The sequence below is a fragment of the Phallusia mammillata genome, chromosome 1, assembly GCF_965637545.1.
Source record: "Phallusia mammillata chromosome 1, kaPhaMamm4.hap1.1, whole genome shotgun sequence".
Taxonomy (NCBI): Eukaryota; Metazoa; Chordata; class Ascidiacea; order Phlebobranchia; family Ascidiidae; genus Phallusia; species Phallusia mammillata.
The window spans coordinates 15,837,984-16,119,952 of record NC_137252.1 but is presented as its reverse complement, the minus strand read 5'-3'; the positions used below and the strand labels follow the sequence as shown (position 1 = coordinate 16,119,952).

The 281,969-nt window shown below is 37.0% G+C and overlaps 29 protein-coding genes, 2 long non-coding RNA genes, 1 other non-coding gene and 1 pseudogene across 45 annotated transcripts; 14 read left to right on the top strand and 19 right to left on the bottom strand.

Annotated features, from left to right (window-relative positions):
• The first annotated feature begins 11,826 nt into the window (after positions 1–11,826).
• LOC145238664 (uncharacterized) lies at positions 11,827–17,644 on the top strand (annotated as a pseudogene).
• A 3,620-nt stretch (positions 17,645–21,264) lies between these two features.
• LOC145209237 (uncharacterized) lies at positions 21,265–22,706 on the top strand. Its single transcript, XR_013855037.1, has 3 exons — positions 21,265–21,409; positions 21,478–21,625; positions 21,762–22,706. It is a non-coding gene; the product is annotated as an uncharacterized LOC145209237 (long non-coding RNA).
• A 4,922-nt stretch (positions 22,707–27,628) lies between these two features.
• LOC145238580 (uncharacterized) lies at positions 27,629–29,539 on the top strand. Its single transcript, XM_080101825.1, has 7 exons — positions 27,629–27,762; positions 27,838–27,916; positions 27,981–28,017; positions 28,125–28,193; positions 28,252–28,348; positions 28,415–28,565; positions 28,712–29,539. Exons 1-7 carry the CDS (start codon positions 27,629–27,631, stop codon positions 28,973–28,975), a joined length of 831 nt encoding a protein of 276 aa, XP_079957951.1. The 3' UTR covers positions 28,976–29,539.
• A 14,080-nt stretch (positions 29,540–43,619) lies between these two features.
• LOC145238485 (uncharacterized) lies at positions 43,620–45,583 on the top strand. The gene is made up of 7 exons (XM_080101711.1): positions 43,620–43,633; positions 43,711–43,804; positions 43,870–43,906; positions 44,630–44,698; positions 44,752–44,859; positions 44,944–45,083; positions 45,220–45,583. Exons 1-7 carry the CDS (start codon positions 43,620–43,622, stop codon positions 45,481–45,483), a joined length of 726 nt encoding a protein of 241 aa, XP_079957837.1. The 3' UTR covers positions 45,484–45,583.
• Positions 45,584–48,670: 3,087 nt separating this feature from the next.
• LOC145209035 (cartilage oligomeric matrix protein-like) lies at positions 48,671–55,243 on the top strand. Its single transcript, XM_080079282.1, has 21 exons — positions 48,671–48,753; positions 49,395–49,598; positions 49,712–49,826; positions 50,331–50,475; positions 50,696–50,864; positions 51,069–51,167; positions 51,228–51,362; positions 51,455–51,612; positions 51,816–51,890; positions 51,955–52,042; positions 52,140–52,312; positions 52,459–52,602; positions 52,745–52,868; positions 52,996–53,114; positions 53,191–53,313; positions 53,385–53,546; positions 53,620–53,812; positions 54,118–54,314; positions 54,399–54,571; positions 54,741–54,880; positions 54,950–55,243. The coding sequence occupies exons 1-21, from the start codon at positions 48,690–48,692 to the stop codon at positions 54,994–54,996; spliced, it is 2,847 nt and encodes a 948-aa protein (XP_079935408.1). The 5' UTR covers positions 48,671–48,689; the 3' UTR covers positions 54,997–55,243.
• Positions 50,141–50,212, bottom strand: Trnah-gug (transfer RNA histidin (anticodon GUG)). The gene has a single exon. It is a non-coding gene; the product is annotated as a tRNA-His (tRNA).
• A 56-nt stretch (positions 55,244–55,299) lies between the features above and the next one.
• On the top strand, positions 55,300–57,758 carry LOC145209037 (protein misato homolog 1-like). Its single transcript, XM_080079284.1, has 2 exons — positions 55,300–55,857; positions 56,098–57,758. Exons 1-2 carry the CDS (start codon positions 55,587–55,589, stop codon positions 57,609–57,611), a joined length of 1,785 nt encoding a protein of 594 aa, XP_079935410.1. The 5' UTR covers positions 55,300–55,586; the 3' UTR covers positions 57,612–57,758.
• A 138-nt stretch (positions 57,759–57,896) lies between these two features.
• Positions 57,897–62,573, bottom strand: LOC145209039 (cell division control protein 45 homolog). 2 transcript variants are annotated; one of them, XM_080079285.1, is made up of 16 exons: positions 62,323–62,573; positions 62,125–62,250; positions 61,719–61,840; positions 61,312–61,432; positions 61,167–61,235; positions 60,656–60,751; positions 60,432–60,550; positions 60,135–60,248; positions 59,842–60,000; positions 59,513–59,639; positions 59,403–59,453; positions 59,277–59,344; positions 58,888–59,026; positions 58,732–58,824; positions 58,466–58,581; positions 57,897–58,248 (listed from the first exon to the last, which is right to left on the bottom strand). In XM_080079285.1, exons 1-16 carry the CDS (start codon positions 62,371–62,373, stop codon positions 58,107–58,109), a joined length of 1,713 nt encoding a protein of 570 aa, XP_079935411.1. In that variant the 5' UTR covers positions 62,374–62,573; the 3' UTR covers positions 57,897–58,106. The 2 variants fall into 2 exon arrangements, with proteins under 2 accessions (XP_079935411.1, XP_079935412.1); XM_080079286.1 differs by having other exon boundaries at positions 59,277–59,341.
• A 958-nt stretch (positions 62,574–63,531) lies between these two features.
• Positions 63,532–78,736, bottom strand: LOC145209036 (polypeptide N-acetylgalactosaminyltransferase 2-like). Its single transcript, XM_080079283.1, has 14 exons — positions 78,644–78,736; positions 78,272–78,545; positions 77,769–78,145; positions 77,439–77,608; positions 76,833–76,898; positions 75,988–76,197; positions 75,033–75,120; positions 69,708–69,811; positions 69,511–69,637; positions 67,105–67,197; positions 66,191–66,274; positions 65,735–65,864; positions 65,145–65,267; positions 63,532–64,545 (listed from the first exon to the last, which is right to left on the bottom strand). Exons 2-14 carry the CDS (start codon positions 78,380–78,382, stop codon positions 64,393–64,395), a joined length of 1,836 nt encoding a protein of 611 aa, XP_079935409.1. The 5' UTR covers positions 78,383–78,545; positions 78,644–78,736; the 3' UTR covers positions 63,532–64,392.
• Positions 78,737–81,439: 2,703 nt separating this feature from the next.
• Positions 81,440–112,610, top strand: LOC145212576 (papilin-like). 3 transcript variants are annotated; one of them, XM_080080756.1, is made up of 28 exons: positions 81,441–81,562; positions 81,985–82,613; positions 89,653–89,786; positions 94,683–94,743; positions 97,217–97,319; positions 98,493–98,629; positions 102,763–102,886; positions 105,031–105,111; positions 105,395–105,567; positions 105,763–105,895; positions 106,988–107,108; positions 107,380–107,478; positions 107,556–107,676; positions 107,744–107,896; positions 108,006–108,185; positions 108,387–108,561; positions 108,632–108,796; positions 108,856–109,006; positions 109,311–109,417; positions 109,777–109,956; positions 110,096–110,542; positions 110,606–110,797; positions 110,975–111,088; positions 111,144–111,282; positions 111,407–111,543; positions 111,635–111,766; positions 111,933–112,073; positions 112,136–112,610. In XM_080080756.1, the coding sequence occupies exons 2-28, from the start codon at positions 82,530–82,532 to the stop codon at positions 112,336–112,338; spliced, it is 3,987 nt and encodes a 1,328-aa protein (XP_079936882.1). In that variant the 5' UTR covers positions 81,441–81,562; positions 81,985–82,529; the 3' UTR covers positions 112,339–112,610. The 3 variants fall into 3 exon arrangements, with proteins under 3 accessions (XP_079936874.1, XP_079936882.1, XP_079936890.1); XM_080080748.1 differs by having other exon boundaries at positions 81,440–81,562; positions 110,096–110,797; XM_080080764.1 differs by lacking the exons at positions 81,441–81,562; positions 81,985–82,613; positions 89,653–89,786; ... (1 more) ...; positions 97,217–97,319; positions 98,493–98,629 and adding an exon at positions 99,637–99,949.
• Positions 112,611–112,799: 189 nt separating this feature from the next.
• Positions 112,800–117,564, bottom strand: LOC145212607 (lysosomal proton-coupled steroid conjugate and bile acid symporter SLC46A3-like). Of its 2 annotated transcripts, none has more exons than XM_080080794.1 (11): positions 116,213–117,564; positions 115,445–115,545; positions 115,203–115,364; positions 115,020–115,145; positions 114,612–114,886; positions 114,320–114,457; positions 114,086–114,261; positions 113,848–114,010; positions 113,501–113,584; positions 113,211–113,367; positions 112,800–113,135 (listed from the first exon to the last, which is right to left on the bottom strand). In XM_080080794.1, exons 3-11 carry the CDS (start codon positions 115,343–115,345, stop codon positions 113,063–113,065), a joined length of 1,335 nt encoding a protein of 444 aa, XP_079936920.1. In that variant the 5' UTR covers positions 115,346–115,364; positions 115,445–115,545; positions 116,213–117,564; the 3' UTR covers positions 112,800–113,062. The 2 variants fall into 2 exon arrangements, with proteins under 2 accessions (XP_079936920.1, XP_079936911.1); XM_080080785.1 differs by lacking the exon at positions 116,213–117,564 and adding an exon at positions 115,619–116,206.
• Positions 117,565–120,726: 3,162 nt separating this feature from the next.
• LOC145238412 (uncharacterized) lies at positions 120,727–131,537 on the bottom strand. Its single transcript, XM_080101598.1, has 16 exons — positions 129,947–131,537; positions 128,843–128,943; positions 128,542–128,703; positions 128,358–128,483; positions 127,956–128,242; positions 127,723–127,860; positions 127,485–127,660; positions 127,243–127,405; positions 126,530–126,613; positions 126,201–126,441; positions 122,908–123,097; positions 122,413–122,574; positions 121,581–121,743; positions 121,294–121,377; positions 121,035–121,191; positions 120,727–120,969 (listed from the first exon to the last, which is right to left on the bottom strand). The coding sequence occupies exons 1-16, from the start codon at positions 130,055–130,057 to the stop codon at positions 120,897–120,899; spliced, it is 2,418 nt and encodes an 805-aa protein (XP_079957724.1). The 5' UTR covers positions 130,058–131,537; the 3' UTR covers positions 120,727–120,896.
• LOC145212686 (lysosomal proton-coupled steroid conjugate and bile acid symporter SLC46A3-like) lies at positions 123,325–124,375 on the bottom strand. Its single transcript, XM_080080909.1, has 4 exons — positions 123,928–124,375; positions 123,751–123,851; positions 123,511–123,672; positions 123,325–123,448 (listed from the first exon to the last, which is right to left on the bottom strand). The coding sequence occupies exons 1-4, from the start codon at positions 124,036–124,038 to the stop codon at positions 123,328–123,330; spliced, it is 495 nt and encodes a 164-aa protein (XP_079937035.1). The 5' UTR covers positions 124,039–124,375; the 3' UTR covers positions 123,325–123,327.
• A 656-nt stretch (positions 131,538–132,193) lies between the features above and the next one.
• On the bottom strand, positions 132,194–133,635 carry LOC145212627 (uncharacterized). The gene has a single exon (XM_080080816.1). It carries the CDS (start codon positions 133,600–133,602, stop codon positions 132,370–132,372), a length of 1,233 nt encoding a protein of 410 aa, XP_079936942.1. The 5' UTR covers positions 133,603–133,635; the 3' UTR covers positions 132,194–132,369.
• A 4,196-nt stretch (positions 133,636–137,831) lies between these two features.
• Positions 137,832–140,394, top strand: LOC145212640 (coiled-coil domain-containing protein 42 homolog). 2 transcript variants are annotated; one of them, XM_080080839.1, is made up of 8 exons: positions 137,832–137,931; positions 138,443–138,523; positions 138,848–138,953; positions 139,023–139,213; positions 139,271–139,442; positions 139,559–139,747; positions 139,985–140,119; positions 140,221–140,394. In XM_080080839.1, exons 2-8 carry the CDS (start codon positions 138,468–138,470, stop codon positions 140,299–140,301), a joined length of 930 nt encoding a protein of 309 aa, XP_079936965.1. In that variant the 5' UTR covers positions 137,832–137,931; positions 138,443–138,467; the 3' UTR covers positions 140,302–140,394. The 2 variants fall into 2 exon arrangements, with proteins under 2 accessions (XP_079936965.1, XP_079936973.1); XM_080080847.1 differs by lacking the exon at positions 137,832–137,931 and adding an exon at positions 138,178–138,386.
• LOC145212634 (RING finger protein 215-like) lies at positions 140,389–144,176 on the bottom strand. The gene is made up of 6 exons (XM_080080825.1): positions 143,706–144,176; positions 143,161–143,230; positions 142,847–143,001; positions 142,630–142,773; positions 141,302–141,526; positions 140,389–141,247 (listed from the first exon to the last, which is right to left on the bottom strand). Exons 1-6 carry the CDS (start codon positions 143,961–143,963, stop codon positions 140,933–140,935), a joined length of 1,167 nt encoding a protein of 388 aa, XP_079936951.1. The 5' UTR covers positions 143,964–144,176; the 3' UTR covers positions 140,389–140,932.
• A 2,120-nt stretch (positions 144,177–146,296) lies between these two features.
• On the top strand, positions 146,297–149,650 carry LOC145212621 (WW domain-binding protein 11-like). Its single transcript, XM_080080806.1, has 5 exons — positions 146,297–146,646; positions 146,890–147,257; positions 147,404–147,468; positions 147,780–147,926; positions 148,850–149,650. Exons 1-5 carry the CDS (start codon positions 146,419–146,421, stop codon positions 149,593–149,595), a joined length of 1,554 nt encoding a protein of 517 aa, XP_079936932.1. The 5' UTR covers positions 146,297–146,418; the 3' UTR covers positions 149,596–149,650.
• A 1,897-nt stretch (positions 149,651–151,547) lies between these two features.
• On the bottom strand, positions 151,548–154,223 carry LOC145212597 (sphingosine-1-phosphate lyase 1-like). The gene has a single exon (XM_080080774.1). It carries the CDS (start codon positions 154,123–154,125, stop codon positions 152,449–152,451), a length of 1,677 nt encoding a protein of 558 aa, XP_079936900.1. The 5' UTR covers positions 154,126–154,223; the 3' UTR covers positions 151,548–152,448.
• A 1,525-nt stretch (positions 154,224–155,748) lies between these two features.
• Positions 155,749–160,250, bottom strand: LOC145212651 (ubiquitin carboxyl-terminal hydrolase 44-like). 6 transcript variants are annotated; one of them, XM_080080859.1, is made up of 9 exons: positions 160,048–160,250; positions 159,560–159,620; positions 159,053–159,205; positions 158,776–158,845; positions 158,472–158,620; positions 158,195–158,351; positions 157,758–157,915; positions 157,399–157,640; positions 155,749–157,229 (listed from the first exon to the last, which is right to left on the bottom strand). In XM_080080859.1, coding segments are annotated over exons 3-8 (648 nt in total). In that variant the 5' UTR covers positions 159,055–159,205; positions 159,560–159,620; positions 160,048–160,250; the 3' UTR covers positions 155,749–157,229; positions 157,399–157,528. The 6 variants fall into 6 exon arrangements, with proteins under 6 accessions (XP_079936985.1, XP_079937010.1, XP_079937003.1 ...); XM_080080884.1 differs by having other exon boundaries at positions 159,053–159,108; XM_080080877.1 differs by lacking the exon at positions 160,048–160,250 and adding an exon at positions 159,706–160,018.
• Positions 160,251–164,207: 3,957 nt separating this feature from the next.
• On the bottom strand, positions 164,208–164,798 carry LOC145238232 (uncharacterized). Its single transcript, XM_080101382.1, has one exon. It carries the CDS (start codon positions 164,796–164,798, stop codon positions 164,208–164,210), a length of 591 nt encoding a protein of 196 aa, XP_079957508.1.
• Positions 164,799–169,748: 4,950 nt separating this feature from the next.
• Positions 169,749–171,287, top strand: LOC145233372 (synaptojanin-2-binding protein-like). Of its 2 annotated transcripts, none has more exons than XM_080098093.1 (5): positions 169,749–169,919; positions 170,020–170,156; positions 170,298–170,411; positions 170,689–170,814; positions 170,977–171,287. In XM_080098093.1, the coding sequence occupies exons 1-4, from the start codon at positions 169,865–169,867 to the stop codon at positions 170,803–170,805; spliced, it is 423 nt and encodes a 140-aa protein (XP_079954219.1). In that variant the 5' UTR covers positions 169,749–169,864; the 3' UTR covers positions 170,806–170,814; positions 170,977–171,287. The 2 variants fall into 2 exon arrangements, with proteins under 2 accessions (XP_079954219.1, XP_079954226.1); XM_080098100.1 differs by having other exon boundaries at positions 169,750–169,919; positions 170,689–170,787.
• Positions 170,976–171,685, bottom strand: LOC145233384 (uncharacterized). The gene is made up of 2 exons (XR_013861079.1): positions 171,484–171,685; positions 170,976–171,406 (listed from the first exon to the last, which is right to left on the bottom strand). It is a non-coding gene; the product is annotated as an uncharacterized LOC145233384 (long non-coding RNA).
• A 13-nt stretch (positions 171,686–171,698) lies between these two features.
• Positions 171,699–176,855, top strand: LOC145233346 (peptidyl-prolyl cis-trans isomerase FKBP4-like). The gene is made up of 9 exons (XM_080098062.1): positions 171,699–171,785; positions 173,345–173,489; positions 173,557–173,720; positions 173,961–174,129; positions 174,526–174,791; positions 175,103–175,306; positions 175,896–175,997; positions 176,105–176,239; positions 176,445–176,855. The coding sequence occupies exons 1-9, from the start codon at positions 171,699–171,701 to the stop codon at positions 176,556–176,558; spliced, it is 1,386 nt and encodes a 461-aa protein (XP_079954188.1). The 3' UTR covers positions 176,559–176,855.
• LOC145233356 (uncharacterized) lies at positions 176,843–180,974 on the bottom strand. Its single transcript, XM_080098072.1, has 9 exons — positions 180,647–180,974; positions 180,223–180,384; positions 179,768–179,959; positions 179,303–179,540; positions 178,964–179,074; positions 178,626–178,764; positions 178,167–178,273; positions 177,365–177,489; positions 176,843–177,014 (listed from the first exon to the last, which is right to left on the bottom strand). The coding sequence occupies exons 1-9, from the start codon at positions 180,833–180,835 to the stop codon at positions 177,009–177,011; spliced, it is 1,269 nt and encodes a 422-aa protein (XP_079954198.1). The 5' UTR covers positions 180,836–180,974; the 3' UTR covers positions 176,843–177,008.
• A 1,608-nt stretch (positions 180,975–182,582) lies between these two features.
• Positions 182,583–188,924, top strand: LOC145222162 (glycogen [starch] synthase, muscle-like). 2 transcript variants are annotated; one of them, XM_080088218.1, is made up of 16 exons: positions 182,584–182,728; positions 182,796–182,977; positions 183,429–183,467; positions 183,538–183,690; positions 183,757–183,942; positions 184,542–184,686; positions 184,836–184,953; positions 185,048–185,168; positions 185,512–185,678; positions 185,825–185,961; positions 186,239–186,421; positions 186,811–186,968; positions 187,354–187,455; positions 187,655–187,732; positions 187,814–187,915; positions 187,989–188,924. In XM_080088218.1, the coding sequence occupies exons 1-16, from the start codon at positions 182,668–182,670 to the stop codon at positions 188,067–188,069; spliced, it is 2,013 nt and encodes a 670-aa protein (XP_079944344.1). In that variant the 5' UTR covers positions 182,584–182,667; the 3' UTR covers positions 188,070–188,924. The 2 variants fall into 2 exon arrangements, with proteins under 2 accessions (XP_079944339.1, XP_079944344.1); XM_080088213.1 differs by having other exon boundaries at positions 182,583–182,728; positions 187,655–187,915.
• Positions 188,925–188,995: 71 nt separating this feature from the next.
• LOC145222176 (sodium/hydrogen exchanger 9B2-like) lies at positions 188,996–202,773 on the top strand. The gene is made up of 12 exons (XM_080088230.1): positions 188,996–191,718; positions 191,995–192,168; positions 192,240–192,385; positions 193,727–193,854; positions 196,151–196,287; positions 196,465–196,614; positions 196,949–197,070; positions 197,579–197,719; positions 199,459–199,555; positions 200,479–200,627; positions 201,477–201,560; positions 201,925–202,773. Exons 1-12 carry the CDS (start codon positions 191,487–191,489, stop codon positions 202,234–202,236), a joined length of 1,872 nt encoding a protein of 623 aa, XP_079944356.1. The 5' UTR covers positions 188,996–191,486; the 3' UTR covers positions 202,237–202,773.
• Positions 202,774–203,338: 565 nt separating this feature from the next.
• LOC145206011 (uncharacterized) lies at positions 203,339–208,313 on the bottom strand. Its single transcript, XM_080078493.1, has one exon. The coding sequence runs from the start codon at positions 207,612–207,614 to the stop codon at positions 203,565–203,567; it is 4,050 nt and encodes a 1,349-aa protein (XP_079934619.1). The 5' UTR covers positions 207,615–208,313; the 3' UTR covers positions 203,339–203,564.
• A 1,774-nt stretch (positions 208,314–210,087) lies between these two features.
• On the top strand, positions 210,088–215,736 carry LOC145233319 (uncharacterized). The gene is made up of 12 exons (XM_080098034.1): positions 210,088–210,357; positions 210,842–210,950; positions 211,505–211,643; positions 212,247–212,379; positions 212,658–212,836; positions 213,033–213,106; positions 213,279–213,411; positions 213,700–213,812; positions 214,073–214,269; positions 214,534–214,683; positions 214,914–215,113; positions 215,231–215,736. Exons 1-12 carry the CDS (start codon positions 210,211–210,213, stop codon positions 215,358–215,360), a joined length of 1,704 nt encoding a protein of 567 aa, XP_079954160.1. The 5' UTR covers positions 210,088–210,210; the 3' UTR covers positions 215,361–215,736.
• Positions 215,732–219,911, bottom strand: LOC145233331 (tetratricopeptide repeat protein 8-like). Of its 2 annotated transcripts, XM_080098043.1 has the most exons (12): positions 219,803–219,911; positions 219,586–219,706; positions 219,427–219,528; positions 218,853–218,965; positions 218,687–218,776; positions 218,570–218,614; positions 218,253–218,426; positions 217,897–218,008; positions 217,232–217,370; positions 216,921–217,092; positions 216,250–216,456; positions 215,732–216,045 (listed from the first exon to the last, which is right to left on the bottom strand). In XM_080098043.1, exons 1-12 carry the CDS (start codon positions 219,902–219,904, stop codon positions 215,929–215,931), a joined length of 1,494 nt encoding a protein of 497 aa, XP_079954169.1. In that variant the 5' UTR covers positions 219,905–219,911; the 3' UTR covers positions 215,732–215,928. The 2 variants fall into 2 exon arrangements, with proteins under 2 accessions (XP_079954169.1, XP_079954177.1); XM_080098051.1 differs by lacking the exon at positions 218,570–218,614.
• Positions 219,912–219,923: 12 nt separating this feature from the next.
• On the bottom strand, positions 219,924–222,267 carry LOC145233365 (dehydrogenase/reductase SDR family protein 7-like). The gene is made up of 3 exons (XM_080098084.1): positions 221,655–222,267; positions 220,705–220,867; positions 219,924–220,650 (listed from the first exon to the last, which is right to left on the bottom strand). The coding sequence occupies exons 1-3, from the start codon at positions 222,198–222,200 to the stop codon at positions 220,445–220,447; spliced, it is 915 nt and encodes a 304-aa protein (XP_079954210.1). The 5' UTR covers positions 222,201–222,267; the 3' UTR covers positions 219,924–220,444.
• Positions 222,268–224,771: 2,504 nt separating this feature from the next.
• LOC145233310 (E3 ubiquitin-protein ligase rnf213-alpha-like) lies at positions 224,772–267,726 on the bottom strand. The gene is made up of 78 exons (XM_080098024.1): positions 267,573–267,726; positions 267,288–267,410; positions 266,760–266,895; positions 266,426–266,591; positions 265,961–266,096; positions 265,703–265,837; positions 265,161–265,326; positions 264,679–264,832; positions 262,387–262,491; positions 262,066–262,149; positions 260,268–260,393; positions 259,945–260,004; positions 259,755–259,878; positions 259,386–259,511; positions 258,980–259,136; positions 258,771–258,912; positions 257,275–257,433; positions 256,787–256,922; positions 256,604–256,729; positions 256,191–256,341; positions 255,980–256,112; positions 255,807–255,914; positions 255,521–255,632; positions 255,330–255,455; positions 254,564–254,705; positions 254,294–254,408; positions 253,821–253,928; positions 252,972–253,101; positions 252,456–252,560; positions 252,163–252,316; positions 251,903–252,023; positions 251,225–251,254; positions 251,109–251,168; positions 250,983–251,028; positions 250,774–250,902; positions 250,595–250,709; positions 250,362–250,519; positions 250,032–250,291; positions 249,697–249,944; positions 249,406–249,603; positions 249,137–249,341; positions 248,988–249,085; positions 248,768–248,933; positions 248,202–248,324; positions 248,032–248,127; positions 247,654–247,960; positions 247,067–247,236; positions 246,522–246,669; positions 246,264–246,457; positions 244,535–244,694; positions 244,105–244,385; positions 243,680–243,839; positions 243,068–243,285; positions 242,759–242,957; positions 242,182–242,380; positions 241,993–242,121; positions 241,674–241,921; positions 241,228–241,437; positions 240,897–241,072; positions 240,326–240,629; positions 240,096–240,265; positions 239,876–240,032; positions 239,598–239,791; positions 239,399–239,530; positions 232,122–239,323; positions 231,888–232,041; positions 230,355–230,530; positions 229,904–230,040; positions 229,721–229,820; positions 229,469–229,586; positions 227,267–227,472; positions 226,343–226,511; positions 226,239–226,283; positions 226,018–226,095; positions 225,841–225,957; positions 225,578–225,776; positions 225,356–225,482; positions 224,772–225,235 (listed from the first exon to the last, which is right to left on the bottom strand). Exons 1-78 carry the CDS (start codon positions 267,688–267,690, stop codon positions 225,091–225,093), a joined length of 18,645 nt encoding a protein of 6,214 aa, XP_079954150.1. The 5' UTR covers positions 267,691–267,726; the 3' UTR covers positions 224,772–225,090.
• A 4,385-nt stretch (positions 267,727–272,111) lies between these two features.
• Positions 272,112–278,362, bottom strand: LOC145239147 (large ribosomal subunit protein mL66-like). Its single transcript, XM_080102433.1, has 5 exons — positions 278,233–278,362; positions 278,139–278,170; positions 276,774–276,878; positions 273,039–273,162; positions 272,112–272,835 (listed from the first exon to the last, which is right to left on the bottom strand). Exons 1-5 carry the CDS (start codon positions 278,351–278,353, stop codon positions 272,624–272,626), a joined length of 594 nt encoding a protein of 197 aa, XP_079958559.1. The 5' UTR covers positions 278,354–278,362; the 3' UTR covers positions 272,112–272,623.
• A 9-nt stretch (positions 278,363–278,371) lies between these two features.
• On the bottom strand, positions 278,372–279,012 carry LOC145239157 (activated RNA polymerase II transcriptional coactivator p15-like). The gene has a single exon (XM_080102446.1). It carries the CDS (start codon positions 278,938–278,940, stop codon positions 278,569–278,571), a length of 372 nt encoding a protein of 123 aa, XP_079958572.1. The 5' UTR covers positions 278,941–279,012; the 3' UTR covers positions 278,372–278,568.
• Positions 279,013–281,969: the final 2,957 nt, after the last annotated feature.

Here is a 281,969-nt window from a genome sequence, read left to right as displayed (position 1 = left end):
GGCTTACCTGACTTTAGTGACAAGGGCGAAAATAACAATCAGAGCTAACAAAAAGAAAATACCAAATACAACTGCTACAGCCGTGGAAGCGTTTGTATTTGCAGCTGATTCGCTTGCAATTTTTGTAGTTACTGCAAAAAAATGTTTGCAAAAAAGTAAAACTAATAACAGAAACTAATAGAAACTTTTGTTCATAATATTTTTATCATAGAGGACAGCTTGAAACTTTGTTTAACAAATATAAAGTATTACATTTGTGGGTCGGGCACTCCAGGAACGCGTAACTTATCACCACGACACTTTTTGGAAAGCTCGTGTACATCCGCGGCGGCCAGTTTGAACTTTCTGAAGTACTTGGTTTGTTTTCGCATATCCCGTTATCATACATTATTCCAGGTTGACAAGTAACTTCGTTTCTGTTTCGACTTTTTACGTAAAGACCACATCAAAAGTCCGCAGGAGTTGTGTTGCCTGCAGGCATGGTGCGGTTTTAAGAACATGATCTGAATACAACGATGGAAAAAATACTTAAGAGTAGCAAAAAAAGCAAACCACATTATAAAGTGATTTCTCTAATATTATTAAAAACTTGGAGCTAGCAAAATGTTTCTGCAAGAAAATACAAAAAAAGACTGACAAACCCACCGTCTGGCTAATGGGCGTAGAAGTTATCAACATCGCCTATGAACGAGGGAATCTGAAGAGATAGGATAACATCACTTCGCATATTTTTATTTCCGAATATGAAGATGCATATTTGTGATGAGTTTGCAGTGTACATTAAGGATCCATGTGTTGTATTCAAATGTACTGGGCAACTTTCAGCTCGAACGGCTCATTTTAAAAGACCTATGATTTAAAACAGCCAAAATGTAACAAATTCAGAGTCTTATACACAGCTATACACTTACCTGTAATCAAAAGTTGACCTATAATCCATGCTAAAGATTTAAGATAAAGCATAATATGTTTAGGTTGATATTAAAAAGCATACTAAAAAACACAAACAATTAGCAAATGAGGTCAACAAATCAATTCCTAGTTTTGGTTTGCTATATTTTCCCCAAATGCCCATGCAATTAACGCAATCTTACATTAACTTATTTGTATTCAATTTTTAATTACGTTTTTTGCCTGAACTTTTAAACTTCCCATGAGATATTGCCGTCGCTTATATTGTGTACAAATTTGAATGACGGAAATCACATGCGCGTAGGCGAAAAGCTCTCAAGTCACACAAGGGGTATTGTAAACCAATAAGCTAACGCGGTTTTGTGTGTTTCAAAGGTTTAAAAGTCTAGATGGTAATTCCTAAACTCTGTAATTATTCTTTTTCAATATGTTTTTGACAAAACGTCGCTGTTCACGGTAAATTCAAAAACTTTCAGCACAAGCAAAATGCAAGCCAACAAGCCTGATTTAACAAATACGAGTTGATTATTGAGGTTTACGGGTGATCCTATTTCCAACAAACAGCGTGCAGAATTAGTTTAAGCTCAATGAGTGAAAATATGTATAGCAAGGACTCCAGACACTGTTTCAGAAACTTTTTTATTCAACAGCTTGTTAATTTTAAATTTCCCTCCCTAATCAAAAATATGATGTTTAAGGTGAATGTACGTCGAATGAAGTTCCATGTTGGAAGTAGTCGTTGTTAAGTAAACGTTACACCTAATTTGCTTGTATTTAAGATATGTCCAATATCCCTTGTCACTGAACTGTGTGTTTCAACTGAATATCCTCCCGGTTGCTTTTTTGTTATCCAACGCCTCGATTACACTTGTCCAAACGACCAACGTATTGTCACCGGCAGCAGGGATGAGAACTTATGGATCGAAACAGTGTGCACGGCCTGTCGCTTACCTAATACACTTTATATTGTAACCAATTTCGTCCAAATGCTATTTTACATGCTATTGCTTTAGTTGGTGGCAACTCTGAGTGTGTTTTGGAGATCCTTTATACATCGGAGATCGTTTTCAAATGCACTGAAATTTATATTTACATCAGTCCAACAATGTCCACATGGTATTTGATACGTCGAAAGCTGCAAGTTATGGGAATGCGACAAACAATTAAGTAATAGTGTATCAAACGCCTCTTTTTGGGCCGAAATTGAATTTTCGAGGGTAAGTTCGAATCGCTACCCGCAAATGAAACCAATTCCTATGATACAATAAAAACAATCAATGATTTGCTAACAGTTTGTTCATTTTACAATTTTGAGTTACAAAAATTAAAGAAAATTCCTCGTGACAATTTTAATCAACGCATTGGTTTTCTTCCTATTCTTCCTATAATTTTAACATATTAACACTAAATCTCAATTTGCAGAAAACACCTGACTGTTTAGTTTTTTTCTTTTTTAAAATTTATTGTTAGTTTTTCTTTAATGAAAGTGTTATTTCAACACCGTATTGGTTGGCGTATGCCTAAATCTTTTTATGTTCATATTTCAAACAACTTGCTGAATGTTAACAGCGCCAGAGGTTCTTGTTCATATAATAAGACCTGGCTTTAATCAAAAGCACTATATATCGCAAATATCGAGAACTCTGTTAAAAAGTCAGATGGTTGTCAATTGGCGAGTGTGTTTAAATGTTATCAGTGGATAAGGACCAACACATTATTTTTACTTCCTTGTTTATGCAGATCCAACTTTGCATGCGCATGTTTATTTAAAAAAATGTTTTGTCTGACACTTAGCTGTACAACATTGCAGAAAGGCTGGGTAGGCAAACGACGCCATAACAAAAAGAACAACATTACCTGAGAGCGAATTTGCAGTTTTACCTAAATGCTTTATCGAGTGCAAAAGATTTTGAATCAATATCTCAGAAAAAATTAAGATTTAAAAGAAACACGATAATCGAAAATTGTTAACATAAAAAGTGTTCTCAAAAACGAGCGTTTGACGGCCAACAGTAGTGCCTCGTACTTGTGGGGCGGGTTTAAATTCCTACCGGGTTCGGACTTGAGTTTCAATATAACGAACGTGATTCGTGCCTAACTTTACCTGGAACGTCCTATTTATTATCTGAGCTACTTTCACCCCGAACTCTTCCGCTACGTACAACAAGCTAAGCAAGTGACTTTGGATTCTGTCGCTTTGTTGGAGATTTCTTCTTGTCCAAGTAAGTATCACCTATTTTACTTAATTTACCAAAAAGGCATTCTTTTTACTTGTAAATATTTGCCGGACGTAAGCAAACTATCGCTCACCGGTCGGATGAGGCCAAGAAAAGTTGTTTGTCCTTTCTTTTTTTCAACTTTATTGGACACAAAGACAATGGACAACAAAATGCTATCTAAGTTATTGACTTCCCGTAATATCAATGGAACTTTGGTCGATCGCTACACTTTATAACACAATAAGTTTAATTTATCAAACATAAAAACATTGGAATGAAACGGAGCAAACAATCATTTTTAAGCATGTAGCGTATAAAACAAGTTTTGCCAATTGATTTAAAGTGGACAATGTCAAAAAACCAACAGTACCAAATTGTTAAAATTGCTTGAATATTTTTTGCTTGCTGATTGTTTTTGTGTGGTCGAGCATTTCTACTTGCCCTATGCTTAATCACAGAATTCGTCGTTAATAACACCAGAAGTCAGATTTCGACTAAATGGTTGAGAGGATATGCGAAGTGGCGTTCGGTGTTTTTGCCAAAGTGGCAAGCCTCGTACATCAGATGGACGTAAGTAACGAATGGCACATAAAATAGTTAATACATTTCCTGAAAAAGAGAAAGTGCGGATTCTTTGTATCAGCCTCTACTTGAAGTTCCTCCGTGTCTCGATCTCACCGGAATCTCATGTCAAAATCCAGCCCAATATGCTTGTTCATGTGATTATTACTCTTGTCATTTCTGTTGCTGTCTTGACGATCGCTACAAGGGTAAACTCACAAAAGATTGCTTTGGAATTAAAATTTCAATGACATTTACTTTTCGCGTACGCAGGTTTGACCCAAGCGATGTTAGAACCTTGGACAAGAGACTTTGACAAACACTGTGGGATGATGCCTATAACATCTGGCAAATGAATGGTGGTCATTTTCATGGACGAATGACTGAAAAAACGCTGAATGTTTGATTGATTATATATACACATATACTGCTATAATATGTAGTTTAAGAAATAACCAAAATAAGAATGAATCAAAGAAAACTAAAAATGCTTATCAAAGAAACCCAAAATTTTCACTTTTTGCCTGTAAATGCGTAATAGGTTAATACAAGATATGCCAACTTGCTTTTACATGGAATTTTTCATCATCTTCAGTAAGCAGAATTTATACAAAGATTGTAAAACAGATTTACCAACAGTTTGTAAAAAAGTTTGAACATTGAGATGAACAATCAAAAGTTTTTCGAAAAAAAATCGGTTTGTTTCATTGACCGATAGTGATATCACACAATTAAACAATAAAAATCTACACGACAAAATCGTCACCATCCAAACTTGTTTGCAAACAAATAGCATGTTTGTTATGATGCTGGGGGTAAAAACGTTAAAGATCTATTGTTCTTAAAACATTTGGTCCCAATAACAAAATGCAAGAAAGATGCATTTCCAGTTTACCTTTTATAAGTGTATTTACTCCAGGTTGTAAGCCACTGCTACTTTACTGTAAAAGTTTTTTTCACAAAGAATAGTTTAATCAGATAGATCAGAGAAGAAAATAATAAAATATTCCCCATTTTTAATACAGACACCATGTAGGTTTAATGATGTAAAAGACTTTCATACTCGATAAAACTACAAATTAAAAAATAAGGCTAAAAGCCAAAATTGTAAAAAGCATGCTGGACAGTTCAGTTTTATGCTCTTTAAAATTATACAACAACACGAATCTGTAATAAAAAATCATAGTTCCTCTATAGCTCTAGCATTAAAGTTAATACAACTTTAGTCAAAGGATCTTTTTTTACCTGTTTCGTTTGAAATTGACATTCAAAATCACTAGGACAAAAAAGCAAGGTAAATGAGAGACCTATGCGACATTCGTTAAAAAGACATATATGCTCGGAATCAACCAGCTTCAAGATACGACTTGAATTGTTGCAGAACAATTTTTTACACGAGAAAAAACTACGCATGGCGCATACAATGGCATGCACGTCACAGAAACAATACTATACTTCAAAAAAAATACTAATCCTAGTTTCCAAAAATTTTGTTATCGTATTGAAATTTAAAACACAATTTGCAACCAATTGATTGCAAAGATAACAGATCTGAGTAACACTAATTTATCCACTTTGAAAAGTGGAGAATGTTCGCTAAACTAATCCCAAAACTGAAACTATTTTATGTAGTGTTTGCAAACGGATCAAACAAACCAATGCACGACATGTAAAATCGTAAAAAATACGAAGAACCGAAAAAGACTAATCGGTAAACACAAACTTGACAACAGAAATACAACAAAAACTGGTATGTAACTTATAATCTGTTAAATCGGCACATTACCAAAACTTGCTTATAAACTACATTTATAATAAGTAAGTGCTTTTAAAAACATTTGTTGTGACTTGTGTTTCTATGACTTGTGTGTTACAAAAAAGATGTTCTCGTTGTGTTCCAAGTTGACAAACGATGACATCAATTAATAAATGCTGCAGAGCGATATGAACCGAAAAAAGAACTTTTGAAAATTTGCTATTCAGTTGTCAATCAAAGTTTACTTCCTTGTTAGCAACTAAGCGCATCAAGTCAAATTACAAACAAGGATTCAGATGGTAAAGCTACTTATGTTAAGAATCGCTTTTTCGAAGTACTAATATTTCAGAGCATCATAACAAAACAAAAGAAAGTGACTTTATGACACATTATTAAATGAATGCAACATACAAACTCAGTTTCAAAACGTTTCATAATAAAGCATAAACAGTAAACATTCATTTTAACCCAGGTCTGCCATACTTACCTGTATAGAATACATTGCATTATAATTTGAAGTAGTTAATTTATCAATCAATTTGCACTTCACAATTGTGCAAGAAGTTATCTATAGCCCAACCGCTTCGGCGGAAACATAAATCTCGTTGTTAATCACTTCATTACTCTGTGGCCTGTTTGCGACGGCTGCAACCTCAGCATATATTGTATCGATGTTTGGTTTTCTTGTCCTATGAAAACGTTTACATGGGGAAATCGTGTTATATAACTTAATATGCGATTGGTCACCACAAAACTAGAATAAACAAGCTTTAAGCCTGAGTCCATAACAAGTGAGAACAGCTAGTGTTCGTCAAAACGACCGTTTTTTGGCATAACTGTGACGAACGTGTACGTGACTGTCGGCAGCGTTTTAGTGGCTATGTATCAAAAAGCAATATTATGCGAGGTTACTTTCAGTAGTAAAACCTGTCTAAATTGTTACTTTTCATGCATCTAATTTGCTTGCTCTCCGGGTACTTTTTGTTTAGTATATTTGGTTTAATAAAGTATATAGGGGTTATGCGAATCTTTTGGCCGCTAAATAGAAAGACGCCAATTGTTACGTTTACTCTTTACCACCACAATTATACATACCTGGTTTTGCGAAAAAGAACATAAATGACAATTAGTGCCATAACCAGGAAAACACCAAGTGTAATTGCCACAATTGTTGCCATGTGTGACTCCTGGCATTGATCAATGCTGGTGCTTGTTCCTGATGTAGATGCTAACCGGTTTGTGGTGAGTGAAGCTTCTGTAAATATATCTAAGGTCGATTTTTTTCCTTTTTGCTGTAAAAAGCTTTTTCACGAGAAACAATATCAAAAATAGCAGTCATAGTGAACTATACAAAATAAAAGCAACCTAACTAACTGAGGAGTGTGTAGTCATTTTTTATGCCGACCTGTTGTCATGGGTGGATAAATTTTACTAGCTTGTGGACATTCCAAAACTCCATAAGAAACAGTGATTTTCCACACTCTTGTTGTTGTCATGCGAGGAGGCCAATATCTACTGACTGCTGTCTCGGGTTGATTTTGACATTTTCCTATTAACTTAATTCCAGCTCGACAGGTTGTTTCGTTTAAGTCATTTTGCTTCACGTAAACTCCACACCATGGGTCGTCACTTGAAGATATGTAGCTAGTGTTCATACTTTGGTCTACGAAACATAATGGCCATTGTAAAAAACATGACACATATTTTTAAATTTCATTGAGACGAAACATTCAGTTTCCTATGAATTTTTACTTACTATTTGGTAACGAGACGTAACCCAGCATGTAGGTGTAAAAATGGAGAAACTGAACAGAGAGCATAACATCGCTTTTTAGGTTGGCGCCCATCATGAAAATCCAATTACATTTTTCATTAAGCATATATCTGCTGTATTTACTAAGCGTATATCTGCTGGTGTAATACACGACACCGTGAGATTGATTGATACCAGTTGGACATCTGGCAAAAACTCTTTGTTGGGTCACACCTGAAACTATGAAATTAGTATGCTCCGTTTAATTACACTTATGTTATAAAATAAGTTGCCTTACCAACCAGAAACATTGCGATCCACTTGTACATCGTATTATAATACGATAAGCCAATGACAGCAACCTCTTATCTAAAAGAATATTTTAAACAACTAAAGTTTCTTCTTGACCAAGGCCTAGCAGGCCAAAACAATTAGTACTTCATCATTTGTAGAAACTTGTGCGTACTTCCTGAAGCAGAAATTCATCGTGACAATCTTAATCAACGCGTTGGTTTTCTTCCTATTCTGCCTATAATTTTAACATATTAACCCCAAATCTCAAATTGCAGAAAACACCAGACAGCTTTTTTCTCCTTTTTAATATTTATTGTTAGTTTCTAGTGTTATTTCAACATCGTATTTGTTGGCGTATGCATAAAGCTTTTCATATTCATATTTTACACAACTTGCTGAATGTTAACAGCCTGAGGCTCTTGTCCATATAATAAGACCTGGATTTAATTAATCAAAAGCACTATATATTCCAAATATAGAAAACTCTGTTAAAAAGTCAGATGGTTGTCAATTGGCGAGTGTGTTTAAATGTTATCAGTGGATAAGGACCAACACATTATTTTTACTTCCTTGTTTATCCAGATCCAACTTTGCATGCGGATGTTTTTTAAAAACTTGTTTTGTCTGCCACTTGGCTGTACAACATTGCAGCCAGGCTGAATCGTCAAATGACGCCATAACAATAAAACAACATTACCTGATAGCGAACTTGCAGTTTTAGCCAAATGCTTTATCGAGTGCAAAAGACTTTACATCAATATCCAAAGAAATTTAAGATTTAAGGAAATTTAAAAGAAACACGAAAATCGAAAATTGTTAACATAAAAGTAATCTTTTGACGGCCAACAGTAGTGCGTCGTACTCGTGCAACCTTAAAACATTTTTTAGGGCCGGGTTAGAATTCATACCGGGTTCGGACTTGAGTTTCAATAAAACGGACTTGATTCGGGCCTGCCATAATTACACTCGGCATCATTTTTGCCGCGTTTCCACAGACTTTGGATCACGATTCGGATTTGTTTTAAAAAAATACGTTCAGTGACGGACTGAACTTCAGTCCGGGTCATATAGCCTATCGGTAGACGTTTTAGACATAAGGACGATATTTAGATGGCTGCCCCTGTGGTCCTTGACATAATCTTTTTTGTTAAAATGTGGCTGCTATTATGGCTTTTAGTATTGAACAACTGAAGCTTCGGCTTCAACTGCAACTTTAAGACCAAGCGAACAACAAAAATGTAGGCTACCTGTCAACGTTAATTTTTTTTAACTTTTTAACATCAGTTATCAAATAGCTTGCATGTAATGAATATCGCTGTTTTTAATACCACAGTCATGTTTTTGACGAAACCATACTTTTTAAGTAGATACCTAGTATTCCTTCTAAACAATAGCGCCTGATAAGTTGTTTGATTCATATATGTCCTCATAAGGTTTTTTATTGGTTGTTTATTTCGGGCATGCCTTTTCTTGTTAATAACCAACCAATGTGGTTAAATGTTTCAAAATGTTTAATAGATTTTATTTTTGTGGTTGTCAGTCTGCTAAAGCTTTAATCTAAACGTGCTTGCTAAATTAATCTAAGCGGTAATTCAAGCAGTAACTATACAATAATAAACATGAAAATCCAGTTATGTGTGTTTTCTATTCACCTCAAGCTCATTAAATCTTTGTATGCACAGAGTAACAGCAGAGGTTAACTAATAGTTTCATGGTTTGCTAAATGATTATGAGCTTTGCAAGCGAAAAGTAAGCATATACTTCCACAAAAAAGAAAGCCTCGTGCTGCTTGAAAAAGTAGTCTAACGCTTAACATGTATTGTATTTCGATCCACATAAACATGGAGGTTTAGTATCAGAAAAAGATTTCACGGAGAAAACGTCACAGCACATTTAATACGTAAACTTTTAGTACCTAAAGAGCCGTTTCAGAACCAAAGTCAAAGCCTGCAAATCCAACAAGTAATTACTACAAAAAATGTACATCTTTTAACACTATTAATAAAGGTTTAACAAATAGGCCTGGGTTCAACAAGACATGGAAATAAAAAGCATCATTTTTTACTTTCGTTCGTAACCACTTCTACAGTTGCTAATTGGTTCCCCAACATTGGTATGCGTACCAGCAATTTTCCGTGAATTTGTAAGCAACGGATTGATCTTACGTAAGTTGACAGGAGGTATCTTGTTGTTGCACAGATAATGGAGAGTGTGCTGATGGTTCTGTTGCGTTTGAAGTTTCACACTGATGATTGTTGGGAATAGGTCGCATGTTCACATACACTGGATCCTCAATGTTCGAGTTCTTTTCCTTTCTGCATATTATTGTGTAAAAAAGGCAAATACTAATGAATTTAAAAGAGTCAAAAAGGCTTACCTGACTTTAGTGACAAGGGCGAAAATAACAATCAGGGCTAGCAAAAAGAAAATACCAAATACAACTGCTACGGCCCTGGAAGCGTTTGTATTTGCAGCTGAGTCGCTTGCAATTTTTGTAGTTACTGCAAAAAAATGTTTGCAAAAAAATTTAAAATATAATAGAAACTTTTGTTTATAATATTTTTATCATAAAGGACAGCTTAGCGTTAAATATAAGACATATAGTTTTTGTATAGTTAAACAGGCAAAATTAAAACAGTATATTACTTCATGGTTATATGCATTCAATACATTTACATTGACACACTGGTTCTTTTTTTGGTTTGAAACTTTGTTTAATTAATATAAAGTATTACATTTGTGAGTCGGGCACTCCAGGAACGCGTAACTTATCACCACGACACTTTTTGGAAAGCTCGTGTACATCCGCGGCGGCCAGTTTGTACTTTCTGAAGTAATTGGTTTGTTTTCGCATATCCCGTTATCGTACATTATTCCAGGTTGACAAGTAACTTCGTTTCTGTTTCGACTTTTTACGTAAAGACCACACCAAAAGTCCGCAGGAGTTGTGTTGCCTGATACGGTTTTAAGAACATGATCTAAAAACAACGACGGAAAAAATATTAATGAGTAGCAAAACAGGTACCTAGTTTTTAAAGTGATTTCTCTAATATTACTTAAAACTTGGAGCTAGCAAAACGTTTTTGCAAGAAACGTCAAAGCAAAAATCAACAAACTTGATGCAACCCACCATCTGGCAAATGGACGTAGAATTTATCAACATTGCCTATGAACGAGGGAATCTGAAGAGATAGGATAACATCACTTCGCACATTTTTATTTCCGAATATGAAGCTGCATATTTCTGATGAGTTTGCAGTGTACATTAAGGATCCATGTGTTGTATTCAAATGTACTGGGCAACTATTGGATTGAACTTCTCCTTTGATAATGCCTATAACAGTCAAAATGAAACAAATTCTGAGTCTTATATACACTGCAATATACACTCACCTGAAATCACGAGTTGACCTATAATCCATGTTGAAGATGTAAGATGAAGCATAATATGTTCAGGTTGATCAATAAAAAAAGTTTTTGTTTGCTATACTTTTCCCAAATGCCCATGCATTTCACGCAACCTTATAGTAACTTATATGTATTCGATTATTGATTACCTTTTTTTGCCTGAACTTTTCACACTTCCCATGAAATATTTCCGTCGCGCATAAACAAATTTGAATGACGGAAATCACATGCACGTAGGGCGTAATGCTCTCAAGGCACTCAAAGGTTATTGTATACAATTGAGCTAACTCAGTTTGGTGGGTTTTTTTTTGTTAAAAAGTCTCAATGGTAATTCCTAAACTTTGTAATTATTCTTTTTCAATTTGGTTTTCACAAAAATGTCGCTGTCCGCGCTAAATCAAAAACTTCAGCCCAAGCAAAATGCTAGCCAACAAGTTTGATTTAACAAATAAGTCAAAATTTGTCAAAATTTTCAATTTGTAGGTCAAATTTTTCGTTTTTTAGGTCAAAAAATAATCGCCCTAATTATAATGTATATTGCAATTTAGGAAACAAAAGCTTCAATTGTTCCAAAAAAATGTTTTAATTTAATAGAAAAATTATTATCATTCCAATCTTATTTCCTAAAGCACAGTGACCCTTACATTAATTATTTGGCAACGTTTTTTTTTTCACTCCACCGTCCTTTTATCACTTCTAATTGACTTCATCAAAGTTTCCGTTATTCAAATTTTATTCAAATTCATATTACGTAAAGAAGCCTTGTGAGTAAGTTCAGATGCCCAAATAGGGGTTGTTTGTCTGATTGTTACCGCAAATAAAATAGACCCAGTTTCATCACAATAGAGATGAAAAATAAGAGAGGCGTACTTGTATTCGACTGAGCTGGAATGTTTATGGGTTGTTTCTAATCAGACATCAAGATGATTCAATGGACAACCATCTTCATTTCAAGTGAGCAAATTCATTATACTGTACATTGTGTACAAGACTGAGAATTTATTCATTTTTTTATATTGTTAAGTCATGGTCTTGATGAAAGAAAGCTTGGGAGCTGAAACGTGTCAGGTGCATTTGAATGGAACACACGGATCTTTTTTGTACTCTGGAAACTCTTCTCGAATATGCACTTGGGTGTTTGGAAGTGAAACTTTGCGAAGTAATGTTATTCTGTCTCTTCAGTTCCTGTCTTTTATTGGCAAAAATGACTTCAACGTCAAGTTGCCAGACGGTGAGCGTTTTATTTACACCAAAATTTGGGGTTACAGATATATCTTACCTAAACATTATTCACAGCTAATTTCTTTACATTTTTACAACCTTGTTTTAGACACCGATCTGAAAATTGCATTAGACAACAATTCGACACATCCGGGACCTTGGTGTGGTCTTTATGTAAAAAAGCAAAAAGGAAACGAAATTGCTTGTCAGCCTGAAGTGGACTTTGACAACAAAATATGCAAAAACAAACCAATTATTAAAGAAAGTGTAAGTTGGCCTCCAAGGATGTACACAAGATTCCCGAAACACGTTGTGGTGATAAGTTACGCACTGTTGGATTGCCCAAACCATAGTCTCAACCCAGTCAGCACAACGCCAACGACAACAGGTGAGTATGTTTAATTGTAGAAAAGGAAAATAAGTCAAACTTCTTACGAACCATCGTTACTCCTTACGAACCATCGTTATGTTTCTGACTGACAACAGAAATAATAATCAAAACACTCAATCAGAAAATGGTTTGCTCAAATAAGCGAAATCGGAAGGTTTCAATTGCAGATTTTTCGAGGCAATCCACTTCAAAGAAAGTTTCTTCTACCGATAGAGATTTCTTTGACGAAAATGGAAAAACAATATTTGTTGTTGCAACAACATCATTTGGTATTTTATTGCTGGCCGCTTTTTCAATGATTTTCTTGCTGTTAAAAAGAAACGCGTAAGTATTTTTGTGTTGTAAATCCAATTTAAACATCTAATAATAAGGGATTCAACACACACAAAATCCCACCAAATACTTTAACACTCTGTTTACATTTTGTTTGATGCAGGGTCGTTTTAAACTAGTTATTTTCCCACACATAGGGCACAGAAGCGCAAAGCAGTATTTTCGATACAAAGATCTCAAATATATGGGTTGGACACAGTGGAACAGTTGCACTACCATGCTTATTCATTGGCCGAGTCACAAAGATAAGCGTAACCTATTTAAGCGTAACCTTTGTACTGTTGTCGACCTTTCCTATACGCGCGGTTCTTTAATGCACTCTTCACACAGTATTGTGTGATTAACAACCTAACTGAGTGATTTTCAACCGGTGTTCCGCGGAACACTAGTGTTCCTTGAAAGATAGTCAGGTGTTCCGCGAGAAATTTGCTGTATTGAATATAGGATTCTAATGTTTTAGACTTCTATGGTTTGACTAGTGTTTCTCGAACACCGGTCGAAAATCACTGGTTTAACACAATGGGCGGAAATGGCTTTACTTTTATGAAAGTATTTATCCGCCACCACCAGCTTAAATGTTCGATAGTGATTGGCTTCATTTATTGTTGTGTAATAAAAAGACTCGTTGTCTATCAATAAAATAGCTGAATCGAGGGTAAATTGCTGACAGTTAGTGCAATTTAGCTTTGGGGGAGCTTTAGGAATAATGTAACATTTAAACCCTGTCTCAGCCGAAACGAGATCCATGAATCATGAATCATGATGAATCACGAAACAGCCAGTGCTAGGGAGTATTGTATTTAGTTACAAATACTAGTTTTAATGTTACGTTTTCATAAAACCTTTTCCCAACTTTAATAGCGCTATATGATCGTTTTCATCAGTATCGGTGATTACGTGATGTGCGATTTAGCGGTTTCCACGATTTTGCGTTTTAGTGTCAGAGCCTAGTTGTTTCATTGCATCAAAATTTCGTTTGGTGTTCAGCAAAATTATTTTAATGCGTAAAGTGTTTCGTGGCTCAAAAAAAGTTGAAAAACATTGACCTAACTTATATGTTAATGAGCGCGTTCGCACATTGTTTTTGTTTGTTTGTTCGTTTGATTGTACACCATCATTGCTTTTTTTGTAGTTTTCGTATTTTTATTAATCATTTTTTTTTTTACGCACTTACACTTTATTTTGACGGTTATATTTCTATTTATGTCACACTTTTTATTTATATTCAACATTGTTTTCACTTTGTGTTAATCAATTTATCATTACACGCACACTTTGTCTCTAACTTTATTTTATGTTTGTATTTGGGTGTGAACCAATTTTATAATGACGCGTTTTTACGTACCGCTACATGCTTCGTTACACTGTTAGTTCACAAACCACGATTACGAAAAATGTGGTCACTACCAAGCTAGCGGTGTAAAAGTGAGACCATGCTTTTAGTTTTAAGTACTAAAAATTACAGTTTTTAATGTAAACTATGGGGTGATAAATTACAGATTTGTATATAAGTGTTGTAAATGCAAACCTATGGGTGTTTAAGTGAGGCCTGCCTTTTAAAATGTGGCAACAATACCCTTTTGTTTGCAGAAGTGGTTTCAACCTATAGGTCGCGACCTCGGTGGGGGTTCTTTTCCGATTTACTGGGGCTCGCGAAGACCTTTCATAAACAATAAAATTGTAAAATGCCATTTATTACAAAAAACAGTAGAAACGTTTATAAGCAATAAAAGAGTGAAACCATTTTATTTAAAATTACTTTGGGTTACATTGTGACCAGTACAACAAAAACAAATGCATTAATTATTACGTCAATACGTAAAAGAGATAATTCAATGCAAGTGTCAATTTGCGTGGAAAAACGAATGCCTTAACAGACATTAAAAACACGAAAACCGAAAGGACCAGCAAGTTTCCATCCTTCAATCTTTTTTCCCGAAAGCAAGAGTTTGTTTCAGAAAAATAAAAAATATGGAAATGTTTGAAGATGGGGGATTATTTTGCATTAAGCTGTAGACCAGGGGTGGGCAAACTACGGCCCGCGGGACCTGAGCGAAAATAAATTGACAAAGTCACCACCGGATCCAATTTCTTACACTAGCAATTTGCTATTTTTATATATATTACTTGAGGTAGTTTTACTTTACAAATACTGGTTTCACTTTAATGGAAATTCCAACATGACTTGTTAATCGATATTTTGTCATATAATCGATTGTCATAATGAAATCGTGATCGTAAACTAATACCAATCACTGTAGAATACAAAACCCTTTGGTTCTGATTCCACGTCCCAGCTAGCTTTCTAACTGGCCACTGTGTGGGCTACTTGCACCGCCAAATGCTGTCTGTCACACTGATACGTTGCAACAATAAAACGAAGGCTGTATTCCAATACCGAGTACCACAGTACAACGAAACTGGACAGTTCATAACAGTACAGATTAGTACAGTCAGTCAGATCAGTAGGTACAAAACATTCAGTACAGAACAGATTGATGACAGAAACAGATCAGAACAGTCTACAACAGAGCAGATTTCTGCGTTAGCAGCTCCCACACAGATTTACATTGCTTAGTGTCTTATTCAAATAGAAATACAAAATAGAGAATTTAGTTAAGCTACTAACACGAGAAAAAGATAAAAGGTATACACGACTAGCATGGTCAGATTATCACACACATTTAAATTATCCATACATCAACTAGTACACTCTAATCCACTGTAGTTACCTTACACATAACTACCTTTACAATAATAAACCTTATACAATGCTAATTAACAGTCCTATGCACTGCAAAAACTGACACAAAAAGGAATTACGCAATAACTGTAAGCTGCCTCGTGTAAAACGTACGGTAAACGACGGTAGATACTTTAACACCAAAAACTAGCGGCACTGGAGTCCGGTTCACTTCAGGTCAAATGACAAATAGTTTATGATAGTTTATAAGTGTTGTTTAAACTATTAGAATGCAAGTGTTTCTGTAGTGTAGTGGAAAAAACAATGCCTCATACGCATGATTTTTGGGTTCAAATCCCATTTAATTTTTATCTTTTTTTTCTCGTTATTTTGCAGACTTGTAGAAATGCCGGCGGTTAGGGCTATTCGGGTCAGGTGAAGGTTTAAAATCATAAATACCGTTAAAAACAAGCATTTTTCAACATTTGACCTGACGTTACCTTATTGACCTAAAGTGAACCGGACTCCAGTGCCGCTAGTTTTTGGTGTTAAAGTATCTACCGTAAACGACACGAGACACGACAATCACCACGCCACAACTAATAGAAATCGATATTGACACGCTTCACTGCATCTTGACCACAACAATCACAAATCTGAGACTTCACATGCCAGTTCTATCACAAGTTTTATTTCATTCTGTTGAGTGCCCTGATGAGAAAGATGCGACCGCAAAGCTACAGAAATTTTGTTCGTAAGGTTTCAAACAAACCACTTATTTTTGGAACAGTTCTGCTTTTGGTGGAATTATTCTGCGTCGGAAGTTTTGTCCATCAGGTTACCATTTACCTAAAACGGTCAGTTGATAAAAAATAATTTCAACTTATATGCTCCTTGGGACTCACTTTCCTAATGTGCAATTGCAAATTTGTAGTTTAGAAAACTTGAGGGCAGAAAAAGAATCTGAGTCAAGAAAGTTCAAGGTCAAAACTGGCAACATTTGCATCACATTGTTCATAAAAGATCATTGGTACGTGCAAAATTTGCACCACAGAAACTTTTACTGTAATTGTATGCTTCTCGCTTTGCTTACAGGAAGAAGATTCGCCAGTGATAACAACTTACGGGATAGGTAAACTATTTGTTTTCTTAGTCTCTCTTGATCGTATGCTGCTAATAAACAGAAAGTCCAGATACGTAGGCAGTATTGCAAATCTAACCAATTACAAATCAAAATAGGTAGCCTACTACTTACGTACGTTGGGGAAGAAGTGACTGCCCAGTCAAGACTGGAACAAGTATGGTGTACCACGGTAAATGGCTTCCATCTTAGATGGGGATGGTGCTACTAAAATATGATTATCCAGGTTATGCTGCGGGATCATATGATTCCCATATTGGAGGCGGATCAGATTTTTTGTCCTTACATTATAATGTGACGTATACCGAATGACATTATGTGGACGGCACTCAGGGTCAGTTAATATTTCATCATTTTGCACTGGAAAACTTTTATTGGTTCCTAAATATGACATTTAACACACTGTATATCACTAACAGGGGCTTCTTATATTTACGGAGCTGAGTATCGAGACGGACCAAGTAAATACGCTTTGTTCGATTTGTCTTTCATCGAGGAGCAAGCACTTCAATATCAAGGTGTACCATGTGCTATTTGCTTGGTTCAAAGTCCGACACAGGTAACGTGCTATTAGCGATGTTGTAAGTCAACATCTGAAACCTGGGCTCAAAATCAGGTTCTTATGTGACTCTGGATTATTAGTGCTTCGTGACTTGCAGAAAAAAATTCACCAATAAAGCAAAGTTATGATTTTTATGAATTCTCCAGCTAATGATTCCAAGCCGTGAAATATGTCCCGAAGGTTGGACGATCGAATACACAGGATACATTATGACTGGATCCTACGACACGACCAAACATTCGTCCATTCATCTTTGTGTGGACGACACACCACAAGTGGTTCCAGGAACCAAAGGAAGTCAACATGGAGCTTATTTATTTGTTGTGGAAAACCAATGCGGTTACAGTGTTCCTTGTGAACCGTATGTTAACGGTTGGGAGATTCGTTGTGTTGTTTGCTCGTTTGGCTAGTTAATACTCAAGTGACTTTCCTAGGTCAAAGTTTCAAATACGTTCCAATGCAATTACAATGATAATTATTTTTCCAAAACAAGCCATTACGTCAAAAAAGAGTATAATGTTAAGCTTTGTTTTTCAGTCATTTGCATGCTACAGATAACATGTATATGTTTGTAAATGTGTTGCAACGTTTTTTCATTTTAAACATAGAAACATGACTATTTATGAAAACAAAAGAATCTTAATCAAGCTCAAACACGTTGAATGAAATCATTTGATCAGAATGTTGTAGTGTTTTGAAGTCCCATTTGCTTCATTAAACTGCAAGTGCCTCTTATAACAGTGATCGGCAACCGCTTACCGGGCAGTATAATTTTTCAGGGTACATTTTTAAAAACATTTTGCTAATGTATCCCGGAGATGATAAACTAATTCAGGCGTTTCGTTGCTAAATATTTGTAGTATTTTGAAGGCCGGTTCCCGATAAAATTTCAATTTTAAAAACGGTGACAGTAGAAAAAAGGTTGCCGACCCCTGTTTTATAATATCCCAGGTTTGGCTTCTTGTTTAACTGCTACTACAATTGCCACCAAGAGTCAGGATGTTAAATAAGGGTTGAACAAAAAGCAATGTGATATGCCTTTCTTGTTTTACATTGTTTTCTATTTCTTACAAAAAAAACTAAAAGTTAAATTACCCCTGATATTTAGCAAAAAAACAATAAATTGAAGCCAGTGATCAAACTTCCAACTTTCTACCGCACTGAGAGGTTCAGTTCAGCTTATTTAATTTGTCATCTAACAGCCGCAACCGACGAAAACAAAACAATGGGTAACCCCAAAAGCTTCGTAATATCCATACAGCATAGGCTACCATGTCGCTTAAAGCGCGTAGGTCCCTACCATGTAGTATAATACGACAGCATAAAAGCCTATTACCCAAAATTCGACAGTTTGTATACAAGTAGAGGGATCGGGTGAACACATTCACACAGAAAATTACGTTAGTGAAAGTGAAAACCATAAAGTAAAAGTACTATGTAAAATATACAAAATGCCATTTTGCTTGTTCAAAAATTTTGAATCCTGGGGCATCTTTGTCAATCTACTTTTACCAATTTATTGTGTTACCTGCATTTTCTGACTGTTTTTTTCAGTTTTACTTTAACACACTACGTAGCCATTTCTGACGTTTTTAAATTGCAAGCAGAGCCCATGCAAAAACAGAAAATAGCAGAAAACAACGCAGTGCCATTTTCGATCACTGCTAATCTACTACGCGTTCATTGAAAAACTATTACTCCATTCCCTTCCCGTCCATATACTTGTGGAACTTGAGGAACCATTTTTGAAATATTATGCTTTTTGGATTACATAAAAACATAGCATCACCGTGAAAGTATGTCAGAAATAAAAAGGTTTGCTTGTTTTTAATTTCGTGTTGTTATATACGACATACAGAAGTTTCTTACTTTACAATTTAATTCAATTTTTGTTTTTCTTCTCATTTTAAGCACAGTGACCTTATTAATAACGATCTGACAACCTAATTTTTTCACCTCCTCCGTCCACATTTATCCCTTCTCATTGACTTCATCAGAGTTTCCGTTATTTAAATTTCATTTAAATTCATATTACGCAAAGAAGCCTTGTGAACAGTGTAAAAATTCAGATACAGTCAAACTTCGATACTATGCCACCTTGATATTATGCCACCCTCGATACTATACCACTTTTGATCGTCACCAACTAAATTCAATAGAAAATATATTTACTATGCCACCCCTTACCCTTGATACTATGACACATGAGAGTACAGTATTACTGTATTAACGGTCTGGTTCCGGATTGAAAATTGGACCTTCTGACAATTTTCGGTTTGAGCTCATGATAAAACAAAGAAAACATGAAAAACAAATCGTTGAGTAAACAAACGTGGTCATGTTAAGACGTTTCACGGCTTTGCAGCGAGTTATGTAAACGCCGTTCCGTGCTTGTGTCACGACAAAACTAACAGATCCTGTTTGTTCTATGCACGATCTATCCGTTTTTTTGTAATAAATTATACTGTATACTGTACCTTATACTGTATAGGCCTACTGTAATAAATTACAATCGTACAATACAACGTGGCATTACAGTACATTGTCACGTCACAAGGCTATTTTTACAACCAACCCTCGCTATTATGCCACCCTCGCTACTATGCCACTTTCTCTAGGTCCCAAAGGGTGACATAGTATCGAAGTTTGACTGTACCTAAATACAGATTGATTGTCAGAATATTACCGCAAATTAAATAGACAGACAGAGATGACAAATAAGGGAGGCATACTTTTATTCGATTGAGCTGACAAGTTTGTGGCTTATTTCTACTAAGACATCAAGATGCTTAAACGGACAACGGTCATTTTAGGTAAGGAAAAATCATTGCAATGTATAAGACTAAGCAAATGTTCATTTTTTCGGTTCTTGTTTAAATCATGGTCCGAATGCAAGTAAGAGGTGGAGCTGAAACTTGTCCAGTACATTTAAATGGAACACATGGATCTTTTTTGTACTCTGGAATCTCTTCTCAAATATGCACTTGGGTGTTTGGAAGTGAAACTTTGCGAAGTAATGTTATTCTGTCTCTTCAGTTCCTGTCTTTTATTGGCAAAGATGACTTCAACGTCAAGTTGCCAGACAGTAAGAGTTTTATTTACACCAAAATTTGAGGTTACAGATATATTTCACCTAACCGTTATTCGCAGCTCAATTATTTACAATTTTATACCCTTGTTTTAGACAGATCTTAAAATTGCATCAGACAACAATTCGACACATCCGGGACCTTGGTGTGGTCTTTATGTAAAAACACAAAAAGGAAACGAAGTTACTTGTCAGCCTGGAGTGGACTTTGACAACAAAATATGCAAAAACAAACCAATTATTAAAGAAAGTGTAAGTTGGCCTCCAAGGATGTACACAAGATTCCCGAAACACATTGTGGTGATAAGTTATGCAATTTTGGATTGCCCACAACGTTGACGTCACACAGTCAGGCCAACGCTTGCAGCCCCAGGTGCGTATAAAATTAGGAAAGCAAAAGGGGTTAAGCATTTGCTACAACAAAAACGCCTCCTGCTTTCAACTGCATGAAACTTGCTTTTGGCGGTAACTTCACAAAAAAAACACCTAAACATCTAAACAGAAACGCGGCAAGGGGTGCGGTGTATGCGATCCCATGTGAACAGTGCAACGAGATTTACATTGGCGAAACGGAAAGATCTTTCAATACGCGCCGCAAAGAACTTGAAAGGGATGTAGCCGAAAAAGATGCCAAAAAGTCGGCATTAGCACAACATGCTACTGTCCTCAATCACACCATAAACTTTTCTGCCGCCCAGGTGTTAGCGAGAGAAACCGACTTTCACAAGCGAGGTTTCCAGGAGTCGTGGAACATACATTCCCACACCAACACGATGAACGTTAAAACGGACGTTCTAATGCCGATAACTCATCGGTCGCTTTTGCACCATTGAGCTAGGTGTTATCACTCGACCATTGGTGCGCACTGCGTTTTTTTATCACCGCCCCTTTTTTGTGTGTGTGTTTCGCCGCCCTTTTCGCTTTATAAATACTTGTGTTTGCAATTTATGTCATTACCCTGATGAAGGTGTTTCGTATGGGACATCGAAATGTTGGCATATTAGAATAAAAACTGCCGGAAGAGCTGAAATTTTGTTGATACATTATGTCTGACAGCAACAGTATATATTTATCTAAACAGAAAATTGTTTGTCTGATTATGGTAATTTGAATTTTCGGAGGTTTAATTTAAAACGAAGTTTTTGCATTCTGCAGGTTGTTTGAATCAATCAGAGGATTCTTCTACTGATAGAAATTTTTTTGAGGAAAATGGAAAAACAATATTTGTTATTGCAACAACATCTTTTGGTCTCTTGTTGCTGGCAGCTGTTTCGGTTGTTGGCTTGCTGTTAAAAAGAAATGCGTAAGTTATTTACATTCTGAATCAAGTTTAAACGACCAATAATAAGGGTTCCAACAAGTCTACCAATACGTTTAGCACTGTTTACATTTTGTTTGAGGGAGGCTTGTTCTGAATTTGTATGTTTGAACACGAGCAGGGCATTGAATCGCAAAGCGGCATTTTCGACACAAACATCTCAAATATATGGGTTGGACACAGTGAAAGAACTGCACTACCAGGCTTATTCACTAGCTGAGTCACGAAGATAAGTGTTCTTTTTATGTGTTCGTATCAAAACAGGTTTCACAGGCTTGGATACTGGGCCTCTCAATATTTGATGTTTTAAAATGGCAAATGAAAATAAAGTTTAAGAACACTACTATATGACCAAATAAAGTTAATCTATCGTTGTTTGTTTTCTTCTTTTGGGCTATTGTTCTCTATTGTTGCAGGGCTTTGCATTCCACGTTTGCTTTGTATTTTTGCGACCTTTTTGCGCAATGTTGTTACTGTACTTTTCACGTTGTATCATAACTTACATTGTGCATAACCATGTGATGATATATATTCCGTAATGAGCGAATTGCTTTTTCTTTGTTTGATTGTACACCATCGCTGTATTTTTAATTTAGTTTTCTTTTTACATAGGTTTACGCTTTTCATGAATCAAATCTATTTACTTTGATTATTCACGCATAATATTTCGTGCCTTAGGTTTGTTTATAAGTAACTTTAATTTTACCGGTATATTTCTATTAGTGTCCCACACACTCTTTTTTATTTTTAACATTGTTTTCACCTTATATTATGTAATTTATCATTACACGCACACTTTGTCTCGTTTAACACAACGTATATTGATATTTGGGTTTCGTTTTCAGTACCGCTACATTTGATTTACCGTTCGCACCAATTATTTTGACGTTGCCTTGCTACCTTGCTCCGTTCTAGATTTCAGACAGTTCTCTCTTGGAAATTCGTATTGTTCGAACTGTTTGAAAACTTGGTAGTGTGGTGTTGTGTTGTGTTGTGTCATGTTTAGCTTTGGAAGTTGCTTTGCTTATTCGCATAAGTATATTTTATTAAACTTTTTTTAGCTGAAGTCCTTTTCTGTGTGACCATCTAACTTTGATTTTGGTGGCAAGCCGTGCAGGGGAATCTGGTATTTACCAGGTCGGTTTACCGTTAAGGCCATGGATGAGACGTACCAAGTTAAGGGTATTGATCCGGGTATAAGTGAGCTTAGGGTTGGATAAGAGACCTTTCAATTGGTAAGATAAAGTCAACCGATTCCCCTTTCCCTGAAATCCTAGACCGAATGCGGGTTTACCTAACTATTTTCTGTTACATTGACAATGAGATGATGGGATGAGTGTATTTCGCTTAGTGAACATAGCGACATAATAGCATTAAAACAATCACTAAGCCTATCCCATCACCTCATTGTCAATAAACAATTACTAAGCCTGGACATTACAAAGTTAGCGATTTTAAAGTGAGACCACCCTTTAAAATGAAATGTGACCGTTTGTAATGGACAGCAAGGGATAAAAATTTTCACCTACCGACGTGGTCAACAACAAATATTTGCAACGATAACTTTTCACTAACACTTTTCAACATACGGAATAAAAAGTACACATCAATAAGCAAAATTTAACATGCGGTTGGACAAAAGTACAACGAGTATTTTTATTTCGACACTAACATGATATCAAACGTCAAAGCCAGGTTCTTACCTGCTTTAAAAGTAATTGTGGTGGAGTATAGTTTTGCCACAACACAACAAAATTGTCTATCAGTGTAAGATGGAGAAATATTTCGCATCAAGTTGTTGACCATTTGCGTTATGTTTACTGTGAAAGTACGCTAATTGTTTGCGTTAAGTTCTGCATGGTTGGGAATTGGTCCCAAGTTCATGTAAGTTGGATCTTCACTATTCGATGTCTTCCTCCCAGTTCTGCATATTTTTAATTAAAATCGGCAATTATAGTCAATGACATGTAAGACTCACCTCAGTTTAATGATTAGGGAGAAAATGACAACGAGAGCCAACAAAAGTCCAGTGCTAAGCAGCACCGCTATAACCGTTAAAATTTGTGTACTTGCATATGATTCTGATCCATTCGTTGTGACTATTGTTTCAGCCGTCGTGGCTATTGTCCCAGCCGTCGTGGCTATTGTCCCAGCCGTTGTGGTTGTTGTTTCAGCCGTTGTGGCTATAAAAAAGCTTAAGGTAAAGCACAGAAACCACAACACTGTAATGGCATAATCTATGTTTTACAGAGCAACAAGTAACTAACAGGGAGCAGTTATTATAAACTACCAGTACGTTACCGCAGCATGGTTTGGTGCAGAAATCCGAAATTGCAACGTAATGAATCCGGATTAGGAAATAAAGAAAGCGTATTTTTTCCTGAATTTAGCGAATATTCGCATTAATCGAAGTGTTTGGTGAAGAATGGTAATACAAACCATTTATCCCTCAAATTTTGCTCGAATTAGGCAAAGATCCAATTCCGGTTTAACCGACGTTTACTGTATTTTGCCATGCTGTAAACTTATTTGGGCCGAATAAAGCCAAACCTAAAATATCCTTTTCTAAAAGATGTTTTCAACTGAAGTTTGTTGTTGTTGATGCAGGTGAACTTATTAATGACATTGCAAAACAGTTCTTTAATACGTAAGTTTAAACAAAACACATAATTGCAGACAACGTGGATCGTGTTTTCAAATGCAACAACTACATAATGTTTTAAATCGGCGATAATGAAGGTTTATTAGTATTATTTTAACAAACAAAAATAGGTTGCTTTTGCCTGTTTTTTCAAAAATAGGACTAAAATCGAAACAGCGTCGAAACGAAATATTCGGTCGAAACGTTTCGGCAAACCAAACTTAAAAACACCAGCTATCTTCTGTTGAAGCAAAAATTAATTCTTTGGATTCCTTACAATAGCATACTCACCTGTTGGCGTTGTGCTGACTGGGTAGAGTCTATGGTTTGGGCAATCCATCAGTGCATAACTTATCACCACAACGTGTTTCGGGAATCTTGTGTACATCCTTGGAGGCCAACTTACACTTTCTTTAGTGATTGGTTCGTTTTTGCATATTTTGTTGTCAAAGTCCACTTCAGGCTGACAAGTAACTTCGTTTTCTCTTTGTTTTTTAACATAGAGACCACACCAAGCTCCGGGATGTGTCAAATTGTTGTCTGACGCAATTTTAAGATCGGTGTCTAAAACAAGGTTGTAAAAATGTAAAGAAATTAACTGCGAATAATGTTTAGGTAAGATAAATCTGTAACGCCAAAGTTTAATGTAAATAAAACGCTTACCGTCTGGTAACTTGACGTTGAAGTCATCTTTGCCAATAAAAGACAGAAACTGAACAGATAGTATGACATTACTTCGAAAAGTTTCACTTCCAAACACCCAAGTGCATATTTGAGAAGAGTTTCCATGGTAAAAAAAAGATCCATGTGTTCCATTTAAATGTACCTGGCAAATTTTAGCCCCACCGCTTTCTTTCATTAGGACCATGACTAGGGCTGTTATCAAATAAATGTTTTGAAATTTTCAAATGATCAGTAGTTTTTTAGCTTTCAAATCAAACAAACAAAAAATTCAAATAATTTTAAATTCCTGAATTTCTGTACGGCACAGAGCCGTTATTAACAAGTATATTTTAAAGTCATTAACCAAAAATTGTAATGTGGCTGTGCTATTAGTCATTAAATCTTATTCTCCGTAAAAACCATGTGTGAATGTGTATTTTTTCACTTTGTTAATACCTTTCTATTGAACACTTGGTTAAATGAACTATGGTCTTTAACATTTTAATCACTTGCTTGAATAACCTTAATTGCTACTGAGTGTAATTGATACCGAAATGTGGACTAAATTACTATGCTTTTTTGCCCAAAATTTTTTGGGAAATGTGTATTTATGGCTGAAAACACATGCTGCTGTTAATTCTCAAATTCATACCCACAAATGTGTTTAATTAAAATGATTTTGCACTTATATTCAGGTTTTCTGCACCGAAAACATCATTTGACTGTTTGAAATTGTGTAAAAAAGATTTGATAAATTTCCAAGTATTTAATAAATTCAAATAATCAAATAATAATTTATTTGATAACAGCCCTAACCATGACTTAAACAACAACCGAAAAAATGAAAATAAGCTCAGTCTTATGCACTGTAATGAATTTCACTTACTTGAACTTATGATAGTTGTCCATTGAATCATCTTGATGGTTTAATAAAAATAAACCATAAACATGCCAGCTCAGACCAATCAAAACTATGCTTCTCTTATTTTCATGTCTATAGTCAGGGTTGTCATTGACATGGACTCCAAAATAAGGACAACCAAATCTTAAAAACGGACGGTATGGCAACCCTGTCTATCGTCTTGAAACTGCGTCTATTTATGTTGCGGTAACACTCAGAAAAAAGAAAACAATCTGTATTTGGGCATCTGAACTCTTTACTCTGTTCACAATGCTTTTTTACGTAGCAAGAATTTAAAAGAAATTTGAATAACGGAAACTGTGATAAAGACAGGATAAACGTGGACGGTAGAGATGAAACGTTGCCAAATACTTAGTGTTAAGGTCACAGGATTTAAGTCTGTTAAACAAGCGAGACGCAATTTTATATACAGTATTTTATATACTTTTTACTTTGGAATTTCACACTTGACAAGAAACTTAGGGTAACTTTTTTGAAACCTTTTTTTAACATAAGGTCTACACCAGGGGTATCAAACACGCGGCCCGCGGGCCGCATGCGGCCCTCCAACGGTCTATGTGCGGCCCTCCAACGGTCTATGTGCGGCCCTCCAACGGTCTATGTGCGGCCCGGGAAGTAACTTTTAGAACTTATGTGTTTCACTTAGGCGGAATACCCTGTCAAACCAGTGAATTAACATGATACGATCATTTTCTATTGGTGGTATATGCAACGTTTTTATAGGATGATTGAACTGGCACATTTTTTAAAATCAGCAATTGCGATTGTTGCGTCATATTTTATACATTGTGTCATTGTAAGCCAATGTTTCCATACAAAGCAATAAAGTACAGCTGACTCTTCAACTTTGCTACCCTGTATATCTGTTTTTTTACAATATTGCTTTTTAATGTAGCTAATAGAATACATGAACATTTTACATTTTAATCTTGCCATATTTTTGTTCGATATCGATAGTGCGGCCCTCGACTTACTCAAAAGTTTGTTTTTGCCCCCCAAAACAGTTTGAGTTTGAGACCCGGGTCTACATCAAGGTCCCAGATATGTCAAAGTGTTGTGTGATGCAATTTAAAGATGGGCATCTGAAATAAGAATGTAATTTTTTTTTAAGAATGTAAAATTGTAACAAGTCAAGTTTATGATAGACCACAAATAGCATTTTTAAACGTAACCCTAAGTATATTGTGGTTTTCTTAGAAGTTTTGTAAAAGGCTTTTTAGATACAAATATTGAAAAAAAATGTTTTTTTATTAAATGTAAGTCAAACAAAGAGTGAAAAAATTATTAGCAAATATATTTTTTTTGAATAAACAACACACAGCATAAGAGCAAAACGAAAATTTTTCTGCGTCGCTTCCGGTAATTTTCTTTTTCTTGGACTTCGCTTGCAGTGCAAATGACGTCGTGGAAATTCTCCGCAATGTCTTAAAGCAAAATTGTAAAAACAAAGAAAAAATCTTAACAACATACAGACCTGAGGGAAAATAAATTAACAAAGTCAGCACCGGGTCCAATTTCCTACACCAGCAAATTGCCATTTGTATATATATTACTTCAGGTGGGAGTTTTAATTTACACATGCTGGTTTCACTTTAATGGAAATTCCATCATGATTTTTTAATCGATATTTTGTCATGTGATAAATTGTCAAAATGAAATCGTGATAGCAAACTAACATTAATTAAACTTACAAATCTGAGACTTCACATGCCAGTTTGATCACAAGTTTTATTTTATTCCGTTGAGTGCCCTGATGAGAAAGATGCGACCGCAAAGCTACAGAAATTCTGTTCGTAAGATTTCAAACAAACCACTGATTTTTGGAACATTTTTGCTTTTGGTGGCATTATTCTGCGTTGGAAATGTTGTACATCAGGTTACCATTTACCTAAAACGGTCAGTTGATTGAATAATTTAAACTCATATGCTCCTTGGGACTCACTTTCCTAATGTGCAATTGCAAATTTGCAGTTTAGAAAACTTGGTGGCTGAAAAAGAATCTGGAGTCAAGGAAATTCATTTGCAACACATTGTTCATAAAAGATCATTGGTACGCAGAAAATTTGTATCACATAAACTTTTACTCTAATTTTTGCTTCTCGCTTTTCTTATAGGAAGAAGATTCTCCAGTGATAACAACTTACGGGATAGGTAAATTATTTTTTCTTAGTCTCTCTTGATCGCATGCTGCTAATAAACAGGAAAAATCCAGATAGGTAGGCGGTATTGCAAATCTAACCAATCACAAATCAAATTAGATACTACTTACGTACGTTGGGGAAGAAGTGACTGCCCAGTCAAGACTGGAACAAGTATGGTGTACCACGGTATGTGGCTGATATCCGTCTTAGTTGTGCCTGGTACTCCTAAAATATGTTTATCCAGGTTATGTTGCCGGATCGTATTACGCGCATCTTGGAGGTGGATCAGATTTTTTGTGCTTACATCACAACGTGACGTGGACGGCACTCAGGGTCATTAAATATTCCATCTTTTTGCACAGAAACGGATTTGTTAGTTACTAAATAAAGCATTTAACACACTGTACATCACAAACAGGGCCTTCTTATATTTATGGAGCTGAGTATCGAGACGGACCGAGTAAATACCCTTTGTTCGATTTGTCTTTCATCGAGGAGCAAGCACTTCAATATCAAGGTGTTCCATGCGCTATTTGCTTGGTTCAAGGTCCAACACAGGTAACGTGGTATTAGCGATGTTGTAAATCTATATTTGGACGTTTGTCCAAAATCGGGTTCTTGTGACTCTCTAGTGCTTCGTGACTTCCATGCAGAAAAAAATTCAGCAACAAAGCAAAGTTATAATTATTTTTTAAATTTTCCAGCTAATGATTCCAAGCCGCGAAACGTGTCCCGAAGGTTGGACGATCGAATACACAGGTTACATAATGACTGGATCCCACGACACGACCAAGCATTCGTCCAGTCATCTTTGTGTGGACGACACACCACAAGTGGTTCCAGGAACCAAAGGAAGCCAACACGGAGCTTATTTATTTGTTGTGGAAAACAAATGTGGTTATAGTGTTCCTTGCAAACCTTATGTTTCTGGTTGGGAGATCCGTTGTGTTGTTTGCTCGCTTGGCTAGTTAACACTCAAGTGACTTTGCTAGGTCAAAGTTTCAATAATGTCTCAATGCAATTACAATAATAATTATTTTTTCCAAAACAAGCCATTACGTCAAAAAGAGTATAATAGTAAGCTTTGCCATGGAGTCATTTGTATGCTATAGATAACATGTGTATATTTGTAAATGTGTTGCAACTTTTTTTCATTTTAAAACATAGAAACATGACATTTTACGTAAACAAAATAATCTTAAACAAGCTCAAATACGTTGGATGAAATCATTTAATCACTAAGTTCTGGTGTTTTGAACTCCCATTTGCTTTATTAAATTGCAAAGGTCTCTAATGTGGTCGGCAACCGCTTACCGGGCCGTATAAATGTTTGAAATCATTTTGCCTATGTATACCGGGGATGATAAACTAATTCAGGCGTTTCGTTGCTAAAGATTTGTAGTTTTTTAAAGGCCGGTCCGCGATAAAATTTTAATTTCAAAAACGGTCCACGGTAGAAAAAAGGGTTGCCCACCCCTGTTTTATAATATCCCAGGTTTGGCTTCTTATTTAATTGCTACTACAATTGCCATCATCAGTCAGGATGTTAAATAAGGGTTGAACAAAAAGTAATGTGATATGCGTTTCCTATTTCACATTGTTTTCTATTTCTTACAAATAACTTAAAGTTAACTTACCCCTGACTTTTAGCAAAAAAAACAACAACAATAAACTGAAGCCAGTGATCAAACTTCCAACTTCCTACCGCATTGAGAGGTTCACTTCAGCGTGTTTAATTTGTCATCTAACAGCCGCAATCCGACGAAAACAAAACAATGGGTAACCCCCAACGCTGTTCGTAATATCCATAGCATAGGCTACCATGTCGCTTAAAGCGCAGGTCCATACTATGTAATACATTACGACAGCATAAAAGTCTGGGATTATTCAAAATTCGACAGTTTCAAGCGCCTAAAAGTAAACGGATGGGGTGATTACAAATTCACACTAAAATTTCCATTAAAGTACAATGTAAAGTATATAAAATGGCATTTTGCTTGTTCAAAAATTTGAATCCTGGGGCGTCTTTGTCAATCTACTTTAACCAAACTTCATTGTGTTACCTGCATTTTTTGACTGTTTTTGCAGTTTTACTTTAATACACTATGTAACAATTTGTGTCGCTTTTAATTGCAAGCAGTGCCCATGCAAAAACAGAAAATGGCAGAAATAGACGCAGTCCATTTTCGGTCACTGCTAATCTACTATGTGTTCATTGCAACACTAAGTATTACTTTATACCAGGGGTGTGCAACCTTTTTCGGCGGTGGGCCATATAACCAATTTCGGACATCAAGCGAGGGCCACACAGTTTTTTTCATGTACCGTATTTACACTTTTTTACACTACTGTTTGTGCGGCTTGCATTATAATATCATGTCGATATTATTTCCACACCCCTGCGTTTTGTTTTATTTTGCTTTTAAAATCAACTTTAAAATGTTAGGTGCAAGTAGGTTTCGTCGCAACACTGCCTTTCACAACAAAGTAATTGTTTACTAGACAAAGAGGTATATTACGTCACATTCGGTATAGATACGCAACAAGCACCTAGTGCGAATAGAAGACCATAGGTCTGGGTGTATTAAGTTTCATGCGCTGGTTTAGCTTATTCTTGTTACGTATAGCAACTTAGGAGATTTACCGAAAACTAATCAGAGAATCAGAGTGTTGTTGAGGGCCACACTAAATGGCTTGGCGGGCCGGATTGTGGCCCGCGGGCCGCGGGTTGCACACCCCTGCTTTATACCCTTCCATATACTTGTGGAGCTTTAGGAACCATTTTTGAAATATTATGCTTTTTGGATTACACAAAAATATAGTGTCGATAAATCACCGTGAAAGTATGTGAGAAATAAAAATAGGTTGCTAGTATTAAATTTCGTGTTATTATATACAATATACATTAGTTTCTTACTTTTTAATTTAATACATTTTTTTCTCATTTCAATCTCATTTTAAGCACAGTGAACTCAACAATAATCATTTGGCAACCTTGTTTTGTCACCTCCATCGTCCACATTTATCCCTTCTCATTGACTGCATCAGAGTTTCCGGTATTCAAATTTCATTCAAATTCTTACTACGTAAAGAAGCCTTGTGAACAAAGTAAAGAGTTCAGATGCCCAAATACAGATTGATTGTCAGAATATCACCGCAAATGAAATAGACAGATAGATATGACACATAAGAGAGGCATACTTTAATTCGATTGAGCTGACAAGTTTGTGGTTCATTTCCATTAAAGACATCAAGATGCTTCAATGAACAACGACTTTAATTTTAAGTAAGGAAAATTCAGTGCAATGTATAGGATTGAGCAAATGTTCATTTTTTCGGTGGTTGTTTAAGTCATGGCCCTAATGCAAGAAAGCGATGGAGAAACTTGTCAGGTACATTTAAATGGAACACATGGATCTTTCTTGCACTCTGGCAACTCTTCTCAAATATGCACTTGGGTGTTTGGAAGTGAAACTTTGCGAAGTAATGTCATTCTGTCTCTTCAGTTCCTGTCTTTTATTGGCAAAGATGACTTCAACGTCAAGTTACCAGACGGTAAGAGTTTTATTTACACCAAAATTTGAGGTTACAGATATATTTCACCTAAACGTTATTCGCAGCTCAATTATTTACAATTTTAGACCCTTGTTTTAGACACAGATCTTAAAATTGCATCAGACAACAATTCGACACATCCGGGACCTTGGTGTGGCCTTTATGTTAAAAAACAAAAAAGAAACGAAGTTGTTTGTCAGCCTGAAGTGGACTTTGACAACAAAATATGCAAAAACGAACCAATCACCAAAGAAACTGTAAGTTGGCCTCCAAGGATGTACACAAGATTCCCGAAACAGGTTTCGATGATAAGTTATGCAATTTTGGATTGCCCAAACCTTAGACTCTACCCATTCAGCACAACGCCAACAACCACAGGTGCGTATGTCTTTTTGGAAAAGCCAAAGGAGATGAGTAGTTTTTGCTACAACAGAAGATAGCTGCTGCTTTCATTTGGTGATGCACCGAAGTTTCGGTTTGCCGAAACATCTGCCGAATATTCCGTTTCGACGCTGCTTCGATTCCTTTCCTTTTTTGAAACTTTTGATAGGCGGAACAGACCCCCCTTTTAATGTGTTAAATTAATACAGATAAACCTTGATGATCGCCAATCTGAAACATCATGTAGTTGTTGCATTATAAAACACGAGCCACGTTGTCTGCAATTAGTAGGTGTTTTGTTTTGGAATGTGATAAGTTCGCCTGCATCAACAACACAAACTTCAGTTGAAAACATGTAACAAAAAGAGGTATTTTAGGTTTGGCTTTATTCGGCCCAAATTAGTTGACATCATGGCCAAATACAGTAAACGTCGATTAAACCGGAATCTGATCTTTGCCTAATTCGAGCAAAACTTGAGGGACAAATGGTTTGTATTACCTTTGTTTACTCAACACTGTGGTTAATCCGGATACCGCTAAATTCAGGATAAAATTTTCATCCGGACTTTTTCCGTTACGATTGCAGATTTGTATAACAAACCATGTTGCAGTGACGTTGTAGTTTATAATAACTGCTTCCTGTTAGCTACTTGTTATTTGAACGCTATTGAAACCCCGCGTATGAACGAACAGTCAAGTGCACAAAATTTTGCCCAATGCTTTTCAGGCACTCAATACCAACATACCAACGCAATTATTTTTGTCATTATAGGGAAGTTGATCGCAATTAAGGTGATTGTACCGATCAACCACTGCCTAGATAACGTAAGCCTGAAAAAAAGACATTGGTGTTCGCCTAATCGGGATAATTTTCCGGTCCAATCGGTTCCGGATTACCCAAAGTTTACTGTATTCGGTTTCGGTCCGAACCTTTTTGAGGCGGGTTCGGTTAGGTTCGGTGCATTACTACTTTTCACCCTATCAATGGGAGGTTATATTGGATGATGTTTGGACACAATGTAGGTTATACTATTGAGATGTTTTTCTGTGCTTGACCTTATGTCTTTTACAGCCACAACGACTGGAACAGAATCAGCTGCAAATACAAATATTTTGACGATTGTGGCAGTAGTGTTGGGCACTGGACTTTTGTTGGCTCTCGTTGTCATTTTCTCCCTGATCATTAAACTGAGGTAAGTCTTTTATGTCATTGACTACTTTCAGATTTTTAACTCAAAAATATGCAGAGCTGGAAGAAAGACATCGAATAGTGAAGATCCAACTTACATGAACGTGAGACCAATTCCCAACAATGCATAACATGGCATAAATGATTAGCGTACTTTCATAGTAAATTTAATGCAAATGGTCAACAACTTAAAGCGAATTAATCCTACATCTTACTCTAATGGCCCATTAGCCCATTAGTAATGGGCCATTCGTTGTGTGATGGTAAAACTATACTCCATCAAGATCACTTTAAAGTAGGTAAGCACTTGGCATTGACGTTTGAATAACATCTTTGTGTCAAAATAAAAACCTCGTTGTGCTTTTAACCCAACGCATGTTTAAAGTTGCAATATTGCATCTGTGTCCTACTTTTTTATTCGGTAGCTTTAAACCAGTGGTTTTTAACTTTTTTCATACCGTGGCCATTTTAGCAATGAAATGTAACTTGCCACCCCCTTCATAACATTTCCAATTTTTTTATAATCATTGAAATAAACTCTTAACTCTGTTTTTTTAGTCAATGAATGCATTTTACAATTTTATTGTTTATGAAAGGTCTTCGCGAGTCCCAGTGAATGAAACCCAAATACAAACATAAATAATGTTAAAGAGAAAAAGTGTGCGTGTAATGATAAATTTATTAATACAAAGTGAAAACAATGTTGAATACAAGTAAAGAGTGTGACATAAATAGAAATACAACCGTCATAATAAAGTTACTTTGTTTGAAACAAACCTTGGAAACTATGGAATATTTTAAGTGCGTAAATAATTCATCAAACAAAAAAATGATCAATAAAAAACAGAAACTACAAAAAAACAGTGATGGTGTACAATCAAACAAAAAAAACACAAAAAAACAATCTGCGTACCCCCTCATCAACATATAAGTTAGGTTGTTAAGCACATCATACAATACTGTGTGAAGAGTGCAATAAAGAAGCGCGCGTATAAGACAGGTCGACAAATGTACAAAGTAAACGTTGGATACACAGCAACCTTAGCGTTAGAGGACAATAGTCCACAAGGAAAAAAAAGAAATATACAACGATAGATTAACCGCGGATTTATTTCGTTACATTGTAGTGTTGTCAAACTATATTTTCATTATTCGTGTTAAAACAACAAATATCGAGAGGCTTAGTACCCACAAAGCCTATTTTGATATAAACAGATTACGCTTATCTTTGTGACTCAGCCAATGAATAAGCATGGTAGTGCACTGTGTCCAAACCATAGATTTGTGATCTTTGTGTCGAAAATACCGCTTTGCGCTTCAGTGCCCTGCGTGTGGAAAAATAACTAGTTTAGAACGACCCTGTCTCAAACAAAATGTAAACAGAGTGTTAAAGTAATTGGTGGACTTTTTTGTGTGTTGAATTCCTTATTATTGGATGTTTAAAATTCATTCACAACTTAAAAACACTTACGCGTTTCTTTTTAACAGCAAGAAAACCACTGAAAAAGCGACCAGCAATAAAATACCAAACGATGTTGTTGCAACAACAAATATTGTTTTTCCGTTTTTGTCAAAGAAATCTCTTTCGGTAGAAGAATATTGTTTTGTGGTTTGCTTAAAAGAACCTGCAATAATACGTTTCAATTTAAACATAGTGTTTTGATTATTATTTCTGTTGTCAGCCAGAAACATAAAGATTTTTCGTAAGGAGCTGCTTTTGCAAGTTTGACTTATTTTCCTTCTCTACAATTAAACATACTCACCTGTTGTCGTTGGCGTTGTGCTGAATGGGTGGAGTCTATGGTTTGGGCAATCCAAAATTGCATAACTTATCACCAAAACCTGTTTCGGGAATCTTGTGTACATCCTTGGAGGCCAACTTACACTTTCTTTAGTGATTGATTCGTTTTTGCATATTTTGTTGTCAAACACCACTTCAGGCTGACAACTAACTTCGTTTCCTTTTTGTTTTTTTACATAAAGGCCACACCAAGGTCCCGGGAATGTCGAAGTGTTGTATGATGCAATTTTAAGATCGGTATCTAAATTAAGGATCCAAAATTGTAAATAATTGAGCTGGGAATAACGTTTAGGTGGAATATATCTGTAACCTCAAATTTTGGTGTAAATAAAACTCTTACCGTCTGGCAACTTGACGTTGAAGTCATCTTTGCCAATAAAAGACTGAAACTGAAGAGATACAAATAACATTACTTCGCAAAGTTTCACTTCCAAACACCCAAGTGCATATTTGAGAAGAGTTTCCAGAGTACAAAAAAGATCCATGTGATCCATTTAAATGTACCTGACAAGTTTCTCCATCGCTTTCTTGCATTAGGGCCATGACTTAAAAAACAACCGAAAAATGAACATCTTATACATGATGAAAAAATGAACATCTTATGCAATGAATTTTCCTTACTTAAAATTAAAGTCGTTGTCCATTGAAGCATCTTGATGTCTTTAATGAAAATGAACCACAAACTTGTCAGCTCAATTGAATAAAAGTATGCCTCTCTTATTTGCCATATCTATCTGTCTATTTCATTTGCGGTGATATTCTGACAATCAATCTGTATTTGGGCATCTGAAGTCTTTACTTTGTTCACAAGGCTTCTTTACGTAGTAAGAATTTAAATGAAGTTTGAATAACGGAAACTCTGATGCAGTCAATGAGAAGGGATAAACGTGGACGATAGAGGTGACAAAACAAGGTTGCCAACTCCATCGAATACTTGGTTTTTCAATCAACGCACAGTAGATTAGCAGTGGTCGAAAATAGCACTGCGTCGTTTCCTGACATTCTCTTTAATTTTTGCATGGGCTCTGTTGGTAGTTCAAAGACGTCATAGAAGTTGCTACGTAGTGTATTATAGCTAAACTGAAAATCACGGTCAGAAAATGTAGGTAACACAATCAATTTTGGTTAAAGTAGAATGACAAAGACGCGCCAGAATTTAAATTCATTAAACAAGCAAAATGCCATTTTATATGTTTAAAATACTTTACATTGTACTTTTTCTTTATGGTTTCTATTTAATGGAAACTTCAGTATGAATGTATAATCGATATATTATTATATGATCGATTACCATAATGAAACGGTGATACCAAACTAATATTAATTACAAATCTGTAACACGTGCCAGTTTGATCACAAGTTTTATTTTGCTCCATTAGGTGCTTGATCAGAAAGATGCGACTGCAAAGTTACAGAAATTATGTTGATAAGATTTCAAACAAACCACTAATTTTCGGAACATTTCCGCTTTTGGTGGCATTATTTTGCGTTGAATTTTTTTTCTATCAAGCAATTATTCGCTTGAAACGGTTAGTGGACGCAAAATTGTATTTTGTATCTATATGCATCATAAACTCTCCTTTTGTGCAACTGCTAATTTTCAGTTTAGAAAATTTGGTGGGGGAAAAGAAACTAAAGACAAGGAAGCTCGAATATATTCAATGTTTGATTTTTTGAGTTTAAACTCTCAGTCACTTCAGATATAAATTTGGTGGTTACATGGCTTGTTGAGTGATGCTCTCGAAATACAAATTGACAGTCGGAGAAGAAGTTTAAAGATTTAAAAAATGAGTAGACCATTTTGTAAACTAGCCAGTCTACCACTTTGGAAAGGTTTGAGAGCAAGCTTATAGGTCGATAGTTGGATGCTAACTTTCAATCACCCCGTTTATGGACGGAAATAATGTTAGCCTCTTTAATATTATTTTTGAAAATGCCAGTTAGAAATGATAAGGTTAAAACATGGCTCAACCCAAGCATTATGTTTTCAGGAAATGATTTAATTATTTCTATGGAATAATTATTTTCTAGGAATTTTATCAAAACCCGTGTCCAAATTTGCCACATGAAATAAAAAGCAGTTTTTGTTGTTTCAATTACGATAAATTCACATGACGAAAGCATGCTATGTAAAAAGAGTGAGGATATGAAAACATCGTATATGCTAAAATTGCCACACAAGTATTGGACACCGCTGAAAAGGTAAATGCTTAATCATAAAAAAAATGGATAATAAATGTGTTGGAGAAGAGACTGCACAATCACAACTTGAACATGTGTGATGTACCACTGTAAATTGGCTGATTTCTGTCTTAGATAAGGCTGTTAGATGTAAAAGATCGGGATCGCTTCTTGCCCATGTTGAAGGTGGATCCGATTTTTTGTGCTTACAACAAAACGTAACGTATATGAAAGGACAAATTATATTGGCGGCACAGGGTCAGTAGATATTTCATCATTTTGTAAATACTTAAACATAAAAACCGGAAAGATATAAAGTAGTTCTCTTTGATCTTGCTTCTTTTTGTGGCATCATTTTCCTGAAAAATGTTTTATTTGTTTTTATTAAACTTACATATCACGCACACCTTTTCTGGGCCCACTTTTAATGCATTTTATACTCCACATTCATGGGGAATACCGATTCAATTTTATAAGCATTAAGTTGTGTTTGTGTACTTTAACCTACTGAAGTATAAAGATATTGTAGAAAGTAAAAAAAACATGATTTTCACTTCGTGGCAAATTTAAACATGGTTGATTCACTGCTCAGTGTTGGTCCACTTTAGTTCATCATTAGAATTATGTTTATTGTTTCCAACAAGCAAAGTTTTGAAAGAAACTTGCATTTTAGGGGTAACCCAAAGTGTCTCCTACTTTTATTGGAGTTTTCTTATATGTTTTGTAAAAGATTTTGTTTGGTTAAAATGTAAGTCAGAAAAAAAATAAGAAAACTTTTCTAAGCATACAGATTTTAATTAACAACACACAGCACATTGGCAGACTGAACGAAAATTACTCTGTGTCGTTTCCTGCTATTTTCTTTTTCTTGGACTCCGTTTCCAGTGCAAATGACGTCGTGGAAATTCTTCGTAATGCCTTAAAGTAAAGTTGTAAAAAGAAAGAAAACAATCTGAACAACACAAAGACATAAGGAAAAAAATTAACAAAGTTACCACCAGATTATATCCCAAAACAAGCAAACTGCCATTTATATATATATTACTTTAGGTAAGAGTTTTACTTTAAAAATGCAGGTTTCACTTTAATGGAAATTCCAACATGACTTTTTAATCGATATTTTGTCATGTGATAGATTGTCAAAATGAAATCGTGATAGTAAACTAACATTAACTACAAATCTGAGACTTCACATGCCAGTTCGATCACAAGTTTTTTTTCATTCTGTTGAGTGCCCTGATGAGAAAGATGCGACTGCAAAGCTACAGAAATTCTGTTCGTAAGATTTCGAACAAACCATTGATTTTTGGAACATTTCTGCTTTTGGTGGCATTATTTTGCGTTGGAAATGTTGTCCATCAAGTTACCATTTATCTAAAACGGTCAGTTAATAAATAATTTTGACTCATATGCTTCTTAAGACTCAGTAACCTAATGTGCAAATGCCTTTTTGCAGATTGGAAAATCTGGTGGCGGAAAAAGAATCTGGAATCAAGAAAACTCAAGGTCAAAACTTGCAACACTTGCAACACATTGTTCATAAAAGATCATTGGTAAGTAGAAAATGTGCATCACATAAACTTTTACTGTAATTGTACGCTGCTCGCTTTTCTTACAGGAAGAAGATTCGCCAGTGATAACAACTTGCGGGTTAGGTAACCTATACAATTATATTTTTTTAGTTTAACAATTAAGGGAAATAAGCACAACATAATATAATGGCGACATACAGATATCTCAATACAATACAACTGACAAAGAAAATATTGCATAAAGCATGCTTATAAGTTAAAACAAAACATCAAGTCGTGTCGATGCCATATTCACTGACGTCGAAATATGTAGTTACCAGCAGTGCATCTCTGTTTCTTTGATGCCTTCACAAAGATGAAAAGGAATTCAAGATCTAAGTTAATATTTGTCAAATTCAGCCTTTCTATTGTTCTGTTTGTTTTGTGACTCACATAAGCAGCGATTTCTAACTGTGAAATGCGTTGGGGAAAATTTTGGTGATTAGGTTTTGTTTTATGTGTACTCAGCTTATAATATATGACTTTGAAAAAAAGGAGTGTAAGCTTATTAATATGTACGGTAGTTTGATTCTGTTGCTAGATTGTTTAATGGTGCCAAACATTCAACGCATTTTAACAAACATTAAATTATTTATTTGTCCATTGTATAGGGTTTAAGGCTTAAGCATTTTGAGAAAATTGCAAAGGGAAAGTATAATGTTTGTGAGCCATTTTAGTATTATAGCGTTTGCACAAACGCTTCTCTCGAAAGCATGTTTTTCTTATGAGATGTATTTTATGTTCTCTGATCGAAATCAAAAAAGCCGTTGCCTACACCAGACGTTTAAAATTCGTCATACCAATAGATAATATTTTACATAATATTAGAATCCAAATGATCGTATGCTGCAGATAAATAGGGAAGTCCGGTCAGGTACCAAATCCAAGCATTGCAAATCTAACCAATTACAAATCAAATTAGGTACGACTTACGTACGTTGGGGAAGAAGTGACTGCCCAGCCAAGACAGGGACAAGTATGGTATACCACGGTAAGTGGCTTCCATCTTAGATGGGGATGGTACTACTGAAATATATTTATCCAGGTTACGCTGCGGGATCGTATTATTCCCATGTTGGAGGTGGATCGGACTTTTTGTGCTTACATTATAACGTGACGTATACCGAAGGACACTATGTGGACGGCACTCAGGGTCAGTGAATATTTCACCATTTTGTTTTCGAAAACATTTGTTGGTTTCCAAGTATAACATTAAGGACACTGATCACTAATAGGACCTTCTTATATTTACGGAGCTGAGTATCGAGACGGACCGAGCAAATACCCTTTGTTCGATTTGTCTTTCATCGAGGAGCAAGCGCTTCAATATCAAGGTGTTCCATGTGCTATTTGCTTGGTTCAAAGTCCAACGCAGGTAGGGTGCTATTAGAGTTAATGTATCCAAGCATCTTGACGTGAGCCCCAAAGCAAATTCTTATTAGACTTTATTATTAATGTTTCACAACTTCAGTTCACGAACAAAGCAACGGTAATGATTTTTTCATTAAATTTTCCAGCTAATGATTCCAAGCCGCGAAACGTGTCCCGAAGGTTGGACGATCGAATACACAGGCTACATAATGACTGGATCCTACGACACAACCAAGCATTCGTCCAGTCATCTTTGTGTGGACGACACACCACAAGTGGTCCCAGGAACCAAAGGAAGCCAACATGGAGCTTATTTATTTGTTGTGGAAAACTCATGCGGTTATAGTGTTCCTTGTGAACCGTATGTTAACGGTTGGGAGATCCGTTGTGTTGTTTGCTCGCTTGGCTAGTTAATACTCAAGTGACTTTTCTGGGGCCAAGTTTTACTTATGTCTCAAAACAGTTAGATGCTTATCATTTTCCTGATACTTAAGGCAAGTCAAACATAAACGTAACGAATGTAAATGTAGGTTTTGTCTTTGAATCATTCGTATTCCATAGTATATAACATGTGTATATTTGTAAAAGTGCATTTTTCAAATTTTAAATACTGAAACACGACATTCCATGTGAAGCCAACAAACGTAAAACAAACTCACATCGTTACTTTTATTATTTAGGCCGAAAGTCCAGTCCTGTTTATTTGTTTTATTAAATTTACAAGCTGCTGTTATAACTTCCCAAGGCTGGCGTTGCGTTTCTTTTGCAACGACAATTGCCACCAATCAGTACGCGGAATTCAAAAAAGGCAAAAAACAAAAAAACAACCCACAGATATATTATGACTGATACAAGAAACTGCCTCAGCCTGGTTACGAAATTGATCAAAAGTAAGACCATTCAAATAAGTTTGATATTTTGTCAGTTGTAAAAAAAATAAGAAGATTTCTTTATACTGTAGAAAGTAGATTTTTGTAGATGCAATAAATCTAGCACAATCCTCGCAGATTACGGAACACAAATTCACCACATAACTGAAAAAAACAACGAACATAAATAAACAAAAAAAAGGACAAAGCACAGGATAGAAGTCAATTGCCAGCACGTGAAGTCACTGAGGGTTGTTCAACAGACGCGTTAAGGATAAGATATCCTTGTAACAAGAAACAGAAACAGCATCATGTGGCCAGTTTCACAATATGTTCAATATCCAAAATTATTTAGTATCGAACCAAGAGCCCAAGGCTTTATTACATTAAAAAAAAAACATTGTAGGTGTGTAGATTACAAGTGACAAAACACAGCAAACTCCTGGGTGATATTCAAGTGTTATAATAGTGCACTAAGTCATGCAGTGCAACGTAAATACACAAGGCGGCGTAACCTTAACGTTTTAAGAGGCGACATCAGTCTTATGAAAAACAAACAAACGACAAATGTGAAATCTGTGGTACGTCGACAACTTTAGTAACAAAAATACTAGGTTACATTCCGCAATTGGCCAAAAATTATGTGTTTATCAAATATGCGTTGATAAGTGAAACCTTGTGGAGTGGAGGCATACCAGAAAACTGAAAATAGCGCTTCGCTAAGAACCAGAAGGCCACATTCCAGTTTTTTGTTGCTATCACATCATGTACACAAAAAAGAAGTTGTAATTGTTAAAAATTGCCTTAAAGAATGTGTATTGGTATGTTCTTGTGTAATACTTTTCCATATTTTGGGGCCAATGTATTGCATCTGTTGCTGAATTTTATTAGTGCCACGATATGGTTTAAGGCAGCACTTTTCAACCGGTGGGCCCCGAAGATGTGCTTTCTGGTGGGCCGCGAAGCTTTTCAAACTATTACTATACTAATATAGAAGTTAAAAACGTTACACAGTTCGTGAGAACGTACTTTCAAGTTTAACTATATTTCTTTAAAATATGACATTAGTTCCTATGAAAGCCGCATAAGATTTCATGTGAAATAAAGCTTTATTACACAAACAAACTGCAAGTGGCACGTCACAACAGTACTTGTATTGTTAACTATAACGAAATCGAAGACACGAAACAGTCTTAACACTGACACATAAATGCTGCATTGCGTGTGAGCTTGTCTCCCATTAAACTCGGACTTGATCTCATCATATCAAATCAGCAAGCTCAGGCTTTTTTTTACTTTCTGCAATATCTTTATACTTAACAGTAGGTTAATGTACACAAACACAACTTAATGCACATAAAAATTTGCAGACACACATGAATCGTTATTCCCCACGAATGCAGAATATAAAATGTATTGAAAGTGGGCCTAGAAATGGTGTGCGTGATATGTAAGTTTAATAGAAAACAAATCAAACAAAAGTACTGACAAATTAATGAAGTATATATTGACCCTAAGTGCCGCCCATATAATTTGACCTTTGGTGTACGTCACGTTATGATGTAAGCACAAACATTCGGATCCACCTTCAACATGAGCAAAAACGATCGTGATATTTTAGATCTAACAGCCTCAACTAAGACGGAAATCAGCCACTTACTGTGGTACATCACACATGTTCATGTCGTGATTGTGCGGACACTTCTCCAACATCTTTTATTACCAATTTTTATGAACAAGCATTTACCTTATCAGCAGGGTCTAATACTCGTGTTGAAATTTTTGCATATGCCATGTTTTATACCTTCACTTTATACGAATACTTTCTTCATGTAGATTTATCGTAATGTTAAACAACAAAAACACCAATGCTTTTCACTTGATGGCAAATTTAAACATGGTTAATGCACTGGTCAGTGTTGGTCTATTTTAGTTTATCATTAGAATTATGTTTATTGTTTTCAACAAGCAAAGTTTTGAAAGAAACTAGCATTTTAGGCGTAACCCGAGTCTCCTACTTTTATTGGAGTTCGCTTATATGTTTTGTGAAAGTTTTGTTTGTTTGCTTAAAATGTAAGTCAGAAAAAGAGTAAGAAAACTTTTCTTAGCGAACAGATTTTTAATTAACACCATTGAGCACATTAGCAGACTGAACGAAAATTACTCCGTGTCGTTTCCTGCTATTTTCTTTTTCTTGGACTCCGCTTGCAGTGCAAATGACGTCGTGGAAATTCTCCGCAATGTCTTAAAGTAAAATTGTAAAAAGAAAGAAAAAATCTGAACAACACAAAAACCTATGGAAAAAAATTTAACAAAGTTACCACCAGCTTCTATCCCCAAACAAGCAAACTGCCATTTTCATATATATTACTTTAGGTATGAGTTTTACTTTACAAATGCAGGTTACACTTTAATAGAAATTCCAACATGACTTTTTAATCGATATTTTGTCATGTGATAGATTGTCATAATGAAATCGTGATAGCAAACTAACATTAATTACAAATCTGAGACTTCACATGCCAGTTTGATCACAAGTTGTATTTCATTCCGTTGAGTGCCTTGATCAGAAAGATGCGACTGCAAAGCTACAGAAATTCTGTTCGTAAGATTTCAAACAAACCACCGATTTTTGGAACATTTTTGCTTTTGGTGACATTATTTTGCGTTGGAAATGTTGTCCATCAGGTTACAATGTACCTAAAACGGTTAGTTAAAAAATAATAATTTAAACTCATATGCTCCTTGGGACTCACTTTCCTAATGTGCAATTGCAAATTTGCAGTTTAGAAAACTTGGCAGAAAAAGAATCTGGAGTCAAGAAAGTTCAAGGTCAAAACTGGCAACACTTGCAACACATTGTTCATAAAAGATCATTGGTAAGTAGAAAAAGTGCATCACATAAACTTTTACTGTAATTGTATGCTTCTCGCTTTTCTTTTAGGAAGAAGATTCTCCAGTGATAACAACTTACGGAACAGGTAAACAACATAGTTATTACTTTATTCTTAAACTATCAAAAGGAATAAGCAAAACATAATATGATGGCAGCAAACACATATCTCAATACAACTTACAAGAAAAAAGTTACATAAATCTTTAATCAAGGACGTCAAAAATGTAGGTGCTAACTTAGTGTAACTCTGAATCCATGATTCTTTAATGCCTTCTAAAAAACGAAAAGGATTCAGCATCAAACTTAAGTTTGTCAAATGTATTCCTTTTATTGGGTATTTATGACCCATATAAGCAGCGATGGGGGCAAATTTCACTGAATTAAGTGTTTTTTATGATAAATATTCAGTTTTCAACTTAGTTTGATTCTGCGTTGCTGGTAATTGGAACGAAAACCGGATATGTGGGTTGTGTCCATCAACAAATGTTAAAAAGAACTTGGGTCCAACGTAGGGCTTAAGCATACTTGAGAAAGTTCCATAGGGCAAAAATAAAATTTGAAAACCACTTCAGTGTTTGCACAAACGCTGCCGTGATCGAATTTATAATTATTTTCTATTTATATATATTTTCTTTTCACTGATCGAAATTATCAAACCCAATGCCCAAAAGGCGCTTTATACCAGTGTTTTTTTCAAATCTTTCTGCAAACATTAGAAAATCCAGTTGATTGCATACTGCAGATAGCTAGGAAAGTTCAGTAATGTGCGAAATCCTATGTATTGTAAATGTAACACAAGTCAAATTAGGTACTACTTACATACGGTGGGGAAGAAGTGACTGCCCAATCAAGACTGGAACAAGCATGGTGTACCACGGTAAGTAACTAATTTGTATTTTGGTTCAGGCTCAATGTACCTTTCGGCTATAGGTTATGCTGCGGGCTCGCATTACTCCCATGTTGGAGGTGGATCGGACTTTTTGTGTTTACATCATAACGTGACGTATACCGAAGGTCATTATGTGGATGGCGGACAGGGTCAGTAAATATTTATTTATTTTATACTCTAAAGCATTTATTGGTTCCCAAAAATAACATAACAACACCGTGCATCACATACAGGGCCTTCTTATATTTACGGAGCCGAGTATCGAGATGGACCAAGTAAATACCCTTTGTTCGATTTGTCTTTTATCGAGGAGCAAGCACTTCAGTATCAAGGTGTTCCATGCGCTATTTGCTTGGTTCAAAGTCCAACACAGGTAACGTGCTATTAGGGTTAATGTATATCGTGACGTGACCTCCAAAGCGGATTCTTATTAGACTGGATTATTAATGTTTCGTGACTTAAGTGTAGGAACAAAGCAACGGTAATGATTATTTTTATAAAATTTTCAGCTTATGATTCCAAGCCGTGAAACATGTCCCGAAGGTTGGACGATCGAATACACAGGATACATTATGACTGGCTCACACGACACGACCAAACATTCGTCCATTCATCTTTGTGTGGACGACACACCACAAGTGGTTCCGGGAACCAAAGGAAGTCAACATGGAGCTTATTTATTTGTTGTGGAAAACACATGTGGTTATAGTGTACCTTGTGAACCTTACGTTTTTGGTTGGGAGATCCGTTGTGTTGTTTGCTCGCTTGGCTAGTTAACACTCAAGTGACTTTTCTGGGCGCAATTTTTACTTATATTGAATTTCAAAACAATTACGACACTAAATATTTTCCCTATACCTGAAAGCAAGTACAAAAAACTCGTATAATGGTAGGCTTTGTCATTGAGTCATTTGTATTCCACAGTATATAACATGTGTATATTTGTAAAAGTATAACCGTGTTTGCAACTTTTTTACATAGAAACATGACATTCTATGTGAAGTAAGCGACGTGAAATGAGCCCAAATACGTTTACTTAAATCATTTAAGCAGACGGTCTGTAAATAACATCTGCCTCATTACATTGTATGTTTCTCATAACACATCCCAAGGTTGGTATATTGTTGGAATTGCGACTAGGATTGTCACCAATCAGTCCGTGATTTTAAAAATGGTGTTAAACAAAAAACGTAGGACAACATGCTCAATACATGCGAAAAAAATGTTTGTTCCGCAAGCAAATAGACAAACTCAGCAGTACATAAAATAAAGCCTTATTGATGTCTTATCACTTCGCACTGATGATAACAGCAATTGAGGAAACGTCAGCAGTAAAATGCGTTTCACTTGGCTTAGTGAAAATTAGAGAAGCCTAATGCAGTGCTCTTCAACCGGTGTGCACGGTGCACCAAAATATGCATGGGGTGCACCAGTACGAAAAGGTACAAAAGGGTGCATCACAAACTTTTAATGAACCATTATTATTTGACTTTCAAGATATTAGAAAAAAATGTAGGTTTCAACTTATGTATAACCCAGGTAAACTTTTTCAATGGTTTATCCCCGTGCCTGGTTTGATAGTGTCTGTGTTACATTCGGGTGATGTTAGGATATCGAGTGTTGTTTTTTTCGCCGATGTTTCATAGAAAATTTGCGAACATACGCTTGGACTTAACTGACAAGATGATATGCATAACGATTTTTCATATCGCTTTTTATCTCAGTTACCTTTTAAGTAAACAGGGTGCATGAGTTCGTCACAACAACTTTAAGGGTTCACCAAACCAAAAAATGTTGAAGAGCACTGGCCTAATGAATGCAACTTTAAAAAAACCTTAATGCAACTAAACATATATGATATTTTTGCTGAAAAAACTTTTAGAGTTAAGGAGCATATAGAACACTTTTAAGTCTACATTTGCCTTTAAGACTGTTGCATGTGTAATTTTATAATTCGTCTTAACAGCCAAAAACCATCGAAATTTTTTGACAGCACTATCGACGACAAAAGTTCAACTGTAATACCGGAAAAAAAACATGACTGGGCTTTACTACGATTGGACCACCCTATCAGGGACGCAGACAGCTAACTACTCCATCAGTGACACGATTGTGTTGCCCCACGTGTTTGGTGTTTTGCCGGTAATCGGATATTGACCCTCTCGACCTGGTAATTGTGCTCGGTCGGTGATGTAAATCGCGCTGGTGTTACAAAACATTTTGGGAAACGGAACTGAACGAGAATTGCTTGAATTTTTCCCGTAGGAAAATTGTGTAGTATATGGCAACATCAACTTCATACTTTTTTATTGTGGTTACGTCTGTATGCAAATAAAATTCAAATTCAATGGCGTCTTGTGAATAAGGTATGCCCCTTAATTGAATAAATGTCGTATGTTATTGTTTTCTGACAAGTTTTAAGAAAACAATAGAGTGGATAATTTGACTGATGACAATAAAAGTATTGCAGAAACAATTGTATAATAATATAACCAATTTCCATTTCGTTCTCTGTACAAAACTACAAAAACAAACGCAAAAACACGAATTTTCGCAGCACGGGCCTAGGAAGAAAGATATTGAGATCCTGTGTTAGAAATAGTTTCAACCAATTGTTTAAGATACGGTCAAAGTGAAAGGCTAATATGTGTTTGAAATAATCTTTTTGAAGTATTTAAGTTACACGCCGATGTCTCATTTCTCCCAGAAAACACATTGGTTCATACTGTGAATGAAAATTAACAATGTTAGGATCTGTTTTGTGTTTCTAGTCCGCAAAGTGTGCCTCAACTAAACGCGTTGGAAAACATTGGGTTAACTAGATGTGAAAAACACAAACTCGATTTCGGTAACATTATCATTTACGGGACCCGTGCTTGCCACGTGGCCTTGAGTGCGCTACGATTGTCTCCAAGCTAAGCGAGGCGAAGGCACCTGCTGCATGACGTAAATTTAATTCGTCGCGCTTGGTTTGGCAGAACGCAAGATCGGTGGAAAAAATGTGAACGGGTTACAAATCCTGAAGATTGAGTGGTCCTGGACTTATTTTGCTGTTAAAGTGCAGAACTCGAACCATACCTAAATTTCTCAGTAATGGGATTTGAAAGTTTGTTGATTGATTTTCCGTGATAGGAATGTTTTAAGTCTTGTTTCTCGGAAACATTTTTAAATTTGAAAGTTTGTAATATTAGCGATAGGAATTTTTCATAACAGCGGACACTAAATCAATAAAATTGTCTGTCGAATAGACTGCGGTTGCACATACTTAATTATGCACAGAGTTTCTTTAACTGAAATTTCAGGAAGCATTGTCAAATGTGACAAGAAATATTCACAAATCTTTGACATTTCTGGTTTGCACCATTGTCACCATCAGGTTCAGCAGGTCAGACAGACTTGGTTACTTTCTCGAAGAAGCGGCAGGTCTTGGATGATTGTGTGTCAAAGCAGGTGTTAGGTATACAAATTAAATTTGTCACTTCAATCGCATCACGAGCCTGCGTACATAATGTAGTAAAGTAAATTAAGTTAGCGAAGTCCAGGTTAAAGCTATCGGTTACTCTGCTTAAAAAAAACGGAATTACGGCATTCTCGTTTTTTGTCAAAAGTGATTGTATCTTACAGCAGCTTAAAAAACAGTTTCTGACTTACTAAGGGATATCTTTTACGATGACACACCGAGGTGAGAGCAGTCAAGTCAAAGACTATCGCCTCATAACGTTATGTCAACGTTTGACCGGATTTAAAGATCTCACTTGCAACTAAAACGTTTAAAAATGAATAAAAACATTAAAGCTTTCAAAATCTCAGTGCGAAGTGAAAATGCGGCACAGTTGTCTTCTGTCGGATATGAAAAGGTGACCAAATTTGCGCGGTTTAAAAGTGCCAGTTTTAGCGACCTTTTGGTGCTAATTTCCAGCAGTGCAACTTATAAATATGTGGGAAATTCATTTGTACATATATTTTTAAACTTGTAGCCATGAAGCTTCTTACAATTTTATTGCTCTTGGTCTTGGATTTAAGCATCAGCGTTTCAGCCTCTGGTAAGCAAAATGTCGGTTACAAAGCTATTTTTTAGTTTACAGTTAACAATTTCGGTTTTACGTAGTCCTGATGTTTAAAGCTTAGCAAATGACACATTTTACGTTGTGAAGCCCAGTAGTTTATAGTTTACTACAGAAACGTTCAAGGTTAAACGGGATAAGTTATTTGCCGCAGAGTTGTAGGCGGGCCCGACCCAAACTCGAAAGTACTACCCCGAAGCCCTGCCGGAACCCGCATTGTTTTGTATAGCCGAAAGTTTGATGGATAAAGAAGACATAATGAAAATAATAGACAGTGGCTTAAATTAAACAGTTTAGAGCTATTAGGTTCAGTCCAGCAACTAACTATACTAAGCTAGGAATAATTTATATTAAAAAATACGGACACGGAATGTGAAGTCAGGCCCGAATAATTCGTTAACCAAACCTTAGCTTGAACCCGGCCCGCCCTACAACTCTGATTTGCAGCGAAACTTATAGTAACGGCTACAATATAAGATGCTACTAAAGTCAAATATTACTACTAGCCTCCGCTTAATTTAGATATTTTCCCGTTTTAAATGTGAAGCTTAGCCAACAGTTTATTGCTGTTATCATTATAATTGTGCAGTTATAAAGCAAACATATTAATTTTCAAACAGAAATCAATCTACTTGTTAACGATGAAGCACGGGAATCGGACAAAATCTACAGAGCATTACATCATGATGACGCAGTATCGTTCTTCGTCAACCTTAAAATTCCGTCAAGAGACGATTCAATCTCAGTAGCACTTTACAGAAACGAAGAGGAAGGCAGAGGCCGAAAATATTTTGAAATTTCCGCAAATGGCCACAAAGGAAGAGGTACCTTTCATATATCGCCGTTTAACATGTTTTTGAAAAATAACAAAAAGTACCTTTTTTGCGTAGTAAATCTAGGTAAAACAAACTTTAACAAAAATGTCTTTTTAATTCAGTGACAATAAAAATCACATCCGAGGACAGAAGGGAAATGCTTACGAATGTATTTCGTGACATTTGGATTGCTGACCACAAGTGGCACACAATCTTATTGCACTTCAAACTTTTAAGGTTGGTTTCCTACAACCCCATGTGAACTATAGAACTAAGACAGTAATTTCAAAATGCCCCAAAATAGCAAAGTGATCAAAGCAATATGGTAATGGTCGCAATCAAATAGGCGAAAAAACTTTTGAATAATTAAGAAATAGGTATTTTGCCATCATAGCAATAGCATTACTAAGTAACTGTACAGTTTGACACAGAGGCAGGTAGCAACGTAGCCTGCTAAAAAAACGAACAAAATAGAATTGTTTTTATGCTGTGGTGTTTAGCCTAATTAGCCTAAAATTTAGACGACATTCATGTAATAAGGTAAAAAAGCTTGCTGTGACCAGGATTCGAACCTGGGTTGTCACGGCCACAACGTGAAGTACTAACCACTATACGATCACAGCCTGAACCCGCTGCACCAACGCGCGCGGCACGCCGGCGTCGCGAAACACGAGCTTTGTATGCCAGGCAGTCGCATGAAAAACCTTAGCTATTTCCAACCAAACTGTATTCTTATTACAGGTCGAATGTTGCACGCGTGTCTCTGTTGGTTGATTGCGTAGAAAACGGACATCAAGAAATTAATCCGTGGCTACCAGGGAACCAAGAAAACAACACTCTATCTCCATTGATAAAGATTGGAAAGAAGGGAAGAAACAACGTGCAGGTGATGACACGAAACCATGTCATGTTTGCTTAGATAGCCTTAGAACAAGTCGTTTATTTAACTTTTTAAGGTACAATAGTTTTGACATGCCATGCCTGAACAAGCAGAGTGTGGTTTACCACTTTCATGCTTTTTGCAACAAAACGCCATATTTACATTAGGTACAAAAAAACAATCAAATTCATATCTTTTTACTGAATAATAACCATTTACATTTTAGTCCCACGTAAAGCAAGCAATTATGATCCCCGGAAAAAGTCTTGCTTTCCTTCGACGCAATTACGTTAGTGTGTGTTCGCAAGCCGACAGGCCCGAAACTGCTGAATCGTCACTTTTTAACATGATCAACAAATATGAACCAGTTTCGGAACTTCTGGTTCAGCTGTCAGGTGAGTTATGTACAAGTGTCCAAAACGACGAACCTATCGGCTGCTGTTGTAGAAACATTTTGCACCAGACCGTAACAAAACCTGATTTTATTAATGCAAATAATTAGCTTAAAACAACTCGTAATGAGCTGTTTTGTCAAACATAAAATATGTGCGCTTTTTTCTCAGGGACATGCGTATTTAAATTATTGAAAATGTTTTTAGATCTTACGTCTGTGCTACAGGACATACATAAGGTTATGAAAGATCAGGTGGTAGAGTCGAGGACTTTGCGAAATACTATTTCCAGTTGCGCAATTTGTGGTAAGTTGAGACAGGCTAATTGCACAAAAAGGAAGTATTAACGTGATGTTTTTCACCCAGGGACGCGAGATAGCTACAATGACATGAAAAACAATGTGAAAGTTACGTGTTCGGAAAATCCGTGCCAGGACAATGTGGACTGTACAGACACCGTCGACGGTTTCGTATGTGGCGAATGTCCAGCAGGGTACCACGGTGTGTTACATGTTTGTTAATGTTACTGGTTGAATTGAAAAAAAATGATATTACAATCTCCACTAATAACATTTTCGTTCTTCGACTTGCAGGTAACGGAACGGTTTGCGAGGATGTTGATGAATGTGACACCATCCAGCCGTGCTCGCTTGTGACGTCATGTGTCAACACTGCCGGGGGATATTTTTGCACCCCTTGTCCTCGAGGTTACGTGGAATCAAACACCACCATACGCAACTTCGTAAAACAGGTACATTTCGGCAATACAGAAAATAAATTTTTTTCGACGCCCATGGTCGTAAACCTTTAAATTATCAATACCCTTTGACAACTTTCTTCACCCCTTTTTAAAACAGCTAAAATTACCAACTTACAAAAATACATGTTACAATGTAATTAAAAAAAACACTGGTCTGGGAGATTTTGTCATTTAACTTTGTTTTTCTGTTGCAGACATGCACCGATATAGACGAATGTGCAATTAGCAATGGTGAATGCGTGAAAAACTCTGTCTGTATAAACGAAGAGGTAAATTAGTTTATCTTACGTTCGATTTCAGCAAACTAACGTAGCCATTTATTCAATGCCACAGGGTTCGTATTCGTGCGGAGACTGCATTGGCGGCTACGAAGGCAATCAAACTGTTGGATGCCAGGAGTTACGATTGTGTAGTGACGGGGGTATTATTATAATATTTTGCATTTTTTTCTTTCAATAGCCGAAAAAGTTATATTTCACATAACTTACATAAAAAAGCTTAAAGTATCTTTTTTGTAGGAATTAACCCTTGCAGCGATGACGCTGATTGTGACGTCACCGGAACGAACCGTGACTACAAATGTACATGCCACGTGGGATTCGCTGGCTCCGGATATTTTTGCGGCAATGATTCGGATCAGGATGGATTGCCAGACGAGAAACTGCCTTGTCACGAAAAATCCTGCCTAAAGGTGACAATAAATTGATTTGGTGTCTCTCATTGTCTGTTTTATGAAAGATTATTGTTAAGCATTAAAGTATTCCTGTATAGCAAGAAGTACTTTGTGCAGAAAAGATAGTAAGCAGAACTTAATGTGACTGGTTGGTAACTGTTTAGGACAACTGTCCGTTCGTACCTAACAGTGGTCAGGAAGACTCCGACAATGACGGAATCGGTGATGCATGCGACGGTGACGCAGATAACGATGACGTCACTAACATGGAAGACAATTGTGTTCTGGTGCCAAACGCAGACCAACAGGTACTATTAACGCAACGTTTGGTACAATACTTATCCAAGAAATCTCTGGGATCAGAACCAGTGTTAAGGTCATATTGAAGTTTTTTTTCGCAAAAACATATTTTTGCGTTCATTTTCCAATAATTATGTTACACTTATTTAGAACTCGGACAGTGATTCTCACGGTGATGCATGTGATAATTGTCCAAACGTGAAGAATTCCAAACAGTTGGATCAAGATACGAATGGAGTCGGTGATGTTTGCGACGATGACATTGACGGAGACGGTACCAGCTTGCTTTTCTTCTTCTCTTCACATTCACTTTTCTAATTTAAATCGTTACATGTCATATATATGTAGAAATACACAAATTTAGGTTCTGGTGGATTAACTTTCAGTGTCTTACTTACCAGGAATTCCAAATACGTCGGACAACTGTGATTACACGCCAAACCACGATCAAGGAGATATGGACAATGATGGAGTTGGAGATGCATGCGACAACTGTCCATCGCAGAGCAACGCAATGCAGGTATAGGATATTACATGCCAAGTCGTTGGTAATTCACAGTTTGTATTGTTGTACGACACTTTTCGATTCTTCGCAGATCGATACGGATAACGATTTAGTTGGTGACGTATGCGATGATGACGCGGACGTGGATGGTGACGGACGTCAAAACAGCGTCGACAATTGTCCCTACGTGATTAACAGTGCACAACTGGATACAGTGAGTGATGGGCGTTACATGAAAAAGACAACATAAAACGAAATCTTTTTTATTTTTACGTAATGTTATAGGATAATGACGGAGTTGGTGATGCGTGTGACGAGGATGACGACAACGACGGGATTCCAGACTATGGCATCACTACAACTGGCGATAATTGTCGTTTGGTGTTCAATCCAGAACAAACTGATACAAATGAAAACGGTATTGGAGATGTGTGTGAAAACGACCGAGTAAGCAAAATTTTAATACAAATAACACACCAAAAATCCCAACATGACCAAATCATTACTTTTTTGCCCATAGGATGGCGACAAAGTCCATGATTGGAAGGACGCGTGTCCAGAAAACGTCCAAGTGGCGACCACTGATTTTCGAACCTACCAAAGTGTGATTCTTGACCCCCGGGGTGATGCCCAAATCGACCCCAACTGGGTAGTCCTTAACAAAGGACGAGAAATCGTACAAACGCAGAATAGCGATCCGGGGCTTGCAATCGGTATGTTAAAAACTACTTAAATTCTAAGAATGCACAAAATGTAAATGAGTTTTCATATAAAATTGGGACGTAAGCAACAAGGACAACTGACAATAATGTGCGTAAATTGCTCTTTGCTTTTAACGGAAATGAACTCTTCCTTTATGTTTTTGCGAGTTAATTTGCTAAATTCCGGACAAAATCGGTTATACCCAAACAAGACGGTTATACTGTTGTTTCACTTTGTCAGCTGTCCTCGTGAGATGCAGGCTATTGTTAATTGGCTTTCGAAGTTTCTATCCATTTAAGTCTTGTCACCCATTTAGGGTACGACTCGTTCGACGGTGTGGACTTCAGTGGAACGTTCTTTGTTAACACAGCAACCGACGATGACTACGCTGGGTTCATTTTTAGTTACCAGAGTAGTTCAAGGTTCTACGTGGTAACGTGGAAACAAACTGAACAAACTTATTGGCAAGCAACGCCCTTCCGAGCTGTGGCAAAGCCCGGACTACAACTCAAGGTGCGATAGAAGACTTTTAAAACCTACAATGAAAGTCTTTCAAAAGTAAATAAATTGATTCACAATGTTACCCTTATGTTTTAGGCAGTCCATTCTACCAAGGGTCCAGGGGAACGAATGAGAAATGCTTTGTGGCATTATATGGACACTACTGGTGAAGTTACGGTCTTGTGGAGCGACCCAATTGAACAAGGATGGAAAGACAGAACCTCGTACAGATGGGAATTACAACACAGACCCCATGTTGGTTATATTAGGCAAGTCATAGCTTAAAAAAGACGCTTTTACTTTTATTTGGAATTCGTTGTTTTTCACATCTGTTACATTTTCAAAAAAATGCAAAAGGGGAAACTTTACAATTTCTATTTAATATTGTACTACTCCATGTACCCACTTTAAAAATATCGTGCTGCATTTTGTTTACAGAATAAAGTTCTTTGAGCATTCGACACTTATTGCCGATACTGGAACAATCCTTGACAACACAGTGAAGGGAGGAAGACTGGGTTGTTTCTGCTTTAGTCAAGAAAACGTCATCTGGTCTAATCTCCAGTACAGATGCAACGGTAAGTTTCAAAAGTTTCCCACGATAGTGCCAGGGTTTCAAGATCCACATTAACATATTTATTTTGTAGACACTCTACCACAAGATGTCCACCAAGAGCCAAGTCCTGAAACTTGAACCTTAAAACGAAAGGTGCTGATGTACGGCACGAAAACAAGAAACCTTTTACAATGAGTAACCGATTTGAAATCGGAGTTAGACGTGCAGCCAACTATAACGGATTTCTTTAAGTTTTCAAATTTTAGTTTACATGTGCTTTGATTTTTTGTGAAAGATTGGTCGTTTCGTTTCCACAACGGACCGAAAAAGTATTTTTTATCACAGTGTTTCACGACACAAACAAAAATTACATCGATATGTCTGATTGTTTGTTTGTTTGCTTGCTTGTTTGAATGTGTCACGAGCCCAGGCACAGTTTAAAAGTTCCAGTTGACAGGACAGGTAACTTCGGTAGTAATGGTAATGTTTTTGAAGACCTGATAGACTTTGCAGACAAAAATATTTTGGCTGACACTTAACACTGGAAAAATGACTACAAAACTTATAGGGATGTATCAGGATTTTCCTTTTTGCAAACTTTCTGTGTTATAATTGCACAAAACTTTTCAAAAATTTACCCAAACATGCCCTAGTGGGGCGGATTAAAGACAAACTTCAGCGTGGCTTTGTTTTGCTTAATGCATGTTGGAGATCGCAGTTGTTAAACAATGCCAAACGAAATTATAACCCTCCAACTGGGTAGATACGCAAATTACGTTGGCACTCATTGGTGGAACATTCAAGAGTCGGCTTTCGCTTACCAAGATGGCGATGAATTATCGGAATCCGATCCCGATGCAATGTTTAGAGAGGGTGAAACTTTACGAGGGGAAACTACCTTTACCCCTAGACTTGTACTTGTTGACACAAAAGACAGCTTAGCCACTTTGCCATCACAAGGATCCCTTTACAATGAGGAAAGCTATGGAGAAGAGGACGGTATGATTTTCTGTTAACAGTATGACGAATGACGTTATTGTAGCACAAAACCATACACATAACGTCTTTTTTCCACATGCACTTTTTTTGAAATTGATAAAAAAAGGCTTTTAATGTCATGCCAATAATGGTGTCTGCGGCTGCAGGCAAATAAAACTGTTGTAAAATGTAATACAACAGGCAGTATATTTAGATAAAGTTCAAATGCATAATGACATAAATCAGGTTGTTGTTTTGCAGCGCATTATCTGTGGGACAATGGTGTGGATGTTCATCAATCAAAGGCATTGCCTAAAAACCAATTTCTTCAAGACTTACAGAAAGAAGAACTTCAAGCACCTACCAATGGTTTTCAAAATGGTCATTCATCAAATTGTAGCAGTGACCCAAAATCATATGCATTTGAAAAGGTTGTTTCAACATGGTCTGATTACAAAAGAATTCATTATCATCCCAGAACTACAATACTCATTGATTCAAACCCTGTTGACAAAAGTAAATTGGAAAGCTTTCATTTTGGTTATGAGGAAGCCAAAACTGGAACTGTGCTCAATGAAATTGAAGAGTCAGTACGATTTTTTGCTGAGGAATGTGATGCCTTGCAGGGATTTCATATTTTGTGCAACATGGATGATGCCTTTGGTGGCATGGCTTGCTCTGTGTCTGAGTATATAAATGATGAATTCGGAAGAAATATATGTGCTTGCTTCCCTGTACTACACCCACCTTCACCTTTGGCAAATGTTTCAAAGTTAAGAAACCGTTCACTGTCAAATCTTCTAACCCTAGAAGGTCTACTTGAAACCAGTGGATTTGTTGTTCCTCTGTCAGTGTGTCAAGAACTTTTCAAGTCCAAGGCAAAAAGCTTCCCACATTTAATTTATAATGCTCAATTGGAATATCATACTAGTGCAGTGCTCGCAGCCAGTCTAGAATGTATGACCAGGGCATACAGGTCAAGAAGCCGAAGATCATCTGTATCTGACATTGTTGTTAATATGGTTTCTGGCAGCCGAAAACTGTTGGAATTATCAAGTTCTCTTCCATTACCGTATGACCATATCAGCCATGAATGTTTTGCTGACTTTTTGTGTGACTACAGTGATAGTATGTTTTACCATTCCCTGACACCATACACAAGTGCTGCCTCGCCTGTTGTCAAAACATTTTCACAAAATGTTTCACTGATGGGATTGACTTCTCTGGAATTTGTGACTCCAGCCCATTTGACAGAGCAGTCTGCATTACATCAATGCTCAAACCCAACTGCAATGATCAAAATGTACATGAAAGAACGCTTTCAGAATTCACAATGTTCAGTGACTGTTGTAGAGGAAGCAATGAAAACATTAACTCCTTACCCACAAATATTTTCTGAATGTGTTCAATTTGATGGCAGTATCACAACAATGAAAAAGCCTTCAAAATTTTCAGACCAATATACAGAGTTCTTGTTGAATGGTAACAGCTCTACAACATCATCGGAAAAACAGTTACAAAATGGTCATGGTGACAAAGCATCGCCCAACAGTGTGTCTAGTGTACCAATGATGACTGTGCTGGAGGCATCAACATCTGTTGGCCAACTTTTGAAACAAAGTTATGAACAAGGTATTATGTTGAGAAAATGGCATGCACGTTTGGGAAATAGTGACACTGAATCACACTTGGACGAGACCTTAGAAAAACTCCAAACCTTAGAAAGAGATTACCAAGTTTGCACAGAGTTTAGTGATGATGATTCCAGTGATTAGATCTACAAAATAAATCGTAAATATTTTTTCAACTAGTGCTAAAATAAACAATCTGTAAGATATATTTTTGTTGTCCAATTCACTGTGATATTCCTTTTTCTGTAATACAGTTTTTGTGTTGCTTTCCCATTAATATTTTGTGGTAAACTCTTCTCCACCAAGTTCACAGAAACATTACTGATGCAACTTTCTCAGTTCCTTTACCTGTTTATGTCATCATGTTGCAAAACTGTACAAAATCATCTAGCATTTGCTAATTCTGTCTGTTTCACAAAAAAGTGCATATTTCGGTTGCAACACTTTTTGCGAATTTATATTGTTCAATAAAAATACTTCTACAAAGCAAGAATGCAAGGTGGACTGTGGAATAGAGACGTAGAAAAGAATAATGTTAAACATGTGGAAAGCAACAACTTCCAAGTGTAGCAGAAAATCTGATATACAGACAGAAAAAGTTTGAAACAAAAAGAGCAATGTTACAGTTAAGACTTGGTTTCAAGTCATAATTGTTATCAGCGCATCAATAAACTTGCTCCGGTCCTCGTTTTTCATTGTGATAATTGATGAGTCAAAGTAATCATGGGATGTGCGTGATTTAGTTCTTTCGGCAGCGTGAATAAATGCATTTCCAAACAAACTGTAAGATACAAATTGTATTGTATTAATTTTGAAATCGTGCATGAAAATGGTGCATAGGAATACGAAAACACTACACTAGCGCCACGGAATCGGGAAACAGCTGCAAAAACCTCGCGGTTGAAAATACGCCAATGTCAAAATTTAATTGATAACTAAGTTTCACTGGACAATGTGTAAAAGTCTCCGGCAAGATTGAAATGGTTTAATTGACTTACTTTTTTCTTGAATCATCAGCAAGGGGAGGAATGCCAGCAATAATGGAAATTCCTTCCTCAATATCACAAGGTGCACAAATCACAAGTGGTAGGTGTATGGCCTTTTCACGCTTTGACTGATTATAAAAAAAAAAGAGTTTTCCTTTGTTTGAATTACTAACCATTTCATGTCAATTTGTTTTTCCGCATTCCGTTTATTTCTGGTCACTTTCTTAAGGTTGATCCTGTTTTGTTTTGTAAATTAACAAAATATGTCTTTGTCATACCTTTCCTAGTGATCTAACATAGGACTGAAGTAAATAATGTGAAAAAAGGTTAAGATGAGTTGGATGGGAGAAATATTTGTAGTCTGGACTGCCCTAAAAAATAAAAAAATAATCTTTAATTTCTTGTAAAACAAACAAGCTTGGGTCATTTCCCACCTCCTTAATACTTGTGTAGAGGAAAGGTCCATAGCTTAACACTTGTCCAACATCAATAAATGTGCCTACATTATTCCTGATTGCTTGGAGTTGAAGCTTTGCCAACTCCAGCCCTTCTTTCATTTTTGGTGCTGATATCCTGTTAAAACGCACAACTACCCTGTTAAAACGCACAACTAAGTTAAAAATTTAAACGGCAGTTGGTTATCCTGAAATTCTGAAAGCTTACACCTATTTTTTATGCGATACCAATGAACCAAATACCAAGGTAAAAGACTGTTTTTCAGGCCTAAATAATCACACCCCAATTGACTACCCTACCTGTGTGTATATGTTCAAATAAAAAACAAGAAAACAATATTTTTACAGTGTAGTTCAAATGCACTTACCTTGACAAACCTTCCAATGCATCTACAAAGTTGGATTTATCAGTCATGCCATTTGTATCAGTCAACTTCTACCAAAAACAGGCTTTAAATATGTGCTAGAAAGACTAATTGTGTTAACTGACTTACTATGTTCTCTAGTAAAGCATTCACAGAGTAGACAGCATCACTTGCACAGATCTAAAATAAACATTAAAAGTTAAAGTTTGTATATTTGGCACAGAAACATGTAGAAATACCTTGTGGTTGAAGCCATACTGTGCAGAGAAAGATTGGAATTTCAGGTTTTTCAATCCAAACTTTAGAGCAGATTCTTCAACAAGAGTTTGTAGATTGTCTCGCATTTTAGTGTCCATGAACTCATAGCTACAAAAAAGCAGACATTCTTGTCAAAATCATAAAGGTTTAAAATCTCCCAGTCCAAGAAAGGTAAGGTGGTGTTTAAGCAGAACGTAACAGAAATTACAAAAGAATGAAGGTTTAAACTTCATTTCATTATATTCTATGTATAAGAATGCTAATAACATAACAGCAACCCACAGGATTCCAACAACAAAGTGATTCTTACTTTTGTTTACATTGTGTGAGGGGAATCCCCATCTCTGCTAGAAACTGATGAAGTTTCTTCATTCCTATGTTGGTCCACACTTTGAATGCTGACACAGTTGAAATAGAATGGCACAGACTTTCAAACAATGACCAATGGCGATACAAGGCCAAGTCCAAACTGAAAAAACATATAAATGCTAAATTCACAGTAAATTGTGTCAACATGTTTGTAAAAACAAACAAAGGAAAGGTGAATGATACAACTTTTATGCTTGCAGCACATATATACTTGAGTAAAACAATGAAACTTACTCATGTTCAAAATTTATTCTCATGCAGTCAATTGATTTGGAATTGTCTTCATCTTCATTTGCATGATTCAGACGTGACATGTGTCCTTGCAATTCCAAAACCCCAGTAACATATCTAAGATCAAAATGTACTGCACAACATATGCATAATACTAAGCTTTATTTAATTTGCAACACAAACACTGCTTAAACTTTAGGATAAAGCTCTTCAGATTAGAAAGTTCTAGTCACCCTGTTACCACCCATAAACACAAGAACAGTTGCAGCAAAATGCTGTATGAGAGATAGTGTGACTTACCGGTCACGACCGATCCTTTTGTTTTGAAATTGATCTGTAACTCCAGCAATTGCCCACCATAACAGTTCATTGTTGTCTTTAGACATTCTCCATGCAAGATCATACACAATCAATGATGCCTATGTATTCACATAATTTTAACACACTAATCTAACCACAATACAAAAAATGTTTGCAAGTAAAAACTGCTAGTTGCAGTTGTTTAGAGGTGTATTTAGACTTACACATGTGCCATAATAGGAAAACTCCTCATAGTCAAAGATAATTTCTTTTCTTCTCTCTTCCCACTCCCGCCTCTCCTTTTTTCTCATCAGCGAAGCCTAAATGATTTTTGCACAAATTATATATCTATTATTTAGCAATTTAGGATCTAAAACAGAAACCTATGGCTCACAGACGTAATTTTTATGATAACTACGTCTGACTCTCAAATAAATATCAGTTTGCTTTAAAACAGTAAGTAACAAATAAATATTTTACGTGTTGGATGTCTTCAATACAACAATGTTTCTTAAGAAAATAATAAACTTTAAGACTCATATATATATTTTTAATTTATGTATCTTATTTTCAAAAAGTCATATCATCATCATCATCATCATTCATCATCATTCTTCAGTCATACCATTTTAAACAAAAAAATTAACAGTTCTCACAGTAATACATTTAAAAATTTACCCCTCAGGTATAAACAGCACATGTTAAACTGACAATTGATTGTTTAGCAGCAGTTACCTCATCAAATCTTCTTCGTTTAGAAACTTGTTCTGTGTCATCATCACCCTCACTTTCTTCTTCATCTGACTGTGGAAAAAAGAGGTTTAGATGCATATTTGAATTTTCACACAGATTATTATGAAAAAAGATTGCCACCACTTACATCATATTCTCTGTAGATCACATCATAGTCAGGAATAGCATCTATTTCTTGTTGGTTGTGCTTCAAAATTAGGTATACTTGTCGCTCACAATAGAAGTTGACAAGATCAATTGGGCGATGACTAGAGTCAAAACATGTATAAATTTTATGCTACCGTTAAGTATGTTTATTACCTTCCTTGTATTTATTAACATGCCGCAGATACATTTATTAGGTGCAATTTTAACATTGTGTTGGCTTTTGGCTTTTACCGTAGTACACACACACACACAACACAAAGAGATGGAATGTTCATTGCCCAAAGAAGGTTTGAACAATTTTATTATTTGTATTGTAATCAGTGCAAATAAATTTCCAATTTTTTTACCTTTACTAATGATAATATCATTATATTATAATTATATAACCTGTCTATGACATAAAATGTCACATCTTCTGAAGGATCAAGGGTGTTTAGCAAATCTATGTTTGCTCCGCAGTTTAACAAAATAATATGTTTATTTTGTTCCTTGTGTTCTTCATACTCTCTCTGCCAACACAAGGATCAAGTTAAAATGAAAAATAAACTAATTATATAGCACAAAAATCATTTTAAAGAAGATTACCAAAATGCATGAGACATGTCCTTTTATCCTCGCACATAATTTAACGGAATGAACACACATAATTTATATAAAAAAAACTAGCATACGAATATTATACTACTATGTTTGTAGAAGCAGGGAAATAGACATTTCATACTCTCAGGTTCCAAATTCTATTGCAAATTGTATAAGACTGTTGAGTTAAAATTCTGCAAAAGTTCATACTTACCACAAGATCTGACTTCTTTGAAACAGGCACAAGAGTATATTGAATGTTGTCACATCGAAACAAAGATTGCAATATCTTACAAGCACACAAAGCATCTACGTCAAGTGCCACCATAACAAGGACTCGCTGTATTTTAAAATCACAGTATTTTAAACCTTTGCTGAGCAATAATAAACAAACAACAACCTATATACAAACCTGGTGCACAATTTTGTGAAAAAAATCTTTCACAGGATCTGTCAGCAACATTGTTGACTTGATTTTGACTAGATAATCCAACAATGTTTCTTGTTTTCTAGCAAAAACTACACAGTACCAAAAGTATTTCCAACTAATACAAACTGTTATCCTGGACCTGTGCTCAAACTGCTCATCACATTTTATCCTTTATTCAATAAATTTGCTGGAGACAATTTCCTTTTTAAATATAATATTAATACGACGATTATAAAATAATCCTTCAAAAAAGTTACGTAGTATATTTTTTTATGCAAGTACAATAAATGTGTGGACTATTATTGTGAAAAGTCTTTTCGCCGTTAGTCCATTAATTCTTACTGGGAGTTTTAATTTTCCAAATACAATTGTACAAAACAACTTTTTTATTTTCCCGCCAACTTGTTGTCCTATCGTCGCAACCTATTTGTACGACAGTGAGATTACGACTACAGGTATATTTATTATAGTTTTTTCCATAATCTTATTTATGAAAACATACCCTAAAATTCAACATATCTTCAAACATAAACATACCTTTGTTAACAGTTGGATAGATAAACCTAAAAATCGTGTCGCTAGTAGGGTAGAGTATTTGGTAGAGATGTACCGAATCGGCTAAATTTGGGTTCGGCCGAAACCGAATATCCTCAGTTTTGCCGAATAAATTCGGCCGAATCAACCGAATCTTTTATGACGTCAGGCGAAGGCGTAAGCTACGCGTTTGACATGAAAACACAAGATTTTCTACCAGGCAAACAGTGGATCTATACTACACGATAGTTGTGTTGGGGAATGGTGTGACACCTCATTGAGCAGAAAAGACACGTTTTACGCTTTATATTTGTGTTCATAAAGAATCTCTTTAAAAATGGCCGATTCGGCCGAATAAATTCGGCAAACCGAATATTCGGTACATCACTAGTATTTGGATGCACCGTATTTTTTGGATGTTCATCCCATACAGCCACAGTCTAATTAAGCATGTAGCATAACGCCCAGATGCCGTTTTTCAAATGATTATAATGACGTTAAGTAAATGAGAGAAGCGTTTTGGCTTGTTTGATGCCAGTCAAGAATATTTGAAACTGCAAATGATGTGCCAATTTAAACGTCATTTTGCCAATTTAAACGGACATTAGGTCAGTTCATCTCGATTGTAAGAAAACTCACCAAACACCAGACAATATGTAGCCATGTTGCGTGTATTCGTAAGCACGTATTAGTTCACAAATCCAAGGGTTAACGAGCTACAAAGCCGGCTGCTGCTAAAAATTATTGCTGCCCTACCTTTCGATGACATGAATAGGAAAATAATCTCGCCACCGCTCGGTGGGGGCTATCAAGCACGTGAACATTTTCAACCAATGAAAAACCGGCACTGTATCCACAGCCACCGATCAAATTGCACAAAAAGCGGTCAAGAGTTTGGATAACGATTAAAATTGTACAAAAAAACAATGAAATAAATAAAAATTCCGACGATTGTGATACAGTAGAAATTTGCTATACGAGTCTTGTAGAAAGGTAAACGGAGAACGGCAACTTATTGCACAGACCTCTGATACTTCACGTGCTTTACTGGTTTTGTGTTCTGAGTATATGTTCCAATGATAAATCGTGTATCGTTTAGAGCATAAAAGCAAAACTACCGGCAGCGTGTCTAAGACATCGCAATTACAAGCAAGCACAATGATTTGCATACAAGAGAAGGACAGGTAACTTGTGCAAAACAAATTAAGTGTTTAAGAATGGATCTGTGCATGGTCAGCGTGAGAAGAAAAATGGGGAAGTACCTAATTTGAAATACGACATAGAAAGCAATCTCAAATTACAAAGTAACGCTTTAAAGATTTTCGTAAGTGCACGGAAGTCTCCAGTAACATATGGAATCGGTGCCGTTGGTCGTCATCAACCAAGCACATTCACTGTTGTGAGTGATGACGTAAGCAATGCGTCACATCAGCGGCGAATAGGGCAGAGTCTTCGCGGGAGTTTCGTTTCGCTTGAGCACCGGCTTCGCGTCACGGCTCGAACGAGTGACGTCACTATTTATTTCGGTAGATTTCCCATAGTAAACTTCCAGCTCTGACTTGCGCCGTGGTTGCAACGCGACAAAATGAGACCCTGGTCATGCGTTGAGCGACTGTCGATGCAGAAGTTTGAGGAATCAAGACGAAGTTGGTTGTTTGCGTGAAGGAATCTCTGCACAAGAAACATGCTGTTGAAGGGAATCCTATATTTTTAGGTATTACCGGTTAGCCGTGAGTTAGGTGGGCTACAAACAATGTCTAACCCAGTGGTTTTCAACCAGGACCCAGGCAAAAAAGTTAGTTTTAGGGGGCCACGGTCCACGAAAGGTTGAGAACCACTGGTCTAACCCATAATCAAGGTTGCCTATTTCGGACACGTCCTTGTTTTTGACTTGAGTCCTTATTTTTCTACGAACAAGGAGTTGCTGGAACAGATTGTTTCTTGTAAAAAAATGACATGTAATATGTCACGGCTCGTGGAAATGCAAAGATTTCTTAAAAAACCTGTTTACTTGCGTGTGAAATTTTAATGCTTTTGTTGTCCTTAATTTGGGGTCCACGCCAATGGCAACCCTGCCTATAATACACTTCGACATTGAGAAAATGCCTGTGGTGAATACCTAGCCAGTTTGGTTGATCAGTTTACTATTTCTGGACAATGTGACACATTGTTCACATGTAAAGTCAAGCATTTTTTAATCATTGACGCAAATTCATATGCAATCATCTCAAATCGTTTGGTGGCAATCTTCTTTAAAAACGCGCATTTACCTGCAGTGGGTCGTTGGTGTCACATTGACGTAATCTAATGACGCTACCCTCACGTACTCCATCGCCGGCGCTTAAGCAAAGCTCCTGATGACGCAGTTGTTGCTCTTTAGTCAGTGAGAATTCCTGTGGTTAAGGATGCAATGTGGTTAAAACAAAACTACAAATTTTCGACCAACCTTAAACCTTCAACAACAACATACACCAAGCAGCCTATTTAAAACTAAACTAGACAGATTCCAATGCATATTTAAGATCATTTTGGAGTAAAACATAAAAGAAAAGTCCACAAACACCAGGTAGCGCCTTTTTGCATGCCATCAAGACCAGCACGTTATATATTTTGGGCAGGAGCAGACAACTTAATGCATCTTACTAAATTAACGTCGCTATGAGTGATGAGGAACAATACGTTTACAAGAAGGGAACATCAGTAGGCATTTTAAAGGCAAAGTGCTAAATGTGGTACATACGAAAACATTTTCAAACCCTCGAGAGAAAACTAAGTTAAATAAAATAATTTGGACACCCTGGCTAGACCTTGAAATTCAACAGTTGTATTTATAACTTAATACCATCCACGTGATTGTTACCTGGTTACCACCAGCCTCGTGGCATTCGTACACGCCGACTGTACCATCGTGAATGTGACCGAGTGTGTCCATGCATGACCCTCCGTTCTGCTTGATTGACCCGAAAGCCACAAGGTCAGAGCTGGGCACTCTATGAACAAAGCAGGTACACAGCCGATTAGTCTTTAAGTCTGGTTAATCTTATTATCTTCGTGTAACGCTTCAGCCGCTGTGCAATTTGTTTTCACGAAAGAAAACGTTCGAAAGCAAAATTTGTCAGTTTAAACAGGTAAGTGATTCATTAACAACACACCGAAACAAAATAAAACATGACATTGTTTTCTTTGCTTCTTTGTGGTCGAAGCAAAAAACCTGTTCCAAGCACAGTAGTCTCAAACTTCGTTCACGGTAGTATGGGAATTACTTTCGTGTCTTGATGCTATTTTTACAAGAAATGGTTGATAAAAACTAACAAACCTCAATTCAGGATATACATTGGTGAGATACCACTTGAAAGGTTTGCACTTGTTTCGTCTTCTTACTTCAAGGCGATCGTCAATACTACAGAAAAGCATGAATAAAAAAACGTTACCAACAAGATTTTTTCACTTTTCAACAGGTGGTAAATGTTCTTGATACAAATACAGTAGCGTTTTGTGTGTATTTCATCGTAAAGTAGACGGGGTTTGCCTGGAAAAAGGTAACCTTCAGCAAAAGTGGCCAAACAAGAGCTTAACGCGAATACAAAACAACTAACATAACATGAAAAAATCGCTAGACCTTCACACGCGTCATTATTTACTTCACGCATCGTTGCCACTGACAGTTTTCCCAACACGTTCATGCCACAAAGTTTTTAAGTGTGCTTTGGTCCGGGCGCGCCGAGGACCTGGTGTGTTTGCTAGCGCACTGAACTTTGGGACGAACTTGGCAATCGCTCACTTCGCCGGGACAAGTTTTATCCCGCCACACCCCGCTTACATTGACGTCATTCTATGCTCGGGTTGAGTGAAAGTGCAGATACACGACAGAAACCACCACAAAGCATGGGTCAGGACAAAATTTAAGAATTTTGTCCTAAAGAGGTAGGGTATTGCACAGGAAGTTTCATTTTATCAGCCGGCGGGATCTGGGAGAAACATCTGTGATCATTTTGATTTTCTACAGTACACCAATTGGCTATCACGAACAACTATTATTGTTTCTATTGCACAACAATGGAAGTGATACATTTAAAAAAATCACAGAAGAAAAACGTTGGAATATAACAAAATAATTCGAGGTGAAGTAAAAAACCTAATAAAACGGGAAACGTAACGACAATTAACATGACATATAACGAAACACAAACGCTATAGAGGATATGCAATAAAAACAATTTTTTCACTCACTTTCCAAATGGAACAAGTTTTGCCGAGGGAACAGCAGAATAGTAGAACTCCTTGTACTCATCCATCCAAACTTCCGCAGCCCGACGAGTATTCCTGAAATAGAAATCCCCAGCAATATTAAATCAACTTCAATTGCAAAACGATAAGAAATGATGCCCTAATGCAGGGGTGGGGAACCTGCGGCCCGCTTGCCTTTTCATTGTGCCCCCCGTCACAATACATTAAAGTCTACAACATAGCATCACAAAAAGAAACAGAAAATAAAATGTTTATGTACAAATATTTCCTTGAAATGACCTGTACATTATTGGTAATTTATTTGCAATATCTTCCCATTCCACATTATGACGTCAAACGTCCATAAAAAATTGCTACACATTCAACCACTTGCTACATTTGTGATGTAACTGTCACTCGATTACCGCTCCTTGCAGTAACAAATCATTTGCCATGTGGTGTTAGTTTTAAATTAATCTTAGTGCTAGTAGCGTGCGATCCGAAAATATATTTTTAACTATTTTTGAGTAAAAATAAGTGATAAACTTGTATGGCTTGTCTGTTGCAAACATGTAGCAGCAAAGAAAAAATCAAATCTGGAGGATAAAATATAAAACCACTTGTGTGCTTTGGGTATTTTTACACGGAATTTGAAAGTAAAAAAATATTTGGCCCGCCCGAAAATGTTGTGCAATTCATGCGGCCCGCAGTAGTAAGTAGGTTCCCCACCCCTGCCCTAATGCATGCCCAAAATGAGATAAAGCAAGAAGTGTGCGTGGTAAGAAATGAGCACACCAGCTATTTATTGAACAAATTTGAAGCACTGTCTACATGTCTACATACTGTCGAAATTCAAAACATTGCGCAAAACCGTTAAGTTTTTAGCACAAGTCCTTCGAAATAGACAAGCTATCGCCATTAGTAAATCGAAATCATCACGATAAATCAGTAATAATTCGCACCCATAAAAAAGTTAAAGTAGTCTCGCAAAGACCGGTCAAATAGGAAACAGAATCAACAAACAGCTAAATTTTCATAGTTTTCGCATCTGTCTACAAAAGGCGCTTTGGCTAGATGAAACGACAAGCAGGGCGACCTTTTCCGATTTCTATATTTGTTGAAACGACTGTGTCCCATATCACTTACAATCGCTTTAATGGTATAGTGTTACATATCGCGAGGAAATAAGACTCAGTTGAGGCTTGTCTGTAGCCCAAATTGCCAGAGGCTGTAGATGCATTGACGATAGTTTAGGAAAAAAACGAGATTTGGACAAAAAGGGAAAGCTCAAAGACTTATAAACACGAAGAACCTATAACGCAACTTAAAAACCTCTCAAATGCCTATCTCTTATACCAAAGAAGCATAATACACTTGAACATTAGGCATCGGGAAATATTTAAAGCAAATTTACATTTCAGGAAATTCGCGTTATGGCCAAACCACAAATGGTAAATTTTCCAATCTATTTTTGACACAAGCGGCGGTACCAAATGCTAACCAAATGCTAATTACTAACGCGGTGACAAAACAAACCACGAAAGACAATTTTCCATTATTTATAAACCAGAAGGATTAAATCATGGCATTTACCGCGTGAGTAAGACAATGGTGTACTACTCTTTTAAAGCTTAAAGAAAATAATAATAAAAACTGTTTTAGCGTTTGGGTGTATTGTTTCTACTTACTGTTTGGCAACTTACCCTATATATCTAACCCCAACAAGGTAATATTACAAAGTCACAAATCCTTAATTGTTTGCAGACGATCTGACAATCGTTAATAATGATAAACAATCGACAGATGTTTAAAACCAACGACAAACTTGCGGGATACAGCCACATCCCGCATAAACCGGTTTGCACCATACAGCTAAAAACCGATTAATCAAAGAAACACTAATGCCGAATGTGACAGGTTGCAGGAAATGTAACGACCAAAGAAAAAAAACGCCGCATAGTCGTAATATATTTGATGACTATACACTCCTTATGAGCAAAAGGTAAACCATATTTTTTTATGTGTCCTGTATAGTTTGTTTAGCTGTGGCCTAACAGTCAATCAAACGCTTTCAAACCAAGAAAGTATTGCCTTTACCAATTAGTAGCCTTGCTCCATCAGACGAAAAAATACATTTCTCAAAATTTCAAACGTCGTTTTCAGCTAGAGCTAGACACATCTAAATTTGCATTTGCATTAGAGTTACCGTCAATGCGAGAAAATTCAACGAAAACGACATTGTACTTCACGTACTGACGTAATTTGCCAAAGCTAATGTCGATAGAATGACAATTCTGCCACTACACGAAACTGTTTACCCAGATCATCTATTTATAAAACATAAACTTGAAACTAAAGTCAACCGTACCAAGGTTTGATAAACAATCTTTTAAAATCATTGATCCGTACCTGGTGAAGACGTTTCCACTGCCACCTGGGAAAGTGTAAGGATGTTGTTTTCTGAACACGTGACCTACCCTGCTGCATGGAATAATTTCGAGTCGACCTCCACATTGCCAAACTCTAAAGGAAATTTCTACAGCAACAAACAAAACGATCAGCGGGGTGATGAAGTATGTGACGTCATGCTCACTTCACGTATTTACCGAGGTTTTCGCCTCCCCACACGTCCATCGCGGTGTCGTACTTGCCAAGCTGGTTAAAGTAGGACCTATCCATGGTGAAAAGCCCACCAGCGATCATGGGTGTGCTGAAAAAAAGAAAAACAAACAATTGACACCAGCACATTTTGGAAATCCAGTATGTGGAGCGAAAAAACTATAGGCAACAAAACAGCGTGAGGTTCAAAAACAAGTGTGACTTTAAGATGGAAAAGTTGTCCAAGTTAAGTACGAAAACTTTGGAGTGGGGGTAAACATTGGTGCTTTTATTTTGTGGTTAAATGTTTTGGAATTCCACAAAGTTATTGTGATTTGAAAACCAGCACAATCAAGTGTGAAAGTTCGGCAGGTAAGCTAGTATCCCAGTCCCAGTACATTCGCGCATTGTTTAAAAAAAGTTTTCCATTACGCATTTGGCGAACCGATGTTTATCACGTGATCACGAAACTAGTGGTGCGTGAAATGTCAAACGTTCCATCAAAGTTCCTATGACAAACAGCTTCCGGATTTTCATCGTCATCTTATGGTAACATGTCCAATTACGTTGCATTGAGGCTGGACCTCAGTCAGTACAAGCTGCTTCGTTGGGGCAGTCGTGCACGTTGTTTGCACAAGGTGACATTTGCTAAGGTCGTTTCAGTTCGGTAAACGGAAATATAACATTATGATTGGACCACAGCCCATGTTAATCTTTGCCCTAAAGCAGGGGTGGCCAACCCGCGGCTCGCGAGCCACATGCGGCTCTTCGTCTGGTTTTATGCGGCTCTTACGTCGTTGTCGAAGTTTGGGGGCACTGTGTATATTTTGGTTAGTATGTCGCGATCTGGTACACAAATCGTGAAATGTAATGTAAAGCTTTAACAATTTTGCTTTTGAACAAACTTATTATCGGTATGGCCACAAATGGTAACCTTGCCTGAAAACTGCAACCTTATATGGCAAAAATGGCTTGATTATGATGGCATATATTCAATTGTTGAACAATGAATGATTGCTTATTGTTGCGTACAATGCGAATGAGACACAAAGCAACAGCAATATTTACAACAAATGTGCAAATGTGTTCCAAAATAAATAATGCTTCAATTCGTTGTGTTTCGGGTTATGACGAACGTTATATTTTATGGGCAGTTTTTCTTGGGTTTGATTTGAGCGACTGTTGGTGGTGAATGCATTAGTGACGTCGCAATGAATTTAGTTTCGCCACTTGGCATTTTCGTAAAATTCGACGCCCAAGAGAAATAAGGTCTTAGTAATTCATCAGACATGAATCTCACCGCACGTTATTGATAGAATGAGAAAAAAGAGCATATTTTAGTTCATATATTTTGTTTGTGGGATTCGTTGAAATGGGAGTTTTGTGTAAGAGGCAGTGCAAACCATTTATTATTGAAAACTGGCACGTGGTCTGTACAAGTCAAATTGTGTCGTTAATACGTTGGTGTGCGACATTTAGAATGAATCTGGCTAAGCACAGGAGGTCTCTGTGGGTGAGGAAGGGGCAAGGCAACGAACATGTGTGCCAGTGTGTATGACGTGGCTCTTTGTGGAAACACAGTAAAGAATTTGGCTCTTAGGCTTTGACCGGTTGGCCACCCCTGCCCTAAAGCATTCACTTTCTTAACTGCACGAAAACGCTTTGTGGGCAAGCTTAAAAGAAGCGTTTCGCGACAAGATGGCTACAATTCTTTATCCGCTATAAAGAAATGTGCAAAAAAGACTATATCCCTACTGTAAAATTAGTTTTAAGTAATAAATCATTATCCAATGCTGATAAAAATTCTTACATTGCATTTTTTGGCAGATATTTTTTTAAAACAATAGCCCCTAAACTTGCACATAAAATATGATTTAAAACTGTCTTATCAGCTTAAATTAAACCTATATCTGGCAAATGTACTTTTGTGTAGCAACGACCAACTTCGGTCGCCTCCTTTAGTTGAAGTAAAACGTGCAAATGAAGTTAAAACACTGTGAGGTATTATCGTGTGGGTTATGCATTGCATCCGTTTCACAAAGCTGAGATAACATGCATTTATAGGCTCCTTCTACACGTCTTGCATTGTTTGTGCATTATAAAAAATTGTTTTGTAATGCAAGCAACATAATCAGATTCTTGTTTGCCATTATTAAATTTCCCGCTATGAAGTCAACAGCGAAAATCTAAACGTAAAACTATGTAGGGATCCTTATGTAGATTTGTCGCATGTAACTACTTAATCAACGCTAAATCTAAGCCGTGACGTCATAAATAGTCCACAAATTTGTTGACGCCGGTGTGGTGGTATTGTCGCGACGGCCTCGGGAGCCAAGATCAAGTCGCGGTCGGAGATATGATAACCATCACGACTTGAGGACGGGGCGTTGCTGTGTATATTTGATCGGTGATTGGCGACGATCGCACACAAACTAACGAAGACGGATTAACGTCGAAAGGTGGTCTTGTGATCTGACACAACTTCCGCACAACTGTTATTGAATGGCAAACTTCTTGAAGAGGTAAAATATAAAATAGCAAGTTTCGTTTTGAAACGTTTAAATTTGATTGTTAGTGTACCTAAACTGTTTTCCTTCAAGTATTTGTTGGGGAATTGGCATGGGGTATATGTATCCATTGGGCTCGGACTGAACCGACAAATAATCGATATGCAATTGTATCGTACTGTATGCATATGTTCAGCGAAAATGTAAACGTTGATGGGTACTGTACACACTCATGCCGAATTTTCGTTCCACGTACTACAAAGAATACTCTGTCAGCGTATTAAACAGCCTCTTGTCAGTGTTTGATATTACTGATGATTGCACTGCATTTTTTTCACTGACAGCGAAAAATGATTTTCAGATTAACTTACGACTGCTAATTAATCGCACAGATAAGTGAAGGTACTACATATGCCGTCTAGCAGGGCTGGGCGTCGATACCACCGTGGAAGCTCAGAACGGTATAAGGTAAAAACAAAATAGGTCGACATGGTTTTAGCGCTGGCCCAGACACGAACCAATCAATGTGCTGGTCTCATGGGGTCTAATAGGAAGTACATTAATGTCTGTTGCGTTTTCGGAGTTAATTACATGAGTTGCGTAACAGAGGGGGGGATTAAAAAGGAATACAAATATATACAATACATGAACAAGCATGAAGAGCAATACTCGTTGAAAATTATGCCTGGCAGCAACTGCTTTTTTAATCAATCAAATGCTTGTGCTTGCGATGAAAGTGGGGGTTGAAAACAGGTTACAAAAGGTGATTTTAATAAAGTAGTTACAAACCAGCGAAACACGGAACTGTGCCAAGAACACGAAGGAAGTTATTTAGGGATATTTTTAAACGTTTTAGGATACAAACTTGATGCACGGAAACGCTATGTCAAACCGTTCCCATTTTGGAGAACAGTACACAACCACTGGCTGTGAACTGACAACTGGCTTTTATAACATTGAATTATTAATACAGCTTAGACCAGAGTTTCAGTGTGTTATGGGTTTACGCAAAGCGGCTTTAACCGGGATTTAAGGATGATTATTCCGAGGGACAACATTCAATCACTAATGCAACGCAGCAACCATCCAACCTTACAAATATAATCAAGGCTGTTTACTAACCAAAATTATGTGAAGTTTTTTAGTTTTTGTTTAAATTAGTCCTGTTTGTTTGCACGTTTAGTATAACTTGGTTTGAAAATTGTAAAACAATCGGCAAACGCTTGACGTCATACGCTGACTTCATAATTTTTTACAACAATTTATATTTCGACGATTTCAAACATTGCCTATAGTTTAGTATTCGGAATTAGTGTCCAAGAGTAAATGACCAAAATGCAATAACACTGATTATGGGGAAAACTACAGCCTGAAGCCTGATCAGGAAAATGCGTGTTTCATGCAAAGGTCGGTTTACCTTCATAAGCACAATCCCAACCCACACAAAAGACACAATATATCGCTAAAGTTTCTGCGTTTTTAACAATTCATATCTTTGTCAGCTGAAAAGTAAAATATTTACGTATGTTTCCTACGCTGGCAGTGTAAGTCAAACACAAGTGAATTTGGGAGCTGGCGCAAAATTAAATTTAAAAAGCTCAGTAAGTTCACGCTCACTGCTCGTGTTAAGCCAACGATCGACGAACATGAATGGCGCCGACCTTACACGCCACGGAGCGTCTAAAGGCGGTGTGATTTCAAATGGGATAAGCCACGTGGGTTACGGTTTCCTGTTTATGAATATCGAGGAAAAACAAAATGCGATACTCTTGTGAGTTTACAAACAAACCGGTTCTAAAAACTTGGCCCAAAGCCTTCACAGACAGTTTTTAGGCAGCCGTGTCATTTAGAATAATATACATGACATTAGGTTGATCATGACAACTTGGTATGACAGTAAAAATGACAAGTGCGTTGCTGTTTATTTTTGTTAAAATATACAAAAATAAAGAGGTTAGTGTCTTTAAGCGGCGGGTGGCCAATTTTCTAGGCCAGACAAACATGGCATGTGTATTCAACATAGTGTATATTGTATCGTTTTGCCAAATGCCAAACCAGCCTGTTTCATGTTACTTGGAGCTAAATATATAACGCTCTTTGAGGCCGTGAATCATTTACCGCATACCAATCGGATACAGTTTTTATTGTTTAAAGACCGAGTGGACGGTAGTTGGTAGAACCGAAGACCAAAACAAAACATGTTTAGTCATTAATCGAAATTGTTGGACAGTGACCACCGATTTGGAAATGTTTGAAAAGGGAATTTATACAAAATTTAAATTACGCCACATGCTGTGTTGAAAAGCCGCATAGAATTTATCCCTAGATCATATTTACAGTATCAACAGGTTACACAGTTTCATTATATTTTTTGAATTCGCTGGAAATAGGACCTGTAAATTGGTCTTAGTTCACGCAAGACTGAGTCCAAAGGGTTTGGTTTATCGATGACAGATTTTCGCCTTGAATTAGACCGCGCAATATCGAAAAAGCAATATACAGGTTTTGGACGTTTTGTATTTCCTTGAAGCCGTCAGATATGCTAGCTTGGGTTGGGTTTTGTCGTAGAAAACCAATAACAAGCCAAAACTTTGAGGTAAAATAGTCCTACTTTTTACATGTTGTAAGTATTGAAATTTGTAGACTTATGACACCTCAATCAATGCAGCGGTATTTTTTTCTCTCAAAGTTTTGCACGATGTGTGTGGCACAGCGTAATATTATACATTTTTTTTTCGGGAACCACACACTGGAACCCTCTTTGCAACGCCCTGAAAATACCTTTTCACTTCTTTTAGTTTAGTAGACTATAAATTACAAGCTTACGCTATAGGGGCGATGGGGTTGGAAGCCCTTTGGCGACGTTCCTCAGGAGTCATGTAGTCCCACTTGAACACCAAGTTCCAATCGAAACCTGCGGAAAAAAACACGGCACATCATCACAAGGGCAAATGTAAATTTGTTTCGACGCATTTTATGCCTCAGGGCCACGAATTGACGCCAGGCGAGCCTGGAACCAATTTTCTCCGCAGCTCGGCATTCAGATAAACGCTTTTTATGGTTGCGGGTTGTTTGTCCTATGGTTTAAACTTTCATTCAATGGTTTATGATTTAGGTGGCTGTTGGTACATGACAACATGAACGTAAAAATTTACGTCCACTGCATATACAAAACCTTCAAACCAAGTGCCAAGTGTAAAATCAAACCAAGTGTTAATGATGGCAATATAGACAATTCATCGAATCCTAAACTACGTTTGCCAATTCGCCTGTGATTAACCTCTGTACTTCCTATGACAAATTAGTATGCAAATCGATTTTTACTTGGAAACGAAGGACCAAACTTGTGCCGGAATTTGCATTTCAAGTTTACAGTCGTTTGTTGCAACTACAGTCTCTACGCCTTCTTAGCCACAGACGAATTATCTGAACTCAAGCTCGTAGTTAAGCTTCGACAATAAATCATTTGTGATTTGTGATAATTCAGCTTTAAGTATTAAAAGATAAACAAACTACCATTTAATTAAAATACCTGGTTTAAAATACTCCTTTTCAGGCATAATTTAGCCTGGATTTAAACTTACGTTTGTTTATCAAGTTTTATTTTTTGAACACTATCTAGAAATGCCCCAACAATGAACCCGTGTGTATCATAACAAAGTAAAAGGACGATTTTCGGTGCTAAACGTTTATGGTTACTGTTGAGTGCCCAAGGTTCACGCAAAACTCACTTAACGTGCGTATGCAACAGTCTAGCAACCAACCGGGCAATATTACATACCTCCTCGTAAATCTGCGCTTGCTCCAATGTATTCGAAGGTATCCATGTTGATGACGTCAATAATGGGGCATATCACAGCCGTACGGTTGGCTGCCACACGGGCTAAAAGCGGCTCAAGCCAGTTTTGGTTGCATTCCACATGTGAATCCAGAAAAGTAAGCACTGGGGCGCTGGCAGCGTCTGCTCCTTTAATTCTTGATCTCATAAGACCTGACAAGTACAAAGAGTGCATTAAGACTATTGAGTGAGTAAAGATTTAAAAATGATCTGTTAGGACATAGTATATAGATCTCTACATTACAATACAAAATATTTTGTTGTAAGAATTGTTTTTAGATTTAAACAGTAAAGCTTTTGTAAAAATACGTTGGTTTATCACTGTTTGTATTTGTCTCTTGTAAAAACGTTACATAATGGACATCAACAATACTTGTGTTTTAATGATTAACCAACAAATTGGTGGTTTTGTACAATACAACATTAGCTCGAAACATATAAAATTTTAATCTGTTTTTCCAAGCCCTAATTAGTTTCTGTAAATTGATGTTAAAGAGCACATGTCAGATGTAGTGGACATCAAAAAACAATAAAAAGGGTTTTTAATCTGAAAAGGAAAATAACATCATTGATTTTTAGCCTCATGATTTATTTATGGCAAGATTATTATAAAATTCAGTGTGGAAATAATGTGACTGGGACATGTATTAACAAAATTACTGTTTGGTTATACAAAAATAAACATTGTGAGTATTAGGTTAGGTTGCTACTGTACACAAATTAGTAGTACAGTATATTGGTAGTAGAGCAATTGATTACTGTGCATACTTAAGCAACAAATATTTTACCTTCACGTTTGTCATTTCTTAAAATCCGCACTTTTTCAATTTTGGACAAGAGCTGTCCATCCTCAGCTAAAGTTCAAAATAAGTATATCATTTAATAAAAACATCTTTGTAAGCTTCAGGTTATTGGGTAAAGCATTCAAATTAGGTGTGTCAGTTTAACAAGCATAAAGTTTTCCTTAAGGCAAGTTAACCACAACCTAACCATGTTAGGAAATATGAGTCAGACAAGCAAAGATCTAAAACCAACAAAGAGCGCTTTTGTCAGCATTTACCTGGGCCAAGTTTTTCACAAACTGTCTGAACCTTTAAACATGTGAAACAAAGTGCAGGACTAAAAATGTACAGACAGCACAGACACAATCTAATCAATCAGTTTTTGGAAACTCAATCCAGACAGAAAAATGTGTTGAAGATTGATAGGTTGTGATTTGGCACCAGCACAAAAATTCAACTTAACTAGTTTCCTTGGATATCACAACTTTGTAGCTAATATACTTAAAAATTATCCAAAAATGCATGTACAAAGCTAATACATAAAATGCACTTATGCATGTGCTTTTACAAAACATATCGAATCCACAATTGGCATGAACAGAAAATACTTACGATTGTCACTAAAGTCATCAACAAGAATGATTTCTGTTATAAGACTTGGTGGACTTCTTTGCAAAATGCTGACTATTGTTCTTAGTAAAGTTGATCTTGCCTCATTGTGGAATGTAATAATAACACTGGTGGGCGGTAGAGAATTGACATTCCATCGCTCTCTTTGGCACCTGTAAATAATGCACCCCAACCGAGATTTAAATACTGCATATACACTGGCTCTACAATCTTTAGAAATAAACAAAATATAACGGGGACAAAAAAACATTAAACCTAGTTTTTTCAAGATAAAACATTCAAAAAGTTGCCACAAACAAAACATTTTTTTACATGTGATTTCTTGTGTCTGGAACTGCCCGGTCACATTTAAGCTTGTCGGATGCTTGCTGATTAAACTTGTTCCTTTTGTATGCATCCTCTCCATGGCGGAGTAATGAAGGTGCCAAATAGCCAACTTCATCAAAATCTCGCCATCTTACACCTTTTAAGTCCAGCGCATCACTTTTTTCTGCTTCCTTGGCTTTTTGTTGCTCAATGATTTTTTCCATCAAATTTTTACGTACTTCACCTTTTATGGCTTGTTTTAAAACAGTGTTTGCTTTGCCAAAGGATTTAATTCGCTGCTCATTCTCCCAAACACTTTCCGTATGGATAAAATCGAAATCTTTTCCTGGACCCCCATCATATTCATCCATAGTTTTTTCAAACTAAAATAAAAAATAATCATTTAAAAAGTTCACACCTGATTAGTTATCAGTTAGCACATTGAAGCACAAACTACAACATATAAAACATAAGGAAAAGAACAAATATTTGAAACATCAAACACTTACTAGTTCATTTGGTTGACTATTTTCAGAGTTTGTAAAAGAACCCAGGTAGTAAAATATTCCAAGTAGCCAAACTGAAACAATGACCAATAAAAGTCTGGATTTTCGCTTCATGTTTTTGATTCTGAATTTCCAATTATTTCTGATTTAAATAGTTCAAATAACATGGACACAAAAGAAGGGAAGTGCAAGTCTAGTTTTTCCTGAGATTACTCCATGGTGTCTATTCTTTGTTATTCAAATGACAATACCTGCAGCACACACTCCAGTGGTTTGACTGTAAAAAATGAGATCAATACATCAATATATAAGACCTCAAAATTTATGTCAAACACCTCAGAGCTTTATAATACTTTACAACTTAAATAAACATACTTCAAAGTAAGAGGTAACACATGGACAACCCAAGCAAACCAGACCGATGCTAGAGAATTAAATGGTGATTCCTAAGCTCGCACACAGCAACGTCACAATGACACGCCTGACTGCACACAGTTCTTTTTTTCGTTCCCCTGCAGCAATCGTGGATTCGTGGCTGACCTTCTAACGTCAAGCAGCATTTTTAGACAATCGCTCCAAACCTTAATGTCAATAGAACGGACAATTACGTCTTAACCTTCGCAATAACCCATATCAAGCTACTATTGTGGAGACGTAATAACAATCTGAATTGGCAAATTAAAGTTAAGTTGTTTGTTTTGTTTGTTTCATTTTGATCTTTAGTGGGTGAAGCAATCAGAAAACCTTTCTTGCTCAGCTCATGAGTCCGCCATCCCAATGACTGCCTCCTTGCCATTTGGTGGGATCCCGGTACATTAGTTTTTTCTGACTTCCGGAGTTTGGTGTAAGTCATGAATTCTTGTGTTGAAGCAATACTGCCGAAGTTTCTCGCTAAGAAATACACATGGTGCAGTGCGTTTACTATCTATGTATTCTATCTGCCAGTTGTGTCTACCACTTTGTCGGGCTTTGTAACTTTCAGCATTGCGCAGCATTTTTCGGCAATGTGAATACTTTAGAGCAGTGGTTCTTAACCTTTTTTCCTTGCTGCACCCCTTTCAAATCACTAACCAATTTTCGCACCCCCTTTCAAATCACTAACCAATTTTCGCTCCCACTTCTGTAATTGCTTAAATAGAATAGACCTAACCAACCTTAATGATTCAACATCCCCGCACCCCCTAGGAACAGTTCTCGCACCCCTTGGGGGTGCGTGCACCCCAAGTTAAGAACCCCTGCTTTAGAGGAATTAAACCGAAAATGTTTTGAGCTCAAGGCGACCTTGCTCGATCACTAAACACACGCTCGACATAACAGGCCAATCGTACAATTTCAAAGTGGTGCAGTCAATCGCACTGACACAAACAATTCTATAAATTAAAAGTTATGATACCGTTTTCTGTAAAACTCGCCGTTAAGCATATCCTATAATTTACAGAAATTAAACCTAATCTACAGCCCATCCTTCGACCCCAAGTTAAGCTACTTATATGGCACATCAATGGGCGCCTGGTGAAAAAAAGTTTGTCCATCACAACGAAACTATTGGCTGTTGTTGGGTTTACTTCATTATCATTACACCGTAAACCTAAAGAAATAATCAGATTTGCAAATCAGGTTAGCCTAAGTTTGGTGCAATTCGTAGTTACAGTTATATTGTAATTCGGACATTGTAATTCAGCTAAAAGCACACATTTCATACAGATTTTCCTAGAAGCATAGTAACAAAGAAAGGATAAAACATGAAGAACTTGCGGCTTACATTGCTGCATGAAATTTGTGATTTGGCGACATCTACCGATTATACAAAATAATTATCTGTTCCACGTCGTTGTGCTAGCACACTCTGCTTTGACTTGCCCAGGTTGTTAACACCATTCAGCAAAATAAGCACGTGAGAGAATGGCAGTTAGGTAAAGAAGTACACCGAAATTTTCATGCTAATTTAATCGCTCCACGCAACAAGAGCACTCGTAGAGTGCAGACCAAATCAAACCGACCCATGTCACCTACAAAAAGATTACCCAGACTCTACCACAGATGTTCAAACTGGGGTAAACTGGACATGATTTGGAGTATATGTGAGTAGGAGAAGCATTTAAGGCGTGTGGAATTAGTATGGTTTTGAAATTTGAGAGAAAATTACATCTTTGAAAACATCCCATTAGTTAACGAGGGAAATTGTGTTAAGAACCACTGGACTGGCTTATATGTGCACCTCCCGTTTAGTACCACTTTTAAACAATAACATTTTCATGGCCTATTTATTGTTTGGTTTAAAGGCATAAAAGCAAAGAATAAAGTTTTATATTGGGTCCCACTACAGTCGCTTTGGTACAACCAAGAAGTTCAATAAAAGAGTAACAAAGGGTTTCCAAGGCAGCAAACCCACAACGCTTTTAATCAGCTTGCAATTTTAGGGATATACTAAAAACAAAACTAAAAGTCTATCACACAGATTAAAGTTACACAGAAACTCACAGGAAACCAGTTAGAAACGCAATAAATGTACAACCAAGGATATGTCACCTTGAAAAAGAATTGTTGTGGTGATGTTTGAAGAGATCCGAAACACATGTTCATAATCAACGAAATATTGTTGTACAAGGAGAAGACAAGATTATGGAAACAAACTACGACCAAGATACAAGGAAGAAGATAGGAAACTAAACGTAGTCATGGCGTTGGGCTCTGATAAAATATAGGTAAGGTAATGTCTAGTTAGTTTTTAAAACTTGGTGAAAAATTAGGTTCTCGCGGAGTGGGAAAAATGCAATGTCATGTTATCGCGACGTAATTCAATTTTCACTTGATGACTTTTAAATGACCTATATTTAGTTGTTTTGTGATCGATATTTGCAACATTCTGACGACTACCTTCTTTGGTATATCCGGAAATAAATACTACAGGGAGTCCAAGTTATACGGAAATGTCGCTATTGGGAGTGTGAATCACAAATTTCCTTGCAAAGCACCTAGCACAAATATATAGAAGGCTTCAAAATGTTTATTCACCGGGCAACAATTAGGACCGCAAACGCGCGAGCTGAGAGACGGCAAACAAAGCAATTAGACCCGAGTGAGGTTCGGTCATGTCGTCTCGGCAAAAGTGTTTACAAATACAGACGTGATTGCGGGTAAAAGGTGATGGTGGTCGTAAATCAACATACGTTCTGCGAGTTTTAGTGCGCGGTCGGCAATATTGGATAGGAGTAAGGTACAGTTAACACATCAGCAATCGACAGGCGAAATACCTCAAGTGTAAACATATATTTCATTCCACCAATGGCGCAAGTGAGCAATGTAGGCTATGCTAAGATGCGCGTTTCAATGTGAAGAAATGTTTTTGTTGTGGTCTGGTATCGCGTTGACAATTAATTTCATGTTCTTTATACATTTACAAAAGTCAAAATGTTTCTGTTCAAAAGTAACGCAATACTTAAACTTATTTTTTTTCACCTTTAGGCCATAGGGTGCAGTAGATACACTTTACCAATACCAATATACGAAAAATATCAATTAAGTTGTAAGCATCGGTGTGTTTTTGTTTGATTTTTTTGTTTTTGTTTTTTCAAGTTTACCAATTATAAATGTAAACTGACATTCAGTACATCCCTAAACTAAGTACGTTACGCCGCTCAACGTAGATATTATAGTCGCCGAAAGTATATTTTGGCATGTTCCGTTATTACAAACTTCATACTTTCATTACAAAGGTGCATTTCGGGCCATCACTGGAAAAGGGGGTTTGTATTAAAAGCAAAAAAAGACATAAAACACAGGAGCTTTAGCCGATTCACGGTGGAAACGCCGCGCCGCGCATGAATAGACGCAAGTCGATGAAGAGGCGAAGAAAAAAGGAGCTGTGGCGACGTCGTCCTTTGTTTGGTCACAAACGATTGGCAGACCTCGTGAGTTCGTGCTCACGCTAAACTTGTCTGAATTGATTAGACGTGTCAGGCGTTGCAGCAAAGGCGCTCAGTGCACCGGCTAACAGCATTAATCGAGTGCCGTGTTCTTCAAATGCAGGTGTACACGTTCAAATAAGGTGTTTCTCTGACACAGAGTAATACACTGCATTGCGCGAGAATCTGTGCGCCGATCAGCTGCGAGTTTTTATCTTGATTCTTGCGGTCCGCATGGCATCTTATTTACCGCTGCGGTCGTAAGATTTTCAACTTTGCTCTTTGTCGACACCGTCTCCACTCGAAAATACAAAAGATTCAGTTTGTCGTGGAATATAGTAACACGGCGCCGGAAAATGAACATCACTTCGCGGCAAAAAAGTTTACTGACTCTTGGTCTCCTTTCGATGCTTGCAGCCTGTTCGGGGCTTTCGGTTTTGGTAAGTCTATGCTTTTTTATTTTGTCTTGGCATCTTGCACAATTGCATTGAACGGCTATGCTCAGATATTAGCCATACGACTGTGAAATGTGTGTTGGGAAATGTATTTTAAAACATGCATTGTTGCGCAACTTCAAAAAACTGGCAGATTTAATTGAAATATAATTTTAAATAGGTCGACAATATAGGCCCAGATAAGCTTGGTACACACATCCGTTTTAATGTAAAGTGTATTCGCCTATGAGAAACCTAATTTACTTTTCAAAACATATGTTACACAGGGGCGGGTACTTTAGAGATAAGGCCATTAGTGTTCTTATCGGGGAAGCACAAAGTTTGTGGGCTTGCAGCCAATACACATACACTTTTCAGATTGACACAGCATGTTTTTAAGCTTATATGTTTATCTGGCCTACTTACCGAGCAAGCGAAGCTATTTAGCCCTATCGAATTATAATCGCCAGGAAATCAGCAGGGGGCTTTCCCCGTGACGATACCGCCGGCGTTGTGAGTTTCCGTCAGTGTAATGTTTACAGTGGCGCCTTTGCCTTAGGTGTGTTGTTGGGCGTATTAATGTGCAAATTTACGGTCGATGTGTGCTGTACGTACTGCGAACCTTCCAAAAAACAGACTTCACATTTCTTTTGTTGCGATTGGTACTTGAACAGTGTAGGCTACACATTTGAAGCAATGAATAAAAGGTTTCAGACAGGTTATGACATTTATACTGATATTTCAACGACCACATAAAGTGGTAATAAACTGCGAAATAAACTTCGAAATATACAATCATTGCACAATCACTTGCCTGTTGTTAATTGAACCACATATGGCGTGACTAAAACCTTTTGGTCCTTGCGGTCACTGATACGCTCAGAGTTGCAAGCGGGCCCGAAATCTGAGCCCGAACCCGGCCCGAACCCGAAAGTATAAGCCCGAAGCCCGGCCCGAACCCGAAACGTTTTTGAGAAGCCCGTTTAGGCCCGAAATTTTGATTGACAGGCCTATCCACGAAAGCCTTGCAACAAAGGATGAGAAAGAAAAAAGATAAAGACAACAAACACAATGAACAATAGTAGACAATGAGGTAAACAATACGTTTTAGAGTAGGGTGGGCATTAGGTCAAAGCCAGAGAATTGTTACTAAAAAGTGGCGGCAACGGAACTTAAAGTAAGGCCCGTTTTGAGCCCGTTTTCTGACAAATACCTAAGCCCGAACCCGGCCCGAACCCGGCCCGAACCCGAACCCGGCCCGAAAAGCCCGGCCCGACTTGCAACTCTGGATACGCTAGTGCCGAATTGGAACAAATCATGTTCTTGACCGTGCCACTTGTTCTTGACGTGCGCTGCGTGCCACCAACGACCACATCTTGGCAATCATATCAAGTCAAAAAACAACACTTGTGAGTGGCACCTCTGGTTTGCAATAATACCACAGTGCTACAGCCAACCACACTACAGTTATAGTGGTCTGAAAGTCTAACCCTGTTGTTATTTGCACGCCGGTAGGCAATCAACGCGAACAACTTAATAAAATTATCAATGTGTGGTTTGGGTCAATTGACATAGGTTTAAAGTGGGTTGAAGACTCAATTTAACACTTCAATGTGTAATTTATGGTTGATTGGAAACATACCCCGGTACTGCCTTGTACCTCAATGTCCTTCTGGTTTGATGTCTTGACATAAAAAGGAAATAACTGCCTCCGCTTTATTTGCGGTTTTCATTTTAATGTGTAGTTGTCCTTCAAACATTGCCGTGCAATTTGGTGATTTGTGGTATTCCCAAAAAAATGAAGTATAATTTTGCAACGCGTAGCCACGTTGACAGTATGTAAACTCAGAACTCATGTATAGCACAACTATTTTCAGTGGGGATTTTCGTAATGTGCGTGCGTAATAAAATACGGCAATTCATAAATTGTAATAAACTTTTACGCTCGTCAAGCTTTCAAAAAAATTGTTAAATAAAGTAAATAAACACGTTCGAAACAGGTCCTAACAAAAGAAAGGGGCAGCAACACAAAGAAAACCGCGAGCGTGCCACTTGTGGGAGTATGTGGTCATTTGTGGCACCGCTGATGCAGACGGGAGGAACAGGCGATGGTGGAATCCCACTGCATGCTGTGATTGTTATTTGTGGTTTAGAGCTGATGTCAGCTAACCACACGACATACATAAATCCATCGGCTCGGGGATTACAAGTACTTTGCGAAGATAAGTGACTCACGCTCAAGTTCACTGAGGTGGTTGTTGTTGTTTTAGATGTCTTTTTGACGTAAATGGAACTATCTTTGAGAGTTGTAGATCATATTCAAATGCGACAACCGCCAGGCATTTGCTGTTATGCAGTCACCTTAAACCAACAAAACAAAAACATAAATAATTACAAATATTATCTGTTCACTGCAGTTCACACTTTATGGGCAAATATTCCATATTTTGGTTGTTTGATAATTAATCCAGAAATACGATAAACACAATAAACTATGCTACAAATCCTCAACTGGTCATTTTGAACCACCCAACTCTTTTAGTGTCGTTCTTATGGTCGACAAATCCGCCAAAGCTACACTTAATACCACGTGCGGGTGTTTCTTGTAGGATCCTCTTCAAACGTCCAAAATATCGTCTCAATATTGTAATTACAGGCTTTCGCTTGTCCCGTTTGGGCCAGGCCGCCCCGCTGAGGGGATTGCGCAGCTTGAATCCTCGTACGGGGGACGAATTAAACACTCGACCTCCAGCCTAGTACTCACAATTACATGTCATAACATCTGTTGGTAATTTGTTCAGTTCGACATCTTAAAATGTCGCCGCTATTCTGGGAGATAAATTAGCCTTTATGTGTATGATACGTGCTTGAAAGCGCAAATTGCTCGAGTCTTGTTGCGTGCCAGTGCGGGTATGTGCTGCCCCGGCTGTTGTTTAATAATAGAATTTGAAGCAAGAAGTCTCCTCGAGGAGTTTACCACACAGGAAGATTGAGAACTTATGTTTTACGATGTCAACAACGCCATTTACAAGCATACATGGCTTTCATTGTTAATAAACAATGTTTACTCAATGCCTATGCTAAGCAAACACCACCCGAGCGCCCGACACCTTTCAGGGGGGGGGGTCATTTGCACCCCCAGTTGACACAATACCGCGATTACGTGCAAACAATGGCGGTATTTCCCAGCGAGCGGTTTCCGCCGGTTGCTAAGCAACGGTTCTAGCCGCCAGGTTGTGTCGCTTAGCGCCCTCTGGGCGACAAAGGGATATTTTGTCCAACAAAATGGTTTGCCATCATCCGGATATAAGTGAAGTAATTACGATGTTTCATATGTCGTGAAGTTCATTATTCATCATCTGATTGTGGTTGACCAATCACAGACGAGTAATGTCGCACGCGTTTGTCGCGTCTCCCGCGGAAATGGTCGCGTCGCGATTTCTATTTGCTGAGAATGACTCATTTGATTTTATCAGCAAGAAAGTCGTTTTTTTGCTTCAAACTCTCACATGTTAAGTCAAGTGTGACGTCACAATGGCTTTTGGTTTAAGGTGATGATTTTAAATTGGGTCATCGCCGAAATGTGCAAAAGGCAATAATAGATAGGAAATCATTGAACCACGCAGTTTATGACATCGGCTTATATTTATCATAAAACACTTTCCTTAAAATTTAGACACTATAAACTGTCTTTTACTTGTACTAGTGGTCTTTTATCAGATACTTTTCGTAACTACAACATGCTAACTGTTTTGTTGGTTTGCGATTTCGTAAGCATTTTTACAACAATTTTTCACATCATAACAATACCTGTGCTTGTATGGCAAGGTATTAAAAGTTCACCTCATGATTGTAGGTTTCGTGTTCTGGGGCGTGCTGCACTAAGCATAAAAAATAACCCCTTTCTGCTAAACGGGGTCACGACGATTTACCCCATGACCCTTTTCATCTCTGTTTCATACAACCCCCACTTTACGAGCTCGAGCCTCATCGATTTTGCTATCGGTTACACTTCATTGCCCTCACGCCACAGAGGATTATGACGTCATTTTGGTGAAGTGTTTAATCTCTCCCAAGAGTAGTGCTTGTGGTGGCAACCACCAATTACCACAAGTGCAAGCCACGATTACCACAATTTGCTGTAGACTGCAAGTTTTGGGCGGGACGGATTACGCGGTTTTGCATCAGCGGTAGTTTTCCCCGAAAATCCTGTTTATCACCTGGATTTTTGAGGTTTTGTTTGGACGCAAGTTAGAATTATAGGAGTTGAGACCTAAATAACACCGCCGTTGAGCACTTTTTCATTTTTGCTTCAAAGAAAAAGTAAAAAAATACTAAAAAGGTATATGCAATTATGCTTTGTTGGCAGAAACTATTTGAGTCTTAAAACTTAACCGATGTTAATGCCTTTGCGTATTGTTTCGTTTCGCTAATTGTCTTCCAAACGGACGTCACCATTTATATTGTTACGCGGTGTTTGTATGTTTATTTGCATATTTTGTCCGCAATCACCGTGCTAAAAGTCTGATATATGACTACTAGGCCAGCATTATTCCTTGACTGCTTATAAATGTCCTTTCAGACCAGTTTTAGAAGTTTCAACCACCCAATGCTGTCGTCTATGTATGTTCATATTTTAACATAACTGTGCGTGCTAACATATACGCCAGTAAACATGCGGTCGTACGTCTGTAGGTTGCACCACGAGTTTAATCAGACATAAACATACTGAGGAAAAGGAACTATGTTTTTTGGAGTTAACAGGAACGATTGGAAATAATTATTTATGTTGTTTTATACAATGGTGGATAAACACAGTCGAAATAACACCTTCATTCCAACAAAGGCCTAACACAAATTTATTTACGAATGTTTTCCGAAGCAATTTCTCCACCGTATTATTTGTCGTCCCAAGGCTATTTATGGTTTATGACGTTATTATTCAGTCAAGTGTCTTCTCTGTGGGATAATTGCGAATGCGAGTTTGTCACGTGAGCGGGTGCACTACAGGTCGCGATCTGCGCTTCTGCATGTTGACGAGAAATGCTTTGTCCACTAAATTTCTATTCCCTTGTGCCTTGTCAAGGCCATTTGAGTGATTATACATAAATCATCAGGCATATCGTTAGGTTATAGAAGTTACAATATTTCTCGGAGCCAAAAAGTTGTATATCCTAAATTTTGGCCATTTTTTGGCCAGAGTTGGTGTGAAAACAAAATCATTACATTGTTTGTTTACCCACACACTGTTTAAACTTGGTATATTTTAAAAAGCACAAATATGCACGGTTTTACAATTCAAATTGGACTTGCCTCATGGGAAATTGTACTTTTATATTCATGTCCCTGAGGGAAGGGGTTACTTAGGGTCATTGAATGTTTGTTGGCGCGCTAATCTGTGACGCCTTGTTTTTGGTAGTGGAAACTCTCGCATTTGTTTGCTTAATAATTACGTGTTTTCGTACAATATTTGTAAGAATCTCATAGCAGCTTTGGAAAAATCCGTCACTGCGTAATTAAGCAGTTTCCATCGGTAATCTGTGAATATCTGAATAAAACATGAACAATTCTCCTTATCCAGAAGATGAATCAGAAATATGTTTTCTGTAAACGGAATTTTATCTACACGAAGATTTCGAATCCACTTAACCCGATTACAATAGTGCAAAAAAGTTATAGAATTTCCTCGTGCAAAATGACCGGATATTTATGATTTTTTTTCTGTTTGCCAAGTTGTGTTTCAACGGGTAATGAAAATGCTTTTTGTAGATAATGAAAAGCGCTATAAGTGGCTAGCAACACCGGGGATTATGCAAGAATTTGAACGTCAAGCAAAGCGATAAATCATCTTGAATGTGTTTGAAAGATGATGTGACCCTGAAAGATCAAATGTTTTCGGCGTAATAGAGTAACCAATAGCCTCAAAAGTTAACTTGACCCTCAAAAGGTCGGGGTCAGTTTTTAGGGTCAGGCAGGCGTTTTGTCCTAAATCCTCACTGTGCAACAACGACCGTGGTCAACTTTTTCGGCAAAGTTGGCTCAAAATATTCAGTTACTGTTTTTTTTAATTGTTATGAGGTACTGTAATACTGTTACAGCTTGCACACAAATACATTTTACACAAGGACAAGGGTGGACTTTTCAAACGTGCATAAATATTGTATGTTTCATATTTTGCCATATCAAACTGTAATATGTATTTTAACAACTAGTGTAAAAGTTCCGAAATGCCATATCGTCTCAATTGAACCACCATATCACACAGTTATCTATTCGATTGTGTTTTAAAGCAAACAGCAATCTGTTTAGCATACACAGTGGCCCCAATCACTCAAAGCGCACGCAGCACGTAAAGACTCTTTGTGCACATTCGCCTGCAAATTTGCACAACCAGGAATTGGGTGAAATTCCTGATTGCTCTTCCACGAAATACGTCACCACGGCTTATCTGATACAACTGAGACTCGAACAAGATGTGCTATGTCTCGAAAACCGAACCCACTACTTGCGTCACGTACGATGGGGTCTGAGAGCCCCAAGTCACCCAACACTGTTTGCTGGTAATAAGGTTAGGTTTGCAGTAAAGGTGTGGTGAGATACTTTGGTTGCGGCCAAGTAAGAAACATTTTTTGTACCTATGAATGTACATGGAGAATTTGTAGAGGAACACGTTTATTCTGCCTACAGATCTTGCATAACACAACCCATTTGATAAATTAATTGCCAGTGTTGCCTTTGTGACAATTGTGATCCCACTCTTACCTACCGCGAAGCGAGATTAATCCCACTTACTCATCAAATGACCCTTGACCTTTTCGAACCAAAAACAGTGTCCAGTACCGGCCTGGTCAGCAAAGTTTGTTCAAATGCAACTTTTGCAAGAACATCGGCAGTATACGTATCGTCTCTGCCGGTTAAGCAGCACAGACTATACAAGTAACGTATTTCGAAGGCATATTTACAGCAACGTGCACGCATTCCTGTAGTAACTACTTATCTAGTCCTTCGCCCGAAAGGCTTTTTCAATTTGCAATTCCTGTTTCAGACGCTTCAGCACGACGAAACCCGCTTCCAAGAGAATTTTAATGAGGGCTGGGGCCTGTGGGGTGAGTGGCACCCATGTTCACGTACCTGTGGAGGGGGAATCACCTACATGGCGAGAGAGTGTCAAACCACAAGGTAAGGTCAATTTTCCGACCACATTGTTGTTACAGCAATCCACTAATTTTAGAACTTCTATAACTTGGGTTTTCATATGAAAAACAGATGGTTTAACGCGTAGAACTCCAGCAGCCTCGGAAGCAAATAAAATGTTTAACTATCGGCAAAGTCACAAGATTCGTTTCGCGAATTACATCGTAAGTTTCGAACATTTCGTTTCAGGTAAAAAAAACTTTGTCCCTAGTTTGTACCAACGACAATGAGTGTTATTTTGTACTTTTCGTAGTAGGTGCAAACTAGGGACAAAGTTTTTGCCCTTAGTATCGCTTGACAGTTTTTGATTGGTAAAGTCAAACGTACTGTGCATCCATCAATTTGAAAACCAGCGAACGCAGTTGTGGTTACGCTGTATTGCGCAGCCTAAGAAACATTGATGACGTCACAATCTAGTACTCGCGAGCCGGTATGTTATTTTAAGGGGCCGGGTACGCCGGTTGATTATTTATAGAAGCCCTCGACGTTCCGATAAAGCTCGTTGAGGGCAGTAATCGACTCCGAACGTAAATTATAGACTCGATGTAACGCGAAATACAAAAATTCAGCATTGGAATTGATTTTTGCCTGGTAATTTAGCCGAAAGAAATTGAACCTTCAACGATCGTAAGCCAAATTACCCATCTTGGTAACCTCTTTTGGTCCAAGCATTTACAGCAAAGTGCTTGTTTGGATGTATGAAAACATTATTGGTAATAAAAAAAATAGTTTAAGCTATTAGTTTTACGTTAAATGGATGATGTTCACGTGAATTTAGATCGCAGGTGTTTTTGCTCTTTCTTTGATTACATAAATACTCTTGACAAAATTCTACTCAACACTGTTATTTTGATAGTTTGTGCAACATCACATTGCGGTGTATAATAAGCAATAACCCGGTTGTTATGTTGTGTGAATTGCTTTGTTTAATAAAAGTGTTTACCCGATTTTAATATAAGTACTGCTTTTAACAACAAAGCAAATCGTAAAATTGAAAAACCTTATGGCCGTGAGAATTTTCGTAACTTGTGGAAATTTTATGGGCGCGTTGGCGCCTGCAACAGCACGGCAGAAAAACGATATATTTGCGCGCGAAACATGCTTAACAAAGACGCGCGTTATTTAGCCGACACATTAAGACCCCATCCATCCTGCAAGACACCCGAACCCGTCAAGCTGCCGTTGCTGACGAGAACATAAATCTATCCGCGTGAACTGATTGTGTTTTCATTTCGCTGTTGTATACTGGTTTAATGATTGACTCGATCTAAACTTGCTTCAGTGTTCCGTCAGCAAGACCCCGAAGTCCTTTGTTTGCCCACAAATAGCGGGTTAGTGGCGTTGTGACGCGCTATGTAGGCATTGCTTGTCGAAAGTAAATGCAGGTGATTTGCGGAGAGGGACCCACGCGTAATGTTTGCCTTTCCGTGGCGTAACAAGAAATGCGATTTGGACTTTCGTTTTTACGCTTCCCTTATGTAACATGTTTGAGAACGCAATAGTTAACGGCAACTTGTTTCCCCTATGCCTAATCACAACACCTTCGACAAAGATGATGTTATGGCGAAAGGTTAATTGTACCTTTTGAATTCTATTTTAACACACAACTGAAAAGTTTGGTGAGAAACACTCTTTTTTCGACCAAACCTTCCTGTTTTTCGCTACATGAGGTCTGCAATCCCAAACAGCCCTAAAATAGCGCAAAACTCATTGTACTTTCGTTTGAGCTGAAGTTTCAAAACATTGCGATTGTGTTACACCGAAAACGAAAGATATCGTTACGGCTAAAGTTGCAAACACGCCCTAAAATTAAGCTACTACGTTCTTTCCATAACCTTTTCGCAGTACTGTTTACCAAATACTCGAACAATAACCGCGTCTAATTTCAAATATAGCATCAATTTATGCCCCTGATCTATTTTAGTTACCCTCGCGTATAGCCGCATGTGTACATTTCCGTTTGCAACTGCCCCCGCGAGGAACAACACTCCAAATGACACGCCCCTAAGCATCACGATTCTTGCTTGGCCATACAGTAGCTCACAAACAAGCAGCGAAGTGATCTCAACAAACCAGATACCAGGAAACAGACCCAGCCCGCCACGGTCATGCTTTCTTACCCACGCGACACATGTACTGACATTTAAAGTTGGGCAATAGCTGCAACACATTAGCACACGCTGCAACGACCCTAATTGAAGATTTCAAAAATTAAAGTTATGTTAGTTAAAACGAAAATTGCGAGTAAACGGACGTGATATATTTAGAATATGCTGCATTCAAAAACAATCAGTTTCAAAGGTCAAGCACGTTTTATAGTTGGAACCAGTGGTGGGATTCAGCCGGTTCGCACCGGTTCTGTAGAACCGTCTCATGAATTTTATGCGATCAGCGAACCGGTTAGCATTACTGGTTACTGTCAATGGACTTTTTGTAACTGAACCGGCTGAAAAATATGGCATTTGTGATAGAACCGGCTGACAAAAAAATTAAATCCCACCACTGGTTGGAACGTGTTTTGCTTGAAAATGTTAAATTTTAAATCGCGCTTTAAAACAAAGATAGATGAAAAGTAAACCGACCAACTAGACAGAACTTATGACAAATAAAAAATGACGCATCGTAATTAGAACACAAAACATACACCTTTTTAGGCTGTTGTAATCGATATGATTCAGACATGGAGGTCCAACGGTGAATCACAAACTTTTGTGTCAAGAAAACGCAAATAAATAGTTCAAAATACCGAAGTAGACATAGACACAGTCTAAGATTTTAGCCTAATATCCGGTTTTAGTTGTAGGGTTTCGAGATACATTCTGTACGGAGCTAGGAAACCGGGAACACATTAACTTCAGTTTATCGTTCACTGCCCCCATAAGCTAAGTGCTTGCTCGTAGTAAACTGGGCTCGGCCCGTCGTTCGCAATTGAAAGTTTTCAAACGGACAAGTTGACATAGTCGATTGATGTAATAGCCTATATGAATGACAGCTTCCCGCGCTGAGAGCCGATAAAAGTAAGGGATTAAAGGGAAAAGTGAAGCGTTTAAATCCACATCAACACCTCGTTTGGTGATTGAGTTTCTCACAAACCGTGAGAGTTGCTGGAAAAATGCTATAGATTACTTCAAATGTAGTTTTCGCATAAAATCGATCTTTCAAAGAGTGGTATTTTGATGGAAAATAACTAGCTTAGTAATCTAGCTCAATAAAAAAGAGATTTTATTAGCTACTTATACATTAATCTTTTCCTGGTAACAGTACAGCTTGTATCAAGTCCAATAAGATTCTACGCAAGTTCATTTTTATGACCAAAGCAGCCCAAAACCATTACCAAACCTCGTTTCATATGGCTGGAGTTATGGGGTCGTAAAAACCCGCAAGAGGCGGACTCTTTTCAACTGGCAATTTCTGTGTCGTCGAGCCCAGGTGCTGGACCGCACAACTTTACATGTGGAAGCCACAAACATCGCACCACACGCATTTAACACTCGAAGCTGTTTTCGCATCTGTGTCGTTTTCAATTGGCCGTGGGAAGAAATGCCTCTCGCTTCCGCGTGCGGTTACACTTGATTGGCTCACAATGCGGAAGAGCACTCACGTAACAAACAGGCCAAGTGATGACCTTTGGTGACCCCAACACTGGTTGTAGCAAGCCTCGGTTGGGGTTACGACAGTTCGGACGTACGTGAATACAAGCCACTCAAGCAACTTGTTTATTACAATCTTGCCAAATCATTCGCTATTTGTGCAAAAAATATTATAACATCGGTCGCCAAATGCGACAAAAAAAACTGACTCAGATCCCATGAGAGCAACCGCAAATCCCCGGACACGGCGTTTTATTGCTACTCCCGTCTCACGGTATTGTCTCCTGCGTTTTGCCTTATAGGGTTTATTTTCAGGTAAATACCTACAGGTGCAGACCCTATCTTATTTCTGCATGATAAGATGTGTGTTTTCGAGTTTCCGAAATTTTCCACATCACCAATGGTACGATGAACAAACAAATATTTTAGGATGCTGAGCAATCTGTTAACCTGACCCAGCACTTTAACCAACTTTGCAAACAAGTTATAACATTTGATATTTTGTCAATGTATCTCGTCAATACGGAAGTATTTGGTTTTCTGTCGTGGTATATTAAATGTAATTTTCAGCAAAACAAAGTCAAAAATCTAGTACTTGCCTTGTCGGCAAAACTCTTGCAGAAAAGTCTTTGCAGTCACACTGTGGGTTGTCACCGAGCGCAGCAATTCTGTAAACCTCAGTCCAAATTACCATGGACCTACATATTCTCAGGAATTGTGGTTTGTTGTCACAAAAGTTTCCTTGTATTCTGGAACAACCGCTCGACAATTGTTGTCATCAACGGGCATATCTTACGTCACAATAACAGCGTTTCGGTCCAGTAACCGTGGGCAATATCCGCAACTGTTAATCATACATGTTGTCTCAAATGTTAAATTAGGCAACGACATGTTTTTGCGGATTTGACATTAGTTTTTACTATGGCCCTGGTGTTTAATGTAATGTGCGTAACTGTTTGTTTGGTTTGATAGTGTCTTGGTTTTAAAGATTATACAGTATAGGCATTGCAGATGTTGTTAATTTGGTGCATTCGCAGCACTGTCATTGGTTACGAAATTGAACAGACAAATGTCGAAATGCACTGAATAATACATGAGATTCTGTCTGGAGTTGGGCTTGTTTGCAACAAACTACAAGACCAAACTTTTTTGCGGCTAGTTGGTTTTATACCAACCACACATCGATTTGCCACCTGGAACTTCATGCCAGGCCGTTCGAGGACAGAAATTCACTGCAAACTACTTTAGTTCGTATGTGTATGCTTATTTTTACGAAATGCATTTTTTACAGAATCGACGGCACAGCCGACTGCATCGGACCCACGAAAAAGTACAGCTCCTGTAACATTCAGGTGAGATCGTGTCTATGTGATATAATAGTCGTTTTTCTTTGGGGGACTTTGTATTTCATCTGTATTTCTTCTGTGAAGGGCCCTATTTTCATTATCTTTAGCATACAGTCGACGCCTGTGATTCGCGACTTTAGAGTTTGAAAATATTTATGTCTGATCGCTGAATTACATTATTTGTTCTTATGAAGCCTTTGAATTGAAAATAGTAAATGCCATACAGAATGATTTTTTGTAATGTTCGCGCTTGCCTGTGTGCATCTATTAAAACGATTTTGGTAACACAACCGCAAGAGAAAAAGTTTTTCGGTTCGACCGGATGTATCCGGCCAAAATATCATCCACAAAACTTCAGCTGTGCATCGAGGCGCAACCGACGCCGGAAAAATCCTTTGATATGCCGGCCGGCTTGAAACGCGCGGAATCCGGGGATATCTCACCGTTTCCCGTCCTACCGTAAACAAAGCGCCAATACCCGCTGGAAGCGGCCAGCTTCTTTAGTTCTCTGATATCACGAAGTTGTTTTCAACATTTGAAGTGCCTATATCCAGGTCACAGCTTTAGAAGAGTGACCACCCTTAACGTTAGGCGATTTCATAGTACTTCCGACCCAGAAAGACCACACACATGGGTGTTTATGGAGTTGCTCAATACATTTGTCGTTGTGTGGTCTTGTAAAGTGGATCGATTAGGGTCTTACAGACCAGGAATGTTTATGTTTCCGCTATCAATGGCCTGTTCGGGACGTGAAAGTGGATTGGATAGTGTGGGTTCAACTACGTGCCACTGCAAGTTGCAATGACTGACATGATGTGCTGCTTTGCTCAAGAATGTTTAACACAAAAGCGTGTTGGAAATAACTTTAAGTTGCTAAAAATGTTTTGCCGTTCTGTCAGTAACACATTTACGAGGTCAATTTAGAATCGTCAGATGTACAAGATTTTAACCCTACAGAGCTGCATGATACTAGTTGTGTTAGGGAGAACAACTGTGTTTTCCACACCCAGATCTCTCTTATGTTATCGATCCAATAGCTTTCTTCGTCGCAATTTAAATAAGCTACAATACGATAGAATCACAGGTCGCGTTTCAACAATTTTAGTGTCTGTAACGGTTACGATGGTTTGTTAAAACGATAAAATCCTACCCGAAACCTTTTCAAATCACTGTTAAATCTAGTCCACGCGGCCAGACATTCCACTTCTAACACTCTGACATTACTTCACACACCAGGTATTTCAACTTGACAGTGACCTGAACAAAGTTGCGGTATGTTTGTTTACGTAACAATCGCCTATTGTGTGGCGTCAGAGTTGGGCAGACTGACTGAGGTTTTTGGCGACAGACGAATCGTCTATCGGTGGAAGAGGGCCTTGTTTAATGGCAAGCTCCGATAAGGTCTGACCTCGGGCGGGGTTAAAGGTGGGAGTCGAATCTTCAAAGTTATCCGAGTGGTGTTGGATGACCGTCATTGCAAATCTAGGATTGAAATAAAATCGCTCGCTAGGCTTAGGTCGTCCAATTACGCACCAGTGTATAGACGCTTTTGTGTAGAAGCTGGCTTTACCAACAGAGTCGAGTTTGGGTTAAAAGCAAGGAAAGGGCCACACCAAGGAAAACTGAGTCTTTTGCTGTGGATATGTAGAAAAATAATGATGCCATCCTCACAAAGTATATACTTCAGGATTGATATCTAGCTTGGCTTTGTTTTTCCTCTTTTGACAATTTAATTAATTCATTATAAGTCGTCGTCGAAGTCCTATAACTCTCGTTGGTACCAACAAGGAAAAAGCCTACGCCCAACGGATACAAAACCATCCTCATAATCCCTACATCACACAGCACTATGAACACTTTCCCATCCAACCTGTCAACCATGCCATTAGTTTAACCGACAGTTTCCACTTTCCTCTACCATTTTAGGGGATTCATGTTACCCAGTCTGGCCTCTTCTGGGACGATAACCCCTCACCCCACAACGCTAGTGATTAAATACTACCGCCCCAGTCCCATTTGTTACAATGCATTTACCCCGACCAGTGGACAGCCTCATCCATCCCAATTATACCACTTCGGACCTACGGTCGGATTTGGGAGGTCGACGGGGGCTTGGAGATCCCTTTGTTTGGGTTTCGCGGGGATTTTGACTAAGCTCCGTGTTTACTTTGCGGTGTCTGGCATTATGTCAGTGTTGAGTTGAAAACGCGCCCTCAGGGTCTCCTGTCTCATTGTTGTGGTTATCTGTAGTGCAACAACGTCGATGTGTGCAGGAAGAAAACATACAAGGATTTCCAAATTTGAGTTAACCAATGCCAGAAGTTACCATAGATTTTAATTGCGCAATTCCATTGATCAAAACACATTTTTTGCATTGTTGGTGATGATACTGTAAGTGGCATGCTCGTTAATCGAACAAGATAATATTGACCTGGGGGAAAAACAATTTTATTGCGTATTAATCTGTACGTTTTTGCAGGACTGTCCAGATGGTGGAGTTGATTTTAGATCAGAGCAATGTGCCACTTATAATAACCAGTCGTTTGGTGGGAGGACGCACACTTGGAAGCCATATACCGGAAGTAGGTGGTAATATATGTTTTTTGTAGGACTACATTCGAAGCCAGTTTAAGACTAAAACGGCCCAAAGATTTTAAATCGTACTTATGGCGTTAATTGGAGACCTCAAAAAGGAGAGTTGTTAAAACGTGGTTAAAACAAGAGAAAACCGAATGTTCAAAAAAGAACACAATCAGTTATAGAAAACGGATTGATCGCAACCACATATTCCTGAATCGCGTCAAAACCTCCCCGGCCCTCCTTGCAACGCGACACCGCGCGTGCCTCCTATTGTAGCGCACCTATAAATGAGACGGACGCGCCCCTTCTCTCCGCCATCCTCTTACGCGATCCGCCACCCGGAACCACAATCATTTATTCTATAATGTAAGAGCTGGGCGCTTAATTGTCTGGCCCATTGTTGATGCAGTCCACTGCTGGGCGTGGGAAGAACGCTTGTTTTCACACCTGATCGTGCCGCTTTGCGTGTGCCGTGAAGCTGAGCAGGTGTGAGAATAAACACCTAAGAGCGATACGGGTAAATCGTTGCAAACTTTCCCACCTTTGGACATGCATTCAGCCATTCAAATCGGCTACGAGTTAATGGTGTCTGAATTTTGTAACGTTGCAATGAAAACTCGACAATTTCCGTAAGGGTAAGACATGATATTATATAGCAGTTAAATGATAGCAGTTAAATTAAACGAACTACTTTCTGACTCAAACCGTAATGTTGCAAATGGGTAAATGTACGTAACAGCTGCTGTGGCCGAAACACCAGCATCACGCGCAGTATTCAAACGTTGAGAATATGCGACTACGAATGTATTTGAGATATTTCATGGTTCTTTTCATCACACAATATAAAAAAACTGGGCTTACTATAGTCCACCGTTTAAAATGTGACGAATATTTTTACTTTCAAGCGCCCATGTCCAAAAATTGCCTTAGAATATGCAGCTTTCAAGTCCATAATAAGGTCAACCACCAGATACGCTTCCCCACAATTTGTTCGCCGATAAAGTACAAGGTCGACGTGGCAAATTACAGGGCCTACAGCGACGGTGTTAACACATCCTGTATTTCCTACATTAATATTTGGTCTTGTTCGATAATCTTCCCAGGCCATTACGACAATTTGCCCCCAGCCTTAGACCATTACCATCTCCGATGCAAATATGTTTATTTGTCCTCAGGTTCGGTATCAAACCCTTGTGCGTTGTATTGTCAACCAAACGAAGACAACTTTTTCATCAAGCAAGCAGATAAGGTGGTGGACGGAACAAGATGCAGAGATGGAAGTCTTGATGTTTGCGTTGACGGAACTTGTCAGGTTAGTGCGGTTCCTAAACAGTTTGATAGTGGCCTTACCACGGACCCAAAAACTAAACAATGGTAAATCCCTTATGTCAGCTTTAGCATCATAGTTTCTATCCAAACTAAAGAACAGTAATCAAAAAGGTTGTGGCCTAGAGCTTTAAGTGACTTGATTCCCACGCTATTGGTTCAGTAACATAAGGATTACCATGAGCGTAAATTAAACGGCACAATTTTCCGCTCCATGGCGCCTAACGCGACAAATCTAAGAAGCGAAAACACCGCGTTTTTTTGCAATTCAGGGGTCCCACATTTTACAGCCTTAATCTACGAGATGCACCATTGCAGTAACTGTGAATAGCGCGCGTGCCATTACCGATCAGCGAAATTTTTCACACGCGCCCTAATGGAGTTACCACGACAAGGCGAGGCGACCCTTACCGTAAGCTGACACCTCGGTGTTGTGTATGACAGGTGGAGAGTGGCAGCGGCATGCCAAGCCTGTCACTTGCCAAAAAAAACTTACCCCCAGTAGCCACGATTAAGTTACCCGTTTTGGAGTTAAGACGCTGCTATTTTCTGCTGCAGATATGATGCGAAGCTAAACGTCCCGAACAGGAGTGACATGTGTTACAGTGTAATCTTGTGTTGGTTGCGCCGTGTTTTGATCTCTGGCCTTGTTGAGGATTAACCTAAATGGTTTAGACAGCACCCACATAATTATGATTGCAGACATTGGTTTTGCAAAATACAAAATTTTTGAATATGCCAAGATTATTGGCAGCAATGGGATGATTGCTGGCGTAGTTTTTCCAAACCAAGTACAAGATCGTGATTGCTATGCCCACCTTAAAAACAGTTTTCGAAATTAAATCCCCATCAATGTTAGATGAAGTAAGCATTTGAAACTTTGATATTTCGCAACATTTTTTGCACGTTAAATAAAGACAGAAATAAAACGCAACCATAATACGCCAGAATAAACCTATTTAACAAACACATTTTTCTTTTCATGCTGGTGTTAATTGAGTCAAAATGTCAAAAATAAAAGTACCAAGCACACAGAAAAGGCCATTTTCTAGGAAAAAAGTTATATTTTTCGTTCCGCCATGTATGCAGACGAAACTTACAGCTTTCAGACAAGAAACATCATTAGAGAGTAACGATCCTTACAAGTTCAAATAGCCGTATCAAAAACTCACACCAGAGTTTATTAACCATTCGGAGCCAAGCACAGGATTTTGGGTCTGGGAGTCGAAACGCGCCATTTGGGACGAACTTGTTTGTTGCTGTTTACACGGGGTGACGTGGGAGGGAAATGCACACAATGGTTCAGGTATTATATTGTTTCTGTGTGGTTTGTGATAGCTCTGGAACGGCAATAGGACAGGAAGCTAGTGGTTTGCTAAAGTGGATTTCAGTTTTTCATCTTATCCATTGAAGCATGTTTGTTTAAAAGCACCGACACTGCGTGGATTCAAACCTTTCTTTACGTTTTTGCAAATAAATGCATGGCAACAACATTAGGAGCGGTGCGCGAATTCAGACTAGAAAGAATTTTTAAATGAATGTATGTATGTTTTGAACACAACAGCAGCTATCGCTCCGGGAAATTAGCTAAACTAAATGTATTCCTACACTGTGCAAAGATAATGCCTCATTACGAGTTAAATGAAAAAATGTCATTTTTCACTTTTGATCACTATCTTAAAACGTAGCCTAACAGAGCGACAAGGATGCAAAAATTTGACATAAGCAAAGTGATGTTGAACATTGCACCGAAAAACAATTCTAAAATCGAACGAACTTGAATTTGCACGATCTAAGGAAAACAAGTTTTGCAAGTACGGCTGACTCATTAATATTTAAGCAATAAGTGAAGAATATACGACCTCAAAACTGTCACCACGCGACACCAATGTCATTCATGACCTCATTATCGATGACGTCGCGTCACAGTCCTTCCTGTCTGCTCCTGTAGTTCCTGGTCGGCAGACAGTCTCGTTTAATTCGATATGTTTGTCTTGTTTAATCAACGAAATCACCTTTTGTCGCCACCCACCTAACAGGAAGCTTCTCGATTTCGACGTTTCTTTGTGACGTGAGTGTCATGTGACACGCCCGCTCACACTTTTTGCCAATTCGAAACTTTTGATTGACAAGTAGAGTGACATCTGATGAGGAAAATGGTTTACACACAGAGTTCTCTTTTCTAAAAAGAATGGTTCCTTAATTGTGAACTGTTGATAATAATTTAATCACACAATTAACGCGATTTAGATGGAAGTCGAGCAAATTGGTCTTGTCTGTATAGCATCTAATCTAAGTCCTCTGACGTATGAGTCATTTACAAAAAGAGTTGGATGATACTAATAACCATTGGCCCATTAGTGTCAACTTGACAGACGGTTTAACGATGATATGCAGCAACTGATTCAGTGCAACATCCATAAAAGTATAAGGACATCGTCTGTGATGATAAGTTCACAAATGTGTTTGTGATTGTATTCCAGTTTGAATCACCCAATTACCTCTCGTTCCACCACAAGCACTCCCAACCTGTCCGTTATCTGGTCAGCCGACACCTAAACGGTTGCTTAACCGCAGCCAATTACTTGCTGTTTAATAAGTTGCCATTGGCTTAAACGCTAAGCAACAGCTTGGGCAACGTAAATGAAAGTACCTATTACTGTAGAAACAAACTCAATGCTCGGGTGACTACAACGTTGGTGGCGCTGCGTGTTACGCACGCGCCGTTGCCAAATATGGGATCGCTGCTTGCGCTGACTGCAACGCCGATGGTTTTCTGCGGTTTACTGTGGAATTTGTTTTAGTCGTGTATTGATGCTCCAAGCACAATTTTATGGCCAATTACGTCCTTCTGGTGTAGACATTCCAGGTGTATCTAGCAGCCATCAATTAAGACTAGCAACTGTGGATTTAATCAACTGTTGGTCTCAACTTTAGAACCGTTCACCTTTGAAGACATAAAGCCAAAGTTTTACATTAAAATTCACTTTTTAACAAATTTGCACCATTAGTCATATACCAAATTAGAGATCCGTCCGTATCTTGCGCAAAAGCTTCCTACACAACCGGCTGAAAAAGTTTTTTTAAGTGCACAGTTCCTTCATTTTGTCAGCATATTGGGGTATTTCCTTTTTCTTCACATGCTACACAATCCGTCAGAAATTAGCGTGTAAAATTTAAACCCCAGCCCGGGAAAACAGAACTGAACATGATATTCCTATTGTGACTTGGGTTTCTACTCTAACTACGGCTAATCTGATTTGGTATAAACAAGCCGTTACGTCGGCGCGTGTTTAGACCTCCCTCCCCACTACCTCGTCCTTGTATTTATTTTCTTTGTGAGGTCTTGGGACACCTGCCACCACACATAATTAAATTATAGCAGGTCAATTGGACGCCAGATTTAAGATCTTATATCACCTGACAGGCGTCAGGAAACTTATCACGTGACGTTTTGAAAATCAACAACATTGCGACTTAAAAGTGAAATGAAACTACTACCATACAATCATATACACATCGAGCCTTTATGTTTATACCTTCTGCTTTGTGTAGATTTGTGTTACATTTTGGGCAAAAAATACCATATTGTCAATAGAGAGGTCAGACTGTCGTTATGAAACAAATTGGCGTCCCATACCGATTCGCTTGTGCTACTTGTGTCTAATCTTGGTCAAGGCATTTGAACTCTGGTCATAGGTCACTTCAGGTCAGTTCGTTTTCACGGTCATTGACCTTAAGCTGCGGCAGGCGTCGGGCCAGTGTTTGTTTTGTGAAAAGCTGCACTCGCGAAAGCAAAGGGGTTGGTGATGATTGATGTTTTTGTGGTGAACCTCTGTTTGTCGCTGAATGATTTCAGGTGATAATGAACACAAACGGTTCATAAACGACCGCTGACGCGTGCTAGCAAAATAGTTGGTACGCAAATTCTGCCCAAATTTAGAATGAAAGTTTTAACAGCTGTATGACTGCTTCACTGAAACGTTTGGATTAGTGCATTATTTCCTAAAACAAAAATGCAAATGTATAGTTTGTTACAAGTGAACATAAAGTACCTTAAAAGATACTCTATTACTATACACATAATGTTTCTGATACATTTTGTTTGTCTATCCTTAGGAGGTGGGATGTGATATGATGCTAGGATCTGGGCTTGAGGAAGATCAATGCAGGGATTGTGGAGGCGACGGCTCCTCCTGTTACCACGTGACCAATATCTTTGCTGCTCCTAAATTGCCAATAGGTAAGTGGCGTATGACAACATAGGTTGTATAAGCCTAATAACTGAGAAAAAATATGTAAATTTTTTCGTGGATTAAACCCATCAGAGATTTATAAAACAACGAGAGACAAAAATAGGTTTAATACGTCTACCGCTACTAAATTAATTCGCTCATATCTCAGTTGCTTTTTTGTTTTTTTCGTGATTTGTGTTGAGCATATCACCTCGCAGGTGAAATATGAATGCGACAAATTGCTGGTAAAGTTGTATTTGCAAATTTGTTTGCTAAGTTCTAGTACAAATGTTAAATATTTAAACATACCAAGCGAAGAAATATGTAATTTCGATACATTTGTCGGATTACTGCACCCAACTATGTTTTGTTGGTGCCTGGACACAGATTTTCTTGTTGCTTTACAAACACACATAGTTGTTTTGCATAGGTCTACTGCATCCATACATGCCAAAATTAAGTAGCCTACGAGCGTTTTTTGATAAGTTTATGCGCCTCGTGATAGAAAAAACGTTAATACAGATGTAATTATCATTTAAATGCGAATCTTAACAAAACACGTTAACTGCGCTTATCTACTGTATCTGTTGTGATGTAATTTCTGTTTTAAGACCGTCAATTGCCTAGTGCTTGTAGTGTTCTCACGGGATAGTAAGAAGTTTTATATTTCTCTTTGTTTGAAAGGGTGCTAAGGGCAGTTCGCTTCCAATCATAATGTCACGATCATTAAAATGAAAATATAAACCACAGACCATGATCTAGGCCTGCGCTTAAGAATTTTTGTATGGGTATTTGTAACGTAAATTTTGGACCCGCTAGGCGTTTACATGCGCATCGAAGCATTATTTTTCGACCATTGGCATACACACTACAAATAGGGTAGTTTATGTTAAACGACCTTTTCAACTGGTATGCCGACGACTTTACAAGGGTGCACTTGGCATTGTATCTCGAGTAAAAAAAACTTACTTAACACTATTTATCACACTTCAACAGAAATATGTGGACCCAATACGGATTATTTATATAAACACAAGTGCACTTAAACCTCGAAAGTTTTTATGCTAAGAAGAAAAGTCTACCGCTTTTCGAAGTAAAGTGAAAAATGTCGCACCCCATAAATAAACTGCGTTATTACTTAACAGATGTTTGAAAAGTTTATGTAGTGATAAAAGTATATGAACAACATGGGCTTCGCGACTCGTTGAGTTTGTGAAAATGGTTGGGAGCTTTTGATATGTATACATATATTATGCAAATTTTCTTAAGCTTGTTTTCCTATGTCGATATTTGAAAATAAACAAACAAAGCGCATGGTACAGTCACCCATAAATCCCTTTCTAGTTTTCGTTTTCCCCCCTTTAAATCCGACGTGACCCAAGTCCGAATAGTTTACGTTTTCCAAAGTGAATGGAGCGAGATTAAATCAACAGCCTCACGCGTCTCGATGCCAGCTCTCGAAACTATCGTTTATGACGTCTAAAATAAACAATGGGCCACGCGAATCCCGATCGGCTTCACTGCTATTGCTGTCGAGCTGAGTGGAGGATGAGAATTTTTACGAGCATTTTTGTGGTTTAATGGTTGTTTTCGACTCGGCTCCTGGCTTTTGGATTTTTTCCGCCAAATCTGCGGCTTTTGACTTGAGCACTTGACGGCTGTGTTAAATTGAACTTTGATAAACCAAACGTTATGTTATATAGGGCTAGAATGTTTTTCTTTTTTCACTTTATTCGCCGATTATATTATTTCACCAAAATTACCTTATGACGTGTTTCAACGGCGTTTATTTTGTAATTCCTTTAAAGTGTGTTGTCTAATGTGGATACCGAATATTTGCAAACTTTTTGTTATTAAATGTCGAAGAAGGGCTAAATTAAACTAGCACAAACTGTCTTAGTTACCTTGTGTAAATATCAGCATTGTTTTTAAGTGGCAAACGTACCCCGAACTAAATCTACGATTCAAAATTGCGCGTTTTGAAACGTGAATGGATTTTGTGTATCACTATTTTTGTGACAACATAAAACATTTTGCAAGAATATATGAAACTTCTGATATCATTCAGGCAAAATGTATATTCCGTATCCATGAATTCAATGAATTTGTTTGAACCAAGGATTTTATTTGATTTACTGTTTTGCTTGTACAGGGTACACAGATATTTTGGTGATTCCCCCTGGGGCTACCAACATTGAAGTCCGGGAATACGTGGCGTCAAGAAACTACCTTGGTAAGCAAATATCCACAACGATTGTGATTAGGACACATTGTAAGCGTCATATGCTATGCATAAAGTACTAGTAAGTAAAATTGGTCTAAATAGCATTGTGCAAGTCCAGCATTCACATGTAACACTTAGCATTAAGCCAGTGTATAACATACGGTGTAAAGGTTTGTTCAATCATATATTCAAACTAATGCAATTTAATAAAACTGATGATCGCCAATTTTAATTGGTTTTTGGTTTTTAGACCTCAGTAAATAACCAATTTGAACTTATTTATGTGCTCTAGCGATGCGGGATTCATCAAAAAATTACGTTCTTAACGGAAATTGGAAGATCGACCGCTCTCGGGCATTAAATGTGGCAGGAACAACATTTCGATACCAGAGGAAACTTGACCGACACAGGGCGCCAGAGAGCATTACAGCGCTGGGACCCACCACGGAAACCATCTACATCGATGTTAGTAGAATATCTATCATTATGTCATAGAAATACAATAAAAGAAAAAACAAATGTAGGAATTTGTAAAATTGTATCTCACTGTTTAAACTTAGCATTGAAATCTTTGTGCTGTTTTAAAGGTTTTCGAAGAATGTTAAAAGGTAAGACAAGATTGTCGATTAACCTAAGTAGTCTTGATGCTGCATTTTACAGTTAGTGGTGCAGGGAAAAAACAAAGGCATCAGATACAGCTTCTATCTACCGAAAGGCACGAATGATCCCAACCACGGTCAGTACATGTGGAAAGCAGATGAGTGGAGCGAATGCTCAAGGGACTGCGGTGGAGGTAATATAAATTTGCTTGTAAACTATCCTAACTTTAGCTGAAATAAACTGCGCTTTGTTTTCAACGCGCTAGGTCAAAAACTAATGGCGAATGTATTTTCAACTAATATTTAGCACATTATGAAAGTTTTGCTTTCAACAACTGCATACTAGCTCTTATAAATCTGTTTCGAGTGAGTGGAACACATTATTTTCTTGTTGGCAAACACAATGCTAAGTTGTACTCTATTATCAATCAATCAATCGTTTATTTTTACCCGCGGACGCAAATATTAAATTGAACAGGAAAGTGAGGGAGGCATCGATTAAGATTTCGGTTTTCGAGTCAAGATGCCCCCTATTATAGTTTCACATCGTTGCATAAAACACAGTGGTTGCCTTTTTGTTTCAGATATCACAGAAAAATATTATTAAACTGTCGACCACAGTAATTTAGATACATTTATCTTGTGAAACAGAAAACGCTTATGGCAAGCGGCACGCCATATGCCGTTTCAAACGCTTACTTCATTACCTTGGAACCTAGCCTGTTTTTAACTGTGGCGACAACAAGTAATTACCCCCCGTCCATCAACACCTAAAGCTGACTGTTGACTCCCACTGCGGTTTACCGCGGCATATTAAAGGCATCGTTGCGGTCGCACGACCTTATTGTCTCGTAATAAATCTGTCGACGTTAAACTTGTAATACTGGACTTGCTCCAAACCGCTAAAGCGTGCGGATGGTTCATGTGATATAACCGGCTGTAGCAGTCCGGTGATTGAAATGTCTTATTTAACGGCCTGCTCGCAGGTGTTAACTTTGGCAACAGCAATTTTAGCTTGCCCTTACTCTTTGGATTAGTTTTTCTTGGAAATTCGTTTTATCGCTCGTCTGAAACAATACACCTGATTTGATCGTTATCAGTTGGCTGCACTGTCAATAATAAATACAGCTGCTATGAATCACGTAATAATTTATCAAAATTATTGGGAAAGCAGTACACTTCTCTCATGGTGTAACATAAGGGTTATAAACATCTGAATGGTGGAATTTAGATGGTAGGAATTATTCATATTGGTGTATTTGTATTTACACAAAAAAATTGTTTAGGTACGCAAATGCGTCGATTGCGGTGTTACAAGGGCGAGGAAGAAACGTCGCCGTTCTTATGCAAATCTTCGCAACGACCAGCTCGACGAAAAACGTGCAACGAGGAACCGTGCAAAGCAAGGTGTTAAATATAAACTAAATCCAATCTAATAAATGATTTCCGACGAGTCTATTGACGTCGACTTGCTGGAATAATATGTTCATGTAAATTAACCGTACAATGCCATACAGCTTACATAAACTTAGTTCAAGAAATCCGGACATTGTAGTCAGTTGGTATCTCGGCATACCTTATCTTCTAAACATGTCATTAAGAGTTTAGAATTAGTCATAATGCCATATGGTTTTAGGTGTTTTCAGTTACGCATTAAACTATGTGTGTGTATGAACAGATGGAAGGCAGGCAATTGGACCACATGTTCGGCAACTTGCAACGGTGGCATAAGGTATAGACAGGTCTACTGTACGGAAACACCACCTTTATCCAACAGGTACCGAATACTGTTTATAAGCCATAAGCGTCTGTACTCAAAGCCAATACATCTACTAAGATTCTTTACATCTTAAGCGCCCCACGACTTGTTCGCATGGATCGCTGCAACGAAGAGGACCCGAATCCGTTGCCTGACAACCAAGAAAGCTGTAACGTGCTCCCTTGCCCAGGCTGGGAGGTGGGAAATTGGTCAGAGGTACGTATTATTTAATAATAATAATACTTTCTTTTTGAGTGACACTAAGCTTGGTACTTAAACCCAGTGTTCGACTTCATGCGGACCCGGTCAAATGACTCGCGAAGTCACGTGCGAACCTGTGCAGTCATGCAGATCAGGATCGATGCCGGATAGAGTAATGACATGTGATTTGGGACCTTGTACTGGTTTGCAATGGGTCGTCAGTGAGTGGAGTGAGGTAAGATTTACTGGTTCTTAACCCTTAAAAAAGTTCCCAATGATATACAGAGGATTCTGTGGATATCATCCGAACGTTTGGTGGTCATAGCTTTTGGTTTGTATCGTAGTGTACTGAAGACTGTGGCGTAGGAATGCAAACTCGACTTATCCATTGTGTGGATGGAGATGGGGCGATGTACGACGATCGTTTGTGTGCGGATCAAAATAAACCTGGTCACCATCGATCCTGCACCGTGTCAAGGGGATGCCCTGAAACTCTTCACTGGATGGCGGCCGAGTGGAGTCAGGTTGGGTGATTTGAAAACGTACAAAACTAAATTTAACAAGCAGTTAGCATAAACAAGCAGTTAGGATCATATTTTCGTAGCAGTTTAGCAAATATGTGACCCAATGTAAAAAACACCAGTAAACATGTACCTCTTTTTTCAAAAAAACGTATTTGATAACCTAATGAAAGCAAGGCTTCTGGTGATACTAATATTTTATAGTGTTCCGCTGCGTGTGGTGTCGGTATGCAAACCCGCAAAGTGGTGTGCGCACTACAGCGGGGAAACACCTTCCGGGTTTTTCCCGATAACCATTGCTCAGAGGCAGACGAACTTGGAAAACCTCCGCACATGAAGAACTGCACAAGGCCGAGTTGTCAGGCTACCTGGTTTACAGGCAAGTCTAAGCCCCTTTTTTTCACACAATATATGACTGAAGTTAAGCCCACAACTTACATTATAACTAGGTCCCTGGAGCGAATGTTCGTCCACTTGCGGCGGTGGAGTGCGAACTCGTCACGTGATGTGCTTGTCGGAAAGCACTTTCAGTCCGCTTGAGGAGAAAGACTGCAGCAAGGAGGAGAAACCGGTACACGAAGAAATTTGCAGTGTTAACCCATGTCCGTTACACGGTAAGCAAACAATGCTAATGATGTCTTATGTTTTTTATACGGTCCCTGGTTATTTACAGCTGCAGACGATGTCATCCTAGTTGATCGTGCTGTTGTTAAAAATGATGCCAATACGGGTGATGACGACTGTCGTACATCCCGTTACGGCTGTTGTGGGGACAACATAACGTCAGCCCGGGGACCCAACGGAAAAGGTTGTACAGACGCCAGGTAAAATATATTTTTACATATTCATGTATAGTCGCAAAAAAATTTTACCTGACAAACATGTAATCAAGATGAGTTAATGATACGATACAGATGTATTATATTTTATCACAAGCATTACAAACTGATCCATATTTGGTTCCTAAAGTACATGTTTAAATAAAAAGTTTAGACACGCACAAATCCTGCAAAGGTGTGCCTAGGCACATGTCCATTCTGACACAAAATTAAGCTCTAGTCTTACCACAACGATCTAGCCATCGAACCAACACAAACTTCCATACAATTTCATGAAGTTTATTTTTAGAACAAACATTGGACCTACATCGCCACCTTGTGAATCAGCTGAGTACGGGTGTTGTTTCGATGGAAAAACTGCAACTGGTTCCCGCAAGCAAGGATGCAGAGAACACGGTAAGTGTTGGTATTGCTTACGTATTGGCGTATATTTTGTTAATAAACAGGCTGAAACGAAGGAAACTAATACCAATAGATTGGCATTTCCTTTAGCAAATATAAACGCCTATCTTTTTCCACACAACGGGTCTGAAATCTGAAAAATTTTGTTGAAATAAAGCCTAAATTAGGTCCGATAGTGAGATTTTTTTGAGGTAAATCTTCGACACAAATCTGATTTAGTTTGAAGTCAGGCCCATTTTATTAAACTTGAATCCCGAACACGGCCCGACTTGTAGCTCTGCACCAGATTTGTGTCTACAAACAAAGTAATCTTCATCTTTCGTGAATCAACTATAACTCAGAAATACTTCTAGATTTGTGTTTCGTTGATCCGGAGCATGGAAGTTACTGCGATCAGTGGATCTCGCGCTGGTTTTATAACCACACCACGTCGCAATGCGAACATTTCTGGTATGGAGGCTGTGGAGGAAATCGCAATAGATACGCCACAGAAGAAAAATGCCACGCATCATGTAAACTGGGACGGTTACCAGGTAAAGCCAAAAATCAACATATCGAATTTTAGTACACAATGAAAACGTACCAACCTATCAAACATTTTATCATCGAAAATCGAAAAACCCATTTACCTAAACCGTAAACCGTAATAAATCCTTTTACCTACCTAATTAGATTCAAGCTCGGAGGAAAGTAACCAAGCAATAACTGCTGCGACAACCACAGCCATAGCCACAGAAACAGCAACAACCATAACAACTACCACACAGATTCCAACTACAACCACAACTTTAGCTACGACAACACCTGTTATACATTCTACAGTCGCATTCCATCCTATACCGGAGGTCAGGCGTTTGAATACCAACCGAAAACAGGCGTTTTTATTATCCACAAGAGTTTCGACTGTCACTCGAGGGAGCCCTAATGCAGTCAGACCCGCCCTCTGTACGCAACCGCACGTGATTGGTCCGTGTTATGGGCGTTACCGCCGCTGGTTTTTCGACATACTGGACAGCACTTGCAAGAAGTTTGACTACGGCGGCTGCGCGGGAAATGACAATAATTTCAGGTCACGTGAAGCATGTGAAACGACCTGTGACGGTCGACCGAGAGTGACGGGTAAGTCACGTGAGTCATCATACACCAGCAACTTTGTGTCACCCGATTCTTCACAAACTTTAGAGAAATCAAAATGCCAACGCAGTCGCGTGCTGGCGCTGTTCGATGGTCGTCGTCCACCCCAATGTCACCCAACTACCGGCGAATACTTGACTCGCCAATGTGTCAGTGACGAAACAGACGTGACGTCAACGTGTTGGTGTGTGAACCCGTCGACTGGAGAGGAAATTAGCGGATCGCGCGGAATGGTTAATTGTAGGTTTCTTTACCAATACCTACTAAAAGTTTCATAGTATCGTTATTAAGGTAATTGGTTAAATCTCTCTCTTGTCTACTGGTCAGAGATCAGGGCAACGATAGTCCAGAAGTGCAAACCCTAAGGCTTGTTTTCCTACCGCATAGGAATCCCTATTTAAGGTTTTCGTTTGACAGGTGACCATGCTTGGAAAAATCAGCGTTCTACCTCACCATGCATTGCTTCCACATACGGTTGCTGCCCGGACGGAATAATATCTGCAAAGGGACCAAGAAACCTTGGGTGTCCACGTGAGTTTTACATCAAAAACTGAATGGCACACGACTTACCATATTTAACGCACAGGAACTGTTCGATTTCGATCCGGCCGTGTTTCGGTGCTCGTTTCCCGTGGAAGCTCTGCTCGGCTTCCATGTCCTGCGATAGGTCACCCAAAACCTACGGTCAAGTGGTTTAAAGACGGAAAAGCAGTTAAAACCTCAAGGTAACAAACCATGCGTATTATGTCTCGTGATGCAGATATTAACTATTGAAAGTAACTTGGTAACTTGTACTTTGGGGTCAAAGTAACTTGTACTTTGGGGTCAATACAAAGAAATGTTTTGCAGAATTAAAATTATCAGCGATAACGACCTGGCTCTGATTCTCACATCGGTTGAAACTGGTGATGCAGGACGGTATATATGTGTTGCAAGTAACGGTGTGGGGACTTCCCGAAGAAGGGCAGTAAGACTGACCGTTACAGGTGAGAAACGCACATAAACTACCGTTGATCAGAAATGCTGTATTTGTGCAAGGTTAAGAGTAGGTTGGTAAACTTGTTTGCCTTATTATAGAACCACCAATACAATTCCGCACGCGTCCGACTGATGTCAATGTGACGTCAGGAAACTACGCTAAGCTTCGATGTCGAGTAAAAGGAAAAGCGACAATCAAGTGGTACAAGAACGGAAGACCTTTAGCTAGGAGTAAGTGACCAATGTTATAGTTAATTGATTGCTTTACAAATAGTTAGCGTTTTCTAATGGTTTTAACTCCCAATACGAAGTGTAAGAACAAAGTCAAATCATTTTCACATGGTAAAGCATTTCGACAAAATTCAAAAATGTTGACTAATGAGAAAATCTCTTTAAGGTATCCATCACTCCGTTAAACCATGGGGCGAGCTCCGATTTAGCCGATCACGTGCGTCGGACTCTGGTCGCTACACTTGCATCGCTAGCGCCTCCAGCGGCAAAGTTATCTCCGCTTCTGCCCAACTCAGTGTTCATCCCGGTAATAAACATAAATAAACACAACATATTACTTGATACTAACCACTTTTAACGTACTTTCAGCTCCATTTACTACCGCGACAACCACGTCGCCACCCTTCAGGAAAGTGACGTCATTGGTGACGTCATCATCAAAGCAATGTAGCGATTACCCGCGTTATGCCAACTGCAGACTAGTGGTAAAAGCGAAAATGTGTCGTCACTATACCAAGTTTTGTTGCAAGACGTGCAAAAGACGTCACCACAAGCACGCGGCGCTTTCGTGATGTCGTCACAGCTTGGCAACGATGGAATCTAGTTTGCCTTCGATCGCTGTGAGGGTCAAAGTCTAATGAGGTGAAGGACACGTTTCCTGGAGCTACCCACTGGTTGTTATTTGTTTCAGCATATTTTTTGTCGTTTTTATCTTTTTTATTGTGTCAGCATATTACGTCATTACCATAGAAATAATATCACCTCATCCTGTGCGTCGATGACGACCTTTTTTCGATTTTGTTATTTAACTTTTGCCTCGAGTAAACCAAAATCTTTTCATTAATGTTGTTTGCCTTATTTAAACATTCAAATAACAAGGCAGTTGCAGAAAAGCAAAGTTAGGGATAAAATAAATTGTATAAAGTTTAAATATAGCGGCGATCTTTTCCAAACAATTCTGAACATTTTCCTGCATACGGACGATTCCGGTTTATGGCATAACCAATTTGCTTTTTAATGCAATAAACCGAGGTATGGGTTTACCCAGTAATCTATTGACTAAACTAGTTTGTACTACTGAAGTTGCAACATATAGCGATGAGACTGATCACAAACACAACAATATTGAAATAACACTGTTTATGTTAATAAACTGAAACGACAGAAAAATAAATTATTGAAGAATAATTATTCTCATAATTAATTATTAAAAATCCAAAGCCTATTTATTCAAATTATTAATAGCATAATCATAAATGTCATTGATAGAATGAAACAAAAACAAATATTAAAACTTTACGAAAGTATGGGCTTGCGCTCGTTATCCAGTAACTGATTTCGTCTCCTTTTATCTGCAATCCACACAATCCTGAAAGAACAATGCAATGATGGTTTGATGTTATTAGCTTATGTTCTGTAAAGTTTATAGGAATGCTTTGCTTACGTCATTAGGATCATTGGAATGATCAACACGATGGCAGCAAAGAGCCATGCGAAACCGTGGTAGATAGAAATCGTAGACGAGTACAAAGTTAAAAATGTTACAGTCGCGGCCAGAAAAGTAAGAATTTCGGAACTTGACAGCAAAGCAAATGAGGCACCTGTAAAAAACACATGTAAGACATTTGATTTCAAAGGTTAATTTTATAGGGCATTGTGGAATTTTTTGACTGCGAAAGTGCAATCCACAAATCACTATAAACAAAACGAAGAGAAAGATTCGAAGATCCTTACCATGCTCGTACTCCGACACCATATTAGCCATTTGTGCTTTGATGTATGATGTGTGTGAATACCCAAATGTCAACATCGCGGTTGCTATAATAAACAAAGTAATTAAAAATATAAGTTGTGAAATCAGGAATATTCCCCATGCTAAGAAGTCAATTTCAAAATATTTTAACCTTTCAAAAAAGAGATTGCCGAACCCTGTTGCAATTTAAGCTAACAGTGGTAGCCTAAAGATGTTTTGTTTTCTTGGCATCGTATAATTTTGCAGGTCGGAAGTAAGAAAACGCCACAGTATTAACAGGGGTATTTTTAATGACCAATCACTTACAAGGTCATATCATTGAACTCACCTATGAATACCAGAAATGTTTCATTCGCAAATGACATGAGTAGTGCATAGCCGAACCAACCCAAAAACCCTATCATAATTATAAAGTTGTTTGAAAATGAAAGAACACGTTGATAAATTATGACGAGAAAAGGAGTTAAGGCGCCAACAGCAAACTTCATGCCCTGCAAAAAATAATAAAATGTCAAATCCATGTCCTTTAGAACTTCCGTATTTAGATCTCTAAATAAAATCTGTACCGACTGAACGCCAATCAACACCGGGTTGAAGCAAAGAGGTTGGGAAAGAAGAAAAATTGTCAGAAAAACACTCGATCCCACATTGACAAACATCGCAAAATCGTAAGAAATCAAGTAACACCACATTCTCCAAACTCGACCAGGATATTTACCGCCCCCATGCGGACACATTTCATCTGGTAAATTTGCAGTTTCAATTCGGAGTTTTGTTTTTATGCAATTATGAGAATATACCTGACGAAGTTTTTGAGAGAGTATTGCAATCGTCACCAGTGACATGACACTTGTCGCAGTGACTGAATTCGCTGCTGTAAACGTTCCATACTGAGCGAAAGAGATCTAGAAGGTTGTAACCTTTCTTCTTGGGATTCTCTACAAAAGATTTGGTTTCAGTTTTGAATGTGGATCTTCAAAGCTCCCAGTAATTAAAAATTTTAGAATAAAAATGTGTTTTTCGTGATGCCATCGCTGCTTGGCAAAGATTCCTAACATATTCCTACTGTATACCGATTGATTGATCACTTACTTTCGTTTTTCTGATCTACGTCGTCACACGTTCCGTAACTAGGATTTGAACTCGTTGAACTTTGATCCTCGTTTACGTTTGACTCTCTTTCCTCCGCAAGCTGGCGCCTCAACTTGTGGGAGTCGGGCAGCAGGGGAATAATAAAAAGAGACGCGGCCACCATAATGGTACAAGTCATAACGGGAGCAAAGTAACCTTGGCTGTCGATCCAATAACCACTACTTAACCCAGCCACACCACCTCCTATACCCAAGCATGTGTCCAGAATTGCCATTCTTAAATGTACAAAAGAGTTGTCAAGTAGTGATGATGCAAAAATTACATTTAAACCAGTTCAATAAGCCAAACAAAATATAGTACAATGTACATATATGAGGTTAAAGGCTTGTCAACACAGATTTAAAGTACCTAATTCCTCGATCAACGCTTGGTGTAATGTCGCTGATATACGCGTAGCCTTGCATGAGAAGAGTCATGTAATATCCCCCCAATCCAGCCAAAAGGTTGTACAGAAATAGTGACTTCAATGGCCAACTAAAATGAAATTCTTTCAATTCCAAGACATCATTATTTTACTAAGCGTCTAATTACTTCAAGTAAATTGATGTTGCCAAAAATGCGTTGCTTAGTACCATTCCAACCACCGGTATTGTCATGGCAATCTTGCGACCAACTCTGTCACCCCAAGATGTCACGATGATTCCTGCGATGCTGGCAGGAAGGAACATGGTCATGTCGAACTCCAATGTCCATCTGTGGTAGATAGAAGGGTATTGTGGTTAAGTTGATGTTACGTTTTGCTTTGATTTGGAGCTAAACTTGAATGAACTGACTTCGATACTTCTTTAGCAACAAGTTGGTCGATTTCTGATGACGTGCTATTCCCACAATCGGTAGTAACTCGGTGAGTGGTGTTATGAGACTCAGCAACTTTCTGTCAACAGAATAATTGCATTAGATCCAATTTCACCTCAATAACCTGGTGAACTTTTGGAAACAAAACTTACCCAATAAATAAACTGAATTTTTACTACAACTGTCAGTAGAGTGCCATAAGTGACAATAAGAGTGATTAAACACAACAATAAAAACGACACGTTTGTTTTAGAACAGTTCATCCCGTGTCAGTCATCGGTAAACCAGTATAAAATTTGACCCAAAATTTAAAATGTGAAAATGACGCTAAATCTTTGTAAAAATTGGGTCTCTTCTTTCTGCCCTGTTGCCTGTTGGGTTCTAACCGTTAGATATTTGTTTCTTTCTTTCTCATTTCAGAAAACCAAACCAATTATTTCCTAATTCTGTGACAAGGCATTCTACATGCACATGAAACACAAATCATGTTTAATTGTTTGAGTGAATTAGTATAGAAAATCCTCCGTTGAATGGAAACAGTTCAACCCGTTAAGGTCAATAAATGAAATATGTTGAGTACATAGTCAATTCTTTTACATTTTTTGTAGAATATTTATACTGCAAATGTTCCTATTGAGGCAATACGTAAATTTGACATTGCCTCGCACCAGCAGTTCCATATCAAAATTTGAATTTAACCTCTTACCTAGTTCTAGCTATGTGACTAAAAAAATGTAACCTCTTACCTAGTTCTAGCTATGTTTATTTTACTGTGTGCAATGAACCGTTCAAAAATCACGTGATGCTCGATGACTCATCCAACAAATAAACAACAAATGTTGCTGATTACGAAATGTACCTTGTAAGGGACCGGATAAAACTGGGCACAATGCCTGTTGTTTACTAAAATTGTTAAACAGTGTTCACCATTTTTAAAAGTGGGGGAAAAACTACAAAAATTTTAGACTTAAACCATTGCTCGATTTTCTTCAAATAAAACTATAAGTTACACAACGAAATGCTACAGAACTTTCCAGTTCCAACAAAAACAGTTTTGGCAAGCTAACCCAAGTAGCTAAAACGTTGTCTTTCGCTTCTACAACCCTACATATGCTGACTGTAACAACGCACATCTTTAGTGGCTCCCAATTTAACCTCCGGTAAACAGTAAAACGTCGTAAGACGTTAGTTATTCATTTACAAACTTCATGATCAAGCGCTACATAAGGCCAGAATAAACAAGAACATTTCGTAGAAAGTTTTATTCAACAAAATCAGGTAAAGCTGCAAGAGGTTGGTGTTCTGGCCCAAACGACTGCCGAGAGGCAAGCTAACATAACTGCTTTCTCTTGACTAATCTGACTTCTGTTCTGTTTCCACTTTATTTTGCTGCATTTTTTCGTAATTGTAAATGCAGCTTTTTTCCTCAACCGCTGTCAAATGGCGAGGTTAAACTCAGTACAAGGTTGAAGCCCGAAGTGTTTAACAACTAGCAAACGACAATTTTGTCTAAATGTTTGGTATCTAAAACCAATAAAGTAACACTCACTCGCTTGAAATCACTCTAAGGTCACCGTTTGTCGTTCTTAAATCTTAATCAACCAAAACGTTTTTTTTTTATTATTTGAACTGTTCTAAACTGACTTGCTTTTTAGTGTCAGTGCTGTTTGATGTTAGAATTCTGAGTTTATTTGTTGAGCATGATAGCAGGCGTTACATCCTTCCTCTACGAGCTGTAACGTGACCTATTCACATGTCCTGGTAAAGGCTGTTTGTAAGGGCTTTAACAAGCTACGCACAGTTGCTAATAAACTTTAACCACTGCAGAACAGTTTATACTAACTAAAATCTAATCTCAACAATATTTGACTACTGTTGCTTGTTAGTTAACTTAGATGTCAACCTGAGCTCGAAACTTTTGCGCTATATGTCATGCGTTGTAAGTGAAAGTTCCAAGGTTATATTCAATACAAGCGGTTACCATTATTGAACGATTGCACTGAACTTGGAACAAACGCAAAAACAATTACACTTGACCTCAACTTAAACCTGGAACGCAATACCAACTATTTGAACAAACTTTTATATTGTCATTCGTCGTGCATTGCAAACTGTACTTTGCAACAAACTGCGAATGCAAACCCACAAAAAACATTTAATTTTCAAGTGGAAGATTTTCCCAGTTGTTCTGCCCCCAGGCTGACCGTTGTATGTTTCAGGATTTAAGTAGTTCTGCTTATACTTAATATTCGCTGCCGGGCTTTTTAAAGTGCATGGACCATTGGATTTGTTTACTTTCGACAAACAATGTTTTGCCAGAGGTGCACACAACAAAATCAAAACCAAAATTTTGTAGTAGTGATGAACCTATTGCATTGCATATTTAAGAGTTACGAGGAAGTCTTAACTTAAGGTCACAGAAAATATAAACCAGTGTCAAAAAGTAAGGTTTGGCTCGACAATCGACAAAACACCATTTTGGATGATCAGAATTAATTTCTTCTGTGCGCAAAAATAGGTTTGCCCAATTGTTTCAGGTTTCCTCAAGCAAATCAAGCGCGCATGCTGGTTACACTTAAACTTACCTCATAAATATATTCGTTTTTAACTGGTACCAACATTACAGTAGAAAATGCAGCAATAAAACATATCACGTGGACGAGCAAATAACGGTTTGGCCCGTAGTGTTGTGCCATTGTGCTTACGGAAAAAAGTTCCCTATGCTATTGTATCAGTCACATGTCCTGAAGTTAATTATCTGACAAATGTAAGAGCTCGTTAAATAGTTTTATAAAAAAAATGGAAAGTGGTTGCATCAATACGAGCGCATTGGCTGTATTTAATTATGTTTTAAAGTTTGACTCGTTTTATTGTAGTACTTCACTTGTTTGAAAATAACTGCCTGAAATTTTAGTGTTACTTATATTCGAAAATGCGTAACGTCTCAGACCACTTTTTAGACAAATTAGCTCAGCTGCCTGCACTAAAAACAAAACTTTGATTGTAATAAGATCGTTGCAGAAATAGAAGCGTTACAACTTGGTCAAAATGAAATGTATTGGTAACAATCTTTACGCCCCATCTACTAAATGTAAAGGTTTTCAAATGTGTACAGTTAATTTGAAAAAGCTTTCTGTCAAATTATTTATCACTACAATTTCTTGGAATACTTTTCCAACTAACCTTGTAAAGGTATTCAGTCTTTAATGGCATCAGCATAAATGTTGAAAATGCACAAAGTGTACAGGTAAGGTGTACAAATAGGTAACCATACGGTGCACATTGTTGGAACATATTATTGAACTATATGTTTTGCTGAAAAGTACAGAACATAGGTGTGTCCATGATATTATGTTAGCATTGTCCATAAACAAACTTCTACCTGGTCCCAAGCCGGTAAATAAGCGCAAAATGTTGCTAAATGTTGTGTTAAAACATTGCTTGTTTATTGCCCTATAAAGTTCCCGAACATCTCTTTTCACCGCCGGTTTTTTATTGCTCCCACATTTTGTAGGCAAACGCTGTCAATTAAATTGATTTATTTTTCGAACCCAAAAACGTGCTTTCAATCAACAACCGCTCATTCTGTTCTGCCGTATTTAGTAAAGTCGTTTTGTCAAGAGAATTACAACCTGTTTTATGTTAAGAGACTTTTCTCGACCTTTTAAACAAACCTCTACAAGGTATTAGAAAATAGATTTTAAATAGCGATGGAATACAGACCCACACTTTCGTCTCAATTGGCGGTCTTATGGGCCTATAAATAAGTATGAAACCAATATACTAATGATGAACATGACCTTCAATGAATCAGTTCATTCACACCAGCTAAATCAATTAATCAAAGCTAAACTCGTTAAACTTGTACCCATTTGCATTTTATTTTGCCAACTCCACTTTAAGGCGATTTTAGTTTGATTTTGTCCTGCAAGTATTGATTGACTTGCAGCAGATGTATCTGTAGCATAGGAGCAAAGGTAGTAAGACCGTAGTTAATGATTAACGTTGGGTTTGTGTGGCGTGACCATTACGGGAAATCAACATCACACGTTTAAAGCAGAATCCAAGGTTTCGAGAACCACATACTTGGCTGCCATTAGGTGTATTGAATTCTGATTTATATTTAGCACAAACATGTGCAGGGAAAAAATAACATGGGTAATCAGATTGCTTTAAATTGATTGCAAAAAAACATGAGCATTTTTGTTGTATTGTGGAGCTATGAATGCATTTGGTGCCTAATTTCTTCCTGTTTCGTGTTTGTATCGCAATGGTAATTTGAAAAGCAATGTTATGTCTTTAAAAACACCATGTTGCAGAATAACGGCTAACCAAGGGCGGCCTTCAGTTTCGATTAAAGCCAGCGGTTGGTATGTTCTCTGTTCTCACTAAATTCGCACATAAATTTGGTAAATCTGTTTTTAGTAGCAACCGAATTAAGTAGTGGAAATTAAAAGTCATTTTTATGCGAATCATAACCGATTAACAGAGAAAAGGTGACCTTTTGTTTAAACTGAAAAGCTTAACCCGCTGACTCTAATAGTTGTAATTATTATTTATGCGTTAAAGCTTGACAGTTACACTTGGTGCTAAAAGGGTGCCGATAATACGTCGCCGTTGAGTTTTTTTACAGTTACATGATCATTCGTTGTGTAATGACAGTGGGTCTTCATGGACGGTATGCAATCGAGCGAGCCCCTAAAAATTGTTTTATCGCAACTTCCAGATTTTGTCTCGTTTAACCGTATTGTTACTAACCGGTTTGTCTATACTACTATGACAAGTATCTTAGGTTATCGAGTTCAAGCAATGCAATAACCGTCAAAATACTGTGTGTGTGGCGACCATACTTATTTTTTTACAAATTCGCTTGCTTTTTGCGTTTAAGTGGTTTCCTTAATGCTTTTAGCCAACTTATCCGAAAATTAAAGCAAAAACGTTTAGTTTGATTTGTGTAACTCGGTTGATTCACTATTTGTTCCAAAGCAACAATAAACCCCTTGGGCGTTGAAACTTGACCTAAAAATGAAATAAATTCCTTACCACCCATTCCGTTGTGATGATGGGTGACAAACCAAACCCAGCAAAATTATATAGTAAACACCAAAAACGAAAACATACCCGGCAAGGTTTTAACAATGTAGCACAAAAAACAAAAAAGAAATTGTAAGTACAGGGGAGCCATAAAAGTGCTATAAATAAGGAAGCATGGCGGACGATAACTACACAAGTAAAAGACCTGCTTCAAGTACATTATAAACTTGGCCTCAAAGGTTTATTGCATCGTGAAAGCATAAAATTAAATCTTTGAATCAATCGACAAAATTAACAAAGTAAAAAACACAAATCATTTCACCCTTTACTTGGGGAGAATTACTGTTTATTTAAACATCACACAAATTTTAAAGAGTAACTATAATGAAAATCATTTTACGTAAGAATAGGTAGGATATCGCCATCTAGCGACCGTTTAAGTCTTCGTTTATCCGCAATCCACACAACCCTGCACAAACAAAAATGTGGATTGTTATTGACTTGCTGAGTTCTGTGCATGCATACTTTTCTTACGTCATTAAGATCATCGGAATAATCAACACTACAGCAGCAAAGAGCCATGCGAAACCGTGGTATATAGAAATCGTAGACGAGTACAAAGTTAGAAATGTAATAGTCGCAACCAGTAAAGTAAGAATTTCGGAACTTGACAGCAAAGCAAATGTGGCTCCTGAAAAATAAACATGCACACATTTTTACGTTTGAAAGATAAATTCCTCGGAATTTAAAGCTTTAAAGGGTTCATCACTCGAAACAAAACACTTTTCATTACCGTGTTCGTACTCTGACACTAGATTCGACATTTGTGCTTTGATGTATGGTGGGTGTGAGTTTCCAAATGTCAATAACGCAGTTGCTATAACAAACAAAGCAATTAGACCAACAATCATCAAAATAGAAGTCCACATAAACGAAGTGCGTCTCACAATATACACACGTACCGCTATCAGCAACTCGCTGGTGTTGATTAAATATTGAAAGTAAGAGAGTCGCTTTTTTTCGTTTTTCACACTACTTATATACACTACAGCATACATGGTCTTAATATGGTGAACTCACCTATGAATACCATATACCGTTCATTTGCAAATGACATGAGTAGTGCATAACTGAACCAGCCCATAAACCCTGCCATAATTACAAAGTTGTTCGAAAATGAAAAGACGCGTTGATATACCACGACAAGTAAAGGAGTAAAAGCAACAATCGCAGACTGCACGCCCTGCATAAAAATGCGTTTTGAATTTAGATAAATGAAAAATACAGGCTATTGCAATAGCCCAGTGGTTCCCAACCGGGGAGGGAGGAATTTTATCATTTCAGGGGAGGAATTTATAAAAACTGTAAAAAAAATACATTGAAAATGTTACAGAATATTTGTAAACGATTCTAAAATGGACAACCCTAATTGGAAGGTCTAATTAAAAATTGCTATAATTTTTTAAGTTATATTTGTTTTTCGTCTTATGGGGAGGAATAAATAGTTCGAAAATGGGCAAAGGGAGGAATGTGATAAAAAAAGGTTGGGAACCACTGCAATAGCCCATCAAAACAGGGTTTCAGATTCAGCGATATAAGTGATACAATTATTATGTCACAAAGATTTTTTGAGGTATTTTTAGACATTCATAAAGCGTTTTGGTTTATAACTTGCTGGTGTACTGAGCCCTATTTTAAAAGTGAATTTCCACTGCGAAAAAAAGCATTAGGGTTTTAATATAAAACTTCAGGGAAAAGAATTTCGTTTCTATGTATTTTATGACTTCTGAAAAACACGAATTATTTAGTTGTTGATTTAATGATTTGAAATATATAACTATAGACAAAACTCAAACTTTAACGTCAACGTAGATTTCAAAAATGATTTACTTTGCTACAGTTATGTACTTACCGATTCAATGCCAATTAACACCGGGGTGAAGCAGAGCGGTTGTGAAAGTAGAAAAATTGTCAATAAATCAACCGACCCTGTACCAGTAAACTGCGCGAAATTGACACCACATTCTCCAAACTCGACCAGCATATTTGCCGCCACCATGTGGACACTTTTTGTCTAGTAAATTCGAAAATTAGATATTAGGATTTTATTTCTCTACATTTTAAAAACATACCTGTCAAAGTTTTTGTGAGACTGTTACAAGCATTATCAGAGACGTGACATTTGTCGCAGTGGCTGTATTCGCTGCTGTAAACATTCCACACTGAGCGTAGGAGATCTATAAGGTTGTAACCTTTCGTCGGAGGGCTTTCTGCACAAGATGTAATTGGAAACTTTATTATTCAAGAAAATTCAAAAAAATTTCGAATAACTAACATTTTGAATAAAATACATATTTTTAAAATGTTCAGTTGCAATTCATTACCCACCGTCGATTGTTTTATTAACTTGGTCACATGATCCATAATCAGACGTCGTTGAAACAGTTGGATTTTGATATTCATTCACATTTGCCTCATTTTCTTTGTTGCTCGAAAGTTGGCGTTGCAACTTGTGGGAGTCGGGTAGCAGAGGGATAAGAAAAAGTGATGCGACAACCATGAAGGTACAAGCCATAACAGGAACAAAGAAACCTTGACTGTCGATCCAATAACCGCTACTTAACCCAGCTGCACCACCGCCTATACCCAAGCATGTGTCCAGAATCACCATTCTATTAAACGGTAAGACGTTGTCACAATGTACAAAGGCCACATAAAAAGTGGCTGAAATTGGGCAATATAAGCAATATCGCGATTAAAAAAAGATTAAACAATCGAGTTTATGTGTGCTCTTTATATATATCTTTACAGATTTTATATACCTGATTCATCTAAAATCGCTTGGTGTAATGTCGCTGACATAAGCGTAACCTTGCATGAGCATAGTCGTGTAGTATCCCCCCAATCCAGCCACAAAATTGTACAGAAAAAGTGACTTTATCGGCCAACTAAACAAAAAAAGTTCAATCCCTCGCGATAAATGTGTCAATGCATCAGGCATTTTACTCACTTAAAGTAAATGGACGCCGCCATACAAGCGTTGCTGAGAGCGATTGCCAAAACCGGTACTGTCAAGGCATTTTTTCGACCGACTCTGTCACCCCATGAAGTCACTATGATTCCTGCGATGCTGCCAGGAATATATATGGTCATGTCGAACTTCAATGTCCATCTGTGGAAGACCGAAGATGATTGCTAGAGTTAATGTCACGATGTTTAAGTTTTTGAAATATAAAAAAGCTTTTATTACTTGGAAACTTCTTTGGCTACAAGGTGATCAACCGCTGATGACGTGCTATTTCCACAATTATCAGTAACTCGGTGGGTAGTATTATGCGACTCGGCAACTTTCTGTTAACAGATAATGGTTTCATGAGGTCCAAATTAACCACAAAGATGTAAAAAAGTCCTTGGCGACAAAACTTACCCAATACACAATCTGGGTGCTAAAAACAGCCGGCAGTAAAGTGCCATACGTGACAATAAGAATGATTGAACACAGCAATACAAAAGACGCCTTTGTTGATACACAGGCCATCCAGTTCAATTAGTTATTTTCAGTACATATGCTGTCCCTTGTATGAACATTTGCTCGATGCTGCTTTATGGAGTCAAAAATGCTTTTCTGTCCCAGGAATTCCAAAATGACTAACCAATTTTTGCATATTTTAGTGTTAGACTGTCTAAATATTAGCACAAATCGGGTTATCGTGTTTAAGTAAATAAAGACCCAAAAAAGACAGTTCAATTCACGTTTTAAAATTAGTTACTAACCTACAAGGACCTGGTGCTCAACTAAAAAAATTGTGAAACAACTACCAGTTCCCGAATAAAGACAAATAGTTACGAAAGATAAATTACAGTTTTGATAAAAAGTTTTCCTTACTTACAACATTACTTGGCAATACGTCGCCCTTGAAATATTCTCTAAACTGGCATTTGTTTTCCAGTGGCGAATATGTTGGACACAAGTTTTTCACATCAACTTTGAGCATAAAAGCAAGCGTTCCACAGTGACCTGTTTAACTGACTTTTATGGTTAGTCTAGCAGGGCTTTAGGGTCTGCACCATTTTAGCACGAACGTTTAGAGCAGCGGTTTCCAAACTTTTTCATATTTTTGTCAAAACGGTCCCTTTGCCATTATTTTGAGGGCTCGCGGTCCTTAAGCCTAAATATGTATTTCATAAAAACGAAAGTTGATTGCAGGATTTTAGCCAGTTATGCAAAATTGCGCATAAAAGTCATCCAAACACAGCTTGTGACATCACAAACAGGACAAATGCACTACATGTGCGCGAACAATTACATTTTTGATAATTGTCATTCAATAAAGGCTATTGTTAAGCAATGGAGACAGTTGATTCTCAATTCTACTTTGATTTATACTTATTTAGTGGCACAAACTGACGCCAAATAAGATTATAGAATTACTTCAACCGCTTCGCGGTCCCCCCAAAATTGCCTCACGGACCCCTAAAGGACCGCGGACCCCAGTTTGGGAACCGCTGGTTTAGAGCAATATCTGATTGCTGTTATGGTTACAAATACTCTCATGATAAACTTAATAAATACAGCACGGTCTGAACGAATAATGATTGCTGACAAGCAAAGCTTATTTCTAACACACATTTTGAACGTTTACAATGGACTTTGTCATTAATAATGCTGCGTTGTCAATATGCCACATGCATTGTAAACGACAGTCTGCTGCAAACTACAAATACAAACCCACGCTTGCACAGTTTATGTTTTGTTTGTGTAGGGAGGCCTGCCAAGCAGTTCTGCCCCCAGGCCAGTCATAGCAGGTTATATTTCACTATTACAGTAACGACTTGTATTTTATTATGCTGTTTCGCCTTCTAACGAGCAATGCACTTCAGATTTGCTTACATTTAACAAACAGTGCTTTGCTCAAGGTCCCTATAACTATAGTCACTGCCGGTAATATTTGCTGCAAAATATTTTTTATCGAACAAAGAAAAACAATTGTTTCCTACAAGCTTATATTCGATTTCAACACTTTTAATGATTAAACAACGCTTTATCCAAAACAAGCTTGCGAAATGATTGGACAATGCTTTTTTTGGTTTTTGGTCAACTGTACCAAAACGTAAGAAACTTTTTCGCTTTTTAGTTTCTTCACTTAGCTGGCTAAAACAATAAAACCGTTCTACGTTATAATTCTTAATTAAAACAAAATCGTTGCTCGATAGGTAAAGTGAACTTAAATCTCGGCTACTTCATGTCAATTTATCCGATAAGTCACAAGATACGCTGAACAATGTACTACTTTGTTTTAATCGGAACAATGTTAAAAAGAATAAAGTTTAATAAACAACGTTGAATAATAAAATGCTGTAATGACCGGAACAAGTTGTAATTACAACAGATGAGATATAAACCAGAAGCGTTTTGCAAACCATTTACGGTTTAACGTCAAAAACGTAACGAGACAAAATGCAATAAAGACATAACTAACAACTGCACTAACTGTAAACACAACAACTTTTATAATAACATTATTTATCTGAACCATTTAGATGAATAGTATTGTAAATAATACGTATTTCTTTATCATCACTACCTCGGTATACAAAGTTTACTGTAAATAATATATGCAACCATGCAATAAGGATCAATCAGGAAAGACGAGACTTGCGCTCGCCAGCAGTTGACCTATTTCGTATCCGTTTATCTGCTATCCACACAATCCTGCACAAACAACAATCAGGTTTGCCACTGGCAAGTTGTGTGTGAACGGTTTACTTACGCCATTAACACCATTGGAACAATTAACACGAAGACCGCGAAAAGCCATGCAAATCCGTGATAGATAGAAATCGTAGAAGAGTAAATTGTTAAAAAAGTAACAGTGGCGACCAGAAAAGTAAGAATTGAAGAACCAGACAGTAAGGCAAACGAGGCTCCTGAAAAGTACAACTGATTGTTTTGTCAGCAATATTGCGTTGAATTAAAGCCTGCCAAGGTGCAAACCGTTGCGAATTAACATTTTAAACGAGATGCTTACCGTGCTCGTACTCTGATACTAGATTAGACATTTGTGCCTTGATGTATGATGGGTGTGAATTTCCGAATGTCAACATCGCGGTTGCTGCAACAATTAAAATCAGTTGGATCTACAATTTATAACACCTAGATCAGTGGTTCTCAGCTCGTTTCAGGCTATGGACCACTGGCTCAGTAAAAATATTATCGGGGACCATTCCATTTTTAAGCAAGATTGAAGTAAGTATATGTGACAAACAGTTTGGCTTGAAGCATATTTATTCTAAACCGATTTTCGAGATATGAGATAAAGTTATTAACAACTAACATTTTTCCCCTTTTTCAATATATACAATCATCTTCAGTTTATCACCAAATTCAATAGGGGGCAAATTCATTCTGTGGACCACCCAAAAAGTCATCTTGGACCACTAGTGTCGAGAACCACTGACCTAGATTGTATCACAACGCTGGCATTGTCGGAAACTTTTGAAAATATCACCAAAACAAAAGTTTCGATAAACGACAGGTACCCCACATGGTAGACTAAAAGCGATCAGCAAGTGTTTATCCGGCATGCAATTAATAATTTGCTTGTTAATTTGTAGGTTTGGCTAAAAACGCACTTTTTCCTTGACTATAGTACGTAAACGCTAGTACCAACAGGAAATTCTAAACAGCTACCGTGCTGTACATAGCCTTTATATGTTAAACACGTCTATGAATTTAACTCACCTATGAATACCAGATATGTTTCATTTGCGAATGACATAAGTAGTGCATAGCTGAACCAACCGACAAACCCTGACATAATTATAAAGTTGTTTGAAAATAGTAGAAGACGTTGATACATTATGACGAGTAAAGGTGTAAAAGCAACAGTCGCAAACTGTACCCCCTGCAAAAGTTTCATAAATGGTAAATCTGTATGCGAAACAGTTTCGATGAGATGTGCATTAGTGGACTTGTGTACTTACCGACTGAATGCCAATGAACACCAGGTTAAAGCAAAGAGGTTGTGAAAGAAGAAAGATTGTGAGAAAACTACTCGATCCTACACTTGTAAACATCGCGAAATTGTAAGAAATCAAGTAACACCACATTCTCCAAACTCGACCAGGATATTTGCCGCCACCATGTGGACACATTTCATCTAACTTGGTAAATTTGCAATGTTAAAATATATTTTGTTTCCATGCTATTTTAAGAATATACCTGACGAAGTATTCGTGACAGTGTAGCAAGCATCATCATCGACGTGACATTTGTCACATTGACTGAATTCGCTACTGTAAACGTTCCATACTGAGCGCATGAGATCTATAAGGTTGTAACCGTCCTTCTTGGGACTCTCTACAAAAGACGTTAGTTTAAAAGAAACCGATTGATTTAAAACACATCGACTCTGTTTTCCAATTTTATGTGGCCAACTCTAACTGGTTACTTACTTGGGAATGTCTTATTAGCGTGGTCACTGGTTTCATAACAGGAAGGCGTCGTCGAAGTGGTTAATGTATTGTCCGCATTCACATTTGCCTCACTTCCTTTTTGGTCCGCAAGTTGGCGTCCTAACTCGTGAGAGTCGGGCAGTAGAGGAATGAGAAAAAGAGATGCGCCAACAATGATAGTACAAGCCAGAACTGGGGCAAAGTAACCTTGGCTGTCGATCCAATATCCACTGCTCAACCCAGCTGCACCACCTCCTATTCCAAAACAAGTGTCCAATATAGCCATCCTATTATGCACAAAGACATTGACGAATTTCACACTATTGGGTGTAGGCAGATATTGAAAAAAAATTGATTTCGACTGTCAGGTTTACTTATACGTAGATATTAATGTTTACCCACCTGATTCCTCTGTTATCACCTCGTGTTATGTCACTGATATATGCAAATCCTTGCATGAGTAGGGTCCAGTAATATCCCCCCAATCCAGCCACAAAATTGTACAGAAAGAGTGTCTTCAATGGCCAACTAAAAACAAAACTGTTTGAACTCCGCTCAAACGTTATGATGTTAGCGTTTAACTTACTCAAAAGAAATAAACGCCGCCATAATACCATTGCTTAGCAAGATCCCCAATAACGGTATAGTCATGGCAATCTTGCGACCGACTTTGTCACCCCATGACGTTACAAGGATCCCAGCGATGCTGGCAGGAATATACATGGTCATGTCGAACTCCAATGTCCATCTGTGGTAGATAGTGGGTGACTGGTAAAGATGTTCCTATCTGCTATATCGTATTTTTAGGAGATGTAGTTTTATGTGTAATATAGCACAAAAGAAAACTTTGTCAAAATTCGAACTTGGATTGAAGTGTTTACACTGACTTGGAAACTTCTTTGGTTACGACTTGATCGGTCGCTGACGACGTGCTATTTCCACACTCGGTAGTAACTCGGTGGGTGATGTTATGAGACTCGGCAACTTTCTGTCAACAGTAATATGTGAGTCGGGGGCAGGAACTTGGCCGAACGGTCCAAGGCGCCTAACCCATGCACAGACACAAAAAACTGATCAGGATTCGTATCTCGGAAACTTCCTGGCTTCGAACCACGTAAAAAATGTTAAATCGGACATTCTGGTGAAGGTAAACCTTTCACGGTTTAATATCGTTTGAAAAGCTTTAGGTCACAACACCGCTGACAAATCGTTTCTTATCATTAGTGATTTCATATGTCTGTGCCTCCCTGGAAAACACCTTGTGGCTCTCTTGGGGGACATGATCCTCGGGTAAGCAACGCTGATTTAGATGGTTGTTGCACCGAACAGCCGCTATTACGCTGAGGGTTGCTTCGCAAATAAGTCTGCCTGTACACCAGTTCGCAGCGCCAAACAGTTTGCTGGCCTTTGCCATCGATGACAAATAAAGGTAAGTAAACACAACAATATAGAGGGCAATTTTGTCCAAGCACAATCCATTTGGCATTTCGCTAAGAACCAAATCTAAAAATCGCTGGATTGTTTTAAATCTTTTCCGCTCCTTCGAGGAAAATTTACCACTCTGGCTTCAGGTTTATGCTATATCCATTTTAATAATTTAGGAATTACAACTAAATTACTACATAGTAGTGGCAACTCATTCTACATGCACATATGATTAATCGTTCGTGTGGACAAAGATGCAATGACATCATTGACTGGAAATGATTGTTCGCAGTCAATAAACGAAGTATTGATTAGGCAAGGGGATTGTCCGTAAAGGGTTCTGTTCAACTTTAACAATTTAATGATGGCACAAGTAATTGCCCAGTTGGGACTATCGGCAGCAGGACAATTCCTTCTGCCGCTTTTTCCACATCAGAACACAGATTGGAATTTGCTCTAGTTGTGGTACTGAGACAAATGTTTACTTAACGCATTGAACCATTGCTTTATCACGAGATGCTTTTCCTTTTCAAACTGCGTTTAGTTTCCAAAATTCAACCACTAACCTTGTAAAGATATTCGCTCTGTAATGGCATGAGCATAAATGTAGAAAATGCACACAGTGAACAGATCAAGTGAACAAGTAGATAACGGTAGGGCGTACAATTTTGAAACATTCTCTACAATCATTTGATGCTGCAAATAGACAAAACACAATCATACACAAGATGTTTACAGTTTTTGTCTGCTAACAATTGGAACATTTCAGAATGCAATTTCTTGTGATGAAATGACGTGAATTTAATAATTTTTTAGTGTTGTGTTTGTGTATTTTACGAATAATGCTTGGTAATAAGTTATTACTAATAACGACTCACTTTAACCCTTGGTAGAAATGAGCTACTTTAATGTCGTTTGCCCTCCTGTCCATCGGTCTATCTTGGAAACCACTCATGTGTTTAATACACCTGGGTCTTCTATTCATAACTTGTTCTAACGGTTAGCATTTATGGCATTGTCGGAACCACATGGGATTATAATGTTACTGTGGTTGCCTGTTACGGACCGCTTGCTCCTTTGAACCACTCCTTGTCTAGTGGAGTAAGAGTAAGTAGCAAGTATGAGTACCAACTGCCAAGACTCGCATTAGTGATCTTTTATATGTGTTCTATTCTATTGTCGTTTCTATTGTCGGTATTGCTCAGATCGTAAAAGGCATCCTTAAATCTACAAGTTAAGTTCACCAACCTGCTTTATTTATGGCTGTCCCTTTATTTCTACCATGTTCCATACACCGACATTTAAAACCCACTTGATATAAAACACATTACAGGAAATGTTGTTAAAATTCACTTCACACGAAAATAGCCTTATCCGATAAACCACAACATGTCCTAGGCCAAGAGCCTTTACAATTCCACTGCAACCAACCGACAATGGTACATTATTTCAACCGTATATGCTCAGTAACTTTGAAGTTCACATAAAATGCAACTACAACGCATTTTATGTTTGCAGGGTCTGCTAAAGTTTTCGTCCTAACCGCAATCAAGGGTTAAAATTCTCAGTGAGAAAATGCTTTAGGCCTACCAACTATAAAAAGACTGAAAAGGCCTTATTCTCTTGCACAACCGCGATAAAGTAAAGCTGGTGTACACATATTCTCGTGGTCTGTAGAATGCAAACCTGCAAACCTGCAACAAAGTTAATATAACCGTAAGTAATGATTAATACATTGGGCGTGTGTGTCGTTAACGTTAAAAGGAAAAGCAACACCGCATTTTAAACGTGTAACCCAAGTGTGAGCCCCCTTAGAAGTGTGTTTTTTTCAATATATTTTGACTTTTTTGACTTCATGGTAAGACGTTTTGACTTCATGGTAAAATTTAAATGTGTGGAAGCTTATAATTTAGCAATTGTCAAATAACCTCAGTTTCCTGTAAGAATATTTAGTATTAAGCGACGTTGGAATTGTTTGCCTTGGATCCTACCCGGACCATGACCGCATTAAACAAACGAAATACTGAGGCCGACAGGAAAAAGCAAGAACCATCTCACCCAGCAATGTTTGTAAGGTCACAAGAATTGGTGATCGTAAGTTGAGACAACATATAGGATACCGCTGTTCTCTGCTAGACATACCACCCCTTACTTACCGTTGTACTGTGACCTCGGGCTAAGGACACGAAACTGTTCCACACAGCTACACGCAATTAAACACGCGGTTGACAATCAAGCATTGGAAATTTCGCAACAAGAGAAAATTGGCGGTGACATTATAGTTTACTTCATAGAAACATTTACACTTAACATCGGCTTGTACATGCAGAAGTTCGATTTAAACTCTTGGATAAGGGTAATTGCCAATAACTGTTTAATTAGCATGCTTTCAATTGACGGTAATAGAATTAGAAATTTAATAGAATTAGCATGCACAATAAATCTCCAAAGACCGAATTGTTTGAGTTTTATTTGATCCTGTTTAGCTCCACACATTTCAAACTAAACTTTATGCTAACGTGGCTGAAAATAGGTTGTGGTCATGCCTCGAGAGGTGCAATGTATAACCAGAGATATGAACAGAATTAATTTGTTTAAGTTATCCCGATAATAGACAAACAGTTCGTTCTCATATGAACGCGAGGGAACCAGGTAATCTTCAGCTTCGAGTGTGCTTTCAGCGGATAGAAGCACATTTCCATCTTGAGGACTTCGCAGAACTTTGTATTTTTAGTTAGAACCGGTGACTGCTCTGGACTTTTAAACTGAACATCACATCTCGAATATAAAGGGAAAAAACGTACACGTACCAATAGCTGTCACTCACCAATGTATGTTAATAATCTGCTAATCTTTAATATTAAATACACAGGAATGCAATAACCATCTTTGCAAATAAATGTACGAGTATTATGTCAAACAGTATACGAACTTAAACAAAAAGACAAACATATATGATCAATTGATCACTTAGTCTTACATCGTTTTGTCATCTTGAAGTTTTCCAGCGTTTGTTATTTGTGTCTCTCTCGTTGTCAAACATATTATCTCTTTTTATACTACGAATGACTGGCACCAGTGACGCTATTTGGCCCACAGGTTCAGATAATGACTTTTGCAGTTTATCACGATCATACTGGTCACAAAAATTTTGATTGGTTTCAGAGCCAGGGACCGGCTGCGGTTTTAAGCAGTGTGGGTCTTTAGTTGGTTCTTCATTGTTGTGAATCTCTGGTGCAAATTCTTCTTGTTGCCTTCGCACCTTCGTAAAGTCAAACTTCGCATTTGCCCGTGCCTCCATAAATGACCAACCGCCAAGTTTATTAGCCCATTCCCGAACACATTGGTCAAACATGATTGCATGCGGAGCAGGGCGATATTCCAAGTCTTCGATCAAACACTGGACATGCCAGGCCCACCTCAACAAAAGCTGTCTGGTGCCACTTGCGACACCGTTCGCGGTGTTGATGAAATGTTGCAGGAGCTTGAGGTAGCCCCATACGTAGCGCAACGGTGTAGTAAATTTAAGTTTTGACATTCGACAACAGAGGTAGCAGTCGATAAATAGCTTAGAGACATTTTTGGGAAGCTTATCTAATTCGGATTGGAGGAAAACCGCACCACATTCGTTTTCATTACAAGAGTTTATGTTGGGGCGAGACAATGCATTTGCGGAAGATCGTGAATTATTGTCTGTTGTAGACATTGCCGACAGTTTTTCGTTTTTCAACGGTTTAACCAAATCACATGTATCAGTTTGAACAGATATTGACGATGTTCTGGGAACTGTTGGCTTTGTCGTGGGTTTTCGGACCGGCTTTACATTGGCTACATTCGGCTTCACCGCACTGACATTTGGCATCGGTTTAGTCATAGTCGACCGGCATTCTTTCTTGGGTTCTTTGGGGGTCATGGTAGCTTTTTCAACCTTTGGAACAATTTTGATTTCATCCGTACTTGTGAATTTAGATTTATGTTTCCTTATTAAAGTCTGAGTGTCCACATCAGATTGTTTGATCATTTCGGTTTGAGTTGCAGCGACGATCTTTAGTTTGGAACATGTCTTACAGGGCTCTGGCTTCTGAACTAAAAGACCAAGCGCCTGCATGAACCATTCTGCTGAGCACTCAAATGTCTGAAACACTTGCTTTTCCGCATACTTGCTCGGCTTGATTAGAATAAAATAGTTACTAAACAGATCATTCAGACTGCCGTCCATCATAAAGATTCGATCTATCTCCTACAATGTCATATACTGCAAAAAAGAAATAACCCAAGTTGATACCCACTGTAAATAATCCATCATTAATAATGTGTGCATACCAATCCGTTTTTTTTTTATCAGAGAACAAAAAACCTACCCAACTTAGGAAATACATAAAATGAAACTGATATGTGCTTCGGTCAGCCTACCTCTAATATTTAAAGACAACAGCTTGCATGTATATTGGAATGGTGACACGTTTACTAGAACTAATTTAAAGCTCGCATCACTTTGACGAAGCGATCATGTTGTGCTTTCTGCCATAACGTGTGAAATTCCTGAGTAGTTCGTTGAAATACGACCCAGGTAAAATGGTGTCGAGGCTTATAATCAGCGGATACTGATCGGGAGTGGCGTTTTTATTCGGTATTGTTTAATTTCCAGTCTGTCAAAGCTGACCTATTCTTGTGCGGTATTGATGGACAATGGAACAATAGTGGCAGAACACAAAACCAAAACTTCTTTGAACATTTGTCTATGGTCAATCAAGCCAACTTAGAAAGTGGCAGTTTGGTCGCAATAGTGCTTTGTACTTCATCATCAACAAAACTGCCATTTTGCGGTACGAACGCTTTGAAAAAATTCTGCTTGCTCTACATTGCCTGAACTTTTAAAGTGCTCATGGAAAAACTTTAGCTGCTCTTCTCCTGATTTAGCACATTGCTCTGTTACTCAATATACAGCTTACCACAACCTTGTTACAGAGATTTGCATCATCGCCGACAGTTATAAACGAACAGATATACGACAAAGGTTACGGCACTTTTGAATAGAACTCAGCCCAACGTTCTTTTCGGGTTTAAAATACGGCCAATAGTAGCACAGCAAACAAACCTGAAAGTTTTCGAAAGCAGAGCCTTTGTTTTTAGACAGAGGACGAAGGTAATGTTTGTTAATCGCATAACAGTCCGTAAAATTTCGATCTATGTATTAAGCAAACAATCATTGCAATGTTGATGCTTGTAGTTACATATATTACACATCATCCAGATAAGTGTTCCAAATGCGGTTTTAAAACACCTCGGTGGCAAGAAGTAGTCTTTTTTGTATCTTCCTTAACAAAGTACCCTAGCACTTTGACTTTCGATTCTTTAAGCCTAAAACAGTACCTTTATTAACACCAAACCTACAAAGGCAAAGAAACAACTGGTTCAACAGCTCAAATCTGACGCACGGTAAGAGTTGTTGACAACTCCGCCCATAAATGCCTTTATCCAACCGTTTCGCTCGCCCTTTTTTCCCTTTTCTTGTGCCTGCGGTCAGATAACAAATGTTTTACGGCTTTACAACTCGTCACTACCCGCTGGTCACTTATGTCTGCTTGACCCGTTGCGGCTCGTTTACTTCCGTGGACTTTAGTTCGAGCTGTTTAAGGTTTGATATAGTTCGACTTGTCGCGCCTGTAAAAGATAAGGTCTGTTGTGTGGCTTTGCAGTTTGTCACTGTCCACTGGGCGACAAAAGGACTTTGGTTCAAGGTTCAAACTGATCATTGTTATCTGTGTCACTGATTGTTTCCTGTCTATGTCCATGCGAAAATTTGCCAACGATCGGCTAATATATGACAAATCGTTGCTCATATGTTTTCATTCCATATGCCAAGGCTACACAGCAGCAAATTTTTGTCTCAAAACTACTTTTTTTATTGCATCTACAATCATTTCTTTGTTTACACTGTGCATTGTCTTGCAATGAGCTTCTGACTGATAGTCTGCTAACAGCTGACAGACCGCCACATTTCTGTGTTAGGAGCACAACCAATTACAGTAGGGGGCATGTGGCACTGTCACTATTCCAAATTAAACCTATACTTTGCCCCCAAGGTATACATTCTAAAACCGTAAGTCGAATCATTAGCATTCGACATTGTTGCCTGCTGGCAAAGGTTTATTTGTCAGGTTTTAGTAAGAGACAAAAAATCACTGAAAAAACGCTGTTATTATTTTAGTATTCGTTACTGGGACCTTGCAACGTTTATGCTGGGCAACAACGTTAATGAAACACTTGCCCATAGATAGATCACAGAATAGGAGGCCGTATTCTTGTCATTAGCGAGTATCCATATTTCATAGCACCATTTTAGTGAATAGTGTAATAGAAGCACACTAAGAAAGTGTGGTTCTTACTACGACCCTAATTTGCATTATGCCCAAGCGGGCAATACTGCAGTCTCTGACCTAAACTATCACCAGAACAAAATAAAACTAATTTTAATTTTATTAATTATATGCGGGATATACTGTTATTGATATGTAGGCTACCTGATGAATGTGGTCACACGACGTCAGGCCTAACCACAGAGTTATACCATCACCATTAATCCCAAAATAAGGACAACAAAAGAAACTTTTATACGAAACGAAACAAACGTTTTAGAACAAATCTTTGCATTTAGCTTATACGAGTCATGACATATTATACATACCATTTTTGCCAAAAACAATCTGTTCTACCAACTCCTTGTTCGTAGGAAATATTCATCTCATGACAGCTCAGGTCTAGACTTACTTTACATTTCCTAGAAATAAGGACAATACATTTTTCTAAAACGTTGCCCTTCGAAATAAGGACAGTATGGCACCCGTGCCTAAGTTTCTAGCTGGCATTTTTAGACCGAATCTATCTTAACTCAAAACTGACGTCACAATAATAACATATATACTCTTACGTTAAAGTAGATTAAATCATTCTGCCTGTGTTAATCAAGGCTGAGTTAACTAATTCGCCTATAGATCTTTATTGTGTGCTAATTTCGGTAGAGCTACTAACACCATACGTTTCTCCTGATCCAAAAGTGCTTAATTTTCGACAGGTGGCGCAAAGAGCACTTTTTTCATTTAAAACGGTATATCTCAAAAAATACTCACGGTTAAGGCTATTAGGGTTGGGGTAATTTTAGGGTTGGGGTATTAGCACTTGAAATTCAATAAAACTAACCCAAAAAATTAGTTACTAATGTAAAAGTTTTATGTAAATATTTCCCAATCCAACCGATTTATAGCCGCTAAATAAATAATTCAGCTCTTTACGCCAGCTATCGAAAATTAAGCACTTTTGGATCAGGCGAAACGTATGGTGTTAGTAGCTCTACCGCTAATTTCAGTCTAAAGGAAAATTACATTAAGCAGAACATAATTACCACCAATGCATAAAAGGCATTCAACACTCCCAATTGTATTACAAAACCATAAAAGTTATAGGCCTATAACCCAAACAATAAGGAAAAGGCATTCAATCTGACATTTCAAAAGTTTGTTTAGTTTAGACCTTATAGCTCTATTTTATTTCTAACAATCGAATCCCACTAATTAACTGCCCCCGACACGGGAAAATGGTATTATTGTGCAATTTGGGAGGGTCGGGATTTCAGTATCTTTGTAGCAATGTGTATTTTATATTTTTGTGTATTTTCATTTTAGCGACACATCAGAAACTCAAAGCAATTTTGTATTTCCTTTGAAGTCTAGCGGCCTTAGATGTTGCGTTTTCTAAAACCACACGTCCCAGCACTTAGGCAATCGTAAAATCGTTTCTTGTAGCCGACTTCCATGTACGATAATTATTTCCTTAATTTGTTTCGGAGCGACACTACCTTTGCCCCGAGTTACAATGACGCGTTGTCGCATTACTATATATTTGCGTTTGCGTTTGCTAATCCAACAAAACATCCAAACTAAAAATAGATTCACTTACTTACGTACTTACCTTAGAGCTTAGACTAAACGAAGTTATCGCTAACGTTATACCTGTACGTTTGTTGTCGTTTATATATTTGTTTAATAAACCATGTATTACATTTTAGTTGTTATTAGTCAGGAGTCTTCAGAATTCTCTATTATGGAGTCAGATCGCGCATTTTCCTTCTTTAACCTAAACGTTGCTTAACACCGCAGCAATCGGGCAAATAATCTTTTTGCAACATCTTCAAAACACTATACAAGAGCACTGCGCTGTGTTTGTTGGGAAACCATGCGATGTTGGATTACTCAACACTATCCTCACGCGACAAGAACTGATTCCTGATAGAAGGATAATTAATCGTTCATGCCGTAATCTTATAACCATAATATAATTAATCTATTTGCTGCCAAGCATAATATCAGGTTTATAGAGCTCTTCTGGCAAATTTATTTTTATTCCGATGTTTGCCAGAAGAGCTCTATAAACTTCTTATAACCACAATTTTATTATTTTTTGAAGAACAAATATACGAACATTGTATTTGTATTTACATATCATACATTGTAAGCAGCTATCGGTTTGAAGATGATGCAGCTATCGACCATTGGTGGGTCTCAAAACTTCTTATCTTACACAGTTTAAATATTAACTAATTTTATGTATCCAGTGCCAGGCTTTGGCGTATAATAATGTTTTTTACATAAAAAATGACAAAAATATAATGAAATGAATTAATATGTTTTTGTTAACAACAGGTTACCAGAATTCGGTTGCTGTTAGCAACGCTAAAGTGTAAACTGCATGCGGCAGAGAATAGCAAGTTTAGTTGTTTTAAATTATTAAATCATAAAAGATTTTTTTAAAAGGTGGCAAAAACTCTTCAACAATATTTTTAAAACTTATGTTTACAATTTAATCTTAAAATTGTGTATTTGTGTATCTCCAAACTTTTTCAAACACCCATCCTGTGCAAGAAAGTTTGAAAAAACTCTTTTTTTGTTTACAACTAAAAAGGACTGACGCCACAGATCCGCGTAGTTGTATTTCGCCTGGATCTTGAAGGTGTGCTTGTATTTCATAAAATTTATAATATTATTGGATTTTAAATTTGTACACAGATTGCAGAAAAACTTAAAAATCAAGATGACAGTCAATTTAGAAGATTATTTTCGGAGTACTTTCGAAGACAAACTGCTGGTGTAAGTTCTTATCCCAAATTTAACATGTTTCACTATTTTACATTAATCTTATTTGTGATCCATAACCAGGGAATGAAAACACCACACACAAAACTATTTTTTGAAATGACAATTTAAGAAATCTTGAAAAGTCTCAAATTTTTAACATTAAAATCTTGACATAAGTTTCTTATAGCTGATGCATTCTGCCCTAAACGTTTTTCTGTGTGTGAATACTTGTTTACATGGTAATTTTGTGATTGCTATGATTGGCAATTCTTAAAATTTCCTATGTAAAAATATTGTGTGCATTTAAACATGAGTTCTACTCTTCATCTTATACAGCAAAATGCCTGAGAGGGAGGATGATCATCTAACACCAGCAACAAGACTCTTAGAAAAAAGAAGGGAGATGGCAGAAGTGGAACAAGCACTTGCTGCACAGAAGGAGGTTTTCTGAATGAAGCAATGCTTTATTACCTGATGTTGCAGCCTATAAACTTTGTTGCTATTTTATCAGGAGTTTCAAATGAAAATGGAGAGTTTGCAACAACGGCGAGAGGAGTTGGAGAGAAAAGAACATCAACTAAAAGAATCGCTGTTAAAGTTTGACAAGTTTTTAAAAGAGAATGACTCAAAGCGAGCCCGGGCAGTAAAAAAGTCACATGATGAGAGAGAATTAAGAAGAGGAAAAGAAAAAGACATTGAGAGGTAAATAGGATGGAGACATTTCAGTGCAAAAAATATTTAATTTTTCAATTTTACCAGATTAAAAGATGAGATTGGTGATCTTTCCAAAGAACGTGACCGTTACCAGAAAAAACTTGAAAAAAATTCAATTTTTCAAAAATACATGGAGAGAGTGCAAGAATCCACAGATGAGTTCAGTGAAATACGTGAAATTATTTCAAGATATGACACTCTAGTTGCAACACATGTTGTAAGTATCCACATTTGATTTGTTTATGAAATAACATGTCACAAATGTATCAGTGGTAAAGTTGCCAGTGGCTCATTGTTGAAACAAATAAGTACCTGTACCAAATCGTTGTTCAGGATTTGTTGGAAAGAGATCAAAAAAATCAGGATGCTATAGAAAAAGAAAAGGGCCGATTGGTAAAATTTACAGAAGAAAAGAACAACGAAATACTGTACTACAACAACCAACTTGCACAGTTGCAAACCAGACTTGATCAAGCCCAAAGTAAAGCTGTAAAATGGGAAAGCAAATGGACCCACATTCAGGTAAGCTTCAAATATTGTGAAAAGTGTATTCCATTTGGCTAGTGGAACAAAAGGGTACATACCAGTACCATAAATTGATGTCAAGATAAGTGTAAAAGACATCATGTAGTCCATGTCAAATTGCATAATACATCTTACATGTAAACATGGCATTTTGTTACATCTTTCTTGCAAATGTGGCATATTACCTATATACGGGCTTTCAAAAACATAAACAAAATACTGGTTTTTACACAGAATACAGCAGCAAAGAAAACATTGTTGCTTGGAAGGATTAAAATTGCGACTCACAATCTATTCCAACTGGTAAACAAGCATTTAAAACAGGCCGCCACAGTGCCTTTGGAAAACACTGCCCTTCAATTGGAAAAGGTAAGGCCTTCCTAAAGGTTGGCAGTGCAATGTATTTTGTGTTTGTAAGCATTTACAGTACTAGAACACGGATGTACAAAAATCTTACAAACTTATTTTAGATTCAAATGTTCATCCAAGATTTGAGCCAGATCACCATGGAGATAAAGCGTGTTGAGGCAGCAGCACATCCAGCTTCATGAGCTGACTTTTAATTGGTTTATGTTAAGTATATGTATTTTTATCGCACTTTTTTGCAAAAACCTTTTCTTGAAAATACAGCTGCAATGTTTGCATGTCATTGGAACTTTAATAATAAACAATATAACTTGCCACTGTGGCATATCATAATATATCCAAGCAAACAATAAAAACATTTCCTAAACACAAATAAAGCATGCTAAACACAATGTTTTTTAAAAAGTGTTTTAACAATAGATAAAAATACTGTTAACCAAAGCTATAAGCCCAATCTGTAAACCTGTCTTTTGGTCCACCCAAGACAATAATATAAGTTTGCTTGGTAGCTAATAAGCCAATTTGTACAGCAGCAAGTAGATTTGTATGTGACAAATCAGTCACACAAGAATAGCAATACATACAAATACGTATTTTGGCAAAAACTATAGAATGGCTGTAAAACCAAAAAATAACATTAATTTAGTTTTGTCTAGTTTGTTCTTCTTTAGTCCAACATGAAACTTATTAAGGGATTAAATGTTTGTATTTTTTTTTAAATAGGCAACTTTAAGATGTGGTGTTTTATGGTAAGATATTAAGCGAAGCGGGTTTCTGAAAAAAGTAATTGAAAGGAACTTGTCCTAATGTTACCTACTATGTCCTAATGTTGTTCACACTCTTAAGCTCCTCACCCAAAATATCATACTTGCAAAGTGGACAAGTCCTTCTCGTGAGTAACCAAGGGTCAACACAGTTAATATGAAAACGATGCCCACAAGGCAACACACGTAATCGCTGGAGGGAATAATAGTTGTCTAGGCAAACAGCACAACGCTCAGTTTTCTGTTTCAAATCAGGGTTGGAGGTCCCACCAAACAAGTTTCCAATGCGTTTTTTTCTTGCCCGTAGGCGGAAAATTTGAACTTGCATATTCTTCACTGTTCTCTCAGTCATTTCTTGTAAAGAAACCTTACAAAAACAGAAATTTCAATCTAATCATTATAGCCCAAAAACCAGTCTTACCTCATGATATGTGTAAAATGGAAGGTCAGCATGAAACACAATCCAACCAATTCTTAGGAAAATTGTCAAAATTAAGGCAGACACCAAAACAACTGCAGTGTTTGCTGGTTTACTCTGTGACAAAATGCCATCACTTCCCATACAAACAGTTCCTTGCCACTCATGATAAGCACCAGCTGTGGACCTTCCACATGCTGACCATAAAGTTAATGTACCTATTGAACCCTGTAAATAATGTTGATTTATTACAGACTTCTACACCTATATGATTTGGTCATTCTTTTTATGCAGGAAATACAAACATGCTCTATATAAAGCCATAAATTCCTTTCATCCTTTATTAACAGAGCCCCAATAGGACACCATACATCCCATAGACCCTAATAGGATACCATACATCCCATAGACCAGGGGCGGGCAACTTCTCCAGTCGGCGGGCCTGATATGGGAAAATGAAGTACTTGGCGGGCCGGATTCCTGAATCGATATATTAATCGCGTATTTATCCAGTGATTTAAAACGGATTTTTGAGCACCTAAACCAAATACATTCAAGAACATCACAAATACAATAAAGTCCAAACAATCTAACTGATATAACATAAAATTATTCACCACAGCAAATTTAATGCATACACCACAGACTTAGGTACTCCTGAAACACTAACTAGGCTACACCTGTGGAAAGAAAGAAAACCGAGAAAGCAGGCCAAACAAGGTTGGCAGTTATGTCGTAACAATGGACGTATGGTGCAATGGTTACAACGGCGGGAAAGTTTTTTTGCTAGTGGGGAGCGTTACTGTCCGTTACAACTATAATTTGACGCAGTAAGCAAGTAGTAGGGGATTGCGGAAGACTGTGGCCGTGGGCCACATTATCATGCAAGACCAGAAACCGTCTGCGGGCCGCTCAAAATCCCGTCGCGGGCCGGATCCGGCCCGCGGGCCGTATGTTGCCCACCCCTGCCATAGACCAATGGTTCTGAACTGGTGGTCCATGATGACTTTTTGGGTGGTCCACAGGACGTCCACTAAGTTTGGTGATAAACGAGAGATGATTGCATATTACATGTTGAAAGAGTATCAAAAAGTTAGCTGTTAATAATTATATCCCACTTCTTGAAAATCGGTTTTAAAGAATTTATGTTTCAAGCCCAAATGGTTGTTTCGTATGTGTACTTTAAACTTGCTCCAAAATAAAATGGTCCGTGATATTATTTTTACTGGAGCGGTGGTCCATGGCCTGAAACAAGTTGAGAACCACTGCCATAGAACAATAGGTTAGAAACTAGTAAACAAAATATACTTGGCACTTGCCAAACAACCTACCACAACACTGTAAAAACTGATGTTGTGCTGAATTTTGACATGTAAATTTGTCAACTGCATAGAAAACAACTGAAGAATCTTGGTCATATTTTCCATTCCTCTTATGATGAGAACAGGTTTTGTGAATACCTGTGGAACTTCCAGCTAATTTTGGTACAGCATAATCAGTTAACTGTTTTAATTTCAGTGTAATGTTTAAATATTAATGGTGGCTTGCCTCTTTTCCCAAATGCAAATTCCTTGTGATGATTATTAATGCTGATGCACCAACTAACATAAAATCTTTGACTTGGTCAAGGAGTGATTTTGACCTTTGCTTGTCCATTGAATCATAAGAAAATCTGTTTCCTCTGTTGTCTGTTTCATGTGAGTCTAATTAAACAAAGAATATTAAAAAGAATCAATGAAACCCTAAATATACTGTTATATTATGCATAGTAAATGTATAATAAATTTACCTTATTTAACACAAACCAATATAAAAAATGTGTGTTTCATTGTTCTATTGATCAACCATTTTATACACCACACCTGCCATAAGCACTCCTATCCATGCCTGATGTTGGTAGTTGGAACATTTTTCTATGTCATCACTTTGTAACTAAATATATAATCCAGGTTCAACTTAAGGGTTTTGGGGGTTGACTTTTTTGTTTGTTTGCTTATTTATAAAAAAAAATATTTATAAAAAACATTCATATCAAATAAGTTCATTTTTAAAAAGTTTGTAATCACAATCAGTATTTTTGCAGACTAGGAAAATGTTCTACACTTACATTGATCTTTAAAAAAAATAGGGTGCAGGCAGGGAAGAAAGAATATTTTAATGCAGTAGTATAACAGGATATAGTTGCTGACTAACAGAAGTAATTGTTTAAACCCAAATTAAACTAACAAGTATATCAAGCAGAAGTTTATGAACTATTTTACTGTATACAATTTGGTAGCTTACTTGAGGTAAATTAAATTAAACTTCAATACCAAAATAAAAAACCTACAAAAACACAAAAAACTAGCAGTACATTTCATGTAACAAATGACATGATATATTGATAATTACAAAACATAAAACTCACTAGGTGTAGATATCCATTGACATTTTGTTTCGATCCAATGCTTGTAAATTCACCTTGGACCATCAATGGAAGTATGCCAGATTTCAAAAATGGACTACTGGTGTAAAGACAAGTTTTTCTTTCTTTCTTGTCTTTGATTGAAACCGTTATAAATGCTCGTGAAGAAACGGTGTCGTCTTTTGCGCAAAATGCAATGTTAGCAAGTGGCAAAACTAACACCAATATGTTGTAAACAAACAAAAGTTCGTTTAAACGCATTTTGCTAGTTGCAATTTGCAACTATAAGCGTATTCTATTCGTAACACGCGTACGTCACATTCTCAGCAGCTGATTTGTTTTGGTGGACACGGATCAATAGGTTTTAAAATAGAAACAAAGCATTGCAACGAACAGCAAATAGTATTGGTGTTTTTGTCTTTCTTAAAAGTACTATTGCTTATTTATTCGGCCACATTGGTACGTTATTTTGCATGTTGCTTTCCAGTACATCTTGTTTTATAATTTGCGTTTAGATGCAACTTTGAAGTATCAACAGCAAAGATATATTGAGCTAAAGTCAAAAAGGTGTTGTGGTTTAATCTAATCAATCATAAATCAACTGCTACAGTTAATCAGTTACTTTATTAGAGTGGAAAATAAAAGTTTTATTATAGCCACAGTGGTTGTTGTAATACCTAAAACAGGGGTGTCCAACCCCTGGCCCGCAGGAAGGTTCTGAGTGGCCCTCGTGGTATTTTTTGAAATTACATATATTAGCAACTTAATCGCCTACGTAATTTATGGCAAACTTTCATTCCGAAAAATGGCATTTATTGTTTGCTTTATTTCTTTGTTAATAGAGCAGGTATACACAACTGTTCAAGCTACTTTTGTTGCGTCACAATGCGCATTGTTACGCATCACATTTTCTACATTGTTACGTCACAAACTGACTCGTGCTTCAAGAGTCCGTCAGTATGCTTCTTGGTTCATTGAGATACATCTTGTATCAAAAACGCATTGAGCAGTAAAACTTCTTCCGCCCTCTGCAGTGATATAGATTATGCCAAACAGGAAACAAAAAGCAAATAACACTAACAGAACTTTCCAAGAAAGGTTGACATATGACTTTAAATCCCCTGTAATATCAGTAATTTCTGACAGCCGTATGGAAAAAAATCGCTTCGCATTGCTCCATCGTCTCACCGAATATTGCCAAACTTCTTAGAGAAAAACAGAACTTATTGAAATGTCGACGTGTGGAAAAAAACTTTGTTGACTTAACTACATCTTGGTGTGTTTATTGTTCTTATAACTGTAAACGAGGATAATACACATTTCTAAGATTAGAATTTCGGTGTGAGGATTTTAGTTAGAAATTATAATACAGCTATTTCTAAGATTCCAAATTAGCAGTAAGACTCAAGTGGCCCGCGCAATCATTCGTAAACCGCATGTGGCCCTTTGGCCAAAAAGGTTGGACACCCCTGACCTAAAAGGTAATACCTGTCATCCGACTTAGGCAAAATAATGAGAGCAAGGACAGCTTCAGGCACGCAAGACCTTGGGTATTCGACTATTCGTTTTGGTTTGCAAATTTATTGGTAATACTGTTAATTCTGTTCAAATTGCAGTTGTATAACTAATATATCATATTTATAACTAATATATCATATCTGTGCTGTTCATTCTTTTAAAAGAATATTGCGTCTAAGTTCGTTTTGCCATGAGTCCAATCGGAGAATTTGTTCATGAGAATTATTTTGCCAGAAAATTTGTGTTTGATCAAACTTGTTTTTAATTGTCTAACATTTGGTTTACTAGTTAACAATCATACGTTTTAATTTAACAGATCAAGTGAAACTTGTGGAGACTTTAGAACTTACAATTGATAATAGTTAATTTCACTCTTATGTATAATGCATCATCGCTTTTCAATGTTATACATATATCACAGGCCTGTTTGTTTAACCTCACCGTGTAAATAATACAACATATACTGAAAGACATCTTCCCATCAACATTGGATTTTATTGCACGTTTCGCTGAGATCTCGGGTGTGCACGAACAATTTTCAAGTGTGCAAGAAGAAATTTTAGGGTGTGCACCAACCAGTCAAGTGTGCACCTCATCAAGAAAAAGCTAACCGATTTACAAATATTTAACAAAATCTCAAAATAACTGTCAAATCCAATTGCGCCACTGGTTAACAAATGTAACTAATCTGGAAAACAGAAGTTATTTAGCGCCTAGGCCTAATGTTTTGTCGATAACGCAAGAAAACAATAGAAAGTTTTTGCCGTAGGCTTTTTTCGAGGGGTTGTTCAAGTGTGCAATCAAACTTGAAAAAAAATAGTCTCGGGTGTGCAGCTGCCATACTATCCATACTGGCTTCCCATGAATCAAAGTTGCTTTGCATGATTATATTTTTAACAGAACCCTAGTCATCTTAGTGATGGGCTAACTCTCAACTCTCGTACACATAAAACATATTCCAGTCAGCACTCACCCACAATATAACTTAAAAGACCTATACAAAAAGTTTGACCTTGTTTATTTACAACATATATATATAGTTATTAAAAACTGGCTGTCTTTTTGTCACAGATTTTATTTGTTTGTTTAATTTAGAAATTTATTTTTGTACCATGTGGAGTAATGCCTATGAAATCAACTATTCTTCATTTATATTGTGTAATTTGGCTATAGGTCCTATACAAATATAATAAAAACCATGGGCCGTAGGGCAACTAGTACCACCAAGGGTGGAAAGTTTATGAACCCCACTGATCAAGCAAGAAAAGAAGCCAGAAGGCGTGAACTTAAGAAGAACAAGAAACAGAGAATTGCAGTTCGTCAGGCTGTGATTAAAACCAAAGATCCACAACTCATGATTACAGAACTGGAGTCTCTTGATGATATGGAGTTGGATCCATCCAATACTTCTCAGTATAATGAGAAGGTAAACTGCTGTGTTTATATATGATAGAATATCCTCACACTTAATTGACTTGGTATAATATTGGTTTTCAACAAACATGTATTATATAATCCTCAAACAATTGCCATGGTGAATCCTATGCAATAAACAAAATTATAAATAATCCATAAATTCAATATAAATGGAGAATGTAACACATTTTCCCCTGTGATTTGATAGATTGTAGGACTGACTACATTTAAAACAATTTGGTTCATGCTGCAGGTTATCAAAGACAAACGGCGGAAGCTTCTAGAGAATCTTATTCGCATTGTTGACTTTTACTTCAAAGAAGAGCCAAGCAGAGGTCGTGAATTTAAACTGATGGTGGAGGCATACAAACAAAATCGGAAGAAAAAAGAGAACTACTATGAGTCTGTAAAGAATGCACAGACAGTTGAAATTGGTGCTATTCCATTGCCTGATGCACCATTTGACACACCACAACTCCAAGACATCCCTCTGCCTGGTGTTAAACCACAAAGCATTTTAAAGAAAATGCCTCCAGGTCCACCCAGTGGTCTCCCTCCTAACCTTTTGGGTAAAAGAATGCCACCAGGCCCCCCTCCCGGATTCCCACCATCCAAAAAAGTGTATGTTTCTTGTCATATTTTAATATTAAATTTGTATGGTATCAATACTAAGTTTGTTAGCATCTCCACTGTCTTTTTCTTAAGCTACATGATATAATGCCATAATACCCAATACAGTAATGTTAAAACTCAATGTTTTTTATCAGTTTTGTTCGAGGTGTGAAACCTGGAGTGATACCTGGAATTCCTATGCACCCAATGCGCTCTTCAGGTATGTTTACCTTGACATACGAAGGGCTGCTAACTCTATCCAGCAATTGTCACTGGATGTAATACAAATGTGCTTTGTTGGTACAACAATAAGTGGCATATTAAACACTTAAATATTACATTCAATTAATTCTACATGTCGGTACAGGAAAGCTTTCCTAAATTATTTTTTAAATGTTACAATAAAACTATCAACATGGGTTGGCTAAACAAAAAATACTGTTTGGGGAGAAAGAAATGACCTCAATTTAAATATTACAGCTAAATCCAATGTTAAGATTGCTAAATCTAAAGAGTCTTGACTTATTTTAGGTCCAAGGCCTGCAATTATGTTGGAAGATGACCCATATGATCCGGAGCAAGGACCAGAGCTTGGAGATGCGATGGATCAAGGAGCTGATGATGATGATGAAGATGAATTTCAGCACAGAGATGATGACGACAATGATGATGACATGGGTTTGAACATTTGTGAAAACTATTTAAACTTGTAAAATGAAATCTAAGGTAAAAAAATCCCTTTTAGTGTAGAAAATCATATAGTGTTTGAAGTTCATTTCAAAACAAAACATTTCCAGCCAAAGTTCCAATTTTAGGCCAAATAATTGCTGCATTTGCAATACATTGATTGCTTCTAAAAAAACATGGATAGTTTGCTGATGTAAGCTTTTGTAAAACAGTGTTTTGAGGTAACAATATAAGATTGTCAAAACATTGAAAAAATTGTGACACTTATCCAGGTTTAAGGTTTAGAAAGCATCATGATTTGTAACTTGCAAGCTGATGAAACATTGTATTTTTACTAGAGATGTACCGAATATTCGGTTTGCCGAATTTTTGCATGCGGCCGAATCGGCCACTTTTGCAAAGATTCGGTTTCGGCCGAATGATTTGTTGCGATTCGGCAACCGAATTTTTTACGAACGCCCATTTAAAGCGTTAAACGTGTCTTTTCTGCTTATTACCAACGAAAATCCTGTCATTTTTAACACATTGACGCTTTTCCCACTGCAGACAAAAAATCAGTAATACATTGTCGGGGTGGCAATGTTAAAACCCACTGAACTAAAATAAGGACGAAACACAACCATTCTGCATTAATTGCCTGGTAAATAAACTTCTATTTTCATGTCAGACGCGTAGGATACGACTTTGCGTGAATTCATAAATGATTCGGGTAATTCGGCCGAATTTATTCGGCAAAACCGCCGAATCTTCGGTTTCGGCCGAATCGAAATTTCGCCGATTCGGCACATCACTAATTTTTACATGTTTTGTTACTTGCAGTCCTTACATCATTGTTTAAAGATAAATGTAAGACTTGGCTTCAATCTTCTAGATTCAAAGTAAGCATTCCCACTTACACTGATGTCTATTTTAAGGTCATGGTTCTGATGATGAAGCAAGCAGCCGAAGAACCAAAAAGAGAGGAGTCAGATTTGCTGATGATGATGAAGAAGGTGATAAGGGATACACCAAACCATTGCCATCCAACATTACACCCTTACAAGCAATGATGCTCAAGCTAGCTGGACAAGCTGTTCCTGCACCACCTGAAAATGCAGATTATGATGAAGATGACAATGCTGATAATAAAGATGATCCAAAAGATCGTCCAAGACCTCCTGGCCCACCTCCAGGTTTACCCCCAGGTCCACCCCCTGGTATGCCACCTGGCATCATGCAAAACCCATCTGGTATTATGCCACCTGGACCTCCACCCGGTCGCCCTCCTACTATACCCCCTGGACCCCCACCAGGAATATCCCACCGAGGTGGTGAACAAGGCATTAGAATGGTGCAAAACCCAAATGTACTCAGTGCTCCTCCAAGTCTGATCCATCGGCCAGTCGCAGATAAAGATGAAGACACCCAGGCGGCCACAATTAGTGCTAAACCTCAGCTTACAGCGAACCCTAAGGGCGACACCACGCGTTTTATGCCAACATCGTTGCGGGTTCGTCGGGAGACCAAAGGGCGTAGTGGCCCGGTCAAAGCTGGTCCCGAACTACCTACGGCCTCGTCATATGCTGAAAGGCAGAAGTCGGAAAAGAAGCGAAAAGCTGCCAAGTCCACCGCAGATGCTGCGTACGATTCTTTTATGCGAGAGATGCAAGGTTTACTGTGACATCGATCGTAACGTATTAAGGAACAATGCTGTAAATAAATCTCTTTTTATCGTAGCGTGCAGACTGAATTAGATTTGCGGTAAGCTACAAAGGCGAGATTAGTGGTGAAAGATCTTTTTATGGTATCATCAGGTAAAGCGGTTAAGATAAACATGCAATACTTAGATCAGCTCTGAAGAATCGATGCAGACCAGCGGACACGGCGCTATCATAGATAAATTATACTTGTTGTTGTTTGTTTGTTTCATTTTCGGTGGGCAGGCAGCATGCTCGCAATAAGTCCGACGTGGAGCTGCCTGTTTCTTTGTAAGTCTGTTGAATCATTTTTATTTGATATTTTCGACAAAGGCAAAACCATTGAAAATCACTGGGTTGGCGCAATGCTGCTCAAGTTTCTTGTTCAGGTAAACACTAGATAGGATTAGAACCGACAACCTTGTGGACACACGGCGGTAAATTGTTTAATTTTAGTATGATCGGGTCTTTGGTCTTTTACTCTGGCGCAACACTTTTTTAGAGGGAGTAAAAACCTCTTTGGTGTAAGGACTGTGCGCGTGCATAGTCACTTTCAGCCTACATTCCTATAAAATGCACAAATGAACTTGTCATTAAGAAAAAAGTTAAACACATACTTTCAATTCAACCACTGTGCAAGCATGGGCACTTGCCGGCGCCCATGTGTGCAAGTCAATAACGTGCATTTTGACCACAGCAGTGAAAGCATGTAATTATCTGCTTTTGACAGTTCCATAGTCTGTGTTTTATCACAGTTGACCGACAACGCAAAAAAACTTTCAATGTGTGCTTTGAGGCAGGTCATGGGACTGGAACTTTCTATCTGTGTTTAACTTTAAACGATACATCGAAATAGTAGGGCCAAAATGTCTCCACATTTCGCAACAACTATTGGACTTTTAACTGTTTCGCAATAAAATCTTTATTTAACAAAGACATCACTCCAACTTTGCAGGGCTACGTCTGTGATGTACTCGCAGTTTTTGCTTTCTATAGCGTCTAATGTTGATTGTTTTGGTACAAATTAGTTGCTAATGGTATCTTAATAATAAAAACGGGGAAAATAAACCAAGCATGCAATTTTGGGATTATAACCTGCACAATAGTATTGACAGCTAAAGCAACAAAACTTATAGCATTTAATTCCTCACAGCCGAACACATCCAACATTTTTAAATGTTTGTCGTTGACAGTGGTGAGTATATATACGTTGCTGCGAACAATATCCAAAATCATCACATATTATTCAACAAACTGGATACTTGTATTGATACTAAGTCAGTACGGACGTAATTGTGCACAAACGGAGTTCTAGTAAGTAATCGGTCGCTGCACAGTTCAGCTAGTAGATGTGAAAGGAAGCAAATAGGAAACACGAATCAATCGATCGTCTCGTCTCTTCACACACTATTTGATGTGTTTCTGCGTATTTTTGCGCCATTACTCACACATCTGAACAATTGTAGTTTAATGCGTGTGTACATTTCGATTTCTTTAACGTCCAAAAAATAGCACACGGTCCCGCCATATTTGAAACGTTGAAAACACCGAGGGCAATGTGCCCTTTATAAACCCAAATACCCGATAGTTACCCACTCACACGTTTTTTGTGTCACAAACGATGGGCGGGTCTTCGCGGAAATGCTGCACCATTGGCACGTTGCAACATTTCATGTATCTACAGGAAACGGGGTGCAGCTCAAAGTCCGTGGGCATGTCATAAAATAATACGTGTTTACGCTCATAGCTATGTTTGCTCAAACTACATGTTTGATTAACACCACCCCTGCTATGCGTGTGTATGCCAATCCGAGGGCTAAAATATGTTTTGGGCAGTGCATAACCAAACATCGAGTCAACATTAGTTTGGTATGCCAATAAAAAACATGTTGCAGATAGGAAAAAACAAACTTAAACCGGAATGGACTCAATCACATAAAAACACCAAATGCATGTTATTCATATTAATCATTTTAGAGGAAATCAAACATTGAAAAGAAAACTAACACTAGGCATAACAATCCACAAACAATTAAAAAGCAACATTTTCTAAAATTCAACAGCATCTTGTTTGTACCAAATATATGTCACCGGTATGATGTCAGATGACACACGATTCATGCAATACACCATGTAACTAGGTATGTTAGTCAGACTTATTTGAGATATGCACCTCACATGGTTTGCATTGAAGGCTTTGGAACTTAATGAAAACCATGAAAATAAATAGAATATTTAAAGTACAATGCAACACTATATAATGTATGGCATTATTTATGGTTGGTTATGTACAAAAATACATCATTAGATGGTGTTGTGTAATTATATTCTCATTATTATGTTACACACAGTGCCTGAACTTCATGTCCTGCCTATTTTACAACTAAACATGACAGATGACACCAAGAGAATGTTGTAAAATTTAACAAAGAATAAAGCATATTCCAAACGAAATTTGGTTGGCTTACAACAAAGTTTTTTAGAAGTTGATCAAAAAACTGTAGAGTTCAAAAATAGACAAAAACAAATGAACACTATTTAGCCATACAAATTTAAATAACTGCTAATGACACTTCTTTATACAACAAAAGTTTTTACAAATGGCAAAGAAGGTGTACAAACATTAAAGGTCAAGTTTGGACAATTTTGGGTGCACAACAGTATTATGTTGTTGCAGGTAAACTTTTGTGGCATATATAGATGCATAAATCTGTTATTTTTTTTGGTAGAGGTAGGTTGCATAAGCAACATGTGCAGGTATTTATTATAGTTTCTAACATTTTGCATGACTTAACATGTTGTTGGGACCTCAACTGTGATGCATGAGTAATAATTGATTATGCTTTTCCATTTTCACCTCTTGCAAATGGAGTTGTATCATAAAGAGCATCGAGAAACCCATGTGCAATCGAGGACACAATGGTGCGATCAGGAATGGATTGAGCCATGCCATAAATTGCACCTGCACCTGCTGGTTTGGATTTAGGTGACTGCATGATTGTATTCACTGCATCATTCACATCAGAAAGAAATCTATCTGCCACTCCAGGTTTAGTGTGGGGCATAGTACAGCATAAATGAATGCTAGGTGGAAACTGCAAAGTATTTAGATTCCACCCTTTGTTGGTAAGCTCTCCAGAAAGTCGGAAAATGTCAAAATCCATACTACCAAAAGCAATGACAGACATCTCTGGCTTTCCAAACACAAATAAATTGTTCATCTGTGCAAGACCATTCTCAATTGTCCTTGCAGTTGAAATAATCTTTCTGGTGTTGCTGATGTATCCCTCACGTCCAATGTGCACCATAGTGCCCCAACAAGCTGCCACAATTGCTCCACTACGACTTCCAGCAAACATTGGTGTTGCATAAATACCTCCTTGCCAGTCAGGTGATACAAAGTATTGGTGATGTGCAAATTCAGTGGATTTGTACATAATCACTGATGATCCTTTTGGTGCACATCCATATTTGTGGGTGTCAGCGGAAATGCTTGTAACCCCAGGCACAGAGAAGTCACATGGTTGTATAGGAAATCCAGCCTCTCCCATAAAAGGCAAAAGAAACCCACCCAGACAAGCATCAACATGAACAGGAACACCATACCTTTTACCCAAAGCTGCAATATCTGCAATGGGATCCAAAACACCATGTGGAAACTGAGGTGTTGATCCTACCAACATGCATGTGTTTTTGTTGATGGCTTGTTTCATTGCATGCAAATCCACTTTTCTTGTTGTTGGATCTACTGGAACATGCTTAAGTTTGATCTTGAAATAAGCAGCACCTTTTTCAAAAGCAGCATGTGCACTTATAGGTATGACCATTTCTGGTTTCTTAATACCTTTGGAGTAAGCCCAGTCTCTATATGTCTTGCAGGCCAGTAGTATACTTTCTGTTCCACCTGTAGTAACAAAACCACATGATGCGTTAGGATCACCATTGAAAAGCGAACAAGTCATTCGAACCACTTCAGCTTCCATTTTTCTCAAGGATGGAAAAACATCGGGGTGAAGAGGGTTGGACCAGGCAAACTTATGATACATGGTAGAAGCAACAAGGGTAAGATCAGGGTCACCTCCATACACCGTGCCAGAAACATTACCCTTTGACCAGTCAACTGTATCCAATGACAGATATTCGTCTACTTCTCTTAAAATTGAAGTGTGTGATTTTCCAACATAAGGCATAACATTTTTGTATGTCATGCCAGGTTTAAGTGGAAATAGCTTGGTGGCAGACACTTCATGCAAAACCGGCTTCATTTTGTCTTCTACGATGGAGCGTATAATCGGAAAACGCTTGACATAGTAGAAAAAGCCCAACTTCAACCGTTGACTTAAGGATTTTTCATGATCAAACACAAAATTATAAACCAGGTGTGTCAGGACAAGTGTAACAACTGTTATTGAAACAATTTCCCATGGTTTAAATGCCGTCAATTGAACATCCACAAAATCTGTGGTTTTACCAAAAACCACCTTTGCTTCTTCAAGTAGAGATGAAACATTCATGTTGACTACTGATGTATTTTCATTTACAACAGAACATTTGTTTACGAAACATAAAACCAAATAAAAACTTTATCCTGATAAAATACAAACAAAATTGTGTTAAAAACTGCATTTGCCAAACTACGTAATATTCGTTAACAATCGAGTTCTCAGTTTTCTTTTCATCAGTTTACGATTTTCTTTTTAAAACTTCAACTTGGAACTGGTAACAGATGTGCAACACATGGCTTGTGTTATATCACCACGCCGGTCAGGCAAAACTACAGCTGCCGTGCTAACTAGACATGCATTGAACTTGTACTCACATCGCAGGGACGCAGGCAGGCCGATCGATCGATCGACTGTGTGAGTGTGAGTATGACAACGACCCAATTTCCTTGCATGACCAGTCAAAGCGTTTTTCTCACAACGGTTTGGAGGCGGGGTCAACAGGGGTTGTGACAATTCAGTGACAGGCTGTCACCTATCGCCTGTCAATGACACCCTGTCACAGATTTACTGACACCCTGTCACAAATTTACTGACACCCTGTCACAGATTTACTGACACCCTGTCACTGATTCACTGACGCCCTGTCACTGATTCACTGACGCCCTGTCACTGATTCACTGACGCCCTGTCACTGATTTTGACACCCTGTCACAGATTTACTGACGCCCTGTCACTGATTCACTGACGCCCTGTCACTGATTTATATTTTTTGAAAAAAAAGAGTATTTTTCCTTTGTCGTTTGAAGAGCCAGGTTGCAGAAAGGGGTTTGAAATAAAGATTGAAAGCAGATTTGATGCACTGTTGGAAAATAATGTTCAAGAATTAACATCCGAGTTCTCTAAAATCATGAATGCGACTGTGATGAAAACTTTGGAAAAGGCTGGAACCAGAAAGCAGCCTTGCTGGATAACACAGGAGATCTTGAATACATATGAGATAAGTGTGGCCCACGTGGACACAATCTTTGATAGTCATGATACCAAAAAAGGTAAACTAATACCTCAAATCAAGAGTGTCTTATCTGAAGAACAAACAAGGGTAGGACATGATGGTACAGTCTACAGTCTTGAGAACCACTGGTCTAACAGATTGAATACTAGGTGAAAAAAAGAGACCACCATCAAGAACTTGGTCACAGAGGCCCTGTGGGGCACCATGAAGAAACATAGTATCAGTCTCTTCCTGATCCTCCTGATCAAATCACTGTATAATATAAAGGTCATCAATGCTGTGTTAACCAATGGAAGTGCACTAAAATAGTTTAAGACTTTGGAGTATTTCAAGAGTGCATACTGTCGCCAATCTTGTTTAACGTAGCTTTAATGGGTTAGCCATGTAACATGTCGCCATAGAACTCTTACACACACCATCATGCACAGGACCGACGAGGGAATAAGAAGACAAGGCAGGCCCAGAACGAACTGGCTTTGGTAATGTTCAGGGGTGGACAGGAAAATAGATCATGGAATACAACACACTAGCAAAGAATCAAGATAGATGGGAGAAATTGCCCCAGGGGTCCCCGGACTACAGCAGTGACTTACTGTGTTAAATGACTCTTTTGTTTTGAGTTTTCCAAAAATATTGGTGTTGGTACAAAAACTTTTACAGTAATTCTAAAGCATGACAAACTATTTCAGACAGCTTTTATTACTGAACAAAAAACAACGAATTTATGAATGCTTAAAGTGAAGACAAGGTGTGATAAAGAACTTAAAAAGCTAAGCAAGCACACAATATTCTCTAGCTTTTAGTATATAGATTAATACTCTCCTGTGACAATGCAATTGACACTTAAAATTCAAAAAAAATACCCATCTTAGGGGGGATGCTACGTGCAAAATAATAAAAAATCAAACCACAATCACCCAATCAACACTTTTAAATTGTAACGCTGATAGGCGATTGTTTCTGGTGGTACTAAATACCGCATGTGACCGCATGGTATACCGCATGTTATAACACGGCAGGAAGTTGTAAAGGACTTGAATATGCTTTTACGAAAATATAGTTTTGCGAACTTTTGGTTAGAGCTATTCTGGTTGGGTGAAGGTTTGTAATTAAAACAATACTATAATCTGGTCTAATTTTCCCTTGTTGGGGCTTGTATTCTCGCATTTCACATACCATGCAGTATTTTAAGCAGAATAACATACGGTAACATGCAGTATTTAGTACCACCCATTGTTTCAGGCTGTCAAAACTGCCAAAGCAACCAGACCGGAGTGTGTCGGATTATAAGAAAGGTTTATAACTTGGGCTGCCAGTGGGTTAAATACTGGAGCTGTTATGGCACATTTACATGACCATATCTACCATCTGGCGTGGACAGACTTCAGTTAAGAAAACAACAAATAGAATAAACCAATACACACATCCATAACATCACAATTTATAAGCAAACAGGGCATTGCCAAGACTAGAAAATATTTAATGGTCTTACCAATACATTTTCATACCAAATGAAACAAAGCTTTGCATTTATAAGAGCCATGGCATTTTAGCAGGCTAGTCTACAGCCATATTGAGAAGTTATATGTCAGGGATATCGCCATGAGGCGCTTTGTCCATGAAGCACAGTGTGAGGTACACTACCAACATGAGTGAGGCTATAAGTAAAATCTTAATAGTCTGTGTGGAATTGAACTAAAACTGGTAAAGTTTAGTGCCTTGTTTACATAAAACGATTTAAACTTGCCTTAATTATATTGTATATCTTATACTCAGGGTCGCCATCCTATTCTTATTTCGAAGACTTGACCTTATTTTGAAAGGCAAGGTCTTTAAAAAGTTTATTTTCCTTATTTCTAAGAAATGTCATTGATTTAGACTTGAGTCCTCAAGTCAAATCCCTACTACAAGTAAACCTGAGTTGTCATGAGATGTAAGTATTTTCTGTATACAAGCAGTTGCTCGAATAGATTGTTTCTGGCAAAAGACTAGCCTGCTAAAATGCCATGGCTCTTAATTCTATGGTGGACCTTCTTCCAGCGACTCGTAACTTGCTTGATGGCGAAACTTGTGGATCTTCGTAGCACCCAGTGGTTTCATCCATTTCGATGTCACGAACGGCAAGTAAACATCGGCGGAACTTTTGCAAATGACCGAGCACCTAAAAAAACGAAATGTGGTATTCAATTTGGATAGAGTAAATACAGAACAGTCTGGAGATGGTGTTTTACTGAAATAAGACACCAGTATTGATTTTTTTCCACATAAACACAACAGATAATGCTGGTAAAACACCTTAAACAGGATCAAGTGTAATTTCCCTTATTAACCTTGTATCAATCCCCTTCCTTTCTGTGTTTAATGGAAAATCAGCATTAACTTGTTGCAGATCTTTAATTCTGACAAGGTTTCAAGGTGGTCATCGAGTTTTCCAATGAAGTCTTCTTGTAGTTCTGTGTTTCACTGTAGTGTGACTGTAGCACATGGTTGTTCGTCATCACTCTGACAGTGTTGGTCCTTGTTACGAACATAGTTCCGCCAGTTTCTGAAGGTTTTTCTTTGTCGAACAAACCTACATAGTAAAGACAAAAAAAATTAAAATTATGTAATCTTATGAAAATTGGCAAATTTGGGCATCGAGTTTTTGGAGTAACACAATTTTGTGCACTTTTACTGTGTGAAAAAGTACCTTGAATGCCAAATGGCAGTGAAAAGTCTATCATCTCTATCAAGTTGTTGCTGCTGTAATCTTCTCCTCATTTGAACATCTTCATCTGCACTTATTGTGGCTGTCCTCAGTGTGTGTCCACTACGAGTTGTGCCAGTAAAGTTTTGGTATCTAATTGCCTGGAGAAATGTTAAGAATTTCTGATTGAAGTTTTAATATTTACTATGGCACACAATACATAAACTGTTCAAATTTTACCTACTGCACAAAAGCAGCCTAAATTGTTTAACTTAATATTATTGAAATTTTACAAACAGAATTTATGAGCTAATACTTTTTGTCACATGATACAACATAAATTATTTTCCAGGCAATTTCCGACCAAGAAACCATGCCACAAAATTGTTTGGACTGACACAACTACAATTTAAAAAAGATAATAACGCAAATTTGCCTACCTGTAAAGTTTCACATAGCACCTTGATGTCCCCCGATTTGTTGTCATTGAGAACATATTCTTCACAAGCATAGCAATATACATAGAGTTCATTGACATCAATCACTAATGAATGACCAGATTCCAAATAATGGTTTAATGCATGTTCATGGATATATCTGTAGGTTATATACCATTTTATAAATACTCAAATGGTCATCCAAAACAGTCCACACATTATTTATTCATTTTTATAGACTGTAGAACATTTTGTTTAGTGTTTTGACCATGGTTCCTACCTTCCACAAGCAACATTAGGGCAGCTTAGACATGTCCAAACAGACTCAGTTGTAAGGCAAGTGTTGCAGAGCCATCTTTGTGGGTTGACAACTGAATGACGTTCACCAATAGTCATGCGCAGTATGTGCTTGCAATTGCAAATGCTTAACTAAAACAAAATTTGCACAACCCATTAGTGCATGCTTATAGTTAAATTTAGGATTTTGATAAAACTCATCACATGACAATATTTTACAGCAGAGCTAGTAAAACCATTGAAAAATGGACTTTAAATTTACTGAACCATTTAAACCTTCAACACACCTCATACTCTGTGGAGAGTCTAAAACACGTGCATCTTGTAAGATATTGACTTGCTTGCTGATACACCATCCTGAAATAACACATTTGGTAACAAATCACTGTGTGTAATAAAAACGTTTTTGTAGAATGAACAAAAAGAGCATTTTCTGACTCGGACTTGAAAATATTTCAACAAATAAGAGATTTTAAAGTAAAATACCATTATACACAAGAATTATTGAATCAATAATACATTATTCACTACGGAACTACAATTATTGATTGCTCTAACACATACATGTGAAAGATCAGTAGAGCTTCTGGTCAGCTTTCATCAAAGCTTCTGGACTCTTCCTGCCCATGTTGCCAAATGAAATTTGCGAACTCAATGAATTTGATTGTTTACCAGGTAACAAGCTATTTAAATTACAGAACCTATGGAATTCCTAACCTAACAAACACATAAAACATCCATACCAATTTAAACACACTTAGAAATTTATCGCACAGAGCGAATATAATTGGCTAAGTTGGCCACAAAATAACTTTAAAATAATGAACCATATTAAACTTAATTTTGTTTTTTTAGCCATTTAACCCCTTTTAACAAACTCGAAACATGGTGATTCATTTGCAGTTGTTTTTTTCTTTATTTTGTCTAAACACAGTATTTTTTAAAATCTCTGGTTATATAATGTATCAACTTAAATCTCCAAGTAGACATTGAAAATTACAAATATGTGCACACAATTCAAAGGTGCAATTAAATACAACACCTCAAACACCAATAACAACAAGCAAATACTTGTGTTAATCTTGGTTATCTTTAAATCTTGGGTTTCCAATCGTTAAATGTTTGTGGCTGTCTGGAAAAAAAAAGAAAACAAAAAACATCAACAATTTTTTGTGTAAATATGGCAGAATCAGTTTAAATGGGTAAAAAGACATTACCACGCGTAACATTGTCCTGAAGCTAGGAAATTCTATAGAATTATAGATGCACTATTATCTATAGATGCACTATTTTTTTGAGCAGCTTTAAACGTGTTGGTCTTCATGTGTACAAAACGTTTTTTTGTTTGGAAACTCAGATAATCTCCTCTTTTTGCACATAACATTACATATTGTTAAATATTCAGATATGACAATGTGGCACAAAACAGAGGTTAGACATGTTTACATAATAAAAAAAAACTACTTAAAACAAATTGATTGAACTTTTTCGCCCTGTTAGAGCTCATCAGACTGCCTGGCAGGCAATGAAAGTTCAAAAATGTTCAAAAACACACTTACCTTTGCTGCTTGCAGAATTTAAAGATTATACCAAAAAATTAAAGTCATGAGGTACATTTTTGCACGAAATTTACATTTAAAACCTTTGCCGCTTGCAATTTTTAAAGAAAACCCTTACAAGCAAAGACCTAATAAATTCGCTTGTGTTCATACTATCGCAAGAACGCAAGAACGCCCTGTCACTGATTTTGCCCTGTCACTGATTTAATGGCGCCCTGTCACTGATTTAGTGACACCCCAGCCCTGTCATTGACGCCTGTCACTAACAGTGACAAGTGTCATGAAAAAGTCACAACCCCTGTTGACGGTTTGTCGGACAGAGCCACTGATCTCTATAAACACTGGATTGCGCTACTCCGTTGAACGGTTGGGTGATTTTTGAAGCAAATTGAAGCGTAATGACGGCTGCAAAAGGAAGCCCCAAAAATGCATTGCGGGCAATGGGGAGAGAGTGGAAAAATGACGATAATTTTTATTTTAGGCATTTGTGTAGCGATTTTTGCAGATATGATTTGTAGATTAATAGGACGCATGTATTCCAGTGTGTAATAACCAATAAATATGCGTAGATTGATTGTGATGTGTATTAGTGTATGTGTACTGGGAATACATTATTCAGTTAATGTTGAAATAAATCATTATTGAGTGGTAATAAATGTTTTATTGTGCAATATAAGTAGTTTGCATGCATTTATTAATATTTAAGACACAAATCCAACAAGAATGGCTATTTTCTTCACACAAGACGATGTGATACTTTATTTAGCATCACCTTGTGCTGATCCAAACTGCTGTTTTTGATTGTCAGCAAAGTCTTGGACCTAAAATATGGCTGTTTAAAAGTTTTTTTGTAGCAGATTCAACATTATTTTGCTTCTATGTTACAAACCATAAATCTAGTAAGTGTCATGAACGCACACACCTTTAAGCGGTTACCTGTATTGACTGCCACGTTTAAGACGCGGTACACGGTTATATACGAAACGTGACGTCATAACTCAGGGACGACATCTAGCGGTAAATACATACATCACAACTTCCCTTCGTTTAAATTGAACTTAACTGACGTCTCGAAGGGTAAGGATTCACAATAACATTCAATGGACGTAAATGAACACGATTACGCCGATACAATACACCATCACTAGTTTTTACAAGATAAGAGCGATGAGATAACTGTTTTTCTATAGTTCCTTGTTGATCCCATAGTTTGTTTTGAGTATTGTACAGTTTTACAGGAGTGTTCACTTGTAATTGCAGCATGTTTCTTGTTCCCCTGTCATAATACTTCTTTTGTTGTTTTCTTTCTTTTCCAAACGGACGGCAAGTTGAACTTTTTAACGTTTCGATATCCGGAGGCATCGTGTGTCTGATTTGCCGACCCATGAGAAGCTGTGCAGGTGATTTTCCGCAAAGGAGAGGAGCACTCCTAAATATTAACAAACTTTTGTTAAAATCCTGTACACTAGCGTGAGCTTTTTTAAGTAGTTGCTTCGTTGTCTGGACACTCCTCTCAGCCAGTCCGTTAGATCGTGGATAATGTGGACTCGAGGTTAAATGAACAAAGCCCCATTCCTCGGCGAATTTTGCAAACTCCTCACTAGAAAACTGAGGACCGTTATCACTAATAACAGTTTCGGGAATTCCAAACCTGGAAAAAATAGTTTTCAAACCACTTATAACAGACGCCGCAGAAGTTGTAGTCAACGGGGTTACTTCTGGATATCCGGAGTAGTAGTCCACTGTTACCAAAAACATTTTTCGGTTCCAATAGAACAGGTCAGTTGCCACTTTCTGAAACGGATAAGAAGGAGCTTGGTGAGGTTCTAACGGTTGGCGTTGTTGCTGTGACCTGAATTTTGCACAAATGGCACAGGAAGATACCAAACCAGATATGTCTTTGGATAACCCAGGCCAATATATACTTTCCCGAGCGCGTCCTTTGCATTTTACTTCACCCAAATGGCCTTCATGCACACGTTCTAAAAAATAACTGCGCATAGACATTGGAACAACTATTCGAGATCCACGAAACAAAATACCGTCAACAACAGAAAGTTCATTTTTGACATCCCAAAAGGGTTTTGCTAAAACAGGACAAGCACGCTTATGTAAAGGCCAACCATTATTTACAAGACGCATGACAAACTGCAACTGTTCGTCACATATGGTTTTACTTTGTAACTTTTGTTTAACTAATGGCATACAATCAATAGCGGATACAATTAGATCTACATATTCACATACACTATGACAAGAAAGCGATTGGACGGACACACTGTTCTCCACACATCTTGATAACAAATCAGCTGTGTGCATGAATTTACCTGGAGTAAACTCTGCTGTGAAATGAAATCTTTGCAACCGGATCATTAGACGTTGAATGCGCAACGGACAGTTATTTAACTCCTTGAGAAACAACGCTATGAGAGGTTTGTGATCAGTTTCTACCACAAATTTCTGACCATAAACATACTGATAAAATCTTTCACATGCAAAGGGCAAGCAATTCCTTTTCAATTTGTGCATACCTTGTTTTAGCGGTTGTTAAAGCTCTTGCCGCATAAGCCACTGGCTGCCACATGTTGTCATGCTGTTGCAAAATTACAGCTCCAAGTCCATGTTTAGATGCGTCTGCCGAAATTTTGATCGATTTCTTGGGGTCGAAAAACCGAAGTACTGGGGCAGTTGTGACCAGCCGTTTTAAATTCCTCCATTCCATTTCGTGTGCTTGCGTCCACTCCCAGTTGCTCCGTTTATGCAATAACAAACGCAAAGAAGATGTTTTAGTAGACAAGTCGGAAATGAAACGACCTAGGTACGTGACCATTCCCAAAAATTTCAGCAAGTCACCCTTAGATTGAGGACGCTTTAGTTGCTCTATTGCATGAACTTTATTTGGATCAGGTTGAACACCTGAAGCACTAACAACTTCACCAAGAAAAGTAATCTTGTCTACACCGAACACACATTTTTCCTTATTGAGTTTCAGATTATTGCGTTGCAAAACCGTTAACACATTTTTAAGCCTCATGTCATGTTCCTGCTTAGTTGAACCCCAAACCACAATATCGTCCATAGACGTTACAACGCCGTTCATGTGTTCAAACATCATGTACACCAACTTGTGAAACACTTCTGGCGCAGAACAAATGCCGAACGGCATGCGCAAAAATCTGTACCGTCCAAACGGAGTGTTAAACGTACAAAGCTTAGAACTATCTTCATCCAACTTTACTTGCCAAAACCCTGACAAAGCGTCGAGTTTAGAAAATACTTTAGCATTTGAAAATTGACTAATAATTTCTTCTCTAGTCGGAAGACAGAAATGCTCACGCAAAATTGCTTTATTTAAATCTCGCGGATCTAAGCAAACTCTTAGTTTTCCGTTTTTCTTTTCTACTATTACAAGAGAGTTCACCCACTTAGTTGGTTCTTCTATTCTTTTGATTACTTGCATGCTTTCCATTCTTTGTAGCTCCTGTTGTAGTTTGTTTTTGAGTGCAAATGGAATTTTTCTGCTGGGACGGACTACGGGACAAACTCTGCTATCGGTCTTTATTCGGTGACAACCTGGAACACAACCCAACCCTCGAAATAAATCTGAAAAGCTGGACAGCAAATTTTGTTCGTCACTGACAATCGGTTCCAGTTTATTTATTAGGCCAAGAATTACTGCTCCATTTAATCCTATAATAGGCAATGCATTAATCTCCACAACAACAAATGGTAGAGTAAATGATTGCTCTCTGTATTGAAGTGTTAAACTAATTGTCCCACAAACTGGAATATGGTGGCCAGTATATGAGATCAATCGAATATTAGTAGAAGAAACATATGGACGTCCCTGAAGTTTTTGAAAATCATTTCGTGACAAAATATTTACTTGGGCTCCCGTGTCTATCTTAAAACGAAGTGTACATGAAAGCACAAAAATGTCAACAAGCCAATCTTTTGGTGAACTAATAGTACTTACAGATTGCATGTTGTACGTCTGAATTGTATCCGCGCGTTGCGCTTGCGGGTGATTAGCTGCACTGCAACATCGAGCGAAGTGGTTTCTTCCACCACACTTTAAGCATCGCCTTCCCCAGGCAGGACACGCTCTGACGTCATGTCGCAAGGCACAGAATCTGCAAACTCGAGGCGCTGGTAATTGATTACCACGTGGTTCGCGTTACAGCATCCAAGCTAAAACTTGTAGAATTTGTTGATCGAAACATTGTCATTTGCGATCTTACTGTTTCGTTTGTTATGCACATTTTAATAGCTTTTTCAAGCGTTAGTTCCTCTTCCCGCAGCAAACTTTGACGAAGTTGATCACACTTGATACCAATAATAATTTTGTCTCGGATTAATGAGTCGCAAAGTTCACCGAAATCACAGCTTTTAGACAGTTTTTTTAAATCGGTTATAAAAACATCTATTCTTTCACCATCATTTTGATTTCTAGAAAAAAACCTGTATCGCTCGCTGGTGATATTCTTTCTCGGACAACAGTAGCTTTCGAAGGCATTGACCACAGTTTCAAAGTGCATTTCTTGTCCTTCTTCAAATTTAAATGTTGAGTGGATGGTTTGACCTTGCTCTCCCAACACGTGGAGCAACATAGATGTTTTAACTTTTGCAGCCTTTCCGTCATAACCATCAGCTGTCAAATAAAGCCTAAATCCCCTAATAAACTTAACCCAGTTTTGTGACACATTGCCACTCCATTGCATAGCTTCCGGCAGTGAGAACGAACCTTCCATTTTATTTGAAAAACCACTTCTGACACCATGTCATGAACGCACACACCTTTAAGCGGTTACCTGTATTGACTGCCACGTTTAAGACGCGGTACACGGTTATATACGAAACGTGACGTCATAACTCAGGGACGACATCTAGCGGTAAATACATACATCACAGTAAGCTCACAAGTAGCTCATTTAATCTACCCTTTTCACTTTGCAACCAACATGTGTTGAATAAATTTTTTCTAATGTTGTGAATTCTCAAACTACAAACTCTTAACAAAATTCTAATATCTCAAAGAGATACATGTGCATATAAATGCATTTAAGACATCATAGCAGTTAGGGTGGACAAGTTTAACTACCCAAATGAGTTGCCTATTTATGTACTATTTCAGTCAGAATCATGAAATATTGTTTTTATTCTACTTAATTAAGCAATTTTCTGCAAAAACACACCTGCACACCAGCTATCACTTAAATTCTTGCTAAACAGGATGGAAGGCAACAAATACACCAGCCAAGTTCATACAGATATCCTGTATTTTTTGTCAGATGATCACCATTATAACAGATGGTGCATTCACAAAATAAAAAAACAACAACCTCAAAGTTGTTTAAGTTTAAAATGTGCAGCATATCATGTTACAGGCAGTGTCAGAAATGATTACAAAACATACACAGTGGAAGTAGAACAGTATACACACACAAAATGTTTAATCTGATTCCAATCCCTCTGTAGTGTATTTGTTGTCGAAAAAGGCTGGATTGTAATCTTGCAGTGTCATAAAGCTTGAGGGTTTGGGAGGAGACTGAAACATTCCAGTGGAATTTTACCAGAGACAATAAAGGTTGGTTATTGGAGAAATATAAACCCTATTATGTCTGAAATGTTTGGAAACAAATTTATCATAAATGTAAAATGGAATTGCAAAATTTCATAATATCACCATGGCAAGATAATAAAGACCCAAACCAAATGCACTCAAACGAGAAAAAAAGTCAAATAGTGTTAAAATAGTTGAAATATTATTTTATTCCACATGTTGGTCAGAATTTCCTGAAGTTTGATAACAGTCAAAAACAGCAGTTTGGATTAGCACAAGGTAATGTCACACAAAGAATTACATCATCTTGTGTGAAGGAAGTAGCCATCTTGTTGGATTCATGTCTAAAATACTTAAAAAAGCACGCAAACCACTTATATTGCATAATAAAACATTTATTTCCACTTAGTAATGATTTATTTCAACATTAACTTAATAACGTATATCCAGTACACATACACTAATACACATCACAGTCAATCTACGCATATTTATAGGTTATTACACACTGGAATACATGCGTCCTATTAATCTACAAATCATATCTGCAAAAATCGCTATACAAATGCCTAAAACAAAAATTATCGTCATTTTTCCACTCTCTCCCCATTGCCCGCAATGCATTTTTGGGGCTTCCTTTTCAGCCGCCATTACGCTTCAATTTGCTTCAACCGTGACGGCCAGTAGCGCAATCCAGGGTTTATAGAGATCAGTGGCGTTAACGGCGACAATAATTGCTGAGTCAGCAAGTTGTATGCAAGAGACAAGTACCAAACAGAATAACGGTAAAAATTTTTGCATCTTATTATTATTTAGTTCCAGTTCGGACAATTTTATTTCCTTCCGCTGTAAACAAATAAGTTATTTTTCGGTATTTTCTAGTTTTCGGTAAATTTTCAGAATACAGCGGTGTTTCGTTCCGTTCCCTATAAAACTGTCCAGAACATGGTTGCCGGCAGGTAACGTCATATTGTAACAGCAAGATGGGGATCCCGTTGAAATTTCAATGTGCGCGAATAAACGCCTTTCTTTTGTTTATTATGATGAAACACGTAACTATTACCAGAGGAGGAGATTGTGTTACACATAATTTTATTATTTGACTCTAAATAAGTTTGTGTTGAACCGGTAAGCTTCCTGGTCCAACAAAAGCGATTTTCGGACCTCAGTTAACCGCCTCCTTAGGGCTTTGTAAGTTCCATGGCCCCCCGTGTTTCTTTTTTTATTCCGCTAGCCTCGAAAACAAGTGTGGGAACTTCGGTTCTAAAGTGAAGAAGCAAGTTTAATGATATCTGCCTGATTTTCATAAGTTTTTCTGTATATGAGTTTTCAATATAGTTTTGCGTAAGTTTATGATATGTTTCACTGTGGTTCGAACAGATAAAATAAAAATGCATGCGTTATGGACGCCTGATGGCTATAGGAGATTTTTTATCATCGTTGTTTTCGGCTTTAAAATTTTACATCATATAATTTATGCCTATACGCACATGAACATTTGTGATATCCATCCATGAGCACCGCGCTTCTTGAAAGTACTGCGGCAAATAATGATACTTATTATTGCATTTTTCAGTAACAAAGAAGGCGGTTGTTCGCGCACAATTTGATTGTATTGTTTTAATATGGTTTGTAACGTAATAAATTGCCCTTGAATCATTCCCGCGCCATCCTGCTCGTTTGCTGTTGTGGGTATACTACCGCGGGAAAAAATATCTTCTAGTTGTTAACTCAAAGTTTTGGTTTTCTGTGGTATGTCGTTTCATAAATGTATTTAGCTTTTTGCCGCGAGTGTTCGGGAAAAAGGTAAGGGACCATTATGGCAAAAAAATTATACGGCCGAAACAGCCATCCCACGAAAATTTGATTGCAGTCGAAAAATAGAATTGTTGTGATTCGGAAATTAAAAGATGTATCTGTAGTACATACATTTAGGCTAAAAAGTTTTGCACTTGCAAGTTTGTGCGGAAAAACTATTTACGAATCGTAAATACTGCAGTTAACGGTAAAACATGAAATGGTTTAAAGCAGGGGTGTGCGACATTTTTTGTCGGTGGGCCATATAACCATGCAATTTCGGTTTCGGACATCAAGCGAGGCCCATACAATTATTGTTTTTTTATGTACACAATAAATTTGAAATTCTTCCAAAGCGTCATTACATTATATTTTCACTTAGTTTCGCCACAATACTGGCTTACACAACGGAATAATTGTTTACTAGACAAAGGGAATCATTGGTCACATTCGGTAAGTTAGAGATTTAACAAAAGCTAGTGGAAAATTTTGCTGTTTTTCCAGAAGATTTGCAGTTTTTCGCTGAATCACTGAGGGCCACACTAAATAGCTTGGCGGGGCGGATTGTGGCCCGCGGGCCGCCTGTTGCACACCCCTGGTTGAAAGGTTTATGGTGACATGAGCCATAACCACAATATTAAGCAGTTTTCTGTACGACGTTTGTTGGTAAAGGTTTGAACACTTTCTAGTGGGAGTCGCTTTGTGTAGAAAACCTCTAAATGTGGTCACAGAGTTAAAAAAAGGTTAAGAAACATTGCCTTGTCCCTACTCAATTGTTAATGTAGTACCTACAGCATGTTAAGGCACGTCGCCCTAACTACTAGTTTCCTCTCTTCAAAGGGGTTACCCGTCTTATTTACGAACTTTGTCGCATTAAAATGAGTTACCTGCAGCATACATGTACTGTATTTCTATGCAAGTATCTAGCGAAGTGCCAAGCAGAATAAAAGAACTTTGCGTGCCAATCGAAACTGTCGTATTCGAGGGCATAACAGGATCTGTCTGCGAGACTCTGCGTTTTTACGTTAGTGAGTGAAGTTATAACTAGTTATAACTCATCAGGAAACTGGTTTAGTGGCTTGCACGACGTAATTATTCTGTTTCTGAGATTTCTATTGACACACTTACATAGTTTCGTACGATTGCGGATGAGCATTGCAGGGCTGCCAAAGCTTGGGTTTTGCCCCAAGATCTTGGGTTTTGCCCCAAGATCTTGGGTTTTTACTTGACGTCTTGGGTTCTTGGGTTTTATTTTGAAAATTATAGCAATTCTTGGGTTTTGAGTCTTATTGATGAAATAAATATATGTAAGAACTATTTTAACGAGAAAAGTTTTTCGGGTAGCTGCAGTGTTTAGGCCATTTTATCATCTCTTATTTTCTCTCTTTTCTAGACCCTAATTCTTTCTAGATAAGTATACAGGGAAAGCAATCGTTACACTTAAAAATGCAAATAAATCAATGCTCGTTAAACATAAAAACTCTAAATATACTGTAGACATTACTAATTTTATGAAAAAGAAAACAGATTATGATCATCAAACAGCCAAGAGTGAACTGGTGATTGCTGCATATTTTATTGAACATAATATTGCCTTTGCTGGCATTGACCATTTCCTACCAGTTTGTGAAGTTGCATTTCCGGACTGTAAATTGTCAAAAATTTGTCAATGAACCGAGTAAATTTCCTAATTAATTGCATTTCTAACCACATTTTGCAATCTTGGGTTTTCATTTAAATTCTTGGGTTATTTTGCTGTGAGTCTTGGGTTTTATTGAAATTCTCATTGGCAGCCCTGGAGCATTGCACGATTGCAATGCCAATGCGGTGTCGAAATTGTTGTGCCAATACAAATTGTGGAATAATGCAGATTGCAGACAGCTAAACCTACACCAAAATTTTCATCTCTTGATGCCAAACATGTAATATCACAAGACTACTTGTTAATTTGAATTGGTTGGTAATTGGTATAGTTCCTCATTTTGTGGTGGCTAATAAGTTTGGTCTTAATAGTGTTTGCAGAATAGATATTTGTACATATTAAAAGATATTCTTGTATGGTCATTTTTTTATTGAAGGTGAATTTAATAAACAACTAGGAATTTTTTTTGTATACTTGGCCCTTGTTTATACAGATAGTCAGATACAGATAGTTAACACTAAAATGCAGAATGGCAGGAAATTTTCTGCTAACAACTGAATAATGTGTTAAATTGCAGAGTTGTGCTATTTAGGTTGGAAACTTGTGGGCAGTATTTGTTCGTATATTTGTAATTATAGTTATAATGTTGTGTTATTCCGAAGCTCACCCCAACCTAAATAGGACTAAGAATCAGCATTTTTCGGTATAAAAGTGTTACCCTTTCTGACAGCAAAAACATCTTAATTTTCCTTAAGCTGTTGTTCATAGTATTAAGCATTAGTTTGCATACCTGCATAAAAAGAGAATCTGTTGCCATGAGTACCAGTGAGAGGGAATACAACTCTTTCCAGTTACACCGTGGGCCAAATGGTAACATACTTTTTCTTGCTTTTTATTACTGTTTCTTATATAATTTCTTTTGTGTGTACATTATTTAATCGCTTGAAAAATTAAACTTACGACTTTACAGGACTTGGCTTTAACATTCGTGGTGGAAAAGATCAGCCTCATTTGCCAAATGACAAAGGAATTTTTGTTACTAAAGTTAGAGAAAATGGTTCAGCTGCACAAGATGGAAGGCTAAAAGAGGGCGACAAAATTATTGAGGTTTAAACTTACTTGTTGATGCTTTTCCAATTCAAGTACAATTGTGTTTATATTTATCTGTTTGCATGGACCGAATCGGTATCACTTACAATACTGTTAATAAAAGCAGCAAATGTAAGTAAATTTAACAATATTTTCTAGATTAACAACAACTCCTTGCTGGATGTTAACCATTCTGAAGCTGTTGATCTGTTTATTAATGCTGGAGAGAATGTTGCACTTAAAGTGTGGCATGGAGCAGAGAAGATTTTAATTGTAAGCTTCAAATTGTTTGTTTTCTCATTGTTGTATAAGCTAATCTAGTTAGTAAAGATAAATAAGTGTGTAAATCATTAAGAGTGATAAATTTGGGTTTAGACATTCCATACTAACATAACAATTCCACCTTTATCAAAACAGGAACATTAAAAAGGCACTACAATATAACTAAACTGTAAAAATTGAAAAAAGTCTGCATTAATATTCCACAAGCAAATGTTGGCTGTGAGTAGAACAGAAGCAATATATTGACAGAATTAAATATGTGTTACAGGAAGAATACACAGAAAAAACGAAGCCTAAAGGAACTGGATTTGCCACTGTTGTGTTTGTCATAGGCTTGGGAGTTGCAATCGCCGCTGCCTATTACTATGTAAAGAAACGACGTTAATTTTTTTCGGTGATGATTGTTTGTTGTAACGAGTCATTGGAAACGTGCATTTTCAGCTGATATCTGCTTTTGGGCACAAATTATCCACTTTTTTTTACTGTTCTTTAGAATTGAGCGAATTGCAGATAATTGTTTAGTTTTGTGTAATTGAACTGCTTGTTTTCTTTGCAGTTTTCATAAGATGTAAAACATCTTCACAAGGAGATAGGAAACAAGAAGGAACATATCCTTTGCAGCACTTTAAAATGTTGTTTGCTTTTAATCCTCAACTGATTTTCAACATTTCATTACATGTTTTGAGATTATAAAAAATACATTTAAGCAAACATTTCATGGCAATATCTAACTGTAAAGGGCTAGTTACAACTTACAGTTAATCGGTGTGACCAATGTTTTTTATTAATATCAGCAACATAATTTTTATGCTTATCGCGTCTGTTTGGTTCTCGCTTTCTCTTCAAATAAAATTGTGAATTTCCAAACTACTGTGTACATGAACGATATAGAAAGTAGTAATCTTAACAGCATGTGATGACAAACTTTTCCAAAGAATGTTTCAATGCGGCCAAGAAAAATCCGAGGTTCACAGAGCGGGGCTTTTCTAAAAACAAGGAAAAGCGTTACCAGTATGTAGGTGCATACAGTTTCCTAAAGCATTTTAGAATTGATGAGACATACCGGAAGATATTACATCTACAGAAGAGATTTGGTCAAAACCGAAACTGTCAGCAGCTATGCATGCTCTGTAGTAGCGGATCAATTCAAAGTTCCAGCATGTTCCCTTCCTTTCCCCTAAACCACCTGACATGTGATTGGCTGCGTGCTTGGAAGCAGTTGCAGAGGGATAAACACAAACTTTAAACCGGTAATCTTGTCTCATAAAATATTTCGTGATGATTACCGAGATTGATGACAACCAACCACCAGCATTAGATAATGCAATCGATTTGACTGAAAAGAAAGACGGCGGTGTTTTGAAGGTACTGTTTGAAATACTTCTTTTGGAAGCTCCTATTTTAACTATTGATGCACCGAATCCGAGAACAAGTCGAATGTACGGCAGTGTTGCCAAATAAATTCGGCCAAATAATTTATGACATCCGGCGAAGTTGTATACGCTAAAGCAGTGGTTCTCAAACTTTTTTGACCGCGACCCAAATCTGAATTTTATGAACACCTCACGACCCAAACCTCAAAAAATGTATTTTTTTAAAATGCATGAAATAGAAAAAGACACAGACAACCATTTGTAGCACACAGTTCTATGAAACAATGATTGATTACAAACAAATGGTTTATTTATTTAATATGATTAATAAAACTGAAATTTTTCCTTCATAAATCTTCAATACACAGCTCTATTTTTCATTCGTGAGACCACTTGATACTTTATATTCAGTAAAAGGTCTGTGATTCGACTTTTAACTGTGCTGTTCAATAACGAGACGGACTGCAATTTCGAGGACACGTCGTCACCGCATAGGACTCTGGCCATGTAAAAAATGCTGCAGGCTGAACGAGCTCTTCAAACGAGCTTGATTCATTCAACAACATTGCATAACACAGCACACATTGCGGCTTTACAGCACCATGATCATTGATAGAAGTGAATCCCAAATCTAAAAATTTGTCATTGTCCGAATACTTACTCATCCTGAAACGCTGACTGTTACATCTCCAAGTTCAGTTTCGCATCATTACCTTGTCCTATTATTTCCCGTGCTATGACATTACAATCGCCATGTGCGTAACAGTAAAGTTGGAAGACTATTGTCTGTATGTGGTAATGATTGGTTCATTTTACTGCACAATGTGGTCGAGTGTGGTGACTTTACTACTACAATAAGTTAATTCGTTCGTGTTTACTTAATGCAGTAATAGTTCGTTTGGGCATAATTGAATCACCATAGCGCGACCCATTTTTTGACCCTGCGTGACCCATGTTTGGGTCGCGACCCATACTTTGAGAACCACTGCGCTAAAGCGTATACGCATTTGCATAAAAACATGGGCTTTACTACCAGGCAAATGGATAGCGTTATAATGCAGTATACTGCAACAGGGTAGGTGTGGTGCATTATCAATTTATGATATATATATATTCTGTGAGTTTTGGGATTAACCCGTCATTGCCAGCCTGCAAATGAATTGCTCATTTTTTATCTAGGTATGGAAAGACAAAAATGCTTTCAAGATTATAATTATTGATGTGATTTGAAATATTGCTTAGGAAGAGGTAACTCTAATTTACGGAATAAGGAATGGTCAGAATTGTCAGGATGCCCACTAATTTATGGAATAGTTGGAATGGATAGGGCCAAAACTAATTTAATGAATAGTCGGAACAGACTGAACTGTCGGAATCAAATGAATGAAGCTGTATGAACAGAATGAAAGGAATGAGGCTGTAGGAACAAAAATGAATCTTGCAGTTACTTTTAAGATCAGACCCTATTATATCACCAACCCCTTGGGCAAAACAAGTGTTATCAAAGTCATTTTTAACTAAAATAAATGGAAGTATACACCTCTATTTTAGGTCATCAAAAAGGCTCCAACATCGGATGAGCAACCACGCAAAGGAAACAAAGTCACTGTTCATTATGTCGGCAAATTGAAAGATGGGACTGAATTTGATTCATCACGAGACCGGGATAGTAAATTTTCTTTCAATTTGGGCAAAGGTTTGTTATTTATGAGTTAGTAGTGATTAGTGAGTTGTTTTTGTTGACTAATAGTTGTTTTTTAAAGGTGAGGTAATAAAGGCATGGGACATTGGGGTAGCTTCAATGAAGAAAGGTGAAGTGTGTGAGCTACATTGCAAACCAGATTATGCATATGGCAAGCAGGGAAGTCCCCCCAAAATTCCACCCGACTCTACTCTCATCTTTGAAGTAGAGCTTTTTGAATGGGAGGTATGAAATTTTTATATCATTAAACTTGTTTGTTTTTATCATTGTAGCTTCAGAGAAAAACTGGTTGCAGATGCCATACATCGTGTTCTTGTTTTTTTTAAAAAAACATTGTACCTTTTTGACAGATTTTTAATTTTAAGTATTTTTTGTGTTGAATTTTGACTTCTTTGCACTCTTTATTTGGGGAGTCAATGTTGCCTATGATATATGATAAATAGAAGTGTAAATATTCTTTGTCAGGGAGAGGATTTGACGGAAGCTAAAGACAAGGGAGTGGTAAAACAAATGTTGGTAGATGGCCAGGATTACATCACACCAAATCCTGGTGCTACTGTTAATATAAAATTCACTGGAAAATACAAGGGTACTGTTTTTGATGAAAGGGAGTTGGAGTATATTCTTTGCGAAGGTAAACAATCATTATTATCAGTACAAATTGTTTTTGTTCGTAATTTTTTTCTTTTTCTACTCTAACGCTAGTTTGTTCCAATGGTTTGGTCAGGAAAAAGTGCTTCAAACAAATGTACAAACATGTTTGTTAGTTATCTAAAGTTGATCCTCTTTAAGTTTGACTTCAAATAACCCAGCGGATTACCCATAGGCCCCCAAAACATGAAATTTTTTTTCAAAATAAGCTACATAATCCATAAGTTTCCGACTGCGTTGTTGTGTGTATTGTGAAGTATTTTAAATGATTTTGTAACTTGAGTTGAATTCAGCTATGTTTTACCCCTGAATATTCGTCCTTTTGTTCAGAAATACAACCCCAACGGCCAGGTTTTTAATACTGTGATTTTTTCGATAGCTGATGATGAGCTCAACTTGCCTCCTGCAATAGACATTGCTGTAAAACAGATGAAGCGAGAGGAAAAGTGCAATATTATAGTCCAACCCAAATATGGTTATGGATCGAATGGAAATGAGAAACTAAACATTCCACCTGATGCAGAGTTAAGTTACGACATTGAATTGATAAAGTTTGAAAAAGTGAAGGAGGCATGGGAAATGTTGGATGAGGAAAAGATTGAGCAGAGCAAGATTGTAAAGGAAAAGGGCACCAAATATTTAAAGGTAACTTTACTAAATTTGACATTTTTAGATGGATAATTGGAAATCATGGATGAAAGGCATAGCTGTAACAATAGATAAGTTTTTAGCAATTTTTGCAGTTGCAAATGTGTACATTATTACTTTTGTTAACAATGTATATGTACTGTTTCTTAATTTCTGGATAATCGGTAATTATATACATTTTATCATGAACAAAATTGGTAAAGTTTAGTTGAGATCAACAAATTACATAAACATTACAAACAACACATTCATTTAATGGACTGATTTGTATACAACCATTTGCACTCTAACCTTACCAAAAATGTTAGGATAACAAGTTCAAGCAAGCAATTCTCAACTATAAGAAAATCATTGATTATTTGAGCTATCATGATGCCAAGATTGATGGTTCAGAGGAGGACCAAAAAGTTATTAAGGAATGGAAAGAACTAAAACTTGCGGGATATCTTAATCTTAGCCTTGCCTGTATTAAGGCTGGACAGTATGCGCAGGCACACAATAACTGTGCTGAGGTAATAACTTGTAGTTTCTACATTTATAACCTATAATTTGTTGACTTTTTTGCCCTTTCAACCTTTTGATTGTCTGATAGAGAATGTAATATTTTTACAGACATAACAATAAATGGTTGTGTTTTTTTCTGTGGTTTACTACATTACTGCAGTGTTTCTTCAATAAGCTCTCAAATAGGTCAAATAACACCCAACCTGAGAAAGACTTAAAATCAGTGTTTCAGTGAAGCTTTAAACATGTAAAATAATGTTGGTATGAGTTGATCATTAATCAGATTGTGATAGGGTCATTGTGGTTTATTGTGTGGTTCATTAAACTTTGTAGGAGTTAGGACCATAAACTTGGTGGTTCAATATACTTTGGCCAGGCTGTGAATTACCCAGCATGGTTTAAACCAAATTTAACAATATCTGAAAAAATTGAAAACCACTTTATTAGTTTCGATTGTAGAGTTGGACTTCAAAATTATACAATTCAGCAAACCTAATTAATACATCAAAAAGGGTCTCGGTATGGTAAACAAATAGGATAATGTAAAACCTTTTAAACTTTTGAATATTTATTGTCATAACGTATTCATTGAACTAGGCATTGAAGATGGATCCAAAAAATGAAAAAGCTCTGTTTCGGGACGCAGAAGCTTATAGACATGAAATTGACTTCAAACATGCCAAGGCAGCCTATGCTGAAGTAAGTGTTACCAGAGTGCTAAAATAGTCTGTACTAAGTGCCACACATAATCCATTTGCTCCAAAAAGTTAAAAATAAAATTTAAAAAAACCCTTATAACTCTTTAGGTTTTAAAAGTAAACCCAAACAATGGAACTGCTCGCAAGTTCATGAAAGATTGTGCTGCCAAAATACAAGAACAGGCAGAAAAAGAAAAATCCAAATACAAAGGAATGTTTGATAAATTTGCCAAGCAGGATAAGGTACAAAAATATTCTTTGTGTGGAACATTGGCTTCACAAGCTATTCAAATACTCAAGTCAAACATTAAAAGCAATGTTTTGTGTGTTTCATTTTCAGCTTTTTAAAATACTGTGTTAATACGTACCACAGAATAAATACAACAAAATGTTTAGTCTTCACCCCTGCCAAAAATGTTTTGATAATAGTCTTTTATTATATGTATAGGAGCATGAGATAAGACAAAAGGTGGAACAGAAAGAAAAGGCAAAAGCTGCCAAAAAAGTCAATGAGAAGGGTGATGTGAATGGAGACCAGCCAATGGAAGCTGAATCAACGTGATAATAGTGATCCTATCTTGATGTTAACAGCATAAAAAGCTGAAATGTTTAAAATACATGTGATGTAATTAAACATAAAGATGGTTACCAAAGATTTTTGCAGTATGACACTGTCGCAGACGCATTAGGCTGTCCTGCAAAAATTCCTTGTGTCCAATCAAACAGTTCCTCTTGTCTTTTTGTTACTCTGCTAAATTGACCAGCTGCAAGCCTTTTGTGATTTTGGCCATACCAATGTTCGTGTGATTGTATGCTGTTGTTTTGTAGAAAAAATAATAAACTTTGTGTGACAAAATAACCTGTATTACTGTACTAGTCAAGTTAAGGTTTACTAGCATTTGGACACACAAAAGTAAGTGCAACATGTAACGAACAAGGAAGCATGTTTATTCACAGTGCAAGCAGTGTTGGTCAGGTAACACCAGGCAGTTCATTGCTGGCAGATGTTGAATTATTTCTGAAAAAAGAAACTAGTTGTAATAAACACCCCACTGCCTAATAGCACAAAGTTGCACTACAGAAGGATTTTTTTCCAACTTTAAAAGATACTAACACAAACATGCTCTTAGAAATGTATGTCAAAATGAAAAACGTCAATAAAAACTAAACATCTAATACACGTAAACTTTTATTTAAATGTCGAATGACCAATATATATTTGGTTGAGCAAAAGGAAAGTTTATAAAATATGCCTGGTAAACACTATACTCATCCACATTTAAATCGTTTAAAATATGTTTAATCATGTTTAGGCATACTTAACAGTCAAAGACCAGCACAAATGGTTAAGACACCATACAGTATCACCTTTTTCTTCTTTTTCTTTCCTTTCTTTTTCTTCTTCTTTAAACCAGAGGCAAGTTTGACAATGGCAGCAAAAGTGTCTTTTTGTATTTCAGCTGTTGTTTTCATCTTGAGACCGGGAAGATCACCTGAGAAAACAATATTAGCACTTGTATTACACATATGAACTGTTGGTGTTATCAATTCAGTGATTTCCACCATTCCTTTATCACTCACAATTCAACTGATTTTGTTGCCAATTAAGTCAACTTCATCATGAGATGTACTTAATTAGAAAAGTGTTTAGACCAGTGGTTCTCAAACTTTTTCATATTTTTATCCAAACGGTCTCCTTGCCATTATTTCGAGGGCTCGTGGTCCTTAAGCCTGAATGTGTATTTCAGAAAACAAAAGTTGATTGCAGGATTTTAGCCAGTTATGCAAAACTGCACATAAAAATGATCCAAAGACAGCTTGTGACATCACAGACAAGACATAAACATTACGATTGTGCGCGAACAATTCCATTTTTCTTAGTTTTCATGCAATAAAGGCTATTGTTTAACAATGGAGACAGTCGATTCTTAATTCTACCTTGATTTTAACTAATTCAGTGTCAAAAACTGACGCCAAATAAGATTATAGAATTACTTCAACCTTTTCGCGGTCCCCCAAAATTTGCCTCACAGACCCCTACAGGACTGTGGACCCCAGTTTGAGAACCGCTGGTTTAGACTAATGGAAAAAAGTGTCTTATTGGCCAATTTTACTTCAGATCAACAATTTCATGATACACGGCAAAAGCTTGAAGCAAACAATTAAAAACCTTCTTTTCTGCGGACAAGGGCTTCCATTATTTCTCTGGCAGCTAAGTTTCCAATTGCATTGTCCTCAAGGTCAAGTTCACAAAAACAACTGGAATGCATTATTGTCCTGTAAAAATTCAAATAGTAGTTTCAATGAAGTTAAAAATGTAGTTGAGTTTTGGCAAAGTACAGAAATCTTATGATCGTTATAAATTCACTTTTAAAACAAATATGCAATTAGTCACTGGAAAAGAAAAAGACAAATATACTTTAATGGTTATGCAAACAATATATAAGAACAAAAACATCAGCATTGGTACTTCAAATTCATGATCCACCAATTGTGCCCTCCACTGGTAAGCGCTCCATAACATTTCAACACTACACAACTATTTCTGGCTTGCTGTTTGATCGACTAATTGTGTTGCTATGTGTTTTTTCACTAAATCACAGGTATTAAGCAGGACATTTAATCTCACCTGCTGATGATACCAATACATGTCAGTAGCTCCTCCATTCTTCCTTGGCAGTAGGGATCAATGCCATTCTCAGCCAAGTGGAGTTTGTAAATGTATGGCCCCACCACAGGGGGGTCGGGTTCTTTCTTTGCTTTCTTCCCTGTAAACAAGTTTTGTTCGTTGCTGTGATTAAATAATGATTTGTCGGGAAGACACTGGTAATGAGTTAAGAAAGAGTAACCAGGGCCATAGTTTTTATTTGAATGTAACAAAAGCATTCACTTAAGAAAAGATATAAAACTAACAATGTTCTCACTTTACAAACATTATGTAGCACCACTTAAAAAAATAAAATAAACCTTTCTTCTTTTTTTTCTTCTTTTTCTTTGGAGTGTCACTTGCAGCTCCATCAGTCTCACCTCCACTTGCATCAGTTGTTCCCAGTTGTGAGGTGACATTTTTATCTGTTGCTGCAAATACATTTAAATATAGCTCATACAATAAAAATGTCATTAAATCCTAAACTTAGATGCTAAACAATAACCCTGGCAGTAAGCATACTTTTGACTGGTTCCTGACAAGATTTTTAAATAATCCGGTATAAATGTCAAATGTTAATGTACATTTGTAAATTATGTAAATATTATACTATTGCAATAAAAAACAACCAGGCATTTCAATCAGTTATGACAATCAACCTTCAAGAGCTCCCTCTGCAATCATCAGAGCCTTGAGACGATCTTCTTCAATCTTTTTCATGTGCTCATCTTCTGCAGCAATGGCAATTGCTCTTAACATGTCAGATACACCTCTGCACTCTATTTTGTTGCCATCAAGGTAAAATTCTCTTATAGTGCTATTGTAAGCTATTTCCCCCAAATAAATTCCACTTGCACTGGTCAAAGCACAGTAACAAAGGCTTAAAGTGATGATTGTCTGAAAAATAACAATATGTATGTGTTGATTATCTACAAAACATGACAAGGGGCCCGAAACAGGACCTGGTGTAAACCATATCTGATACTTTATGTTTCAAGTTGGTTGGGCCAAAGGGCAAAACTGTAATTGAGTTAGCATGAAAGCAAGTTTGAGTTTGAATTTATATGTCTATTTTACTGAATCCAAATAAAAACTGTTGGACTGAAAATAAAATCTCATCATACCTTGTTGTTTTTGCAACCAGCACAAAGACGAGAGCATCCTTCATCACCAAACTCATTGTAGTCCAGGTTCACCTCTGTTAAGTTGCTCACTTTAAAAGTTCGTGCAAGTCGCTCAACAGAGTAATACAGAATGTCACAATCCATAAGTTCAAGTCGTGTAATTGGATAAATGCCTTTCTCAATCAGCAAAGACTAAAAAATTATCATAATATAGAAAAGTGAATTCCCAAAACGTTCCAAATACAGTATCCTAAACAAACATTTTTTTACATGTAAAGCTATTTGGTAAAACCCACAAACAACTTTTGTTTTCCAATTCTTTCTGGCAATCTGCTTCAGTAGCAAATTTTACATGCTTGCAATAATGTAAGGCATTTTATTAATAAACACAAATAATTTTCTTTGGATTTTTGTAGCTGTACATGACAATAACCTAATACACCAACACTACTTACAATATTTGCCAGAGTTTTGTGCTGCAACTCAAGATCCCATACTACAAGCTCATTGATGTGGATGTAGTGAGCTTTTCTTATAGTATTAACTATTGTGTCTAGCAGTACAGGGGGTTGTGGTGGAATGCCCTCTGGTGGTGAAGGAGCTGGCTCAACAATAAACTAGAAATCAAATCAATCATGTTTATTTCTAGAGCATTGAACAAAAAACATTAATTCAATGAATATATATTTAATGGTTTTGAACCAAAAAATAAATACACAAGGGATTGTGAGTTTATATAATTTTGTGAGTTTAAAATTGCTTAAATTGTGCATAATCAACTGCATTTCACCAGCATAATATATAACCATCATATCTAATAACTCTCAACATTTTCAAAAAAGTAATAAGATACTATCATAAAATAGATACAAAACTTACCTTTCGTAAATACTTTCTGTGCTCAATTCCATTTTTCATTGCATTAAGAAGCCAGGAACAAGGAAGTGAGCCATCATTTAAACATTGGACATTGTAGACTTTTAAATATCTAGTCAGATCAATATCAGCATTAACATCAAATTTGATGCTTTTGCGCTTTGGTCCATCCTTCCCCTTCTTCTTTCCCATGATTGATAATTGTGTAGCCCTTACTGCATGATTATTAAGGCTTTTTCAATTACGAACACAAAGTTATTTGTCAGAATCACAAATTAAAAAATATGTACAAAAGGCAACTAAAAATTGAATATAATGAAGATAGGCTATTAAACTACATGTGAAATGTATCTTGTTACAATACGAAACTGTCGTTATGATATTTGCGCTACACTTCCCATAAAATATGCAAAAACACAAAATAAATCAGTATCGATACGTTGGAGAAAGGTTTGCTTTCAGCTCAAGCTCACTGACTTAACACATCATTACGGCCTTGCGGATTAATAAGAAGTGAGAACTTCGGTTTTTGCAAGAAGTAGAGTTGGGGTGGGAAATCACCTAATGTTTCCATGACTACCGTAAATAAATTTCAACATAAACAACATACTTGCATACTGTTATTTTTTGGTGATGCGTTTAACTTTTAAGGTCAAATTTCACTATTTTTGACCATTATTTGTATTTTATTTGGAGTAAAAAAATACATGTATGCGAATGTAAATGGGTCAATAGCCTCTAATCAACAAAAATGAAAGTTCATTGTGCAGCGAAACAAATAACAGGATTATCAAATACTAAATTAAATCTATAGCTGGTGCAGATCAATCCGGAAGTTTTAAACTTACAGTCGCATTTCGAATACTTGACGCCCTAAATGTCTAATTGCATTATTACGTCATTATTTGTCTAAATATGTGTGAAAACTTGCACATGCATAAATACACGGAGCCCTGATTGTCTAGTCACATTTCTCAACATTTCGTGAGGTGACAGACTTCGTTCGATTTGTGTTAAATTCAGATGTTTGCTGTCTTGCGCCGTGTAATGTAGCGATTGGTGTGACTACAGACAAAAAAGTGACATGCATGCAGTTGATAAAAGCCGCTTCTACAAATGAGATACGTTCTCTCTCTTGCAATGACGTGCTGCAAATAGGGTAGAATCTTGCAACCCCAGATGTATTCTGCACGACTTTACAAGTCAGTATTATGTATATTGCAGACAGGTAGCGGACAAAGTCATCACGGTATGGTCATGCTCAAGTCCACAACGAATAATTCACGCATAAGGGTTGTCTGTTCAGGATTTGTGCATGAGTATTACGCAACAGCTTCTGGTTCAGCGCGACTCGGCATGCAACCTTAAAGCACGTGCAATACGTCAGTAAACCTGGCGTGTCAAGAATCACGTTAACACTTTCAAAACTCTGGAGATCATTTTCCCGCAAGGTGATCTTCCTTGTTTAAACATAAGTTTGATGCCTTGCGCGTCAGCGTTTTATTTCGCGCATACGTGAATCACGCGTTGCTGTTGTGCTGGATCACGTTGCAGCAGACTAATCGATCACCGGCATTGCACTGTTTTGCGAGCGGCCGGGGACATCATAAAGCAGCGTGTGCGTACATGACTTGCAGTTCAACCTAGGGGGTTCTGACTTCTGACAGACGCAATTCAATGTGATTTTGTTTTTTAGATAATGCATTTTTATACCAGTTTTAAAGCCAGCAATTGTACACCCAGCATATTGCACAAAAAATGGTTAATATTTCAGACATACGTTTGTTTGACCAATAAGGTTTTCCTTAAACAGTGAAATAATGTTTAAGAAAGTTAAGAAGAACAGCAAAAAATTATAAAGATGTCTAAAACTTTTGGTGAGGAAACATATGATAAGTAAGAATAATTAGCTACAATGTCTCAATGCAATCAAACAAATTTGGTTTTGTTAAAAACAGGTTTATAATAGTTGTAGGCAACTGAATTAATTTGCTTGGTGGTTTATTTACTTCTAATCAGTGAAAATGACGACTGAACCCCCTGCACTTTTCACATTTGAGGTGGCACTTGAAGTTGCAAACAAAGGTAATTCATATTACATTCTCAAAACAACTGTTAATACCTGTTTCTAAGTATTGTATTATTTTTTCAGTTGGTGGAATTTATACTGTCATTAGAAGCAAAGCAGAATCTACAGTTGAAGAACTGGGAGAAGATTACTGTATGATTGGGATATGCAACGAGAAATATGTGGCCATGGAGGTTGATAAAATGGAACCCACAATGCCACAGATGAAAAAAACTGTTGACCTCATGCGCAGTCAAAATATTGGGGTTGGTTGTTATACTATAGTTGTGTTATTACCTTTTTGTTCAACGATGACATGTTCATGCAACTGTAATTAAATACAATACATAATGATGTTCGGAGGTATTCACGCTGAGGGCCATCAATAACACAACATTATATATTATTCACAGACAGTACTACATGTATGCAGCAAGCATAATGTTAAGCGAGTTTTCTTCTTCAATTATGGCCCAAAAGTCTGCCCTTCTACTGTTAGTACTAAATTTACTAAGAAAGCACAGTGGTATGCTAATGCTATGCTGCACATGTACACCAACTAGGAGTGTAAACAAATGTACAAAAAATAAATAAAAAAGGAAACATTATTAATTGTTTTTTTTTTGTTACAATGACAGTTCACCTGTTATTAATTTATTATCATTAATATGATATATATGCATAACCTGTGTTATTTATGAATGTTTGATTTTTTAGGTTGTCACAGGAAGATGGTTGATAGAAGGTTATCCAAAGGTTTGCATGAATAGTGAATCAGCATAAGTTCCTGTTATTATTATTTGTATTATTTGCATGTTTTTATCAGGTTGTTTTATTTGATTTGGACACAGCTTGGCCCAACTATAACAGTTGGTCATGGGAAATGTTTGAAAAGACTGGAATTGGCATTCCTGATCATGACACAGAGGCAAAGAAATGCATTTTATTCGGCTTTTTAACTGCTTGGTTTCTGGGTGAAGTGAGTTACATTACTTTTTTGTATAACCTTACCACGCAGGCATTTTTTTATAATCGTAAACTTTAGTTTAGGGCTCAGTGTGGAGAGAAACCTGTGCTAGTGGCACATTTTCATGAATGGTTGTCAGGAGTTGGATTGCTCATGACCCGTATGAGGCAAATCGACGTTTCAACTGTTTTTACAACTCATGCTACATTGCTGGGAAGATATCTATGTGCAGCTAATGTTGACTTTTACAACAACTTAGACAAGGTAAAATGCTTCTAAAAAAATCATCAAATAAATACTGCATTTTTTAAATTTTACTCAAGAGGATTGTGTTGTGAATTGCCACTACAATTTTTGTAAACCTCAAACATAAATTTTTGCCTGTTTAAATTGTAAAACAGTTTAATACCAACCCAAGTTATAATTGGGTGATCTAAAAATTTGAAAAACTCTGCAGGATGAACTGTCGAGTCGATTATAGAATTTGTACATTAATAAAACATGCACCAATGACCTGAATTTGAACTACAGCTCCGACATTTACCCCACTTATTTTGTAAGATTAATATTTGTATACTTTGACATGTTACAATCATGTTTAAAAATAAAAACATTGTCAAATATGAGACACAATGTAAAATAACATTGTGAATTAATTAACCCTGCCAAAAAGCCATAGTTTAAAAAGGTCACAGTTACTAAGTTCCTTTTTTGGTAAAATGCATTATTGCAATTCTAGTTGTTTATTCAACAAGTACTGTAATTCAGTATATGTAAGAGTATAAATGTGTTTTTTTATGTGTGTTTGCTTTGCAAATGTATGTTACAAACACTATAATAAACTATTGTGTCCCTTGGATTAGTTTGAATGTGACACTGAGGCTGGAAACCGTCAAATCTATCACCGATATTGCATGGAACGAGCTGCTGCACATTCTGCTCATGTGTTTTCCACTGTTTCCGATATAACCTCTTTAGAAGCTCAACATTTGCTAAAAAGAAAACCAGGTACATATATGGAGACTTTGTTTCATAATAAATAAGAGACAAAAATAGCACTGTATGATATTGAGAACATAACATGACAAGTAGTATATGTGACTGTGTACATAGTGCTATTTTGTACATACATGACAAGTTACAACCTGCTTTTTCAGACCTTATTCTTCCTAATGGGCTAAGCATCAAAAACACTCAATGTCTTCATGAGTTTCAAAATCTCCATGCCATTGCCAAAGACAAGATCCACAATTTTGTGACTGGACACTTTTATGGGTGTGTTATCTAAAATAGGCTAGGGTTGGTGAAATCATACTGGACACAGTTTAAATTGCATAAAAAAATTACATGCAATTCCTTATATTTGCAGGCATTTTGACCTCAACTTAGACAAGACTGTCTACATGTTTATTGCTGGTCGGTACGAATACAGCAACAAGGGTGCTGACATGTACATCGAGTGTTTAAGTAGGCTGAACCACAGATTAAAGGTATTTTGACTCAATGACCTTTCTGCCTTTCAATTAATCTCTTAAATTGCATTGTACAGTGATGGTAATCTCTAAGGTCATTGGAAGATAGCTATAGTTTTGGTTTGTTGCATACATGACTTTTACTTTCAAAAATAAGGTTTTGTAACATTCCTTGTGCAGTCTTGCAATGACAGAGTTTCTATTTTGTCAAACATCATGTGATACTTGAATGTTATAGACGAAATTTATTACAATGTATACTTAAAAAAACTAACTCCTATAGGCAGTATAAAGCTCATAAAGTATACTATCTGGTCTCTGGTAGTGGTTAATCAATGAACTGTTTTCTGCTTTTTTGCAGATGACCAATAGTGACACCACGGTGGTGGCTTTTTTAATTTTTCCTGCTGCAACAAACAACTTCAATGTAGAAAGCTTAAGGGGCCAAGCTGTGGTAAAACAACTGAAGGAAACTGTTGATGCAATCAAAAACAACGTTGGTAACAAAGTGCTTGACCAATGCCTCAGGTTTGTAAAACATTTTTAAGTTTCTTTATTTAAGACACTATATATCAGTACTGTGCATGCGTAGTTGTGTCAAGATTTTTTAAATAACAAATTCACTTTAACATGTTGCTTTTCTAAATTTCACAAGATATGTGTTTTTGGTTTAGAGGAAGAATGCCAACAAATGATGACTTACTTGAGAGGGATGACTTAATAAAGTTAAAACGGTGTATGTATGCAAACCAGAGCACTGCGCTTCCACCCATTGTAACTCACAACATGGCTGATGATGCCAATGACCCCAGTAAGCCAATAAAATAAAAATAAAAACCTGAAGTTAAAAAAGTGTTTTATCATTTGCATGTCTTTTGATGTGCTTTTAGGAAACCTTATACTTAAATTTTAGTTGTACCATTCTAATTATAAAGCAGGGCAAATAAGTTTCATGCAACCAATAGGTTTGTGTTTTCATTAAGAGCAACACTGTTTGTAGCCATATTTAAACACAACATTTGTCATGTGCTTTCTCTTGAATTAACCCCTGTCTATATTGTTTCACTGATTAATTATCTTTTTTGCAGTTCTCAATCAAATTCGATCAGCCAAGTTGTTTAATAGTAAAAGCGATAGAGTAAAAATCATCTTCCATCCGGAATTTCTGTCACAAACTTCACCTCTCCTTTCCATGGACTATGACGAGTTTGTTAGAGGTTGTCACTTAGGAGTTTTCCCTTCTTACTATGAACCATGGGGTTACACACCAGGTAAATAAGAGATTCAGAGTGTAGTGTGTGTTTTTACAGACTCAACTGTTTGTTAAAAAGATCAGTCCTGGAGATGTCTTAGTGGGTAACTTTTTTTGCAAAAAAGGGGTCACCTGGCACCACTTACAGTTCCGGACTGAAAGACTCAGATTAACATTAATTCTGGGATTTGTTATCGCTGTTAATGCAAGTCATCCGTAACGGAATTAATCCGCGTAAAATCTCAAAGAAAATTTTCTCGCCAATTCCTAAAACGTCAAACATTCCATACTAAACTTGCTTTCGCATATATCGTGGTTTTAAGTAATAAGACCCTCATAAATATGGCTAGCGAACAAGTTGTGTCATTGTACATGACGCAATAACGGCAACGGCATTTTTTGTTTTAGCCGAATGTACTGTGAAGGGGATTCCCAGTGTGACGACAAACTTGAGCGGTTTTGGTTGTTTTATGCAAAGTCACTTGAGCGACCCTGAAGCTTACGGAATTTACATCGTTGACCGAAGGTTTAAGAGTGGAGACGAATCATGTCACCAACTTACCGATGTAAGTGTCAAACACGAACGTAAATCTTTCTTTTTGGCTTATTATGATTTGAGCGATGGCAAAAAAATAACGTAGTTAATTAATTTGGCTGAAAGATCGTGGGGCATCCAGATTTAAAACGGCGCAAGTTTCTTGGTGGATTCTGAGCACATTTGTAGTTAAACTTAAACAAACAAAATTTGGCTTATTATAATAAGGTAGGTGCGAAAAAAATGTATAATTTGCCATTTTAGCGGCATTCTGTACTGTATTGGATTGGATTCAGGGCGTTTACTGTTAGGTTTCAAAAAAAGTTAGAGTTACAGGCTAAATTGTTACACAGTAAATCCTTTGTCTGTCATTGTGCCAGCTTTACCACGTTTCTCACACATTCTCTTTTCTCTAGTATCTCTATCATTTCTGTCGGATGTCCCGTCGGGAAAGAATCATCCAACGTAACAGAACCGAGCGACTCAGCGAACTGCTTGATTGGTCCCGACTTAGCATGGTCAGTGTCTATTTATATTGCAAGATTGAACAACACGTTTTTGGTTTGATATCCTTTCATTTCCCCCAAAACAGAACTCCTAAATAATTATGTTTTAGTGTTGTTTGAGTTTTTTACTTTTACTCTGACCAAATGCTATTGTTTTACAATCATAACCTGTAATCCAATAAACTTTTTAAGTGCGTTTGATCACTTTTAGTATTACACAAACGCCCGCCGACTGGCCATAGACCGAACAAGGCCAGAATTCCTCGAACAACAAAGATCCATATCACCGGTAAGCCATCGAGTATTCGTGTTACCGTGCCTGTCTTGTCTTGTAATCTTATCTTACACGAACTTATTACGTGTTCCACAGACCGCCTCAGTCCGATTGCCACGCCCATACTCCGCCCCTAGTTCACCATTTAGTTCTCGCGCCGCTTCCCCGTATCAGTCTGACGAGGACGAAGACGCTAAAGTAACTACTTCAAAAATATTGTCACGGTATATTCATCATGTACAACGTCATAACCCTTTTATGTCGTCATCAGGTGTTTGACGAGGACGATGACGGAGACAGCGGCCTTCATACAGGCAACTTGGCCTCGACCGATTCAGAAAGCGTTGTTTAACCTTTAGCTCCTCCGCCCGTGTCGTTAGCAACCTAATTTCCGATGAGCGAAAGTTGCCACTGACCTTTACGAAAAAAATGAATGATATTGTTGTCCGTTTGCTTTCACTTATTGGCCTGTCACCACCACCGCGAACAAATTAACGCAACCAGCATGTTAAAGCTTAATCTTCTATGTGTGGGTTGATGGTTTAACGCCGTTTGTTGCAAAAAAACGACTGTACTTGTTTTTATCAAGGTCTCGCAGATATAGGATAGTCATGTACAATAGCACTTCAAAATAGCTGTCATATTACTTCATGCAGATTACTTCAAGATATCCAGGAATAAAGTCAGTTCGTTTTTGCGCATTCAGCATTAAGTGCTAGAACCATAGCTAATTGCTTTTCGTCGTACCTTTTTGTCACTATTATACTTCTATCAATTTGTGTGTCTTATATACCTGTGCCCAAACACATACAGTATTGTCCTTATATGTGACGTGTTAGCAAATGTTGTGGCATCAGTCGGCTCCTCACGTTAAATTTTCTTTTCTTTGCGGATAAAATGATTTTTACTATCCTGGTTTTGTTTTTCGCATTACCAGCGGCCGTTATGATCGTTTTTATTTTGCCGCTAGGTGGAGTTTGCGCTTTTTCTTGTGTAAATTTTTGGGGTACTAATTTGTACTAGAGTACATCGATACAAATGTGAATGTAGAAACGATTCGTTTAGAATCAAACAATTTACAATGCGATTAAATACCTCGAAATTTGTCACGAATTGCTAAAATGGCTACATGCACTGCTTTGTTGTCAATAAAAAATATATACATATCTTTGATCAAAAAAGGGAATAATAAACCCACTGATGTGTCTGCCTTTGTTATCGCTTTCATAGGACGCTTTCAACCTATGTTAAATTTAGCAGTAAGGCAAAATTGGATATGCCTTAAACTAGTGGAGGTGTAAGTGTAAAAAAATAGTACGTTTTACCTTTTTTTTATAATGTCAATTAATCACACACATCAGTAACATAGTGTGAACAGTGCCAGAAACGTGGGAATCATATAGGCTTTGTTTTTGCATAACAGTTTGTAAACATAGTGCAGAATGTATTCACGTGAGGTGCAACACAATGTCATTAATTCTTGTTAAATCCCGAAAAAACTCATTTAAAATCTGGTATAAAATATAGGTCGACGGTTCAAGCATTTTATAGGACAGTTTTTAGGTAAATGCTTAGAAATGTTTTGCGACTACCAGTCAGACAAACGAAACGTCAGATTCGACAGCTTTGCAATCTGTAAGTGACACCCCATGTCGCCTGCAAAAGGCCCATTAGTTAAATCAACGATCACTACACTGCATTTGTTTGTCTTTAATGTTACCAGTAGTGATTAATGTAAACGCAGCAAACTACGTTTATACCGAGGTCTAAAGCAGCACGTACCAAAGTTAGTGAACGTTAATAAATCATTTTTTGTATCTTTTGGACATATCAAACTTATGTGTATTACTAGTTTATGAATTTTGTACTTAACGTTATATAACTGTTTTTAAACAATGCTTTCTTGATTGTAGTCACGTCTTCATTTCATTATACCTTTTCGGTTAACCAGAAAGAATTATACGCGTTTATTCAATGGCGCAGGTGTTGGGAAAAATTTTTTAGTGACAGTGCTGTTGCAGGCAAGTCTAAGCATTGGTAGTTGTTAAAACGAGAAGTCTGGTTGTTGCACAAATACATAAGGTTAGACCAGAGTCATATCCACGTCTTGTTGTTTATAGTTCAAAATCTTTTTTTCTTGGTTACTACAAACAGTCACTATCACTAAACAGCGTTTGTACGTGTTGTTTGTTTTTTGTTTGAAAAACGCTACTTGATCTGAAAACCAAGCAAATTTGGCCGTATACATCCGTAAAGTTGCATGATCAATGTGCACGAAACACACCTGCGGGATTAATTATTGGCAAATACACTTGATTGAATCTCCTTCCAAACACCAATGCTGACAAATTCTTGGTCAGTCTGTCGTCATATTCTCCTTAATGTGACGTCATGTGTCGTGCTGTCATATTCATTAGTAAGCATTGTTTATGTTTGTGGTCGTGCTTTACTGTAGCAACAAAAACTCCCCTCACGCGAAAACAGGATTCCATATTCGGACTCAATTTTGGTTCTACTTCGCTTTTCTGACTTAAATTAGACATACGATAAAATACTGACCATTGTTTGCTATTAATTGTGCATGGTTTTATTTTTTTTTCGAAGACTCCTCGGCACTCGACTTATGCCTTGCATTTATAAATTAAGGCAATTATAGGTTTTATATGTTATAGCTGTTTTATTTTCACACTTCTTAATACCCATCACGAACAACAGCTTTATTGTGAAACCGAAAAGAAAACTGAAATACAAACCAGATCCCAAAAACCGGCTTTCATTTTTATTCTGTTAAGACTGCATTCTTTGTCCAATACCCATTTCGACGCTTTTCTCCACACCTCATACGTCGCTTAGATAAGCCAAGCAAACACTCCCGTTCCCGTTCCCACTCGCTCTTTGGGCTAATTTGATTGGCAGCTCCTAGAGTCACGTGACAATCAAAACGTATATATATTGCAAGGGAACTCGATAAACTAAACAGAATTAAGAGATGAGCCAGCGTAAAGGTAGGATGGCTCTCAAAATGAACCGAAATACTTGCGTTATTGTTGGTTGGCTTTTTAAGTTAACGATGTTTTATGCGCCGTACAAGCAGGATCTTTTGTGTCGCTTTGTCAAATACTGGTTCAAAACATCCACGAAGGAAAACACGCCTGGTAAATACAAGCGGCTCGTTAAGAATAGTTTCTAGCGCTTCATTAGTTTTCACAAAGAGCGGTAACATTTGAAGAGGTGTATTTAAAGTTCGTACAATGTTTTTATGTTTGTTTTCGAACCCTATGAAAAAGGGGAATTTGCAATTTACAACCCAAGCGTGTTTTTATGTTAAATTTGACTCAACGCATTTGCGTACAGAGCGCAACCTACAAAATCAAGTACTTGAGCAAGCACAGTCTTTTGACATATTGTCGGGTTTATTGCATTTTTTTGCATATCTTTTGTTTTTCGTTGGCTAAAAATAACTTTGTTTGATCATAAGAAGGTTTCAAAATCATTGTCTTGTATTTTGGTGTTTTGCTTTCAATGTTGTGGTTTCTTGGTCGTTTAATTTGTATGCTTGTTTGTGTTGTGAGAGCGTATTACGTGTACTAATACCAAAATGCACTATTTTGCAATCAGAAAATAAAAACTACGTCTAGTATTTAAAAAGTTTAAGATGTATTGGTTTTCATGTCCTTTTCAACAACTTTTTTCAAATATTTGCAGGTTGGAAATCAATTAGAATCTAGTTTTCTGTCTATCAGCACCGTCCGTCAAACTCTCAAAAATCATGTTACCTAAATCTCCGTCCAACTTTTCACTGGTCCGATCTGATTCTGGAATCGACATCGCTTCCGCAGACGACAGTGCCGCCCATTCTGACCGTAGCCACTCCACGGACAGCCCTGTGCCTGCATCGAGTGAAAAATCCGAATCAAGTGACGGAAACACATCCTTCTGGTCGTCATGGAAACAAAAAATCTTCCCGCCGCGCGGATGGCCGGCTAAGTGGTTTACTTGGGGTGAGTGACCTGTTCCATGTTTCGGCGGGTGTTAACACGTCGTATAATTCCATGTGCGAAAAACAAACTAAGCTTGAATACCCTAAGTCAATACACGTGACAAAAAACTCTAGTCATTGATATTGGTTTCTATATGTCTGAAAAAGATCATTTGCATATATTAAGCCATTTCCTTATCTAGTTACAAGCTATTTGCTTATCTAAGCTATAAGGTCGACTTATAAGGTCTCATCAGTGCTGGTGACAAGGCATGCTTATCAATCTCTGTTTTTTTAGCCCTCGTTCTAGGGTTGGTGTATGGTACTTTCTGGGCTTTGGCTCCAAAGGAGATGCAACCAGGAAAAAGCTGGTTTGGTCTCACCATCACTGTCCTTCTCTGCTTTGCCTCCGAGATTCTTATCGTCAAGGTACCAACTCCGAAGGGTTTCCCGCCTCCGCCACCCCTTCTCGGTAAGTTGATGTCGGCGGTTATGCTTCGAAACAAATAGCACAAAAATGTATGTTTATTTTTATTCTGGTAGCTTCCCTTTTGATGGGCCTTGCTCTTCGCAACCTGCCCCCTCCCGTCAACATTGCTTCTTACATCAATGAAGATAAAAGCCGAACGCTCCGGGAACTGGCACTTACTATAATATTGACAAGAGCTGGACTTGAAATTGATCCCGAGGTATAAAAAATTTTTGGAGTATTTTATTACGCGGTTAAAATAATTTAAATTTTTCGTTGTGCGTTGTTAACTTGCTTACCTTGTTCTTTCATAAATAGTACATTTGACCGAATGGTAACATGGAATAACCATCCGTGGTGTACACCAAATACATATAGTTAAAAATGGCGTCTTGCACGCCTTCAAACGAAACTGCAAAATTGTATTTGCGTGAAGTTCCTTACACAACCAAAACGTGGTTTATCAAAGACCCCTACCAAGATTTTTATTGCCTTTCCGAACAAACTTTAGGGTTGTAAACATAGAAACCAGTGTCTTTTTTGATAGCGAAAGACATTTGACAGCCAGAAAACTCTTACAAGGTGTTCAAATGTTTGACTTCGACAAACACCTCTGTTTGTCACACTCTTGAAAATTAAATTAAACTATTTAGAGTTTAAGTCGAACACTTCATCAGTTATAGTCGAACAAAATGATAGTTTTTTTCCACCAAACTTTTGAGTTCGCAAACACCCGATTAATCTTTTGGCTTTAACCGCATTTGTGTAAATTGACTTTTAGTTTTATACAACTCAGTTAAAATATTTGTAAACAAATAACATGTAAACAAATGTAAATAATTTAATGAACCCTGTTTTGATAAAATATAAAGAAAAAAAACAGTTTATTTTCTTATTTCCACAGTGTAAAAGTTTTGATCATAAAAGTCAAACTGCGTTTGTTTTGAAGTAGTACTGGTCAATTGTTTTCTTTTTCATTTCGCTGACATCGCATGTTTTATCAAGGGTTGGCGTCCAAGAGGTTCGAAGTTTAGTGTTGTACATTAACCCGGTAACGTTTGGTCGACACTTTGTAACCTACTTGGTATATCCAAGTCGTTTGCAGCAGCAAGAACGTAGCTAATATTTATTGACAGCAGTTGCTGCGAAACCCACGATCGCAGCAGTGTGGAGTGTTTAGCAAAGATAAAATGATCAACGTCTGATACCTACTATTTAAAACGCATTGCTGGTTTTGGCATCACAAAACGACTGCAGTTTTCTCAGCTACCTGATGTCAACAATAACTACAAAAATTTAACAAAACAACAAACAAAACATTTAATATTTAGTTTCAGATTTTTGATCTTTTCTCTCTTAGTTCCTCCTTTCATTTGATAACCGGGCGTTCGATTTCTTTGTTACTTTGTTCTCTCCCTTTCTCCGTCTCCTTTTTCGTTTCTCTTTTTATTTTCTGCGGTTTTTCTTTGTATTTTGCTTACAATACGTTGTTCCTGGTAACAATTTCACCAGACTAGAACAAATACCATACAGCCAATCATTTTCTTTGCTTGTCCAACAGGCGATGGCGAAGGTGAAGTGGGCTGTTGTAAGACTTGCGTTCATGCCTTGTATCGCGGAATCCATCACACTAGGAATTCTCGGTCACTACCTTCTTGGCTTTCCCTTCGAATGGAGTTTTATGACAGGGTAAGTCTGTTTCTAATTAAACCCATTGGTTGTAATGCTTTACTGTCCTTTCAACAACTGACTGCCGAAGAATGACTAAAAACCGTAATGTCAATATGTTTAAAAAGCGTTTGAAATTGTAACTTTACAATGCATCTGCCATCATTATGGAAATTATAATTATTTCATGTTTAGTGCATTTGTTTGGACTTCGTTCGTGGTACATAAAAACCTTCGTGGTACAAAAAAAGGCTTTTGACTGCTTAGGGTACAATTGCAACTTGAAAATCATTGTTTCAACACTCTCCTTTTACATTATTGACGCGAACGGACAGTAACATTTTACAACAACTATAATACAACGAAATTAAAATACAAGGACATCTTTTCTATTGTTTGTTTCAGAACAAACCTCGAAATTTTACAAAAGTTCGATACAAATTTTGGTTTGATACGTTTTGCAAGTTAGATAGTTTATTTTTGTTTCCCAAAAAGGTTTTGTGCTGTTGTGTGCACGGGAGTGTCACACGTATACGCACTCTCTTGTGCACAGTTTTCTATTTTTGCGTTTTTAAATGATTTACGTTTTCCAGTAAGCGATGAGTCGGCAAGATCGCTGGTTGACCTTGAGCCCGTTCGTGATTATAGGTCACTTCACGACCGCGTCATAACACAAGCATCGGTAGACCAAAAGTTTACCATCTAATTAGTTACATGACATAAATGCTAACAAACGAATTGTGGACTTTGAAGTTGGCAATTACGATACATAGGGAGGCAAAGATCGAGAACCAAGTTTGACAACATGAGAAAGTTCAAGATGTGCCCTTTGGGCCGTTACAACTAGGATTTTAGAATTATCAACTTATATAAAATATAATCCTTCTCAAGACAATTTTAGGGCAATAGCAAAAACTAAAGATGTACTTACAAAGTTAACACGTTTCTGTCGTAATTGTTTTGATCACTTAATTTCAACGCATCCACACTTCTTGTAAATAATAGTCTCCTCTCTTTATACCAGTGGTTCTCAACCAGGGCCCAGGGCCCAGGGCCCAGGGCCCAGGGCCCCCAGGGGGGCACGAGCAGTGTTCCGGGGGCCACGGGTGTAGATTCACCAGAAACACCCACTAAAATCCATTTCCTTTTTAACTTTATTTCCTAATTTCATCGACTATTTCACATAGTACTTGTCTACATTGAGTTTTTTTTACGATTACGGATTCTTGTTTAGTCTATTCGTTTAGTCTAGAGTCTAGACCTATTTAAAGTCGAAATTATTACCAAATTCCAACATGAGATTGCCATTTACATTTTTAAGGGAGGCACAAATCTTACAGGGTTACTTGAAAGGGGCCACGAGGTCCAAACGTTACTTTTAGGGGGCCACGGTCCACGAAACGTTGAGAACCACTGCTTTATACTAACCCGCCTTTTTGAATACATTCGCTAAGACGATAATTCGATTGCTACCAAACAATTGCCAAATTTTGTTGAAGTAAAAAATATGCATAAAATTCTTAAACGTTTTTATATTGATTAGTCCGCCTCAACATTTTAATCTGTCAAATAAAAATAATAAAGAAGACTTTTTGTCATCTACTTTAGATTGTTCACTGCTAATAACACGAGTACATTAATTTCTGTGTTGTGACATAAAACAGAGAGCCCTTCCCTATATCCGAGAGTTCTCATCCTATATTCATTGGCTGCCATCAGCTCAAAGTAATAACATGCTGGGTAAAGTGTAGGCAACTGTATGATGTTAATATTACAACATTGTTTTAACTCAACAATAAACCTGCATCGCAAAAGCTGGGTGGATATAATGTCGTGCTTTTGTCGCAAACAGAATGTATATTTCAGCATTCAGCGTTTGAACATGTTTAGGTAATAGTTTGATAGTTGTAAAACTCTTGCAAAGGTTTTGAAAAACTAGTAGTTGTTTTCAGAACTAGCGTTCGAAAAAGCTCGATTGTGCGTGTAAACATCCGTGCTTGCCTATATTTACTTTTCCAGTTATATTTTGTTGATGTCCCCACCGCAAGCCACAAAAACCATATGAAACTTCAATCTGGTGTTAATATATTAGTTCTGCATTCCATTTTCACGACTCACATGAAATGTGTTGTTTAGCAGACCTGGGGAAATTTTTTGCCGGGCTAAAATCAATGGTTTTTATTGAAGGCAGACCCCCTGGTGCTAACACCACAAAAGTTACAAGCGTTTAGTTTCAATCTTTGAGTCATGAACGTTTCGAAGCGAAATTCCAATAAACGAAATCATCTATTCATGGAACAAATCTGTTGTATTGCAGGTTTATGTTGGCCGCTGTTTCCCCAGCTGTAGTCATTCCGTCGCTTATCATTTTACAAGCCGCGGGACTCGGTGTCTCTCAGGGAGTCCCGTCTCTCGTCATGGCGGCTTCGGGCATTGACGACGTTCTGGCTATCGGTATGACGATGTGTTTGTTATTTATAGGTCCCTTTAAACGCAATAAAAAACAATAGGTTATCCAAACGTTGTACCGCCTGTCAAAATTGTAAAGATCTAAAACTCCAAGCGATGCTTAACTGAAACTTTTCTGTGTGATGTTACAAAATTGTTTTGACCCTATACCACCTCTTTTAGCGGGATTTTCGGTGTTGCTTGGTATCGCTTTACCAGCTGGTTTGGAGGAAACTGTAATTGAAGGCCATGGTATAAATATGGACTCGACCACTACAGCTGTGTTTCCAACAGGCACTTTTCCATCAAACACAACCACTGGAATCCCACCAGGTACAAGGCACAATAAATTTACGCAGTTTTGTGTGTGAACTGATGTATCATTGGCGGCAACTTGCCATAAAAGGATTAAAACCGGAATTACTCTGTACAGCGTATTTTGGCTAAGTTGACTAAACAGATAAGATTCAAAGTGTCTGTCGTAAACGCACACTACTGAGACAAACTTGCACAATAACAACGTTCCAACACGCCGAAATATACATATCGTTGTCTAAATGTTGACAACAACTCCAGTTTTCTGCGAATTCGTGTGTTTGTTTTCTCCCTTGCTTATTTTTATTGCCTCACGGCTAAAGCTTGCCATTTACAACTTTCGTTTTTGCAGTTCCACACAATGTAGGCAAAGAAATTGCTGGCGCGGTTATAGAGATCGTAATTGGAATTACCGCTGGACTCCTACTTGGTTTTTTTATCTCCTACATTCCGTCGCGCAAAATGCCCTACAAGGTAAACAGGGCTACTATTTCCCGTTTACTCTGACTTTTGGGAAGCAAATGTGATCTATAAAACGTGAAGTACCATGGGTTGACTTTAAATAACAAAAAACTAGTTGACGAAATCGAAAAAAAATAAAGTATCGTTATGTTAAATAGCATAGTTCGCGTAATGTGATGTGTTTTGCATCATACAAATTTTATAGCTTTGGCTAAAAAATATTTTAAATGTTATGAACAGCGAATAGAAGTCAACGTTTGCTGTAACTTTCCATCTTTCTTGAAAACAACTGACAAAAACCCCAAGTGCCAAGAATATTATCAATTGACTCATTGTAAATGAACCCAGTTACCACGTATAGTGGAACAAGTACACAGAATAGGGGATATCCATGATGACTAACAAACCACATGTCTAACTTTAAAGGAACCAGATGTTTTAACCGCATGCCATGTATAACTATTTGTCGCGCGAATTTTGAATTTGATGATTTACCTCTAGTTTATTTTACATGATCCAGACGTTCTGTCGCGCGTTCTTGCTTCTTTCCATCGGTATCTTCTTTGTGTTCGGCACAGAAATCTGGGGAATTCCCGGTTCCGGAACTCTGTGCGCTCTTATCATGTCCTTTGTCGCTGCTTTTCACTGGGGCGAGGATAGTGTAAGTGGTTGTTTTTTCTTTCACTTCCACCAAGTACGTCAGCATTTTGAATAGATCGTAAAAAAACGATTTATTTACGTTTAAAGCAGGCTATCGAATTTCACGCGGTTGGTGTGGAACCTGTATAACTTTTTGAATTGTTAAAATACGAAAACAGGTTTAAAACTTCAGGCCGAGAAAAACGTTTTTAGCATTTGCCCTCCTGTAGTTTACTAATCAAAGCCCATGCGTGTTATTGTAGGTTTATGATTGTAGTCGTTCTTGATTGTTAGGTAATCGCTAATTGGGTCATCACAATTCGGCTAATGTTTGATTTTTGAAGCTGCCTATTGCTTTAAGAAAGGCAACGGTCCTGAATGCTTTTTGACGAAAAGAGTAAGTTTTTTTTATTACGTATTTGCAAGGGCTTTAGAATTACCTATAAAAATACAAAATCACATTCGTTTCGTCCAATTTAAACCACCCAAAATGTTTTACCAATTGATAACAGACAGATAAGCACCTTTGAAACGGTTCTATGGGCAATTATGCAATGTATGACGATCGGCAGGGTTTTGCAAACATTTGCCACGTTTAATTTTTCGCATGACCTATACACCAGGTTTCGAGTGATTACTTAGTCACTTAAAACGTCAATAGGCAAGCACGCACCAATTTAACCATTGGCAAACATGCGAATCGAATGATCGGAGTCACACATAGGTCACATGTAACTCAACAGGGTAACACCAGGCTTCTGTGCACAAATCCTGTTAAACTTTCCCTCGTTATATCGTTACATTGTGTCTCGTTTGCATTGTTAAGTGAGTTTACAATCGCCAATTTCGTTTTAGTTCCCCAAAAGGCTTTCAGTGTATAGTTTTGCGAGGTCAGGTCCTGTCTCAATGGGGACGTAATAAACCGGAGTAAGAATGCGACTCGTTCGCCAGCGAGTCTATTGCTCTATTGGCCATCCATAGCATAATGTGCCGAAATAATTGTGTCAGTAAAAGTTGCTTGACTTTGTTGCCCTGACATGCCCTTTCTAATTTAAGTACCCCATTTGTAAAAGATGAAGTAAAAGAGTAAAATGGAACATTGTGTTTACCACAAGAGAAAACATATCTGTTATCTTTAAGGCTCTCAAAACATTCTTGTAAGTCGTTACACATATCTGCGCATTTAGTTAAAATCAAAACGCCAAAACAAACATGCATCAGGCTTTTAGCCAACGATTTGTAATGAGTGCGTAAATCGTGAATAATTGTACCCAACAAAATATCGTCACAACAATATTTTGTATTTGCACAAAATTACGATCAAAGTACCGGGCTTTTTTCCGATCTGTGTGGCTGGGGTATATGTTTGCCAGGCTTAAACACCGCGGTTATATGACTCAAAACAGCAAAGGCTCTCTCGCATACCGACCACTTTAATTGGATGCGTAGTGCGATTTATTAGGGTCACATAAACGTTACCTTTCAAAGAGTGTAGAATTTTGTCCCGCCCTGTTTACGCTGCTTCGTTAAAAATTACACTTGCAGAGTTCGTAAACATTTGCACAAAAGTCCACATTTGACAGGTTATCCATTCATAAATCGGCTTCACTGCAACTTGTTTTCATCAATTTATTTGTGCGTTAATTCTGACAACCAAGACTTAAACTACAACATATACGGAATCAAAAACGTGACTTTAGGGTTTTTTATCTAGTTTATGTATGTAATTAACTAATTCACATGTATATTTCAATATCACAGCACGCTTTGGAAAAGATCTGGCATTATATGTGGCTTATCTTTCAACCTATTCTTTTCGGGCTTACTGGAACGTTGGTTGACGTAAAAATGATGGATGGTAAGTACCAGCTACTTTTGTTAACACTAAAAAACCCCGGCAACTACAAAGGTTTTCAAATTGTACCGAGTCAGAACAAATTAACTCAACCACCTTCAAAGACTTTCAATTTACAGTTGTGTCACGTGATACCCAGGTCGTGCTACTCGATTGTTACAATTCGCTAAAATGTTGAAACGAAAGTTGTGTAAGATTTGAAGGTTAAGGATTATGATCTATAAATATATTTTTGTACGGCCATGCCCGGTTTACTTAGTGAACTTGGGTGGGACTGTTAAAGTTGGATCATGACTGTACCCGACTCTCCCAACAATAACTTGTTCCAGAAAGAACAGCCATGCTGCATGGGGCTCTACAAATCGAGCTAATCAAGCATTGTGGTCGATTGTTCTATAGTTTTTTTCTTAAAACTGTAGTTTCAGTTTTCTTCACAGTTTAAAAATCCTTTCAAAAAACCTTGTCCATTTCTGATCCACACAAAAAATATCGTTCTAATGTTTGCAAACGTTTTTTAATCGCGGCCCCGCGCCATAGAAATCGCAGAACAAATTTTCATTGTTGACAAATAACTGTCGTGTTATATCAGTCATGTATGGACCTCGCCCAAAACAGGAGATACGAGGACATTGCTCTCACCAATCAGCAATACTTGTTTGACAAACAATTTGATTAGACAATAACTTACCTCACAAATAAGTCACACATGCTGAACGATCGCTTGTTGTGTTTGTTGGTCTGGTGATAACACCTCGTCAGGTGGTAGATATCTTTTGCGTAATCCAGCCTAACGATTTCGGGAGCTCGTATAACATGTAAATTTTGCATTTACTCCAAAACATTTCATTTGTATACACTGTTCTGTTACGAAATACACGTCATCAGCGTTTACTAACATTTATTATTAAAAATGCTTTGATTAATAGGCACTACAGTTGGATTGGGCATCGCCATGCTGGCGTGTGCTATGGTTGCCAGACTTGCTGTCAGCACATCAGTCACGTTTGGACTTAATTTTAAGCTGAAAGAGCGAATCTTTGTTTCCATTGCGTGGATCCCAAAAGGAACTGTGCAGGTATGTGACCATTATTGGTTTTCTGAAACTTGATTCATCTCCAGTGTCATTGTAGACCGCAAATGGCACCACCATTTAATCTTATGCGTCGAAACACTTGTCAAACGTTAATATCGACAAAAATGTAGAGTGTTTGCCGAAACCGATCGGAGTTTTTGAGCATATAGACTCGGTAACTAGCGCATGACTAACGTTTGAGGTTAAACCTCGTGAACTTTGTGCTGCACCTTTTTCTGAACTTTGTGCCGCCGAACTTTAACTAAATGCCCGAACTCAGACGGTGTCAACATAACTGTTAGATATGGAACGATAGGCCTGTATTTTTAATGGGAATAGGTCAAAGTGCGGGTACTTTTCCCACCGCGTTCGTTTACCTATGGGGCTGGATACGAAATAAAATTTGTTCCGGCCTTAAAATTGACACAGCTGCACAGCGTACTGTGACAAGGAGCGTTTTTCAACCCTTTGTGTTACTTTACTTATTATTTATCATCCAATGAAAAAAAAAACATTTGTTCTCTTGTGTCTTTAGTGGCAACAAAAACACAAAAACTTTATAGCGTTTGTGTCAGAGGGCTGGTTGTACTTTACGTAACAGCGTTGTTAGACATATTTTAGTAGCCCCACCAAGTGTTTTACCCTTTTTGAGTGTGTAAACACCCTGCTTAGGATGCTGTGTTTAAACAGATAAACATTTAGTGATTTAATAATACATTAAGTAAACGAAATTTTTGCTTTGTTTCATAATAAATGTAAAAATGTTAAGTAAAGCAAAATACTCAGATGCTAAAAACGTGGCAAAAAGTTGTTCGCATACTGTGCTGCAGATGGGTAAAAACTGCTTTTTAGGCTGCTTTGGGATCTGCTGCTCTGGACCAAGCTAGACGACTTGGATACACTAAGGACGATGATCAAATATACTGGGGAGAGCAGGTTGGTGCTTGAATGATTTTGTGACCAAATTGTTATACTAAGTTTAAATGGGTCCACTCAAAAGCGAAAATAATTTTTATAGCAAAACATAAACTTAAAATATTCAAAATATATTACAATAAGTTCTCCATGCTGTCGTTCTGCGGTTTGATGATTTCGTTTTTTGAAGTGCTTTATTATAATGGATGCATTGCAATTAATGGTTGACAATATTTTATGTTTTGCTGACAGTAGGTCTAATGTTTAAAGAAAATTCCTAAAAACCACCGTGAACTGAACTGCCTTGTAATGGAAAATATGTTAGGTTTCGCCTTTTCGGTGCATGTTTTGGTGTTGCTTTACGCGCTTTTTTACTTCGTTGTAGATTCTCGTGCTCGCCGTTATTGCCACTTTAATAACCGCTCCTATTGGCGCTTTCGGCATCAGTTACTTTGGCCCGAAGCTGTTAACGGCAGCCCCAGGATCAGCTCTTAACCCTGAAGGCGGAATCGACAACGAGGCTTTCCATGTATCTCATGACCACAGCGAAAGCTCTGCGGACGAACCACATGAAAAGCAAGGTGCGCAACGCCACTCTCATCTTCCTGGAGTCAAAGTCGTGGTGAATCACATGGATGAAATCAAAGAAGAAGAGGATACGAGCGACGACGGATTTACGGACGAAGCTGTTATGTAGAAAATATAGCGCTTATTTTTTTTTACTTTTATTGACACAGTTTAAAGCTACATTTATTTTGCTTGACGGGATGTACAAAGTGACAGCGGAAACAATAGTAGAGACATATTACTCGGCGAAACAAAAGGTTGATCAAGTTGTGTTTCAATACACAGCCTTGAATGCTCAATACGGTAAACCAATACAGCTTTATCTATAAACTTGCTTAATGCTCAGTGACAAAATAGCCTAGTTTGTGCGGGTAAACCTGGATATTGTCGTAGATGAAAATCGTTGAGAACAAAACACAAACAAAAACATTTTGATTGTGGTGAAGATGTAAAATAAACTTTTTTTCGCAAGCTATCTAATAACTATCTGATGTAACCATAAATAAATTTTCAGCACCATTATTATCTACTTTAGCAGTAAATTTGTTTGGAAACGTAATTGGATTTTGACGACGTTACATCTCCCAATTTTGATCAAATGTTATTTTTCATATGAGCACTTGTATACGTACTCGCACAATTTGTGGCCAAATAAACTATGCTTGAAAAACACCAACGATCTTCGATGGACAAAAGTAGAATTCAAAATACATATTTCAATTTCCGCAATCCAACAATTTAACTAAGGAGCACTATGTGAAAGAGAAGGTTTCCTATTTAAAAATGCATAAAAAAAGGTAATCATAAGCTGACGTAACTCATATATATAACAAAAAGTTCGATAAAGTATAAAATGACTGCATGTCATTACCCACAGCGTGATATACTATTACCGGGATCAGTTTAAAACACCACAAAAAATTAGAATTGTGAAAATTTGTTATCACAGCGCTACAATTAGACATCAAAGGAAGGATGCCAGATTGTAAAGAAAATCTGAAGCTTGTTTCGGTTATTTTCTCCTAGAGCCGATTATAAAAGGCGTATCCAGCAAACACATCCTGTACTCGGAATGCGTTGCACAGCACCATAGCAACCTGTTTAATGTGTATTTAACCCAGGGGCGGGCAACTTCTCCAGTCGGCGGGTGTCGCGTACTAGTATGCAGTTAGACACACAAGTGCGACGTGCGTAACTTTTCTCAAGGTCAGCGTTTAGAGATAACCAAAAAATAGGCCTTTCCAGTTCAACTGTATTCAATAGAATGGCGACCACACCCAAAACATGTTGCAATACCACACAAACGCATTGTTACGCTGACACTTATGACGTCATATAGCATTGCCCAACCTTGGGTTTACTGGTTGTGACATTACCCCCCATTTAAGCAAAATCTATGATTTTTGCAACAAAGAAATCACAACGCCAAGAGAACGAAATATAACGACAAAACACAACTTAGTAAATGCGACTTAAATAGTCGGCGCCAACATTGTCACATCCTTTTATACTTTCATACGTAATACGATAATTTTGAAGCGACATCGCCCACCGCATTACTCGGTCATTTGTATATCGTGCCGACGTTAAATACACAAGAGGCTGGTGATCAGTTTGCAAAATAAATTCGCCTCCGTAAATATACACTTTAAATTTCTTAATGGCCCACACTATAGCGAGACATTCTCTCTCTATTGTGGAATATGACTCCTCGGCTTTAGTCAGCCGCCTGCTGGCATAGCTCACTGGGAACACTTCGTTTCCATGCCGTTGCAACAAAACGCATCCGAGGCCGACATTTGAAGCGTCGGTGCGAAGTATGTACATCTTCTTCTTATCTGCCAGGTGTAAGATGGGCTTGTTGACCAGCTTTTCCTTTAATTTCTCGAATGCCGTCTTTTCCAGTGGCCCCAGAATAACATCGTTAGGTGAACCTTTTCTTGTAAGGTCCGTCAGAGGCGCAGCTATTTCCGAGAAACCTGGGATAAGGTCCCGATAATATCCAGCCAAACCTAAGAATGAGCGGACCTGTTTCTTGGTAGTAGGACGGTTTGCATTTCGAATTTTCTCAACATTCTCGTCGTTCAATCCAATGGTCCCTGCGTGCACGTAGTGACCCAGAAAGTCGACCCCGTCTGCACCAACGATACACTTTTCAGGTTTTACTGTAACGTTTCCTGACTTTAAACGAGCAAACAGCCTTTTCAACGCGGCCACGTGATCTCCCCACGTCTCTGTATGAACCAACACATCATCGATGTAGCATTCCGTATTGTCCAACCCGTCCAAGAGGATTCGCATGGCGCGAACAAACGTTGCACCAGAATTTACCATGCCAAATGGCATTTTTAGAAATTCGTATGTTCCACAGTGAGTTACGAATGCTGTTTTGTAGATATCCTGTTCGGCAACGGGGATTTGCCAATAACCCTTTGTCAGGTCAATCTTTGTAAAGTACCTGCTGGTCGATAACTCATGAAACACTTCATCCACAGTTGGCATTGGTTCGTTATCCAACACAGTCACCCTATTTAACTTCCGGTAGTCGATGCAGATTCGATTTGAACCATCTTTCTTTTTGACGATGACCACGGGTGAAGCGTATGCTGATTGCGATCTCTGAATAATACCCTTATCCAGCATATCTTCAATATCCTTTTGGAGACCATCCCGCAGTTTGTAAGGTACTGCGTATGGTTTTGAACGAATTGGCTTATTGTCAGTCAGCTGAATACGGTGTTCGGTAAAATCCATTTCACCAGGAACGTCACTAAATATCTCTTCGTAGCTTCTCACGAGGTCCCTAACCTCGGTCTTTTGATCTCTTGTCAGCCTTTCCCCAAATTTGAATGAAGGATCTTCAGGACATTTGCAGCTACCCACTTGCCCCTGTTGAGTATCTATTGGGACATCTTCTGTACGTGCAACAGGCGTGTCATTCCGAGACACATACACCTTCAACATGTTGATGTGAAAGGTCCTACGCTTTCCATTGACGTCTAGTACGTAATCATTAACGGAGACTTTGTCAATCACCGTGAATGGTCCTTTCCACTGCATTAGGAGCTTGTTGTTATCGGTTGGCAGAAGTAACAACACTTGTTGTCCTACTGTAAGCTTTCGCGGCTTTGTTTTCTTGTCGAAGTGCCTTTTGTATCTCACATGTGACTTGTCCAACTCTTCCCTCGCCAGCGCTATTGTCGTCTCTATCCGTTTCTTTAAATCAATGACGTACTGATAACTTGTTTTCACTTCAGGAATAGTGGCTGAGTTGGTCCACATCTCGCGCAAAATTGCCATTGGACCACGAATTGTCCTTCCATAAACAAGCTCAAACGGCGAGAAACCTGTAGCCTCCTGTGGGACCTCGCGATATGCGAACAACAACGCGTTTATATACCTATTCCATTGCTCAGGCTGGTCGCTACACAACCTCTTCAGCATTCGCTTTAGCGTGCCATTGAATTTTTCAACGAGGCCATTACACATGGGATGGTACGGTGTAGTTGTTAGGTGTTTGATCATGAGGAGCCGTTCGGTCTCTTTCATGCATTCCGATATAAATTGAGTCCCCAAATCACTCAAAATTTCATCCGGAATCCCTAGCCTGCTGTACATATCCACCAAAGCCTCAGCAACCGATTCTGCCGTGATTTTCTTAAGCGCCACTGCCTCCGGATAACGTGTTGCGTAATCGACCAGTGTTAAAATGTAACGGTGTCCTTCCGCACTCGTTGGATAAATAGGTCCGACGAGGTCCACCGCCACCCTCTTAAATGGAACATCAATTAGAGGTTGACTCTGTAGGGGCACCTTGTGTACGCTTCCTTTACTAATTGTCCTTTGGCAAATGTCACATGACCGACAAAAACGTCGGACGTCGTCTCGTATGCCCGGCCAGTAAAAGCTCTGCATAATCTTGTCACATGTCTTTTTTATTCCCAAATGTCCCCCCATGATCGAGTCATGAGCAACTTGCATAATTCTACTTCGCAGAGAAACGGGTACAACCAGCTGTCTTAACCAATTTCCTTCATTTACGTTGGGGTGCAAATACGCCCGATAAAGCAGTCCGTCTGTGGTCACAAACTTTGTTATTTGCTGCCCTCTTACCATTTCCTCATCACGGTCCCGCAAATCGTCAAGAGACTTGTCACATCGCTGTGCGCTTTTAAATCCATCACTGTCCGTAACCGGCCACTCTTCGCAAACCGGTACTACGAGAGGTTTGTCCTTTCTTTTACTCTTTTCCTTCTGGGCCCTCGTAGTAACTGCACATACTTTTCCCCACGCCACATCTGGATCGTCGGCTTCTCTTGCACCAGCAACATTTCCGATGCACAAATCGTGTGCCGTGTTGGGCAGACACCATGCCTCCACTTCACCGCTGTAATATGGAGTACTTACTGTAATTTTAGCCACCTTGGCTTTGACCAACTTGCCGTCGGCTAACTCGATAGACCCGTGCTTATCCAGAATCTGATCGTCATCCACAAACTTTTTGTTGACCAAGATTCCAGTGCATCCAGTGTCTCTAAGTGCCGTTACTTTATGTCGACCAACTCGACCTTCAACAAGCGGCAAACGTGTGGTATTCCGTCGACCAAACGTCATTTTACCTTGTGCTTTTGCGCAAGACACTTTTGGCGGATTTGGTGGGTATGCACGTGACCTGCAGTCCTTCGCAAGGTGCCCCACTTTATCGCAAATAAAGCACTTTCTCGCTCTCTCGACAACTTTCTTTTCCTTATCTCCAGCCAACTTTCGGTTGTGCGCTGTTAAAAATTGTTCGGCGACTGTCGTCAGATTGTTTAGCGTTTTAGGCGCTTGTTCTCTAATGTACACAGACAAGTCCTCCGGACAAGATTTCAGGAATTGCTCCTTGACAAACAAATCACTCAATTCGCTCCAATCTGTGTTATGGCCAGAAAGCTTTACCCATTTGTTTAGATAACTCTGAATCCTCACGGCAAATTGCTCCGGACTCTCATGTTCCTCGGGCTTTGCCATTCTGAATTTCATACGGTAGCCTTCTTCCGTAAGATCGTACCGATTTAGTAAGGCATGCTTTAACCGGCGATAATCAACCGCGTCAGTATCCGAAAGTCGTGAGTAGACTTCTAGAGCTCTCCCCGTGAGTAGCGCGCTTAACGCTGTAGCCCACTCTTCTTGCTTCCAACTGCTATTTGTGGCGAACCTTTCAAACCGTAACAAATAGCTATCAAGCTCATCTTTACCGTCAACAAATACCGGTAACTTGGGCACTTTTGCTCTGCTTCCAACAGCTACTTCCTGTCTGTCGCTGTTTACTTGTGCAAGCTGCACCTCGAGTTTCTTTAATTCAAGTTCACATTCTTTCTGTGCAAGAACCTTTGCTTCCTTATCGGTTTCAGCTTCTCTGACCAAACGCCTTTCTTCGCGTTCTTGAGCCTGCTGATCAGCTACGAACTTCATCAAACTTTCGCCAGAAAGTTCCATTTGCTTTCCCATCTCTAATAGTTTCTCCATGCTGCTTACAAGAGGTCTGCTGATACGCACATAAATTGGATCCAAACTAAACTTTTATTTAATTTGTAGATCCCGGACGAGCCCCCAGAATTGTCGCGTACTAGTATGCAGTTAGACACACAAGTGCGACGTGCGTAACTTTTCTCAAGGTCAGCGTTTAGAGATAACCAAAAAATAGGCCTTTCCAGTTCAACTGTATTCAATAGAATGGCGACCACACCCAAAACATGTTGCAATACCACACAAACGCATTGTTACGCTGACACTTATGACGTCATATAGCATTGCCCAACCTTGGGTTTACTGGTTGTGACAGCGGGCCTGATATGGGAAAATGAAGTACTTGGCGGGCCGGATTCCTGAATCGATACGTTAATCGCGTATTTGTCCAGTGATTTAAAACGGATTTTTGACCACCTCCTAAATCAAATACAATTAAGAACGTCACAATTACAATACAGTACAAACAATCTAACTGATATAACATAAAATTATTCACCACAGTAAATTTAATGCATACAACACAGACTTAGATACTGCTGAAACACTAACTAGGGTACACATGTGGAAACAAAGGAAACCGTGAAAGCAGGCCACACACATGGTTGGCAGTTATGCCGTAACAATGGACGTATGGTGCGATGGTAACAACGGCGGGAAAGTTTTTTACTTTTTGGGAGCGTTACTGTCCGTTACAACTATAATTTGACATAGTAAGCAAGTAGTGGGGGATTGCGGCAGACTGTGGCCGCGGGCCGCGGGCCGCTCAAAATCCCGTCGCGGGTCGGATCCGGCCCGCCCCTGATCTAACCCATCCTGTAATCGGCCTTGTCAGGTCACAAACGTTGATCTATTGTACAGACGTCATGCAAACTTGTGAGGCTCAATTATAGACTGATCCCTGCACACACAAATATGCGTTTACTGCCGATGAATGTATTGAAAACTAAATATACAGACTTTAGGTTTTCATCCTAAATCTATGGTAAAAGGTATAGGCAATGAGAAATATATTTTGCCAAAATGTAGGCCTACACTAATTTCCACCAAATGCATTGCAGCATGTGATTACCAAACTGCTGTCACACGAAATTTTAGTGATCGAGTGAGTAAAACCAATTAAGTAAGTTGAATGAATAAATAAATCTTAGTTTTTCTGTCTTTTATAGCGCAAAATTAAGTCATAACTGATGCAGAACACAAGCTTTTACTACATGCCTTTAATCCAGTTGGATACAGGGCTGGATTAACCATCAGGTAAAGTATAACCACGTGCTTAGATCATCGACGAAAGAGTTGGTATATACTTCAAAAACCTTTGGTTGCCGAATTTTCAGCAGTATCTAAGTTCGTTATATACCACCCAACGGGATTTTTCTAGTTGGTAACCTACTGCGTCGTTTCGTATGAATTTAATTATGTTACAAAACAATAAGCTTTCGAGCATGCTTCGTTTGCCACGAATCCTTTCGCTTCAATGGCGACAGCGCGTTTACCATATATCCACCAATTGTGCCCTAAACATCGTCGCGCTTTATAACTTCTCAACATTGCGCAGCTATTTCCGACTTGGTGAATATTATAGCGCGATTGTTCTGCTTCGATTTGTTTCACCCGGCAAAATAAACTCGACTCAACTCATTCACAAGGTAACCACTGTGAGAGTGCGAGGGGCAACAAAAAATGCAGGTGCCTAGGTTCTCTAGTCCAGGGGTCCGCAAATAGTGGGTCGCGACACAAATTTGGGTCGCGAGACCTTCCAGTCTGGGTCGCAAAATATTTTAAATTTTCCATGAATATAAGCATCGCATCTATAGTATTAATGAACTTCAGCTTTTTCAATCTCCTAACTATTATTGCATTGTTACATATGACTACGTAACTGTTACACCTGCGGAAGCAGTCATGCTTTTCTGTTACCATTTTGCAGAATAAATACGTTCGTTTACCTATCTGTTTTATGTGCTGAGTTTCGCTTTATTTTGTGAAAGAAAATAGCAACTGACAAAAGCAGAATAGCAGTCTTAGTATTGATATCTAGTTGCTTAGTATTTTCCACAAACTTACATGATAACAAAATGCTTGGGTCGCCATAATTTAGAGCAATTTTTTTAGGGTCGCGCCAAAAGTATTTGCGGACCCCTGCTCTGTGTACATAACTACTTAATATAGTCATCTATTTACGTCAGTATGTATTTGTCGCAGAAAATGTGAATGTGGAGGGGATCGCGAGCTAACAAGTTTGCCAAGCCCTACATTGGAGAACTATTTGGATTCAAGCAAATTTTAAAATAGCTGGCTATGTTTGGCTAATAACTCAAGTATCGAATCTTAAACATTGGACGTTTTCAGAAAACACACCTTTACGGCGATCGCGAGAAAGGCCATCTCGTGCATTTTTTACTTTATTTTTGACGTTTCATAAGTTATGATATCTGTGAATGGGAATTTCCCGTAAAGCCGTTTTCGTTGGAAAATTTCCAATACAATACAGAATCAGATACAGTACTGTAAGTGTAGGTGATTTAGCGAATTTTATTGTTTATAATTTCGTTGCTGTCCCACACAATGCAACAAACATTTAGTGCTTTATAACATGTCGTATCCGAAGCAGCCAGCATATCCGAGCCAACCTGCTGCTCAAGGAGTGATTTTGAGTGATATCGTACAGGCTGTGCAACAGAATGCTCCCACCGCCTGCTTAGACATTTTGAAAGCTAACCCAGAAAAAGTTGACGTCAAAGTAAGACATGGATTTGTGTTCTATGGATGGTTATGTAGGACGTAGGTTAAAGCAACGCCAAATGCCGCAATGCGTTGGTTGAACTTGAAGCATGAATCTGCATTTGCATCGGTTATCTTTTTTAAATTGCATTTGTTATTTCGATTGTGAAACATAATCTGTGCTAATTTATCTGTACAGCCCACTCTTTTAGTGTAATTTATGCGATGCATCTATTCTGTTCTGTTGTTCTTGATTTGCACGCTGATTATAAATTTGCACATTGTTTTATTAAATAGCCATAGCAACTTAAGTCAGATGTTATCTTTTTGGAAACTCTTATGCAAAGGGCCTTACTTTTTGTGTGCAAAGTCTAGATAATTTGAGGGAAAATAAAAATCGAAATTATTTGAATAAAGTAAGTCAATAGATCTGCCTAAAAATATTACTACAACACTTAATTTCAAGTCTTGAATTTTTTAAGTTTATTTTTGTTTATTTGCAGGGTTTTAATGGTACAACTCCACTCCATCAAGCTTGTTTGCGAGGTGTTCTTTCAATCGCTGAAATTCTCTTGGATAGAGGGGCAGACCCAAATGCAAGATCTGATCATGGTTGGTTTTTGTAAAAAAAGTCCTAACAAATGGCAATTGGTATATTTTACCGAAGGTCAATTTTTTAAGTTTCTAAAGGATACATATAAAACCCATTTTTTTACAAACAATGTAATGACACAGACCCAAAACATATAATTGTAGTTCATATTCGTGTTAATATTGCCAACGTATCTGTTGAAAAGTTGACCTATGCTGTCAGCCGTTTAGAAATTTCTTTGATTTTTTTCTAATCTTTGTTGTTTTAAAGTTTTTCATGCAATAATGGAAAAAAGCCATTTTCACTTAAAAAAGACAAAGGCCAAAGGTAAAACAGTCAGTCAGTTTCTTGTGGCAAGTTTGGAACAACTTCAAGTTCCAACAAATACTTTAAGCCCTATAGAACAGCAAAATCAGCTCGTTTCTGTAACAAGTTCACACTAGGGCACATAAACAAAACGGGTCAACAGAGTTCAACTGAATAAAAAGTCTAATGTAAAAACAGTGTGGTTATAACTTACACTATATTATCTTTACCCTGTTGTTGCTTAACCTAAACTATACATTGACAACAGGAGAAACACCAGTGTTGTATGCCTGTCGCAATGGGAATGTTTCTCTAATTCATTTACTACTTACCTCTGGTGGGGATGTTGATGCCACAGACAAAAATGGCAATGGATGTATGCACTATGCTTCATTGGGTGGAAGCATGTAAGTGATCATTTTTTCAAATTGACATTGAATGTGAATCATAGTAAGCCAGGCCTATAATGTCTTTAATAGACCTGGCGTACTACGTTTTATCGATATGTATGCCGTGACCTGTGATTGCTGGTCTGCATCGAGGCTTCAGGGCTGATCCCAGTATGAATATATATGTTTTATCTTAGACATTGAATGTATATTTAGATTTTAAACTTCAAACAAAGACTTTTATTACCTAAACAAGTATAATTACCAAGTTTATATTTTGAAACATGTAATTTTCCAGTAGGTTAATATGTATATAACTGGCCGAGTCATGTTTATTTAATTATTTGATTTTTTTTAAGTCCTTTTCGCTGATATATTTCAATGTCATACTATCATTATAAATTCATAATATTATATATTTAGCATGTCAAATAATATTTTAACATGTATTATACGGGGTAAAATTATTAGCCTGTTGACCAAATTGAGGTTAACAAAGTGATGCTGACCGGGATCCAAATGTGTAAAAAGGACCAAAATTGTTTTGTATTTAAGTGGCAAAAGTTTAGCACCATTATATTAGAGTTTTTGGGGGAAAAACACATACTTTTATTGTTTTAGTGTTGCAGTCCATTACATCGGGACACAAACCCACCTAAACTTTAACATGCAAAACAATAATGGAGACACACCACTTCATATAAGCTGCCAAAATCGAAGCAATATGCTTACAAACTTTCTTCTAAGAAACTCAGTAAGTTGCAATTCTGTTGTACCTGATGTTTTCTGTAAAATAGTATGTTACGTTTTTGTTACAACATTTTTAAACTGTTAAGAGTTAGACTTTTTGGGAAATAGTTAATTGTCATGTGCATTTTGTGTAGTGTCTTTTTTTATTGTTTTACCTCAAGGAAAATGAATACTAGTTTAACTGTGATATATATATGTGAATTTGAAAATTGCATATGTTTGCAAACAGTTTCCAATATGAGTCCACTACTCTACTCTATGATATGTTCATATTTTGTGCAGAGATGTGACCCATGCATTCAGAATAACAAAGGAGTGACAGCCCTTCATATTGCTGCCCAGCTTGGTGACAGCGAACTGTGCTGGAGGCTTCTTACCATAGCAACATGTCGGCTCTGTCACATAAAGGATGAATTAGGAAACACTCCACTTGACATTGCTCGCAATGAACCCAATCAAAGGTCAAAAAGAATTGATAAAATATGACATAACCAGAGACTAAGGCAAAGTGATACTTGGGAAGTTAGGAAGATAGTTATAAAGTGTATGTGTGTTTCAATATTGGTTGATTGTACATGTTTTAGTTCTTTACTTATGTGTTTGGATTTCTTTATGTGGAGGATATTTGCAAAAATAACAGTTTTTTTGTTTCATTAGAAACAAGTCCCTTCCTGAACAGCTTGCTTATTACAGTAAGCTAGATCCAATTACCTCACCCAATGGTCCCAAAGGTATGTTTTGAATGAGAATTTGTTAATGGTTTGCTTTTATAAAGTGAAAAAAAATATTCATTCCTGTTGTTTACAATAGACCAAACAAAGAAATTTAAAAAACCCTACTTAGAAACACTGAAAAGTTAAGGTTTGATTACTAATAAATGTGACTGACGTATGCTTTAAACAGGAACTTGGCTGACACTTGCCTTCCTTCCATTTGTCTGGGCTGGAGCTGTGTTTGTGTTGTCAAGTTACCTGGGCAGTTTTGCTGCCCTTTTTGCCTTGATTGCCTTTTTATTGCTTGTTGCTTTTGTCTCCAGGTATATAAATTTTAAATTTTCAATTTTTTTGGTTTGATTTTAATGTTTTTGTGTATATATTTACTCAACTATAAGCCACATGTTGTGCTATTAGATAAACAATTCTACCCAGCAGAGCGTATGTTAATGTGTAAGCCAAAATGTAAAAGACTTTTTAACAAAAAATAAACAAAAAGTAGAGGTGTGAAAATAGTATCAGCATGATATTGAAATGTGAGCTGCCCTCGATTGTGAAAACTATATAATTTGTGCCTTACAATTGAATAAATTCGGCATTTTACTATTTAGGCAAAGCCATAGGATTCCCCATCCATGTGGTTGGCCAAACCCAATATTTCTTGGTGGATTTGCTGCTGGTATTGTTCACTGTATTATTGGTGCCTTCTTCAAGATTTTACCTGATATCCTTCAAATAAGATTTAAACATTTTTGACCAACAAAAATTGATGGTCAAATTCAGGGCTCGAATGCTGGGCGGTAGACTGCACTTGCCAATTTGAGTAGTTTACTTACACTGCACATACTTTTTACACCACAAGGCATATTGTAAGATTTTAATCTGTGACTAAGCCTACTTATTTTGACACAGTTAAGTGTTTACCAATTTATTGTCTCTAAAATTACATTTTGTGCAGTTATGACTCCTTGACTTTTGTCATACCATTGTGGCCATGCCCAGTTCATTTTCTGGTTATAGTAACTCTGTGTCTTATCTGTCTCTACTACCTGCGGTACCTTGCTGTTGGTGACCCAGGAATAATTCGCCATGGTCGAGTGAGTGCTGATGGTCGCGAACTTGCAATTATGGATATTGTGAGAGGAAATACGAAGGAAGCAGATTTTTGTCCTTACACTGAGGTTAATATAAACTTTTTGATATTTGAAACGAACTTTAATATATTTGGGGATATAACATTCTTTATTTGTTGTTTTTACAATTTCCACATCTATGACAACATACTAAGATATAAATATCCATGTATCATAAGGAAATGATTGTCAAGGTAGAAAAACCAGAATTGTATCTGTCATTGTTTTTGTAATAAATGAGACATAAGCTTTCATTTTGTATGTACAATTTTCATTCAAAAATAATGTCAGTCATCAATCTATTTATTACAGGTGATTAAACCAGAATGGAGCAAATACTGTCGCTTATGTGAAAGAACTGTTAAGAATCTCGACCACCACTGTTTGTTTCTTAATAACTGTATCGCTACACTTAATCACAGATCTTTTGTTGTATTTCTTCTGGTTGTAATGATGCTTCAAGTAAGTTAATAACTCATTATTGTTGAATATATGATTTAATGGCTATTGAGAAACTAGCCATGTTATAACTCTACACTAAATGTTGTTAGTTAATGTTATTTGTACACAAAAGTAAAATTTAAATTTATTCCTTAAAGTTCTGGGTTTCAATTAAATACAGTACTTTGCATTATCTAGTTTTTTTTTTTAAAAACAAAAACTTAGTTAACAAACAGTGCATCTCTCCACAGACACTGTTTGTTGTTGATGTTTTGTTGATTACTGAAACTGATATGACCTCTGCACAATCCTACATAAGCCAGGTATTTCATGCACAACCCTGGTTGTTTGATCTTGCCCTGCTCTGTGTTTTGTCCTTTATGTGGGAGTTCACTTTGGTAGCTTCACAACTAATAAACATATCAAGGGGTCAAACTGGTTATTTCAAAAGGTATGTATGTACCAGAACACATTTCAAATAAAGCTTTACTGTAATGATATTTATGTTACATATAAATTATGACTTGGTGAATTTCTGAAGCAATCTGACCTTTTGTCATAAACGTAGGTGCAAAGGAAAATTGACAAAAATGGAAGCACTTCTCAACATTGTGCGTTTTTTTCTAAACCGAAAGCACAGTCAGTTTTGCGAGGAAAAATACCCACAAGTAGACGGAAATTCATTTTTGCATGCTTGATCTACATCCTAAAATATTTGTTTTAATTTAAAAACTTGAAGGTCTAAAGAAGCCACCTTGGCTGTCAGTTGCTTTTTGAAAAGGAATGGCACCATTTTTAACTAACTTGTGTGTGTAGCGCATAGTTATTGCATTGGTATCCACTGTGTTTCATTATTTTAGGTTTCTGTAATTTCAAACAAGTAAGTTTTATTGATATACAAATTTTACAGTTATGCTGGGTTTTGTAAGTTGCATAATTTCTGCTGCAATGTATTGATGATGCACATGTTTATTTTAAAGCAGAAAGTTTATCACAGAACTGTACTGAAGAAGTAGGAGTTTTGCTATACTTATGTCGTTTTTGTCCATGTTATTACACAAGAAAAAGGTTCCATGACAAAAATACTCTTTTATTTGTAAAAATATATGAATTTGTTGAACACAGTGGTAATATGAAAGCTCAGTAGGGTCATTACCAACAAAGAGAAAAACGAAATTGAACATTACCCAGGTATTTGAGCCATAATGGGGTTAAACAGAAATAAACGAGGTTTCACAAAAAGAACTGTGAAAATGAAATATTGCATCATAAGTTGGTAAAATGCTGTTTAAGTTTTTTAAGGAGGTCCTTCGAGTCAACATGTTCAGGAAAAGCTTTGGTTGCTTTCAAAGCTGAAATGTAACTGCTTTGCAAATCTCCTACCTGAAAAATAAAGTCATATTGTGTATTTTTTATTTGTTTACATCCTAAATGTAGCATGTAACACCAACAGTTTAAAACAAAGTATATAATTCCAATTCATATAGTGAAACATTGTAATACACCAGGCATACTACATTTTGCTGTCTACAGTTCTAATTGGACCTACAGTTGTTACATTAAATCCAGCACATTGCGATAACATACCGCCTCAGCTAGGGTTGCTTGGTTATAATGAGCTTCATATGACATTGGAGCCAGTTCAGCAGCAGATCTGAAAAGTGCTTTAGCCCTCTCGAAATCTCCCCGCTGTAATTCCAGCACTGCCAAATTGTTGTAAGCCTCTGCATGCCCATTGTTGGCCGAAAGTGCAAGTCGCAAGCATTGATAAGCCATTGTGTTGTCACCGATACCCTTTGTTAAAAAGACAATTTATTGTATTTTCAAACATCCTGTAAAGACACATGGTTTTTCCGAAACAGGGCCTCTTCCTGCAGATACCACACACAGGAAACTACTTAAAGGCAAATTGAATGGTCTAGTACAGTGTTTTCCAAAGTATGGATCAAAACCGAAAGTTGAGACACTTTCAAACTTTTCTGGGCTGCTATTTTTGATAGAGAAGCATTTTGACGATGCCTTTATTATTTCCACTGGTTTATCTGTTAGATCATTTTTATAACTGACAACACTGGTTTGGTTGTAAAAAAGAAAAAATTCTTTTGTTCCACTGTGAAATGCGGCAATGGTAAAGGATATTGCGACTTAGCATTGAAATTTAGTTCAAACCTGAATTTGTGGTCAAAAAGTTGACACAGAAAAGTATCTTTGTACAAGCGATTTTGGTAAATCCCAAACTTCAAGTAAAGCTGACATACCAGTGCTAAATGTGCAATGTTGTACCAAACATCTGCCAGTTCATCGTCATTTGCTAAATCAATTGCTCGTTCAAAGCATTTCAGCGTCATGTCATATTGCTGAGCATAGTAACAACACAGACCAAGGTTGTTGAACAACTCCACATTGTAAACTCCCATTTGCATTAGACGCCTATATGAACCACGAAAAGTTTGTAAGCACATCTTTTAAACTAACAAAAAATTTTCTCCACCATATGTCAAAATTACACCATCAATATAAACAGTTACATCTAATGTATTTTTACTTCAGTAACAAATGTGTATCAAACCTGTATAATCTAATCGCAATTTCTGGTTGATCAGAGTAAAAATAGTTGGCAGCAATGGATGCAATAGCCTCTATGTTCACTCCATCACTTTCCAACACATCCTTATACCATTTTGTTGTGTTTTCTACATCATTCATTCCTGAACAAATTGAGTTTTAATGAGGCAGTTCAAAACACTGATGTTACTATTTATACCTTTAAAGTACTTTTAAACAAGTACGGTATGTACCGTATTTACTCGATTGTAAGCCGCGGCTTATATTGTTTTTTAGCTACCGTTTGTGCAGCTTATAATCAAGGGTGGCTTATATTTTAATTTTATACCAAAATTATTTCTTCACTCCAACATTTTAAATTATTTGGGGTTCAAAACAAGTATGAGTGTACAGATTATACATCGATATACGTTCTGATGGGAACAGTTATCAACATAAATAACAGACACGGGCAAATAGTCATACCATATAACAACAGAAAGATGTATTAAGAAACAATCGTATCTAAAAATCCAGCATGCGGCGTAGATTATTTTTTTAACACCTCAACATGCGGCGTATAATCGAGTAAATATGGTATCAACTGTTATTCTTTATTTGTTCTTCAGTCGGTTTGAATAACAATTATCACAAACACACTGTTTTAACCAGTTCAAGTTTCTGACATACCATCATAAATTCTTGCTGTTGCAACAAGCAGACTTGACTCATTGGGAAATTTTTCCAGGCCTTGTTTAAAAGTCTCTATTGATTGCAGAGGCTGATCAAGTCTTTGATAAACCTAAACAATAAAACACAATACGGACATGCTTTCTTTTCACATGTGATTCAGACTTTTATTCAGAAGTATAGCAAAACAAACTCCTTGTAGTGTAACAATACTACAAGAATAATGATTTGGTGGTGAATCACCCGTCAGTTGATTATAGATTATTTGGCTGATTGAAATTCAACGGACCATAGTTAACTTGTATCACCTAAAGGTCCTTGATGTTCATATTTTGACATGAAAAACAGTTTATTACCTTGCCTAGCAGCAAAACTGTGTCAAGCATAACTTGCTGTTTTAAAGCTGACTTATACTGCCTTTCTGCATCACGAAACATCCCCAAGCGGTGGTAGCATTTTCCCAATTGCACTTTCCACCACCAATCCTTAAACTGCTGATGTTCTGATGCCAATGCAGCTAGTTCAAGTGCCTGAAAGTTAAATCATGATGTTACTAAGGTAAAAATAACTTCTTGAAAGCATGCTTTATATATATGTGCATGTTGGTCAATACAGTTTAAACCTAAAATGTTTTTACTAAACATGAGAGGCAAAAAGACAAACATAAACTCACATTTCTAACATCATTTTCATGGTAGAAGATGTATTCGAACAAAACCTAAACAAACAGCATGCAAATATAATTTTACTATGGTATCAAACAATTAAGAATTATTTTTTTTTAAATCACCTTAGCCAAGTTTGGCCGCATGGCATATTTGTTGTAGTTCAAACGTGAAAGATTAATAAAAGGACCACCAGGATTTGAAAGCATAGAAGCCTAAAAAACAAACTGCAAGTAAAATTCAGAGCCAACTCCACACACTGATTAGGATCAAACTGGTCATAAAACTTACAGTTCCCAGGCGGACAAATCTACCACTGGCACTTGTGACAGGTCGGGCAGTGTGGGCTGTGCGTGGAGTCCTTAGGGCTTGTTCCATTGTACCAGGCCTTCCTGACTGGGTACCTTTTAAGCAGAGACTGTTATGTTGGTTTGCCACAAATCCAATTTTGCAAAGCTTTTTGTGCAAATATCTGTTTTCTAACAAATGATAGCTTTGGGGTGTACACCCTTTATGCAAGTGAATGCAATGGATTTTACTGATCTGGAGATATAATATGTACATAAAATTTTACCAAATGTAACATTAAAATGTTTTAATTGACCGTAACTTGTAAAACACTTTTTTGGTTCTGTATGTTTGCTGTCTTTTCCACACAGGGGCACTGTTGGAACTTTTCACTGTGTTACCATAATTTAATTGAAATATTTTAAAACTTTTGAGACAAATTTGCAATGGGGTTGGGTAAAGCTAGTAGCTATGTGCAACCCTTTTTTCTTGCTACAATAATTTAATACACCAGATTCCTTTTTATGTACATGTAGGTTGTTTTACAAACATTTAGCTGAAGAAATGAAACAGTTACCTGGACGCACAAAGCCACTAACTGGCCGACCAGATTGAGATACTGGTCGAACAGCCTGGTTAACTCCAGCACTGGTTGGTGCCTTCAAACTGGTACCAGGTCCTGAAAACATTAAATAAATGTCAAAAACGCCCCAAGCAAATTGAACAAAAAACCCACTTGAAACTTGTGCTACTGATGTGTCATCCATAACCATTTCAGCTATACCCTGGTCATCAGCTTCCACCTCATCAATGTAAACTTGTTCTGTTAAAGCTTTGGCCTTCAGTGCCCAAGCAGCCTGAAATTGTCAAAAGCAAACTACAAGAATCTACATACAACCTTGTTTAGGCTTAAGTTAAATTAAACACATTCTATTTAAACAACAGATAGTTACCTGGTCATATGGATTTTTGTCTAGGATTTTGGTGCATGTAGTCACACAGTCTTCAAATTTTCTCCTTTTATAATAACTTAGTGCCATGAACAAAGGATCCATGGTAACTTATATATTACCCCTAATATAAAAAGTACGCAAATCACAGTCCACAATGTTAATAAAATTGTAACATTCAAGATAAATAACTTAGATATGTAATTGTTACAACGTAAGAAAACAATTTGCACTAATACATAAACAATTAAAAAAATACCCAAAAGTACATTTTTGCTAACACTAGTACATGTATAACATTGAGGAAATAACACGAAACTTGTTTTTAAATATATCTTACATAATCCACACTTAATGTAGCTTACTACCACAATAATTTGCTGCAAAACACAGAGCTGGAAGCACTTCAGTGTTACCCTATGTGCATTTTAATCATGTATTCCACACTTTTTGAGCACACTGTTTTGATCAAAAGCTTTTTACCAAAATTGCTTCTTACTGTACGTCAATTCATTTCAAAAAAGAAATATTACACAACATGCTTGAAAAATGTTTGGCAAAATGTTATTCATGGACACTTATGATGTTTCAAACACAAAATAAATCTTATCAGAATTTGCCTATTTGGTATTGAACATTACTACGTCACAACCCAGCTCTTTTTCTCATGATCCAAAAGTACAAATTGGGGCTTAAAAATCTAATCCACACGGCAATCTTGTGCAGAAAAGGAGCAATCATTACATCATTTTCTTTTTTGACTACTGAATTAACAATCTCCTCGGCTACAAAATCTGCCTCCATTCCATTTTTTTGGTTGCCATCTAATTTTCCATATACTGACCCATCACCTTGAAACATGTATAGTTAATATTTTACATTGCTTTTGTATTTAATGCATTTACCATTTAGGGCATTCATTGAGATGTTGGTCTTAATGTATCCAGGATTAACAGTTGTGACATGAATGTTGTGCTCATGTACTTCTGGACGCAGTGCATCATAGAAACCTTGTGAGGCATGTTTAGAGGCAGAATAGGCAGTTCGAAATGGGACAGAAATCTTGCTCTAAAATACATGCCTGTTTGCTTTGTTGTTAGCAATGTTTGCAAAATGCAAACTGAGTTTAGAAACGGAAATAATCCAATTTGTGTGCTACCAGCTGTATTTCTTGTAATGCAACCAGGGGTCCTATCTAAAAACTAGCGATGGGACGATACCAGGTTTTGAAGCGAGTACCGATACCGAGTATGAGTACCTCGTAAAAATACCTTCGATACCAAGTACCGAGTATGATTACCGAGTACTTAAATATAGTGTTGTATATTACTGGCTAAATTATCTGCCATGGCCGGGGTAAAGGCGACCACAAACACATGTAGAAAAATATAAGCGAAAAAAATTTCATAACCTGGCAGAACCTTTTCCCGATTTTGTGCTACACGAAGCAAATATTGGCAAAAAGTTGCCCGTATTCTTATGGTGTATACCGGCCTTCGGTATCGAAAACTGAGACAAAATATTTCGACACCCAGTACGAGTATCGATACCACTGAAATCTTTCGATAATGAGTACCGGTCCCATCGCTACCAAAAACTACCGGCCTGTTAAGCCCGGCTATCAAAAATTAAAATATAGCCTTGGTTCAATTACAAACCCTCACCACCACAGCCTAAGAATGTGCATTTACAAACTTTTTAAAAAAAATTAGCCCATAGGGGCTATAAGAGGGCATGTAGTTTAAGACATTAACGAACAGTTTGTACTATATATTTAGTTGCACAGAGAAAAAACTGTTTTAAATGTGTAAAGGGTAAGTGTCTAAATTTCCCCCAACATATTTAATGATAGTACCTGCACACTTCCAATCCCCACAATATGCCCTGATCTTTGGGCAACCATATAAGGCAACACTGCCTTTGTTACTGTTATTTGTCCAAACAAATTGACATCAAATATTCTTCTGTATACATCAAGATTCGAAGCCAATGCACTACCCCTTTGATCTAGTCCAGCATTGTTAATAAGAATGTCAATTTTACTGTCACAAACTGCTGTAATCTTCCTTATAGTGTTTCCAACATGATCAATGTCTGTTACATCCAGTTGAAACACAATGGACGGCTTCTTTTCTACAGGTTTTGGAATGAACTTTTCATCCAGTTCCAACTTTACTTTTTCAAGTTCTTCAAGGGTTCTCGAGCATAGAATGACTTTGCAGCCATATTTATGGAATGCAAAGCAACAGGCTTTTCCCAATCCTGAACTTGCACCTGTTATTAAAACTACCTTTCCTTTTAAACACTGTTGCTTTAATGTAATGCTTGGAGCTTTTCTTTTCCGATAAAACCACAAACAAATCAACAAAACACTCAACAACCAAACTATTACACATTCCATGTTTTCAATTCAGTTCTGTTACAGCTCTATAGAAACACAAGTAACACATGTCGGTTACTAAACTGTACAATGATTGTAAAACACTATTTTTGATTTTGTCAAATTTAGCTGTTTCTCAAAAAGAATATAGTGTGGTTCGTTACAAAAAATGTGATTCTTTCTTTATGTTTGTTGTCTTTTCCACACGGGGGCACTGTTAAAACTTTGCACTGCGTTACTAGAAATATTTTTACTATTTTATCCGTCTGCCGTCTGTAAATTTAAATGCTGGCACGAGTGGAGTTGGCGAACCTTCGTCTTGCACAAAAACGATTGTCCAGCTAATCATATCTCACATTTTACCAACGCAGCAGCTTTTGAAGTCCGAGTATCGTCGTCGGTCGGATTTGAGTGCCAAAGATAGGACGTGTCTCCACTCCACTGTGATGCACCAGATCCTTCATTTATTTTAGGCAGGGGATTTTTCACAAGGGTAGGAAAACGCTTAACCGTGTGGTAATACTTTGCAATACCAACGTTTAATCTGCCCAGAGAATTGATTAACATTTCTCTCAAATTCATTCATTCTCGCAACAAGTGTAGCTGCTGAAAATGCGAGATAAAATCGACTTTTAGTAGGGTTAGCCTGGGTTTCGCAAGCAGTAGCCTACAGCATGGCACAGCACACACGCACATTAGCCTACACTTTAAAGCCTCAGGTAAGACACAGTCCATAACCATAACCGAGCGACGTTGCATCAGAAAATGGTGTAGGCCTAGACCAGTGCTCTTCAACTCATGCACTGAGGTAAAAAGCGATATGAAAAAATATTATGCATATCATCATGTCAATTAAAGAGACTTTTGACGTAAATTAACGTCAATCAGCACTCTGCGCAATACGTCAACTGCACTGAAAGTGTTCGACATCAACATTTTGTAAAAATACAGAGGTTCATCTATACATCAGTTGAAACTTACATCTTTTTCTAATATCCGGAAAGTCAAATAATAACGGTTCATTTACTTCAATAAAAGTTTGTGATGCACCCTTATATACCTTTTTGTACTGGTGCACCCCGTGCATATTTTGGTGAACCCTGGGGTGCACCGTGCACATCCTCTTGTCTTCAAACATCTGGGTATTTTAAAGTAAGCTGGCAACCAGAAAATTCAAAGGCACATTTGATTTGACATTCCGACACTGAACTTTTACTTTTCCGTCCTTCTTTATTTGTTAATGCAACAACTCACTAGACAGGATAACGTGATTCACCTGGACCTGTTGCAAATTGCATTTGCCAGAACAAGGCGAAGCAATACAGAGACCAACCGAAGTGTCTTAGCTGCCCTCGGCTCCCCGCGTCGTCCTCTTCTCTTATCCTCAATCCAGAATACGCACAGACAGTCCGATATGCCGTAAAAAACATCATCGTTTAATGGCGTTGTGATATTAGCCTAATGTCCAATGGTTGTGAGTAATGTGACCATTTTTTCGCACCTATTTGAAACAACAGGTAGTTGACGTCAGGGAGTCGAACCGCTTGTCATATGGGTTCAGGTTCGGTTCGGGTTCACTTTGTTTTGTTTTAGGGTTTCGGGTTTGGTTCAGGTTTTTTAAAATGCATATTTTCGGGTTCGGGTTTTGTTCCGGTTCGAGCAAATTATCCGGATCAAACCGGTTTGCGGTTTATAAACCGGTTTAAATTTTCATTCGTTTAACCCATCACCAACCTGGCCTTATCAAACTCTAAAAGAATTTTTACTGTATAGGCTACTGTTATTTTTGACACGCCCTGTAACTTTTATCTCGCGTATTCTACAGTGCGCTGTTCTGAAACAGAACAACAAAATTGGTTCGGTTCCGGTTCGGGTCCACCGCCAAACAAAATATGAGGTTTAACTCCGGTTTGGGTTTTTAGAAAATCGTAATTAGCGGTTCGGGTTTAATGAAATAAACCGCTCAAACCGGTTCGCGGGTTCGGTTTCAGTTCCGGTTCGACTCCCTGGTTGACGTCGCGAGAGAAGCACTTCTGTGCCAACTAGCGGCCTTACAAGTGTACTAACAACAGTTACAGAACCACTGTTCTTCTGTTTTTCCATTATTATTAATCGTTGTAAGCGTGAATTTAATATTGTCACCTGGCAGGTTAAATAATTCTCCCGACCGTCTCGTCGAACAGTCGGTAATCCGACTTGAGTTAACTGACCTAATCTTACTGGGACAACATTGATGTATATACCAGGCTGTGCTCTGGTGCTGCAAATGTGAATCAGTTCAGTCTTTAAATTTAAAAGTTTATGTTTGAAAAGGCTGATAGTGTTTATTGACAGCATTATCAAAGGCCGTAGATGCTGGCACATTTTCAGAAAAGTGCACAACACTTTTTCTTTCCAAATGTGCATAAAAAAAGTCCATTTTAGCATTAAAAGCAGGTAATTGTAATTTTTTATCTAATGCTCGTATTACAAATCTGTATTACATATTAGGACATATAGTATCAAATATATGTTTCAATGATCTAGGAGTGTTTTTTTACTCAATGCTTGTGATTGTGACAAGCTGTAACCAGACAAACAACAGTGTTCAGCTAACCCTCTTTTCTCATTTGAATTGATTGTGAGATTGTAGATTTATAATGACCAACTAAGGCACACTGATATAATAAATTTAAAAATCACACACAAGAAACATTAAATCAACAAGCGTTAGTAAAATCCTACAGACCTAATTGCAGTGCTATTTATAAAAAAATGGAACAAAGAAAGTCAAAACATTTACAGATTCACAACAAAAATATATGACAGTAAAGCAAAATGCTGAATTTACAAAGAAGTGTCTAGATTAAAAGCACCACCAACCACAAACTGAAACATGAAGTAAACTAAAACTGTAAGTTAGTTGTGTTAATCAAGCTTTTACACTGTGCTTAACAGAGAGTGCAAACACATGTTGTGTATGTTTGATACAGATGTTTTCAGGAATCTTTTCACACCATGTACTGTCTGGATTCTCTGATTTGCCATCAATGTACACTTGCAAAATTTCACCTAACCTAGATGAAACAAAGTGACAGAGTTCAATGTTTCACTCCATATATATGTGTAAAGTTAAGATTTTTTTAATTGTTTTATTTTTTTATTGTACAGTTCTGCATTAAAAATATGAAAATTACCCCCAATCAGACTGTAATTCAGGTCCAACCATCATCAAAGCATTTAGTTCATTTTGAAGTCTCTCAATATTGAATTGTTTCAGCATGTCATTTAATTGTTGGGTTAATACACCATCCATTTTTTCACCTTAAAAATAACATTATACCACAAAAACCTCTTGAGGCAAATAATTCCAACTCAACACATGCATGAAATTGGGAATTACACAAAAAGTATTTTACCTGTCTCTGTGCTAACAAGTTCAAATGGATTTTGGCCATTTTCAATGGCTCTCAAGGTTCTATGCCACGAAAATCGCTCAAACAGTGCCAGACAATGGCAAATTTTAGCTGAACGTGGAATCATAGCTGTTTCATCATTAGTCAGTAGCAGGTCTCTCTCAGCATAGTCACAGATTGACTGCTCCAGCTCACCACCAATCTTATTAATACACTGATATAAAATATCTGAATGATGACAATTGCACTCACCTTTTGCAACAAACCTTTGCAAGAAATTGTATAATTAAAGTAATGGTTCTCACTGCCTCACAAATATCTGCTGTCCTGGCATTGTATGCTGATGTATCCACAGCTTGGCATATTTTTTGTGGCAGTGGTACCTAAAAATAGGCTTATATGTCATTAAATGTTCCTCATGTTTAATTGTAAATATAGAATACCTGTTCAAATTTGGTTTGCATTGCAATGCAGATTTTACCCAGCCCAACGTCTTGCAGGTAGGTCATTCTAGGTAAGGTCTAGAAATCAAATTATAATTATTTTAGACAATCTTATCACTTTAAAAATGTCTGAGGTTAAGTTGACTTGTGTAAATGGTAACACACAATTTGTGGGCAAAAGAAAAAGCTTTACTGAAGCTAGTTGGCAAAAAAAAACTTACCTCTTTCTTAATAAAGCATCTTCTCAGGATAAATTGTTCTGTCACCTAAAGCGAAAAACACAATTGTAAACTTTTTTCTCACAATTTTTACATTACTTTTCTACCTTTCGCTCAAGCAAATCCAAGTTGTAGACAATGTTATGTTTTGCCCCACCCTCAGCAGTGGTTGCTTCATATTGAGCATTTGCAAGAATCAAGGGTAAAAGATCATGGTTTTCACTGATGCAGATCAAGTTGTTTGGAGCAACACCACTGACATCAATTTGTCTAAATCTAAAGTACAATTATGATAGTAGTTAAATATAGGCTTACATTTGAAGGTTATAAATCAGGGGTGTGCAACCTGCGGCCCTCAAAAAAAGGTTGTGCGGCCCGCGGAGACGCTTGAATTTCAAATTGACTGACAAACGAGTCCAACTATTATATATTTTTGAGCAAATTAATGAGCCCGATACTATTTTTCTGCGACCAGGCAATACGTGACTAGAATCAAATGTGAATTTCAGTTGTAGCTAAAAATATTTGGTAAGCAACAAAGTAAAATCACTTTGTGTTATACATAGGTGCGGCCCGCGATCTAATTTTGGTTATTGTATTTGGCCCAACAGTAACAAAGGTTGCACACCCCTGTTATAAATTATTCATGTTTGGGAACATCTTATTGCCTAAACAATAATTCAGATTAACAACTAACATCTGTCAAAATTTGATAAAATTTAAAGCACTCTTTCTTGACCAAACGAGCGTTACAAACCAATGTTAAACAGAAAAAAATATGGACAAAAACAATATGTGCCCTTTTCATAGAAGGGGGTCCATAATAACAATAGAAATAAGATTAAACATCAAAATTTTAAGGTTTAAGCACACCACAAAAATTGTCATTTAACTTGGTAATGCAAACAAATAAAACTAATATACTTGGAGTTTTAACAGCTGCCAATAATAGATGCATGACAGCCCTAACCCCATGCCTTTTAATTCACTTAAAAGGCATTACTGTAATAAAACAAATCATCAGAACATACTGTGTTTTTTCTATCATTGTTTCTCTGCACTTGGCCAGAACTTCATTTTGCTTTTCAATTAAATATTCTGCCAACACAAGTGCACAACAGCCACGCCCTCTGTCACTGGGAAGACACATAGATATGGGACTATCCATGGTCATTTTCTCTTCCAGATGTTTTCTCAGGGTGTTGTATTTGTCGAATGCAGCAAGATTCCCTCTGACCTAAATAACATTGCTGTTGTTACATAAGCATATGCAAAAATAGGACACGGTAATATAAAAGTCAAAATCGTTGTTAAAGTAAACTTTAAATTATTTTTCATTTGATGGACTGTGAAAACTAATACCATGCGGAAACATCAACACTGTATATATCAGACATTTCTATCCTTTTTGGATAAATGGTTATATCTCTACAGTTGTCTGAATTTATTATATCTGTGTGAAATGTTATTAAACTAGAAAAGTGGCTTTCTGATATACTTCCATTTTATATATTCTATACGATATTTACCAATTTACTACACTATACACAATTTTATCTACATACATGATTGTTTTTTGCAAGCAAAAACGAATGGGTCCCCACACGCGTGTTTATGCGGATTTACGGTAAACCTATATGGCGGTTATTTTTATATTCTTAAGGACAAATTTTTCACAAAGCATAAACTTAACTTTAAAAGTTCTTTACCGTATTCTTTTAGCATCATTATTGTCATATAATTACAAAAAAATCGGTGAAAAAAGAACGGGGAAAATACATTCAATTTAATCTCTTGCTTTGACCTTGATATTGTGGTTCAAGTTCAGTTTTTAAACACAAATTTTCCTAGAAAGCCTTAACTGTTGTATTAGACACTATATAAAAAAAAGTCGTTTGCTACAAAGGTATACATAACAACTTGTTTTTCACTTAACTTTGTTTCGCAAAAACGACCGTTTAATGACCTTTTGACACTGTTTTTAATAGCATGCAGTCGTTAGTGTTCAACAATACCATTTAGACTAATTTATATATGACTAAAGTACTGATTCTTGAATTGATTTGTCAAAAATAAAGAAGATACGTTATGACGAAAAATTCGTAACGGTGTTGTAATGCCTACAAGTTGACCTTTAGTGACCCGTGGTTATGAGACGACAGCGAGAATTTAAAGACCATTTATCGCGGCGTTCGAAAAAGTTAAGTTTAATAAATTTCATATTTATATTGATCAACGATGTTTTGCCTGACATAAACGAAACCGAAGTACGTTTATCGAGTTCGAATTACGTCTTAGGTGTAAAACCTGCGCCAATACTGAAAATGCGCGTGATAACTCAATAAAACGACACAGCATTGCTGCACAAAAAACAGCTGATTTCTAATCACCCAAACGATATCTGACTGATAGCGTACACATATTATGGGTTGTAAAGGTAACTGGCAAAATTTTAAATACTAAACGAATACCCTGCTTAAACAATTGTTAACTTTTTCAAATATTTCTGCACCATAGGGCATGTATTTCTGCCTTAAAACTAAAACCGATTATTTCGGGGTTTAAAGGGTAAAAAATGGGTGAATCCGAAAAAAAGATACAAAATTCTTTAAAAAACTTTACATTGCACCAAACAACAAAGCATGAAACTCCAAGATGCTGTACTTTAGTCAGTACAGCCATTTCAAAAATTTTACGTTTTGGGGGCCTGTGGGTGAACCGCTGGGTCAATCGGGGTCAAACTTCAGGAGGATCAAATTTGGATTATTAACTAACATCTCTGTAAATTTGAATAAATTTGGAGCACTCTTTCTTGACCAAACGCGTCTCACAAGCCAGCGTTAGACAGAAAAAAGAAAAAAGAAAAAAAGAAAAAAAAAAATACGGACAAAAACAATATGTGTCCCCTTCAGGGAAGGGGACCCATAATTAGATATCACCTAAAATTGCTTTTGGGTCTTTTTACTTTCCTACTTTCCACCACATCCATATACAACAACAAATGGCTTGTTGCATATGGAGAAAATTTCGTAGCACCCTTTATAAATAATACTATAAGCTTATGTACCACTTTGGTTGGGAAACATTACAAAATATATTGTTTTTTGATGATCTAAAAGTGTGTGGGATCATTATTAAAGTTCATTTTTAACTTGTATAGTTATGATTTTAACTTGAAATGCTAAACTAACACAAGTATTCCATTTTATAATATTTGTATGATAACAACATACCGTATTCCAAACTTTGATGTACTTAAATATCTCCTCTTTCATGTGCTGGTGGCCGTCATCCAGAAATTCTCTAATTGTATTTTCATCTGTGTCAGCAATGTCCACCCTCTGTCGATATCTGTCCAGGTGAGTGAAATGCAAGGGTTAAGATTTTTTTTTTAACAAACGAAAAAGAAACTTTTTGTCAAGATAATAAAAAATATATTTTAAACATTTCATGCAGAAAATTGATTTATCAAGGGAAATACAAACCTGGCAATAAAGGCAGATTGTACATTGAAAATTGTTGCAAGGTGTTTAATCTCACTCAAGTGTTCTGTATTTAAAATCAGTTTGAGCACAGCACCCTCAGCTGAAGAAACAAGATAAGATCATGAAGATTTTATATGTTCTCAAAATTACAAAGTTAAAAGTAGTATTTCAGTTCAAACAAACCTTTTCCATCAACTGCTTCCAGCTTCAGTCTCAGGTGTTGAACAGTGATATGTGTTCTGTATTTCCATAGTTGGGGACAAGTCCAATTAATTGGACCTTCTGGCAAAGTCATGTCCATTGTGTGTTCATGTATCATCCTAAAAATAGCACACAGAAAAATAGATTTTCGAATTAATGGACTTGTTGCCACACAAAAAGACAGGTATTCATGGTTGCTGTGTTTTTGAAAGATTACATTTGAGTCAGTTATTTGAGTTTATTTCGCAAGACAATTTTGTTTTTGCAAAAAAAGGAAGAAATTACATTATTCCAAATCACAGCAACCATAAGACTGTGGCTAAAAAGTTTTTTTTTCTGTTCCAGGATTTTGTTGGGAAGCATGTCTTTTAAGTTTCTGCATTAGTGAGCTGGTAAGGTAAATATCTTAAAAACACAAATAATGATACCTTACCTCTGCAAGGGATTTTGCATTTGTTTGGCAGCATCAATGACTGCCTGCTGTGCTGTGTTGATGATTATGTCTGTGTCTCTAAAAACCAAAGAAAGAAACTCCCTCTGAAAGGCTTCCTCCCACTGTTTTCTTGCTGTCATTCTGTCAATTTTCAATTCCCGTCCACCACCTTGTTCCTAATAAATACAATTGCAAACCTAAACCTTTGAAAATACGAATATAGTTTTTTTGTAACATAACTCTTAGTTTTTTCTTAACAAAACTTACAAACAATTAACCAGTATAAATATACTTAACTAGAAGGGTGGCTTAGCACATATTGCCGTTGCATATACACTATAACCTATTTTAAAACATAAATATATTTCCTATGCTTATTTTGTATTGGGTCCCATATTAGCCATCGTCTTTTATAACTTTAGTCGTTTCTGCAGGCAAAAACTCATGGGTCCCCACACATGCAAAGTTGAAAATAATGCAATTCAAGAGATAACCATGAGAAAGTCGGGTGTTGTAAGGTAAAACACAGTGATCGGCACTGGGCTTAAATAATAATACTATGTAGAATACAAACTATAAAATTAGATTCACCCCAGATATTGTTTGAAGTATGTCCTATTTAACGTTTTAAAAAACTGACCCATTTTAGGGGGCTAGTAGGGCAACTAATTGGGTTCAACACACACACAAAAAAATATATAAAAACCACAATGACTCAATCAATAGTACTGCAAAATTTCAGCCCAATCCGCCAATGTTTAAAATTTCGACCACTAGAGGTGTTTTGAGCAACAACCGTTATTGTTTCCGACGTCATAGGGCTGTCAACAAGCCACTAACTGCCATGGCGCAAAAACATCCACCAAGCAACCCACCAACGAGCAACATACAACTGGTTGCCCTTGTAATACTATTGTTCCAAAGAAATCTTTCGTTTGTGGTGCCCAGTAACATACAAATACGTTTTACACTTTAGGGGCTTGTGGGGTAAATGTTAGGACTACAGGGTTGAACACAACAATCGACACCTATAAATGGCATACTATACAAGAAATCCAAATTTCAGCCAATTCTGACACTGTTTAAAAACTCACCCATTTTAGGGGGCTAGTGGGGTAAATACTGGGGTTATCAACAAAAACAAAGTGGGATGCACATTTACATGAATATATCTACCATCTGTGTAAATTTCAGCCAAATCCATCAAACATTTGATGGAAAAACGAGTCGGACAAACTTTGGGTAAACACACCCATTTTAGGGGGCGAGCGGGGTAAATACTGGGGTTATCCACAAAAACAAAGTGGGATGCACATCTACATAACTATATCTACCATCTGTGTAAATTTCAGCCAAATCCATCAAACATTTGATGGAAAAACGAGTCGGACAAACTTTGGGAAGAAAAAAAAAGGAAGAAAACAAAAGAAAAAAAACAAACACAATTCGAGTAAAATCAATATGTGTCCTCTTCAGGGAAGGGGACCCATAATAAAGTAACATTATATATTAACATTATATATATGTGGTTACATTATATATTCTCATATTCTGGAATATGTGCTGCAACAGCAAAATTGCATCATCAAAACTTTTTCCAGTGCAGTGTGCTAACTGTCGAAGATCTTTTACCAACTGATTCATAAGAAATGGGCAGACATCCTTTGGGTTTTTCAACTTAAGAACTCTGCGATAGAAAGCATATTTAGTTTTATCAGTTGTGTTGGGCTAATAAAGAAAAGTTTGTGTCTAAAAGTCTTGACTTACTTTTGAACATCATTTCCATTTCTTGATCCATGTAGCAATGCCAAGTGAACACATGCCCTTGTTGCACAAACTGACATTTTTGTCAAGGTTCGTTCTGGGATTGGTTCAGATCTTTTTTCTGCAGGTTTCAACAAATACCCTGCCTGTGATTCTTCTGTTAGGTCACCAACAGTGTTTCCCTCATGAAGCAATCCGTATGTCTGCCCACCAATCTTTTTTCCACATTCTGGGCATTGCCCAGCTTGGACAGGGTTGGTGCATTCACCAATGTAGTATGGATGATTGTTGGGACACATGTACAGCTTGGGTGTTGTGTGGTGACTTCGCTCTTGGCCCATAACATCTTTTACATCAAAGTAATTGGACTGTGGCATGGTGGGGAGAAAGGAGGTAGAGACTGTTGCAGGTCTGGAGACCATTACCTTGAAGACTTTCAGCAATCCATTGTCACTTGATGTGTACACCAATCCAGAAAAAACAATGAGCTCAGTAATTTTGTGATGGGATAATTTTGAGAGACTCTTCAGTTTAAAAGCTTCAAAGACCCCATTTGAGATGTCTTTAAAGTATGGAACATCACCTCTACCAGTCAAGTGTGTGTGAAGTTTTTGAGTTAGAGTGCCAAAAACCTCTCGCCGAAGATCCACTGAAACATTGCTGTTCGCAGCCCAAACCGATAAAGCTAGCAGAATCTGGAAAATACTATCTTGGGACTGTTGAATTTGATGGACAATTTGCTGGAAAGTAGCTGTCAAGTCACGGCTGTGAGTTATGTTGAGAAGAATATCTTTTGTCTGAATGTATACTTGACCAGTCAATGCAAGACTATCAGCATGTAAGTAAGGGTTGTCTTTGGCCTTGTTCTTTGTGGGCAAAAGATCTGGAGGTACCAAGCATTTCTTGTACACAGGATTCTCAAGCAGAATGTTAAAGGCATCCATACCAAATCGCCTGCACATGGTTTTTATTAAAAAGTTTTGCATAGCAAGAAACTTTCCACCCTTGCATTCATCGCAAACCTTGGCAAGAAATGTCTTGTAGTTTACATTTTGCACTTCATCACTCTGGAGTGAGTGTATGCAGTCAGCAACAGTACGAGACACAAATATCATTTCTGAACAGAAATCAAAATGGTCAATTTGGTTGAAGTCCTTTTTGTTTTTGAGCTCCCATGTTACATTGTCAAGCAAGTTTTCTGCAAACTGTGTGTTGATTACAGCATGATCATCCTGAGCCAGTGATCTGCTGAGTAGGTTGTCTTGGACTGCCTGAATGTAAATGTCAACCAGCAAACTTCTATCTTCCACAACCTCATTTACTGTTTCAAAATGCTTGTTGAGTTGGTCCTGTACCATTACCTTGTCACATCTCAAAAGTAGTTGCAGAATGTATGATCTTGCAGTTGGATTTGCATCAAATGACTCCAAATGCGGTGAAATTCTATGGGTTCTTCCATCGCAAATTACCAAAGCCTCTAAAGCAAGCAGGATTTTTTCCTCTGGAGGCTCAAGTTTTTCATTTTTGGTTGCCTCTTGTGCGGTGGGAAAACAAAAGGTAGAAAGGTACTCTAGAAACAAACTTGTGGTGGCTGTTTTGAAGTGCTCAAATTCCTTTTTCTGATCCTTTGTGAAAGTTAAAGGTTGAAGGTTTGTTGCATCTGGAATGGTCTTGCGACATATCGGACAACTGGCAGAATCTTCCTCCACAGTTACACAGTTTTGGCAAACATAGTGTCCACAGGAAAGATGAATGGGGTTGGTCATTCTATCACTTCGACATGCCTTACAGCGAGTATCATGCCAGTTACACATAACTTTGAGTTGCACAGTTTTTGTGCAGCCCTGCAGTGTCTTGGTTACGATAGTGAGAAATTGAGCATCAGAAAAATCTTTAACTTTTCTAGCACCAACCCACAATCGGCGTGCCAAAGGTGAAATGGTTTTAAGGTATTCATCCTCATTTTTGGAGGCACGTGGGACAAGTTGATGCAAAAATAACTCCACAAACATGATCTGTCTCCATGATTTAATTGTTTCTTCACTGCCATCCTTTTCTTCAATTATGTACTCTGCAACTCTCTTCATATCACGGACCAGCTTTTTCCACTTCTGGCAATTGTCAAGCTGCCCAATATCTGATGCCTCATTGTCAAGGTGTAGTAAGACAGATTCAAATGCAGAAACATGCATGGTGAACTTGTCATTGCTTTCCTGTGTCTTAAGCCAGTCACCAGATGATTCAAGTACTTTCGGGTGAGCAGCAATAATTTCTCCCAAGCATTCAAGTTTTGGTTGCATCTCCATGAATATCATAAATATTTCAAGCAGTGGATTAAGATATACTTCTTGTTTCCGTTTTCTTCTGCTTTTAAACATTGCAAGCACAGCCTCAGTTATTACTTTAATTTCATTCATGCCATCATCAGAGAAGGGTTTGTACATGATATGAAGAAGATCATTTGTAAAGCTTTTCCACAAAATCTCTTCCTTGCCTCCCAAAGCTTTTTCAAGAAGCCCTGACAGGCTTGAGCTGGCTACCTTCTTGGTAAATGCTTCCAAATAATTCTCTGTTTTGAGTTGAGCAGCCATTGACCAGTGCTTTGACATTTCGTTAATTATTAAACGACTGAATGGAAACTGGCAGTCAAACCCTTTCTTTGATATTACTGTAAAAACTGCTCCATAGGCAACATCATTCCATTTGATACTGCAGAGCTGTCTAGATTGAAAGTATTCAAACCAAAGGTTGACTAGATTGTCATTGTCAGAGCGTATCAAGTCCAGGTTTCTGTCCGTATCAGCAATGCTTATAACTTTGGCAACAACCAGACCAACAAGTTGTTTCAAGCGCAACCATAAAGTATTGCGAAATGACCCTCCCTCCTGGAGTGCTGTTTGAGAGCAAGCTTCTTGCACAATCCAAGAATCTGGTACTACTTGTTCATGGTCTTTCATAACGTGAATAACATGATTCATCAAAGCCTCGCTGAAGTTTTTACTGTACTTCCAGTCAAAACACAAGTTAGTGACGATCCGAACTTGGTTTCTTGTCGTATCCTTTTCTGTGTTGTTCACCTTTGCCACTGCATCTGGTATACAATCCTGAAGTAAATATCGTATGTCAACAGGGAATATGCCGTTTTTTTGTTTTTCCAGGCCTGGTAAACTTTCCTTTAGAATTTGAGAAACAGGCATGTCCCATATTCGGCAAATGGGATCAAGGTGTTGTTTCTTTGGCCGAATCTCGTCAATATAAATTGATGAACAATCATTGCTGTGGAATGTGGTAAATGACTTAGATGTCTGAATCAAGCTCCTTTCCAGAGTGAAGATAAAAGTTATAATGATTGGAGATCTTAACTCGTTGTGTTTCAGTTCCTTTGCCTTGTTCATAGCGCAATACTTGGCACATGCAATAAGATTAGTGAATTGCTGAGCTTTGGGGCATTGAATCAACAAAAACCATGGTTTGCTATCATCAGACTGTTTTTCATCAGTTGAAAACCTGATAAATTCATTTAAGGTCACGTTGTACTCCTCCATCGTTTGCAGCTGCTGTAGTGTTACTAGCTTGATTCGGTTCTTTGGCAGATCAAGTTCCTTTTCTAGTTTCACACGGTCCTGCTCGTTTAAACACAGCGAAAACGACGTAATTTCCAAAAGAGTGACAGTATTTCCATTTTCCATAGCTGTCTTGGCCAGAGTATCCACAAGAGAATCATGAAACTGCTGTATTTTGTAAATTTTTTGAAGCTTTGGAACCTCGCTTCTAAGTTCAGACCTGTTCAATCGAACAACAGAGTCAAGGGTCGCTGTTTGCAACAAAATCTTCTTTGCTTGTTTAAACATATCTCCGTTACTGTTCTGCACAGACAAAATTGCTGAGGCAGAGGTGTCATCTTGAAAGCCAACAAAGGCATCCGTGGGACGAAAGTTTTGTTGTTGTTGTCCCATTACAGTGGAGAATCGATTTACCCACTCATTAAGCTTAGAAACCTCATCTTTTGTTTCGTTTTCCAAAACGCTGTTCATATCGAATATGTGCTTTTCTAAGCGGTTGATCAATGGAATCGGAAACTCATCGTAGACAACTTCCCTTTCTTCGATTACAATCAATCTAAAGTTTGGAGCAATCCTGCATTTCACCCTGTGGCCTCCAAGGCCGAGGTCAACATACCTCTGATCAGCAAAAGTCACGTAATGCTGATTAAGTGCATCATAAAGAGATTCATACAGGTCCCTGAGGTTTAGGAGCACAACTGTTGTCCCTGACTCCATGCAGACCTTAATTCTGTTGATATTTCGACAAACCTCCGTGTAATCGTGGTCTCGTGGGAAGCTCGACCCAAAAATCACTTGAAATTCGGCATTTTCAGCAAGAACTTTGCCCAAAAGGTTTACAGCTGCATACTGCTTGGTCAACAATAGAAGAAAGCGGCTCTCGTGCTCTGACTTCAGGTTTTGGCGGACAAGTGAGACGACTGATATGTGTGGTCTTGTAAACTGTCCCCACGACTTGGTAAGATGTTTTACAAAAGTTTCAAAAACCTCGCCGCTTTGGCCACTGAAGTTACGCAGCACAGCCACTGACATGTCAACTCTGCTAACCTGCTCTTCCTCATTGGAAACCAGATAAAAAATCATTTTAAGAAGTGCGTAATAATCTCGAAGGCCAAAAAACTCTCGTTCTTGGTTGGCACACACTTCCACATACGCATCGGTGACAGCTTGAACTATGGCTGAATTTCGTTGAAATTTTATTTCATCTGACTCGAAAATGGCCTCTGCCGTCCGCTGGAGATCTTTTTTAGTAGGTTCACCTCTTGTCACAAAGATTCCTCTATTCATCTTTGCAGGATCCAGTGCCCAGTTTGAGATTCCAACAAATCCTACCTTGTTGTGTTCAGGTACGTCAAATCCAGTATGTTTGGTTGATCCAACTTCCAGCAGTGGGTGTAACACTTTTAAAGGCATCTTGGGTGAGTCTTCGGCAAGACCAATTTCATCTAGTACCACAACTGCCACAAACTGTTTCAAATCCTGTTTCTTTTGGAGTTGTGTGCATTGATTGAACATTGTTTCAATACCAACTGCGTCCGAAACAGCACTGCATTGAAATGACAGAACGTGAATTTGTTTGAGTTGTTGAAACAGTTTGCTTTTTGAGTTCCTTCCCTGCATTGCGTCAGTAACAATGGTCTTAGCAAGAGATTTTGAACTTCCAGGTTTGCCGACAAGAAAGAGTGGAATTCTCATTTCAGCACATACAATTATCATGAAGACGTTTTCCCTCAGAGCTTCATTGCGAGCGATGTCTTGTTCAAGGTCAATTGCACCCAGGAATACGCTTTGACAAGCAACTATCTCGTGTTCAATGTCGGCTTCATTTATTTCTGCAAAGCTGCTAATGTGCTGCGCCACCAGTTCTCGATAGCCCTTGCGATCATACAGAGTGGCGTGGTAACACATTCCAACAGCCTGTATCAAAGCACGGATGGCGTAAGCGATATTTCTTTTAGCTTTTGGATTTTTTGCCTTTTCTTTTTCAATCATGGGGTTTAACAAACCTAACTTCTCATAAAACCACTTAAAACTTTTGATGGTTCTTTCCACATCACGTAGACTCACAAAACTGCAGACATCTCTTCTTTCTCTCATGTACTTCTGGGAGGCAGCCATGATAGTCGTCATTATTGGAATGATCTCTCGTGGAAGACGTGGGACATTCGGCATTTCTGCTACATCTTTTTCCACTTTTAAAACCATTTGCTTGATGTAGATCTCTTCTGTGTCATTGTTGAGTTGCCCGAAGTCCCACACCAGTGGCTTCATGCTTGGGGGTAGAGGTGTCACCCGATACACAAGGTGGCGCATCGGTATTCCAGCAAATTTGTCCAGGACATCATTTGACTTCACATTAAAACCCAAGCCAGACTTTTCCATTGCACGGATTGCATCATCGGAGTGCTTTCGGTAGGGATTACACGCAGCAACTATTTTTAAACCAGAGTCGTGAAACGGTTTTCCATGAACCGTTCTGTCACAAACCACTTCTTTGATTGCATAAATGGCCTCTGTGGTGTTTGCCTCATCCAAAAATAGAAGAGTTTCGAACTTTCCCCTGTTGCAATTTTGATTTGCTAAATGGACAGCTTCTCTTACTTTATCCTGTATTATGGGAACAGTTATTCCACCATGAACTTTGATGACGACCATGTTCTTGATCTTATCTTTGTCAGCCTTTCGGGTATTTTCTTGTCCAGCTTTAAGTTTACTCATGAACTCGACCATCCTTGTCTTTCCACAGCCGGTCTCTCCCATGATCACAACTGGAATATCGCATCTAAATCTCATGTGGATGGCGAGCATCTTCAGGACGTTGTCGGTTGTCAGCTCATATGTAGGGTCTGGGTCAAAAACAGGTTTTACGCCAAACACTCCACATAGGGTAACTAGCTTAAGATGACGGCTAAGCATATCAAAATTTTGCTGTAGTTTTACTCCTTGAGTTCTCAAGCCATGAAAAAGAAGCTGATTCATAATACCAGCCTCAATCGTTTCGTTTGTAACGGGGTGACATAAATCTCCGTTTCTGGTGATGTTAAAATGCACAAACGACATCGTTGATCGATCATCGTTAAAAAACAGGTAAGGATGCAGCGCCGTCTCCCATCGTCTTCTTAACTGATGCAGTTCAAACAGACCACCACCTTCTCGAGTTGCATCCGAGATATCTTCTAGTGAAGGAGTAGCAAAATCCTGTGACATGCGAATCATGAACTTAACAACAAACTTTTTAAACCCAGAAAGACCAGATTCAAACCCAACATCCTCAAACAAGGCAATGTTGCAAAATATTGACTTTTCTGCATCAACAAGCTGTACATTAAGAAAGCTAGCAAAGTGGTACAGCTCTGCCCAAGACGGTTCTCTTATGCTACAGAATTCGAGCAATGACTGAAGACACTCTAATGGATTTAATTTGGGAGTGACATAAGTAAATTGGTCAAGATCGGCTCCTTCCGAATAAATAAGCAAGTACTGATAGGGTCGCTGGTACACCTCATTTGACAACATTTCCATGTCCATCATAATTTTGTCATCATCTTGTTTGTTTTCTCGTAGTGCTTGTAGAACACTTTTAGGTGAAACACATTCAACCTTAGGCAAAAGATCCAGTATGTTGAAGTAAGCAGGGATGCCCTGTAGACAAGACCAACATGTATTTGGTTAAATTCAGAACAGTGAAAGCGGGTCAACAAAATATTTTTTTCAAACCTGTATTTCTGGCTCAGTGTATTCAATGGCGTAAAAATGATTTTTCTGTCGTTTCCAAACAACTCCTTGACTGTTTTGAACCGATCCAAGAACAATAATCTCAAAGAAAAACTTGTCAGCATAACTTTCCAACTTTCATTAAAAAAACATACTTAAACTCAGAACTAAAGAGTCATACATAAATGCTTCTTTAGCTTACACAAGGTGTAGCGTCTATATGCACAAAGTGAGGTTCAGTGTTTTCAACATCTTCCCGATCATAAAATGTATTCACTACATCATTAATATTGACAGCTTTGTCAAGAAACCGCAATATTGTGTTGTGCCAAAACACTTTGCCATCAAATGTATGCTGAACAGTCTGTCTGCATCTGCTCACAAAGAGCGATTTTCCTTTAAAATGGAAAAAGATGTTTCAGAAAAAGGTAAAGTTTAAAATTGACTTTGCTTAGCTCAACAAAGTTACACAAATCATACCCATTCCGGCTGCAGAGGAAACAACTAATCGGACACAACTTCTGTCTTTGTCAGCAACCGCAGCACTGTCTTTGACTCCTTGGTTAATGTGAAGCTGCTGCTTGAGATAAGCTTTTATGTGTTCTTCTCTGCGTATAAAGGGAGCAAGAACCTGATGCTGTAAACAAAACAGTGTTGGATTATGTTGTTATTTCAAGAAAGCAATGTTTTTTATTTCAACCTCATCAAAACAAGAGGTGATGTAGTGTTGCTGTGAGCTGGTGAGAATAATCAATCGAAATTCAAAATTTTTGTCTGTAGCCTGAACCAGTTGGTGGTAGACCCCTTCAGCATGCTTTGCCACTCCAAAGTTCAGTTGGTCCGCACAAGCAATGCAGTATATAAGAATACCTAAAAAGATGTTTATCAATACAGTATCACATATATTTGTGCAGTTATATGAAAAGAAACCTTCATCGGGAGGTTTGCCAATCGCTCTTCTCAGCAAAAGTTCAACATCTTCATTTGTGGTGGTCTCTGAGCAGACCAAAACCTCTGAAGCTGATGGCAGAGGTTGTTTGTTACTCTCCATGTATATAGACAACACATTTCTCCACATTACATTGGCATTGCATACAACTAGATTCGGCTTGCCCATGGCAAACCCATGTGGCCATTTTCTTTTGATGATGTTTTCCTTTTTGTTTGCTTTGTTTAGCATTTCCAAAAATGTGCCTAGATGCTCAAGACTAACACAATCACTAAGCGAAGTAACCTGTTAAATGCAAGAATGAAATCATTATTTTTATAATGGGTAAAAATATCACTTGCAACTTTGTTTAACTATGTCATCAAGATGTTAAACAAACTTAAACAATGCATGTCACTATGTCAATCAGATAAATGTTTGTAAAGAAACTTGACTTTATTTATCTAGTAAAACAGGAGATGCAAAATTGCGTTTTTATTATTGCAGACACCCAATTAATAAAATAGATATTTTTGATAAGTATACATAAAAACAAACATATTTCTAACTTACAGCTGTTCTACTGAAGTATCGCTCACAAACAGTGTTTACAACTGTACCAATGTTGCCATCAGCTCGATCCTCAATGTTTTGTTGAATCATTTCAATGATTTGTGACAAACCCAAGTTCATACGATTGTTTATCACATCTTTTACAACTCCAATAGCCTTACCATCTGAGCTAAATCCTGGGTAGAGATACAAGTCAACATATAAAGTATAGCTGGTATTATGTAACTTAACTGGCAAAACAGCTAGGTATTTCATTTTTTTAGATAGTGTCAACACACATAGCCTATGTATAGAAATCAAACATAAGAATGTATGGCTAAGTCAGTCCTACCCATTTCCTTGTCAAAATCCTGGGCCAAAGACAAAACCTTTTCCTCATCAAATTCATTTTCCAAAGCCCAGAGATAACATTCATCCAAGTCCAAATTTTTCACTTCTTGTACTGCAGCTTTGGCGACATTTTCAGAAAGGTTAAGGTCACCTTGCACTAGTTTGCGTACCACTTTTTTTTTCCTATTGATCAAACTCTCAACTGCTTCATCTGTATTTAGACAGTCGTTTCTTATTTGTTTTATTACTGTTTTGAGCTTCTACTCAGCAATTTTGTTTGACATTTTTTCTAGATAAATTTGGTTTGACAATTATTTAAGGTGTTTTGATGAGAAAACACCATTCACACTGCACTACTGTTTTAACTTTTGCAAAAACTTACACCTTTTTGTGGGCAGACCAAATGAACACACAAACAAACCAAATGCTTAAAAGCGATCAGTTTACCTTGATCCTCATCAAAGTTGATACTCTCCTTGTTGTCTGTTATACGAGTGGCTTCATCCAAAAGATCCACAATAATTTCAAAAGAAACTCCCTGGAAAACACTTGATAGCAAGCACTTGACCTGGTCAGGGCAATCTTCCGTTTGATTAGCCTTAGCAAGGTTTTTGCACAGATAAGTGATTTGGTGAATGCTGTAGTGATTTAAATGGTAGTACTTTTCACGCTTTTCATTCAAATACTTAATCCACCTGTTTAAAAAGTTGTTTTGTCAGAAGCTGTGTACACATATATTGTAACAACAGAAGCAATCAAAACATACTCATTGTATGCAGTATTAAGAACTGTTGTCAGTCTTTGAAGCTCTTCCATCACATTTCCACTACTTGTTATCGCAGATGCTTCATCAAAATGGACAGACACTGTTACCCCACCCCTTCGGTCATTGCATCTACACAAAATATTGTGAATGATTTCAACCTTCTCGTTATCCCAACTAATGCAATCAAACCTTATTTTGGCACTCCAATTGCTAAACAACATGCAACCAGAAGACTTAAGTTTTACGTAGGTTTTTGTCAGGTTTTCAACATGGGACAAAACATCAATAAATCTGATGACATCTTCTTTTCCTTTCTCTGCTTCGCCCGCAATTAACATAAGACGGGACTGAAGGTCACGAAGCTCCTTTAGAGACATTACCACATCATCTGTAAAAATGCATTTGTTAACCTTGACAATGTGGTTTTGACTTTATCATGTTGAATGATAACCTTCATTGCTTATTTAACTTTTGGTTTATGATGACTGTTTAAATCAATAATTCTCAAAGTGGGTGCCAAGGAGAAGGTGGGAAACAAATGGCTTGGCCACTGAATAAACCTGGGCACTCAGAACAGAATGCAGTTACAAGGCAAACTTCACATATTATAATATATCTCTAAATTCAATTAATATCACTGATTTTGAGAAACGTTTTAAATTCAACGAGCCTGTTAAGCAGGGGGATACAAAATGACGTTTAAAAAGCCCTGGTTTAAATATTTTCACCAAAATTATGACAAATTCCCTGCATTTAATCAGCAAACCTTTGAGGTTTTCTAGTTCAGACTTCAGCAATTTTATACGCATGCAATCATCAATATTAGGCATGACATGTTTCACTTCTCCAATAGCATAGACTCCATGCTCATTAATCTGTTGAGCTCTGGTAAGTGAGGAGTTCTCCACTGATCCATGAAAGTCTTTGGTCGCCTTAAGCCATTCCAGATGAAGTGCTGTGTCTTTCTGTAACAATATTTCAACAATGACATTTACTATTTTAATAGTTCCACAGACACTGCACAGCAACAAACACTTTGAGCTAACATGATAAACTAAGAAGACAAATATATTACCCATTTCTTTTCCAAACTGGGATCTCTTTCAACGTTGTCCCAAACTTCTATACAAGCATTCATGAATTGCTCCATTCCAGCTGTTTTTGGCAAGTCAAAAATAAGGGGGGCAAATCCCATAACTGCACTGAGAAAACATGAAACACGATCCACCTCCATAGGTGATTCACCAGCAGAGATCATTGCAAGGTCACTCATCACTTTTACTTCCCCAATATCTTAATGCAAAAGAATAACTTCAACAAAGCGTCATCACTACATTCCAGTGTCATGATAACGGGAATGGTACATTAACTTAGCTCAAATCATCTTTATAGTTTCAGAATAGTCTGCCTTGAATTACATCTAGCAAAGTTAACTTAAAATGAACCTAGCATGACAAAACCTGACTCGAAACACCAGGGTTAACATTTGTAGTGACCAAAGAAGCTTTTGAGCATCTTGCTAATGCAGGGCTAAAATCAATATTTAACATTACTTTTACTACTGGTCTTCATAGATGGCTAGTGTCATAATAATTCGGTATTTCTTAATTTTGCTCACTTTCATATTTATTAATCCATGCCTGTAAAAATAACTAGCACAGATGTAAAATGTTTTTATTAAACCTACTTTTCATGTTTTCCATAAGCCATGTTAAAAGGTTTGCATGTTTCATAAAATTGTCAAGGACATCCAACTTTGTGGTGTTTATATTTTCAAAAATTCCACTTGTTTTAACCACATCATTAGTCATAGCAGACAACATCAATTTATCACTGTTTTCCAGACCCTAAATGTAACTGTGTGTTACATGCATCTAATTTAAATTGGTAATTTGAAAGCAAGGCTTTCATACATTACTTTTTTAAATCTATGACTTAAAAAATTCCAATAGATTTGTTTTGCAAACCTCATAACTTTTACATTGTTTTCTTAAAAATGCAAAAAAAGGTTAAACTGACCTAAGTTCAAAACTTGATGTTATGTCTGGCAGCAATAGCTTATATAGTGACTTAAGTTCCTTTTTAGTATGAAGCCCTTCATAAGTGCCTTACCACAAACTTGTCCAAAAAATCGAATTTTCCTCTCAGTTGCAAAGTGTTTCGTAGTGAGTTGATTGCATTTACTGTTTTTTGAATACTTCTTAATTTACAAAACAGGTTAATCCGTGAGAGACAGGTATCAAAATTAGTAAGTCTTGTGTTGCCAACATGGTCAGACTGCAAGTCATGCAGCTTGTACATGCACTTTAATTGGTTTTCAGCAGTTTTTGATATGTCTTGTGGAGATTTATCCCGTGGTAGCATTTTTTTAACCTCTCCAAGAGAAATGGCTCCTAAATAGCAAATACAGAATTTGCTGATGGTACAAACATTGCTTACAAAATGAACTTTTGTGTTATATAACTAAAAAAAGAGTATGCATGAATAGTAATTTCTAAAAAAAATAAATGTTTCAATGTGTACTTATAAACATAAGGTGTACCTTTGTCAAATGATTCAGCCAGGTCCAATGCAGAACATTTAACTGGTATCCATATATTTTGCAAAATGTAGTGCAATGTTACACTTGTTTTCCCATATTCAGCAGATACATTTTCTGCAGTTGCTTTCATTAGCTGTTGCACATGTAAACTGCCAAAGACCTGCACAAATATATTTTCTTTGTATGTGTTTTTCGCACTTAATAACAAGTGTCACTTCCAAACCTAACACACATTAAAATACCTTTCAACAGTTTCCTTACCAGAATGTTAAATGGGCCAGAACTATATAAATAACTAGAAGGGTGGCTTAGCACATTTTGCCCTTGCATTTACACTATAACCTATTTTAAAACATTGATATATTTCCTATGCTTATTTTGTAATGGGTCCCATATTAGCCATCGTCTTTTATAACCTTAGTCGTTTCTGCAGGCAAAAACTCATGGGTCCCCACACATGCAAAGTTAAAAATAATGCAATTCAAGAGATAACCATGAGAAAGTCGGGTGTTGTAAGGTAAAACACAGTGATCGGCACTGGGCTTAAATAATAATACTATGTAGAATACAAACTACAAAATTAGATTCACCCCAGATATTGGTTGAAGTATGTCCTATTTAACGTTTTAAAAAACTGACCCATTTTAGGGGGCTAGTAGGGTAAGTAATTGGGTTCCACACAAACTAAAAAATATATAAAAACCACAATGACTCAATCAATAGTACTGCAAAATTTCAGCCCAATCCGTCAATGTTTTTTTTTTGACCACTAGAGGCGTTTTTAGCAACAACCGTTAATGTTTCTGACGTCATAGGGCTGTTAACAAGCCCCTAACTGCCATGGCGCAAAAACGTCCACCAAGCAACCCACCAACGGGCAACATACAACTGGTTGCCCTTGTAACACTATTGCGCCAAAGAAATCTTTCGTTTGTGGTGCCCAGTAACATACAAATACGTTTTACACTTTAGGGGCTTGTGGGGTAAATGCAAGGACTACAGGGTTGAACACAACAATCGACACCTATAAATGGCATACTATACAAGAAATCCAAATTTCAGCCAATTCTGACACTGTTTAAAAACTCACCCATTTTAGGGGGCTAGCTGGGTAAATACTGAGGTTATCAACAAAAACAAAGTGGGATGCACATCTACATGAATATATCTACCATCTGTGTAAATTTCAGCCAAATCCATCAAACATTTGATGGAAAAACAAGTCGGACAAACTTTGGGTAAAAACACCCATTTTAGAGGGCTAGCGGGGTAAATACTGGGGTTATCAACAAAAACAAAGTGGGATGCACATCTACATAACTATATCTACCATCTGTGTAAATTTCAGCCAAATCCATCAAACATTTGATGGAAAAATGAGTCGGACAAACTTTGGGAAGAAAAAAACAAGAAAGAAAAACAAAGAAAAAAAAGAAAAAAACAAACAAACAATTTGAGTAAAATCAATATGTGTCCCCTTCAGGGAAGAGGACCCATAATGACACAATCCCTAAGATTCATTTACTCAGAAGGTGCACAGCTGATATTTAAATAAACAACATTTCAAATTGGTTCACTTAAACACTGAACCAAATAGATAACAAGGCTTCCTTTAGAGCTAAATGTGACACCCCAACAAATCAGCGCAACTTGTTATACTTTAAGATCATTTTCAAAAGCAAAAATTAAATTTTGTAGATACAAAACATTTAAAATTGTTTTTACAAACCTGGGATCTGTAAATGAGTTTTAGCTCACTATTTTCCATTTCCGATATACCAAGAAAAGCGTTGCTGGAGTTTGTGACATATTCTGGCACTTGTCCTGAAAATCCATGACAGACAACTAAATCTGAAAGTTGGTTGTCTTCATGTTCAGCTTCTATTCTATCTTTTATGCTTGTGGCATCTACATTCAGGATGTCTAAAAAGAAAGTGTTGCAATTTCTGCTTTGTTTAGTTTGTGCAGTTTATTTTGTCAACTTTACCTTTGAAAATTGCTTCACAAGTTTTTATGAAAGTCTGCGTTGCCAAACGAGTCTCATAAAAATCTTGCAGTTGTTTTTCACGATAGTCTACAACTTTTAAAAAATTTTCTGATGTAAGTGACCCAGCATCAACTGAAACACCTTGAACCTGAAAAATATTTATTAGTCTTATTTATTTGGGCAAAACAATTTTGTACCATTAAGAAAATAAGTGGTTGATTGGAGTTGTTTTTTAATTTTATCCTTCGTTTTAGTTTTTTTTAATTTCAGTAAGTGTATTTGGTCCACTCGATTAAGTTCAGGCATTCTTACAAACAGCAGTATAATTTAAAATAGTTTATTTTTTATGTAAAAGTGTAAAAGCATAGAGCCAATCATTATTTTTTATGTTTAAATATTTTTCCATACATTCATCATAGATAAAGTAAATTATCCAATATATCCCATTGGATCTCACTGCTGTTGTGTTAAAAACGGGGTAAAAATATTACAGACCAATCGGGCAGGACCAAAGCAGTTTTTGGAGCACCTTATAGCACATGTACCTTTGGAAGTTCAGACACTTCTGCAAACAGCCTCTTGTTCTGTCCAATTTTTCGAAGGACAGACAGTGAAATGTTTCCACTTCTTAAACCAACAATCCAATCAGAAACAGCATCATTAATTTCAGACAAGATGATTTCAATTTTGTCATTCAATTTGACCTTTTTTGTGCCTTTAAGCATACATGTTGAGCTTATTTTATTATTTTTTGTCAGGTTGTATAACAATGCAATGGGCCAAAATTTATCTTTAGAGATAAGTTTCAGTATGAACAATTACAATTATGAACACAAAAAGTAATATTCATAGGTGAAAGGTAAATCCAATTAAAAGCTTACATCACCAACGAATTATTAAACATCTGGTCCATAATCTTTAGTGGTTTATATATTTAGGAGAAAAGTGTAGTAAGTATTGCACCAACCAGGGTCATAATTTAAATGTATATGTATCTTATATATCAATTTAAAACATTGGTAAAAAGAAACCCACATTTCACAGAAAAGGAATAAAAAAAAAACAGATAAACAACAGTACTTGTCTAATCCTTTTTGGGAAAAATGGTTTAAACTCAGCTGGTAAAACTCACCTAAAATTTTGATAAAATTAACTGCAGAAGGCCACTGAATCAAAAACCTTGAGACAACCTCATAGTTGGATGCTGTGGGATACATCTCTTTCACGTTCATCCATTTTTTGTACACTAATTTTGTGCACATTTGCAGTATTTTGGGTTTGGTTGCATATTGACCCATAAAGTGTGAGTCCTTTAGCTTTTCTTCAGCAAGTTTTGTGACAATATCAGTAAAACAATTTGTCACTATTTCATTGGCATTGAGGCCATCAAAATTGTCAGCATAAAACTTTATCATTCGCTCTGGATCATTGTTAAACTTCTAAACATACACAGAATAACTCAATACTACATGTTTGTTGTTTATTTTGTTTTTTTATTCCAAAAACTTACAGAGGGCAGTACAGTCATGATATTATCCAAACAACTGGTCTTCCATATTTCTTGAAATTTACCACTCCAATTGAACTTTGTAAGATAATTCCACAACTAAAAATATTTACAAGACTTTTTTGTGATGAAACAATGAATATGTTTGATAAGAAAAACATTTTGCTTAGTACCTCAACCTCATGCTGATCTAAATCTTTGTATATTGCTGATATAAACAAAGATTTGATGGTCCGAAGCAGATGCTCATTTTGTAAATTTGTAGCAACAGCTCTTAGCTGGTCATTTTCCTTAATCTTAAAAATTCAAAGACTTTGTTTGAAAATGTGAACGATTGATTACATAATCGGCATTGATGTTCAAATTTAGATTGAGCACATACTGAATCAAATAACGTACACTTTGGTTAATACAGAATCAGTTGGGACAAAAACACCTATTTAGATTAGTCAAAGATCCTGTTTATTCATTACAGTTGTTTGCTTTAGACCTGACAGTATCTAGAATGTAGTCAACCAGTACAAATCACCCTAATTGAGATTATTCCCTACACAATAATGATATAAATAGAAATATTGATACATGTAGGTACTGAGAATCTGAAATGCATTGGACAACAAATACAGCTATTGACTGATGTTATATGCATAATTCTAACCCATAATAAGTGTGCCTAAATACAATAACAGGTACGCTGCAGCGGAACTGTAAACAAAGACACAATATTAAAAGTACAAACCAGTAAAGCTGCCTGGATTGTTTCCACAACAGATGAGACGACTGTTAAAGTTTTAATAAAACATCCTGGGTAATAGCACAATGAGTCAGAGCCACGGCGAATGCGCTCAAGTATGTTTTTTACATGGATCGAAAGTTTGCGGCAGTGCTCATGAAAGACACCAATTCTGAGTAAAACAGTATAGTTAAATAAAAGACTTTGGATTCAAGTACAAACAGACCTTTGAGTATCAGTTTTGATTTCTGTTGCAAAATCTTCAAGACCACGATAGATGAAGGTACAATAAGAATTGAGCATTTTTTCTGTCAAGTCCTGAAACTATATTTTAAGCTTAGACAACAACACCGGGAGGTCACCTAAACTTACTACCTTTGTTCGGCGTCCTAGCTCAGACCAAAAAAACAAAAGTTTTTTTAGAACACCATCCAAGTCAAACAACTGCTGATAAGCTCTATCATCCATGTTTAGCAACTGTGATGTGGTTTGCAAGTCCAAAACATCTTGGTAAACTTCACGGAGCCAGGGAAAAGGTTTAAATAAATTTAACACTTGTGCTCCCATTTCAAGCAATCTCCTGGAAAAACATGACTTGTGAAGTTTCAGCATATTTTAAAACTGTGCAAAAAACATTTACTGACAATTGAAACGACTTGTCACGAAATTTTTTGATCAAGTCATCCCATCTAACATGATGTGGCAGATTGGGTTTTGACATTGTGTTGTCATTATTGTCCAGAAGTTGCAATAATGGAAGCACAAGGAGACATTCGGGTTGATCCAAACAGCCATGAACAATTTTGTTAACCATGGCTTTGGTGTTTGATGATCTAGTGTACCTATAATCAGTTTATTTAAAACTGCTGCTATATGTTTATCCTAAAATAAAATACATGCATAATTCCACTGTTACTGACATCAGGCAACTATACCTTGATACATAATCATTAAATTTTGCAACTTCTACAACCACAACATTCTGCTGTTCTTCATCCAAATCATGAAGGCTCAAACATTGACAAATAACTCTTCCAAAGTGTTTAGACAAAGGAATGTTGCATTTTGCCAAAGCCACAAAGTATGCCAGTCCTGAAAGCACTCGACGAAGTGCAGATACACCATTTTTTGACTGGTGCACTAATTCACATTGAACTTCAAGGTACTTGCTAATACTTTCATCCTGCAAGAAAGTGAAATAGTTAAATAAACACATAAGCATTCCCATGAGTAAAAATGATCAATATAAATTAGTGTATAAAATACTTACCTTTGTTTTTATTTTCATATTTGTTAAGAATGTACTTTTAATTCCAACGCCATCTGATCGAGTCATGATCCAGCTTTGAACAATTTTGACCATAGCATAAAAAGGAATTTTTGAACTTTCAAGTTCTGCCACTTTTGTCATCGAAAATGGAGGAAGAAATTGAACAAAGGTTTTTTCATAAATTTCTTCATAAACAGACTTTGTTTCGGATTGCAAATGGACCACATCTAACGTGATTACAAGGCCGGTATTTGTAAGTCCTAGATAATAGAAATAAATAACTAGTTAAAATCATATGTTGTCCAAGCAAATAGAGCAATATTAACAAACCTGGATCAAAGTAACGACTTCGATTTTGAATGTCTCCATAACTTTGAAAAAATGTTGGAAAAACTTCCCAGTGATGATTCTTTCCATTTTGTAGCACCAAATACTTGTAAGTGAGATTATATGCAGAAGTTTCAATGTAAAACTGGTACAAATTTCTCCTATATTCAATAACATACATAATTGTGTTTTACAAAGCAAGAAACCAAAATATATGCAGTAAATTGGAGTCAAACCTGGAGTCATAATTCATGCCATGGTAAAGATTATGGTGCAAAATGTAAACACACAACATATCACCAGGAGCAAGATTCTGTGTAACAATTGCTTGAAATTCAACTAAAAATCTTCCTGAAAATAAAAATAAATGTTGAAACATAATTAACATAACAAATTTACAGAGAACCTAATTTACCTTTTGCCAAAGGTCTTCTCTGAGAATAATGATCATAACTCCAGCCTGACATAGAGGCATCCCTAAAACTTTCTTGAAGCAGTTCTGCTGTTTTTCTGTCTTGCAATACCTGTTGGTCTAACTGCATGCCTTAAATTAAACAAAAACATTGATTGCAATGTTGTTTACAGTTCAGATTTAGCAATATTAAATAGAAAAGTCAGGCTTACTTGTTGCAGGTGGTGCAAATGGTTCTGGTTCAGTTTCATTGGGTTTCTGAAAAAGAAGACAGTTTTAATCCAGTAGATCAAAGGCCCCAAAACATTTTAAAAAACAGATTCTGTTTGTTAGTTTACCTCATCTTTTATTGCATTTCCAACACCAGCATCGGTAAAAGTTTCCTTTGTTAGATAAAACTAAAAAAAACATTGTTTAGTAGATTGTTTGCTAATTTTACTAATTGCATACATACCTCATCCTCAAGTAGGTTTTCAAAAGGCTCCTAAAGTTAAGAAAAATTGTGAAATTACATGGAAATTTAAAATGTGATTCATCCCATGTGTTACCTCCAACATAATTCATTGCAAAAATATCTGGTATACACCAGGATTGCAGTGATGTAGTCACAGGTTTTAAAAGGATTTTTAAGATTTGGAGCCAGAGTCAGTATCTTAATACTACACAACTACCTCATGACTCTGCAACCCTAGTATATGGCAGTCAGCTGTCACCTTAAAATCTAATTTCCTGATTGATTCTATAACAAACTTACAGATATATTGTAAATTAGAAGTCAAAAAAGTAGCAATAACAGTTACTTTATACTCCACCTAACAGTGTTATCAAAAAATTTACATTTACTGACACACTAAAGTTCCCTAGCCACTAAGAATCTTCTGATTTTAAGGTATGTTTTGGAATGGTGCTCATATTAAACTGAAAACATGTCACCATGACAGCAACTACTTTAAACTTTACTTGAAGAGTATAGACAATCGTTACAGACATATTATTAGAAAAAACAAACTCCTAGGAAAAAAACTTCACATTAATCTGCTATAAATAAAATGTTTATCTGTCCAGCTTAACAGATTGGGATGTGAAAATCAACATTATACAACACCATAACACAAAATTTTTTATGACAAACCTCATCAATGCTGTCAACTTGATTCCATAGTGTGTTGTTTCGGAGATCAAATATCACTTGTTTCATCTCATGATTACTTAAAGGTAGTGCCGAAACAGTGAACATCAGTAACCATGGTTTGCTGTTAAACATTAACAATATTGTGTAACATTCGAAATGACAAAAGAAAAACAAAAAACACAACAGCATGTGTAATTTGGAGACCCATAATTAACACTGCATAATTTAAAAAATTTAAACCTCGTGAAAAATTTTCGTACCCGGTCGTAATGAGTTGAGAATGTTTTGCAGCAACACTTTCAGCACATTTCTTTTTGTGTGAGAAAATTTTCCAATTTTCAATCAGCCATCTCCATTCAGTGTTTTTTGGATTGTTAAAAAGATACACCTGAGCAACTTTGCCTACAGACTCATCTGCAAAAAAGTGTATATTTATTTGATTCAATAAACATAATTCTAAACATCACGTTTTTAGCAAATTAGGAGATATACAGATTAATTACTCGGACATAAAACAGTTTAAATAAGAAAATAAAAAAATTGCAGTAATTACGAATTTGCTCCAAAGATCTTAAAAAGTCTTCTTTCCAAGATACTTTTGCATTGTCTCTAAAACATTCCAAAAGACCTCTAATTTCCCCATTTGTAGGACGCATACCTGTTTAATAACAATTTAACACTTTACCAGTTAAATAAATTTACAGGTTTTGCACTTGTATTATTCTGTCAGCAACAATAAGTACAAAATTCGTGACCAGTTAAGAATAAACAATTATCAAACCTGGTTACTTGGTAATAAATAACTACTCTTAGCTTGCTTTAGAAAACACACTACTTAAGTTAAGGACAATGATAAAATTACAACCTAACAGTGACAAAAAACTACAATCTTCAATTAAATAGTTACAACAAACCATACTTGTAAGCAAAATCCTTGTTTTAACAAAATATCCATTTTAAAAACTATGTTGTGCTAGGTTTAAAACACCTTTTAAGCTTACAAAGCAAATATATATTTTGTACTATTATGTAAAGCAAATACATTTTTAACAATTATGTAAGACCGCACCTTCTGGAATGTGGTTAAGGTTTGTCAACATTTTACAAAACCGTGTCACTTGAACAGATTTGAGACAATCTTCAAGAAGAGGAATCATTGGAAACAACATGAACTGTATCTCATCAGCAATGTCGCAATGCTATTACATCAAACACAGTGAATTACAGTATTTTATTACATGCATAGGGTAAAAAATTATATTTTTATGAACGACTTCTAAAACTTATATGTGGCAGTATAAACTGCAGATAGAGGAGTAGCATCATAGGCGCCGAGTTTTACAAAAATGAAAGGTGGCAGACGTAAAATATGACGTCACTAATGCCTGCAACCACAAGAACTCAAACTCAAAGCCCAACAAACTTCCCATAGAATGCAACGTTCGTCAAAATAAAAATACAAAAACGATATGTTTGAAATAAGTAGCCAATTGCAACACGTTGCTGTAGCATTTATCATTGGTTTAGCAACATTAAAAAAAAATGTTTTGCCAAGTAGTTGCTGCTTTATATCCTCCTAGAAAACCATTTATTACAGCACATTTGCATTGTACACAATGATGGCCAAACATTCACTGGTAGACAATTGTGTGTTTGATGTCATAAACAAGGCACCAACCAAAACAAGTTGCAGTTTTAAGCCACGTTTTGTGGCTGAATCGCCAGCACGCTTGTTAAACGACAAAATTGTTCCTAATTTTCTTCAGACTTACGATATTTCGTAAAATACCGCTACAAACTAACCAAAATTTCCACGGTGGCTTTACAAACCCAAGGTGGCGGCGCGCCACCGCCTACTTGGCGCCTATGAGTAGCACTGACAACAAATTGTCAGCCTTAGTACATTGAGTAAGTTTACTTCATTTGATGCCTTTTTTTCAGTCCCTTGATGTCTTTCTTCCACCACTTTGGCCGGTAAATGTGAAGTGTTAGTTTGGACATAATTGATTGCATTTTTTTCTGTAGACTGTAAAAAACATATTTAAAAAAATTGAGTAAATGCTGACTTTGAAGAACAAAATAAATGTCATTAAAATAGGTATGCTGAATCAGTGCACAAAAACATCAACCTGTTACCAAGATGGCCAGGGTTATGACACTGCCTTGTGCTCACAGGGTTGCTGGTTTCAATGAAACCTCGCTTTGTATGTTTTGAAGGCCTGAAACCACTCATTATGCCACTTTATGTGTAAGGAGTCTTTGCCTACATTTTGGGTTACGGTTTCTTTTAACCTCAGTGTCAAGCAATGCCTGACTTTGTTATTATCACAATGAGTGCTATGTCAAGCTGACTGCTTTATTGTAACTTCAAAGTTCAGTAGGGCTACAAACCTTTGATTGTGCTTGCTGAGCTTTAATAGTAGAAACAAGCTGCCCAACATTTTTGCCTCGAGATGTTGATGTCAACAATTTCAGCAGAAATTGTTTGTAAGTATCACCTTCACTCCTAAATTTTAAATGCTACAACTAAAATACAAATTGACATCACAATATTTTTGTATTTAGTCACCCAATTATCTGATTTTTTAGTAACAACATGCTCATATAAGTGCATGGATAAGAGTTGGATCACTATAGCATTATAAGAGAACCCCTAAGTACCTTTTGCATAAATCAGATGCATGTGACATGACAATTGCTTCTGATACTAACAGGTGGTGCCAATGTTTTACAAGCCACCTCCATTCCATGTTTTCCGTTGGTGCTGACATGAATTTGTCAAAAATGTGACCCAAATGGGGATCTACATAAAACTGGTAGTCATTTTTTTGCATTTCATAGCTATCTAAGACAGCGATAGATCACAACACCAACTGGGTTTAACTGACAAGTTGCCTAGGGTCGCCTAAGGCAGTGGTTTCCAGTTCGTTTTAGGCAATAGCCAATTTAATATGTAAGAAAAATACAGTAAACAAATACAGGCATTTTGGTCTAATCGCTTTTTAACATATAAAAAAATTCCTTTCTTCCTGCCACTGTATGTTAACTAGTATCTAAACTAGTTACTATGTTAGAAGTTGATCTTTAATTTTTAAAGACTTAATTGTTGTTAAAAGTGCTGATTATCACCTTGTATTACGTAATAATATTGCATTTACAATTCATAATGAGCCAGTCAGAAACTGCCAAGCGTTGTATTCTCATGGTAATACCACTATTCTTTAATTTATATAATTCAACTAAACTAAAATTTAATTTGTGAAATGTCAGACTGCCTATGATGCATCGAAAGAAGCATTGGAAAAAGAAAGTATAGTGAGGATGAAACTTTCGGATATTAGGGTCACCACAACTAGGAAAATGTGACCAAGGGGTCACAGCACTAGAAAGGTTGGGAATCATCATCTAAGAAAAGATTTTCACTTACCATATTGTGTTATTTGTTCACCAAACAATTTAAACCATTTTCCAATTGGTTGCTGATGTAGGGCTTGAAATATCAGCAGCAGAATTTTATTCTGTGTTGACTCCGACTGTGCTTGCTGTACATGACCTAAAACAATAAAAAGCAAGCAATATAAACACTGCTGGATCTACTGTTTGCATATTTTCACTTACCAGCCGAAAGTAATTCCTCTTTGTTTAAGTTCCTGGCTATTGCTTTTAAGTGTTCCACCTCCAAACAATTTTGTAAAATGGGGAGAAGTGGATACAATCCATCATCAGAACCCTGGGAAAGTGAAGTTTGGTGTTTTTATGACAAAAGTTTTGAACAAAACACAACATTTTCAAGCCATTTAACTTTTGTTAAGTTTAATGCAAACGCTTTTTAAAGCATTTTTATCAGTTGAAAATCTGACAATTAAACCAAGCAATGCAATGAAAAGTTTGATGTTTTTTATACTGGTAAATGTGATTTTAGAGAGGCTCTTTGTGGCTTGGGGGTTAAGGGTGGTGGTTTTGATGACGTAGCCCTCACTTCTTTTGTTGCTGATCCGGGTGCCTTTGTGAGCTAGAATGAGGAATATTCTGGTAAATAAAGTTTGACACTATTTTGGCATCGCCATGATAATAAACCTGTTTTGCTTTTTCAGGATTCTCTTTTAAAATCTTCAACTGTTTTATCAAGAATTCCACTGCAGTTTGATCACTATTTGCACAAGATAATGTCAAGAACAAAACATTGGTCTTGCAGCTACTGGATTGAATCCTATCAATTTAAAATGTTTTATGCAAACAGACAAATGTAACATGTACCGCCTTACTATTTATCCAAACAAACACTTACAATTCCTTTATGTTTGGAATTATTTTGCAAGACTGTGTGAGTACGACCTCTGCATTTCTTACAACATATTCCCAGTTTTTTACAAACCAGCTCCAAGGTTTGGTGTTGTCCTCAAGGTATTTTTGTACCAAGAAGCTCAGATTTTTATCACCTAAAGAGAAACAACAAAACGGTCCAGTTGTTTGCACGATTACTTGTGAAAAGCTAGTGATGGTTGAGGTTTTTCCATTATAATAGAAAGTCATAATTTAGTAAAAACACTTTAGGCATAAACATTACTGCCAAGGTACTGGTGTATATAGAATACATCGTTCAGACGTTTCGACAATCTCTGTTGTCATCATCAGTGCCGGTGTTAGTAAAAACACATTAATAAAAATAGGTTTATGGCCAACAGAATGTGTTTTACTAACCATGGGTGTAAAAGGCATTGCAAAAATCTTTCTTCCAGGTTGCTGAGGCTCCAATCTTCATACTTTCAAACAAAACACCCAAGATTTGACCAGGTTCTGCCAAGTCCTCCACTACTTTGTTAATGCCTTAATTTCATAAAAAATGTCTTTTATCTAGCTAAAAACAAACGAAAGGCAACTTACCTTTCACAAGATGCACATGTAAATATTGTGTTATTTGCAAAGCTTGTTGTTTGGTAAGATGGTCACTGAGAACAGGCACCAATGCAGTAAGCTTTTCTTCAATAGCTTTTGAGTATTCAGGCTTTGTTTCAGGTGTCTTTAATAAACCAAAAGTTTTGTTGTGTAAAACTTAGGATAGATTGTCCTATGTGGTGTTCGTCTCATGCCAAAATATTTAGGTTTCAAAGTTTAAAAACTATTTTCAGCCAAAGGTGTAGAGAAATATACCAAAAACTATATTTCCAAAAACTTAAATATACCAAAAACTTTCAAAACTAATATACAGCCCAAACATTTTGATACTAAGTCATACTTTAAAAAGTGACACCATAAGCACTATTTGTTTTTTAACGTAGTACAAAAAGATCTCTATTAACATGTTTAGTGCGGGCTTTTGTTGATTGTATTAAGTTTTGAAAACCTCATAGAAATACAGAAAACAATCTTACTGTGACAAGATCTGGTGAGCTAACTTCTGTGTGGCTTGATTGACTGCCCAAATCAAAACTTTCTGGATGAATGTCGTTATTTTCATTGCCATGTTGTTCATCATCATCATCATCATCATCATCATCATCATCCATGTCAGCCAAGGACATAAAGCTGAACTGTTAAAAGTTTTTTTAATTGTATTACTATGTCAATAAAAAGGGTTTATAAGTACCAAACACAACAACAAGAACGTGATCAGGCCAGAGGTGCACAACATGATTGTAAAAAACATATGTTCTAGCAGCCATGATGTAAATAAACTTGTATGCTAAATATTTGTGTTACTGAAAAGGTATTACCAGCCTAGTAGCCATATGCGTCAGACTTTTTGTAAGCCTATTGCATAAACAATGAGAAAAAACAATTACCACAAGCATCACAATATGGATTATGATGTCATAAACAGTTAAGACTGATCTTCACACTATGCAGCTCAGTTCCTGCATCAAGTTAGAAATTAATCTGGGCTTTTTGGGAGCCATTAGATCAGGGGTGGGGAACCTGTGGCCCGCGGGCCACATTTGGCCTGCTTGTCTTTTTAATGCAGCCCCCGTCACAATTTTGTTAAAGTACAGTATACAACATAGCATAAAAAAACAATAAATGTTGATGTACAAATATTTCCTTGAAATGACTTCGATATTAGTAGTAATCTTCCCATTCCACAATATGACGCCAAACTACCAAAAATTGCCACACTTGCTATATTTGTGACGTAACAGCCACTCGATTGCCTCTCCTTGCAGTGACAAATCATTCGCCATGAGGTGTTAGTTTTAAAATGGCTTGAGAGCTATTAGCGTGGATCCTTATAGTGTTATTAAAAATATATCCTTGGAAAAAAAGACAGATCGGTATAATGGAGCTAGGGTGTTCCAGAAAGAATGGACAAACTAATACTTTTTAGTCGAAATAAGTGATAAACCTGTATGCCTTGTTAGTTGCAAACATGTAACAGCAAAGAAAAAAATCAAATCTGAAGCGATGAAACATAAAACCACTTGTGTGCTTCGGGTATTTTACATGGATTTTGAAAATAAAAAAATATGTGGCCCGCCTGAGAATGTTGTGCAATTCATGCGGCCCGCGATGCAAAGTAGGTTCCCCACCCCTGCATTAGATGGTATATATATATATGATAAAAACCAATTTCATTAATTCGGCACTTTTGAAACAAACACAAGTAGGTAATTGCCAATTACTATTTGGCCGCCAGTGGTGAAATAGGTATCTGCAGTGTGGCTGTCATAGAGAAAAGTTTGTGCACCCCTTGCGCCGACACAATAAAAGCTTTAATGCAAACCTGAAACTTATAACATTATTCCATGTGACATGCTTAGTTTAAGATAAAATAATGCAATAAATTTATAAAACTGACATTTACTTTCAATACCAATCTTTTCAATGCTTGCAAAATATCACAACTTGTATTAGTACAGAATTAAAAACCAACCTTGGAAAAATCCATTTTTGATTTTTGCTTCTTTTTAGCCTCCTTCAAGGTATTTGTTAACCGTTTTACTTTTGACTCAGGACTTTTTTGGCAGATCAGTATAATTTCCAATAAGCTCTCATCGTATGACATACTATCAAATCTACATCAATGAATAAACAAAGGTCTAATTTTTGTTGTTAATTTGTGAACAAGTTTGTAAGACTCACATCTGTTTAAGAGGAGGAAATATATTGCAAATTTCTGCTACAACAGTGTCTTCGTTTTCACAAAGAAAGGTCCAGGTATAAATCAGCCATTTCCAATCCACTTCTTTGTGTACGCTCTCAAAAAATTCTTTTACAATTTGGGTTATTTTTTTTCCAGCTGAAATATTTAAATAACGACTGAGTGACTTTTCTAGGTATTTTAGTAAACATAACTGCACATCTATCTATTCTGGGTGCCTGTATAAGTAAGATAATTAACCATATCTTTTTTTGCCAAAACATGGGAACAAGTTTGCATTATATAGTAAAACTATTGAAAACAGGATAAAAACATAACACAAAAAGTATCAGTGGCTTTTAGAAAATGTAGGACAAAAAAGTAAAAAAAAATTCATAGAAAGCATACCATGCTTCATCAATGACTCTAAAATCTGAGTTTCCCAGGATTGTCTGCTTTGGGGAGTTAATGCACTAGTCAATGTTTTCCAAACAGCTGTTTGATCCTCTGATAGTTGAACCAAGCTAAAGCAATCTGCATATTCAAAAACATTTTATATGAGGCACATGAAACAACTTTATAGGTTTCCAGTTGTTTAGTAACTTTGACACACTTAAAAAAAAGTGTCTAATTAGTAATTTAGTTTCACTTAGATAAAAAAGAAATGTCAAAAAAACTGTTTCAAAGGTGTTACACTTTACTGTGTCAAATTATCGGTACAAACTAATAATACTGGAACAGTATTTGATATAAGCATAACTGTTTAAAAACACCAACCATCAGAAATTAATCCACACATTTTCATATCACTGGTAATTTGCTTGGCAGTTTTTAATGAAACAAATTCATTTAATAGAGGCACCAGTGGCATTATCTTCTGTTCAATGTCCAAAGCCGGTTTCTAGATGTAAAAAAATATTTCTGTAAATTTTAACTTTTGGTAACAGAAAAAAAGTTTTTTATATACCTGTACAGGAGCAGGCACCATTTCTCGGGCATTTGGGGCTTCATCAATTTTAATGTGATCCTGTAAATTGCACAACAGTGTTGTAGTTTTTGCTATTAACGTTATTGACATGAATGTGTACCTACATGTTGTTTGAATGGTAAAATTTAAGTAATATCAGATAATATGCACTATGTTTAAAATAATGACTACCACAAAAAACTATCTTTACCCTTTCCTATGAAAACTTAAAACACCAATTGTTTATTAGACCCTTAAAACAAGAAAACACAGTTGTTCTTGAAAACATTTGAAACAAGGACATCTTGTAAAACATATTTTACCACATCATCTTGATTAAATGGCTTTATAATCAGATTAAAGTTTGCTCCTTCCCCAATGTTTGCTTCTTGCTTTGACAATTGGTTTTCTTCAGACTCATCACCTGAACCACTGACAGGTGAAGATGTCTACAGAACAAAGTCAAACATTCTTAAAAACTAGAAAAGTGGCTTTCTGATATACTTACATTTTATATATTCTATACGATATTTACCAATTTACTACACTATACACAATTTTATCTACATACATGATTGTTTTTGCAAGCAAAAACGAATGGGTCCCCACACACGTGTTTATGCGGATTTACAGTAAACCTATGTGGCGGTTATTTTTATATTCTTAAGGACAAATTTTTCACAAAGCATAAACTTAACTTTAAAAGTTCTTTTCCGTATTCTTTCAGCATCATTATTGTCATATAATTACAAAAAAATCGGTGAAAAAAGAACGGGGAAAATACATTCAATTTAATCTCTTGCTTTGACCTTGATATTGTGGTTCAAGTTCAGTTTTTAAACACAAATTTTCCTAGAAAGCCTTAACTGTTGTATTAGACACTATATAAAAAAAAGTCGTTTGCTACAAAGGTATACATAACAACTTGTTTTTCACTTAACTTTGTTTCGCAAAAACGACCGTTTAATGACCTTTTGACACTGTTTTTAATAGCACGCAGTCGTTAGTGTTCAACAATACCGTTTAGATTTAGACTAATTTATACATGACTTAAGTACTGATTCTTGAATTGATTTGTCAAAAATAAAGAAGTTACGTTATGACGAAAAATTCGTAACGGTGTTGTAGCCTAATGCCTACAAGTTGACCTTTAGTGACCCGTGGTTATGAGACGGCGAAGCTGACAACGAGAATTTAAAGACCATTTATCGCGGCGTTCGAAAAAGTTAAGTTTATTAAATTTCATATTTATGTTGATCAACGATGTTTTGCCTGACATAAACGTACGTTTATCGAGTTCGAATTACGTCTTAGGAGTAAAACCTGCGCCAATACTGAAAATGCGCGTGATAACTCAATAAAACGACACAGCATTGCTGCACAAAAAAACAGCTGATTTCTAATCACCCAAACGAATGTCTCGTAAAACCTCTGTCCAGATGTCAAGCTGAGCACTCCCGCTCTGCCGCCTTAATCGTAAACCAGTGAATTCCTCCCTTGGGACTTATATCTGACTGATAGCGTACACATATTATGGGTTGTAAAGGTAACTGGCAAAATTTTAAATGCTAAACGAATACCCTGCTTAAACAATTGTTAACTTTTTCAAATATTTCTGCACCATAGGGCATGTATTTCTGCCTTAAAACTAAAACCGATTATTTCGGGGTTTAAAGGGTAAAAAATGGATGTATCCGAAAAAAAGATACAAAATTCTTTAAAAAACTTTACATTGCACCAAACAACAAAGCATGAAACTCCAAGATGCTGTACTTTAGTCAGTACAGCCGTTTCAAAAATTTTACGTTTGGGGGCCTGTGGGTGAACCGCTGGATCAATCGGGGTCAAACTTCAGGAGGATCAAATTTGGATTATTATCTAACATCTCTGTAAATTTGAATAAATTTGGAGCACTCTTTCTTGACCAAACACGTCTCACAAGCCAGCGTTAGACAGAAAAAAGAAAAAAGAAAAAAAGAAAAAAAAATACGGACAAAAACAATATGTGTCCCCTTCAGGGAAGGGGACCCATAAAAACTGTTGCCAATCTTATGACCCAGATAAATATATGACTTCATCGCAGCTATGGATAAAAAATGTTTTTTTATTTTTCAGACATACTTCGCTTGGCTTTTGTGGTGTTGAAGATGATATTGGGTGTTCAAGCATTTCAATGAATGGTTTTGTTGGGCGTTTTGTTGCATTCTTTAAAAAAACATAAAAAATGATGATGCAATAATAATGCAAAACTAAAATGACATAAGGAAACTATAAATGACTGGTGAAATTAGTAACCTGACAAATTTTTGCAAACATTTTTAACCAAAACACTTTGCACCAAAGGTGGAACACTAAGCTTGAACCAAGACAAACCATAAGGTTGTTAGGGACACTAACAAAAGGTTCATATTGAATTAAATAAATGTACAATGATATTAATACCTCAGGTTTGGTTTGTGGTGTTGTCAAAAATGAAGCAGCTTCTGGTGGCAGATTCGTTGATAGAGGAGGATTTTGGATTTGTTGGACAGGAGGCGCAAATGTATCCTTCACATAAATAAAAGCTTTAAAAAAAATGCAAAGAAAACAACACACAGGAGGACGGTGGTTCTCAGTTTATTTCAGGCCATGGACCACTGCGCAAATAAAAACTAGAATAGTGGTTTTCCTATATATTGCCAGTACATCATATTTAACGATGTATCACATATACCATTTACTATACTTATAATGGATATATATTTGGCATCTACATTTCATTGGGTCCCTATCTTTTTCGTAGCACTTTATAACATAATTGTTTCTGCAAGCATAAGCTAATGGGTCCCCACACATATGCATATGTGATTTGGTAACAGTAAAAATAGGGCACAATCATTGTTAGATATTTACCAATTTACTATACACATCATTTGATCTACACATATGATTGTTTTTGCAAGCAAAAACGAATGGGTCCCCACACGCGTGTTTGTGCGGATTTATGGTAAACAACATCCTGGTTATTTTTAGATTCTAAAGGAAAAACTTAACCAACTTTAGCCTTAAACCCAACTTTACAAGTTTTGTCCGTATTCTTTTTGCATCATTATCGTCATATAATTACAAAAAACAGTAAATAAGAACAGGAAAATATTTTCAATTTAATCTCATGCTTTGAATTCTGAGCACTCCCGGTGCATTCGCCCGCCTTAATCATAAACAAGTGAACCTTGAGAGTTGATACTTCTATCTGACTGACAGTGTACACATATTATAGGCTGCAAAAGTAACTATTTGGCCGATTAAGGCAATTTTTTTTAAATATTAAACGAATAACCTACTGCAAACAATTGTTTAACATTTCAGCACATTAGGGCTTGTATTTCTGGCCTAAAACTTATTATTTTGGGGTTTAAGGGGTAAAAATGGGTGAATCCAATAAAAAGTTAAAAAAATTCTTTAGAATAGCTTACATTGCACCAACCAACAAAGCATGAAACCCTCAGATTATGTACTTGGGTCAGCACAGCCATTTTTAATTTTTTTCGTTTTGTGCGCCTGTGGGTGAACCGCTGGGTCGTTTGGGGTCAAACTTCAGGAGGATCAAATTCGGACCAATAACTAACATCTGTGCAAATTTGAAATTAGAAATTTAAAGCACTCTTTCTTGACCAATCGCATTTAACAAACCAGCGTTAGACACAAAAGAATATTTTTAAAAATTTCACGTTTTGGGGGGCTGTGGGTGAACCAAGGGATCACACGGGGTCAAAATTCACATGGACCATCTTTAGACCATTATCTATAATGTGTGTAAATTTGAAAAAGTTTGAACCATTCTTTCTTGACCAAAACGTGGGAACAAATGCGCGTTAGACAGAAAAAAAGAAAAAAAATACAGACAAAAACAATATGTGTCCCCTTCAGGGAAGGGGACCCATAATAATATCGTGGACCATTACATTTTTGGGCAAGGTCAAAGCACACATACAAACTACTATTTGGGCTTGAAACATAATTGTTTAAACCCGATTTTCAAGAAGTGAGATACAATTATTAACAGCTAACATTTTGATACTCTTTCAATATGTAAGATGCAATAATCTCTAGTTTATCACCAAAAAAAGTCCTAGTCCTAATGCTATTACCCCTAGTGGTATATGGGCGATCAGCTGCTGCAGGACAATTAAAACTATACAACTCAGATAATAGCATTAGAACAAAAACATGCCCCGTATCCAAGACAAAGCTGTTGTAATAAAGAGACAAAATACACATGGAAATACTTAGGCCTTTGCCAATTTGTGGAGCGTAACCGAAGCATGTCTCTTTCTGTACTAACTTATTATATTAAACAGAAAAAAGATGTAGCCTAAATTTAATGACTAAGAGCTTACAAAATTCGTTCAGTAATTTCAACTGGGATTTACAATCCTTATTTATTAATGACTGTGGGCTTTATGTATCAGGTATTCTAAATTATTTGGATTATTTGATTATTTTATTTGAAAAGAAAAAATTATTTGATTATTTGAAAAATTAAAAATCTTTATTTGATAACAGCCCTACAAAGGGCTCTGTAGTTTGTTTGAAGAATTTACTAACTATTTACACTCTGGATTACCCCCTTTTACTACATTAACAGTGTAATCAAAAGACATCTAGTAAGTGAAGAGTATAAAACTGTGCACTTCTCTCAAGTAACGGTTACATGAAATATATTCACTTGATATAGTACTGTTTACAACTTACCTGATCACTCTGATGTGAACTTGTACTTTCTTCATCATCCTTGTTGTCACCCATGAATATTTCCTGGAGCTTTGATATGAATTTGTTCACTTTGGCATCAAGTGATGTGGAACAAACGCAAACCAAGTCAAGAAGCCATGGTTCATTGCCTTTTCTGTAAAGTATGTGGCAATTTAAGCCTGGCAACCAGTTTGAGGGATTATTGTTCAGACTTTTGCACATAGGGAGCTGAAGACGGCAAGGTAGTTTCTGCACTGACTAAAACCTTTTGTTAAAAAATAATTTTGTAGAATTATTGAATAAAAAAATATTTAGTCACAAAAATTATTATTTATAGTTTTTAAAGCTTACGTAAATGCTAATATTTATATTTTTATTGCTTGTTTAGCAATATCACTTTCCAGTTACTTACTGACCCAAAAGCAAGTACCTAAATTTCTAAAATAACTATTTAGCAATCCAAATACATAAATTGTACTAACTTAACAACAGTGTACATCAATAGATCCTTTGAAATAGAGGTAACTGTATCTGCTGAAGTTTTCAGCATATCCCAGTTTGTCACAAGCCAATTGAATCCACTTTGATCTTTGGATAAAACAAGAAGCCACTTGCGAGAAATCATTACAAGTTTTGTTGCTGGATGTGCTAAAATACAAAAATGCAATTGGCATAAAACTTACAAAACTAAAAAAACTGCATCAATCAACACTACATAAATGGTTGTTTGTCCAATTTGTGCTAAAAAGTACAAAGAAAGTAATTTTTGCTGTAGTAAACATATTTTGTAAGTGACCAGGGTTTTTTTTAAGGTTTGGTTTGGGTGACCGCTAAGCAGTTTTAAGAGACCGCAAGTGTTTCATTTAAATACCAAAAAATAGCCATTTTTGCTTAAACTGTAGTTGCAAGTCCAAATTTTGGGAAACCGCTGGAGAAATTTGAACATTAAACACCTTAAAAAAAACACTGTAAGTGACTAATGCTCTATTGATTGTCAAGGTGTAAAAGCTTTAATGCTGCTTACTGAATCCACTCATGATCTCTAACATGTCCTCTTTCCATGATGCCTTGGCATTCTTTTTAAGAAAATCCAGTATTTTGTCCAACTTCACATTTGTGGCTATTTTACCTTTGCCATCCTTAACTTTCTTTTTTTGACCTAAAGGATTTTTCTTTGTAATTTTATACTGTGACAATTTCCTTTTGAACACATACAATAAGCATTAATACTTATTCCTTCAGTTTAGCTTAATTTCATTCAGCAATACAAACAATCAATCACCATCAGAAATGTGTTTCTTTTTCTTTAAGCCATTTATAAGCACACCAACTTGTTCGTCATTTAAACAATCCTTGAATAATGGCAAAAGTGGCAGAAACTGGGATTGGATCTCAGCACCACAAGGTCCCAAGTTTATCTATAAAGCACAACAACATCTTTATGAAAACAAGTAATAAACCAACAAATCTAAGGCCTCATCAATAGCATGTTTGTTCTTAGAGTGTCAACAGTTTTTTTTACAAATTTAGTTGCAAGATTTGTAGACGCTTCTTAGTTACTTTTAGCAGACTAAAGTAATTATTGTTTAATACAGGAATGTTTGACATTAGCAAACAGCAAGAAACACTGTCCAAAAAGATTAATGATTACCACTACACAAACAAATGGTTAGTTGGAAGTCCTTATGTACACTTAACAAAAAACTCGTTTGTTTTGAATCCTATAAAAGGAAATTACAGCACTCACCTCTGTGCTTGATTTTGACAAATTTTCACTTTCAGCGACAGAGCTCTGTTCAGATGTTGAAGACAGTTTCTCCTTGATCATGGCTATTGCTTTGTTGACATCATTTTCATCCCCGGCAGCAACAAGGTCCGCAAATACTACAAGCCACTTTTCTTTTGGCAGTTTTCTAAACAACAAATGATTGCCAATATGTGTGACAACTAGTATTTGCAAACATTTTGAAGTTTAAACTTCAGCCATTATTTTCAAGTCAAACATAAGAATGTTGGAAAATTGTGCATTAAATAGGAGTTTGTCATGACTCTCATTAGTAAAACTTTAACCCTACACCTACATTTTGGTTAGAAGAGCGGCAGCTTCTTTGATTAACATTTCCTCATCCATAAGTTCATACCAGTTGTGCAAAATCCACAAAACATTCTCGTTTTTGGCAAAACTTTCTTCTGTGATAATTGAAAGATCTTCTTTTCCTTTACAATGAGGTACGAAAATCATTTAGTAAGGTAATCACAAGGGTAGGGCCAAACCAAAGCTAGCATGGTGTAACACATTGTGTGCAATCATTAAAAACAGAGACCTAAACCAATTTAATACTGAAGATCTAACTAGACAACTAGAACAAGGAAAGTTGTTATGCTTCATTATGAATTATTGTTAAAAATTAACTTGGAAAACCCTGGTTGTCCAGTAGTAAGAGATAAATTGCTTAACACAACACAGAATTATTGAATCCACAAAAAGGTCGTTTAAATGTGATGAATAAAGTTTTTAAAAGAAATGTCATCTACACAGCTTTAATAGCTACAAAAACTACAATCATGGATGTTTAATGTTGACAAAAATTGTTGACAAAGTAACTTACCCAAAGCCATATCCAAATGATTTGCAAGTAGTGAATCCCATCCTCTTTTTGATATTGCTTTTATGCTCTTAAATATGATTTTGATTCTTCTCGATTTGTCTTTACCCTTCTTAACATCCACATCTTAAAAAATATTTTATTTAAATTTACACCAAACTGTTATCAAATTTGAACAGCAATAAAAAAATGGATTTAAATTTGTACAGCATATAACAACAACCTGTTACTTTTATTACAACTACCCAACATTTGCCAACACTATAAACATTAAGAAGTAAGAACTACCATCAGCAATTAGTTTCTTTTTCTTCAGAGACTCAGCGAGCTTCAGAATTTCCTTGTCATTTAAAACTTCCTCAAATACTGGAATCAAACTACCTAAGATATCTTCGTCTTCTTCCATAACTTTTCTCAACGGTAGCTTAGCGTTTTCATTTTACGTTACAATCTGCAAAATCTATGTGTAAATCTCTTTGTATTTTGTATGCAACAATAAGTACAAAACATAAAAGGTGAAGTAAACACATGCATGATTCGAGGTTAAAATTGTCTAACAGCCAAACCATAAAAATAATGGGGAAATCAAGATGCAATTGCGGGTTGCTAAAAGAAAATTATCGCTTTATTTTTACCACACATCAGCTGCAATGCCTATGCACCTCACAGCAGTCTATTTCACTCATTTAAAGTTGAGGTGTAAAATTAGTTCCTCCCTCACATAATTGGTTCCTCTTTCTAAAGATTGGTTCCTGTTTTCGGGAACCTGGACTACTTTTTGGTTCAAAGGTCATGCTAGCGTGCAGTTGTTTTTTCTTTCGGGAAAGTCCCGATTTGCAAAACGAGCAAACCTTAACACTGAGTGACGCTAAAGGTTTACTTGTTCATTTCTAACTTTTATGTCAATAATTGTTGCTTCAACAGTAATTCTAGTATATTAACTCGTGTGTATCATTATTCTGTTGCGCAACATATTGAAAAAGACAAAGTTTTCAGTTAGACCTTTCAGACAAGTTGCGAAATAGGTCGTGCTGTTCTGTCGCAGCATGGAGTAGACCAGTGGTTCCCAACCTTTTGTAGACCGTCCCCCCTAAAAGTAACTTTTTGGCCTCGTGGCCCCCTTCAAGTATCCCTGTACGCCTGTGGCCCCCTTAAAAATGTAAATGGCAAACTCGTGGTGGAATTCGGTGCTAATTTCGAGTAAACAGGTCGAATAGGCTAGAGCAGTGCTCCGCAACCTTTTTTCACGCACGTCACACCATACAAGCTTTAAATGTTCGGCGGCACACCCGAACCCAAAAAATGCGATTTGAATATTTGAAAGCCTAAAAAAGCATTAAGTCAGGGGTCTTAAGCTTCTTTGAGGGCCAAAAACATTTTTTACGTTAGTAAAGCGCCGTAATATTTAAACTTTTTTATAAAAGTAACATGAACAAAAATATTATGTGCTTAAAATGTTGTGCGTTTTTGCCATTTCATGTATATAACACATTTGTAATGCCATCAACAAGAAACGAATATACAGTGTAGCAAACTAAAAAAAGCAAGTACAATAAACTACTATGTGTGGAAACAATGGCATACAATGACGAAACAATTAAAAACTATGACTCAACAACTGGAATGAATTGCTGATTTTCAACAGGAAGGACTCTTTCCACCATACGATTAAAACGTTGCATTTATTTTCAACCAATACTTATAAACAATGATTGTTTCTTAAAATCGGTGGCCTGACAGGGTATTCCACCTGAGCTAAACACCTAAAATTTAAAAGTTAGTTCGCGGGCCGCACAAAAACCCTCTTAGGGCCACACCGGGCCGCGTGTTTTGAGACCCCTGCATTAAGCCAGTGTAAAGTATATTATGACGTAATAAAACATGAATGTGTAGTGGTACTCAGGAGTATATTGATGTAAATAATCATTCGCATGAAGTATAATAGTATTCATTCCTCGTGGGAAAGTAATAAAAAGTACGTACGTGTATCGAGCCATGCTCGGAAGCTGCGACAAGCTTCGATTGTTCGTTCTTTTGTAATGTATAGAAAAGCGCCTATAGTTGGCGTATCATGCAATGATAATAAAACAGAGAGCGCCTAGTTGGCGTCATAATGCAATAATAATAAAGTAATCACCGCCTATTTGGCGTAGTAATACAATAATCGGACAAGTAATAAAGACCGCCTAGTTGGCTTATCATGCATGAACAAGAAGAACAATAAACGCCTAATTGGCGCAACATGCGATGTAATAGCACGGTGGCATAAACAATATACTCCTATGGCTAGGCTAGTGGACAGCACCCACACGATTTGGTTGTTTTTATGGTTAAATTACGTGTTTCTTAAAATCGAGCGCATGAGGTCAACACAGTGGAAGGCCGATACAATTCTTTGTGCGCATATGATGTAACATGAGTTGTAAAAAGTTTTTCTTTCGTTAAACAAATATGCATACAAATAACAAATCAGCCAAGAATAGCACTTCAATATTTGCTCACCTGGTTTAAGAAAAGACATCGCACTGCGGTGTAACTGATCGAACGATGATATAGAAACATGATCCAAACGGTGAGAAACAAAAACAAACGTTCGACGTTGATGACAACACATAAAATACAGTTTTCTGCAAAAAAATAAAACGTTTACAACTTCTTAGCTTAACGATGCAGTCCAAACATTTGGACGGCAAACTGGAAATTCTTTCGGTCTCTTGTAGTAAACTTCGCTGCCATCACTCGAGCTTTTCTGAAGTTACCACTTGTTAAACAGCAAATGTTTTGTAAGTTCTCCTCACTCGGGGCACCAAAATTTTTGTAGTGTTAAATACGGTTTGTCTCGGTACAAGCTATAAAACCGAGTCACTATAAATGTTCGGTGATGAGTCTCAAGGTTACAACCGCGTCACTACAAATTAAAGAAGGTATACCACCGTCCTTAACCTCCCAAGCTCCTGGGCTTGTCAGGACCGGAGTCCTGGAAACTCCACACACGTGTCTTGCACTTCGGTTCGTTTGTTTATTGTTCACGAGAAGAGAGAGAGATGGTAGAAGAGGAAAGAGATCGAAATGAACGAGTGCGGTTTTATATATACTCCGGATAAAGGCGTTAAATCGTACACATGTGCTCTTGCGATTGGCTCTTGTACAATTACCACATAAAGCATCGTCCAATCACAGCGCGGTACAAAACATACGGTTAAAGCACATAAACACCAGATCACAAAGTTGCCTCTGCATCCTAATTAACTGCGACAGGAAATATTACAAAGTCCGAACATGATTTGTCAATACAGTGGGATTTGGTTGCTATACATTTTAACTTCCTCGCAGCCTTTAAGCTAGCGAGTCAAAAACGAGCTATTTTGGTAAACAAATATTGCAAAGTTTGCACAAATTATGTCGCAACCGCTACAGTAGTGTAGCTTTAGTTTGGTGGTGTTGTGAACTGTATCATTTGCTATGAATAAAATAAAAACAAATTTAACACAAAAAGTTATACGTTTTGCGGCGGCACACCAGTGTGCCGCGGCACACCGGTTGCGGAGCACTGGGCTAGAGTAAACAAGAATCCATAATCATGAAAAACCTCAATATAGACAAATAGTGCGTAAAATAGCTGATTTAATTAGGAATAAAGTAAAAGTTATCAAAAAGCAAAAATGCTCTTAGTAGGTGTTTCTGGTGAATCTACACCCGTGGTCCCCCGGAACACAGCTCATGCAAACGGGCTTGTTATCGGGACATCTCAAACTTGAAAAACTCCACTTTACCTTTACGTAGGCTACACGTCATGTACATAACTGAACGATACCAAAACAGTCAGTGGAAATCTTAATAAGTAAAAAAAACTAGTTCCTCTTTTGAAAGATAAATTTCACATTGTGCAGGAAGCTCCTGTTTTCGCTAACTGATACTATAGGCTACTGTTAATTCTTAAAAATTTAGATTTGCAAAACGAACCGTCCTTACTCCAGTTAGCTAAAGACATCAGTCAGGTATACAATTTGCAAATCCATCCTGCTGTTTTAGGTTTGCTGCTACCTGCTGATAGACATACCCAGTAGTTCTCAAACTGTGCGTCGCGACGCCCTGGTGCGTCGTTTCAATTTTCTAAGGGCGTCGCAGAATAGTTGCGCTTTGTCGCTTTTTGTTGTGGTATCAATAAACACAACTTTAATAATAAGTTTTCTCATTAACTTTTATTTGCTGGTGCATCGCAAGTCCAGAAAAGTTTTCAGAGGCGTCGCAACAAAAAAAGTTTGAGAACCACTGGACATACCTAATGTCTTAACATTTTTTCATTGCAATAGACCACCTGTCTCACTCCGTTATTGACAATTCTCCAGTAACCCAGGTCTGCCTGCCGGATCATAGGAAACGTTCCGAAGAACCGCACTGGTGTTCCCGTATGGCCGGGCTTCATTTGAGTAGCAACACCTGCAGGTTCAACATCAACAATCGTTTTAAAGCAACCGTCTGTACCCCGCCAGTGGGCCTACTCGGGCATGATTCGAATAACACGACACTTGACTCGATAAACCATATTTTTGGCGATCCTGCTGTTTTACGGAATGGTTCTGTAATGACGAATTTGATCAAGTAATGTTTTTCCCTGACTGTTTGTTATAGTTGTTCTAATCACAAGCAGACAATGGTCGAGTAAAGTTTCTGTATTCGAATACTTCGAATCAGGGAGTCGAATCGGAACCTAACGCGCGAACCGGTTAGAGCGATTTATTTCATTAAACCCGAACCGCAAAATACGATTTGCTAAAAATCCAAACCCTATATCTCGCTTGGCGTTGGACCTGACCCAGTAAAAAATGCAGCCTGTATTATTATATTTGACGATGCTTTTTTTCAAAACGGTGCATGCAAAGATATACGCACGTTATCAGCTGTAGGGCGTGTCAAAAATAACGAATTTGACGGTGTCCCGCAATGCACGATCAAAATTATTTTAAAGATCATATAGCTGATCTGTAAAATTAAACTAAAGGGGATTTGAACCAGTGTAAAACCGCAAACCGGTTCGGACCGGGTAATTTGCTGAAACCGGAACAACACCCGAACACACAAGTCTACATTTTTTTTAAAACCTAAACCGAACCCCTAAAAACAAAACAAAGTGAATCCGAACCTGAATCCATTTGACCAGCGGTTCGCTTTGAATTCGTATTTGGTTGTTTTTGTATGCCTAAAGATTTACCGTTTTTCTAAGTTTTTGTTGTTAATAGAAACACAAATGTCAGTGGGTTAGTGGTCTGTAACCAATATGACAAAAAATCGACATTTTTATTATTTTGTTTCATGCTTCTACACAAAAAAACAGGTGTTTAATGATTTAGACTCCAAGGTCTACTGGAGACTCTGGGAGCGTCACGAGCCAAACGTCTGTCACCAATCCTGTACAAGCGCTTTGTGTACTGTAAACCCCTAGATCGAATAGGGGTTCGTGAACCCACATCATATCTGGTGAGATAGCGGTTTAGCTTGGGAACAAAATTGCCTTGCTTGTCAGTTTGGTCCTCCGTGCCTGGAAGTAGGTCTAAACACAAGCAATTTTGTGACAAAAATTCTTGTGACGAAACAACACTGACAAAAACTCTTTTTCTTAACCGATTTTAGCTAGAAGAGTAAATATAAAAAGTTGTCACAAATACACCAATATACCCAATATAGTGTGGGAACATTTCTTTTAAACAGTGTTACATACATTTCTGTTAAACATGCATGACAAGGTACACTTACTAGCTCTCTGTGCCATTTTTACACAAGTTAAAACTTTGAAAAATTCCTGTTGGGACAGATTTGTGTGTTCTCGAGGCAGCATTTCACCTGTGCTTGTGATGAATTGTTGCAAAATCAGTACATCCTAAACACAAAATTTGGTTTAGTTGCAATATGCTTTTAAAATAGTTGGCTGTTTAGGTCACTGAAAAAACTACTAACTACACACCAGTAAATTGCATATTCTGTTGATTTGTATTATGTTGCACATCCCTAGACCATTATTATTTAAAAAAAAAAAACAATACTGGCTAATGGCATATTCTGGTTAATTGCACAAAAAAGACTTGTTGATGCAATTAGCCTGATTTACTTTAAACCGTGACTAATTTGGTGTAAAATAGTCATTATGAGGTCAGTAATACATCAATATGGCAAATACAGCACACAAACCTTTGCATCTATTAAATTCTTTATTTCTTAAAGATTTAAATAGGGTTACCCTGAAATCATAACTAACAACAATTTTAAGTAAGTGAGTGTCCTTGTGTTACAGAACTGACCAAATTCCCCAGAAACTAAGGCCAAGTGTCCAGTAGATGTCAACTGTAATGGTAAAAAATGAAGTCTGCAGGACCAAGAAATAGCTATTTCCAGAAAGCCTTTATTTTCAGACTGTTTAGTTACCCTATGAGCTTTGCTTTGTAATTTAGAACTAGAATGGTGGCTTTCTGATATACTACCATTTTATATATTCTATACGATATTTACCATTTTACTATACACATCATTTGATCTACACATATGATTGTTTTTGTAAACAAAAACGAATGGGTCCCACACGCGTGTTTGTGCGGATTTACTGTAAACAAATGTTGCGGTGATTTTTAGATTTTTAAGGACAAATTTTTAGAAAGCATTAACCCAACAATAAAAAAATTTTGTTCGTATTCTTTTTGCACTATTATTGTCATATAATTACAAAAACTTTAAAAACGAACAAAAAAATAATAATTTCAATTGATTCTCTTGCTTTGACCCCGATATTGTGGTCCAAGGTCAGGTTTCAAACACTTTTTTTTTTCTAGAAAGCTGTAACAGTTGTGTTACAGACACTTTAAATTAAAAAGCAATTTGCTACAAGTGTATACATAACAAATTGTTTTTCATTATGGGTCCCCTTCCCTGAAGGGGACACATATTGATTTTACTCAATTTGTTTGTTTGTTTTTTCTTTTTTTTTCTTTTTTTTCTTCTGCCCAAAGTTTGTCCACCTCGTTTTGCCTTGAAATGTTTGATGGATTTGGATGAAATTTTCACAGATGGTAGTTATAGTTATGTAGATGTGCCATTTGTTGTGTTTGACTCGATAGCCCCAATGTTTACCCCACTAGCCTCCTAAAATGGGTAAATTTTAAACAATGTCCGATTTGGATGAAATTTGGACAGTTTGTTCATTGTGCCATGTTAGGGCATCGATTGTTGTGTTTTACCCTTTAGCCCCAATATTTACCCCATTAGACCCCTAAAATGGGTGATTTTTTTAAACAATGTCCGATTTGGATGAAATTTAGACAGTTTGTTCATTGTGCCATTTTAGGGCATCGTTTGTTGTGTTTTACCCTGTAGCCCCAATATTTACCCCACCTCCCCCCTAAAATGGGTGATTTTTTAAACAATGTCCGATTTGGATGAAATTTGGACAGTTTGTTCATTGTGCCATTTTAGGGCATCGTTTGTTGTGTTTTACCCTGTAGCCCCAATATTTACCCCACTAGCCCCCTAAAATGGGTGATTTTTTCAAACAATGTCCGATTTGGATGAAATTTGGACAGTTCGTTCATTGTGCCATTTTAGGGCATCGTTTGTTGTGTTTTATCCTGTAGCCCCAATATTTACTCCACTAGACCCCTAAACTTGGTGATTTTTTTAAACAATGTCCGATTTGGATGAAATTTGGACAGTTTGTTCATTGTGCCATGTTAGGGCATCGATTGTTGTGTTTTACCCTTTAGCCCCAATATTTACCCCACTAGACCCCTAAAATGGGTGATTTTTTTAAACAATGTCCGATTCGGATGAAATTTGGACAGTTTGTTCATTGTGCCATATTAGGGCGTCGATTATTGTGTTTCACCATGTAGCCCAATATTTACTGCTTAAGCCACCTATTTTTCAAAAAACATCCAATTTGGATGAATTTTTTATAGTTTTCTGAATTTGGCATTTGTAGCTGTCGAATATTGTGTTTCACCCTGCAGCCCTAATATTTACCCTACCAACCCCCAAAATGGGCGAATTAATCAACAATACATTTTGACAGTTTGTATAATATGCCATTTTGAGATGTCAGTGTTTTATGCTATTTAGGCACACAAACTTATAACAATGTCTCAATTGCATGAGATTTGGACAGTTTGTACTTTACATAACTTCTTTTTTTAAGTAACACTACCAATCACTGTGTTTGACTTTATAGCAACGTTTCTTATGGTTGTCTGTTTACAACTTTGCGGTTTTGGGGACCCACGAGTTTCTGCCTGCAGAAACAAATCAAGATTATAAACTAGAAGGGTGGCTTTCTGAAATACTTCCATTTTATATATTCTATACGATATTTACCAATTTACTATACACATCATTTGATCTACACATATGAATGTTTTTGTAAACAAAAACTAATGGGTCCCCACACGCGTGTTTGTGCAGATTTACGGTAAACAAATGTTGCGGTGTTTTTAGATTCTTAAGGACAAATTTTTAGAAAGCATTAACCCAACAATTGCTAACAAAATTGTTTTTTATTTAACTTTGTTTCGAAAAACTATTGACCTGTAGTAACCTCTCAGGGTGCACATGCCAAACGACTGTTTGACCTATTGACACCGTTTTCAATAGCATGCCGTCCTTACTGTCCAACAACACCGTTTAACCTAATTTATACATGCCTTGAGTATTGATTCCTAAATTGATTGCAAAAAATGCTACGTTATGACGAACGAAAGAACTGTGTTAGTAATACCTACTAGTTGACCTTAAGTAACCCGTGGTCATGCGGCGGCCGACCTGACAACGAGCATTTAAAAATATTTATCTTGCAAAAATGTCAAGTTTATTTTTTCATCTTTATTTTGATTAACAAGTTTTGCTTGGCGTATGCGAAACCGAAGCACGCTTATTAGGTTTAAATCACGTCATAGGTGTGAAACATTTGCCAAAACTGAAAATGTGAGTGATAACTTAATAAAACGAAATAGTATTGCTATACAAAACAGCTGATTTCTGATCACTGAAACGACGTCTCGTAAAACTTCTGTCTGACGTCAAGCTGAGCCCTCCTTCTATCGTAAACCAGTGAGTTACTCTCTTGGGATTTCTGCCTACAGTGTCTTTCTTGACCAAACGAGCGTTAGACACATTTACGTTTCGGGGGCCTGTGGGTGAACCGCTGGGTCAATCAGGGTCAAACTTCTGGAGGATCAAGTTCAGATTAATAACTAACATGGGCCAAAATTAAATAAATTTAAAGCACTCTTTCTTGACCAAACCAGCGTTAGACAGAAAAAAGAAAAAAAATACGGACAAAAACAATATGTGTCCCCTTCAGGGAAGGGGACCCATAACTATTGTAATACCGTTGTAGAGACAGCCAACTATAATATAAATGCAAGGTTAAACATTTTTACCCAAAACATAAAGTTAACAATTTCTAAATGAACAAATCTTCAGCACTTTTCAAGCTATAGGTGTCTTTACCTCATATGTTATTTGGATTCCTCTACTTCTTAATGGGCAGGGGTCATCTGGGACAGCCTTTTCCACATAAACATTTTTCGTATCTTCAAATACCTCCCCTTTAATCTACAATACATTTAGTTTTGCATACACAGCATATATGCCACTGTAACCAGCAGGCCCTAAAATGTAAAAAACTGCCTGAACTTTTTTGTTGATTGATCATTCATACAGTATATATAGGTAAGCATGGGCATTGACAAGTTTTAACGAAGTGGTCGATGGAGGGGGCTTAAAATGTAAAAAAATATGAAAAACCTTGCCATTTTAGTGGTTATTCTTGCATTGTCATACCTGATTTCATATGCCAAGTGTTTTGGCTCAGATGCAAAAATGCATATAAAAACATTTTGTGGTAGACTTGACACAGAAATCGGTATTAGGGTCCTTGCCTTTTGTTATGACTAAGCTATGATTTCATTAGTACAAAAATACGTTTGGAAAAGTTAAATGTACTTCCATGGCAAGGAAAATAACCTAATAAGGGAATTGCCCATACAGTTTTGTGCTTGTATACCTAAACTGGTAGCTAATAACTAGGGCAATTATTTTTTGACCTAAAAAACAAAAAATTTTGAGCTACAAATTGAAAATTTTGACCTTAAAAAACTTTTTTTTGACAAAATTTTGACCTATGAAGAATTCAAGTAGTTAAATTACGCATTATCGTTCAAAAAGTTAAAATATGGCTAGGCTAATCAAACTAGAGCGAAAGAATGTGCAAAAGTCTTACAGAAGGGCAAAAATCTGAACATAGACCTAACCTATTCTGAAAAGGGAATGAGCTAATTAAAAATCACTGCCAAAAAACTGCCAAAAAACTGCAGCTAAGACACAACAAAAATTATTCAATACATTTGTATAAACGAAAGATACATGAAGTATCTAAAGCAAAACCGAAGCAAGAGCTGCACCTAACCTGCAGTAAAATGACTTTCGACCTACCAAAATTTTGCGCGTTTTGAGGTGTGTTGAGCATCACGCCATATCAACCTAATTGTTTTACTCACTTGATGGTTTATGATTCGCAATAATTAGGGCAATGGGCCAATTACAACAGTATAAAGTAAGCTACAAGGTGTAAAATGAATATTTCACTGGTAGTGCAACCTCTACAACACCACGACAATGCAGTTTGTAAACAATTTTAACTTTGTAAAAATTTTGACTTTGTAAAAAATTTTGACAATTTTTGACCTATTCCAAAAATTTTGACTTTTTTTGACAAGTCAAAAAATATTTGCCCTACTTATAACATACACATCATTATACAACTTACACCACCTCTTGTGAGTCAACAATAAACTTTTTAGCTTAAAGACATACCACTGTCACTTTTTCTCCTTCCTTTTGCTTGACTGTAAAACAAAACAGGAAACACAATTTATGATCAATCAAAAACAGCTTTTAGTATTCTTACTTTTTCTGTACATTCTTGTAGTGAGATAAGTTGGTAACACAGATTTCTGGACAGAAGCTAGAAATCCACTGTTTGATCCACAGCTACATACTGATGAAACCAATCGCCCCAACACCGACATATCATACAGAAACCTAAACTTTCTTGTGAGAATCAGGTAAAAAGAAAAAAGCCATAAAACAAATTATATTGGTGTACAACAACACAAAATGAAGTGTTTTATACCTCATTACAATTATACCCCAAAATAAGAACACATAAAAAGTATTTTGCAAAACATGTAGCATGCTTATCTAACAGTAACGTTATCATTGTCTCCATAAAATTGAGCTTAAACTAGCAAAGTTGGTGGATTTTTTCATCAATATCATCAATGGACTGCTTCAATTTCTGCCATTGCTCAGCCTGCAAGCTTATTCCCTTTTTTCCAGGCTTCATTTCTCCATTGTTCTCATAAAACTCACGAATGTCAATCAAAATTTTCCCTTTAAACTCACGAACAGAAACAAATTTCATTTTTCCCAATGATATTTTCTCATCACTACCTCCACTGCTATTTGGTTGTGATGTAATCCGTTTTGCAGTAGTTTCGTTTTGGTTTTGATCTGCTTTCCTCTTTTTTGATTGATCTTTTCTTAATTTCGCCTTTACTTTGCGTTCTCCTTCTGAGTCAGAGTCACTTGAAGTCAATGTCTTGTGTTTAGGCATGATTTCAAACTTTGTTAAGCAACACTACTGTTGCAAAAACCTGCAAAGAATAAATAGGTTTGTAACATTCAATACTGATGGCCAGATTTCAACAATAAAATTGTGTATGATGACAATTTCCATGACCTACAAAGTAACAATTCAAAAAGTTTCATAGAAATCTGGAATGTAGATTTACACACATTTACAATACACAAAATGTCAAATTTAATATCAAAATAAATGAAAGCTTTTGCATTTTGTATTATTGGTTTGTTTTCTGCAACCTTAACATATAACTGTAACATAAGTGTTTAGTTTTTAGAGCCCTACACCTGGTCTTACCAACACTGCCCCGCTCCTGTGTGTTATGGTAAGCCATTTTTTTTCCTGTAGGGCCCAGTCATAAATGCCAAACTGGAGCACATTTAACCACATATTGTTAACAGTCACTCCATAACATTTAAACTGCACAAATTATTGTGGTGCAAGTTTTAAAGTCACTCCATAACATTTAAACTTACACAAATTATTGTGGTGCAAAGTTTTAATTTTTTGATGTGTTGCTTTCTAAATTAGTGTTAACAATCATTGATTAACTGTATAAGAAGCTTAGGTGTATGTGGTTGTGGAACTTTTTAATTTTGCATAAATGAGTCTTTTCCGTCCAGTTATCCTCTTTTATTCTATCACAAGTCAGCATACAAAATGATTCTCCTTTTCAGTCTGTGATGTGCTTCGTGAAAACTGGGTAAAAGTAAAACTATTCTTGCATGTTGACAAAGGAATACCCAAGAAATAATTGTCTTTCAATTGAGTTTAGTTTGCCGGGTAAAACGAAACTGTACACCTAAATTGCACTAAAACATTTCCTTGCCACCAACTACAGCACACACTGAGCAAAATACTTTCAAAACATACCTTTGAAGCTTCAGTTTGTAAAGCAATTAGTAGATATAGGTAGGCATATTTTTCAACTTAAAAGAAACAATTTGACACCTTGACATGTGGCTCTGATAAGACAACATTTCAATTTTTGGTGAAACAGTTCTTCCAAGCCGTTAAAGGTTGGCGAACATTTGGTTTTGGTTGCTTTGATGGACATTGCGCACAAATCCCAAAGTCCATGTTAAACACGATTCAAAGTTCAAACACGAGTGTTTTATGCAGACTTTAATTGCGCCACCAGCCAACCATACAGCGTAGAAATCTAAAAACGAATGTTTTTGGAAATTCTATTTACTCTACGCACACACACACAGCACGGCACACGCCGTACACAAAAATCATTAAATATAAAGTGATGTTTTCATTCTTCTGTCAAAACTTCGCAAAACAAAGTTATCATAATGGGTAAAATTTTAAGGTTGTAATTTTGCTTTAAAACGTACTTCCAAAAAAATAATGCAGCTCGTTAAAGTAAATGCTTTGGAAGTGTTTTAACATTTTTAAGACATATCAATATGTTTGTAAAATATCTTTAAACTATGCAAAAAAATAAAAAAATATTTTCTCGTGTCTATAATAGGGTTGCCATTCGTCCGGATTTTCCCTGACATGTCCGGGAATTTAGTGTTTAAATCTGCGTCAGGGAGAAATGGTAAAATGTACCTAAAAGTCCGGAATTCAAGAAAAAATATTTGTATATATTATAAAATTAATGTACCAACGGAGAAAGTTTCTAGTAGATAGCTACAACCGCGTCTATACCATGAAACGATAAGAATTAAGAGGTAAACTGGCGGCGCGCAGGTTAACGTATCTGTTACTGTTTGATGTGTGTGCGCGCGTAACAATGCCTGTTTGTTACTAGATGTTTAACAATATCTGTTAAATACACAAATAAAAATCCGCGTTTCAAAAAAACACAGCATTCGAAGCTACATGAGAACGTGGAAAATTTAACTTAACTGTGTACCTAATATGCAGGGAACTAACTAACAACTAAAAGTCATTTTTACAGTGGCATTTTTACAGTGGAACATTTTTACAGTGGCATTTTTCTTCAAATTTGAAAAGCTCCTTGTGACTACCATTGTTTAATTTTTTTGGTTAAAAAAGAACTTAACTAAATAGAAGCGTGCGCACAAAGTTAAATGACAAGGATCAGAGTGTCGTATGTAACGTTTTCTCGTGTCGCTGTCCGTGTGACTTCACAATATTCTAATTTATTCCGGAATAGAAGTGTTTGGATCGCAAAAATGATCAACGCAGCGGTTCTCAGACTGGGTCCGCGGTCCTTTAGGGCATTTTGCGGGGACCTCGAAAAGGTGGAAGTAATTCTATAACCTTATTTGGCGTCAGTTTGTGCAACTGGATAAGTTGAAATCAAAGTTCAAGTGAGAATCGACCGTCTCCATTGTTAAACAATAGGCTTTATTGCATGACAACTAACAAAATGCAATTGTTCGCGCACAATTGTAATGTTTTTGTCCTCACTGTGATGTCAGATTTGGATCATTGTTATGCGCAATTTTGCATAACTAGCTAAAATCCTGCAATCAACTTTCGTTTTTCTGAAATACACACTCAGACTTACGTCAACACATTTAGACTTAAAGTTTGAGAAAAACTGGGTTCGCGCAACCGAGATAAATTTTGTCAGGGATTGTGTTTCATAAAATATGGCAACCCTAGTCTATAATCTATATTAGAGTCTTATAAATCTATAGTGTTTTCTATGTAGGATCTATATCAGGGGCGTGCAACATACGGCCCGCGGGCCACAGTCCGGCCCGCCAAGCTATTTAGTGTGACCTGTTGCTATATTGTACGTAACAAATACATGCTAAATTAGCGTTTTACTACCGGTAGATCATACCGCAGTTATAACAAGTAGCCTCCTTCATCGAATGTGACGTGACGTTACAATTCCCTTTGTCTAGTAAACAATTGCTTTGTTGAGAAAGCTAGTGTTGCGATGAAACTCAGTATGTTGTAAAAAATAAATTTATTCATGCTTTTGGCAGAATTTCGATTTTATTGTGCACACGAAAATAAGTCATGTGGCCCTCGCTTGAGGTCCGAAACTGGTTATACGGCCCGCCGGC

Bases quoted from the DNA above. Each gene is read 5' to 3' on its own strand.
- LOC145238580 (XM_080101825.1), top strand. From the start codon at position 27,629: ATGCGACCGCAAAGCTACAGAAATTCTGTTCGTAAGATTTCAAACAAA. The intron at 27,917-27,980 runs GTACGCAGAAAA...CTTTTCTTATAG, and splicing joins TTGTTCATAAAAGATCATTG to GAAGAAGATTCTCCAGTGAT. The intron at 28,566-28,711 runs GTAACGTGGTAT...TAAATTTTCCAG, and splicing joins TGGTTCAAGGTCCAACACAG to CTAATGATTCCAAGCCGCGA.
- LOC145238485 (XM_080101711.1), top strand. The intron at 44,699-44,751 runs GTAAGTAACTAA...TTTCGGCTATAG, and splicing joins AACAAGCATGGTGTACCACG to GTTATGCTGCGGGCTCGCAT. The intron at 44,860-44,943 runs GTCAGTAAATAT...CATCACATACAG, and splicing joins TTATGTGGATGGCGGACAGG to GGCCTTCTTATATTTACGGA.
- LOC145209035 (XM_080079282.1), top strand. From the start codon at position 48,690: ATGAAGCTTCTTACAATTTTATTGCTCTTGGTCTTGGATTTAAGCATC. The intron at 49,827-50,330 runs GTTGGTTTCCTA...TTCTTATTACAG, and splicing joins TTGCACTTCAAACTTTTAAG to GTCGAATGTTGCACGCGTGT. The intron at 51,891-51,954 runs GTAAATTAGTTT...TCAATGCCACAG, and splicing joins CTGTCTGTATAAACGAAGAG to GGTTCGTATTCGTGCGGAGA.
- LOC145209037 (XM_080079284.1), top strand. From the start codon at position 55,587: ATGCCAAACGAAATTATAACCCTCCAACTGGGTAGATACGCAAATTAC. The intron at 55,858-56,097 runs GTATGATTTTCT...GTTGTTTTGCAG, and splicing joins AAGCTATGGAGAAGAGGACG to CGCATTATCTGTGGGACAAT.
- LOC145209039 (XM_080079285.1), bottom strand. From the start codon at position 62,373: ATGTTGCTGACAGATCCTGTGAAAGATTTTTTTCACAAAATTGTGCAC. The intron at 59,454-59,512 runs GTATTTCTACAT...TGTTTATTTTAG, and splicing joins AGTATGGCTTCAACCACAAG to ATCTGTGCAAGTGATGCTGT. The intron at 58,825-58,887 runs GTGGGAAATGAC...TTTATTTTTTAG, and splicing joins TCTACACAAGTATTAAGGAG to GGCAGTCCAGACTACAAATA.
- LOC145209036 (XM_080079283.1), bottom strand. From the start codon at position 78,382: ATGAAGCGAAAATCCAGACTTTTATTGGTCATTGTTTCAGTTTGGCTA. The intron at 76,899-77,438 runs GTAAGTATTTTC...TTTGAACTTTAG, and splicing joins TGATGACTTTAGTGACAATC to CTGAGGATGGACAGCTCTTG. The intron at 66,275-67,104 runs GTGAGTGAAAAA...GCTTTTCTGTAG, and splicing joins AAACTTGTTCCATTTGGAAA to TATTGACGATCGCCTTGAAG.
- LOC145212576 (XM_080080748.1), top strand. From the start codon at position 82,530: ATGAACATCACTTCGCGGCAAAAAAGTTTACTGACTCTTGGTCTCCTT. The intron at 107,677-107,743 runs GTACGTATTATT...ACTTAAACCCAG, and splicing joins AGGTGGGAAATTGGTCAGAG to TGTTCGACTTCATGCGGACC. The intron at 112,074-112,135 runs GTAATAAACATA...ACGTACTTTCAG, and splicing joins CCAACTCAGTGTTCATCCCG to CTCCATTTACTACCGCGACA.
- LOC145212607 (XM_080080785.1), bottom strand. From the start codon at position 115,729: ATGAACTGTTCTAAAACAAACGTGTCGTTTTTATTGTTGTGTTTAATC. The intron at 114,262-114,319 runs GTATATTCTCAT...CAAATTTACCAG, and splicing joins TCTCTCAAAAACTTCGTCAG to ATGAAATGTGTCCGCATGGG. The intron at 113,585-113,847 runs GTGAGTTCAATG...TGTTTATTATAG, and splicing joins AACATTTCTGGTATTCATAG to CAACCGCGATGTTGACATTT.
- LOC145212686 (XM_080080909.1), bottom strand. From the start codon at position 124,038: ATGGCCTGTGTATCAACAAAGGCGTCTTTTGTATTGCTGTGTTCAATC. The intron at 123,852-123,927 runs GTAAGTTTTGTC...ATCTGTTAACAG, and splicing joins GCACCCAGATTGTGTATTGG to AAAGTTGCCGAGTCGCATAA. The intron at 123,673-123,750 runs GTAATAAAAGCT...GGTCTTCCACAG, and splicing joins GTAGCCAAAGAAGTTTCCAA to ATGGACATTGAAGTTCGACA.
- LOC145238412 (XM_080101598.1), bottom strand. From the start codon at position 130,057: ATGTTTCAAAATTGTACGCCCTACCGTTATCTACTTGTTCACTTGATC. The intron at 122,575-122,907 runs GTTAATAAAACA...CGAATTTACTAG, and splicing joins ATTATGGATCATGTGACCAA to ACAAAAAGTGTCCACATGGT. The intron at 121,378-121,580 runs GTGAGTTCACCA...TGTTTGTTATAG, and splicing joins ACGGTATATGGTATTCATAG to CAACTGCGTTATTGACATTT.
- LOC145212627 (XM_080080816.1), bottom strand. From the start codon at position 133,602: ATGATGGACGGCAGTCTGAATGATCTGTTTAGTAACTATTTTATTCTA.
- LOC145212640 (XM_080080839.1), top strand. From the start codon at position 138,468: ATGACAGTCAATTTAGAAGATTATTTTCGGAGTACTTTCGAAGACAAA. The intron at 139,214-139,270 runs GTAAATAGGATG...CAATTTTACCAG, and splicing joins AAAGAAAAAGACATTGAGAG to ATTAAAAGATGAGATTGGTG. The intron at 139,748-139,984 runs GTAAGCTTCAAA...GTTTTTACACAG, and splicing joins GCAAATGGACCCACATTCAG to AATACAGCAGCAAAGAAAAC.
- LOC145212634 (XM_080080825.1), bottom strand. From the start codon at position 143,963: ATGCGTTTAAACGAACTTTTGTTTGTTTACAACATATTGGTGTTAGTT. The intron at 143,231-143,705 runs GTGAGTTTTATG...TTATATATTTAG, and splicing joins TCAATGGATATCTACACCTA to TTACAAAGTGATGACATAGA. The intron at 141,248-141,301 runs GTAAGACTGGTT...TGTTTTTGTAAG, and splicing joins CATTTTACACATATCATGAG to GTTTCTTTACAAGAAATGAC.
- LOC145212621 (XM_080080806.1), top strand. From the start codon at position 146,419: ATGGGCCGTAGGGCAACTAGTACCACCAAGGGTGGAAAGTTTATGAAC. The intron at 147,258-147,403 runs GTATGTTTCTTG...GTTTTTTATCAG, and splicing joins TTCCCACCATCCAAAAAAGT to TTTTGTTCGAGGTGTGAAAC. The intron at 147,927-148,849 runs GTTTGAACATTT...GTCTATTTTAAG, and splicing joins CGACAATGATGATGACATGG to GTCATGGTTCTGATGATGAA.
- LOC145212597 (XM_080080774.1), bottom strand. From the start codon at position 154,125: ATGAATGTTTCATCTCTACTTGAAGAAGCAAAGGTGGTTTTTGGTAAA.
- LOC145212651 (XM_080080859.1), bottom strand. The intron at 158,352-158,471 runs GTAGGAACCATG...TATAACCTACAG, and splicing joins CCTAATGTTGCTTGTGGAAG to ATATATCCATGAACATGCAT. The intron at 157,641-157,757 runs GTACTTTTTCAC...TTTACTATGTAG, and splicing joins ACTGCCATTTGGCATTCAAG to GTTTGTTCGACAAAGAAAAA.
- LOC145238232 (XM_080101382.1), bottom strand. From the start codon at position 164,798: ATGGAAGGTTCGTTCTCACTGCCGGAAGCTATGCAATGGAGTGGCAAT.
- LOC145233372 (XM_080098093.1), top strand. From the start codon at position 169,865: ATGAGTACCAGTGAGAGGGAATACAACTCTTTCCAGTTACACCGTGGG. The intron at 169,920-170,019 runs GTAACATACTTT...ACGACTTTACAG, and splicing joins GTTACACCGTGGGCCAAATG to GACTTGGCTTTAACATTCGT. The intron at 170,157-170,297 runs GTTTAAACTTAC...AATATTTTCTAG, and splicing joins AGGGCGACAAAATTATTGAG to ATTAACAACAACTCCTTGCT.
- LOC145233346 (XM_080098062.1), top strand. From the start codon at position 171,699: ATGATTACCGAGATTGATGACAACCAACCACCAGCATTAGATAATGCA. The intron at 174,130-174,525 runs GTAAACAATCAT...TTTTTTCGATAG, and splicing joins GGAGTATATTCTTTGCGAAG to CTGATGATGAGCTCAACTTG. The intron at 175,307-175,895 runs GTAATAACTTGT...TCATTGAACTAG, and splicing joins CACACAATAACTGTGCTGAG to GCATTGAAGATGGATCCAAA.
- LOC145233356 (XM_080098072.1), bottom strand. From the start codon at position 180,835: ATGGGAAAGAAGAAGGGGAAGGATGGACCAAAGCGCAAAAGCATCAAA. The intron at 180,385-180,646 runs GTAAGTTTTGTA...TTTGATTTCTAG, and splicing joins ACAGAAAGTATTTACGAAAG to TTTATTGTTGAGCCAGCTCC. The intron at 179,075-179,302 runs GTTGATTGTCAT...ATGTATTTGCAG, and splicing joins TGCAGAGGGAGCTCTTGAAG to CAACAGATAAAAATGTCACC.
- LOC145222162 (XM_080088213.1), top strand. From the start codon at position 182,668: ATGACGACTGAACCCCCTGCACTTTTCACATTTGAGGTGGCACTTGAA. The intron at 183,468-183,537 runs GTTTGCATGAAT...TGTTTTTATCAG, and splicing joins TGATAGAAGGTTATCCAAAG to GTTGTTTTATTTGATTTGGA. The intron at 184,687-184,835 runs GTACATATATGG...CTGCTTTTTCAG, and splicing joins TTTGCTAAAAAGAAAACCAG to ACCTTATTCTTCCTAATGGG.
- LOC145222176 (XM_080088230.1), top strand. From the start codon at position 191,487: ATGTTACCTAAATCTCCGTCCAACTTTTCACTGGTCCGATCTGATTCT. The intron at 199,556-200,478 runs GTAAGTACCAGC...TTTGATTAATAG, and splicing joins TGACGTAAAAATGATGGATG to GCACTACAGTTGGATTGGGC. The intron at 200,628-201,476 runs GTATGTGACCAT...ACTGCTTTTTAG, and splicing joins TCCCAAAAGGAACTGTGCAG to GCTGCTTTGGGATCTGCTGC.
- LOC145206011 (XM_080078493.1), bottom strand. From the start codon at position 207,614: ATGGAGAAACTATTAGAGATGGGAAAGCAAATGGAACTTTCTGGCGAA.
- LOC145233319 (XM_080098034.1), top strand. From the start codon at position 210,211: ATGTCGTATCCGAAGCAGCCAGCATATCCGAGCCAACCTGCTGCTCAA. The intron at 210,358-210,841 runs GTAAGACATGGA...GTTTATTTGCAG, and splicing joins CAGAAAAAGTTGACGTCAAA to GGTTTTAATGGTACAACTCC. The intron at 214,684-214,913 runs GTAAGTTAATAA...ATCTCTCCACAG, and splicing joins TGGTTGTAATGATGCTTCAA to ACACTGTTTGTTGTTGATGT.
- LOC145233331 (XM_080098043.1), bottom strand. From the start codon at position 219,904: ATGGATCCTTTGTTCATGGCACTAAGTTATTATAAAAGGAGAAAATTT. The intron at 219,529-219,585 runs GTGGGTTTTTTG...TAATGTTTTCAG, and splicing joins ATCAGTAGCACAAGTTTCAA to GACCTGGTACCAGTTTGAAG. The intron at 216,046-216,249 runs GTATGTTATCGC...TTTATTTTTCAG, and splicing joins AAGCAACCCTAGCTGAGGCG to GTAGGAGATTTGCAAAGCAG.
- LOC145233365 (XM_080098084.1), bottom strand. From the start codon at position 222,200: ATGGAATGTGTAATAGTTTGGTTGTTGAGTGTTTTGTTGATTTGTTTG. The intron at 220,868-221,654 runs GTACTATCATTA...CATGTATTTTAG, and splicing joins TGGGGATTGGAAGTGTGCAG to AGCAAGATTTCTGTCCCATT. The intron at 220,651-220,704 runs GTAAATGCATTA...ACATGTTTCAAG, and splicing joins CTCAATGAATGCCCTAAATG to GTGATGGGTCAGTATATGGA.
- LOC145233310 (XM_080098024.1), bottom strand. From the start codon at position 267,690: ATGGAAGAAGACGAAGATATCTTAGGTAGTTTGATTCCAGTATTTGAG. The intron at 256,113-256,190 runs GTAAGTGTTTGT...TTAAATTGATAG, and splicing joins ATTCCAAACATAAAGGAATT to GATTCAATCCAGTAGCTGCA. The intron at 244,386-244,534 runs GTACACCTTATG...TTTGCTATTTAG, and splicing joins GGCTGAATCATTTGACAAAG to GAGCCATTTCTCTTGGAGAG.
- LOC145239147 (XM_080102433.1), bottom strand. From the start codon at position 278,353: ATGTCGGTGTTGGGGCGATTGGTTTCATCAGTATGTAGCTGTGGATCA. The intron at 273,163-276,773 runs GTAAAGACACCT...TTTTGTGTTTAG, and splicing joins GAATCCAAATAACATATGAG to GATGTACTGATTTTGCAACA. The intron at 272,836-273,038 runs GTAAGTGTACCT...GCTTGTGTTTAG, and splicing joins AAAAATGGCACAGAGAGCTA to ACCTACTTCCAGGCACGGAG.
- LOC145239157 (XM_080102446.1), bottom strand. From the start codon at position 278,940: ATGCCTAAACACAAGACATTGACTTCAAGTGACTCTGACTCAGAAGGA.